Source organism: Clarias gariepinus, chromosome 23, assembly GCF_024256425.1.
Source record: "Clarias gariepinus isolate MV-2021 ecotype Netherlands chromosome 23, CGAR_prim_01v2, whole genome shotgun sequence".
NCBI lineage: Eukaryota > Metazoa > Chordata > Actinopteri > Siluriformes > Clariidae > Clarias > Clarias gariepinus.
The window spans coordinates 2,408,059-2,696,416 of NC_071122.1; the positions used below are offsets into that span (position 1 = coordinate 2,408,059).

General features: G+C 39.8%; 7 protein-coding genes and 1 long non-coding RNA gene across 15 annotated transcripts; 7 read left to right on the forward strand and 1 right to left on the reverse strand.

Annotated features, from left to right (window-relative positions):
- Positions 1-13,462: 13,462 nt before the first annotated feature.
- Positions 13,463-48,158, forward strand: ak9 (adenylate kinase 9). The gene is made up of 34 exons (XM_053484055.1): positions 13,463-13,789; positions 18,196-18,259; positions 18,342-18,394; positions 18,493-18,589; positions 18,759-18,871; positions 19,070-19,225; positions 19,463-19,564; positions 20,986-21,060; positions 21,162-21,263; positions 21,361-21,500; positions 21,715-22,028; positions 22,261-22,391; positions 22,617-22,767; positions 23,105-23,219; positions 25,110-25,195; positions 27,690-27,884; positions 37,490-37,572; positions 37,655-37,855; positions 38,107-38,403; positions 38,517-38,638; positions 38,742-38,961; positions 39,135-39,197; positions 39,296-39,508; positions 39,613-39,831; positions 43,164-43,377; positions 43,505-43,703; positions 44,212-44,358; positions 44,522-44,739; positions 44,920-45,116; positions 45,211-45,380; positions 45,689-45,787; positions 45,900-46,002; positions 47,564-47,678; positions 47,830-48,158. The coding sequence occupies exons 1-34, from the start codon at positions 13,676-13,678 to the stop codon at positions 48,051-48,053; spliced, it is 5,112 nt and encodes a 1,703-aa protein (XP_053340030.1). The 5' UTR covers positions 13,463-13,675; the 3' UTR covers positions 48,054-48,158.
- A 10,346-nt stretch (positions 48,159-58,504) lies between these two features.
- LOC128511277 (adenylate kinase 9-like) lies at positions 58,505-87,276 on the forward strand. The gene is made up of 35 exons (XM_053484054.1): positions 58,505-58,683; positions 59,702-59,838; positions 60,574-60,637; positions 60,720-60,772; positions 60,873-60,969; positions 61,108-61,214; positions 61,413-61,571; positions 62,490-62,588; positions 67,135-67,209; positions 67,305-67,406; positions 67,502-67,641; positions 67,821-68,134; positions 68,441-68,571; positions 69,001-69,151; positions 69,312-69,426; positions 70,625-70,692; positions 71,109-71,303; positions 76,888-76,967; positions 77,049-77,249; positions 77,552-77,854; positions 77,967-78,088; positions 78,194-78,401; positions 78,556-78,618; positions 78,711-78,929; positions 79,035-79,253; positions 81,527-81,740; positions 81,890-82,091; positions 82,549-82,695; positions 82,908-83,116; positions 83,305-83,501; positions 83,987-84,156; positions 85,351-85,449; positions 86,143-86,245; positions 86,408-86,522; positions 86,615-87,276. Exons 2-35 carry the CDS (start codon positions 59,725-59,727, stop codon positions 86,821-86,823), a joined length of 5,064 nt encoding a protein of 1,687 aa, XP_053340029.1. The 5' UTR covers positions 58,505-58,683; positions 59,702-59,724; the 3' UTR covers positions 86,824-87,276.
- Positions 87,277-87,582: 306 nt separating this feature from the next.
- On the forward strand, positions 87,583-89,021 carry LOC128511590 (uncharacterized). Its single transcript, XR_008356182.1, has 4 exons — positions 87,583-88,190; positions 88,350-88,465; positions 88,559-88,634; positions 88,759-89,021. It is a non-coding gene; the product is annotated as an uncharacterized LOC128511590 (long non-coding RNA).
- Positions 89,022-91,147: 2,126 nt separating this feature from the next.
- ppil6 (peptidylprolyl isomerase (cyclophilin)-like 6) lies at positions 91,148-97,255 on the forward strand. 3 transcript variants are annotated; one of them, XM_053484440.1, is made up of 8 exons: positions 91,148-91,262; positions 91,358-91,453; positions 91,526-91,714; positions 93,516-93,578; positions 93,701-93,848; positions 93,976-94,035; positions 95,007-95,142; positions 97,026-97,255. In XM_053484440.1, the coding sequence occupies exons 1-8, from the start codon at positions 91,185-91,187 to the stop codon at positions 97,135-97,137; spliced, it is 882 nt and encodes a 293-aa protein (XP_053340415.1). In that variant the 5' UTR covers positions 91,148-91,184; the 3' UTR covers positions 97,138-97,255. The 3 variants fall into 3 exon arrangements, with proteins under 3 accessions (XP_053340415.1, XP_053340417.1, XP_053340416.1); XM_053484442.1 differs by having other exon boundaries at positions 97,031-97,115; XM_053484441.1 differs by lacking the exon at positions 91,358-91,453 and having other exon boundaries at positions 91,164-91,262; positions 91,499-91,714.
- A 3,206-nt stretch (positions 97,256-100,461) lies between these two features.
- Positions 100,462-172,499, forward strand: enah (ENAH actin regulator). Of its 5 annotated transcripts, none has more exons than XM_053484076.1 (15): positions 100,462-100,812; positions 130,037-130,202; positions 138,116-138,293; positions 147,940-148,012; positions 160,047-160,426; positions 163,230-163,898; positions 165,188-165,516; positions 165,615-165,760; positions 165,965-166,013; positions 166,155-166,206; positions 167,611-167,677; positions 168,588-168,647; positions 170,537-170,621; positions 170,730-170,787; positions 171,163-172,499. In XM_053484076.1, exons 1-15 carry the CDS (start codon positions 100,808-100,810, stop codon positions 171,198-171,200), a joined length of 2,355 nt encoding a protein of 784 aa, XP_053340051.1. In that variant the 5' UTR covers positions 100,462-100,807; the 3' UTR covers positions 171,201-172,499. The 5 variants fall into 5 exon arrangements, with proteins under 5 accessions (XP_053340051.1, XP_053340050.1, XP_053340052.1 ...); XM_053484075.1 differs by lacking the exon at positions 100,462-100,812 and adding an exon at positions 115,705-115,849; XM_053484077.1 differs by lacking the exons at positions 100,462-100,812; positions 168,588-168,647 and adding an exon at positions 115,705-115,849.
- An 8,516-nt stretch (positions 172,500-181,015) lies between these two features.
- Positions 181,016-189,131, forward strand: lbr (lamin B receptor). 2 transcript variants are annotated; one of them, XM_053484539.1, is made up of 14 exons: positions 181,016-181,153; positions 182,339-182,509; positions 183,025-183,210; positions 183,503-183,580; positions 184,671-184,842; positions 185,913-186,109; positions 186,308-186,362; positions 186,486-186,680; positions 186,768-186,871; positions 187,050-187,175; positions 187,671-187,839; positions 187,933-188,013; positions 188,134-188,256; positions 188,345-189,131. In XM_053484539.1, the coding sequence occupies exons 2-14, from the start codon at positions 182,345-182,347 to the stop codon at positions 188,503-188,505; spliced, it is 1,812 nt and encodes a 603-aa protein (XP_053340514.1). In that variant the 5' UTR covers positions 181,016-181,153; positions 182,339-182,344; the 3' UTR covers positions 188,506-189,131. The 2 variants fall into 2 exon arrangements, with proteins under 2 accessions (XP_053340514.1, XP_053340513.1); XM_053484538.1 differs by lacking the exon at positions 181,016-181,153 and adding an exon at positions 181,744-181,772.
- Positions 189,132-197,006: 7,875 nt separating this feature from the next.
- si:dkey-1j5.4 (chondroadherin-like protein) lies at positions 197,007-200,156 on the forward strand. Its single transcript, XM_053484575.1, has 4 exons — positions 197,007-197,112; positions 197,289-197,476; positions 197,766-198,464; positions 199,859-200,156. The coding sequence occupies exons 2-4, from the start codon at positions 197,293-197,295 to the stop codon at positions 200,047-200,049; spliced, it is 1,074 nt and encodes a 357-aa protein (XP_053340550.1). The 5' UTR covers positions 197,007-197,112; positions 197,289-197,292; the 3' UTR covers positions 200,050-200,156.
- Positions 200,157-236,023: 35,867 nt separating this feature from the next.
- cnih3 (cornichon family AMPA receptor auxiliary protein 3) lies at positions 236,024-275,992 on the reverse strand. Its single transcript, XM_053484330.1, has 6 exons — positions 275,672-275,992; positions 266,502-266,570; positions 259,960-260,007; positions 244,398-244,510; positions 240,092-240,235; positions 236,024-236,235 (listed from the first exon to the last, which is right to left on the reverse strand). The coding sequence occupies exons 1-6, from the start codon at positions 275,747-275,749 to the stop codon at positions 236,208-236,210; spliced, it is 480 nt and encodes a 159-aa protein (XP_053340305.1). The 5' UTR covers positions 275,750-275,992; the 3' UTR covers positions 236,024-236,207.
- Positions 275,993-288,358: the final 12,366 nt, after the last annotated feature.

Below are 288,358 nucleotides of genomic sequence, written 5' to 3' on the forward strand. Positions count from 1 at the left end.
TCTCTCTATCTCTCTCTATCTCGCTCTGTCTCCTTCACCCTCTTCCCCTAACCAGAGCCAACATCTTGTGATCTGTCTCTGGACGGACACCTCTCTATCTTCCTCTCCATTGATTCTTCAGGATCTCACCAGGACATTTAAAATGGTTCATGTTCTTTGTAGTAACATATGTCGATGGCACAGAAAAAACTTTCCCCAAAAACTTACAATTTTAGGTGTGCACTAGAAGTGATGTCTTCTGTTCAGGTGCTTGTGCCGGGAACGCACTAATATGTGATGTGCTCGAATATCATGATGTTTATTAATGTAGTAGTATAGTTGTGGTTAATCTTTTTTGTATTATTTTTAGAATAATGATAACTTTTGTGTCACAGATTTCACCATTTCACAGAAAAAAAAAATCACTTGCCAGAAATACATTTATTCAGACATTTTAATTTTATACAATTATTATTAGGACCGATACCAAACAACCTAATTAAATGAATATGTGATATTAAAACATGATAATTATTAATATTAAGTCTTACATTTTGCAGGCCTTAAAAGCGCAAAAGATTCAACAGCTTTTAGAGGTTTCAGTTCATTCGCTCATCATTGGTTTGTTTGTTTTTGTTGCCAGATCGATTTCCCTTCTGGACAGAGAGCTGGTATCTGTGTAAAAATAATACCTCCATAATCTTTGCCTTAAGAATAACGATAAAGATGATGCATGTGTTGATGATTGACAACGAGTGATTAAATTCACAAAGGTTTTATGTAGATATATATGAACAATTTTACGCTAATAATCTAAAACATTTTGTGTTGAAGTATTTGTGATACACCTTTAGATCAGATGGAGCTGATCATAAACAGATTGCAGTCAGAGCTGTAAACCAGCCGGAGGCACCTGTGTTGTCATGCTCTGTAATGCAAACCGATAAGTTTTCAGGCAAAGTTCATCTCTCTCCCACTCAGACCATGCGAAACTTAAAACCTTTTCATGAGCATATCTTTTAATCAGCTCAGTCACTGGGAGTCATTCTTTTCATTCTAGTGTGTATTACTCAAACACTGCATCTAATGGGTTCGTTTAAGCAATTACAATCCATCACTGTTAACATAGTCAACTGAAGGGCTGGGATTTATGTGAAAAACAAGGCCTGTGTGTTGTTAATTGATGAAGATGGATTAACTGTTCGAAAAGAGACAGTTTGTGTTGGTGGAAACCTAAATGACAAAGACTTATTCAGATATTTCTCATTTCAGTTTTTTCTGGGCAGCTTATTGTTTTGATCCCCGGCTCAGTTTACTTTGCATTTTCTCTTTTCTGGTTTCCTCCAGGTTCTCTTGTTTCCTGTCACTGTCAAAAAAACACATACATGGGTGAACTGCTATGCCAAATTGCCCTCACAGAGTGTCATCGCAGGGTGAATTTTCACTTCACCATGCTCTTGATGAGATAATAAAAGCTTTGAGCAAAAAAAATAAAAAAAGTTATGCAGTTGGGCATGCCATTCATAGCCCAAGCATAGGCTTTCATATGCTGTATCCTTTGCAGAATCACTGAACCAAAATGTGATTTCTGGGGCTACAGCATGAAGGCAGAGTGTAGATACTTTTTCCTGTGTTATGAGATGTTAATTACTCAGTCCAGAGAGTTGTTATTCTGTGTGTGGCCTGGCCAAAGTAATCTGGCCAATGGAGAAAGCAGGAGAACATAGAACATCTGGAGACCTAGGCCTTAGTACTTCCTGTTTTCAATAGGATGGTATGTGTGTCTGTGTATATGTATGATGCCTGTGTATGCATACACTAATAACAACTGCAATGGCCTATGACACAGAACTACTCATCTACACTTTAATGTCTGTTATTGACAAAACTAGTAAAGATTAAGTGTGAGTAAGTTTAACTTGAAAGCACTAATTTGACTCAGCTTGGATGTCATAGATGATGTTTAAAAATGCCCATAGTGTGTCATAGCAGAGTAAAATTGAGCCAGATCTGTTTACTTAAAAGAGCAGTAAGTGTAAATAAAGATGTGTAGTCATGTCTGGAGAGATAAAGCCATTAGAAACACCTTCTAGTGTTTTTATTGTTAGTCATATAATATAATATAATATAATATAATATAATATAATATAATATAATATAATATAATATAATGTTAATAATATGTTCCCTTTACTCACTCTCCTTCTCTGTGCTAATATAACTACACTCTGGAACACTGCATTTTATTACTACTGTATATTTTCTGGCTTTAAGGGAAACTTGTACACTTCTGCCCCCTGCTGGTCACTTATTTATACACTCGAACTCACTTTTTAGGTACTTATTTAAACAAAATGTAGAAGGAGACCTGCTGTTGCGTATCTTTTTTTTGCGTCTAAAGTTTAGTCGCTTCACTAAGGAGTTAATAATTACAGTTTACTGTGGTGAACTCATACACTGCACGCTAATCTGAAGCAAATAGGCAGATACTCAAGTTCCGGTGCAATTTATAGAATAAAGAAACAAATAAACAAACAAACAAAAAAATAGACAGAAGCAAGACAATTTACATTCCAAATGTACAGCGAGATTTTTGTGTATTGATGTATTCTAACGGGTTTATTTATTCATTGTCACTTCTTCTGTCTGCGCACGCGCATTAACCAAAGGAGTGTTGTCATGGCGACAGTAAAACACGCTGAATGCGCGAGGCTGAAGAGGGAAGAATCCTTGCTAGTTGTCAGGTAAGAAACTGTTTATAACTGTAGGAGACTAGCGACTGAACAAACAACTGACTGAAAGAGAAGAGCACAGGAGACAGCTTCACAAATAATAAAGTCATGTAGCTGATCTTCACTGCTGTAGATAAGTAGATAGCTTGCTGCTAATCCAGCTGATGGGACTCTGGAGTGCAGGGAGTAATGGGAGTGCAGGGAGTAATGGGAGTAATGGGAGTGCAGGGTGTAATGGGAGTGCAGGGAGTAATGGGAGTAATGCACTGTAAACCCTAATGCTCAAAGTAATTAAACATATTGAGTACTGTTAACTTAAATAATTACAATTAGTTTAAATTAATAGACCTTTATGAGTATTTAGAACTTTTTGGTATTTATGAGTTTGTAGAAATTACACTTTTCAAGTTAGCTGAACAAATTTTATTTTATGTATCTTTTAAGTACTTAAGTAACAGTAACTGTCACCTTAAAGTTCCACCAACTTAAAATCTTTCAGACTAGCGATTTTGTGTCTGACGTTATCAGGGCAATGGGGCACTGGTGGCTCAGTGGTAGGTGTTTCACCTGGGTTCGATTCCCAACAACTAGATGAAGTGCCTGTCCCAAGACCAGATAAAATGGAAGGGTTACGTCAGGAAGGGCATCTGGTGTAAAACCTGTGCCAAGCTTGTGTGACTCCAATTGTGTGCAGTATTTCAGGTTGTCCGTGTAAGGTTTTTTGATATTGTGTCTCTGTGTCCATAATAAAAACCCTCTCGATGGTCTTCCTGGTTCCAGTGGTACCTCGGCATACGACTGCCCCAGAGGCAAATTTTCGTATTGTAAAACACATTTTCCCATAGAAAATAATGTAAATGCAGATAATCTGTTTCAGCCACCCATACATATTACCGGTATTACCAATGTCCAACACTATGATTATATGTTTGCACATAAAAACAATAAAAAAAAAAATGATTCCACTTGGAAACGGATGCTTAAAAAACAAAACTGAAGGATAGTTTGCTGTGCAGGAAACACAATGACTTTTCTAAGTCTTCATGTATATTAGCTGTCTATAATCTGTCTAAATTCTAAGTGGGATTCTGAAAATAAAGGAATTGTCTCACACACACACACACACACACACACACAATGACCTTGTTGCACATACCTATTCATTTACACTAACTTATAGTTTATTTATAGTTCGTATTAACTTAGGGTTTGTATATTTTAGTGTTAGACTGTTAAAGTGAAACAGCAAATAAATGTGACTATTTATTCATTTTATTTGGTGCAACTGATATTTGAAATATTTTCTCAGACATATGAAATTGGGTGTAACTTTTCTGCAGTCTGTACATGCATTTGAACGTCAAATTCTTTTTTACTAGATTGTTGATCTGTTCAGCACTATTATAACTGTTCCAACTATTATTATCCCTTCTTGTGCGTTTAATGGCTGCCATCACACAGCCGTACGTGTGTTAATTTCAACTGGATTCAACTGGCTGAGCTGGTGACCGAAAGCTAGTGAGCAACAGTTAGTGTAATTAACAGATGTGAAGGTAGTTTTAAATTCTTATTGGTTCTCTGTTGCCAAAAGGTGAGGAGAATTGGTGGTGGTGGACAGTCCTGAGAAACTTACGAGATTTATTTATATTTCCACTTATAGGTTCTTGGGTTTAGTCCCAAATAGAATTAAATGGAAAGCTAGTGCACATGATCAGTGGCTAGAGACGGATTTGGGATTCAGTCTTTTGTTAAAAGCTAGTTAGCATTTTAGCTGTAAATAGCATAGGTGTAAATCATGAAGGAAATTATGGAAAAAAATTTTGTCCATGACTGATTTTAAATGTGGAATTTTGGCATGCAGATGGTCTCTCCTCAGTACTGTAATTGCACTTGTTGGTCGCAGTATGGATGAAAGTAGGTATGTACGTTCCAGAACTACTTTCACCAATGCTGTTACTAACAGTTGGTGTAATTAATGATTGTAGAACACCTGGGATGTAAAGTAATACATATGGTAAAATGTCCCAGTGCTGTTACCATCAGTTATCACTTTTCATGTGATGCCTCTTGTCCAATCAAATTATATGGTTGGACCTAGCTGTGGAATAGTTACATTTAAATTATACTTTATAATTGATTGTAACATGTTAATTGAAAATTGTCTGCTCCATATGTTTGAACTGTTAAGAAAATAAACTTATCAAACACATAGATATAGCAAGTATAGGATATATAATAGCTATTATATATATTAATAATAATAATTATATATATAATTATAATAATTATTATTATATACTATTATTATATATAATAACTATATATATAGATATATATATAGTTATTATATATAATAATAGTATATAATAATAATATACTATTGTAACGGGTGCTGCGTGTGGGTTTTAAGGAAGGTGTATAGACAGAGGTGATCAGGTGGGAAAAGGTCTTTTAATACAGAAAAACCAAACATAAACAGACATCTACATAAGGGAACGAAGGAACAGCAACACAGGGCATAGGAGAAACACAAGCTAAGCAAAACAGGATCTCAACTGTACAATAACTAAACTAAGGCAGGGAGTTACACTAAAGGCAGGGAGTTACACTAAACACAACGGCTAAACATAAACTAAGCACAACAGGCTACACATAAACTACACACAATAGGCTAAACATAAACATAGGCTAGGAGATAACCTGACAAACTAGAAACAAGACATGACAGGACATAAACAAAACTAAACCAAGGACAACACAAACCAGGAGCTAGGGAAATGGCATGACACCAAGAACAGGGAAACATAACACCCACTTAACTTGAACGCAAGTTAACACAACAGATGCCAGACAAAGGAAACTAAACTGAGAGACTATTTAACACGAACGTAATTAGCTACCCTCGGTTCAGGTGTGCTCCCATCACCTGACCGAGGTGCACTCTGGGAATTGAAGTTCAACTGAAAACCAAAGGAAACACAGGAAACACAAACGAAAACAAAATGGCGTCCGGGAGCATGTCGCCCTCTGGTGGCGAACCGTGACAACTATATATATATATATAGTTATTTTTATAGTTATTTATATTTAACTATGTATCTGAATGACTTTTCTTTTTCTTTTAACCACATCCTCTGCATCCTCTTCTCTCACACCAACTAACTTCATGTCCTCTTTCACTGCATCCATAAATCTCCTCTTTGGTCTTCCTCTAGACCTCCTGCCTGGCAGTTCCAACCTCAGCATCCTTCTACCGATATATTCACCATCTCTCCTCTGAACATGTCCAAACCACCTCAATCTGGCCTCTCTGACTTTATCTCCAAAACATCTAACGTGGGTTGTCCCTCTGATAAACTTATTCTTAATCCTATCCATCCTTGTCACTCCCAAAGAGAACCTCAACATCTTCAGCTCTGCTACCTCCAACTCTGCCTCCTGTCTTTTCTTCAGCGCCACTGTCTCTAAGCCGTAGAGCATCGCTGGTCTCACCACTGTCCTGTACACCTTTCCTTTCATTCTCGCTGATACTCTTTTATCGCACAACACACCTGACACTTTTCTCCACCCATTCCAACCTGCCCGTACCCGCCTCTTCACCTCCTTTCCACACTCTCCGTTGCTCTGGACCGTTGACCCTAAGTACATAAAATCCTGCACCTTCTTTACCTCTGCTCCCTGTAGCCTCACCGATCCTCCTGGGTCCCTCTCATTTACACACATGTATTCTGTCTTGCTGCGGCTAACCTTCATTCCTCTGCTTTCCAGAGCATACCTCCACCTCTCCAAATTTTCCTCCACCTGTTCCCTGCTCTCACTACAAAGCACAATGTCATCTGCAAACATCATAGTCCATGGGGACTCCTGTCTTACCTAATCTGTCATCCTGTCCATCACCAGAGCAAACAAAAAGGGGCTTAGAGCCGATCCTTGATGCAGACCCACCTCCACTTTGAACTCTTCTGTCACACCTACAGCACATCTTACCACTGTCTTACAGCTCTCATACATGTCCTTCACCACTCTAACATACTTCCCTGCCACTCCAGACTTCCTCATACAATACCACAGCTCCTCTCTTGGCACCCTGTCATACGCTTTCTCTAAATCTACAAAGACACAATGCAACTCCCTGTTACCTTCTCTGTACTTCTCCGCCAGCATCCTTAAAGCAAATACTGCATCTGATGTACTCTTTCTAGGCATAAAATCATATTGCTGCTCACAAATGCTCACCTCTGCCCTTAACCTAGCTTCCACTACTCTTTCCCACAGCTTCATTGTCTGGCTCATTAGCTTTATACCTCTATAATTGCCACAGCTTTGCACATCTCCCTTGTTCTTAAAAATGGGCCCAATACACTTTTCCTCCATTCCTCTGGAATCCTTTCACTCCAAGATCTTGTTAAACAAACTTGTCAAAAACTCTATTGCCACCTCTCCTAAGCACTTCCATACCTCCACAGGTATGTCATCAGGACCAACAGCCTTTCCACTCTTCATCCTCTTCAACGCCTTTCTCACCTCACTTCTACCAATATTTGCTACTTCCTGTTCCACAACAGTCACCTCTTCTACTCTTTGTTCTCTTTCGTTTTCCTCATTCATCAACTCCTTAAAGTACTCCTTCCATCTTTCCATCACCCTCCTGGCGTCTGTCAGTACATTTCCATCTCTATCTTTGATCACTCTAACCTGCTGCACATCCTTCCCATCTTTATCTCTCTGCCTTGCCAACCTGTACAGATCCCCCTCTCCCTCCTTACTGTCTAGCCTAGCATACAAGTCCTCATATGCTCTTTGTTTGGCCTTTGCCACCTCTACCTTTACCTAACTCTGCATCTCCCTGTACTCCTGTCTACTCTCTTCAGTCCTCTCAGTGTCCCACTTCTTCTTAGCTAGCCTCTTTCCCTGTATACACTCCTGGACTTCCTCATTCCACCACCAAGTCTCCTTGTCCACTTTCCCCTTACCTGATGATACACCAAGTACCCTCCTACCTGTCTCCCTGATCACATTGGCTGTAGTTGTCCAGTCAACTGAAAGCACCTCCTGACCACCCATAGCCTGTCTCAACTCCTCCCTAAAGACTTCACAACATTCTTCCTTTCTCAGCTTCCACCACTTTGTCCTCTGCTCTGCCTTTGTTCTCTTCGCCTTCCTCACCACCAGGGTTATTTTACACACCACCATTCTGTGGTGTCTGGCTACACTCTCCCCTACCAACACTTTGCAGTCACTGATCTCTTTCAGGTTACAACGTCGACACAAGATGTAGTCGACCTGAGTGCTTCTGCCTCCACTCTTATATGTCACCCTATGTTCCTGCCTCTTCTGGAAGAAAGTATTTACTACTGCCATTTCCATCCTCTTTGCAAAGTCCACCACCATCTGCCCTTCTACATTCCTGTCCTGAAGACCAAACCTGCCTATCACATTTTCATCACCTCTGTTCCCTTCCCCAACATGTCCATTGAAGTCTGCACCAATCACCACTCTTTCACCTCTGGGGATGCTCTGCATCACTTCATCTAACTCACTCCAGAATTTCTCCTTCTCTTTTAACTCACATCCTACCTGTGGGGCAAAACCACTAACAACATTGAACATTATCCCTTCAATTTCCAGCTTCAGACTCATCACCCTATCTGATACTCTCTTCACCTCTAGAACATTCCTTACAAACTCCTCTTTAGAATAACTCCTACTCCATTTCTTTTCCTATCCACATCATGGTAAAACAATTTGAACCCTGATCCTAAGCTTCTAGCCTTGCTACCTTTCCACCTGGTCTCCTGGACACACAGTACATCCACCTTTCTTCTCTGCATCATATCAACTAACTCTCTTCCCTTCCCTGTCATGGTCCCAACATTCAAAGTCCCTACTATCACTCCTAAACTCTTGCCTTTCCTCTTCTCTCTCTGCTTTCGAACACGCCTTCCTCCTCTCCTTCTTCGACCAACAGTAGCCCAATTTCCACCAGCACCCTGTAGGTCAACAGCAACAGTGGCGGTCGTTGTTAACCCGGGCCACGACCGATCTGGTATGGGAATTATATTCTTGATTCGCATCGTTGATTTGGCAAATGTTTTACGTCGGATGCCCTTCCTGACACAACCCTCTGACTTTTAGCACTCTCAAATACATATTTACCCAAATATTATGCCGGGAACATGATTTCCTGAAATACAGGCTATGAGATTCTCCCACCTGTCTGTCTCTGTGTGTGTGTGTGTGTGTGTGTGTGTGTGTGTGTGTGTGTGTGTGTGTGTGTGTTTGTGTGTGTGTGTGTGTGTGTGTGTTTGCGTGTGCTTGCTGTGTATATATAGCATTGGGTCTGTATGCATGGAGTTCTCTCCATGCTTGGTGGGTTTCCTCTAAGTTCTCTGGTTTGTGTGTGTATGTGTGTAAGAATGTTGACCAAAGGTCCTAATATGATCATACAAAATAAGATATATTACTTACTCATCGTCTATTCCGCTTTATCCTATATTCAGGGCCCCAGGAGGTTTAGAGCACAAGGTGAAGTACACCCTGGACAGGGTGCCAATCTATCACAGAGCACACACATACACACACTAAAGGACTGTGGGAGGAAACCGGAGTACCCAGAGGTTACCAAGCTACCAATCAAATTGGTACACTGGAGGGGTCTTATTAACATTTTCCATACAGATAAAAACAGATAGTACATAAGCAGACTGTTGAATTGACCCAGTGGAGTGTTAGTATGATGGGGTGTGCCCTGTAATTTAGCTGCACTGTAGTCTGATGAATTAGCCAAGAAAAAAAACTTTAGCCAGGAAGTACGTTACACAAATGCTATCGGGAAATTACATTATATGATTTTTTTAACGATTTATTTGTGAATTACTGTGTCAAATAAGTATTTGATCACTTCCTTATCAGCCAGATTTCTGACCCTCAAAGACCAGTTATTTTGCTTTTAAATAGTCCATATGCTTCTTACGGAGCCACTCCGTGGTTTTTCTGGCTGTGTGCTTTAGGTCATTGTCATGTGGGAAACCCAGCCACGATTGAGGGAAGGAGGTTTTTGCCCAATATGTCACAAAACATGGCCCTGTTCATCCTCTCCTTAATACAGTACAGTCGTCCTGTCGCTTGTGCAGAAAAAGACCCCCAGAGCATGATGCTTCCAGCCCCATGCTTCGCTGTAGGTATGGTATTATTGGGTTGATTCTCATCATTCTTCTTCCTCCAAACACAGCGAATGGAGTGATGACCAAAAAGCGCTACTTTGGTCTCATCTGACCTCAGGACTTTCTCCCATAACTCCTCTGGATCATCCAGATGGTCCCTGGCAAACTTCAGATGGGCCTGGACATGGGCTGACTTAAGCAGGGGAACCCTCTGTGCGATGCAAGATTTTAAACCATGAGGTTTTAGTGTATTACTAATAGTAGCCTTAAAAACGATGGTCCCAGCTGGTCCCTGTCTTCACGGCATTGACCAGCTCCTCCCGTGTAGTTCTGGGCTGATTCTTCACCATTCTTAGCATCATTGATACCCCATTTATCTACTTAGACGTTGGCTGATTGTGGTGTGCACAGGTGTCTTTGTAACAGCTAACGACCTCAAACAGGTGCTACTAATTTAGAATCATGAGCAGAGTGAAGCTGGACTATTTAAAAGCAAAATAACAGGTCTTTGAGGGTCAGAAATCTGGCTGATAAGCAAGTGATCAAATGCTTACTTGACACAGTAATTCACACATAAATTGTTTAAAAATCATACAATGTGATTTTAGATTTTTCTTTTTCTCTCACAGTGGAGGGGTCTACAATTTTCAGCATAGGTGCATACCTATGCTGAAATTTGTAGACCCCTCCATGATTTCTACGTAAGAGAACTTGCAAAATCACAGAGTGATGAAATACTTATTGACCTCACATATATATATATATATATATATATATATATATATATATGGGTCAATGACGTGACGCCCCCTTTTTCTGTCCGGGTTAATTTTATTTTGCAGAAAAAACTAAAAAATACATCTACTTGTTATACCTTCTTTACCAACTAAACCACTCTAACTTTTCCAAATTTTTAAGTTTTTCATCATTTTTCTGCTATCCGAAGTGCCAAAACATCATATGGGGCGACGGCCTTGACTTTAGTTAGGACAACTGGTTTAAAAACACTTTAAATCAACTTAAATATATCCCTTTTCCTAGTTGGCATAATTTTAAACATGTTTTACATCCATTGACAAAACTATAAAGCATTTGCTCATATATTTCTATCATGATATACAAACGAATGTTGTCCGAATTATGTTGATTCTATCCATTTTATCCGGGGCGACCATCAACAAACCACAATTTTGGGACCTTTATTTTAAAAAACATCTCAAGGATGGGATACTGCATCAGCCAGACACAAGTGAAGACCCCCTGGAAACAACTGTATAGTAAATCAGTCTCTCTCATATAGTAAGAAAAAGCTGTTTTTTAACTGCTGTGATGTCGTAGTCACTTTTGGTCATCATGTGGGGCGACCACCCCAACACTGTGAATTATATATATATTTTTTTCCACAAATCTATATTTTGATGATAAATTTGATAGTGCTTTGTCACTAGAAGAAGCTAGTTTGGTTTCTGAGGCTAACTGTTAGCCTGTTATACTTGAGTAAACTTGAAAACATCATGTGGGGCGACCACTGCTAAATGTTTTAAATGATAGATATATGTCCTATATTTGTAGTTTTCATATTCTATACATCAATTATATACATAGAGTTAATTGTTTAAGTATAATTATTTGTATATTTTATCTTTTTTTTTTCTAAATTCAGCCATTTTCCATTCCTTTTATAGGGATAAACATTTATTTTAACTGGATAATGAAGGAGATTCTGATATTATTGAATGAACTTGTGAAATAATGGTTTTCATAAAATGAAAGGGCACCAAAGTTTATCTTTCTTCATCAATTTATCTACTTACTGATATGAGTTCAACTAGTCTTAATGATACATAAAAATGTGAATTCTGAGATATATTACGGTCGCCCCAGATTACTTTTTTAAGGCTATGTTTTATTAACTTAAGTGTAAAAACACTAAAATGACAATTTTTTTACTTTTCTTTATAAAGGCACGTGTACACTACATTCCAAATGTTTAGAAAATGGCCAAACATATCCATATTTTCGGCGGTATTTTAAAATTGGCCTATTAAAAAGTCTTATCTGTCAATGACCCATATATATATATATATATATACAGTGAAGTCAATATATATTTATATATACTACCTGTATATAAGCCATGATTGCACTGGTGAAGTTGCCTGCCGTCACGACTGCGTTGCCTATTGATAACAGATTATCATCAACATCTAATATGACAGCATCCCAGGAAACGTGGGTGGATAAAACCTCCAGCACCGGAAACGCGTTCATCATCTCCGAGCATGACGTAAGAGAGAGTGAACAGGAAAGCAGCAGGACCAGACGGCATCTCAGGTCGTTTTCTCAGAGCCTGCGCAGACCAGCTAGCACCTGTGTTCACAGAGATATTCAACCTCTCTTTATCTCAGTCGGTGATCCCCACATGCTTCAAAGAGTCCATCATTGTTCCTTTCCCGAAGAAACCTTCGCTCTGAAACTATCACCCTGTAGCCCTCACCTCAGTGGTGATGAAGTGCTATGTGCGGCTGGTCAAGGACTTCATCATTTCTTCTCTACCAGACACACTTGACCCACTACAGTTTGCTTACTGTCCAAATCGTTTAACTAATAATGCCATCTCTCACCTCCTCAACACATCACTTACTCACTTGAACACTAGAGGGAAATTATGTTAAAATGCTCTTTATCGACTACAGCTCAGCTGCACCTGGGAATTAGCTCATCTCCGTGCCAGTGGATCTCTAATTTCCTAACTGGCAGACCACAGGCAGTAAAGATGGGCGGACATGTCTCAACCTCCCTCCCTCTCAGCACTGGAGCCCCCCAGGGTTGTGTTCTGAGCCCCCAGCTGTACTCTTTGTTCACGTATGACTGTGTGGCCACTACCAGCTCCACCACCGTCATTAAGTTTGCTGACGACACCATCGTGGTGGGCCTGATCTCTGACAACAACGAGACGGCCTACCTGAAGGAGATTAGGAATCTGGAGAACTGGTGCCAGAGGAACAACCTTCTTCTAAACGTCAGTAAGACAAAGGAGTTGATAGTGGACTTCAGCACTAAGCAGGAGAGGAACTACCAGACCCCTGTCATCAACAAGAGCCCAATTTAGAGAGTGGATAGCTTTAAATACCTTGGTGTTCACATCACGCAGGACCTGTCATGTCAACTGTAGACAGTGTTCATTTTGCTGCCTTCCAACCTCTCCGGGAAAGAGGGAGTCTGGCTTTGTGTCCTGGCCGAATTGATGAACTCTAAATTCTTGTGGTCGGTCTTGTCCACGAATCGTTGGACTGCACTCTCCAGCCAGTGACACCACTTACCCAAAGCCAGTCTAACTGCCAACAACTCCAGATAGACCAATTCTTATTTTGGTGGACCAAAGTGGAGTTTTTTGGCCTTAATGCACAGTATTATGTTTCAGCAGGAACACCTCATACCCACTCTCAAGTGTTGGAGGGGTGGTGATTTAAGCTTGTGTTTGCTGTCAGACAGATGGGCTCACATTTGCCTCTATATACCATAGGCCCTGTGGCTAAAAAAAACAAGCCCAAATCATTACCCCTCCATCGTGTGACAGTGGGTATGAGGTGTTCCTGCTGCAACATGAGACTGGACATTAAGGCCAAAAAATAAGAAGTTTCTGTTAAAATGCTGTTTAGTTTCCCCAAACATGGAACTGGGCATTAAGGCCAAACAACAACAGGAGCCAACTTTACAGTTTCACAAAAATAAAGTAACATTGCTGAGCTTCACTCTATTTTATTTCCCTGGCAGGTTTATTAAAGCATTCTTTTAACCATGAACTTTCCCAGTCCTGATGCATGCTCCTTGTCTGAGTGCCTGATAGAGGATAAAGCTGAGATTGAATTTCTGCGTTCTAAGCCCACTTGCTTCATTATCTTTGGAAAACCAGTAAGTGTTAACATACCTTTTGGCTTAAAAATACTTCAGGGCACTTTAAAAATTATTATTTTATTTATTTGTTGCAGCCTAAATTATTAACTGTTTACTATAATACATGCAATTTTATTATACCTGGAACAGTACATAATGTGTCAAATACACTATGTGGCCAAAGATTTGTGAACCCCTGATCATCATACTTATATGTGGTTCTGAAAACTGCTGCCACAAAGTCTAATGCACTCAGTTGTACAAAATGTCTCTTTACATTGTAGCATTACAGTTTTTCTTCATTGAGATTAACAGTAGAAGCGCCGAGCCAGTGGCACCTACTTTTAACGCGGTTCACCAGTCATTTGACCGCCTATTGTTTTGAATGGGAAGCTGTCGCGGACACACAATGATCGCTAGATGGTGCTTTCACCCAAAGCAAATAGTTTAGCTTAAAGATAAACTTGTACTTGAGCAATCCCCTCTCAAGAGAGTGCCATAATCTATTATAATCTAATTACACTAGATTATGATATATCTATCATAATCTAGTGTAACTAATTAACACTAACCTAAATCATTGTTCATGAGTTTCAGCTGAAACTAATTCTATACATAAAAATGTAAATGCAGATTCCAAATAAATAAATATGCTTGCTATTTTATATATATAAAGGATTATTAGGAACACCTGTAAAATTTCTCCATAATGCAATTATCTAATCAACCAATCACATGGCAGTTGCTTCAATGCATTTAGTGATGTGGTCCTGGTCAAGAAAATCTCCTGAACTCCAAACTGAATGTCAGAATGGAAAAGAAAGGTGATTTAAGCAATTTTGAGTGTGGCATGGTTGTTGGTGCCAGACAGTGTTGCCTTTGACTGAAATATCCACTCGTTACAACCGAGGTATGCAGCAAAGCATTTGTGAAGCCACAACACGCACAACCTTGAGGCGGATGGGCTACAACAGCAGAAGACCCCACCGGGTACCACTCATCTCTACTACAAATAGGAAAAAGAGGCTACAATTTGCAAAAGCTCATCAAAATTGGACAGTTGAAGACTGGGAAAATGTTGCCTGGTCTGATGAGTCTCGATTTCTGTTGAGACGTTCAAATGGTAGAGTTAGAATTTGGCGTAAACAGAATGAGAACATGGATCCATCATGCCTTGTTACCACTGTGCAGGCTGGTGGTGTAATGGTGTGGGGGATGTTTTCTTGGCACACTTTAGGCCCCATAGTGCCAATCAGGCATCGTTTAAATGCCATGGGCTACCTGAGCATTGTTTCTGACCATGTCCATCCCTTTATGACCACCATGTACCTATCCTCTGATGGCTACATCCAGCAGGATAATGCACCATGTCACAAAGCTCGAATCATTTCACATTGGTTTCTTAAACACAACAATGAGGTCACTGCACTAAAATGGCCCCCACAGTCACCAGATCTCAACCCAATAGAGCATCTTTGGGATGTGGTGGAACGGGAGCTTCGTGCCCTGGATGTGCATCCCACAAATCTCCATCAACTGCAAGATGCTATCCTATCAATACGGGCCAACATGTCTAAAGAATGCTTTCAGCACCTTGTTGAATCAATGCCACGTAGAATTGAGGCAGTTCTGAAGACGAAAGGTAGAGGCGGGCGATACTACAAAATTTTGTATCGATCGGATAACAAGTAGGGCCAATATCGCAGATACCGATACTGATATCAATATATATATATATATTTTTTAGCACACTTTATAAACTACATCTACAAAATTATTCATTTTAGTCTATAGCCAATCCATTTGTAGCTTTAAAAAGCAATCCTATAGTGTCCCTCCTTTTATGGGTGAATTAAACACACACACACCGTGAACACACATCCAGGACAGTGCAGTTATTTGTTAATTTTAGTTTTCATTTAAAAACATTAATGAAGATTTATAAATATTGTAAAAAATTTATTATTTATTTTTAGTTGTCTATTAATACATTGTTAACAAATGACACTTTATTTGTAAAGTGTTACCATTTTTCAACACCGGCAAAATAATCAGTTTAGTTTTAATATAAAACCCCAGTTTTACAAAAAATACCACAGTTAAACTATGGTTAGTGTAAGCATTGTTAATTTGTGGTTTATATTACCCATGGGCATGTTTTGTTACAACAACTATGGTGATGACACTTCATGCTGAAGATCCAATATGACTAAAAACATATTTTTACCAGTGTTAGCTACCTGCATATTTCTGAAGCTAAAAGGATTCTGCCAGTGACTTCTGTCTCGCTGCCGGCGGCGCTCTGTCTGACAGATTGCCTCTTGTCTCTCTCTTTGTAGTTCCGAGCTCTCCTTGTCATGTCGCTTTATGTGTTTGTGTAAGTTGGTGGTGTTACCACAGCGAATGACCTTTTTACAGACGTCGCAATTTGCTGTGTTTTCATTCACAGCAGTAAAATATTTCCACACAGCGCTCCGTTTCTTATCTGCCAGCTCCATGATACCAAGGCAGACACGCACCTTGCTCTCACGCTCTTTGCAGCTGCTTGTTTTTGGTGCTGCTGAGTCACGTGATGGTAGGGCAACAAAACAGAGCAGAGCAGGGAGGGGTGACCAATGTGTGTGGCGTGTGAAAGGAGCTGCATAAAAGAAAGCGTTACATACAAGCTCATTAAAAAAAAAAAACTTAATATCGATATTTTGACTTTTGGATCGATCATTTTCAACACAACCCCTTACAATCGAAAGTATCAATATTAAGGATCGATACGCCCACCCCTAGTGAAAGGGGGTCAAACACCGTATGTATATAAAGATATATATATAATAGCATGCATATTTATACATTTGGAGTCTGCATCTATATTTTTATGTATATAATTAGTTTCAGCCAAATCATTAAAACTAACAATAGACAATGGCACTCTCTTGAGAGGGGATTGGAAAGTGTTATTCATTTATTTATTCTCTACATGGGCCCTAACTGCACAGACCAAACTGTTACCTTCTTGTACTGTTAAAAAAATTCTAAATATCAATAATGTCACTATGCAGATGTTACACCCAGTGATAGTTACCGAAACCTTTGGTTTAGTTCTCATTGAGTGGCCACACATCAGTTCCACATTTCCACATTCCCGAATAGGCGCATGGTCCGTTGCCTAGCAACACCGAACGGAATGAGGCAGAATCGTGGTGTTTGCTTCAGTTATGACATACCTTATTTTATTATCTGCTGTGGTAGATCTGATTTATTTAAACCCAATAATAAAGCTTTATATCCCCAGGAGGGGTCATTACATTGTTTTAGCATAGATCTAAAGCACTGTCACACTAAAAAAACATCCGACAGTTCAGAAGCTTCAAATAGAATGAACGAACTAATGAATTTTCTCAAAACGTTATAAAATTAAGTTGAGCTAAATTCCTAAATCTCCTTATAAAATATCGCTGATCATCAACGCCAGAATAAATGGTGAATTGTCAATATTTATATATATATATATATATATATATATATATATATAAACTGCATATATGGAATAAAATCTATCTATCTATCTATCTATATATATATATATATATATATATATATATATATATATATATATAAACTGCATATATGGAATAAAATCTTAGATAATTACATATACACACTGAATGACGCATAGATAGTATGCACGATCCCTTGCACCATCTGCTGAGAGAAATAAGAATCGCAGGTTGAAAAAGGCAGGAAACGGCATGACCGGCGCGCAGCTGTTAGCGATTTCACATAAATAAAAGCACAATAGCTTTATACTGGCTTTTACTGGTGTGATTTTGAAAATGTAAGCATGCAGGGTGATTAAGCTCACAGGTCTAGGAAAAGTCATGAAAGGCGGGTTCTGGAATTTGATCGAGTGTGAAGTATTATTTTTCCTCATTTCGGTCAAATGACCAGTGCTCGGCGCTTATGGTGTTAATAGGTCCAAACCCTCATCCAGCAAGATGACGCCCCTCTCAGATCCACAAAGCCAGCTTCATGAAGGCCTAAACGTGTGTGGTAAATTTGAAGTGGAAGAACTTGGGTGCCTTGCACAAAGCTCAGGTTCAACTCCACTGAAGGTTCAATTCCACTGAACACTTTTGGATGAAAGAATCTTGAATTTAGAATCTGCAGAAAATTAACAAGCATGTGGGTGTGAAGATCAAGTGTCCACATACTTTTGACCAGATAGTGTATCAACCATTATTTGCCACATATTAAAGTTGCACTGAAACTTTTAATGTAAAAAGTAAAAAAAAGGGGGTGCAACTTGTTTCAAGTGTACACAATATATATATATATATATATATATATATATATATATATATATATATATACACTTAAAACAAGTTGCACCCTTAAGTTTTATTTTGTTTTCTAATAATTTTATTTTATAGGGTGCTGGGAAGTCGACCCTTGCTAAAAAACTTGCTCAGACTTGGGGATGTGTCCTCATCAATGGTAACATTTAGTCTGTAATTTAAATCAGTCGGCCACTTCCAGCTCTGCACCTTTGTGTATTGTCTATATTTTTCTCTTTCAGACACAGAGTTGCTCAGCAGTCATATTCATGATGGTACAGAGCAAGGGACAGAGGTGTGTATTTGTGTGTATTCGGTGTTATTTTTTTTTTATACAGTGAAAGCCGTGGACCCAGAAGCACTTTTGTACCATGATGTATTGGATGTGATTAGTTTTTAGAAATCCTGAAAAAAGGAAACAGCATTCCAGAGGAGAAGATGATGACATTAGTTCTTGAAAAACTAAAAACACCAGAAGTGGAAAACTATGGTAAGATGACTTAAGACAACTTAATCAATTTATTGCAGTTAATGATTACAAGAGATGTTTAATTTCACAGCCAGACGATTATAGAGGCTTAGAACTCAACAACTTTTATAATCCATAAAAAGACTTATAATAATAACAGGAATAATTTGTCTGTGTTGTTCTTGATCAGGCTATGTTCTGTCATGCCTACCATCAATATCTGGGGAATATCTAAACATACAAGAGCAAATAGAATTGATTAAAAATCAAAGGTACCCTCCAGACATCATCATTAACATTAAGGTATATTCCTGACTTATCTTGTTTTTCCAGAGTTGTGTATAATTGAGCACATGGTTTCAGTAAGAATCTGAAATAACATATCCATGTTTACTATGGACCAAAAGTTAAGCACACACCTGAACCATGAGCAGCAATGTAAAGTCATCTGTGTCTATTTGAATAGTTTGGATGATTTCTGCTTGTTGTCTTTGGATGTAGTGTGCAGACAAGGATCTGATCAATCGCCTTGCAGGTCAGAGGCAGCACCCAAACATGCAGCTGGGGAATCCAGTGAAAAAGTCATCTGTGATTGATGCAGAGGAAACAGGTGAGGAAGATGACGATGAGCAAGTGGAAGAGGAGGCAGAGGAAGAGGTAAAACACTACTAAGTGGTTATACATTCTAACAATTGTGCTTAACAATAATAATCATGACATAATTAGTACAAAAATGTTTAAGAGTTAGATTTTCTAAATCAATCCAATACCAATGTTGTCCCAATGACTGTACCATTGTCAAAATAACCTCACCAAAACGTTTTGACAATAAAAATTTCTGTTGGGTAAGAATTATATACCATAATAATTCTGTGTTTGTGTGTATGCACACAGGAGGACAAGATGAGTGACTTGGTCAAGTTAAAAGAGTATTTTCCTGAGGAGGCCCATCGCAGGATTCTCCTTTATAAAGACACAATGCTTAAGCCTTTGGAGGTGGGAAAATCTCAAGTCTGTCGTCTACATAGCTACAATAATGAATTATCAGAATCTTTTATGTAAATACAGTTAAACCTTGGATTGCAAGTATAATTCATTTTGAAGGGTTGTTTGTAATCCAAAGCACTCGTATATCAAAGTGAACTTCCCCATAAGAAAAATGGAAACTCAGATGATTTGTTTCATAACCCAGAAATATTTATATAAAAACAATTAATACAAAATATAAAGTAAAAATAAAACTAACTTACCTGCACTTTGGAAAGAATCATAGCTGGCGTGAGTTGGAGAGAGGAAAGGAGGAAGAGGCGGTTGTTGTGTAGGACGCGATTTCACTCACACACACACACACACACACACACACACACAGAGAGAGAGAGAGAGAGACACACACTCTACAATCGCAGACCAAGTTACTCGTTGTTTAAGGTTTTACTGTATGTGCAAATCTATATACTAATGTCAAACATAATGTGACGAATCTTTTGATTTATTTTACATAACAGTTATACACAATAATTTAAGCAAACAATCTATTTCAATGTAAAGCATTTCAGCATTTTAAGCCAGAACACAGAGAGAAGGAGACACAGAAAACTGTGTGTCAGATCAGAAAACTGAGAGAGAAAGGAGTAAATAGTGAATGTAGAACAGTGTAGCGTGCAGGGTTGAAGCCTTTGGTAAGGTTGATCGCGCTCTGCAAACACACGCAATGGGCGACATCTTTCGAGTTTTGAGACGGTGATACCAACGAGTTGGTTGAAGTATAGTAGTGACCCCTTCATGGCAGATTCCTTGGGGTGGTGGGAAAGATTGGAGTCTTCTTTAGTACACAAAAGGGAAGCCACATGAGTCAAAAGTATAGTACCCTGAGTATAGTACTCTTTGGACTGACACTTAGCTGTCCTTTTATTGTGGCCTGATGACTGTAGGATGGTAAATGCTGATGTGCTGCCATGCATGAAGAATTACAGCACAGTGGAACTGGCCTTGGTGCTGAACATACTGTCCTACTTTGTTTTTGCTAAGTATGAGGAGAGTGTGAACAATTATGTACATTGGTTGCAGGCCCTCTGTCACAAATGCATCAAGTTGTGCATTTCTTTTACAATTAATATTACAACAAAAAAAACCATACTAGTTAAGGAATCTAAATAAAATTCTTTAATACATTAACACTACTTTATATTTCCACATGCAGTCTACCCTTGTCCAAACTACACTATACTGTACATTAGAATGTTTATCTGGTATCTGTTAACTCTGGTTGTAGTAAAACACCAGGTTCTTCATGCCTCATTTTAAACCAATACAGAATTTACAATCTTTTTAATCTTATATAATCTTTTTAGTAAAACACTATTAGGTAAAACACTATCAGCTTTAGAGAAGGGTGATTGTGTGTTTTATGTGTTTAGGACTTCATGGCATCTCATGATCCCCGGTATTTGCTTGAAATTAATGGAAACAAGGATCCAAAGGAGAATTTTGGGGTTAGTGACCTTCATCATATTGCGCTGCATAGACTTGATTCTTTAGCAGTTCATAAATGTGTGAAGCTTTTTAATTGTCTTTTGTATGTGTGTGTATATAGTGTGTAATATCTCACCTGGACTCCATGGCTGTGAGGAGAGCAGCTGTACCTATGCGCTTGGTAAACACAGATGAAGAGGAACTTCCTAAGGACATGGACGTTGTAATTAAAAAATATATAATTTTCTCTCTGATTACAAACAAGGCTAGGTGCTGCTGCTCCTTTTTAACATACATATTTTATATCTTATATCATGTAGGAAGAGCAGTTAAACATGCTGTCCTACAGAAAGACCATAGCTCCAGGATTCCGTTGGCAAAGGAGTCACTGGGGCTGTACTTGCCCTGTTGCTTTCAAAGAAGGCAGAATGATCAAAGGCAATCCTGAATTTTCCGTCAGGTCAGTAAATAAAGGTAGATGATAAAAAAAGCCTTATACTGTATACTGTAGACTGTAACCTGTAGACTGTAGACTTTACAAAGCTGACCTGAGTATACGGAACAAAATTAATTGCCTTTTCTTTATCCATACAGTTGTTTATCCTTTTGTTAGTCAGGAACATCTGTTTATTTATGGGTTTTTGTTTGTTTGTATTTTTCCCCTGTTGCACCAGCTTCTTGAATAAAATATACGTCCTGTCCTCCCAAGAGGCTCTGCAGAAGTTTCTGGTAAAGCCAAGATGGTACCTGCTCCCACCCATGCCACGCTCACCCTGCAGAGTGGCTGTGATTGGGCCATTACAGTCAGGAAAGAGCACTCTGAGCACACTTTTGGCTGAGTATTACGGTGCAGTTGTGATAGATATGAAGAAACTGATGGAAGGGGTCATGGACAAAGTCAGGCAAGAAGAGATGGAAAAAGCACTGCAGGAAGCAACGATTTCAGCAATGGAAAAGGTCAAAGTCCAGATGCACAAGGATGAGTGTGGTGAGAGCTGCCAGTGAAACTCCTTATACTAGAATACACTTCAAGAACACAAATTTGACTTAAAAAACTAAGGTTTATAGTATGTATTAGAATGTCTTTCTCTGTGGATGATGACAGGACCGGTGTCTGTAAGAAAGGAAACTTATACAGGTTACAGATTAGATGTACATGTTCACTTTCATAACTTTTGTCTGTCACCTCTCATGGTCTGTTGCCCTACATGTTGCTGTAGAAATGGAGGTGACAGAGGATCACCCGGATGTTCAAGCTTTTGTGGAAAAAGCCATGAAACAAGCAGAAAAGCTGCCAATAGAACAACTGGATGATGTGTATGCAGATGTCCTGGAAAAATGGATCAGACAGGTATGACCCTTGATTGGTGAGCATGTAGTGTCGCATAGTGACATGTAGTGCACTGGACAATAATGTGCAGTGTGATATGTCTTTTGTGCCTATACTTTACTTTTATTGTGTAACAGTAAAATATATTTTAAATAATTTATATTATATCTATTAATCGCCCCATTCAGTCATACTGGTGTAGTGTCAGGTCTCTAATCGAAGTGTAATTTGATGGTGATTTGTTAGATTAAGGTAGAAGATGCAGATGATGTGTTTAAAAGAGGCTGGGTGTTGGACAACTACCCCACCACCAAATCTCAGCTGATAAACATTCAGAAGCTGCATCCTGATCTCATGCCTGATATGGTGTTTTGTCTCAGTGACAGCGCGAAAGAAGGTGAGGCTAATATTTTAACAGGCCCACACATACAGTACTTGAAGTGATAATCATGTGTTTTACACTAATACAGATTTTGCAATCTTTTTACAAGTATACACTTTTGAAAAACAATAACAGGATTATTTTTGCTTGAGGGAAGGCTGGCTGTGTGTTTAAGACTACTGGCATCTCATGATCCTCTGTATTTGTCAGAAATTAATGAAAATTGATGGACAGTAATTTATTTAATTTAACGTCCACTCTCCTAATGTGTTTAGCATTTAGATTGTGCCTGAAGGTGCATTTGGTTATTCAGCATTCGGCAATTATAATTTGGTTCAATATTTATTTACAGGAAGTACAGTTCTGAGGAGGATTTATGAACAGAACAAGAAGGAGGTGGATGCAGTTGTACGAGCTGAACTACAGGAGGCGCAGCGACGGAAAGCAGAAGAAAGCCAAAACACTTAGTGAGTTAGAGGATAAGAGATTAACTAAATAAGGATTAGAGATAAACTTCTAGATCAGAATCAGTTTTATTAGCCAAGAATGCAAGCATACAAGTAAAGTAAGTACACGGGAACCTTGGATTACGAGTAACTTGGTCTGCAAGTGGAAAATCTTGATAAACGAGCGTGATCTTGAAATGCGAATAGTATGCATGCACTTTGTCTACCTAGCGGCTGAACCAATGGTTCTTCTCTCTGTGGTTCTTCTTCACGCTGTGGGATTGTGGGTAATCCATCCCATGCTTTGTCTCAGTGTACACCGCCCTGTAGCAGTGCAGGAGATCAATCTGTTTAATGACAAAGCAATGTCACATTTCTGTGAAATCCTCAAAAGGAGGCAAAAGCAAGTGTTATTAGAGCGGTTTCTTGTTAAAAAAATTTACTGAGAGACTCTCTGTCAGAGAGGAATGATTCCGTTAATGTGTGTGTGTGTGTGTTAGCGTGTGTGTGCAAAAGTTGTTCTACCACTCCTCCTCTTCTCTCTTATTCTACACTAGCCTCGATTCTTTTTAAAGATAAAGTGCATGTAATTTTTTTTTTAAATATTTTTTATTATTCATTTTTATAAGAATATTTTTAGGTTGTGTAATGAATCATTAGATTTTCAATGATTTCTTATGGGAAAATGAGATTTTATATACGTTTCAGGGATGAATTATGCTCGCAATTCAAATTTTAACTGTATTTGTAATATATTAAAGTAGTACAGTGGACCCTTGAATTACGAGCATAATTTGTTTAGGAAGCAGGCTTGTATTCCAAAACACTCGTAAACCAAAGCAATAAAATATATATTGTTCACTCGTAAACCACAGCTGTGTGTGTGTGTGTGTGTGTGTGTGTGTGTGTTTTTCTCTCTCTTGCGCTGCGGAGTGTGTGTGTTTGTGTGTGCGTGTATGTTTTTCTTTCTCCTGCGCACACACACAAACACACACACACTCTCTCTCGTCTTTAGTGTGTGTCAGTGTTTGAGTGTGTGTGTTATGTGGGCGCACGTGTAATTTAACACCGCGCTGGTTCACACACACATTTTTTCTTTCTCTCTCTCTCTCTCTCTCTCTCGCGTCTTTAGTGTGTGTCAGTGTTTGAGTGTGTGTTATGTGTGCGCACGCGTAATTTGACACCACGCTGGTTCACACATACTCTATTTCTTTCTCTCTCTCTCTCTCTCTCTCTCGTCTTTAGTGTGTGTCAGTGTTTAAGTGTGTGTGTTATGTAACATAACACACACACTCTGCAGCGCAAGAAAGAGAAAATTACACACACACACAGCGCCTGTGCGCATAAATGGAAACACTTATCTGTCTGGATTTATTTTTACTTTTTTTAAGGTAAAGTGCAGGTTAATTTGTTTTATTTGTACTTTATATTTTGTGTTAATTATTTTTATGTTTTTTTGGGCTGAGGAACGAATAATTAGAATTTTTATTATTTCTTATAGGAAAATTTGCTTTGGTTTACGAGTGTTTTGAAATACAAGCCTAAAACGAAAGATTGTGTTATTGTTAACACACACACACACACACACACACACACACAGATGTTAATTATACCAGTAAGAGAGAGAAAAAACGTTGGCTCAGTTGTGATCATGTGACGCTCTGCATTAAATCAAGAAGCACATGCGTGATACATAATACCCTGTGCTCGTAACAATGCTCTTGTTCCACGTCAAAATGTATTATTTATTTATTATTCACAAACTGCGTTATTCGTAATCTGAGGTTTTACTGTGTATATAATATAAAGATATACTGTATGTAAAGATGCCCAATAATACGTCTTATACAGTATGCATAAAGACAGTATGAGGTCCAGTTTTACACCTTGTATTTTCTGTACTATGTTCAGTCAGCAGGTGCTGGTGTCAGAAGAGGCTCAGACAGGGGATGTTCTGTCCACACTTGATGTGGTGCCTGAGGAGCCTGATGTTACTGGTACGGCAGCTTAACTTCTTTATCAGTTTACTGTCTCAGCCCACTGTAAAAAATAAAATAAAATGCTGAAAAACTCAAATTATCAAGGCAACATGATGCAAGAGATTTCTGAGTTTTCTCAACTTTTAACTACCTTTGTTAAGATTACACAAGTTTTTAAGTTTTAACAGAAGTTATATCAACTTGTATCTTCTCATTTACCAAATTATAATAAGTTCAAATTAAAATTTTATTTGTCACATACACAAACACATATTCATGGTCCCTAGGACTACAGAGATTTCAGGATGGATGGAATAAATAAAATGAATGTATAAGTACTCAGCTTAAAGTTACTGTAGCTAAAACCTTTGTATTCCAAAACTCATGGTTTGGTAAAAAAAAAAAAATACAGCACTGGATTCAATCACAACATAAACTATAATAAACAGTCTGCCATACAATCTCATTGTAGCACATTAATTCACTAAATAAAAAAAAAACTATATAAAATGCCTGTAGATTGGCAATGAGTCTATGTGAAATGTACATCACGGAATATGTATTTGAGAGCTAACAACAAGCTTTTTGCTAGCATGTCTGTTTTCCTTACAAACATTCACAGCAAAAGGCTTGTCTTCCAAAACCTGTCAGCATCAAGCTTAAAAAAATAGTCTGAATTGCTTGAATGCTGTACTTCATCTCCCTTGGATAGTTAATGTTAATGGTATACAATGAGCACAATAATCAGATGCATGATTGAGTGCCAAAGAAAACTAAAAAACAAACCACATTTCTACTGATTGTAACTTTAACTATTGTTAAATGGTTTTACAATTCTACTCACTCTTGCCACTCAACCTATTAAAGTTTTAAAAATAAACATGGTTGTGGGGGGTACACCCTGGACAGGGTGCCAATCCATTGCAGGGCAATCAGATTGAATTAAAAACTTCAATGGCCATTTATTTTTTTACAGTGTTGCTTTTAATGGGCTAAATACTGAAGGGTCATGTGACATGTCCGACTGGCTCATTGCACATAAATCTGTAGATTTTAAGAAATCCTTCTGATTAGTTAGGTTTTTCATGGCATGGCCTTAAAGTTTTGATTCTGAGGCAATAAATACAGTGGTGTGAAAAACTATTTGCCCCCTTCCTGATTTCTTATTCTTTTGCATGTTTGTCACACAAAATGTTTCTGAACATTAAACACATTTAACTATTAGTCAAAGATAACACAAGTAAACACAAAATGCAGTTTTTAAATGATGGTTTTTATTATTTACGGAGAAAAAAAATCCAAACCTACATGGCCCTGTGTGAAAAAGTAATTGCCCCCTGAACCTAATAACTGGTTGGGCCACCCGTAGCAGCAATAACTGCAATCAAGCGTTTGCGATAACTTGCAACAAGTCTTTTACAGCGCTCTGGAGGAATTTTGGCCCACTCATCTTTGCAGAATTGTTTTAATTCAGCTTTATTTAAGGGTTTTCTAGCACGCCAGATGTAACGGGATACGCACCTTGGCAATCATTGAGATGTTTTTTAGCAAAATTGAGACGAGCCTTAATGTTCTTTTTGCTTAACAGTGGTTTGCGCCTTGGAAATCTGCCATGCAGGCTGTTTTTGCCCAGTCTCTTTCTTATGGTGGAGTCGTGAACACTGACCTTAATTGAGGCAAGTGAGGCCTGCAGTTCTTTGGATGTTGTCCTGGGGTCTTTTGTGGCCTCTCGGATGAGTTGTCTCTGCGCTCTTGGGGTAATTTTGGTCGGCTGGCCACTCCTGGGAAGGTTCACCACTGTTCCATGTTTTTGCCATTTGTGGATAATGGCTCTCACTGTGGTTCGCTGGAGTCCCAAAGCTTTAGAAATGGCTTTATAACCTTTACCAGACTGATAGATCTCAATTACTTTTGTTCTCATTTGTTCCTGAATTTCTTTGGATCTTGGCATGGTGTCTAGCTTTTGAGGTGCTTTTGGTCTACTTCTCTGTGTCAGGTAGCTCCTATTTAAGTGATTTCTTGATTGAAACAGGTGTGGCAGTAATCAGGCCTGGGGGTGACTACAGAAATTGAACTCAGGTGTAATAAACCATAGTTAAGTTATTTTTTAACAAGGGGCAATCACTTTTTCACACAGGGCCATGTAGGTTTGGATTTTTTAATCACTAAATAATAAAAACCATTATTTAAAAACTGCATTTTGTGTTCAATTATGTTATCTTTGACTAATAGTTAAATGTGTTTGATGATCAGAAACATTTTGTGTGACAAACATGCAAAAGAATAAGAAATCAGGAAGGGGGCAAATAATTTTTCACACCACTGTAGGTCATGATGTCTGTAATATCTTTACATTTTATATTGACAGTAAATTTTGAGTGATATTAGTAATAATATAAAATATTGTTCAGGTCATGTTCTGTTTCATAATATTATAAAGTGGTGTGTGTGTGTGTGTGTGTGTGTGTGTGTGTGTGTGTGTGTGTGTGTGTATGTGTGTGTGTGTGTGTAGTGGCGATGTTGCCTAATACGTGGGAACAGGGCTATCCTCCTGGCCCAGCGATGGACATGTATAAGCTTCAACTACAAAAGTTTATGCAGGAGTGGAACAGCCTGGATTTCTCCATCAGCTGCAGCTATGTTACACTAGAGATCGCCAACAAAACTCCTCAGACTCTGCTCCAGGAGATGGTTGATCAAATGGAGCGTATGTGACTATCTACAGTCAGGAGCATAAGTATTTGTACATTTGTACACCACTACAATGGACTAAAAAATTAAGCAGTTAAGATGTAATTGAGGTGTAGGTCTTCGGGGGACTTAACAAAATAATGCTTTAACTGTTTGGGAATTATATTAGAAGGCTACGTCTTTTCTGAACATACTGTTCCTGAGCTTCTAGTTCTGGAGGGTCTGGTGCTGAGATGTTTCTAGGCCCCATTTTCCTGGTTTTTCGAGGAGCATGAACATGGTTAGAGGTGCTGGCTGTAGGCTGGCTGGCACTAAAACCCCCCCTCCCCCTCAAAAGCTTCAAGCTTCATCCTGGCCAAGACTAAATTCAATTTATGGCAGAATTCACTCACTCTCACTCACTCATCTTTTATACCGCTTTATCCTGTATTCAGGGTTGCAGGGACCTGGAGCCAATCCCAGGAGGCTTAGGGCACAAGGCAGGTTGGACAGAGTGCCAATCCATCACAGGGCACACACACGTACACACACCCATTCACACACTATAGGCAATTTGGGAACATCAATTAACCTAATCTACATGTCTTTGGGATGTGGAACCCACGAAGCACAGGGAGAACATGCAAGTCCATGCACACAGAGACGGGAATCAAGTCTGGCCGGGAATCAAACCCCGACCCTGGAGGTTCAAGGCGACAGTGTTAACCACTACAGCACCTCTTTAAAAATCGAGCCTGACTGAATTTAATTAAATTTATTTACATTTTATTTTCGAAGAGATTATAACAATGACCATTGTCGCGATCAAAAGGAAAGTATTATTAAGGAAATTAAAATTATTATTGTCCCTGAGTAGCTAGTTGAGGGCAACAGTGGCAAGGAAAAACTCTCTGAGATGGCAATAGGAGGAATCTTTGAGAGTAACCAGACTACACTCTCCAGAAATTTATTCCCAAAAATGTTTGGCTAAATAAATGTTTTTAGCCTGGACTTAAACATTGAGGCTGTGTCTGAGTCCCAAACAGGGAAGGCTATTCATTAACTTTGGGGATTTGTTAGAAAAACAAAGTTGTTGTTTTCATTATATGCGGTACTGACAGGCAACCTGCATCCTTTGCTCAAAGTGGGCATGGTGGATCATAAGACACTAGCAGTTTACTCAGGTACTGTGGCATGAGACCATTTAGTGCTTTATAAGTCAATATTTCAATATATTCAAATCAATGTAAATCAATGTAAAATTTTTACTGGGAAATTACTGGGAGCCAATGCAGTGTGGATAAGATTTGGATAAGATTGGGTTTTGCTTATACGTTCTGCTTCTAGTGAGGACTCTGGCTTCTACATTTGGACTAACCGGAGCTTGTTTAAATACCTGGTTGAACATCCAGACAGTAAAACGTTACAATCATCCAACCTAATGGTGATAAAAGCATGAACAAATTTTTCCGCAGAATTTTATTACAATAAAGTGGAACCATGGATTATGAGCATACAGTAATCCGTTCCGGAAGCGGGATCGTATTCCAAAACACTCGTAAACCAAATAGAATTTTCCAAAAGAAATAATGGAAATTCTGATTGTTTGTTCCACAGCCCAAAAAATAAATACATTAAAATAATTAACACAAAATGTTAAGTAAAAATAAAACAAACTAGCCAAACTAACTAACTTTACCTTAAAAAAAAGGTAAAAATAAATCCCGTCAGATAAGTGTTTCCGTTTGTGCGCAGGCGCTGTGTGTGTGTGTGTGTGTGTGTGTGTATGTGTGTGAATCTAAATTAAGCTCCCCTCCCCCCCTTTTCATCTTACACAGTTACCCTTCCTCCACTCTTTTTACACACATGCGCGCACACAACAGAAATACTGTTTTATTGGAAAAATACACAAGAAATCTCTCTTATGACACTTGATTGAGTGACACAAATGGAATCACTGCTGTAAAGTAAAAATAAAATAAATTAACCTGCACTTTACCTTTGAAAAGAATCGCGACAGAGCAGTGTTTCTGTGTAGAGCAGAGAGAGAGTGTGTGTGTGTGTGTCTGTGAAGGCGAAAGTAGAAGGGGTCTGTGAGTGTGTGTGTGGGGCATGGTGTCCAATGACGCGCGCACACACAGAAACAAAAAGCAGGCTGAGCCTTGAGCAGAGAGAGAAAATGGATTTTTAACCTCTTTAACGAGACTTGCTTTTGCTTTATACGTGTGCTGTACACACGCATACAGACACAAAATAAAATGTTTTACGAGCACAGTGTTATAGTAAACAGTACACAGGTGCACGGATGTTGATTATACCAGTAAATGAAGCGCACTAAAACCCAGCAGGGGAGACGATTACCCATAATTCTGCAGCGCAAGAGAGAGAAAAACCGTTGGCTCAGTTGTGATCATGTTCCGCTCATGAATTGTGATCATGAAGCCTTCTGGATTTTCAAAATGAATATTAAGCCTCCAGCAATTAACAGCTTGTCTACAAAAATGAGAGGAAATCCGCAAATTTACAAAGAAATGTAGAGTACAGCCCTGGGGGTCTGTAAATAATGATTAGAGGAATTGACTGACCAGACTTATTATTTGTGACTATACTTCTTATGTTACTATAAATTTATGTTTGTGTTTTGTACGATAAAATGAATCTGCCTTACTGGTTTTAATGAATCAGTCCAGGAGCACTATGAAAGAAAATGGCTGTCCGAATAGGTAATAATCCTAATTTTGGAAAATCCTCAAGAAAACAGAGTTCACAGTCCAATTAAGTGGAAAACAGCTCTGAGACTGTCATGCACACTCGCTCCGCGACCGGCACTAGGACCCGGAATTAGTACAGTCACGACACAGGAAGCATAAAAGGAGACAAGATGGCGCTTCACATCGTTCAGTCATTAAGTTGCCCATGCTGGTTCCGACGTTTACATGCCGAATCGCGAGTACTCACTATTTCTGGGTTAATCTACCTGACCGAGTGTGTGTGTTAATAGAATGTGTGTTTTTTTTTTGTGTAAACTCATGCTCTTGCCTGCCTTTGTGTCTGCCGCCCGTCGCAGCGGCTGCTGGGCCGCAACCTTTCCCTTCCTCTCATGTTTATTTAGCCTTACCGGATAAATGGGATGGCACAGAAGGGAAGTGTAGTATCTTTCTAACTGCACTGGATCTCATGTTTAAGTTTAATTTCACCAGATACTCCACAGACCGGAGTTCTGCATTGCCCTTCTCGTCTCATTGCTATCCGGGCAGGCAGCTGAGTGGTCCATGGCGGTTTTTCGTTTAGATTCTAATACAGCGCACTCCTGCAACAAATTTACCCACCAGTTAAAGCTTACTTTCGAACATCCTGCCGATGAGGTGGAGACCGACACCAAACTCTACCACCTGCGGCAGGGAGGGTCGTCCGTAAGCCGCTACACAGCTGACTTTTGTACCCTCGCAGTTCAAACCAACCAGGGAGACTCCGCCTTCCAGATGACCTACTACGAGGGGCTGGCTTCCCGCATCAAAGAAGAGCTCGCCGGATGAGAGCTGCCCACAACGCTGGAGGGCCTGATCCAACTGGCTCTTCGGATAGACCAACGTCTGCCCTCTCGTCTGAGGCCAGCCCCCCAGACCCTGCCGCTCGTGTGTTGACTATCAGGGGTTCAACAACATCACCATTAAGAACTGACACCCACTGCCTCTTACCAACTCAGCCGTAAGCGCCCCCTCTCTGGTGCCACCATTTTCACAAAGTTGGACCTCTAGAGCGCCTACAACTTGGTGTGTATCAGAGAGGGCGATGAGTGGAAGATGGCCTTCATCACCCCCACAGGACACTACGAAAACCTGGTCAATCCGTTCGGACTCTGCAATGCCCCTGCAGCCTTCCAACCGTTCATCAATGTCCTTAGGGACATGTTAGGCCAGTGGGCATTTGTATACCTAGATGACATCCTCATATACTCACGTACAGTCGAAGAACACATTCAGTCAAAACGGCCCTAAAGAGATTGCTCGCCCATCAACTGTACTGTAAGTTGGAAAAGTGCACTTTTCTCGAGCACTTCACCACATCCCTGGGTGTGGCCATGGACCCGCGATAAATGGGATGGCACAGAAGGAAAGTGTAGTATCTTTCTAACTGCACTGGATCTTATGTTTAAGTTTAATTTCACCAGATACTCCACAGACCGGAGTTCTGCATTGCCCTTCTCGTCTCATTGCTATCCGGGCAGGCAGCTGAGTGGTCCATGGCGGTTTTTCGTTTAGATTCTAATACAGCGCACTCCTGCAACAAATTTTCCAAACCATCTTCCACTCATCAGAAGCTGAAATTCCAGACCAGAAGCTATGCCCTCTCACGACAACATGAGGAAGACGTCCTCCGGGCGGAGCCTGCGCCTGTCCTCCCACCATGCAAAATCATTGCACCCCTCCGTTGGGATTTGGAGACGAGGGTTTGCCAGGCACAGGCCACGGAGTCCAAAACGGCAGACTCTACGTGCCCCTTGCCGTAAGAACAAAAGTTATACAATGGTGCCACTCCTCTCCTATCTCCGGACATCCTGGTACTTGGCGCACCATCCAATTTGTCAAACGCGCCTTCTGGGGGCCTCCATGGACCATCCAACACCAAACAGGAAGCGACTGGAATTCCCTGCCGGCCCTGGACGCACATTGCAGTCGACTTTATCACGGGCCTGCCGGCCTCGGAAAGAAAAGAACACCATAATGACCATCGCGGATCAGTTCTCCAAAGTCGGTGGCCCTTACCGGACTCCCGTCAGCCAAAAACACAGCCGAGCTGATATTAGAACACACAGTCCACCTGCATGGGTTCTCAAAAGACATCGTCTCGGACAGGGGGCCCCCAGTTTACTGCCCGGTTCTGGAAGGCCTTTTCCCGTCTAATCAATTCCACTTGTAAGACGGAGCGGACCAACCAACAACTGGAGCGCTACCTGAGATGCTTCATCGCCGATCGCCAGCGTTCCTGGGCCCGCAATCTCATCTGGATTGAGCTGTCCCACAATCTCCATATCTTATCCGCCACCAACTTAAGCCCATTTGAGGTATGCCACGGTTTCCAGCCCTCGATGGGACGATTGTACAACGTAGGTGACCAAGTGTGGCTGTCAACAAGATATCTACATCTCCACACAGAATCAAGGAAACTTTCACCCAGGTTCATCGGCCCTTACCGCATCACCCTCCGAATCAACCCTGTCACCTACCGGCTCTAGCTGCCTGCGGCGCTCCAGATCCACCCAGTATTCCACACCTCACAACTGAAACCCTTTACTACCTCTCCCATAGTTCCACCCATGAATCTGTTTAACGACATTGCAATGTCACATTTCCGAAATCCTCAAAAAGTGGCAAAAGCAAGAGTAATTGGATAGGTTGCTTATTAAAGTAACACAAAATGTAAGATTCCAGTTAGGCAAACAGCCTTGATTCCGTTTGTGTGTGTGTGTGTGTGTGTGTGTGTGTGTGTGTGTGTGTGTGAGTGTGTGTGAGTGTGTGTGTGTGTGTGTGTGTGTGTGTGTGAAAGTCGTCTTACACAATAACCCTGCCTCCATCACAGCAGCCAGATTGTTTTCAAAGATAGCAAAGTGCGGGTTAATTGGTTTTGTTTATTTTTTACTTTATATTTTATATAAATCATTTTTATATTAATATTTTTGGGTAGTGGAACAAATCATTTGAGTTTCCATTATTTCTTATGGGGAAATTCACTCTGAGACAAAATGGTGCCTGTGATTACCCTTGCCATTTAAAGGCACATGGACAACACTTTTATATTTCACATGTGTGAGATCAATTTCCTTAGGCACAGTTCCCTAACTGTTGGCTTGGCTTTATGATGTTAGGGTGGAGAAAGGGGACAGAGATTTAGTGTAGTGGATTTGTATGCTTTAAAATGCTTTATATTCATGTCAAAGGCATATATGTCTCTCTTTGTCAAACCTAAAAACAAATCTAAAACACAAATGTGGTCCCGGAATGGAACTTGTTCGTAAGATGGGGATTACCTGTATAAACTGTGACGCCTACTCCTCTACCAATTGGCCGAGGCTGATGTATATAGCTGTATCCGAGAGGAAAGACATTAGAATGTCCTGAGCCGACATAGTTTCATTAACACTAAATGCTTTAGATGTGAGAGGTCTAATATTTGGCTGTCCTTGCTTCAGATCAGAGGTGTTGGTTGTGTATTTATTGTGCTCTGAATTTCTCCCCGTGCTTAATGGGTTTCCTCTGGGTACTCCGGTTTCCTCCCACAGTCCAAAGATATGCAGGTTAGGCTAATTGGCATTCCCAAATTGCCCACAGTGTATGAGTATGTATGTGGGTGTGCCCTGCGATGGATTGGCACCCTGTCCAGGTTGTACCCTGCCTCGTGCCCTAAGCCTCCTGGGATAGGCTCCAGGTCCCCGCAACCCTGAATACAGAATACAGTGGTATAGAGGATGTGTGAGTGCGTGATTTTCTGGATCTTTCTAAATTAGAGTTAACTTGTTCTAAGTTAGCTTGTGTAACAGACAGTCTTATGGTGAAACATGCAGCTAGTAGATGATTGGGTTAACGTATTTGTCTGCTTCCTGGCCTGGGCTCTGGACATTTATCGATTATCTAGGCTTGTTCTTAGATTATGAGCTATACTGCAAGAAATAAAAGCAGCACCATACCGAGTTGGCTGGACAGCGTCTCGTCCTAACAGGAAAGCTTTGCCGCAAGAGTTTCCTGAATGGTAAATTTTTCTACTCAGGAAGTGTAGAAAGACAAAACAGGTGTGTTTCACAACCAAAAGCCACTACTTACACACCTGCTATTAAAAAAATTTAGCGATCCAATTAAATTTGAGACTGTGATCATGGAGGGAAATTACTAATTTCTAAATGGCCAACACAATTTTTAAAAAATTCTCTTTAAAGCTGAAATTCAACCTAAAAGTTTACACTCCAGCCACATCATAACTGCTTTATTTTAAATCCATCATAAAGGTGGTCAGAGGTAAAAATATGGAGCATGTGTCACTGAATATTTATGTATCTGACTATATTTCTTTGTCTCTAAGCTTCCACTTGGTTATGTTATAAATTATGCAAGTTCATGTAAGACATACTTGTAAATGTCACGGTGGGGTTGTAATAGCTGTTGATGTTGCCGTGGGCATAAAAAGCAGGCATAGGCGCAGAGGGGTGTTTTAACCAAAAAAAGTCTTTTAATAACAGAAAACATGTAACAAAAACACTTGCACATCTTAACCTGCTTTAGATATCACTATGACGGCACTATGACAAGACACATACAGTAGGACATTTGCTTGATGGTGAGACACTCTTAAAGACGAACACACAGGCTCTAATACCTGTTACACAGAAGCTAAGCCCTATGGCGAAACACAGGCTTAAGGACTAACACACAGGCTCTCTAAGCCATATGGTAAAACACAGGCTTAAGAACGAACACACAGGCTCTAATACCTGTTACACATAAGATAAGCCCTATGGCGAAACATAGGCTTACAGACGTACTCCCAGGCTCTAATACCTTGTAGACAGAAGATAAGCCCTATGGCGAAACACAGGCTTACAGTCGAACTCACAAGGACATTGTAGACAAGCTGAGTATGGAGCCGAAAGGGGACCCGAACAAGCTCAAAGACACAGGGAAACCAGAGACACAAAGTGGTTAGTGAGCCACAGAGGCTAGAGACACAGGCTAGAGACACAGGAAACTAGGGAGGCTAGGGCCACAGAGGCTAGAGCCTTTGGAAAACTAGGGAGGCAACGAGACTAGGCTGACCAATGACACAAAAAGACTAGGGAGACAAAGAGAAACTAGGGAGACCAGGAACACTGAGAGACTAGGGAGACAAAGAGAGACTAGGGAGACCAGGAACACGGAGAGACTAGGGAGACAAAGAGAGACTAGGGAGGCCAGGAACACAGAGAGATGAGGGAAACAAAGAGAGACTTACACGACGTGGAGACACACACAAGACTGCACAAACCCGAGTCAGCTCCACACACATTTAAACACAAAAGACTCACATGTAGCTAGTGCCTTGGGACATGTTTCTAAGTTAGAGTACAGGTTAAAGCAAGGAAAACAATACAACACAAACCAAAATGGGTTTTGCATGTCATGACTTTTCTGAAATGTGATCTCTTTTTTAAAAATCTTACTTGCACATATAAGTAAGAGCGAAGGACCATATAAATCTATTAAAATAATCACACCGCCTATGCACTGTGAACTTAAAATAAAGTGCAGTGATGCGGATATTGCTTGTTTATAATTGTACACTATTTTATAAAATGAGGAACAATTCTATACTTAAGCAATATCACACTCAAGGTTGTGCTGTTGTCAGTTGTGATGCAGTCATAGGCATAAGGGTGTAGCCCAAGTACTGAAGATATTAATGTCATTTTGATATTCAGTACAACAGCACCACAATAAATGTGATGTTGCTTTTTTACAACAGTCCCAAAACAACTCTTATTATCAACAGATTATATTTATTTCTTAATTCATCCAGTTATTTTTGCTTTACTTAAATTTACACTATATTTCCATTTAGAACAGCACCTCTATTAACATCCAGATTCCAAGCCTAATTTCCAAATAATTGTAAATAGAAAGCTAATGGCTATATAGGGTGTACGGTTTCTTTTTCCACACACCACATATTGCCCTTGATCAGAAGTTACGATTTGGGAATCAGCCTTGTGTTAAAAGCTAGCAGCTTTGTTTGTTTATGTTGGCCATGACCAAACAACACAGACAGTTCAAAGGCAGTTCGGAACGACTTACAAGGTTGTAAGTGGTGTCAGTGTATTGTGTGTGTGTGTTTATGCATGTGTGTGTGTGTGTGAAGCTGAAGTAAGATGAGAGTGAAGAGGAGGAGGGAGGGGCTGTGTAGACTTTCACACACACGCTTGCGTGTGTGCAGAAACATGCATGCATGTGTGCGCACAAACACACACAAACTAACAAAAACTTTGCTCTGTCAGGAAACAAGGAACCTCTCTAAAGATACTCGCGCGCACACACACACACACACACACACACACACACACACTAACTGTTTCACTTGCCTTTAAATCCGAGAATCAGAGACTCTGGAAACTGGATCTTTAACAAGGAATCTCTCTAATGACACTTGCTTTTTCTTTACGCGCGCACACACACACACACACACACACGGTCACAATGTTATAATAAACAGTACACGTGGGCATGGATGTTGACTATTTGAGAGACGCATGCACACTGAGACTTAGCATGGAAGATAATTACCCACAATCCCGCAGCGCCCAAGGGAGAAGGATCATTGGGTCAGTTGTCATCATGTGACACTTGATAATCAAAGCGCATGTGTACTACTCGTATGTCAAGATCTCGCTCGTTTATCAAGTTAACATTTATTTTGCTTGTCTTGCAAAATGCTCGCAATTCAAGATTCTACTGTATAGTTAAATTCCCCAGTGCTGTTATCATCTACGTATCACCACTTGTAAAAAGCCTCTCGTCCTATAAGTTTACTTGCTTGAAACTAAATTTGGCAAAATAACTAAGATATAATTATACAATTATTATTCAAATAACTGATTTTATTTCTGGTTCTGTGATTTAGGACCATTTAAGTACAAGGCCCAAGAAATGTCCAGCATGGATCTGGATAAAGAGGAGGAGGATATGCATGATGATGAAGCAGAGGTTGGTCCACAGCCTCAACCAAGGTTCATCTGTGTTGTGTTTTCAAAACATCGCTTACAAACTATTTTTTATCCATCTCCAGGAAAGCAGCAATAAACGGTTGCTTGGGGATACTAACATGTACTGCCCAGTTGTGCTGAGGGAAGAGGGAACTTTGGTCCCCTGCACAAATGACATTGCTGCAAAATACAGAGAGAAGATCTACTACTTTTCTAGCAGCAAAGCACTGGATAAGTTCCTGCAGACACCAGAGCTCTTTGTCCCAACTACTCAGCTACTTAAAGTAAGACAAGTTAATCCATAAATGATTTAAATATCAATCAATGCTAAAAAAAAATTTTGGTGACTAAATGAACTAGTATAATGTACTACAATTTCTTCCAGCATGAGGTGGTGAATATTTAACAAAAACTAAAACCGTTGATAACAATCTATATGAAATTTCATTACTATATGAAATTCAATCCTCTATCATAAACCTTACTGCATATACGGCAGAAACATCCTTCAACTCATGAATTGTTTAATTTCTAGCCTCCTGCCCTGCGTATGTTCCTGCTGGGGGTGCGTGGCTCAGGAAAAACCACTTATGGCCAGTGGCTGGCACAGCATCTGGGTCTCTTTCATGTCCAGTTCCGTGAAAGGCTTCAAGAGCTGATTTTGGCCAAGACTCAGACCCGCATACCCTATGCTGATGAGGCAGAGCCACCTGAAGAGCCATCCAGTGAGCTGCAAAGTTTGTTGCACACCCAATCCACAGCTCCACCTGTCGGTCCAGAGGTTGATCCGAGCCGAATGGAGATCCTGTCTAATAATGAAGATCTCCCTGAGGTAGACTTGGAGAAGATTTCAGAGCTGATCTAATAAATAATAAAAAATCAAAATTTTGCTTAACATGAGAAAAAAAACACCTCCTGCCTTGTCTTTGTACATGTGTTCTGTAGGAGACTCCAGCACTGACAGAGGAAGAGGAATTCATAAAATCATATCTATCTGATGGTCAACCATTACCATACAAAATCTTAGAAAAGGTTCTGCTGCAGTTCTGGCATGAAGAGCCATACAAGTAAAGGGTTATCCATGAAATGTTTAAATTCAGTTTTTCTACAGAAAATGTTTTTCTACAATTTCACTTTTTTAGACTGCCTTTTATTGTTTTGTTTTTTTAGATCAACAGGGTTTATCCTTGAAGGTTTTCCTCAGAATTCAGAGGATCTGTCTTTCCTAGCGGAGCATCACTTATACCCAGATAACACCTTAGTTATGTCTGTAGAGGTGTCAGAAGTGGTAAAGCGTCTGCTTCCCCCACGGCTTGACAGATGGAAGGAGAGATGCACAAGAAGGAGAGGGCAGGTGGTCGAACTTAAAGAGTTACACAGCAAAATTAGGGTGAGGAAAAAGGATTAAAATGATTTATTACATTTCTGTACCAGGTAATGCAAAATCTGAATTTTTAAGTAAAAGGTATCTTTGGAGAATGATGGCGCAAGTTTTACAAAAAGATTTTGAAACATAAGGTTAAGGGTAGTCATTAGCATTCTGTTAACCATTTTGTTAACCAGGCGAAGGCCATTGCCCAAAGAAGAGCAGAACTCTTGCCTGAATATGCACCCAAGTCACCCAGAGTAAGACTATAACCATAGTCACCTCATAGCTAACACTGTAGTGCACTAAGAAATAACATCAGTATGATCTAGCTGTTCTTTCTTCTTCTTTGGACAAGGAAAATGAGAAAAAGGATTTGCAGGAAGATGACCAAGATGAAGATCAGCTGAACTGGGAGCAAGAGCTGGAAGACAGGCTGCTAGAGGAGTTTCCCCAGGAGGAGAAAGAGGATGGAGAGGAAGAAGAGTCAGAGTCCAGTGCCGAGGATCGGATAAGAGCAGAGATCAGTGAGCAGTTTGACAGGGATGACAGCAACCTCACCATGATGATGGTAAACCTGGCCTGTTAAATGAGTAAATGGATATTAAAAGAAACTAATGAGATAATAATCTCAGTTGTAGAGCAAGGCATATGTAAAACGTCTCCTACTTTCAGGATGTTCTGACTGAATACCGGATTCCCTACCTCACCATCAGTGCTGGCCGGAAGCCTCACATTGTGCACACCCAGCTCATAAAGCAAGTCAAGCCCCTGTTGGAGAACAGGGAGGCGCTATTTCAACGGTGTCATCCCATCAGCTTTGCCACTGCTCAAAAACTCCTTTACAGCAACTACAAGTTCTACAGTGTCTTTGGTTGTTGGGATCCAGTCAAGGTTAGTTACAGACTGTTTTATAATTTATCCTTTATACATATTAACTTTTTTTTTTTGAGTTGTCAGTACAAAATGATGATGATAAGAATAACCAAATGTAGAGTTGCCTAATATAGCCTTATACATCATATGCAATGGAACCTTGGATTGTGAGTGTTTTGCAAGACAAGCAATTAAAAAAATAATAAATCTTAACTTAATAAATGAGGTTTTTAAATACAAGTAGTATGCATTTGCTTTGTCTGCCGAACATTATGTGATCACAACTGAGCCAGTGGTTCTTCTCTCTGTCTCATGCTTCGGGATTATGGGTCATCATCTCCCATGCGTCACACATACTGTATAGTCAGCATCTGTGCTGCAAGTGTACTGTTTACTATAACATTGTGACCATGTGTGTGTGTGGGCGTGCAAAGCTTTTTTTTTGTTTTGTGTCCAACTGTAATGATTGTTCTTTAGTAACTGTACTGCAAACGGCCGTCGTGAAAAAAAAAAGTTAAAGGGGCTGTATCAGTGTGGGAGATGAATCTGTTTAACAACAATGCAACATCACATTTCTGCAAAGACCTCAAAGGAAGCAAAAGTTTCATTAGAGATGTTCGTTGTTAAAGAAGTTTTCCTCCTTCAATTCTGGCCAGTATTTGAATCCCACCTCTGGCTAACATGAGTGATGCACTGCATACCAAATATGCAGACCAAATATCCAGCTTAGAACAAAAAGATCTGGATTCTCTTTTTAAAATCCTTAGAGACAGAGTAAAACTAACCCACAATATACCAAAACACAGACAGTATATTAATTGTCTCACCAGAGAAAATGACACACTGGATTATCACTACAACATTATTAAGGATGCATATCACTCTGTACTACAGGCAGCTTTGGTGCGCTTTAATTACTGCTTGGTTAATTTTATTTTAACCTACAGGCAAAATCTGCAAAGCCTGTTGTCAAAACAGTGATGGGACAGTCAGGCAAAGCAGAAACTACAATATTGTTTTGATTGCACCGATTGAAGCAGCAACTAACAATCTGCATGAACTAACTGACACGACACTGCCATCTTAGATTAGTTTTTGTGGTGATGTGTCCTAACTAGAACCTTCTGCTTATATAACAATAACAAGCAATGGTTCACAGCCAGACTCAAACACCTTTGTCAGGCCAAAGAGGATGCCAACAGAATTGTGGACAGAGCTTTTTTTTTGCTCATGAGCCAGCCTGATCAGCCAAGCATGTCCAGATTATGACTCCACCAGGTGATATCCTCAGCCTTAAATGGACGCCGATAGCTAAATCACTGACTTTGATTTTTGCTTCCATATTTGGATTTCCATTGTTTAACCCTGTTTGTCCCTTGATCTTTGTCTTGCAACGAAGTTTAATCAGCTCGCTTGGACTTTCACTCTCTGTTCAATAAGCTTCTGGATACTTGGCTCATGCAAAGATGCTGCGTCCAAACTCAGCCCTCTTCCAGACTCAGATCTCCGAAGCACCTCAGTCACCTCCCAGCTCATGCCCAGTACCCATGCCAAGCTGCATCTCATACTCAGAGCCCATGCAGGTAAAACTAACTTAAATCTCCCCTGAAAAAGATCTACTTTGCAGCCTTTTCCTCTTTTGCGGCAGGGATCCAAAGGCGGGCTCTGAGCGGGAGTAAAGGTTCAGCGGGAGCTCAAGCAGTTCTTTTCTGCACTGTCGTCGTCATAGAGATCGAAGGGCGGCATTACGTTCTCGCCTTTAAAAGTCTCTAGGGCACACACATCATCCCACTCGCATGACACTCCTTTATAGCTTTACTGCACGCCTCCTTGCGTTGTTACCGGACCCTGGACTAAACTCTGCGCCTTGCTTTTATAGCGTAGAGAAAGCCCGAGATCTATTAACATTAATTGTCGACCAGCCGGCCACACCCCTTCACGCAACACTGGGGAGGGGGGGAGTGGGGGGGTTTACCTACATAGGGAGCCTACGGAGTGAGTGAGGACGCAACAACAGATTGATGAGGCGCACGCGCATCAAAGGTGCACAACGTCACAGTTGTTTAAACATCCAAGGTTCTTAGGTATAAGCATCCAAGAAAGGGTTCAGTGGTATTCAGACCATCAACTTGCTAAAGAAGGAGAGCAATAAAAAAAGATTTTTTTTAATTATAAAAAAAACATAAATTAAAAATAAGCAATATAAAGATTATTTTTATTTTGTCTTTTATAATTTTTTTCCCAAATAAGGTATTATAAAGTATAAAAGCTCAGAAACCCTGTTGGTACATTTTGCTTCATAAAGAGTCCTAGTTTAATAATCATGTCATATTTAGTTTACTCAACTCAACTCAACACACTTTAACAACATGAATGCCCCAAAGTGCTTCACATAAATAATAAAATAACATTGTAATCTAATAAAATAATGAATAATAATAATAATAATAATAATAATAATAATAAAATGAATAAAAATTAAATTAAATACAAAAATAAAATATTTTTTGTAATAAATTGTAAAACAATATGTAAAATCAACATGTCGTGTTGGTTTGAATGCCAGGGAAAACATGTGAGTTTTAAGATGGGACTTAAACACCCTCAATGATGTGGCCTCACGAATGGTCAATGGTAAATCATTCCATAATTTGGGAGCCGCCGCAGAGAACGCCCGATCACCCCTGAGCTTGCATTTGGTCTTGGGTACCATCAGCAAACGTTTATCTGATGATCTGAGAGACCGGGGTGGGGCATAGGGCTGAAGCAGTTCTGAGAGGTAGGGCGGGGCAAGGCCATGTAAACATTTAAACGTGACCAAGAGAATTTTAAAATTAATTCGGTACTGTACCACTCTTCATATGGAGCCAATGAAGAGAAGCCAGAACTGGAGAGATATGTTCTCTTAAAAGTTTTGGATCAGCTGTAGCCGATGTAATGCTGTCTGAGAAACCCCAAGATACAAAGCATTACAATAATCAATGCGAGTGGTGATGAAGGCGTGGATGGCTATTTCGAACAGCCTAAAGGACAAAACAGGTTTAAGTTTTGCCAGTTGCCTTAACTGAAAGAAACTGGACCGGACCACAGCACTAATCTGTTTGTCAAAATTAAGGCCATGATCAAAAATAACCCCTAGATTCGACGTGTATTCGATGTGTTTAATGTCACAATATAGCATTTAAAAATAACATGCTCCAGCATATTATTTTCTTCCCCGCAATAAACCATAAGCAGCAGTAAAGGATGGGTTCCAGAAAATAAATTTAGGTATTACACTAAAACAAAACCTAAGTGCAAAATGCCTAAAAACAATGCCTCTCATTCCTTTTTTGTTAATGGATCTATAGTATGCAGAAGGTGATCTGCTCCAGCATATGCAGGACTCCCTTAATCCTAGCTGCCCTGTCCTTTTCCACAACTTCATTTACTTCTTTGTCTCTGAGGAGACACGCAACGCCTTCATGATCAACCCTATCAAGTATCTCCGTCAGCCCAAGCCCAGCCCGTCCCTGTCTATCAAAGTTGCCATCATTGGTAGCCCGAAATCTGGAAAAACCACAGGTTAGTGAGCATTGGTTTACAGACTTGCAGAAATCACCATGGTCTGATGCATAAGACTTTAAAAGCATGCTTACAACACAAATAAATAAAACCATAAAAAATATTTCTGTATGATTTGTGGGTTTAGTTGCTCGCATGTTTGCTCGTGAATATGGACTGGCGCACCTATCGATCGATGGTGTAATACAGACGGTGCTCATCCAAGACAAGATGGATCTCGCCACTGAGGTGCTAAAGTACTTAAGAAAGGGGTTGACTGTTCCAGATGAACTGGCCATTCAGTGTCTGGAGGCAGTTTTGCTGAACTCCATCTGCAGCTCACGGGGGTAATAAACCACATACTCTTGGGTGTAGTTTTTAGAGAAACCAGCTATGTGGAGGATAATATCTCTAAATCTCACAGATTGTGTTTTGTTATATTTTTAATCATTAATATTTCTAATGACCAGAAGTGTTTAAATTAAAAATCCCAAACTGCAGTTTAGGCACTTGAGCAAGGCACTGTTTTTGTAAAGCTGTAAAGTTACATAGAGTTTAAATAAAGTTTTTTTTTTGACAATGTCTATTTTTTAAAGCACTACACAAACAAAATAGTAAATAGTGCCAGACACTGGAGCCAGACGTCAACTCATTCCAAAACTTTACACAAACCTACAGAGTGCTAATATGTAGCGAAATTTTAAGTAGGTCATTGTAGAAGAGTCGGACTGTATAAAAGCACTCAGACATGCTTCTTGTCCACTTGTAACTGCAAAGCATTCCTATTTATTTTAGAGTAAAAAGAGGGTTAGATTTAACACTGAAGAGGCACTTGGTTTTTTATCTGTAACCCAGGTATGTGCTGGATGGATTTCCCATGACTAAAAGACAGGCAGACTTGATGGCAGCTCGCCGCATTATTCCTGTCCGAGTGATCGAGCTGCAGCTGGATAAAGTTGAAATGATGAGGAGGGGCATGAAAGATAAGATGAAACCAAATAGGTCTGAATCCATTGTCAGAAATATCATGTTTAATTCTGTGTATTTGTGTGTACCTAGGATAGATCAATTAACTTCAATTCATTATTTCATTGAATTAAATTGACTCTAACTAAAATGAATATACATAAAATAAATGACCTCGGTCACCCCATTTCTTTTACAGACCATACCCGATGCAGAACAGCACTCAGTTCCTGGACATCCGGATCTCCTGCTTTAGGCGTGAAGTGCAGGCCCTCAGGAAACATTTCCAGCAGCAATACCAAAACTGGGTTCCAGTTGATGCACACAAAAGCAGTTGGTGGGTTTTGCATCGAGTTCTGGATGAAGTCCGAACAAGTATGCGACACATCCACAACTACCTAGATAGAATCTGTAAAGGTGAGAAATGTGCACTAATAAACTTCTTTCTTTACTTATCTACATCCACACACACATTCTGAATCCTTTTACATTAAAGCAGTAAGATGAAGTTTTATCATTAGTTTCCTCACTATATTTCAGTCTGCACAGTAAAAATATTAATTGGAAGCTATTTTATCTCCCTGAATTGTTTCTCAGGCCAAGCTGCCAGCATAGCGCATTTGGGTGTTACTCCACGTGAACTTGAGTCTCGGCTGGGCGAGTTTGGCCATTACTGTCCTGTTAGCTTGGCTCTCCAGAAACACCTGGTGGACTGCTCCCTTCACAACTCCCTGGAGCTGGCCGCAGAGTTCAGGAGGCAGTACTACAAAATGGCCACCAGGGAGTATCTAGAGGTGGGTGTCTGATCTAAACTGAAATACAGTATTTATGTTGATAACATAGCATTCTATAAGACTGTAATTTTTTTTACCTTTTTATTTAAAATAGAAGTTTCTTGAGGCTCCAGAGCAGTTTGTGGCCCCAGTTTGCCCTCACAAGTTGCCCCTTCCCCATCTTCTTCCCCGTAAGCTGAGTGCAGGCCAGGTGAAGAGCCGCTTCCCTCAGCAGGTGGAGCTAAAAGGATACTGTCCAGTCACATACTTAGAAGGCCAGCAGAGGTGCAGACATTGTTTTTAATAATCATTTTATAAACATAATTTAGAATTCTGAATGTTGTGCCCAAGTGCATTAAAAGACAATTTATGCTAAATATACACCAGTTAGTCGATATATATTTACTATTGCTGCTTATACTTTATGAGTCACTTAACAAATCATCGCTGATAATGAACACACAAAAACAAACCTAACCAAGTCAGAGTAATCTTATAAAATCCTGAATTTTTAGGAAAAATATAAAGTGATATCTGAAGACTGTACAGACGGAATGAAACCTTGTATTTTGCCTGTTTTTCTTTATGTCAAGTTATGAGGCACTCGTCCGTGGTAGCATGAACTTTGCAGTGGAATACCAGGAGAAGATCTACGTTTTCGAGACCGAGGGGAAACAACACAAGTTTCTACGGTAAGTAATTATGTTAGTTAATAACCTTAAAAAACTCCCAGTTTCTGTTACTTAGTGTAACTGCAATACTTTAGAGTAACTGTCTAATAAGGTTTATTAAACCTATTCCCAGGTCACCTGAGACTTACTGCAATCAGAAACTTCCTCATAAACTTCCACCAATGGGAGACCCAGTACACCTGACCTCTTTCCCAATACTGGGTTATCTGGAACAGGTACGAGGGAAATAAATGAGGCACTGGCATTATTTTATAAAGTAAGGTTTATACCATTTTCTGTGTAAAAGAGTGAGGTTTAGGGATGTGTGAGTCTCAGCCATGCTTTAAATTTGATTCGATTTTATTTAAAATAAAAAAATAAAAGACAGGCCAAAACCCTGAAAAGAACACATACTTAAATATACACATATTTCAAAGACAATCATTTACTTAATATAAAACAAGTAAAATAATTGATATACAAGAAATAAATTAGTATACAAATATACAAAAAGGCATCCTAATCAACTACATGTAAGTTATCTATACAACAGTTTTAGAGCACAAGGAATAAAGGAGAGTTAATAACATCTAGTTTTACAACTGGGTATGGCTGATGTCTTGTGCTGCCAGAGAGAATAAGTATGTGTTGGAGGCATAGGCAGGAAACATTGCAGCGGTGATGAACTATCCCTGTTTATTTTAGAAAAAGTATGTGTGGTGGCTTCATCATACTTCTCACTCAGTGCTGGAAGAGTTGAAGTCGGAATGCCTATTATCTGGCTTCAGTTTTGGATCCTCTTCAACCCTTCAGAGAGACCTTTAGGTAGACCACCCCATACTGGACTAGCATACTCGAGAACTGTCCGTGTAAAAGTCAAATACACTTGCACTAAAACATCACAAGAAATTCCTGCCTTTTAAGCAGCACAAAGAATTCAATACCTTCTGAGTAAGTCGAGGTAAAGATCCCATTAAAAACTAAACATGATTGTTAGATCATCAGCATATTTCACAAGTATAACCAAAGTAGGCAAATATGAATCCAGACTATTTATACATGACAAAAAGAGGAGGGGAAAGAAGTCCCCCCTGAGGCACACCAGCTGGAACTGGAATAGAGTTAGACACACAGCAGCCCCACTTCACCTTTTGCTCTCAGTTATTCAGATAGTTCCCTTTCAAAGGCTACACTCGATGCTGCGTGAAAACGCTATGAGAACATCTTTTCGTATTGCCGGTTGTGAAGCATGTGTGTACCATGCTTTAAGCGTGTATGCATCATGCGTCAAGGCCATTTTGCATCCTCACCCGAACTACACCTGGAGATAACTTCTAAGTGTAGCTCACATAATTCCACACAGAAGCAAAGTGCCTAGCCAGAATCACACACTCATGTTGCATTATGTTTTGATCCTGAGACATCACATCACTCTTATCTCCTTCCATCCCCATCAAAGTCTTTACTGATTTAAACTACTCTTTAGGCTTGGAGCATTGCAGTTTCTCAACCTTGTGCTGGTACTGTAAGATTGTTTTTTGCATTCTTGATTTTTTTTTTGTCAATTATTGATTTTAACTTCCTAATGTATAAGGGGTTTTGTCACCACAACAAAAAGCTCCCTGTCTATCTTTTATCAGATCTTAAATTTCATCCAAGGCTTATCTGTGTTTATAATAGAGACTTTCTTTTATACATTTACCTTGGATGACTGGAATTAATTCAAGCCTTGAGCCTTGGAATAAAATCAGTATTATTTCCATTTATTTACCTTATTATTTGCATTTTCCATCCAAGGGAGTAGCCAAAGCCATCATTAAAGGCATGACAGAGCTGGGCAAGCTCAAGCCAAAGTTCCCGTACCTCAGCATTAGGAGATCTGCTGTACACTACCTGGCCCTACATCTTAAAGGTAATGATTTGATCTTCCCTGGAAACAGAAAATTGACTCATGCTTTGCCAAATATGAAGTCTTTATTTGTTGTTTTTTTTGAGTACACTTTTACGTTTAAAAAAATTTCGATCTCTTCCTGAATCAACTGGTTTCCCCATTTTCTACATAGCACACAACAGCAGATCAACATACACTCAGAATAAGTATAAGAAGAAGCTGGTTCAGTATGAGGAGGACTGTGAGCTCATCTCCTACCTGAGTTCTGCTTTCACCCTGAACTTCAAGCCTTCTTGTGAACTTCCTGTAGATTTTAACCAGAAGCTTCACAGGTTTTTTGTCATGAAGGATTCCACTAAAACTGTGTCAGGACCTCTGAAGCCTGGAGGGAATTAATCAGACATCATAACTTTATATAGAATGAAAAAGATCATTCCAATTTAATGCAAAACTTTACACTTTAATGCCTGAATAAAACCATGTTTATTGTGAGCAAAGTAAATGGCAACATTTTTTTTATATTTAAATAACTAAAGTAACTATAATAAAGACAGAAGTCAAATTTTTATTTTTATTTTTAAATTAATAATTAACATATTCACCACTTGTGTACTGTCATTGTTAACACACTGTTAACACTTTCTTTTGTGTACTTCTCAATCACAAATAAAATTTTAACATCCATTAACATCTGATTAAAGAGAAGATTGCATTTTCAGTTGAATGCACGTACCTGTTTCTTTGTTGTGGAATGTGAGTGGGTGCAGATTATTTCCAGCCTTATTTTCCTGGGGTTTAAGTAGGAACTTTAAGTAGTTCCCTGTGCCTCAGTCAACCCCAGGTTGATGAATGGATGATCACATTATGAAGATATGCCACGGTGTGGGGCTGATGATGGTGGATCATGATGTCCATGAGATGCTGCAAAGTGGCTAGGGCACCATATCGACCTCGAAGGGGAAGATCCTATACAGCCAGTGGCCTTGCTCGATGCTGAAGGTGGTTCTCGGCTTCAGCTGTGAGTGCCACTTACCAGTACCCCTTTGTCAGATCCAGCATGGTGATAAAACAGGCTTTTCCCAGCTGCTTTAAAAGGTCATCCACTCGTGGCAGCACGTACATGCAGATATGCATTAAATCCCAAAATTTGGTTCATACAGCAGTATAGTCACTGGGGGGTAATTTATTCCCAACTACAAGATGTGTGATCCCCAGTTTAGTGAAGAACACATTCTGATTCTGATTCTAAAGATGTCCTGACAATGAATAGACAGTTCATTCAGTTCTTCATTTTGGTCTTAAGCGTTATTTTTCCATCGGTGGATTTCCTTCATTGCTGCTGATAGCAAGCAAATGTTTCCTTTTCCGGGTCTTCTTTGTGCAGAACCCTCAGCCAATCTTGCCCTAGAAGGAGAGGAACAACCAGGTTAGGCATTACACCAGTGGTAACAAACTGGCCTTTAATTATAATGCCCTCAATTATCTTTATGCATGCAGATGAATGAGAGAGGCGCTCACTTAAAGCAAAGTGCCTAGCTTTTGACTGCTTTGAAATATTACTTAAAAACTTTATTACTATTATTATTATTATTATTATTATTATTATTAGGGCCGTCAATATTAATGTATTGACGCATGTAATTAATCTATAAATTTTAACACATTACTATTTTTTTTAATGCAACTTGCAACTTTTTTACGCAAATCATATGACTGATTTTGACCCTAATGGATTTCCATAATCGCAGCACAGTTACCCGGCTGTGTGATAATGGCTTGATAATCAGGTTTGCTGAAAAGCACGATTCATTATAAAAAAGTTTTGAGATGGAAGTTTGGATAAAAAAAAGTGTGTACTTCAGCTACCTTCAAGGAGAACTTCTATAGTAGCCTTTTCAATTTCTTACATTTAAAAATACATTATAAAATTGAAAAGTGAGGCAGTTGAAACAAGCTACTTTTTTATACTGTACATTAGTAAGCAACCATAACCACTTTGATGTAACAGCACATCTCATTCATGACCAGTGACATGCGCTCATTCACACTGAATGTATTAAAACGGTAGAAAGACATTTTGCAGAAGCATGCACTAGCCAAGATGAAAACAAGATGATGGACATGGTCACCACTATAGAAGCAGACAGATAAGATTGTTTAATATGATTGTTTTAAGGAGTTTACTATTTGTGAGATTTCAATTAAACATTTGTTAAATGTTAATGTTTAAGATAAAACTGCATAGTGCAAAGTTGCCAGTTTGTCATGCATTTTCTTGTTCCGACACTGCAGATTTATTATACAAGTAAATCTGAGCATTTTAAAATTGGGATTAATCATGATTAACCACAGTCTGTTGGTCTGTTGGTGATTAACTAGATAGAATGTTTTACTCCATTTACCATTTCCTCAAAAGCATCTTTTAAATGTTTTTTTCCTGTGCTTTGATCAACAATAATAACAATAATTACACCTCAGTTGTAATAAGCTTGAGGTATGTGAGTGTGCCAAAGTACACGGTGCAGTTACTGGAGCTTGACTGGTTTAGCACCTCATTAAAAAGCAAATGTTTGGTGTTGCCTGCTAACAGACAGAAAAGAAAAAAGCCTGGGTAAAATGGCATCCATAGGAGAGCTCCAAGGTGAAAGCTCCTGTCGAGGAGTCGCCACAGCAGACCATTATTCCGCACAACAACTTGGCATGAGTTAGGGTTACACCGGATGCCCTTCCTGACCTTTTCATCCCAACCTTCCAATTTTATCTGGGCTTGGGACCGGCACTGCATGCAGTTGGGTAGTATGGCCAAGTCCACCTCTGAATGGCTTAAAAAAATACAAAATTAAAGTTTTGGAGTGGCATAGTCAAAGTTTGGATTTAATCCAATTGAGCTGCTGTGGTATGACCTTAAACAGGTCAATCCCTTCAAAGTGGCTAAATTAAAATTAATTTTTTACATAGGGCCAGGCAGGTTTGGACAGCTTTTTTTCATTTCAACTTTTTTGGTTTACTTGGTCACATCCAAGTATATTTGTCATCACACAGCTCTCTCGATTGTCAGGAGGTACACCAGCTTTAGCTTTCATTTTAATTAACAACTCCTTTATTCTATCTGTCAAAAAAGGCTACCCTCTTTCCTCTTTTACCACTTCTACTTGGGTTAGTAGCTTGCTCAGCTATTTCCAAAGGGGACAGAATTTTATAAATGTCCCCACTGATGGGATTTGTGCCTGCTTTCTTGTAGGCTTCATGGATCAGACGAGATCCTTCTCCCTTACATAGCTTTTTAAGATGATGATCTGTGCTGTCTTGTATGCTGTGAAACTTAGCTACTCAGTTAACTCTTCCAGTGCTGTGCCAAGTTTGATTAGCCACAGTAGTGACAACATTGCCTTTTATCCCATGCTGCACTGCACTCATCTCGGTTTTGATCTTTATCTTTACTCAAAATTGTGTTTGCACATTTGAGATCCTCACTGGAAATTTTTCCCACATGCTGAAGCTTTGCTTTTTAATTCTTCTTCAACACAGGACAAAAATGGACTCTAAGGTGGACTGTACTCATGCTTAATTCATGCTCAGTGACAATGTCCAACTGTGAATAAAAAGCATAATAATAAGAAAACTCTAAAATCGTTGCCAAAACAAAACCACTTTACATCAACGTTTATTATGAAATTGGTAATCTTAGTCTCTCTACTTAAGCATTATAGTTAGAGTTTTTTTTCTGCAAGGAAACTGGAATAAGTCCCCAATTTCTTTGTCTTACTATTCTCCAACACTAAATTCAATCGTCTATCTGCGGAACATTAATGTTGCCGTAAATCCACACTATATGTTAAAGTAGAGAAAAGTTTAGCTGATAAACTTAAAACTCCACAACAAAACTCCATAACAAGCCATGAGAGAATAGCTGCATAAATGGACATAAAATAAAATCAGTCAGTTTGACATTTGCTTGAGTGACTGTTCTAATGTGTACAGTAGGTTGTCCCTACAGGGATACAGAGATGCAGGTTCTCAAAATGTATCCGAATGTCAGTATATCGTTCATACCGTAGTTGTATGGGAGCAAATCATCATCATAATTTGAAATATATCAGCCTTTTAAATTTAATCACTGTTAAATCATTAATTTTGAAATGTAAATACTACGGAATTTATTAAACTGAAATCTTCTTTGTCTTTGGTCTGTTCCCTTTCAGGGGTCGCCCCAGTGAATCATCTGTCTCCATCTAACCCTATCCTCTGCATCCTCTTCCCTCACACCAACTAACTTCATGTCCTCTCTCATTACATCCCTAAATCTCCTCTTTGGTCTTCCTCTAGACCTCCTGCCTGGCAGTTCCAACCTCAGCATCCTTCTACCGATATATTCACCATCTCTCCTCTGAACATGTCCAAACCACCTTAATCTGGCCTTTCTGACTTTATCTCCAAAACATCTAACGTGGGTTGTCCCTCTGATGAACTCATTCTTGATCCTATCCATCCTTGTCACTCCCAAAGAGAACCTCAACATCTTCAGCTCTGCTACCTCTAGCTTTGCCTCCTGGCTTTTCTTCAGCGCCACTGTCTCTAAGCCGTAGAGCATCGCTGGTCTCACCACTGTCCTGTACACCTTTCCTTTCATTCTGGCTGATACTATTTTATCTCACAACACACCTGACACTTTTCTCCACCCATTCCAACCTGCCTGTACCCGCCTCTTTACTTCCTTTTCACACTCTCTGTTGCTCTGGACCGTTGACCCTAAGTACTTAAAGTCTTGCACCTTCTTTACCTCTGCTTCCTGTAGCCTCACTGTTCCACTTTGGTCTCTCTCATTCACACACATATTCTGTCTTGCTGCGGCTAACCTTCATTCCTCTGCTTTCCAGAGCGTACCTCCACATCTCCAAATTTTCCTCCACCTGTTCCCTGCTCTCGCTACAAAGCACAATGTCATCTGCAAACATCATAGTCCATGGAGACTCCTGTCTTACCTCATCTGTCATCCTGTCCATCACCAGAGCAAACAAAAAGGGGCTTAGAGCCGGACTTAGGGCTTGATGCAGACCCACCTCCACCTTGAACTCTTCTGTCACACCTACAGCACATCTCACCACTGTCTTACAGCTCTCATACATGTCCTGCACCACTCTAACATACTTCTCTGCCACTCCAGACTTCCTCATACAACACCACAGCTCTTTTCTTAGCACCCTGTCATACGCTTTCTTTAAATCTACAAAGACACAATGCAACTCTTTATTACCTTCTCTGTTCTTCTCCACCAGCATCCTCAAAGCAAATATTGCATCTGATGTACTCTTTCTAGGAATTAAACCATATTGCTGCTCAGAAATGCTCACCTCTGCCCTTAACCTAGCCTTCACTACTCTTTCCCACAGCTTCATTGTATGGCTCATTAGCTTTATGCCTCTGTAATTGCCACAGCTCTCTCTTGTTCTTAAAAAAAATGGCACCAATACACTTTTCCTCCATTCCTCTGGAATCCTCTCACTCTTCAAGATCTTGTTAAACCAACTGGTCAAAAACTCTACTGCCCCTCTTCTAAGCACTTCCATACCTCCACAGGTATGTCATCAGGACCAACTGCCTTTCCACTCTTCATTCTCTTTAACGCCCTCCTCACCTCACTCATACTGATTTTTGCTACTTCCTGCTTTACATCAGTCACCTCTTTTACTCTTTGTTCTCTTTCGTTTTCCTCATTCATCAACTCTTTAAAGTACTCTTTCCATCTTCCAATCACCCTCCTGGCATCTGTCAGTACATTTCCATATCTATCTTTAATCACTCTAACCTGCTGCACATCCTTCCCATCTCTATCTCTCTGCCTCGCCAACTTGTACAGATCCCCCTCTCCCTCCTTACTGTCTAGCCTAGCATACAAGTCCTCATATCCTCTTTGTTTGGCCTTCGTCACCTCTACCTTCACCTTATGCTGCATCTCCCTGTACTCCTGTCTACTACCTTCAGTCCTCTCGGTGTCCCACGTCTTCTTTGCTAAACTCTTCCTCTGTATACACTCCTGTACTTCCTTGTTCCACCACCAAGTATCCTAGTCCACTTTGCCCTTTTCTGATAATACACCAACTACTCTCCTTCCTGTCTCCCCGATCACATTGGCTGTAGTTGTCTAGTCAACGGTAGCCCAATTTCCACCGGCACCCTGTAGGTCAACAGCACCGATGGCGGTCGTTGTTAACCCGGGCCACGACCGATCCGGTATGGAAGTGATATTTGTGATTCGCATCACTGATTTGGAAAATGTTTAACGTCAAATGCCCTTCCTGACACAACCCTCTGCATTTATCCAGACTTGGGACTGGCACAAGAAGACACTGGTGGGAACGACTTCCTCCTCCCTCCATACTCTCGTCTAACACAGTAGCCCCCTTCCTCTTGTTAAATAAATAGCCCCCTCCCTCCTCTCAAATAAAGCAGGACCTCACTCCTCTCTCCTCTCCTCACTCCTCATCATACGGTGTAGGATGAATTGCACACACACACACACACACACACACACACACACACACACACACACACTAACAAAGACTTCTCTGTTGAGAAACTTCTGAAACAAGAAACCTCTCTAATTACACTCTTGTGTGCGCACACACACTTACTGCTTTCTGACAGAGAGAGAGAGACCCTGGAAACTTGATCTTCAACAAGGAACCTCTGTATTGACACGTCCTTTTGCTTTTGTTGAAACATTAAACACCTTTTTTATGATGGACTGGGCTCCATATTAGCTTAAAGACATCATCTGTTTTATTGAACAGTTCCTGCTGATCTGTAATTACCCAAATGAGGATGGTTTCCCTGTTGAGTCTGGTTCCTCTTAAGGTTTCTTCCTATTGCCTGTCCCTATCTCAGGGAGCTTTCCTTGACACTGTCGCCCACAGCTTGCTCATCAGGAACAATTTAATAATTTCGGTTAAACACATTTTTCACGTTTTATATAAATTTCCATAATTTTTTTAATCTGTAAAGCTGCTTTGCGACAAAAATAATTGGTAAAAGCACTATAGAAAAAAAATTTAATTGAATCGAATTGAATTAGTTTTGGTCAATGGTCATGTCAGTCTAGTTTACCCCTCTATGAGTCAAAAAGAAGGTTGATATATAATACCCACATTAGTCCTAATTCAGACTCACACTGTCTCCTGTCAATCTGTTTCACTGCTTAGAATCTATCTCTTTTGCCATTAGCATTTTTTTGTGTGCATATAAATTTGTTGTCCAGTCTAGAACACTACACTGTCTCTCATATTTGTTATGATAAAGTCTTAAACCCAGGAGTGATTTACTGTAAATCTCTGCTTCTCTTCACAATCTGCTATGTTTTACACTGTAGGTGGTGCTTAAATAAAGGAAAGACAATTGGGAAGAAACAGCTTGCAGGTGCATGAAGCATGGCCACACCCCTTGTGGTTCTGATAGAAAGGAGTCAGAACACACAGTGCATCACATTTTGTTGAATATGGGGCTGTGTAGCTGTAGACCACTCAGGGTGCCAATGCTGACTCGTATCCTTTACCAAAAGCTACAATGGCCACGTGAGCATCAGAACTGGTCCACATAGCAATTGTTGGGCTTTTCCATTTTTTTGGACTTTGTTTACAATCGTATTTGGGACTTCTGTTCACAGCCACAGTCTAATTGTTTACACCAGGGATCAGCTGTAGTATTTACCAACACGGCAATGCTACTCCAGGAAAAAACTGATATTTCCCACGAGCTAAGAAAAAGATGATGGGGAAACTGAGCTGGTGCTCTGTGTCAGGCCAAAAAACAGGGATTACAGACCAATTCTCCCATTTATCATCGTGGGGAATGTCCAGAGACAATAAAACACTGGATTTATTTTATGCCAACTCCAATGAGGCTTATACTCTACAAGAAGAAGATGGAAAATCAACTGCAGCAGGAAAAATGTCAGCGGTCTATGGAAGGGGCTTAAAACCATCACTGCTCATAAGGAGCCCAGCTCTCAGGCGGAAGGTGACCAGAAGTGGCTGAATGATCTAAATCTATCCTTTAACAGATTTGATCAGCTACCCACACCTAAGCCCACCCAGTTCCCCTGCTGCAACCCCCCTTCTCTGCTTCCACAGCAAGATGTTTCAGCCCCACCTCTTTCTGCACGAATCTCAGCTTAAAGTCTAACCACACATCAGAGGACTGATTCAGAACTTTGTGGACTGGTGCCAATGTAACTGCCTCCGGATAAATGGGGAGAAGACCAGAAGAAGAACTGGTGGTGGACTTCTGCAGGCACAAACACATTTCATTATCCAAAGTGAACTTTCAGGAAAAGGACATTGAGATATTAGACTTTTATATATTAATCTGGGTGTTCATTTAATCAGCGAACTGGACTGGTCAGTTAACACAGATGCAATTTATAGTAATGGACAGAGCAGACACTTTCTGCTGAGGAGTTCAGTGAGCACTACTGAAGACCTTTTTTGACTCTGTGGTGACCTCAGTCATCTACTATGGAGTGGGTGGCGGTGCAGCAGTATCTCTACAGACAGGAAGAGACTGGACAAGTTGATAAAGAAGGGAAACTTAGTTCTGGGGAATCCCCTGGACACTGTACAGGAGGTGGGAGAAAGGAGCTAAGCTACAGTATCTTCATTGCTGGAGAATGACTCTCAACCCCTGTATGAATCAGTTTCATCTCTGAGCAGCTCCTTGGATTTGTAAAAATCCAAATAACTTTACAGATCTTCATTGTAAAGGGTTTAAACAATGTGTTCCATGCATGTTCAATTAACCATAATCAATTAATTAACATGCACCTGTGGAATGGTCGTTAAGACCTTAACAGCTTACAGAAAGTAGGCATTTAAGGTCACAGTTCTAAATATGCAGGACACTAAAGAGACTTGTCTACCGACTGTGAAAAACACCCAAAGAAAGATGCCCAGGGTCCCTGCTCATCTGCGTGAACGTGCATTAGGCATGCTGCAGGGAGGCATGAGGACCGCTGATGTGGCTAGGGCCATAAATCGCACCGTGAGACGCCTAAGACGGCGCTACAGGGAGACAGGAAGGACAACTGATCATCCTCGCAGTGGCGAGTGTAACACGTGTAAGACCACGTGTAACAACACCCGCACAGGATCGGTACATCCGAATATCACACCTGCGTGACAGGTACAGGATGGCCACAACAACTGCCCGAGTCACACCAGGAACACACAATCCCTCCGTCAGTGTTCAGACTGTCCGCAATAGGCAGTCCATGAGGAGGAGATGCACTGCAGTACTTTAAGCAGCTGGTGGCCACCAGATACTGACTGGTACTTTTGATTTTGAGCCTCCCTTCATTCAGGGACACATTGGGAAACATTTTTAGTTTATGTCTTATGGTGTTGACTCTTTTAGTGTTCATACAAATATTTACACATTAAGTTTACTGAAAGTAAAAACAGTTGAAAGTCAGAGGACGGTTCTTTTTTGCTGGGTAGATATAATCAAATTCAAATTTTATTTGTCACATACACAGTCATACACAGTACGATATGCAGTGAAATGCTTAGACAACTGCTCGTGACCTAAGAATAAAAGAATAGAAATAGGAAATAAATATGAAAATTAAAATAAAGGGTAAGTTTAACTAGGGAAGAATAAAATAAAAATATACAAATAAAAGTTAAGAATAAAATAACTGTACACAAAAATACACAATATAGAAAATATATGGAGAATATATGAAAAAATGTAAAACAATAAGAGCAGCCGAATAAATGGTAATAAAAGAATGGTTATGTCCATGGTTGTGCAATCCACATATTAAAAGTGACTTATGCAGTGCAAATATGCTTAAAGTGATTTATTTAAAGTGACTTTTTTAAAGAACTATTATTTAAAGAACTAACACAATCTTTTCATAATTGATCAATCAATCAATCTTTTTACATCCATGGACACTATGGACAATTACACGCACACCTACCTTCACAACTACACTACATGTTTACGTTTACATCCTGTACCAGTGCACAAAGACACTTTAATAACCTTTGCACAAAGACACTTTGTTCTATGCATATTTGCACACCCAGTACAGTATATTTCAATTTGTACAGTATATTTCTCAGTACAGTATATTTCAATTTGTACATCATATTTCTATTTTTATTTTTAGTTCTATTTTTCCTAGTTTAATTTTATTTTTCTATTTAATTTTCTATTGTATTTCTTTTATTCATACAGTATTTATTTCTTATTTTGTAAACTTTAATTCTCTTTTAGGGTCAATGGCAGTCGTATAAGCATTTCACTACATTTCGTACTGTATATGTGACAAATAAAATTTGAATTTGAATTTGACTTGTGATGGAGTGATTTGATGACCACGAAGTGTAGTGGTGCAGTAGCCACTAGTGTAAACCAATGTCCAGAATGTCCAGTGTGTGTGTAAAAACCATATGTGTGGGTCAGTACTGTGTGGTGGTGTGATTGTGATTGAGAGACCTTATCGCCTGCGGGAAGAAGCTCCTCCTCAGTCTCTCTGTGTTGGCCTTCAGGGAGCGGAATCGCTTCCCAGACCGCAACAGAGAGGTGTGTGTGTGTATATATATATATATATATATATATATATATATATACAGTTAACAAGTTATAACTTTCTGTGGAATTTTGGAATTTTACAAATAATGTTTTATAGTCTGTAACCACTAGGTGGTGGTAATGACTATGAGAATTCAACACAGTTTATTCAGACGGAGAGTAAGATGTCAGACGATGTGTTTTATTAAATAAATAAATAAGTGTGTGAGAGACTCCGATACGATACGATAAGGACAACGGAGGAAAAGATGCTGTAAAATACCAGGAAATGTCTGTTGTGTAACTTGTGTCGTCATATTTCAGCGACGGAGCAGTAACGTTACTAATGGTGACCTTGTAACCATGGTAACAGCGCTACAGTCTTACAAACGAGACGTCACAATCGCGACGTTGCAGGGATTTATGGTGTTTGTAGGATTACTCTGTGTGTCAGGTAAGAACACTTTAATTAGAAGTTACTGTAGATGTTTCAGTCTATTCCAGTGTATTTAAAGTGAGTTTGTGTTGTTTATAAAACTTTGTTGTAAGGAAGGAGATTCATCTAATTAACCATGTGAAACTGTTGAATAAAGATAAGGTGTAAAGCTTTTCAGGTATGACAACGTTTTTCTTTTTCTTCTTCTTTTTTTTTTTAAAGGTTCAGGGACTTAAAATTGTAACAACATCGAACAAAAATGCAATATCGAATCTGGATATTTAATCTATACACTGTATAAAAGACTAAAGTCAGGTAGCTGAGCTTCACTGCCCTAGCTGAGTGGATAGCTTGCGGCTTGTTGTGTCACATTTATGAACATAGTCAGCCTATTCTCCAATGACATGAACACTTCTGTCCCGCTACAGTCTGGTACCTCGAAGAGGTTCAGTTTAGAAGAGGAGTCAGGCAAGGCTGTCCAACATCTCCCTTCCTTTTTCTATTTTCTATTAGTGGTGCTGATATTCAAAATCATCATTCAAAACTATTTAAAGGTACCGTATTATGTTTTTTTATTTTTTTTGAGTGGAGCGTGGGGACCCTACATCTCTTCCCTAACAGGAATTAAAAAACGGTAATGATGTCACTTTTAGAATGCGTTTCTACGCACTGAGCTTCTGCTCAGTGGTCCAAGCACAACCTCTCGCAGGCAAGATTTTCTCTGAATACGTTTTTTTTTTGTTTTTTTTTCACGGGGCTGGGGCTAAGAAAAAAGCATCTCGATGCGGGGAAACAACTTTTACACAACACTGCTAATCCAGTTGATGGGACCCTGGAGTGATGCTGGTAATGGGAGTTATGGAAGTGCTGGGAGTTATGGTAGTGATTTGTTATTTGCGTAACTGTTGACTTCCAACATGTGCAGTATTTTAAGTTGCTAATGCTATTGATTCCGAACACTTTTCCTTTTGCATTTATTTTTATCATTTGCATTTGTTTTCATCTCTTATGATGTGCAGTATTATTTCCTTGGCAGGTTTGTAAAGCATTCTTTTAACCATGAAGTTTCTTGGTCCTGATGCATGCTCTTTGTCTGAGAGCCTAATTGATGATGAAGCTGAAAATGAATTTCTGCGTTCCAAGCCCACTTGCTTCCTTATACTTGGAAAACCAGTAAGTTTTAACTTTGTATTAGCTTAAAAATACTTCAGGGTACTTTTACAAAAAAAAATTTTATTCTCTTGTTGCAGACTAAATGATTAAGTACAGTATATTATGTGCAGTACACTAGTTGGTTAAAGTTTTTTGCACCCCTGACATCATACCCATTTGTGATTCTCCAAACTCTTGCCAAGTCTGAAGCACTCAGTTGTACAGTGTTACATTTTTTTTTTTACTGGAACTAAGATTTCCTAACCCTTATCCAGCAATACAATGCCCCTGTGAGATCCACAAAGCCAGCTCCATAAAGACATGGTGTGTGTTAAAGTTGGAGTCAAAAAACTTCAGTATTCTGCACAGAGTTCTGACTGCACTCAACCCCACTGAACAGTTTTGGGATGACCTGAAGCCTCCTCCACATCACAAAATAATTTGCTGAGCTCACTAATGCTCTTGTAGCTGAATGAACACAAATCCCCACAGCCGCTGTCCAACATCTAATGGAAAGCCTTCTCAACATAGTGGAACGAAATTATAACAGCAAACATGGAAATAAATGCAGAATCTAATCAGAACAAGTGTACACATACTTTTGACCACATTGTATATCAAATGTTATGTTGCCACATGTTAAAGTTGGACTAAAAGTGTAAATGTAAAAAGTGAAACAAAAAAAAAATTTAGTGTAAACTTGAAACAATTACACTCTTATGTTTTATTTTGTTTTCTAATAATTTTATTTTATAGGGTGCTGGGAAGTCGACCCTTGCTAAAAAACTTGCACAGACTTGGAAATGTGTCCTCATCAATGGTAACGTTTAGTCTGTAATTTAAATCAGTCGGCCACTTCCAGCTCTGCACCTTTGTGTATTGTCTATACTTTTCTCTTTCAGACACAGAGTTGCTCAGCAGTCATATTCATGATGGGTCAGAGCAAGGGACAGAGGTGTGTATTTGTGTGTATTCGGTGTTATTTATTTTTTTTATACAGTTAAAGCCGTGGACCCAGAAGCACTTTTGTACCATGATGTATTGGATGTGATTAGTTTTTAGCAATTCTGAAAGAAGGAAACAGCATTCCAGAGGAGAAGATGATGACATTAGTTCTTGAAAAACTAAAAACACCAGAAGTGGAAAACTATGGTAAGATGACTTAAGGCAACTTAAACTTTAATTTCACAGACAGCGATTGTAGAGGCTTAGAACTCAACAACTTTATAATCCATGAAAAGACTTTTATTTTTATACATGAAATACTTTGTCTGTGTTGTTCTTGATCAGGCTATGTTCTGTCGTGCCTACCATCAATGTCTGGGGAATATCTAAACATACAAGAGCAAATGGACTTCATAAAAATGCACCCTCCAGACATCATCATTAACATTAAGGTAATACTCCTGACTTTTTTTGTTTTTCCAGAGTTGTGTATAATTGAGCACATGGTTTCAGTAAAATCTGAAATACTATATCAATGTTTACTATGGACCAACATTTAAGCACACACCTGAACTGTGAGCAGCAATGTAGAGTCATCTGTGTCTATTTAAATAGTTTGGATGATTTCTGCTTGTTGTCTTTGGATGTAGTGTGCAGACAAGGACCTGATCAATCGCCTTGCAGGCCAGAGGCAGCACCCAAACATGCAGCTGGGGAATCCAGTGAAAAAGGTGTCATCTACGATTGATGCAGAGGGAACAGGTGAGGAAGAGGACGACGAGCAGATGGAAGAGGAGGCACAGGAAGAGGTAAAGCACTACTAAGTTAACAATTATGCTTAACTAAACATAACTGATTCCAACAGACTGAGCCATTTCATGTAAAAAAGAAAGAGACTATGCAGCAGAAGCATTGTAATACAGTCACAATGTGATAATATTCAGTATTTTCAAACTATGTTTTTTTTTAAAGTTAAAATGGCTAAGTAAAATGCTGTTCAACTCTGCAAATACAACCTCAAAACAACATAATGCTTATCTTGTATTTAAAGCATTTATGACCAGTCACATCATATCAGGTATTAAGTCGCATTTTGAGTGATTTGAGGTTGTTGTTTTTTTTTTCATTTTGATATCAAGTTTATTACTGGTATTATTTCCGTTTGCTGAGTTATGGCCAGTGTGAGCTTGTGTAAGAGAAGATGCACTTCAGAAGAAAAAAAAAATTGAAGTTCTATTTCTAGAATATATAAATGTGGATTCCGTAATGTAGAAAGAAAGAGGGAATCCTCAGCCTTATTTTGACCCCAGGATTTCTGTGCTGACCCTAAGCATACCTTTACCAGCAGTGCAGTTTTATAGCAAGAAATGCATGCGTTATAACACAGTGTTCACACCTTCCAGAGTGGGTATCTTCATGCATCTCTTTGTGTTCTGATGACACCAACGTGTTTCATTTTCTTTCGGAATTATTATCATAAGGTGCATTGTAGCTCCTAAATTAGTCTTCTGTAATATGGTGTTTGCGCAGTGTCTAAACTGCATCACATTTACTTTCACTGTTGTTGTTTTTTTCTTTTCCTTTTTCCTTTAGGCTGCTTTACAGCTTAAATTTTGAGTAAATTCCTGTTGTCTGAAATTTGGTTTGTCTAGTCAAGATTTTATTTATATTTTATTAAAACATTTTAGGGTTAAAATTTACAAGAATGTCTGTCTGTGTGCTCACAGGACAGGATGAGCGACTCGGTCAGGTTAAAAGAGCATTATCCAGAGGAGGCTCATCGCAGGATTCTTCTTTATAAAGACAGAATACTCAAGTTTTTGGAGGTTGGAACATCTCAAAGTCTGTTTTCTACAGTCAAGAATTATTAGCAGCTTTTATGGAAATTTGTGAAAACCTATATACAGTAATGTAAAACATAATGTGTAATATTTTGAGCATTAATAGCCCTCTGGGGTCTGAGGTCTTTCTGAAGATTTACAGTGATTCAGCTTTACCAATGTAGTAGCTAATACTGTACGTTACTCTTATTTACACAGAGCACATACTGGCTAATGTAAATGTATTAGATTCGTGTGCAACTTTTAAACTTCTATCAAAGGACACATACAGGAAAATACAATTTCGAAAAGGGGAATAAACAATCCATGTTGTTTTGAACACAGAACTGAGTTCATGAAAGTCTTAGGTGTGTGTCCATGGCAAAACAACTATATTATAAGATTTTTTATTTTATTTGGGGTAAAGAGACTGATGTGCCTACCTTTTTTTAGCATAGCCTCTGTTTTACTGGATATTTCATGACTTTTCATGAATATGTAAGACCTATTGACACCTGGCTCAGGAATCACCTTTATACTCAGATTCCTCACACACACGGGGTTTACTGAAGCCAGGGAGACAAACAAAGAATAAAGTATGGTTTCTGAAACATTAATTGAAATGGATTTAAAAAAAAACTACACTGCAAAAATAAGTTATATTCTATTATGACTGCAGTAAAGCTGCTCTCATCAGTTCGCACTGTCGTGTTGCAAAAGGCAGCGTTTATTTAGCGAGTATATGTGTGTTTTGTTGCATTTCTGGGGCACTATTGTTCATATCGGCGTACACTTTCATCTGTCGTTTACAAAGTAAAAGTGCGCCCTGCAGCTTCAGGAAAATATTTTATATTTGCTAAAAGACATATTCACAAGGACATTCCATCCAATTACAGACAAGGTTGCATTGTGCTGCTAAAACGCTGCTGTTTACAAAGTGAAGTACGCACCGATGTAAGCAGCTTTATTACAATAAAATTCACAACTATATTCCCACCATTCATGGTCAAATAATTATTTAATGATGGACACAAACACCAAAAAAGAAGTAGGGTTATTATTATTTGAATTAAAAAAAAGTGAATTTATGTAACAAGTTTTCTCGGGACAAGATTCTTACATTGATTTGGAAGATTTATTTTGTTTCTTCTTTCGAGCCCTTTTTGTTCTTTTGGACTCCTAAGGGTTAGCCAGTGGGTACAATATATAGATTAATTTACCTAACAGTTATTTATAACATATACTACTAAAAAAATAAAAAAAACAGATCGGCCAAGTATACACAGAATATCTCTGTGTGTCGAGCAGTGCCATTTTAATCTCCACTGCGCACCTGAGCTAGGCCATTACCTATTTAGCCTTAAAAGAACACAGAGATTCAGTCTAGGTGGGAGTAGATACCTCCACTGTTTGCCTTGCATTTGTGTTGTGTGTGAACTTTCCATGATCTTTGTTTGTTAATGACTCTGGCCAGCCTTGGATTTCGTCTTTTGTTGCCTTTGGATTCTTGTTGCTCAGCTTTGCATCCTTTTCATGCTTTGGATCTCTACATTGTACAGCGATCAGTCTCAGACACTAGGGAAAACCAAGCACACAGCTTAAATTCACAGCAGAAAATCCTTCACAGAATGAAAGCGAAAGTGCACTTGCTTCTCACCAGAATAGTGAATTTGCTAACCATTTGGTGTGGGACTGCACACAGTCTCTGATCAAGGACTTGCTTTGCTGCGCTGCTGTCTTTGCAATAATCACCACTTCAAGTTTCCCTAGGTCTTCCTCTACTTAATTACCACAGTGTCACAGGGCATTTTCCATTCATCCTGGAGCCATCACAACAGTGTCAAGTGTCCTTGAGCTCTGGAAAGGCGCTATATAAATAAAAATTATTATTATTATTATTATTAACAGATGCAAGTTTTTTACCGCCTTGCTTCTGACCGTGTTTAATCTGTTGTTTTAATAAGCTCTCTAAATCACCATCACTGAGATTGGATTCTTACAGTTCTGTGCTGCCTGGGACAGTATATGAGCCCAGAAGACAATCTCCACTTCAAAACAAGTGCCCCTGCTGAGGTTTCAACTCCAACTATTGCCCAGAAAAGAGGCCTTTTGGAAATTCATCAGCTAAATATCCAGCAGGTGTATTAGATACACTCTTCACTTTCCACTCGACTACATCAGTTATCAGTCCTTTACCTGTGGCACCCCCAGATCAGCACGAACCTCAACCCTGGAACCCTGGTTCAATTCAATTCAATTCAATTTTATTTGTACAGCGCTTTTAGCAATTGTTATTGCCGCAAAGCAGCTTTACACAATCAAACGAATTATTTAAGTTTGTTTGAAATGTGAATGTGTATGAATCAAAATGGTCAGTTTGTCCCTGGTGAGCAAGCCGAGGGTCTGTGTACAGTGGCAAGGAAAAACTCCCTGCTCAAGCGCAGATCGTCGACCTGTTCTACAGAGGAGTCATGAGTTGTCTAGAGAGAGTATATCATCACCCTACTTACAGAGAGAGCTCATCACTGAACAGTGGTCTGTAATTCCAATGACCCTTGTTGTGTCATTTTTCAGACCTTTACAGAAGAAATGAGGATGTTATTCGATCGTGCCCATTTAGGGACTATACAAGGCATCTACTGGAACTTTGTCAAGGTCCCAGATCAGACTGCCACTACACCATTGAATTCCAAACCCTGGCAGCTGCTATCTAGTGGAACAGCATTATACGATACTTTCCAATGCACCTGCAGTATTTCAAAGCCTAGTCAATGATGTGCTCAAAGACCTTATTTTCATTGCACCATCTATGATCCAAATGGATCCTGCCAAGCTGAAGGCTGTGATAGACTGGTAGTTCCAACAATTAGAAAGGACCTACTGTACAGTGCTTCCTGGGTTTTGCAAATTTCTACAGACATTTTATTTAAAACTACAGCTCAGTGGCCACCCAATTCTCTGAATTGAAGAACTAACTTATATATATTTTTTTTATATATTTTTTTTTTTTTTTCCAATTTTCTCCCCTAATTTAGTCGTAGCCAATTCCTCCCCGTCACTAGGGGGCTCACACATTAAGGCTACTACTACCATTCAGCCGGGAGGGCGAAGACTATCACGCGTTTCCTCCGAACCGCGTGACATCAGCCGACCGCATCTTTTCGAACTGCTTGCTCACGCACCATTGGGGCGGAGTAACACACTCCGCGTGCGCGAGCTCACAGATGCCCCTGATTGGCTGTAGAGCCGTGATTGATGAGCATCACCGGATGATAGGGCGAGCGCTTTACCACTGCGCCACTCGGAGGCCGCCTTGAAGAACTAATTTACTTCTGCTTCCATCCTCACACAGATAGATTCATCCCTCTAGTTTGTGGTGAAGGTGGATGCTTCAGAGACTGGGGTAATACCTCTATCTCACGTATGCTGTGTGAGGCATCGTGAGTCGCCGCGATTGCCCACCGACGTTCCGTGAAGTTCTGTAAGGACCGCAAGCTTTCGCAAGGACCGGCAAAAATTTTTTACATGTTTACATAACAAAATTGGGTGGAGAATTGGAATCTGCAATAAAACATGTTTAATTTTTCTCGTGGAAAGATGGAAACGTACTAACCGCCAAAAACTTGCAGTGAATCATGATGAACCGTACTTATGGCCATCGCGCGAAACCGCGTAGGTGAGATAGGGGTATAAGGGGGAGTGTTGTCACATAGGTCTTCCATAGATAACTGCATCACAATGGCTGTTTTTTTTTTCTCTCACCGACTCTCCCCTGCCTAGAGAAATTATGACATGTGTGACTGAAAGTTATTGGCTGTCAGGCTCGCCCTAGAGGATTGGGGACCGAGATCCTATTCCTCGCTGCCTGGAGAGGACAGCCAGAACGTAATCTCCCATGTGTTCCATTTTCACAGACTTCCCGGGGACATCACCTTGGATTGCAAAACCCAATTCTCCACCCAATTTCGTTGGGCCTTAAGTAAACACTCTACACTTACCTTTTCCTCAGGTTACCACTCACAGACTGACAGCTAGACAGAAAGAGGTAATCAAGATCTGGAGACAGCTGTCCGAAGAATAACTTCGAAGGAACCACTCTTCTGAAGTAAATGTTACCCTGGATCAAATTTGCTAAAAATTCCTTGCCCACGTCTTTGCGGTGCCAAACAGCATGGTTTAATACATGATCCATGAAGATCCACTGATCTATTTCAATCTTAAAACAACAAGCTGACCACTGACGTTCTAAAGCACCAACGTATTGAGTAGGCCAAAGGGTCATGCTCTCAAAACAATCTCTCACAAGCTGTCCCCAAAGTTTATCTGTCCGTTCTCTCTTACCAATGTCACTGTCTCCTTCTACCCTTCACCATGCGATAAATAAAGTCTTTCTTCCATGTGTCCCAGATCGAAACTCTGATTTTGTGTCCACTGAATTATTTTAAAGCAGTCCAGATTTTGCAAACTTTTTAACAAGTAAAAATTTTTTTTTTTAAACGCTCAGGATTATTTTTGCTTGTGGGAAGGGTGATAGTGTGTTTTGTGTGTTTAGGACTTCATGGCATCTCATGATCCCCGGTATTTACTTGAAATTGATGGAAACAAAGATCCAGAGGAGAATTTTGAGGTTAGTGACCTCCATCATATTGAGCTGAACTAACTTCTTCCTTAGTTATTAAATGTATGAACTGTGTTAATTTTCTAGTGTATCTGTGTATATAGTATCTTATATCTCGCCTGGACTCCATGGCTGTGAGAAGAGCAGCTGTACCTATGCGCTTGATAACCACAGATGAGGAGGAAATTCCTAAGGACATGGACACTGTACATAAAACAAACCCTTTTTTCTCTGATTATTAACAAGGCCAGGTGCTGCTGCTCAAGTTTTAGATGCATATTCCATGTCTTATATCATGTAGGAAGAGCAGTTGAACATGCTGTCCTACAGCAAGACACTAGCTCCAGGCTTCCGGTGGCAGAGGAGTCGCTGGAGCTGCACTTGTCCTGTTGCTCTCAAAGAAGGCAGAATGATCAGAGGCAATCCTGAATTTTCTGTGAGGTCAGTGTACGAGGTAGACAATAATTGAAAGCTGTGACGTCACAAAGCTGACCTGACCATACGGAACAGAATTAGTTGCTTGTTGTGCTTGGCAAGCACATCGTACTCTTTTAACCATACAGCTTATCTTATCTGTACTTTTATGGGGTTTTTTTGTTTTTTTTCCCATGTTGCACCAGCTTCCTGAATAAAATATACATCCTGTCCTCCCAAGAGGCTCTGCAGAAGTTTCTGGTAAAGCCAAGATGGTACCTGCTCCCACCCATGCCACGCTCACCCTGCAGAGTGGCTGTGATTGGGCCATTACAGTCAGGAAAGAGCACTCTGAGCACACTCTTGGCTGAGTATTACGGTGCAGTTGTGATAGATATGAAGAAACTGATGGAAGGGGTCATGGACAAAATGAGGCAAGAAAGGATGGAGAAAGCACTGCAGGAAGCAACGATTTCAGCAATAGAGAAGGTCAAAGTCCAGATGCACAAGGATGAGTGTGGTGAGAGCTGCCAGTGAAACTCTGTATACTAAAATACAATCCTAGAATACCCCAAAATAACTAGGAGAGGGTAGTGACAAAAGTCAAACACTAAATTGACCTAAAGAACTAAAGGTTCAACAGAGGAATTTCTTTAATAGTTAAGTTCTAGTTAAGAATAAATTAGTGTCTTTCTCTGTGGATGATGACAGAACCAGGGTCTGTGAGGAAAGGAACTTACTGTAAAACAGATCAAATGTACAGGTTCGCTGTCATAACTTTTGTCACCTTTCATGCTTTTGTTTGTTGCCATGCATGTTGCTGTAGAAATGGAGGTGACGGAGGATCACCCAGATGTTCAAGCTTTCGTAGAAGAAGCCATGAAAGAAGCAGAAAAGATGGCAATTGAACAACTAGATGATGTGTGTGCAAATGTCCTGGAAAAATGGATCAGACAGGTTTGACCCTTGATCAGTGAGCACATAGAGTGATGTTCCTTCAGTGTTTCCCATAGTCTGAAATATACTTGCAGTGGTAGCCTGTTTTTTAAGAGCAGCCTGCTCATTGTGCAACACAGTATTTTTCCTGCAGAGTAATTGCGACCGTCAGTGCGGCCTTCTTAAACCTTTTATGGCAGTTGGCATCCGCTGCATTTATTGCCTCTCAGTACACTGCGTTTGCGCTACCACTCCTGTACCTGTTTATTCTGCCTACCCAAGTATACTCTGTGTGTGGGAAACACTGGTATTATACTTTCAATTATTTTATTATATAATAGTAAAATATTTTGTAAATAATTTACATGGTATCTATTAATCGCTCCATTCAGTCATACTGGTGTAGTGTCAGGTCTCTGATAGGGGTGTAATCTGACAGTTTTTTGTCAGATTCAGGTAGAAGATGCAGATGCTGTGTTTAAAAGAGGCTGGGTGCTGGACAACTACCCCACCACCAAATCCCAGCTGGCAGCCATTCAGGAGCTGCATCCTGACCTCATGCCTGATGTGGTGTTCTGTCTCAGTGACAGTGAGGAAGAAGGTGAGGCTGAGATTTTAAGTGTTTTCGTTTTTCATTGCAATTAATTTTCACTCTCTTAATGTGTTCAGCGCTGAGCTCAAAAGGTGCATTCGGTTATTCAGCATTTATAAGGTTATTCAGCAAGGTTTATAATGGAATAAGGTTCAATATTTATTTACAGGAAGCACAGTTCTGAGGAGAATTTATGAACAGAACAAGAAAGAGGTGGATACAGTTGTACGAGCTCAACTACAGGAGGCACAGCAACAGAAAGCAAGAGAAGGCCAAAATACTCAGTAAGTTAGAGCGAAAAAGGATTACTAAGAAATAATCTTCTGGATCAGAATCAGTTTCATTAGCCAAGCATGCAAGCATACAAAGAAAGAAACATGATATTGACAAAATTAAATATACTGTACAGTGCCATGAAAAGTTATTTTCCCATTCCTGTGTTTTTTTTTTTTTTTTTTTTTGCATATTTATCCCACTTAAATGTTTAAAGATCATCCACTCATCCCTCATTAAGCTCATCCGTTCAATGTCCAAAATTTCTCCACAGCGATGTGAAAGACACGGCGTGCGCCTGTGATGGGTGTGCACCCAAATATTATATTACTCCTCGCTCAATAGCTAGGCGGCCTCCCCTTCTGCGCTATAAAACACACCGGGGAGTGTAGCTCAGGCTATGTTGCGCAACTGGACTTTTCTAAAGTGATGAGTGCAACACGCGTGCAAGAACGCAGAAAAGTGACAAGCGAGCGGGGCAACGGAACAAGTCCCAGGGAGTTCAAACAGGCGAGTACGCTTTAGATCTCCGCAACAAGGACAGCCGCATCCTCACTGCCGGAGCTTCTGCTGCTCTTTCACTTTAACCCGGACCCGCATTCTCGTGACCCTCCTGCCGAGGTGGAAAAGGCCACAAGGAAACCTCCTTTCCTTTTACATGTTCCCAGCTGGGGGAAAGCCACCAGACATCAGAGAGGACTCCTGACTGAGGCCACGCCCATAGAGAGAGCTGGGCGGGGCCGGCCCGCCGAACTACGCAGGAGCCCATGCTGAACATTCCTTTCCTTTCTTTGCATCCTTCCTAAATAAATTACCCTTTTTCCCGTAAGACTCGTGTCTGTGCTTTATGGTGCCGCACCCGTCGAACCCGTTACAAAGAATCATTGCTCGTTATCGCAAAAGCTTGATTGCAGTTGTTTGTGACAACTGGGCACAACCACATATTAGGTTTAGGGGACAATTACTTTTTCGCATAGGGCCAGGTAAGTTTGGACAGCTAAAAAACTATATTTTTTGTTTACTTAGTTATCTTTGTTTGTGTAATTTTAAAGTTAGTTTGATGATTTAAATCATTTAACTGTAACAAATCTGTAGAAAGAACAAAAACCAGAAAGGGCCAACTATTTTTTCACTCCACTGTTTGTAGAGAGACAAAGGAACAATATTTTCTGTATGTATTTTAAAATGTATTTTGTGTACTATGTTCAGTCAGCAGGTGCTGGTTTCAGAAGAGGCTCAGACAGGGAATGTTCTGGAGGAGGATCCTGATGTTACTGGTACAGCGGCTTCATTACTGTATCAGTTTACTCTCTCAGCCTAGCCTTCCTAGCCTATTGGCTAAATACTAATGGGTCATATGATGTTTCCGAGTGGCTCAATGCTCATAAAAATGTCGATTTTCTCAGTACTAATCATATTCAGCATTTTTGTCTTTAAAGGGAACTCTTTCTGACTATGCATTCAGTATTCATGTGAGATGGCCTTGGGCCTTTGATTTTGAAGCAATAGATGGGTTATAATGTCTGTAATATCTTTACATTTTATATTGACAGTAATGTCAGATATATTCTCTGGATGTTATTAGTTATATTCAATTTAGTTCATTTTTATGCTGTATTTGGTGAAATTATTGAGAGGATTCTGTGTGTGTGTGTGTGTGTGTGTGTGTGTGTGTGTGTGTGTGTGTGTGTAGGGGCGATGTTGCCTAATACATGGGGCCAGGGCTATCCTCCTGGCCCAGCGATGGACATGTATAAGCTTCAGCTACTAAGATTCAGGCAGGAGTGGAACAGCCTGGATTACTCCATCGGCTGCAGCTATGTTACACTGGAGATCGCCAACAAAACTCCTCAGACTTTACTCCAGGAGATGGTTGATCAAATGGAACGTATGTGACTATCTACAGTCAGGAGCATAAGTATTTGGCCAGTGACACAAGTGTTTTCTATTTGTGCTTCTGTACACCACCACAATGGATACAAAATTATATGGCAGTATAACAGTGCCAAAATTCCTCGAACGGCAATTTAGTAGGGTCAATATTTTTGCATTGAATTTTACATGCTATTTTATTTTTATTTAAAATAAACAACCACAATTGTAGTGTCCAAAATTTAAAGCAGTGTAAATGCTTTAAGATTTTTTTCAATTAGCGAAAAAATCAAACTGCTTTTTTGTGACAAGGTTTTTTTTTTAATTCATGTGATTCAGTACGCTGTTTTGCTTTAGAGAATTTTGGCACTGTTATACTTCCATAAAATTAAGCCATTAAAAAGTTACCGTGTAGGAATTTAGGGGATTAATTCAAGTGGTTCAACAAAATATTGCATTTTCACAGTCTTAAAATAATTGATTCGGGTACTTATAAAATAAAATTTTGGTGCAACGCCTTTGCAGTCAGTAATGGCTGAAGGAGTACAAAAACAGTACAACAATAAAAAAATAATGAATAAAAATAAAATAAAACAGGGAGACAAATACCTTGTCATAAATGCCAAGGAGTATAAAAACGGTCTTGAGGTGAGATCTAAAAATAGGACAAGTAGGGGCCTGGCTGGTGTACAGGAGCAGCTCATTTCAGAATTTAGGGGCTACTACTGAACCCACCTAGATTTAGGAACTGAAAGTCAAAGCTGATCACCAGGCCTGAGAGACCGTGCTGGACTGTATGTTTTTAAAAGGTCAGCAATATATGGTGGTGCTAGATTATTGAGGGCTTTGTAGGCTATTAACAGACCTTAAAGGGGTCATACAGGCCTACATGCACTATTTTAAGCTGTTTGGACTGAACTGTGTGTTAGGAGTGCGTACACAACCACTCTACGATGATAAAGAGCCGCCCAGTGGTTTTCTTTTTATTTATTACAATAACATGGCCCTTCTGAAATCAGGCCAATCGCAAATGCCTGTCGATGTGACGCCACACCACATGAGGCCGCTCCTACTATACAGTAGTTGATTGACACCGGTGTTTTAGCAAAGACCCGAGTGAGAAGAAGCTGTCGGCCATTGTTTTTCACCGCTGGAGCAAAATGTCGCCTAAGCGAGTGTGGTGTACAGTTGTTGGGTGTAATAGCGAACACAGCAGTCGTCATTCACTACCGACATCTGAGCCACTGAGGACGCAGTGGCTGAATTTTGTTTTTGAAGCTAACGTCCCCGCCGATTTACCTAAATGCGTTCATGTTTGCGCTAATCATTTTTCACCAGACTGCTTTATAAACGCGGGTCAATATAAAGCAGGTTTTACTAGGAAGCTGCTCCTAAAAAATGGATCTGTACTAACGCTTCGTGTTCCTGCTTCATCTTCACCAGGCTCAGTGAGTGTGATTTATTTTACTATGACTCTTTGCAGATCGCCTTTTCTAATAATCACGATGAATGCGGAGTGTAAGTTAACTTACACGCTCATAGAACATGGTTATGGCTTCTTCTCTGTGTACATCCGTCTCTATATAATCCCTAATCGCACATTTATAATAAACAATGCATTAAGGTGATTGTGTACGTAGTCAGAAAACTGTGTACGTAGTCGGAAAACTATATTATGCCTACCTTTGTAATGTTAGATGGTTTATAACGATGTCTGTTGAAGATTAAGAAGTCATGTAAACACATTAGTAAACACATCGCGTCCGTATCTCTCTTAGTAAGCTTCTCCGCTTTTGTTGTTGTTGCTCGCGGCAGCATAACAGCCCGTTAATTCATGCCCATGCAGTGATGAGAAAGACAAATCGAGTCGATGCATGTCCATTCTTTTAATTTCTGCGTTGTCAGGCGATATTACAAACTGCCGCGTAGGTTCCGTACTTAAATCAAACCAAAAACGACTGAAGAAAACAGGCTCAGGCTCCATATTCCAGCGTTTTCCAGTTTGGACTGCATTACCCACAAAGCACTGCGTTGTGGGCAATGCTTTGTGGGTAATGCAGTCCAAAGCATTGCCCGCACTGGACTACACTTCCGTGGCTATACCCCACATGTGTTGTGAAGGGCCAGGGGTAGCTCAGTGGTTAAGGCATTGGACTACGGTTCGGAAGATCCCAGGTTCAAACCCCACAACCACCAAGTTGCCACTGTTGGGCCCTTGAGCACGGCACTTAACCCTCAAGTGCTCAGATGTATAATGAGATAAAAAAAATAAAAAAAATGTAAGTTGCTCTGGATAAGAGCGTCTGCCAAATGCCTAAATGTAAATGTAAGACACGCCACACAGAACTGGCAGGGCGGGCTTTGCAGAGATCATAAGCATTTAATGGAGCATTTACTGAAACAGGTTGCTGAGAACAGAGCTAGTTTTTACCAGTTAAAAGTAGTGTTTTTTTTACACAACCATTGAGAATTTTTTATTAAATATATTACAAACTTTTCATTAGGACCCTAAAGATCATATTAACATTTAATGAAAAATGTGTCTGGATGACCCCTTTAAACGTGAAACTGCACAGAGAGCCTTTTGTTCCCGTTTGTGTTCCCATTAAAAACATGTTTTGGATTAACTTAAACCATGCATTCGAGGCCAAGCCAACACTAGCATCGAAGGCATAACAATAATCAAGCTGGCTTAAAAGTCTGTATAATCTTTTCAACATCGTTTTGTGGCTTGACCTTGGCCAAGACTCTAAACTGAAAAAAAGCTAACTTTTTTTACTTTAAAAGTTATTAAAAGCAGATTATTCGAGTTAAGGTCAGATGACTGAATTAGCCCTTTAAGAACATGAACATGAGCCCTTCCTTTCCTTCTCTTTATTTGAACATACTGTTATTGAGAGGTTGTAGTGATTTTTATCTTGAGGTAAACAATGTGTATTTACCATAGATAAAGGTGTCTCTTGGTTGTAGAGAAGTCTCTTGGTTTGTCCAGTATAGTCAAAAAACAAAACATGGAAGACGAACATACAACAGCAGAAATTACTGTCATTATTAAGTCATTATTTTTCAGCCTCACAGAATTCAGGTAGAAAAAAAAACGAGTATTAAAATTCAGGTGGACAAAATCTGAGTCTTCAAATTCAGGTAGAAAAAATTCAGGTCTTTACATCCAGGACATCATAGGTAGAGCAATGGATTGACGATTTCTGGGATCCATGTCACGGAGCACTTTAAAGTGTGCTCCTTGCTCCCTGTACAGTTTACTTTCACGGGGAACAACTTGCCGATCGGAACGCAGCACTTTTTACTAACTGGCCAGCAGGAGAAACGGCTCTGAGTAAGACTGAGCAGGAATGCGTGCTGTGACGAGAATGGACCAAGTAAAATTTGTTTTATTAATTAACAGGGCAGTACGAGTTATTTTAGTTTACTGTTTTTTTTTTTGTTTGTTTTTTTTTAGTTTTGTTTCCTGCACAGTACAATAAAATAACTCGTGCACTGTGACATGGACCCCAGAAATCGGCAATCCATTGCTCTTTCTATGATATCCCGGGTGTGAAGACCTGAATTTGTCGACTTGAATTTGAAGACTCACATTTTGTTAACCTGAATTTTAATACCTGAATTTTTCCAACCTGAAATTTATTACTTGATTTTTTTAAACCTGAATTTGTAAGGCTAAAAAATTATGAAGATAAAATGAGAAATAAATAAATATTTATATAAATCTATAATTAATTTTTTATAAATATGTGCAAATATCACTGCATGATTGATGAATATTATTATAGCAATTGAAAGTGACAGCAAAAAATCTGACACTGAACATGTTTTCTGCTCTGCAAAATTCCATACAGAGGATGATTGGTTTTGGACATAATGGACATAATTTTTTAAGGTCCCCCTTTCCAGCTCGAGTGAGTCCAGCTTAAAGCCTCCCACAGATTCTGCTCTCCTAACCACCTTGTTCAGTCGATTGGCATCTCTGCATTTAAGGTTCCCTCCCCAACACACTACAGCATAGAAAAGAATACTGGTTCATCAAACATTTGCAGGAGTTCCTTCCAGATTCTAAAAGGGCCCAGTTTCCTTAGGAAGAATGCCCGACTCTGACTTTTTTTGCATAGATGTTCTGCATTTTCTGACTAGTCAGGTTTATCACTCAGCAGTAGTTCTAGGTATATGTATATATATATATATATATATATATATATATATATATATATATGTATATATATATATCATCACCACCTCAACCTTAGCTCTCTCAATGGAGACTGGTAGTAGCATGCACCTAGTCCTATGAAAGTCTATTACCATCTTCTTGATCTTAGAGGTCCTCCTGTCCATCCCTGATACCCCCCTCGATGGCAGTGTCATCTGAGAATTTCTGCATGTGACATGACTCCGAGCTATACCTGAAGTCAGATGTACATGCTGACCATGATCTCAGAGGTGCAGTGTCTTATCCTAACATACTGTTGTCTCCTGGTGAGGTAGTCTGTAATCCAGGTCACCAAGTAAGAAACCACCTACAAACTGCAAACTACAAAGGATCCAGTGCATGACAGAAAAGTCTTCATAATGTGTTAAGGGGGTAATATTGTCTAGGAACTAAGAACACCATGCACAATGCCCTTTCCTGAGGTTCTCTACAGTTCTCTGCCCATGACACATCCACTATGATACCATCCTCCCGCCTCAGTGTCTCATAGCTGTGACCCGACTGAATGTAGAAAACCTAGTTCTACAGTTTCTTGAACAGAAACGGTGGGCCGGTAATGTCCTCCCTGGGCTACTTTTTTGTTCCAGTCTGCATTTGTCCCAATTTCTTTGCTACATCAACGCTTCTGGTCGTCAACCATCAAGGAGGATGTTACCTATTATCAATTTCATCATCACAGCTTCCTATTTGCCATGCACTCAGACAACAGTTTATATAATAATCTGTCAGATTATTGTGTGCTTTCCATGCCCAGTATTCCAGCGTTTTTTCCTGCTTGACCTTCCAGATTTTAGCCATGCCCTGTTCTACCGACCTCGCCTTTGGCTCACGGCATAGATTTTCCATATTGCTGCTGACCTTTGGAATATTCTAATAACCATGAGCTTTGGTCACAGACTTTCTTGACCCTCCAGTTTTGACTCCTAGTTCCACAACCAAAAACAATCTCCACGAATCAAAAACTCTGCACAAGTTGTCACCTTCGCTTTATGGAAGATCCATTGCCTACAAATGCTACATTTCTCTCTATACATGCTGACTCGGCCCTTCCACATTTTCATCATTGACTGGAAACTTTGCACTGACTCTCTGCACACACCAGCTCTACACTTCCGCATTTTAGCCACAGGGTAAACAGTAAGTGCTCAGTCTTTGGCAGGCAGATGCTCTCTTTAGTACTGCAGACGATAGAAACGTAATAAGTTAAATGTCCCAGTGCTGTTAACATCTATCACCACTTTTGGAATGCCTCTCGTCCAATCGGAATACTCGTACAGAACTAACTATTGTATAATACCTAATATATTATTATATAATTATTATATGAAGCATTCAAGGAACTGTTTTTTCTTTTTTCCTTCTTTCTGTGATTTAGGACCATTTAAGTACATGGCCCAAGAGATGTCCAGCATGGATCTGGATAAAGAGGAGGAGGATATGCCTAATGAAGCAGAGGTTGGTCCACAGCCTCAACCAAGGTTCATCTGTGTTGTGTTTTCATAATATCGCTTACAAACTATTTTCATCCATCTCCAGGAAAGCAGCAATAAACGGTTGCTTGGGGATACTAACATGTACTGCCCAGTTGTGCTGAGGGAAGAGGGAACTTTGGTCCCCTGCACAAATGACATTGCTGCAAAATACAGAGAGAAAATCTACTATTTTTCTAGCACTGAAGCACTGGATACGTTTCTGCAGACACCGGAGCTCTTTGTCCCAACTACTCAGCTACTTAAAGTAAGACAAGTTATTCAATAAATAATTCCAATATCTATAAATGTTCCTATCAATAAAATCTTCTTATTGACTGAAAGCATTAGAATAATGCACTGTGTCTTCCAGCATGAGGTGGTGAATATTTAATAACAACCCTACTAAGGAACATGAAGTAGACATATATAGTATATAGCAAGTACAATGTTAAAGTCAACCCTATTTAATAATCTTCACTGCATTTGACACTCTGATCCTGTTAAATAGCACTGCTGATCTAAATTATCAGAAAAAATTAACATCCCTATGAATTTTCATATTTCTAGCCTCCTGCTCTGCGTATGTTCCTGCTGGGGGTGCGTGGCTCAGGAAAAACCACTTATGGCCAGTGGCTGGCGCAGCATCTGGGTCTCTTTCATGTTCAGTTCCGTGAAAGGCTTCAAGAGCTAATTCTGGCCAAGACTCAGACCCGCATACCCTATGCAGATGAGGCAGAGCCACCTGAAGAGCCACCCAGTGAGCTGCAAAGTTTGTTGCAGACACAGACCCAATCCACAGCTCCACCTGTCGGGCCAGAGGTTGATCCGAGCCGAATGGAGATCCTGTCTAATAATGAAGATCTCCCTGAGGTAGACTTGGAGAAGATTTCACAGCTAATCAAATAATAAAAAATCTAAATTTTTCTTAACATGAGAAAAAAAAAAACACCTCCTGTCTTGTCTTTGTACATGTGTTCTGTAGGAGACTCCAGCACTGACAGAGGAAGAGGAATTCATAAAGTCATATCTATCTGATGGACAACCATTACCATACAAAATCTTAGAGAAAGTTCTGCTGCAGTTCTGGCATGAAGAGCCTTACAAGTAAAGGGTTATCCATGAAATGTTCAAAATCAGAATATGTTTTTCTACAATTTCACTTTTTTAGACTGCCTTTTATTGTTTTTTTTTTTTTTTTTTTTTTTTTAGATCAACAGGGTTTATCCTTGAAGGTTTTCCTCAAAATTCAGAGGATCTGTCTTTCCTAGCGGAGCACCACTTATACCCAGATACCACCTTAGTTATGTCTGTAGAGGTGTCAGAAGTGATAAAGCGTTTGCTTCCCCCACGGCTTGACAGATGGAAGGAGAGATGCACAAGAAGGAGAGAGCAGATGGTGCTACTTAAAGAGCTTAGGGTAAAGTAGAGAATATTAAAAAGATCATTACATTTCTGTACCCGAGAATGCAAAAAGTTTTCTTGGAGAATAATGGCTTAAGTTTTACAAAAAGATTGTGAAACACATGGTTAAAGATAGTCATTAGCATTCTGTTAACCATTCTGTTAACCAGGCGAAGGCCATTGCCCAAAGAAGAGCAGAACTCTTGCCTGAATACGCACCCAAGTCACCCAGAGTAAGACTATAACCATAGTCACCTTATAGCTAACACTGTAGTGCACTGAGAAATAACATCAATATGATCTAGCTGTTCTTTCTTCTTCTTAGGACAAGGAAAATGAGAAAAAGGATTTGCAGGAAGATGACCAAGATGAAGATCAGCTGAACTGGGAGCAAGAGCTGGAAGACAGGCTGCTAGAGGAGTTTCCCCAGGAGGAGAAAGAGGATGGAGAGGAAGAAGAGTCAGAGTCCAGTGCAGAGGATCGGATAAGAGCAGAGATCAGTGAGCAGTTTGACAGGGATGACAGCAACCTCACCATGATGATGGTAAACCTGGGCTGTTAAATGAGAAAATAGATATTAATAGAAACTAATAAGATAATAATCTCAGTTGTAGAGCAAGGCATATGTAAAACGTCACCCTTTTTTCAGGATGTTCTGACTGAGTACCGGATTCCCTACCTCACCATCAGTACTGGCCGGAAGCCTCACATTGTGCACACCCAGCTCATAAAGCAAGTCAAGCCCCTGTTGGAGAACAGGGAGGCGCTATTTCAACGGTGTCACCCCATCAGCTTTGCCACTGCTCAAAAACTCCTCTACAGCAACTACAAGTTCTACAGTGTCTTTGGTTGTTGGGATCCATTCCGGGTTAGTTATGAGCTGGAGTTTTATATTTTATCCTTATACATTTTAACTTTTGCTTTGGAGTTGTCAGTACGAAATGATGATAAGCACAAGCACTTGCTGCTTTAAGTCACTATGCCTGATGAGTTCATTAATTCATGCTCTTCCCTTCTTACTCTGACTCATCACTCATAGGCCCAATCAGATCACATGACCTTTTTTAATCTGCAATCTTTATGCTCTCTAGCAACCTGAATCTTTTTTCCGCTTATTCTCACTAACAAATTTGCATTATGCAACAATACCAAAATAATTAAGATTAATTATGCAGCTTATAAAATAACACATGCTCCAGCATATACTTTTTTCCCACTGTGAACAAGAAACCGCAGCAAATGATGGGTTCCAGCAGGACTACTTATTTTACAGCGAGGGAAATTAAGAATTTGGACACTAATATACCTCTAGTACATAGACATATACAGTCATGGCCAAATGTTTTGAGAATTACATAAATATTGGAAATTGGAAAAGTTGCTGCTTAAGTTTTTATAATAGCAATTTGCATATACTCCAGAATGTTATGAAGAGGGATCAGACGAATTGCATAGTCCCTCTTTGTCATGAAAATTAACTTAATCCCAAAAAAACCTTTCCATTGCATTTCATTGCTGTCATTAAAGGACCTGCTGAGATCATTTTAGTAATCGTCTTGTTAACTCAGGTGAGAATGTTGACGAGCACAAGGCTGGAGATCATTATGTCAGGCTGATTGGGTTAGAATGGCAGACTTGACATGTTAAAAGGAGGGTGATGCTTGAAATCATTGTTCTTCCATTGTTAACCATGGTGACCTGCAAAGAAACGCGTGCAGCCATCATTGCGTTGCATAAAAATGCCTTCACAGGCAAGGATATTGTGGCTACTAAGATTGCACCTAAATCAACAATTTATAGGATCATCAAGAACTTCAAGGAAAGAGGTTAAATTCTTGTTAAGAAGGCTTCAGGGCGTCCAAGAAAGTGTAGCAAGCGCCAGAATCGTCTCCTAAAGAGGATTCAGCTGCGAGATCGGAGTGCCACCAGTGCAGAGCTCGCTCAGGAGTGGCAGCAGGCAGGTGTGAGCGCATCTGCACCCACAGTGAGGCGAAGACTTTTGGAACATGGCCTGGTGTCAAGAATGGCAGCAAAGAAGCCCCTTCTCTCCCAAAAAAACATCAGGGACAGATTGATCTTCTGCACAAAGTATGGTGAATGGACTGCTGAGGACTGGGGCAAAGTCATATTTTCCGATGAAGCCTCTTTCCGATTGTTTGTGGCATCTGGAAAAAGCCTTGTTCGAAGAAGAAAAGGTGAGCGCTACCATCAGTCCTGTGTCATGCCAACAGTAAAGCATCCTGAGACCATTCATGTGTGGGGTTGCTTCTCATCCAAGGGAGTGGGCCAAAAACACAGCCATGAATAAAGAACGGTACCAAAACACCCTCCAACAATCCAACAACAGTTTGGTGAAGAACAATGCATTTTCCAGCACAATGGAGCACCGTGCCATAAGGCAAAAGTGATAACCAAGTGGCTCAGGGACCAAAACGTTGAAATTTTGGGTCCATGGCCTGGAAACTCCCCAGATCTTAATTCAATTCAATTCAATTCAATTTTATTTGTATAGCGCTTTTAGCAATTTTTATTGCCGCAAAGCAGCTTTACACAGAAACTCCCCAGATCTTAATCCCATTGAGAACTTGTGGTCAATCCTCAAGAGGCGGGTGGACAAACAAAAACCCACTAATACTGACAAACTCACAGAAGTGATTATGAAAGAATGGGTTGCTATCAGTCAGGGTTTGGCCCAGAAGTTGATTGAGAGCCCAGTCAAATTGCAGAGGTCCTGAAAAAGAAGGACCAACACTGCAAATACTGACTCTTTGCATAAATGTCAGGTAATTGTCGATAAAAGCCTTTGAAACGTATGAAGTGCTTGTAATTATATTTCAGTACATCACAGAAACAACTGAAACATAGATCTAAAAGCAGTTTAGCAGCAAACATTCTCAAAACTTTTGGCCACGACTGTAGATTTCAGTGTGACGTGTCTTTTGACTTGATTTATTCTATAAATTATATTTATATACATGTAAATGTATATGTGAAGGTTACACCCAAATCATAAAAATCCTCCAAAACTGTCAGTTTTATGTTTTTCACAAATACATTCTACAGTATGTACAAAGTCATAGTTTGAAATGCCTAAAAGTAATGTACTTCCTTGTCATTCCTTTTTTGTTGATGAATCTATAGTATGCAGAAGGTGATCTGCTCCAGCATATGCAGGACCCCCTTAATCCTAGCTGCCCTGTCCTTTTCCACAACTTTGTTTACTACTTTGTCTCTGAGGAGACACGCAACGCCTTCATGATCAACCCTATCAAGTATCTCCGTCAGCCCAAGCCCAGCCCGTCCCTGTCTATCAAAGTTGCCATCATTGGTAGTCCGAAATCTGGAAAAACCACAGGTTAGTGAGCATTGTTTTACAGACTTGCAGAAATCACCATGGTCTGATGCATAAGACTTTAAAAGCATGCTTACAACACAAATAAAACCTATTTGAGGTTTTATTCATTCATTTATTTATTGAGATTTCTGTATGATTTGTGGGTTTAGTTGCTCGCATGTTTGCTCGTGAATATGGACTGGCGCACCTATCCATCGGTGGTGTAATACGGACGGTGCTCAGCATCCAAGACAAGATGGATCTCGCCACTGAGGTGCTAAAGTACTTAAGAAAGGGGTTGACTGTTCCAGATGAACTGGCCATTCAGTGTCTGGAGGCAGTTTTGCTGAACTCCATCTGCAGCTCACGGGGGTAATAAACCACATACTCTTGGGTGTAGTTTTTAGAGAAACCAGCTATGTGGAGGATAATATCTCTAAATCTCACAGATTGTGTTTTGTTATATTTTAAATCATTAATATTTCTAATGACCAGAAGTGTTTAAATTAAAAATCCCAAACTGCAGTTTAGGCACTTGAGCAAGGCACTGTTTTTGTAAAGCTGTAAAGTTACATAGAGTTTAAATAAAGTTTTTTTTTGACAATGTCTATTTTTTAAAGCACTACACACAAACAGAGTGCTAATATGTAGCGAAATTCTAAGTAGGTCATTGTAGAAGAGTCGGACTGTATAAAAGCACTCAGACATGCTTCTTGTCCACTTGTAACTGCAAAGCATTCCTATTTATTTTAGAGTAAAAAGGGGGTTAGATGTAACACTTCTGCTGATTTAAACTGAAGAGGCACTTGGTTTTTCATCTGTAACCCAGGTATGTGCTGGATGGATTTCCCATGACTAAAAGACAAGCAGACTTGATGGCAGCTCGCCGCATTATTCCTGTCCGAGTGATCGAGCTGCAGCTGGATAAAGTTGAAATGCTGAGAAGAGGCATGAAAGATAAGATAAAATCAAACAGGTCTGAATCCATTGTCAGAAATATCATGTTTAATTCTGTGTACAGTAAATTGGGTGTGTGGTATAAAGTATGTTGCACCGTGGACCTGAAAGAATGTATAATAAATATTTCATTGATTAACCAACTGGTTTAGACAAGATATTATTCAATCAGTGAGTAAAGAAATTAATATACAGAAAAAGCATAACCTCTGTCATCCCATTTTTTTACAGGCCACATGACAGCACTCAGTTCCTGGACATCCGGATCTCCTGCTTTAGGCGTGAAGTGCAGGCCCTCAGGAAACATTTCCAGCAGCAGTACCAAAACTGGGTTCCAGTTGATGCACACAAAAGCAGTTGGTGGGTTTTGCATCGAGTTCTGGGTGAAGTCCGAACAAGTATGCGACACATCCACAACTACCTAGATAGAATCTGTAAAGGTGAGATGTCAAGAAATGTGCACTAATAAACTCCTTTCTTTACTTATCTACATCCACACACACATTCTGAATCCTTTTACATTAAAGCAGTAAGATGAGTTTTTATCATTAGTTTCCTCACTATATTTCAGTCTGCACAGTAAAAATATGAATTGGAGGCTATTTTATCTCCCTGAATTGTTTCTCAGGCCAAGCTGCCAGCATAGCGCATTTGGGTGTTACTCCACGTGAACTTGAGTCTCGGCTGGGCGAGTTTGGCCATTACTGTCCTGTTAGCTTGGCTCTCCAGAAACACCTGGTGGACTGCTCCCTTCACAACTCCCTGGAGCTGGCTGCAGAGTTCAGGAGGCAGTACTACAAAATGGCCACCAGGGAGTATCTTGAGGTGGGCGTCTGATCTAAACTGAAATATGTATGTGGATAAGTTATGATAGAGATAATTGTCAAATCATGAATAATATTTAGATCAATTGATAAACCACAGATAGCTACAGTGCTATAAAAAAGTTTAGTTTTTTTGCATATTTCCCACACCTAAAAGATCATCAAACAAATTGTAATATTACACAAAGATAACCTGAGTAAATACAAAATGCAGTTTTTAAATGATGACTTCATTTATTAAGGGAAAAATATCTGTCCAAACCTGCCTAGCCCAGTGTGAAAATTAATTGCCCCATAAACCTAAAAACTAGTTGTGCCACCCTTGGCACCAACAACTGCAATCAAGTATTTGCGATAACTGGGAATGAGTCTTTCACATCATTGTGGAGGAGTTTTTTTCTTGCAAAACTTTTGTGATGCTGAGTAACAATTATGGTAAATACTAAAAAGGATAAAATGAAGTTTTCTTCTCTTCATTTACAATAGAAGTTTCTTGAGGCTCCAGAGCAGTTTGTGGCCCCAGTTTGCCCTCACAAGTTGCCCCTTCCCCATCTTCTTCCCCGTAAGCTGAGTGCAGGCCAGGTGAAGAGCCGCTTCCCTCAGCAGGTGGAGCTAAAAGGATACTGTCCAGTCACATACTTAGAAGGCCAGCAGAGGTATAGATGTGTACACAACATTGTTTTTAATAATCATATTATAAACATAATTATAATATTTAAGGATATGAATTATGAATGTTGTATCCAAAAACGTTTTATCTTAAAACGCCTCCAGTTTGTTAAAGTTATTTTAATGGTGAAACTTTGAACTAATCCTATAATATTCAGTTTAGCTTTTCTGTTCAATAGCTACTGGTGCAGGTGTTTGTTTAGATTGGGCAAGTAGCTTATTGATTTGAAGTTGATTATTAAATCTGGCACATAATTGTCTGTAACATTGGTTTTAACATAAGCATTTCACTGCATATTATAAGCATTTCACTGCATATCGTACTGTGTATGACAGTGTATGTGACAAATAAAATTTAAATTTGTTCTACTCAACATTTTGATTTCACTTATGGTGCAGGTTAAACTTCAGGTACTGCAAAAGTTGAATCAAAATCATAAATTTATTCGGACCGTTTTCGTGCTAAAATTATAATAGATATTTGTATAGATTTTGTAGGGTCAGTATGTGCCAGGGGGACACTTTAGCGCATAAAACTAGGCTTGCAGTTTGTTTAATTTTCAATCCCCTTATCTTGGCCTGCTGTGGATTTGTTTGCTTTAATGTGTTTTATCTCATAGTGGTGCTTTACAGGACTGCTTTTAAATTTCCCGCAGGAAGAATAAACATACAGTGATCTGTCTATTCATTTGTCTACTTTCCTTTTTTTTTTTTTTTTTTTGGAGTAAACCATGCTGTGTTGTGCTTTTATTTCTGTTTTTTGAGGATTGTGGTAGCTCGTAGGTGTATTACAGTCGTTTCTTTGTCTTCTGCATACTTTGTTTATACATGATAAACTATTATGTTGATTGGCTCTGTTGAGTGATGCGTATAGCCATGCTCACCTTGAAGGAATCTGGCTGGACAAACATCACATACAGACAGACTGAGACTGGTTTCAGGTCCTCCACTTTATAAAACGTAAAAATATAATTGAAAGATTGGGTTTCAAATAATATACAGACAAAACCTTTCTTTTATTTCTATACATTAGGCGTTTAACACATCAGTGCTGATGAGGAATACACTAAATACACTATAACCATGACAGAGTTAGCATATGAAATCATGAAATTTTAGGAAACATTTGAAGATAATTAGAATACAATCTTGTAATTTACCTGTTTTTCTTATATGTGAAGTTATGAGGGTCTGGTTCCTGGTAATATGAACTTTGCAGTGGAATACCAGGAGAAGATCTACGTTTTTGAGACTGAGGGGAAACAACACAAGTTTCTACGGTGAGTAATGTTTTAGTTAATATCTTAAGAAACTCACAGTATCTGTTACCTACATACACTACCGTTCAAAGGTTTGGGGTCACTTGCAAATTTCTTTGTTTTTGTTTAGTGATTTATTTTCTACATTCTACAACAATACTGGGAATTTCAAAACTATAAAATAACACATATGGAATTAGGTAATTATGTAACAAACAACAAAAACAACAGTTAGTTGTTATTTTAAGACACAGAGGTCGGCCTTTCTGTAATAGTTCTTGCAAGAACAGTATTGTCAAGTGCATTCGCAAAATCCGTCAAGCACCATAATGAAACTGTCTCTCATGAAGGCCGTCCCAGGAGGGCGAGACCAAAACCTACCTCTGTCTCAGACGAGAAGTTCATTTAGTGTTATCAGCCTGAAAAATGACCAATTAACAGCACCTCAGATTAGAGGCGTTATGAAGTCTTTACAGAGCAGAAGTAGCAGAAACATCTCACCATTAACTGTTTAAAGGAGATTAATGCATTTTTGGACGCCTTCAGCATTCCTTTACAATGTAGAAAGAAATAAAAAACAGGAACGGTCATGGAGTTAGAAAGTGACCCCAAACTTTTGAACGGTAGTATGTAACTTCACTAATAAGATTAACTTTCTAATAATAATAACTAATAGAGTAACTGTCCAATAAGATTTATTTAACCTATTCCCAGGTCACCTGAGACTTACTGCAATCAGAAACTTCCTCATAAACTTCGACCGATGGGAGACCCAGTAGACCTGACCTCTTTGCCAATACTGGGTTATCTGGAACAGGTACGAGGGTAATAAATGAGGCACTGGCATTATTTTATAGAGTAAGGTTTATAAACCATTTCTGGTATTAACAAAAAAAGTAAGGTTCAGGGATGTGTGGGTCTCAGCAGTGCTTTGAGTTAAATCAATATCCATCCCATTTGTGTGCATTTTCCATCCAAGGGAGTAGCCAAAGCCATCATTAAAGGCATGACAGAGCTGGGCAAGCTCAAGCCAAAGTTCCCGTACCTCAGCATGAAGAGATCTGCTGTACACTACCTGGCCCTACATCTTAAAGGTAATGATTTAGTCAAGAAAGTCATACACTCGTTAAGTTTTAAACATTTTAATCTCTTGCTGAAACAACTAGTTTTTCCATTTTCTACACAGCACACAACAGCAGATCAACATACACTCAGAAGAAGTATAAGAAGAAGCTGGTTCAGTATGAGGAGGACTGTGAGCTCATCTCCTACCTGAGTTCCATATTCAACCAAAACTTTAAGCCTCCTCATGAACTTCCAGCAGATTTTAACCAGAAGCTTCACAGGTTTCTTGCCTTGAAGGATTCAACAAAAACTGCGTCAGGACTTCTGTAGGCTGGAGGGAATTAATCAGACATGACAATTTAATGCTGTCTTACAGCAGAATGAAAGTTAAAGCAAACAGGACAGAGCCAGGCTTACGATTGGCTTCTCGTTTGTTTAGACAAAAGCAACAGCACATTAAGTATTGATTTAGGTCTGGAGGAGCAGGCAACACTCTCATACAGTATGTGGTAATATGGATCTCCGACAGTAGAAAATGTTCCTGGGCGGGCACAGGAGAAAATCAGTTTCAGAGCTACTCAGAGAGGTTGTTGCTAACTGGCTGGATGGAAAAACACCACCTCAGCCCGAAGAGGATTGCAACAGCAATGTGTGTGTGATGAAACTGCCCTTCGTCCAAGTTCATCTCACAGTTGTCCAACCTTACCAAAAGCTAATACAGCTCACACTCCATGAAACTCTGTACAAAGTAAGTAATGTTAAACATCATTAATGCTTACTTAGCCTTGCTACCTGTCCTGTGAAGCGGATTTTAATCATTGTAACCAGAGAGACATGAATTTAGGTTTATTTAAATATCGTGGCAGAAAAGGGCAATTTTTCTGCCACGATATTTAAGTTCTATAGCGCCTGTTATTTTATTAGAAGATGTGGCAATATCTACGCTGCATGATTAGCTGCTGTATATAAAAACACAGAGAGACACCTTGTTTTAAACGAGATGCCAGTATTTCCACTGCTAACCAGCAAAACAAAGCATACAAACCAAAGTCCATTTGTTCTTAGTGTTTTTTTTTTTTATCAGAGTCCTAAGACTGTTCACTTTATACAGAATGTGGCATTCCTCTACTCCACTTTCATCTGTGAACCTTCAACAGACAAGAGAGCCTGCTGCATCACTTATACACATTCTTCTGCTTAAGAGATCATACTGCTTAAGAGATATGTCAGACACAGTTCCAGACAAAAGACAGATAAGTTTGGCATAACAGCAGCTGGACTTGGAGAGAAAACAATCTTAATTCAAGGTGATGCTTATTATGTCATATCTTTCTGATGTCAATAAAATGCATTTTAAAAGTAAATTATTATTCTGTTCATTTTGTGCTTGTATATATGAAATGTACCTTGTGCTATTTTGCAGGAAAGAATGATAATAATCCAGAACAGTTTAAAGCCATATTTATTTCTCATAGGGGATGCTGCTATAGGGAATGAAGGAAAAATATCCTTTTTCTCAAAGACAATTTCTATCTTTGTATGTTTTATCTCACAAAGACAGCTCATTCATGGTGATGTAGGTGTGTCTGGATTAATTCTGCCAACATTCAATGTATTTTTGGGGGGATTTGCCAGAAACAGTCACAATTCAGATCGAGGATTTCTTCAATATTGATATCCGCATCACCGTTCAGTTGGTTTGTATTTTACCAGCAGCTTTTTTGTAGAACAGCTATTTGTTGTTGTTACTGTTGAACTGTTAAATGGTACAGTAGACCATAATATACTAAATTGTAAGAAATAAAATTAGCAGCAAAAGGCAACTGCATTAACTACTAGTTGTTAATGTCCTATAGCTTGACGTAAGTGCTGAATTGACAGAGGAGGAAAGAAGAAGGTTCTTGACCTTGCTCTGTCTTGGGACCTGTGTCTCTCACATACCAGTCAAAACTGTCTGAGCACCTTCTATGCTGTGTAATGAGTTATTCTTATTCTGAGATATGAATAAGTGCAATTATTTCAAAAAACTGTGTTTCAGTGATCATTTGAAATGCTTTTACTACAGTAGCGGATCATTTTTGGCATGACAGAGCTCAGCATGAAGAGATCTGCAGTAATGATTTAGTCTTCAATGGAAACAGGTAAGCGACACTTGTTTTGCCAAATATTTGACGTCTTTCTTTTTTCTTTTTAAGTACACTGAATATGTTTTAAACATTTTAAACTCTTGCTGAATTTCTTTTTTTTTTTACATCCTCTACACAGCACACAACAGCACATCAACATACACTCAGAAGACGTACGAGAAGCTGGTTCAGTATGAGAAGGACTGTAAGCTCATCTCCTACTTGAGTTCTACTTTCACCCTCAGCTACAAGCCTCCTCATGAACTTCCTTCTTGTCATGAAGGATATCAATAAAACTGCGTCAGTACTTCTACAGCCTGAGGGAATTAATTAGACAACTTGATATAGGGTGGATATAAATATATAAATATGTTTTTAATAACTTACAATAGACATAAGTGAAAGTAAATAAAAAAAGTCATTAACATCTTCACACCCCATGTGTACTGTCATAGTTAACTCTTAATTTTGTCTACTGAGCTCATTTCTTTTGCATACATCTTAATCACAATTAACATTTTAAAGCTTGCTTACTGCTGAAAAAGATTAAAGAGAAGATTGCATTTTTAATTTTGCTCCACCTAAAAACACTGTGCATTCATTTATAAGCTTATTTATAGAAAAAAAAAAAAGTGAACACTTACTGCCACATTTTAGCCAGGTCAGATGACTTGCCTGAAGCCTCATGTTATCTACCATATCTTTACTCAACTGATCTCTTGCTCATACTAACATCAGTAAGGAAATGATCACTTATTAATTCAGTCATTTGGCTAAATTTCTTGTTATCCATTTATTTTGTTATACATTTATTATTTTTGTTTTGAGACTAGTTTTGTAACATGCCCACAGATTCAGCACAAGGCTGCACACAGTCACAGGGAGCACTGACCTTTATAAGTCAATGTGCCAAAAGACATCACCCTGTGTACATGGGGAGCTGTACAATATTCTTACCACATGCGTTAATATGTCAGAATATGTTATTTCATCATGGACAGCAAGTCAAATGTGAAATTCTGTGTGAAATGGGGCTTTTAAAGACTGGAAGAACATCACTGCAAGACAGTGACAGATCAGGAAGAACTTAAACTAGCTCAACCCCCGAAAATGTCGAAGCCATTCAGTAATTTGTGCATGATAACCGTCTGAGAATAATCCACATCTCTGCCATTGTCAGTGTGTCATACGTAGTAGTTCAGGCAATCGTCATGTGTGATTTAAACATGGGCCGTGTTGTTGCCCAGTTCACCCCCAGGCTGCTGACCCAGGTGCAGAAGGAACATTGCGTCAAAGTCCTCCAAGAACTCAGTTCTCGTCAGTGTGCTGTGAATAACCCTTCCTTCATGTTGAGGATCATTACCAATGACAAATGTACATGTATGTATCGGTACAACCCATAGATGAAACAATGGAAGGATGGAAGGATCTCCATGACCCAAAAGGCAGGGCAGGTCCACAGCTCGGTGGCACAGTGACTTGGTGGTTAGCACCGTCGCCTTGCACCCACAGATGTCTGGTTTTGATTCCTGCTTTGGGTCTGTGTTCCTAAAATGTAAGCAAAAATGTAATTCTTTTGCAAATAATTTTGCCACTTTCAAAAAAAATAAATTCCTAAAAACTAGCAAAATCATCTGCCAATGAAACAAGACATTTTTCTTTCAGTTTAACATTTTAGAAGAAATACGAAAAGGGAATTAATGTAAGTCATTACATATCACTGGAGTGTGAAAAAAATTAACTCGAAAAATAATTATTTTTATTATAATAATTATCGAGGACATCATATAAATAGGACACAATAATTTACATTTTAATTTGATTAAGAAACCATTCGTATTATATAGGCTAGTAATCTGTACAAATAAATAAATAAATAAATACATCTCCGTACATCATGTAACTTAATCGAATAATTTATTCATAAGTTCTAACGTTTCAATACGTTATATATTTTTAATGGTATCAGTTTTTGTTAATATTCTATATTTAATGTCCGTGGCGTGAAATTTCCACAGCAGCAGCGACAGGGATCCGAGGTGTTACCATGGTAACGCAGGGAGGAAGTGACGTTGCAGGGTGTTCTGACTGGTGGAATTTTGTAGAGTGAAGTTCCCTTATCAGACATTCCCTGCGCAGGGTGTAGGGTGTAGGGAGTAGGGTGTAGTGATTTCAATGTATATGAACTTCATTCTCCCTGATTAGTAGCGGTTCTTAAATAGACCGTTAATAAAAGGTTTAGAAGACAACGAGTGTGTGTGCGCGCGCATTTCATATGTAGTTGTTTGAGCAGTTAGTATATATATATATATATATATATATATATATATGGGTGAGTGTTTCATATATGTGTGCATGTGTGACGTTTGATTTAAGCCCTATAGAGTGTTAAAGATGTTTTTTTCACATCACCTCACATCCTAGATGACTCCTTGATCCGATTTGCATGTGCGCACGCGCGCGTTTCAAGTGAAACGGAGAGGTACGTCATCTCTGCGCGCCAGTAATTCCGGTTGCCATAGAAACCGCTCGGATTGTTTACAGGTTAAGGCGCAGTAGTTCAATATGCCGTTTGTAGCGCAGTTAGAAATTATTGGTTTGTTAAAAACGCCTCATTTTCATGCGGCCAAAAGTATTGCCGAGGTGATTATTAATAAATACTGTACATCTGTGGTTGATTTCACATCTGTAACTGATTAAAATCCTTATCGATTCTTAAATGTACTCTTTTAATGCAGGCTTTGAAACAAAAATTCCCAGCTTCATTTGCTGATCCGTCTATTCGCCCAATGCTTGAAAGTGACTGGCATGTTTATATAACCAATAAGAAAAAGGTAAGCTTCACTCATGTGTATGGGTTTAATGTTGATTTATTGAAGGTCATGCTCAGAGTATTGTGGTGGCAGGAGCTCAGGGGGGAGATGTGGGAGTACGCAGGAAATGTGGTGTGTCTGCTGAATGGGAGTGTGCTGGGAGATGAGAAGCAGCTGAGTCTTTGGGCAGAGAACCAGTGGACTTTCAGCTATTTCCGTCCACAAGCACTTTACGCAGCTCTCGCCCAGGAGTGCCTCACCAAACACCTGCAAAGCACAGGGGTAAGTACACCCAATGGGCTCCAGCGGTGTCACTCTGCCCTTTCTATCTGACCCGCTCGCATGGATACACACCATGCCACTGTGTCTGGATCAACCTTATCAACACTAAACTGGCAGGCAAATACACACTCATATACACTATTTGGCCAGAAGTATGTGGACACCTGAATGTGTCATCACAAATCTCCACAGCAATGGTCCACAATCTGTAAAGCGATAGAAAGACTTCCTGGAAGAGTGGGGCTTATAGCAGCCAAGGAGAAAGGGGTGAATATTAATGTTCAAGGATTTCGAATGGGATGGTCAACATGTGGGTGTCCACATACTTTTGGCCATATAATGTCTGTACAAAAGGACAGCATAAGGAGCCTCCTAAAATTATTTTAAACTGCCCACTCAGGATACTATGCCTGATGATATTTCCTCGAATAGATTACAATATCTGTTTACAGTGCCATGAAAAAGTATCCTTTTTTTGTCATAATTAAATGATTCAGATCAACAACAAAAAAAATTAAGATTATACAAACATGGCAGATTGGTAGGGGTTTGGTCTGCCATGCAGAAGGCCCAGGTTCGATTCCCAGCCAGTGCCCAAACTCCCCGGCCACTGGACCCAGTGTCAGACACAAGCCCGAATTAATGGGAGGGTTGCGTCAGGAAGGGCATCCGGCGTAAAACCTGTGCCAAGTTGTTGCGCGGACTGGATGTTCCGCTGTGGCGACCCCTTGCCGGGAGCAGCTGAAAGACCAAAAACATTATATAAACATAACCTGATTAAATACCCAATTTAGTTTTTAAATGATGATTTCATTTATTGAAGGAAAAAAGCTTTCCAAACCTTCCTGGCCCTGTGTGAAAAAGTAACTGCCCCTAAACCTAGTAACTGGTTGGTAGCAGAAACTGCAATAAAGCGTTTATGATACCTGGCAATAAGTCTTTCACATCGCTGTGGAGGAATTTTGACCCACTCTTCTTCTAAGGATTGTTTTAATTCAGCCACATTGGAGGGTTTTCGGACATGAGCACCTGATTAAGGATCTCAATCAGACTTTGACTAGGCCACTTTTTCTTTTTTTGAGCCATTCCTGCTGCATAACCCAAGTGCACTTTGGCTTAACTTCACAAACTGATACCAGACATTCTCTTTTAGGATTTTCTGGTAGAGTGCAAAGTCCATTGTTCCATCAAATATGGCATGTCGTTTAGGTCCTAGAGCTGTAAAGTAGGTCCAGAAGATCAGACTACAATATTTGACTATTGCTTTGGTGTTTTTTTTATGATGTTTCGTTTTACGTCAGATGTAACAGGATGCACACCTTCCAAAATGTTTGACTTTTGTCTAATCAGTCCACAGAATATTTGCCCAAGGTTTGGGAATAAGCAAGATGTTTTTTGGCAAATGTGAGAAAAACCACTTTGTGGTTTTTTAAAAATATATTTTATATATTTTTATATGTTTTATATATTATTATAACTTACACTTGTGTATGCTATTGTGGATTGTGATTTTTCACCACGGTAAAATCGACCTTACCCCAGGGCAAGACTTCACCTACCCTACCCTACTCTAAGAACAGACGCTTTTGCTAAAATATCATCACTAGAGAGCAGATCTAAACTACTGACTATTATCCATCTTCTGTCATTTACTTTGCTATCTATCTATCTATCTATCTATCTATCTATCTATCTATCTATCTATAACAGTAGAGGGCAGTGGTGTCCTGTTTTTTTTTTTTTATTGTTAAAATCAATACAGTAGTATGCTGTTACTCAGGCGTGCCATCCGTTGTTACAGCATGTTTTTGTATATATGGATGTTGTGATTGGAGGCGAGGCAGCTGGGCGACTGCTGTTTGAGGTAAGTTCCACTGAATGACTGTAAGGACTCTGCTGTTATTTATTTATTTATTTATTTATATTTTTAACTACATACATTTGTTATATTTGTGCATTGCGATTATGATGTTTTTGTTTCCTCAGTTGTTCTCAGATCTGTGTCCAAAGACATGTGAAAACTTTAAAGCCCTGTGCACTGGAGAGGCGGGCACCTCTCAGAGCGGACTGTCACTCTGCTATAAGGACTCCTTATTCCACAGAGTAGTGCCTAATGGCTGGGTGCAGGGAGGAGGTACATACTGTACATACTCTCTCTCTCTCTCTCTCTCTCTCTCTCCCTCTATTGCTCATCAGCCACTTTCACCTTGTAACAAATCTTAACTGACCAATTACATCTGATTGTTGTGTTTGTATTGCAGACATTACAGTAGAAAGGAGAGGTGATGGTGGGGAGTCAATCTATGGCCCAATATTTGAAGGTACAGGATTAATGTATGTGCAGCCCACAAACCCTTAAAAACAAAACTAGACACTATGATAACTTGTATACAGATGCGTCCTGGTATTTCATAAATATTTTACCATGTAATCATTTGCTATGTTTGGGAAAGCATTAATAGTGTCACCAAAAAGTGATTACTTATCACAGACTAGCTTTAGGCAAAGTGGCAAAGTGTTTGAAAGTTGCTTTTATCTTTGGCCCCTTTGTTGTTTCATCTTTAAAATATTGAAATAAAATTACCTGAACAAAACATTGTTTAAAAATGAATTTAGGATTCACAAAGTATTTTTATGCTCTGCAAAAATTACATTCTTGAACCTAGCCAAACTATCTAAAATAAGATTACAACAAAGAAAATATGATATTATAAGCTTATTTTTAGTCCAATGTTAGTAAACTGCAAGCGAAAATATTCTATTGCAGATAATTTTGCCTCAAAACTAGAAAAATCATCTGCCAATGAAACAATAAATTGTTCTCTGCAGTTTAACTAATATTTGAGATTAATATTCTTATATTATGTTTGTTGTAATCTTATGTTAAGAAATTATTGATTGCTAAGATGGCATCACAGTGGCTTAGTGGTTAGCACTGTCACCTTGCACCTTCAGTTTCCGTGTTCGATTCCCAAGGTCTAAGTGCATGGAGTTTGCATGGTCTCCCCATGCTTGGTGGGTTTCCTTACATAATCCAAAGACATGCAGATCAGGCTGATTGGCGTTCCCAGATTGCCCACGGAGTGTGAATGAGCATGTCAGTGTGTGTGCCCTGCGATGGATTGGCACCCTCTCCAGGGTGTACCCCTCCGCATGTCCTAAGTCTCCTGGGACAGGCTACTGCAACCCTGTATACAGGATGAAGCGGTATAGACAATGCGATTGCTAAGATTTTTTGCAGTGTGGAAACATGTTGATTAGATAAACAGCAACTGATGCTATTTTTTTCCAGATGAGAATTTCTCGGTGTCTCATGCCAAGCGAGGCATCCTGGGTATGGCCAATCAAGGTGCTCACACTAACAGTTCTCAGTTCTACATCATACTCCAGCCAGCCCTGTGGATGGACAGAAAATATGTAGCCTTTGGGTAGGTGTTTCAGCCATGCTATTGTGGATGGTTGTCAGTTCAGATATGGTGGAACATTTGATGTATATTTTACAAATACATTTTATTAAATCTATTTAATATTTAATATCTATTAAAACTTTTCTTATGAAAATGTGCATACTACTATTGTAGTTATGTATTTTACATAAAGTATGAGTATAAAACCAGGCTTAGTTACACATTATAACACAGACAAGACTAGAATCCATCAAAGTGTCTTGGTTTGTAATAAACCATCACTTAAACACACCCAGTTAACCTGCAGATTAGTTGCAGATCAGCTGTGTTTGGGAATAAAAATCCAAGAACAGTGCTGGACTCTGGCCCCTTCAGGCTTGGGTGTGAACAGCCCTCATATCTAACGTCAGAAAACAACAAAAATAACAAGGAGCATAACACATTTTCCTTTGATGCTGTTTTTCACCAAGGGTAAACAAACACTGAGAAACTGGCTGGGGGGAAAAATAGGTACACCCTTCCTTATTTTATATAATAATTGAGAAAGTAATTAGCAGCCAAGTTTTTGTGATGAAATGCATAAGATTAATTAATCATCAAATAAATCTAAGTGATTATTTACAGTACACAAAAGGAAACTAGTTCCTTAGTTCTGGAGGACTAAGGTTTGTGTCGACATCATTCCAAGAAAAAAGGACATCAGCCCTGACCTCATTAAAGACCGTTCCTAATTCTCCCAGCAAATTCAGTCCCAAGCACTAGTTAAATCTAAAAAATAAATAAATAAATAAATTGTAATTTTCTGTACAGTAAGTCCCATACATATGAATGCGTTCTATTCTCATTCGTAAGTCCAATATTACATATGTATATTACAGTACAGTGTCCTTTAGAATGGTGCCGATGGATGAATAATTCCTGTTAAAAGCCGTACCTCGCATTTTTTCACCCTGCTTGATTTTCTCAACAATTTTTTCACTTTTGTTTCCATCAATGTTGCTTGGGGCTTATTAGCAGTACCAGCTTCACTGCTTCTTTTACTCTTGCTTGAGGACATCCTGGGCTTGTACTGCACCTGCAGGGGATGCATGCTGCATGCACATGACGATGATGAGGTCTGAGAGGGTGCCTGGTGCCAAAATAACTCATGGAGCACTATTCTATGGAGGGTGGAAGTTTCTTAAAGAGAATCATCCCTGGTGACGAGATATGGATTCGTCGCTTCACTACGAGTCTGAGAATAAACAGCAGAGTATGAAATGGAAAACATCCCTAATCAACAACCAAGAAAAAGTGTCAAAATCAACCATTAGCTGAAAATTGATGCTTACAGTTTTTTGGGATTCTTAAGGGCCAGTATTAGAACATTATCAGGAACAAGATTCAACGACCAACAGTGCTTTTAACAGTGAAATGCTTAAAACACCCCAGCACCCACTTACCTTTCAGCTCTATCTTTGTAGTAATGACTAAAATCTGTCTGTATGTTTTTTTTTTTTTTTTTAAGTATTTGGGTTAATTCCCCCAGCATCCCCCCAAAAAAGAAAAAAAAAAAAACCCAGTGTTTGACTGATGCTACTAGGTTACTAACTAAGAACCCAGTGTAAGGACCTATTCAATGATGGAAACTTCAAAGCACTCTGGATAAGAGCGTATGCCAAATGGTATACAATTTGCCACCGATAAACATTCATGTACGTCCTGTTAGAGACATAATATAAATTATATTTTTAAAACAATTCAAAACCATGGGGCTAATACAATAATCAGGGAACTACACAATATAATGTGTTTATATTTAACACCAGTTTTTTTTTGTTTTGTTTTGTTTTGTTTTTTAAGAAAAAGGAAAGAAATTCACACTTTTTATTTTTCTCACTACTGCATGTTCCTCTTTCTCCCAGGCAAGTTGTTGAAGGCACAGAGGTTCTCAGGAGACTAGAAGAGGTGCCCACTTATAACGAAAGGCCAAAACAAGACTGCAGGATAGTCACATGTGGATTGTTTCATCCTTGATCAATCATCATGGTGTTAGATTAAAAAAGAAAACCTTTCACTTGTGTCAGCTGCAGTACATACACCAGTATCTCACTTGAAAAATAACCATGTAGAAATGTTTGTATTTAACTCAGCTATTTTTTATATATATATATATATATATATATAATATATATATATAAATTTCTGCTTCAGTGCAATAGGTCAAAAGTAACTTTACAAATTTACAATTTTAAAAAAGCCAATGTCCAAAGCCATAAACCCTGCAAAAATGATAGGAAGTGAAAAATATGGAAGATAATTTTGCTTATTTCTAGAAATAAATGCTTAAAATTGTCTGGAATTTTGTCTAGACAATTGTCTAGAAATAGGCTAAATCGCTATAATGCTATAATTTATTAATTTAAATCATTATGATTAAATTCAACATATTTTCACTTACTAAGCTATTATTGTTCTGCAGTGAGCATTTCAAGTTTTCTGAACTGTGCCATCTTTGACCGACTTTCGAATAAAATGTATTTGCCAAAGGACATTGATGTGTTAATGCCATGAATAATTAAATTTAGGTTATATCATCACACTAGCAAATTATCTGCTGATTCCTTTTTTTGCGTGGTTTTTGATTGTGCAGAATACACAACACAATGTACAGTATGCACAGTACAGTATGCATTTGTTTCCTCCAGGCTGGACTTCTGCAATTTACTACTCAGGAAGTACTGAAAAAAATCCTTTAAATGTTGCAGTATATTCAACACAGTGTTGTGAGAATCCTGATGAGAGGGTTTAAATCCGACCATATTATGCCCATTCTTAAACCTTTTTATTGACTCCCTGTTTCGTTCAGAATTGAATACCTTCCAAGACCAAGCTTCATACAATGGGAGGTCAGGTGTTTTGTTTAGCTCCACCTAGACTGTGGACTGCTCTCCTAGAGTATCTATGATTGCCACAGACTGTTGATGCTTTCAAATCTTATCTTTTTAGCAGAGCTTTTAGGTTGAATTAATTAGTGCACTTTCAGATTTGCTTCAAATATAAAGTGCATAATAAATAAAATGTATTATTATTATGATGATGATAATGTATGAATATCATCAATTTTTGCAGTCATTAATTTTCTGGTCTGGTTTGTGATGTGTTCCAAACCTTATCCAGTTCCTTTGAGCTCAAAGGCTAGAAACATCAACCAGGAGAATACCAGTGCATCATGAGGTTCACACACACACACACAAAAGTATTTAGTGTACCAATTCCACCTACCTCTATATTTTTAGTCACTAAGATAACAACCTGGAGGAAACTTTGGGAGACCATGAGGCTCTGGACAGACTGTAACCTCGGCTTAGGATCGCAACAGGGATCCTGGACACCACACATTCCGCTGTATTGAAATCAAACTGGGAAACATATTAAGATTCCAGAATAATGCTGACACCAGCTGTAGGAGGCTTTAAGATTTTCTTTTATACACACTTAGAAATAAGGATACTAAACTGTCCTATTTCTCATCAGTTAGATGCCACATGTCACATGCTGTCACAGCATCACACAAAACATTAATCGGAGAATGAATCGCAAAAGAGAAATCTGAAAAGTAGATCGGATAAAGATTTAGTTTTGTCTTAAAATGACTCCAGCATGTTAAAATCCACTTATATCACTTCAGCGCTGTTATTTCAGCGATGAAAATATGTAATCAAAATATTCAGCTGAGCCTTTCTAATTAATATGTCTTGATGTAGGTGTTTGTTTAAATTGAGCAAGTAGCTTATTAGCATCTTATTTTAAAGTAGATTTTTATATTAAATCCAGCACATACTGTAACTGTTCATCAGGTCTGGCCAATCCAAAAGGCAATATAGGCGTCGCCTAGGGCCTCACCTTACAACAAGGGCCCGCACACGTTATTAAAAGCGTTTCCTTCTCACCACAATAAAACGTGAATACATTAAACATACAGTTGTACTTGTAACACGAAAACTGCCCTTTATCTGCAGTTTAAACATTAAACATTAGACAGGACCCATTAAACATCATACAATTCACAACAACTGTGGGCAAAAAATTACCCACCATATTCACAAAAAATGATAGCTCTGTATAATTAACACATTAACAATTGCTGAAAACTAATAAATACAAAACATCTATAAATAAAAGCATAAAAGATTTGAAACATACACAGAAGCACTGCATACTAATTTGCATAACACTGCCTGTGATGTACTGGGAGAACTGGAGTGCCGTAATGATCACGGTATTCGTATACATAGATTCCACTATATCCCTTTAAATTGCTCATGTTTGATAGAAAGTTAAAATGTCCTAAAAATGTCCCACTTTAGAGATGCATTTATTAATGTTTATATATATATATATATATATATATATATATATATAGGCTATATATATAGACAGATAGATATTTGCTTACTTTTTAAAACACTCCTGTACATATATTTGCATTACAATAGTTTGCAATACTTTACTTGCTTTAACTTGTTTAAATCTGATTAAATGTTTTATCCCATATATCGTATGTTGAATATTTTATACTTATTGCACATTTATACACTTAAATATTGTCATTTTGTGTGCTTTCTTCTAACTCGTGAAACGATGCCAGTTGTTGACCCCAGTGGGCCCAGTTTACATGATCTCGCCTATAGGGCCTCACAAGCCCACAGGTCGGCACTGCTGTTTATCCTCAACATCGCACAAGTAGTCCAAAAAGATTCTGTCCAGCGGTCGATGTAAGACGCACCCACAGTCTGGCGCATGCGCAGTATGCTGTCAAAACGTGCAGTTTATAACCTGGCTCATAACTTTGTTTCCACTAAACATTTTGATTTTGTTTACGGCGCAGGTTTAACTTTAACTAATTTAAGTTTCTGCGTGATGCCGTGACACAATCTGGTTATACAGACAAACATACAGGCAATTTTTTTTTTTTTTCTGAGACTGGTTTCTGGTTTTCCATCGTATACAAAAGTAAAGATCTAATTGAAAGAGTGAGTTCTGACCAATGTCCAAACCTTTCCCTTATTTATACAGATCAGCTAAAGCTCTTAAGTCTCCATGAGTTTGTGTTCCGTGCTGCTGGCGGATACGGTAACGGCGTAAATAATGTACAGGTGTTCTTAATTAAGTCTGTGCGCGCGAGAGAGCGAATGTTTGTTCTTGGTCAGTATAAAGCTCATCCACACCGCGGCGTTGTCCTTCTGTAAGGGGGCGTGGCCAACGCGTCCGTGCGTCTCCTACGTATTTTACGTAGGGCAGATAAAGGCCTTGCGTCAGTACTGGAGGCGCGCGAGGAGGGGACTCCGGCGGCACGCGGCCGCTCTTTGGGCGCAGAGAGAGAGAGAGAGAGAGAGATCAGTCAGAGTGGAGCCGAGCCGAGCCGAGATAATCCCTGCGCAGACTGTTTGTGGTGTATCATGAGGATAGGTCTGGCTGTGTGTGTGTTTTTTTGTTTTTGCCCTTGAAATTCTGTTTTCATTTTTAATGGGCTTCGGGTGCGCGCGCTCTCCTCCGCGTCCCATTGATTAACTCCGGCTTTGTGCGCGCGGCCGAGCGCGAGCTCCGAACTCGCGCAGCAACTTCGTCACGTGCGCTTTGCCTTAACACACACACACACGCACATCTTACATCGCGGTGAGGATCCGCAGAGGCGAGCGGCATTATGAGGTGAGTGCAGCTGAGAACCTCCGAGCGCGCGCGCGCTCTCTCTCTCTCTCTCTCTCTTTTCCTCACACACACACACACACTTTACACTCAGATGATGTGTTGGTGAATGCATGCATGCGCGTGCGTGTGTGTGTGTGTGTGAGTTCACTGCTCCATCGCCTCCGAGTGCGCTTTTTGCGCTGCTGCAGACGTGTTTGCGCGTTGCTATAGTAACCACGCGGATATTTCACATGCACGAACCTGATCAGCTCGTTCTGTACAGAGAAACCAGTCCATCAGAAACAGCGTCTCTCTCTCTCTCTCTCTCTCTCTCTCTCTGTGATCACTGCGCGCGTGACTCTTCTTTGTATTGGTCTGTTGCTTCACAGCTGTTTGATGTTTAATTGTAGCAGTTTGTAACGGTCTTCTTGTCTTTGTAACATAAGAGCTCATGTCTCAGGGGGAACAGAAGTGTGACGTGTAGCACAAGTACAGGAGCAATCAGACTGAAGTAGTTTTTGTAAACTGCTGAGAAGAGCCTTTAGTCATTGTTGCCAAATGGTGTGTGACCCTAAGCATGGGAAGGGGGTGGGCAAGGATACACACAGGAGCGTGTGCACACAACTAGGAGACCTCTAGCGATCTGACCCAATGTAGGTCTGTGGCATGTTGTATAATTCCTGATAATCTCTCTTTAATGCTCGTCTAGCAGTATGTGTGATGTGTAAGGCATGCAGGATGTGGTAGTGGGTGGGTGTGCGTGTGTGTTGGAGATGGGCACACAACATTTTAGGTGGGGCCAAAACCAATAAAATTTAATTTGTATAGAGGTCATTGTTACAAAGCAGCTTTACAGAATGAAAGAAAAATATAGTTGCGAGGAATAATGAGCGGGTCCAAGCCCCCTGTGCCAATAATGCTTGGGCCCGAATTGGGAAAATGCGATTGATGGATGTAAGGAAATGTGTATAAATCAAAATGAGCAAGCTGAGGGTGATGGTGGCAAAGAAAAACTCAATAGGGCAATAGTGGGCAATAGGAAGAAACCTTTAGAGGAACTAGACTCTAGACCAGATGAGTGTTTGCCATTTTGGATGTCCCCATTGTAACATATGTGTGACAAATAAAGGCTTTACTTAATCAGTGTGTAGAGTGGGGGCATTGGTGCCTCAGTGGTGGGTCACTCGCCTGCCATGGAGAAGGCCTGGGTTTAAATTCCACTTAATGCCCCAAATTCAGCCACTGTTGTACTGCCGATCGCAAGACTGTTTTAAATGGGTTGTGTCAGGAAGGGCATCTGGCATAAAACCTGTGCCAAGTTGGGTGCAGATCGGCACCCAGGTAGTGTAACACACAGTAAGTTAAACAAGTGCATTAACACAGAGTATGAGAAACACATCGCAATCTTTGAAAAATCAGAAGTTTGTTTGTACTGGATTCGGCTCCTGTATGATGTCAATAAACTAGGGCTTTTAATATTAACGCGTTAACAAAATCGATGAATCTAGAAATTGTAAAGTTACTATTTTCGAACACAAATTAATCAAACCAATTTGATGTAAATTATGTAAACTTTAAAGCACTTTTTGTAAGTCGCTCTGAATAAGAGCATCTGCCAAATGCGTAAATGTAAATTTGACCCTAATGTCTTTCCATAATCGCAGCATGGTTAAACTGCGAATGATAAGATGACTGAGGAACACCATCAGGTGTGCTGAAAAGCAAATTTCATTATGAAAAGCTTCTAGATGAAAGTGCAATGCAAAAGGAGAAATGTAAGTGCAAAAAAAGGCTGTGAAAGTCATGCAGTTTGCAGATGCTACTTTCATTGCACTTTCTGTAGACCAATGGATATCAGTAAGTTACTTACAGTAATGTAACAGTACATCTAATCAGTGACACATGGCAACTGCAGTGAACAAATTTACTCTGGGTGTGTTAAAAAGACAAGAAAGACATTTTGCTGAAGCATGCACTGGCCACTTGTTAGCCAAGTGGAAATGGACATAATGGACATGGTGACCACTATAGGAACACACAAGGCCCACAGTATGATTGTTGCTGCAAGGAGTTTATCATTGGAGAGATTTGACTTTACCGTGTTAAATGTGATGATATAAAACTGCATAATATGTTTCCTCAAACTAGTTTGTCATGCATTTCTCTATTCCAATATGGCACATTTATAATACAATAATACAAGTAAATTTGAGTACAGTCGTACCTTGGCACACGAATCAGGCGACTTGTTTACCCATGAGGTGACCGTGTGTAGGTGCAGGAGAGTTAAACGATTGCTTTAAGCTGTAAATATCTTCCTACTGATGTGTGTGTAAGTGCATCAGGTGCTGGCATTTAGGGTGTGTAAGTGTCCATACGCTGTAGTTTCAGTGTGACACGTGTCACACAAAGGACAAGCGTAAACTAGCAACATGTAAACAAGAGCTTAAGTTTTTCCCCAAAACTGTTTTCAAAGTTTTTACTCCAGTGAGCAGCCAGAAAAGGCCTCAAGGACTAGTGTTCATAGAGGAAGTTACATGCACCAGATTACAATAGATAAAACACCCTTAGTCCAACAGATAAAGAGAAAAGGTATCTAGTGCACAATGTTGTCTGACTGGTTTAACCTGCCTGTGTGTGTGTGTGCTGTTTATTAATTCCTGAGATCTCAACAGATTCTTTGCAGAGAACTTCTTTAGTTTTCATGTCGAAAAGCTGTAATGTGTCCAATTTGTTTCACTTCAGAAAAAAGAGTTCAGAGTTTACTTTTCTTTGTTCCACTTCAGGTCATGTAGGTGACTGGTATTTCCTTTTTTCTTCAGAAACATGGAACTGCTCCGATGATGATGATGATGATGATTGTGTGTTTTAATGATGAGAAGCGTATGATTTGAAAAGCATTTTGGCCAGCAGCAGGATGTTTTGTCGTGCTCTTGGATGCAACTCAGTTTTTGTGTGAAAGACTGTAGTGCTCTCATTTGCACGACTTTGTCAGGCTTTTGAGGCATTCGGTTTCAGACTGTACTGACACAAAAGCAGGCCAGATGGAGTAACAAAAAGACATTCTTTCCGCTTTCTTCTGTATACCGACTTTTTTTTTTCCTCCACTCTTCCCAGCAGCAGCTCATCTTATCTGCCTTTTTTAGAACTTTAATTTCAACCCAATGCTCTGTTTAATGAAGATGATCTCGGTACAGACAGACACGTAATTTCTTCTTTTTTTTTTTTTTATCTGGCTATTCTTTTTCTCTTTAGCGCCGGATGCAGATAGTGCTTTAGAGCGATAGGTGTGTTTGTTGTGCTTTGAATCATCGTGTGTCCAAGGCTTTCCTGCTTTCTAAATATGCAAAATTTTGCATCCTACTTTCTCAGCATAGCTCAAGCGCTGATTTCAGTCTTGCCTCTGAGGTTAGGTTCTGTCTCACAGCGAGCTTCATGTACAAAGCTACAGGAGGAACGGACTTCACATTGTTCGCTGTGTTTCAGATCTACAATATACTCTTCCTATGATGTTTATTACATGCATAAATTTTTGTCTCTTCTCTTGGTAACAGTATTTTCCATGGTTACTCCACCCTTTTACTTCCATGCACACACACTCCACTGTGCACAAAAGCCGGTTGAACACTCAATGATTTGTGAAAGCAAATGGTTTCACTTTTGCCAAATTGTTAAATAATACTTTGTTTTTTTATAAAGTTCCTTCACATTAGTTTGCATGAAGTGATGTTTTAGTTGAAACGTAGAGACGAGCTCTTGTATGTTTGAGTCTGTAAAAGTGATTGAGCAAGAATAACAAGTTGCTCCACAATTACATAATGAAGGTGAACTGGCCGAAAACACCACATGTATCCCGACGATGGTGTTTCAACTCTCTGGAAAGCTACGGATGATCATCGGCGGGATGATTTCCAGTAGCTGATCTCTACCGCTCCACTGGTAATTCACTCAGATCAGCACATCTAAACCATACAGCGGTGTTCGTTTGGTGACGGGTCGACCTTTCCCCATCGGTTAACCAGTGATGGAGTTGTTCACATTAAATGACTGCAGAATACGAGTGTAAGAGCGAAGCTGAACATCAGCCAGTTTCTTGTGTAGCGTGTGTTCCGGTGAGCACAGATAAAGAGTGCTGAGTGAATGTAATCATCAGCCTGATTAAACCTGTTACAGTAAAGATGATGAGCGTTATCACCTAAAGTAAACGGTTTACTCTTTAGCTGTTTAACAGTGTGAGCAGCGTGAAGATCTTCAGCAGATGCAGGTCTGTGGTGTTTGGATCCTACTGTTTTTCTAAAAAAAAAAAAAAAAAAAGTCTGGATGAGTTCTGCATGGAACATTTCTTCAGCCGTGTGGTCAGTCGTTAGGCCAGGGTTTATCCTGTGCCCAGTTGGGGTTTCTTGAGCTCCAAAGCTCATTTATAAAAGTCCTGGTGAGGGAGAAATCTTCATGTAGGAATAAGCAGAATGTGATTACCGTACACCATAGTTACACACTTACTGACAGTCGAGTCTGTGCTGAGTGAGTCTGAGGGTTGGAGCCGCTGGAAACTTCTGATAACTGCCCTCTCTCTCTCCCTCTCTCTCTCTCTCTCCCTCTCTCTCTCTCTCTCTCTCTCTCTCTCTATTGAACTGTTGGAACAGGGTTTTTTTTAGGAAAAAGCAGCAAGGTCATTAGAAGAGCTAAACTGTATTGCAAGAAATACTTTTATCTTTGCAATACAGTTTAGCTCTTCTAATGACCTTGCTGCTTTTTCCTAAAAAATGTCTACACCCCTGTTCCAACAGTTCCCTACACTGATCATAACACTAAGAGCACATGCCTTACATTGTATAGCTCCTGTTGTGCTGCTACAAGCTCTCTGAGCCATGGTGGACTCGATCATCAGAGGTTGTGTGTATGTGTGTGTGTGTTGTGGTATCTGGACTTGTTTGTCCAACACATCCCACAGATGCACAGTGGAATTGAGATCAGCTGAGGCAACACCCTTGAAGATAACACAATGTGTGTGTATAAAGTATATCTCATGAGATCAGCAGTTAGTGTTTCATCAACTCTTCTGTGGAATTGGGTCAGCCTTTGCTCTCCTTGAGCCTCAGTGAGCCTTGGCTGCCCATGACCCAGTCACCGGTTCAACAGTTTTGTTAGATCCTAACCGAGAACCACAGGACGCTCTGACTCGGGCATCTAGACATCACGGTGTGGTGCTTGTTGTCACTCAGATCCTCATGATGACCTATTTTTCCTGCATCCCACATGGGTATATTAATAAACATCATGATGGCTAGAATGTTTTGCGTTATATTATGGCTAGTGGAAAATAGTGGGGACGTTGAAAAACACGTGTCTTAGAACCGTAAAACGAAGTATACAGAAGACTCTGAAAACACCTAGACTGTGTTAGATTTGAACCGGCAACGTCATCTGCGTATTTGTTATTGGACGATTCCAAAGGGGGCGTGATGAAGAATTCACTCACAGTGCATGTAACATGGCGACACGTCGTTTCCATGTTAGCATTTCGGATGGTACTTATCTCACACATACTGTTCACTGTGTGCAGCGATAAATACAGGTGGAGTAAGCGCACACTTGCACAACTTCTCAAAACTTTCCATAATTCTTGCTGTTGCAGCTGACTAAACCACCTCTACACTGTACACGCATAATGCATCTCGCGGGGAGTTGTTACTTTCTGCGGACGTGCACACATGGCCAACACATTAGGCAGCCAACGTGTGTGAGCATACACACAGCTAGCAGCATCGGGATTTCCTCTTTTAATCTTACTGTTGTGCTCGTTTTTAGCAGAGATGTTGTCAAACTGAGACACTCGTTTTTTCCATGCAGTATATTTATTATAAACCTGTAAGTGTCAATTATACGACTGTTCAGTCCCGATCAGTAGATTCTCGATTCATGTTTAAAACCGGGCCTTGAATCTGTTGCACGGTAACACGCCCTCCTGTTTACCATGTGGTGTGACGGAGTTCTGAAATAAGGGTCTGTGCACCGTTGGTTCAGTAGACACCTGCGCTTTAAGATCGCCCAGCTGTCAGATTGAAGGCTTTTGTCGGTTTTGACCTCAGTGTCACAGCGACCTGTTGGTGATGAACAAAGATTTCACGTAGGGGAAGTAAAAGCTTCCCATGAGCCATTTTACCACTTCATACCTGATGAGTGTTTAATTCCACCTTTAGATGATGGTCTATTGTTTGGGCCACATGAGCGGAAGAGCTGCGGTTCAGAGGGAAGTGTGGCGGACTGAGATTTATTAAAGTGGTTTAACCTGGGTTACTGTGGCTCCCTGGGTGAGAGCCGTTACTACTTTTTATTCCTCGTTCCACAAGTTCTAGAAACCACAGAGGAAAAGCGCTGAAACTGCAAAGCCCCTAAGCTCAAGCATAGCGCTGTAAGTAAAGCTCACTGAGTGACGTTGCAGTGGGATATGACATCACGCAGAGGTGATTTTGATCCTGTCGCATCATATGATGTGACCACAGGACTCGTCTGGCTACGAGCATTAAGCGTTGTTAGAGGAACATGAGCATGTCGTAGTTCTCCCTTACTCTGATCTTATTAATGCTCTCGCATGGTACTCGAGTTCCCCGTGTGACGACAGGGCACACATTCTCCCCACTCTGTCTCAGCACCTAGGGCGTAGGGCTAGTTGTCTCCACTGGTCACTCCCTTCCCTACCCCTGGAACTGGAACTTTTCTCGGCTTGTGCGCTCCATCTCCTCCCAGGGATCCTGCCGATTCAGCGACTCTGTGATTCATTAGTTCTCTTCAGCTCAGTGATGACTCTCAACTTCTTTGAAATAAACAGGTAAGCAAAGCTGCAGGAACGAGTCGAGTCATCAGCTGAGGGTGAAAGTTCTGCCCCTCTCCCTAAAACAACCACCGCTAGTGTGTGTGTCCCGAGCTGCTGCGGCATGCCCTGACGCTTTAAGGCAGAACGGCTTGTGCGCTTGTTACACAACATGGAGTCGACATGGGTTCTTGTGTCCTTAGACTACATGCTTAAAACAAATCTAAAAAAAAAACCTATTAAAGGTGTTGAATTTGCACTCTGCCTGTACGCAGGTGGTGCTGGCTGTCACACCACCATGCTGGGTGCTTCTCCCCGGATGCGCTGCTCCTGCATCCGGTCTCCTGTTATGCTACCGTCGCTGTAGAGGGACGTGCTCTCAGGACTCTGATGCATGTTGCTATGGAGCTGAAGAGCAGTGCGTGGGGTTGTTGTGCTGTATGAAGGAGGATCTGGATCATGACACCACCGCGTGCAGATCCAGAGCACTTTTTTTTTTTTTTTTTTTTTTTTCTTAAAAATAGAGAGTAGAATGTCTTAGTTGTTTCAATATTTCTGCAAGAGCATGTTCACATCAGCCCTTTAAACCCATGCCTGTGGAGGACTAAAGCCAGGACGGCTGTTTGTTCTTATGGTTAGGTTGCCAAGGCAACGCAGAAGTGATGTTTTCTGCAATAGATTAGTGTTACTGATGATCCAGTGTTTTTCAGTCAACATGTTTCAAGTTTGGAAGGCAACAGTGCCATGTTGGATGTGAGCTCATCATCTACTGCACAACTAGGCAAAGGACCCTTACAGGCCATTATACAGTGTTTCCTCACTGAGGGAATTGCAGCTTTTTGGAGAGCTGGGTCACTGTGCTGGCACGTGTGGTGAAACACACACACACACACACACACACACACTCAAAAAACAATGATGTGTTTTCAGTTAAACGAGTGAGAGCTGCTACGTGACTCCTTGCTCACATCAGAGTATTAGAGCAGGACAAAAATGTAAAGAGAGAGAGGAGGATTTAACCCAGAAGTTCCACATCATTTGGGCAGATCTTTTCGATTCTTCAACAGGTTGGTATCAGTAAGCGTCATGCATGGCTGAAGATCTGGTAAAGTAGTTTACAGACAGGATGCCATCACAACTGTCTCACCGTTCGTGATGTTGTACTGGATCTCATCTGTTCAGCTACAAGCCGGAAGGACCTTTATGGACGGATCATCTTGTTACCCTCTGAAGGAGACTGAGTGACCAGCACTGAACACACACGGTGCTAATATGCGTCTGTTGATTTTGTTGTGTGAATGTGACGCTCACGTGACCGCAGGGTGCCACTGAAAGCATGTTTACACTCCAGTTTTTCTCTAGAAGTCGATACAAAAGAAGGATGGAAACTTTCCCTGTTTGTCGTCATGCAACACCTGAAAGCCTGAAAAGGTTCCTGTATGGAAACATGGCTTTTGTCTCTTTTATGGATTTCTTTTTTTTTTGTTCTGTTTGATTTGCTCATCCAGGTGATGGTGCAGCTGTTGATCCACAGCCGTGTTTCTCATTGTGCGATCTTGATGCCTGCGAGAGAACGGTTCCTCATGTCCACTCTATCTTGATGTTTTCAGTGACCTTTCATGGTATTTCAGATTATCTTCCAGTTGGAATGTCTGGAATGGGAGTACTGGAAGGATCACTGATCACCTTTTGACCACAGGGCCAGCTCATGTGCTGGAGCGTGACACGGGCCAGACGGAACCGCATGCCACTTTTCAAAAACCAAATCTTCAGTGGTTGTTTTTTCAGTCTGTTTCAGCTGCCCCTTAGTCAGTTTGGAAACTTTCGTGAGAAATAATACTAGTGTCGCGGTGTGTCCCCTCCACATCAGACTCCGGGAACATTTAATTGGACTAAAGCAGAAGAGAAGCGGAGGAGTCGTGTTTTTCACTCTGTTCTGTCATTCTTGGCACAGATCTGCTTTCTCCAGCGGCCCAAACGCCTTGATCCTTTTCAGTTCAGTTTTTGGTTTGGATTTTCACTCGCGTTCCCCTCACGGTCGTCTTCTGCCTGCCAACTGCCCCGGGCTCCGCCCCCTCTTATTTCTGCTCATTTTGGCCTTTTCTGCTGGATCTCTCTTCAGTGCGAGTCTGGAACAGGTGGTCTCTGAGATCCCATCTGTGAAGAACAGCTGCCCTGTGTTCACTGCCCCTACACACACACACACACACACACACACACAGAGAGCGTCTTTATTCTATGCTCTGGCTTATGTTACCTTTCTGTTAAACGGCGCTTTGTGACCCTTCTCTAGGAGCATGTTGGCTCGTGAGCTGTAAACACTCCTCCTTTTGCTTTTTACGAGTTCACTAATAACTCCTAACTAGTGTAGATCAGAACACACGGGGGTTAAAAGTGCTCTTCAGAATACTTGGCAACCAGCTGGATAGGTGCAGGTCCTCACCAGCTCACCCAGTTTAAGCTGGATACAATTCTACTGCTTTCTTTGAGGTTGAAATTCATTTTGTTTGGGGGGTAAAACTCATGCATAGTTAAAGTCCTGTGATGTAACGTGTCTCCGAGAGCACAACGCTGATCACGCATCACACTGACCACCTCTTATCTGCTTAGTCTACTGTACGTTCATGGAGCCTGCCTGTAAAACACACACACACACACACCCATCTCTTTATTACATTGGACACACAGCAGGGCGCCTCAGAGCGTCTCTGGTCCTCGGTTTTAACCAGCAGTTCCATGTCATTTGAGATTTCAGCTGTCCAGGTCCTGTTGAGCCTAAACGCCTGGTTGGGTGTGTGTGGGGGGGAGGGGGTGTTAAACAGGTGAGTGTCAGTAAACACACTTCATCTCAGCGTCCCCCCCATCTCAGCGTGAGATTGGACTGGTGTCTCGTCTGTGTGTCCAGCGACGCCCCCTGACCAAAACTCCCGAAGCATCTGGGGAACTTTATTCTCCCCTCGTTATTTAACAAAAGCCTCTATTATAAGCAGACTAAAGCGTCTAAGAGCTTGACACGCACAACAGCCACACCGTGTCCCATCTACCATGCAACCACGTCACATGACCTGTACCTTTTACATGACTCAGGATGTGAAGCCTCACGGTGAGCTAGTGCGAGTTTAAAGCTGCTATAACGTCTAGTCACGTCTGGCTCGGCAGCGCGTACTTCTCCAATATACACACACAAAATGGCTGAGTTTATTCTTTTCCTGTAATATGACTGTATACAATGATCGCACTTTATTTCATTATATTCTGCGTGTGTGTTGAGACTCGACAGGGAAGCAGCAGTGCAGTAAAGTCCTCGTCACCTCTCTGGGTGTTTGACGGCATACTAAACACTCCTGCTCCCTGCGTGCTGCCCGACTGCGGTGTCCTCAGAATGTTAACCAAGCACCTCTCCTCCCGTCCTGGGCCCTCTCTCTCTCTCTCCCTCCTGCGCGCATGTGTTTCTCTCTCTCTCTCCCTCTCGCGCATGCATTTTTTTGTTTTTTTTTCAAAAAAAAAAAAACGCTCTTTTTTTCTTCTTTTTAAAATCTGTCTTTGTTTTTTTTAAAATGTAGTTTTTCTTTCTGCTCGAAGGGTACAAAAGCTTGGCACGAGACCGCTTTCACCCCCAGTGCCCTTAATTAATCAAGAAAATTTGTTATTGATTACGATGATGGTGAAACTTCTACTGCTGCTAATAACAATAATTATAATCAGTAATATACAAATTTTTTTTTTGCTAACATGAGGAAAAATACTTTTTCACTAAAAGCACAATGACTGGCTCCTTATAAAATCCACCAAATTCTCACCCGTGACTCTCTAGTACTCTGGCTCTCTGAGGCTTTGATCACATCCTGGTTTTTAAAGTTAAAGCTATGAGCTTGTATTGTTCTGGATCCGCTCTCACAGCTGGGAGGAAAACCAAGACTTTTGATAAACTCATTTTAATATCTTGTGGAGCTGATCAGATTGTTGCATCAAACATGATTTATAGGATAGTTCATGTTTCTGGTATTAAAGTCCTTTTTAGAAACATGGTGCTGCACTTTAGCGTGTGTGTGTGTGTGTGTGTGTGTGTGTGGTCCCCTGTATCTGAATGGTGGAACCCATCAAAGTTGGTCAGGATCCCTGACACAGTGATGCACCATCCTGGGGCAGTTTCGAGTCTGTGTATTACTCCAAAACGCCCTTTACACTGATGTCTGGATCAGAGCTCACGTGTAAAAGCACATCTTGTAAACGCGGGACATTCTCCATTCGGGTGAATTTACATGAGGCAGAACCTCTGTGTGTGCGCGTGTGGTGTTTGGTGAACCCCCTGAGGTTTAGTCTGAGGGTAAAGGAGTATTTTGAGGAGTGCTGCAGTGCACGCTGTGATTAATTACACACAGAATCTACAGAAAGTGTTTATTTAACTGCAGTAAGCACCGCTGAGCCGTGGGGTCGAGTCCACAGGGGGACATGACTTACACGGGTACAAGAGATAGGAAAGCAAATGCAGCAGAAGACCCATGTAATAAACGTGTCTGGGTGCTTACTGTAGATGATGCCAGGTGTAGACGGTTGTGTGTGTGTGTGTGTGTGGGGGGGGGGGGGGGGGGGGGGGGGTGTTGGCTGTCTGTCTGTGACTGGTTCACTTCAGAGAGATGTTGATGACCAAATGTTGGGGCAGTTAGAGTTGGACGTCCCCTCCTCCCTCTGTATGGGGGGTATACTGCAGTGTGTCCCAGCACAGAGCCGTGCCCACACCGCATGGCCTCCTCTGGTTACTGTATTGTACCAAAGGGTCCAGAGCTGACTGGCTGCTGTCGCTCCTAAACCCTGTGAGCTGGATTAGTGTGGTGGTGTCCCTGAGTTGATCTGATGGCACTTTGCCTCCCTGTGGTCGACTCCAAAGGTGCACCAGGTTAACACAAGCATCCATTATGGTGCATTTTTGTTAGAGGTGTGCAGTTCACACCCTCCGCTTCTAAAAATGCACATTTTGGATAAACACCTTTTTTGTATTTGGGTGCTGAATTAATTCTTCTAACCCTCTGTAAGCACGCGGTGGGTTTAACCATATGTTCGAGTGAACAACTTTCTTGATGTTCCTGCTGACCTGCTGTTCTTTAGTCATGTTCTCATGTTATTTACTATTTCCATAGAACAGCTAGTGTGTTAAACACACACACACATGTGACTCTTTGTTTGAGACCTCCATCTTTAGTTGTTTCTGGAACCAGGAACCTGGCCCCAAAAATGAGTTGCTCTCAGTCAGGGAGAGTTTATAAAAAAAACTCCGAAAGCCTTTAATTCGCCTCATGTTCTGCACTGAGGTTGAGGGGGTGAAGGAATGCAGCCTTCCCCGAGCTCTAATATGGAAAGCGTCTCCTTGGATCCATCCTTGTGGTGAGCCGAGCTCTCTCCTCAGGAGGGGCAGCGCTGGAATGTGGAGACATGAGTACATCTGCAAGCGTGCATGGAGTGAAGGCTTGAAGTGCCAAGTTCCTCAAAACACTCAAACGAAAGGGAGAGGAAGAGAAAGAAAAGGGGAGAGGGGGGAAAAAAATCTGAGGGGTTAAGGCAGCTTAACTGGGAGCGTGACTCATCAGACTCGTATTGCCATGTTTGGTACTAAAGCTTCCCCTTCACCTCCATGTGGACTTGATTAGCTCCGAAAAGAACCTCAGACCTATCGTCGGAGTCTGTGGGATGAAATGGAGGTGGAAGAATGTGTGAAAGTCAGCGCAGCAGCTCGAGTTGTATTATAATTATAATGGTTTCAATGTTTCCGCTCGAGCCCCGATGAATCCGGGTGTCGTTCAGGATCGGGCCTGAATGTATTTAAAGTGATGAACGTTCCAGCAGTCATCCGTTCATCTCATTATGAACCGACAGCTGTGCTTGTGTTTTACTCCCATCTGTGATTGTGTGTGTGTGTGAGGGTGTGTGAGTGATCAGGACTCGTCATGAGACCTGAAAGAACCTGAATGTTGAAAGGGAAGGTCGCTTGGTCAGTGTCATAAAACACGCTGGCTTCATTTAAATCCGAACAAAAGGCAGAATTTGAATAACAAAGCAGGCGCGTTGTGTTTGAAACGCTCCGGCCCCGGGGTTACTGTCCGAAATCTAGTGAGCGCTGCTGTGAGCTCCTGCACCAGGATCACTTCACACTCGACGTGTTCTAATCTGAGGTACTGATGAAGTCATACATTCCGTGAATACATGTAACCCTCAGTGGCAGAACAGGTTTTACACGTACAAGTTATTTTGAAGCATGTTCATGCTCATAATGTTTCACATAATTCGCCACCTGAGCTGGCTCGGTGCGCTCTGACTCACGACCAGACCGCCAAGGTGGCTTCATTGGGATTGAGCATTGAAATGTTTTCTTTGATTCGCTATGTTTATTTGATTTATCTTTAAAATTGGTAAGAAATAAATCTGTTTAAGTATTTAATAATTATGGCAATTCTGCGTAGCTTGTGATGTTTTAAATGTTTTTCGAATAAAGGTGTGTTTTTTTGGCTGCCAGTCAACACTCCACTCCAATAGGGGGCGGTATTGCTCCAATCATCCAGTCATTAAACTTCAAATAAAAAGCAATACTGTGGCGTTCTGAGAGTGCTTTGTGCCAGTGGTTTGTGTTTCCTGTAAATGCTGTGGTATCAACAGTTGTAAGTTTGCTGAACGACAGAATGATTGGAGTCAAAACCCGACTCGTTGAATCACCGAAAGAATGATTACATTGCATCATCTATTTAATCGCACGACTCTAGAGGCTTGTGTCTTTATATAGATGTCGTTAAAGTAAATCTAGAGTAATACGCTTGCGTCTATGCCCTCACGTCCTCATTTATACGTCTCATTGAATCGCATCTTTGCAGTCGTATTGTCTGCGGCTAGGTTCCCACTATAAGGCCTCATGTTCGCGTGTATTCTTTGGTAGTCTGGCTGAACATAATATTAAAAGATTTTGAGGATTATGGTGTCAGCGCTGTGGGCGGATGAGGCTCAGATGGGAGAGAGACTGGTGTGTGTCCCCTGGCCTGGTTTAGGCCTCATCAGCTTAAGGAGCAAGCCATGCGTGCATGTGTTTTAACCCCTGCTAGACCAAACGGAGTTCCGACAGCTACTACTTCTGCTGTCGCATCAAGTCCTCTGCTTAGTGATTGTTTATTTCCTGAAATAGTTCTCTTGATGTCCAGATCGTTTTTATTTTTTTAACATTTCCTTCAGAAAGTTTAGTGTTTTTCGAATGTGTCCTGACTGTCCCCTTTAGCGACACTTTAGCGATCAGCGTAGAGACCGAGTGAGGACAAAGGACAGTTGGGTTCTTCCATCGCCTTGTCCTGTTTTGTTAATCTTGTCAGGATGAACTGCTCCATCTTTTCTTCACTGCTTTGGGTTCTTTAAACCCCAAAATCTGTAGTGGTTTTGCTGAGAATGCTATCGGAGTGCTAGTTCTGGACGAGCGAGTTCCATCAAGGTCAGTGATTCACATTTACGGTAATGAAAGATCTGAACTGGTTTATCTGCACATGCACTCGCACATTTTTCTTTTTGTTTCCCCCCTGAAGTTTTATAGCAATAATGCGTTGCTAACAAACAAGTTTCTGACAGAAGCAGAACTATTAAAAACTTTGGACATCTTCGTCTTGAGCTATAAGCTAACTAACTAACGTGTGTGTGTGTGTGTGCGCTGCTTTCCCTTGGCGCTGTAGCTGGCAGTTTTCTCTCATCATGTGAGGAATTTAGTGCCTGAATCAATCCCAGTGTTTTGCTGCTTTGTGGTTTGCCTGAAGCTCCCTGATGAATCATGTTCTGGTCAAGACAAGAACAAAAACACTGCCCAGTGAAATCACAGGCAACGGCGATACGGAAGCACTTAACTGTTAAGTATTTAATTTAGCAATCGAACTCCACGCCTCGTCCTCATTTGGGAAGTCGATGAGACCGTGACGGGGAGAGGGTTTGGGAGACGCCTGAAACATGAAGTGAGCTCATGATGCCTTTTGGTCAGCAGGTTTATTCCGGGGTGAGGGGACATTCCTTAGGGGGCTCGACGAGTCGCCAGATTTAGCTCTGCAGGGTGGGGTTCTGCTGCCAGGCTTGGAGACTGGATTAGGAGCCTCACAGAGCAGTCAGACCCCAAACCCAACACTGCTCGCTCAGAGACTCGGAACTCGCTCAGAGACGCACACGACAGTGAGTCAGGAAGACGTTCTCACCACAGGTGGAGGTCTAGAGGAATGCAGTGATGACACGTGACGTGTAAGTCAACAGCAGAATCTTCAATCGTTGCTTATTGGGTTGTTTCTAAATGAACTTTCCTGAGAACTGATCTCTAATAGCTGAATAGTCGAACTCTGACTTAAAGTGAGTGTATTTTAATTTTATAAACGTCAGTGGTGGTGTTTAAGCTTGCTTTACATGTTCTTGGTTTAAAAAAAAAATATATATATATATATATATATATATAATATCTGAGCTACGGTTAGTCACTAAATAAAGCTTTCTGATCGTTAAAGGCACCATGCAGGAGCATCTGTCGTCTTGAATTACATGAAGCTTGTCTCTGGATAAGCGTAAAATAGCTTAAGTTTTTGCGAATGAGTGTGCGTGAGTAATAATAGTTTTGTCTGACTTTGCACTATTCGGACAGTTATTTTTTACATGATTAGCCGGACTAATTAAAGCGGTTCTGACTTCAGGTCTGTATGAATCAGTTAGTTGAACAGATGTGTAAGCAGTCTCTAACCTCGTACACAAGAGCCCAATGTGAAACACATCCTGTCTGAGTCAGTTTTGTGTGTGTGGTGTCTCCTGTCCAACCACAGAGCAATAACAGACACTCATGAGTTTTTAGGGAACAGCCTACACAGAGTGTCCATGCTCTGGTCATGTGACCTACTTAACACAACTTGCATGGCCACAGGGCCTCAAAACGTGTCGTCATAAACCAGTTATCTGATATTAATATATGTTGTGCCTGTTGAGATCGATCATGTATGCGCCACGTGAGTTAATGGATCTTGTGAATCACTCCAGATGTTCACGTACCCTGGAGAACACCTTATTCTGTCCAAATGATGGGGGGTTCAGTAATGCTTGCTTAAACGTTTAATAATTTCGACTTGTTAGGTGTCTGATGTTGGCCATGTTGCTTAGAAACCGTCAGCTTGATTGGCTGGTGATGTGTTTGGTCCAAATGCAGTTCAGTGTTCTGTAGCAGTCCATGTTTCATGCCTCTGTAGTCACTGAAGGAAATTGATCTGATCCCCAGGCTGGTACAGGGCCAGCGGTGAGGACTGGATATTAGAGGCGAGAGAGAGAGAAATTACAATTGATCCTTTAACAAACAAAAGTTTGGATTTTTAGCGGTCATTTATACATATCGAGAGACACGATTGTAATTACGTAAGGATAGATTTTGTTGTATTGCATTCTCTATACAAGGGATTTTTGTGTAATGATGTAACTGAATAAAGTAGCTGTGTTTGTGCAAAGTTTTTTTCTTTTTTTTTTTTTCTACATTCTCAGATTCCGATAAATCAGGGGTCAAATTTTTAACTTTAAGGTTACTCTTAAAGAGGGGGGGGGGGGGGGGGGCAGGTTTGTAGTTTCAGTAGTCACGAATATCCAGGCCTCTCTTGGCAGGTGAAGTCCTCCCATGATTTTTCACAAGTCTTGAAAATTCACAGCGAGTCGTGAGGTGTAGTAGGTACACCTTTGCCGGTAAACACAGTTAGTTTGTCTGCTGGTTCAGTGTGAGATTGTAGTGAAGCTGTAGCAGGTTACCTTCTTGTAGGTCATTAAAAGTTGGTTTGTAGGTGATTTACGTCAAGCGACCAAGAACTTCACTTCGGGACGGTTTGGTCCTCTTTAACGAGCTTGTTTAAGAAGTTGGAAAGGTCACAAGTATTTGAGTAAAGTGATTTTAATTGAATACCTGTATTAGCTTTTACAATAGATAGGGTGAGTAAATTTGCTTGTCTTCGAGCTGTCTTTGTGGGAATAGAAGTGATGGTCCAGTGTCCTCCTCGCTGTTGTGATGTGCTGTCAACTTTTTTTCAATTAATTTTTTTTAAATGCTTTTTAATAATTCATAAGTAATTAAATGTTGATGGGTCTGCAGTTCCAGACTGTAGAGTTGACAAGAAAATGTTTTTGGTATAATAAAAGCCTGCATCATGTTTTAAACAAGATGTTGAGCTGCTGCTGCTTCGCAGTGAAAGCAGCCTGTGTACCGTGCAGTACTGTATCAAGCGCTAAAAATATCTCTCTGAAGAGAAATGCATCTGTTCCATGTACTAGCGATCCATTACCACAGCCCAACACTGAAAGATTAATGCTGCAAACCGTGCTAGTCCCAAATCCTTCAGGATATCTCACACACACACACACACACACACACACACACACACGTAGATGCACTCAGATCTCAGAATGAGTAGAATTGAAGTGTCTCTTTCCTGGTATAATACTGCAGTAGGAAAACGCACAGCTCTGCAGGACAGTAATTTTCTCTATCGTTAATTTTTTGTCACCTTGGTGGGGTCGAGTCCGAGGAATCGAATCATTGTGTCCTGATCGGTTTAAATGAGGACATTCAGCAACCGGCCCACGAGCTTGATTCATATCCTGTTAGTAACTGGTGATGAGGGAGTCAGAGAGTCTGTCTTTGTTTTAACTAAACTGATCTCATACTTTCCAGAGTAACTCTACATTTAGACTATTTAAACCCCATGTCTGTCTGTCTGTCTTTCTCTATCTACAGTACATCTCAAATTGAAATATCAAACATTTTTTCTCTAAGCACGGAACATAAAGCTTAAAAGTAAACACTGCTTGTATGTCCAGTTTGGTTTTCTTGTTTTACTTTCTTCCATCTCGTGGATTGTTGGCTACATACCATCCAAAAGTGCAAATTAAATAGACTGTCCTGTAATCATGTAAATCGGTCAAATCTGAGCCATTTTGCTTTCATCAGTCTGAAATGGATTACGAGTAATAAAATCAGTACGGTAAATAAATGTAAAATAAACACAAAGGACACATTTTAAGTCCTTTAAGGCCTTGTTCACACGGGCGTTAAGTTTTTGGATAAATGAACGCGCTCTGAACGTCCTAAACATTTATGTTGTGTTTTGTAGTGGAGGTTGATTGACCTCTACACCGGCGTTGGTTTGTCTCTGTCTAACGTCAGCCTACAGCCCAGATTGTAGTTTGTGTGTTAACCTGTGGGGGCAGTGTGTCGGGAACTGGATATGAAATCCCGCCGCCACTGGGTTCACACCCTGACCGCACAACGTCGGATTAAAAAAAGTTTTTTTTTTTTTTTTTTTTTGTGGTTTAGGAAGAAATGCGAAAATTTCCACGCAAGTTTTTCAACAATTATAATTTTTTATTTTTTTTTGCCCTTTTCCCTATGTATAGCATGTAGGATCATGGGATATATCCGGTCCTTTAAAGCGTAAAATGAACGCGCAGAAAATAAACTAGAAGCGGTTTCCTTGTGTTCGTTGGGTTTTGAACGGCAAGAAAAAGCTGCATGCAACGTTTTTTTGACGCCATATAAACGCGCAGCCGGACAAACGCACGTCACCAAAGCCTGTGTGAACACTCTAATTGACTCCTATGTGTGGAAAACACTCGCCGCTTGATCCGCACTCACCGGACGCTACGAACGCAGAAAAAACACTAGATTTTAACGCCTGTGTGAACAAGGCCTAAAGAGGTCAGAGGTTTTTTTTTTGTTTTTGTTTTTTTTTCTCAACCAATCGCAGTCCTTGAATTATTGCATCAACCCTGGCAACTGGGTCGACCACACCCCCTTACTAAGATAAAAGATTTTGTACTTTCCTTACTCAGAGTTGCTCTAAAGTTTTCTAAATCACTTTCAGTCTAAGACTCCCAGCTAGGAGTTAGGAGTTAGATAGGAGCTCTCTGAAAGAATTCTAAACAGCTTAAATACAGGCCCAGGTTGCTTTGATGGCAGCCTTCAGCTCATCTGTACTGTTGGATCATCAGTCTTCCTCTTGACAATAAGCCATACAGTCTCTATGGGTGTTCAGGTCTGGCGGGTTGGCTGTCCAATCAAGTACAGTAATCTCAGCTAGCGTAGTTGTCACTGTGTGGAAAAGAACTTTGGCATCTCTATACAGCTTGACCAAACACAGTGGACCAACACGGGTAGATGACATGCCACCCCAAATCATCACTAACTGTGGTTATGACACACAAGCAACTTGGATGCTATGCCTCTCCTCTCTTCCTCCAGACTCTGGAAGCTTGATGTCCAAATGAAATGCAGAATTAACTTTTATATGAAAAGAGGACTTTGGACCACTTGGCTTCTGTCGTTGATTGTTGCATTACTTGCATCAAGCCACTCCTGACCTACAATTTCTTTTTTGAAGACATCTGTGTGTGGTGGCTATCGATGACCTGTGACCTTTATCGTCCCTGTCGAGGGTTGCTTATCCTCTGGACAATCGTGAAGTCAGCAGTCTTCCCCATGGTTGTGTTTGCACCTGTATGTGTAATTAATGATACAAATAGATTATTATAATATTTTATACATTTCGTCCAACCTGCTGGTTCGGTGAGATGCAGTATGACTGTACTGGTGGTTGTAGCGAATGAATAAACTGCTGACCAAATGGGAAATTCCTGATTAATATTCTTATTTTGATTAACTTTGACTTCCAAGACATCTCTTGAGGTTTGAGTCAGCATGCTGTTGATCTTTCTGTCCAGTCACATGCTGCAGTATATATTACAGTATTAAGGAGTTGTGTATATCAAAACCGGATCTTTACCAAGCACTTTTTCCCACCTCAGTAAGCAGGCTGTTCTGCAGCACAGACTGGACGGTGCTCCTCACCTCCTCTCTGCCGGGACTGCACCTGCTGAGAGTGGAAGCCTCACCTGGCCATCATCTCACTGCAATTTCTAGTTTGCCACCATCCTTCTCTGTTCCATGTGCACTGCTCACATTGAGCTCCAGAGCTCGCTCGCTCTATTTTGTGACTTGTCTATATTGTTACCCTTTGGTTGCAGGTGGCTTTCAGGACCTCTGGTAAATCTGTAGTCAGTACGCAATAGGTTCGGGAATCATCAGTAACCTCTCGATACAATAGTCACAAATACAACGGTACCGATCTGATTTAATATTGCTGTTTGATTATGAACTCGAACCTTTAAAAAAAAATTCACAACTCAAAAGTATTGGACTTTATTCAATCGCTTTACAACTGAACTGTTTGATTAAATGTGTTAATGTGTTAAATTATTTCTGATCAAACTTGGCAAATTATTGTTCAATTTAATTCAGCTTTATTTATATGGTGCTTTTAATTATGGTCATTGTCACAAAGCAGTTTTACAGACTTAAAGAAAATGAGTATGAAATGTGTAAGGAAAACGTGTGTAATTCAAAATGATTGTCCCTGGTGAGCAAGCCGAGGGTGGCGGTGGCAAGACAAAACCTCCTGACATGTCGGTAGGAAGACACCATGAGAGCAACTCAACAGGGAACCTCCTCAGTTGGGTGAAATCAGGGGTTGATTTGCAGTTATATTGGGTGTTAGGAGGCTGAAAGTTCAGTATATTCAGTAGAGTATATTATTGGAGGCTCAGCTACAAAACTGTAGTGATTTTAGGCTGAAACTAGAACCAGGACAAGTCAGACGGATCCAGAGGGCAGAGGGGGGTCTGGGTCACTGGCAGCTCGACAGAGTTGGGTATAGTCTCAGTTAAATGTAACGCACAATTCACTCCTACCACATGAGCGCCACCTGCAGGTATATAAAGACAGTGGCGTTTTACCGCGTCAGATGTGTATTGAGCAGTTGTGAACATGTGGGTGAGTGTAGCTTTTAAGGTGGGTGTGCACAGGCTTTTAAACACTCAACTTTTGATAATGTAACGACTAGGGGTGGGCGATATACCGGTAGACACGGTTAATTACCATCAAATTACATTTTATCCCGCTGGGATGCGCATGTACAAACCAGGCATGGCAAGGCGGAAACAATATTAAACAGTCCTGACATTTAAAATAAATAGTTTTTAAATAAAAAAAACAGTGGGTCGCGTAGGTTTGTGATTCGAGCAGTGCTGCTCAAGTTGGTCCGTGCTGCGCGATCCACCGGGCTACGTGAATAAACCAGATCATCTCTGCGCTATCCAGATAGTCGCGCTGCGCTGTCCACTGGGCCGTGCAGATATTTGGTCCAATCGGGTGCCTCGGTTTCGTCCCACTTTTGATGTGTTTGGCACATCCGTGCAGCAGCAGTGAGTTTGCTAACATATGACAAAAAAGGTGCATCATCTGTGTTGTGGACACGTCAAACCTTTTCTATCATCTGAAATCCAAGCATCCAAACGAATATGGCCAAGCATATTATTGATGCATGTTCAGATACAAATTACTATATCGTTATCGAGGTAGAAAATTGCTTCTACCATGATAGAAGATTTCGGTTATATCGCCCACCCTTAGTAACGCCATATAAATGCTTTTCTGTTGCACGGCACGGAGATCAAGTCCGAGGTGCATCGTCATGTCTGATCAAGCTGAAAACCAGACAGATCTAGTCATTGCTGTTTATAAATGTTATAAATCATTTACCGTTAATTGTGACGCATCGCCACATTGTCTCCACAAAAGAATAGCGATTCATAATGAATTATAAGTAGCTACTGTGTTAGCTCATGGGCTAGCTCATAACGATAAGGTTTCTCTGTAATAGGAGATCTTTATTTTTGGGCGGGGAGGGGGGGGGGGGGGGGGGGCGTTAAGCTTGCTGGATTGAATGCAGTACCTCAATGCTTTCCTGGTTCTCACTCATGTGCACACACACTCGGGGTATCAGAGAGAATGTATTGCTGTGGAAAGATAATTCAGCGCCTGTGGGGTGGGAGGGGGCGCGAAGGAAGACGAGTAAGAAAGGAATGAGGGAGGGACGGAGAGGATAAGAGTGGGTTATTTTATTAAAACATAACTCGCTTACTTGAGCATCTCTGAGGCAGTGTAGCAGGCTCACCTTCCCCCAACGTCCTCGTCCTTATCAACCGTGAGCGCTCGCATGCCTGTTGCCAGGTTACCGTCCGACACACTGAAATGTGGAGTTGTGTACGAGAGCGGCATGGAAAAGCGCCATTGACTCGCGCACGTCTTTAAATAATGAATCAGCGCTGCGTGTGAGCGGGCGAGGGCAATGAGCAGGCGAGTGTGATCGGGATTGTGGGGGAAGCCATGCAGCTCCAGCCTGCGACGCACTGCAAGCTGTCCGGCTTCATCCTGAATGAAAGATGCACCGTGTCTTCCAAAATGGAAGTCCACCGGTATGTACAGGCTTTTGGGGTTCTGCGCTCGGCTCCTCTCGCCGTGGGTGGATTAGAGGCGATAAACGATCGGTTGACTTCCAATAAGGAAGGTCTTGTTGGTTGCTCGAAGCTTTAGCGTAGCATGCTCAGAAAGCACGTCTGTTGGAGATGAAGCCTGAGCTTCAGCACTCAGTGTTTAATGTTGGTGTTGTCCGTGCTAAAGACTCCATCAATTGCCTTATTGATGATCAACTACTCTTTGTCAGCCTATTTAGTCGTTTTTTTGGTTTGTTTGCTCAGCAGGACGAGTGATGTTGTCTCGGAAAGCCAGACGAAGGCTTTGTGTTCTGGAGAATCCGTTCATCAAATATTGAGCAGGAATCTCCAGCTGCTAACGTGCACAGCAACACGCTACAAATCCACTGCTGTATGTTGTGTGTGTGTGTGTGTGTGTGTGTGTGTGTGTGTGTGTGTGTGTATATACCTTCCTTGAATATATTCATTTACTAGCAGTCCCTGTAAACTAAAACTGAAATATAATGCAAGAGCTTCAGGTCTACAGGCGGTTAAAGCTGAATAATCGCTCTGTACAACCATGAGGATCAGAAAAGCATGAGCGAGAGAAGGAGAGAGCGGCTGCTCAGGTGGAGCTCAGTCTCACTCAGCACTTCTCCACCACTTTTTCATTTTTGTGTCGCTTCTCTCAAACCCTCACCTGAGCTGACCTGAGCAAACGGGTTGCTGTAGGTCCTTCAGAGTCAGCAGAGCTTATGTATCTGAAGCCTTTCACATGACGACTAAACACACCTGAGCCGAGTAACGAACAGAGAAAAACCCCGTAGGAAGCGGAAATGGAAGTTGGAATAACGTTCTGCAGTTTTGTTTAACCAGATATTGTTTTGGGCTTTCTGTTGTTTATAAAGGGGTGATTTATTTATTTATTTATTTTTTTGCAGCGTCTGTGTTTGGGTTATTTGTAGACACTGATAAGTGCTATTAGCAAATGTCTCTCTGGCTTGTTAAATATTTATTTAGGTATACACTTATCAGCTGCCTGATGTTTTAAGTGTGTTTCGGGGTCGTTGAGCTCGACGTTCTCGGACCGCACGCGGCCTGCTCCTGCTTCAGTTCATGCGTAGTGAATTATTCATTCTCTTCTTCATGGTCTTGCGGTCGTTAAGAATTAAAAACTTTGTGTGTAGAATTATGCATTGATTTAAGAAGATCAGCATTAAAGTAGTTGCAGGCTGTATAAGATGTCTTTGTGTATGAATGGGTTTTTATAAGGAATAAATAAAGCTCTGCACTGCAGTGGTGGTGGTGGTGTGCTCAAACCAGTCCAGATCTTGGTGACTACACCTCCTGTGAGTGTGTGAAAGGTCTCTGAGGTGACTCTTGATGTGCAAAATGACCTGGATGTCGTCACCAGGGCCAATGAGACACCGTTCCATGATGGAGCGCTTATTGGATGGAGGGAGATGCTGGTTTTGGATGCTAAATCTTCCTCAGTTCACGCGGAGCATTCAGATTAACACTTGAAGGGGATGTGGTGTGCAGCTCCAGTGGACATTTAGCATGCAGCTGTGGTCATGCAGCTGTGCAGTCGTCTCTGGAGCTCAGTCCCGGATACTGGAGGCATGTTACAGTCGAACATCACCGTCACTGAATATTAACATCAAACACTCACAGTTCAGGTATCAACACCTGGGTTGGGTCAAAAGCATCACTAGACATGATGCCCAGACCCTTAGCCCTCCTGTGTGTGTAAATGAGTCATGGTTGCTGAGAGCCACAAGAATGTTGGAGAATGTATCGCGTTTTATTTTGTAGCTGTTAATAAATTTTTCAACTCGAGGTATCTTTCATCTTCTTGTTTGTAAATTAGCTAAAGTGAGTCTTGTAGATGTTCTAAGCTGTAACGCTTGATGCTAATGCTAGAGCTAGATATTAGTTAGACTTTTTGACTTTCACCTGTCCCCGTGTTCTCATGACGTTCATCTGGGACTTGCTGGACTTGGATCTCTCTCTCTCTCTCTCTCTCTCTCTCTCTCATGCACGCAAAAGCACCAGATAATAAGACTGAATGCACATTATTTAACTGGCCATTTTTACATGAGCGCTAGGGCTTACACACACACACACATACACTTGGTGTTTGTTGCACCAATGTGATTCTGTAATTAGTGACGGAAGTGTTGTGGTATAAACATTCATGGGAGTGTGAATAGAACAAAATGTTAAATTATTTTAATGTTTAATGTACTGCAGAATGGTACGATACAAATTGAATGTTTTCTAAAGCGCTGGCTTTAAAATGTCAGCTCAGACTGAAGACGTTTGTGTGTGTGTGTGTGTGTGTGTGTGTGTGTGTGATTGCTAGTGATGCGCCTCATATGCAGGACGAGTGAGATGAAGTGGGGAATGGAGCGGCTTTTTTTTTTTTTTCCTTTGCCCTTACGCAAGTTTTTTTTTTTTTTCTTTTTTTCCCCAGTGTTACATAGGAGACACACATATATACACACACACACAACCCACCCACGTGCGCATTGTTGCTAAGGTGATGGCTGTAATTCCTCAGCCTATTAAAAGCCCAAAGGAGAGCGGGAACTCATGAGCGTAGGTCTCGTGCTCGCCACGTCACACTCAGCATTGTAATCCTTCTCCTAGTGTAATTATAGCAGGTTTGTGAAATGCTTAATATATTTAAAAATTATACTCGTCCCTGCATGCGTGATGTCTGCGCAGTCTGATGCGGCGTACACAGTGCAGGCCCCCGCCCCTCTCTCTCTCTCTCTCTTGTTAATGCTGACATGCTCATGATTTTAAATGCTTGTGCCAGGGTCCAAGCGTTCCTCCCCCTCGGCAGAGCCGGGACTGGTGGCGTGAGGATCAGTAGTGTAGGTTTATTTCCTGAAGTTGCTGTGTATAGCGTACGCTGGCAGTTCATGTATTCCACAGTGGGAGTCTGAGCCTATTTCGGGCTGTAACACCTACACCGCAGCCTGGGCCCTCCCCGTGAGCAGTCCTCCTCCTGCCTGAGCCGTCTCTGTGTACCACTGGTGTGTGGGTTTAAAATAGCTGCTGTCTTTCTCACGCTCCTGTGGCTTGCGGAGTAGGTGAGCAAGCCTGAGGAACGTTCATTCAGAAGGTGTGGAGCTTCACTCGGAGCTTTTACTGGGACTGTGCATAAAACGTTTTGTTTTAGACTGTTGTTTATCCTTTGCTTTAAATAATGGAGGTGGTGGTTTTCCCCCTCTTTGTTTAGGCATGTTTTTCTCATCCAGATGTTATTTGTGATTTGTGTCTTCAGGTTGCCAGAGAATGCGTTTCTAGTCCACAAACAGTGCTCTTAACATTTTCCATGTTAAATGAAGGCGTGGATCTGTTTGTGAAATGTACAGTCGAAAATTCCATGTCCAATCAAATCCCTGTTTCAGCTCGATGCTTTTTAAAAAGCCTTTCCATTGTGCTTATGTCTCTAGTTCACATTCACAAGTATTTATATTTTAGATGGTTGTTCAGTGCACTAGTGCAGGTTTTTCCCCACTGTTTGGTGTGCACATAAACAATTCATTGCAAAGTTTAACCTGGGCAGCATTAAACTAAGACCATTTTGAGATTGGGGGGGGGGATGGACAAAAATATACTATGTGTCGTAATGTAGCCCAGTTGTTTATGCACATACTTTGTGATAACTTTCTGTACAAATACATGTAGCACATGTGAGATTTTGGTGATGTCCATGTTGGTCCTGAAACTTTCATAGGATCCATTTGATGTGGTTCTCCTGGCTGGCTCGCTCACTGGCTCGTCCAGGCCCAGCATGTCTCTGTCCTGGCTTTGATGGGAATCCCATTTTCTCCACAGTGCTGACTCACTGGATTAAATGAGCATGTTCTTCACAAGCTCCTAGGAATGCTGAGCTTGGTTCCATTTCGGCTCTGCGTTTTGCTTTGTTTATGTTCCTCCCCAGTCAGAAAGCTGCTTAACTCCGTGGCAAGTCCCAGCGCTGCAGTTTGGCATCCTTGCCATTTGCTCAGGCTCGTGTAGGCTTTCGGGACTAACAGGAGGCTCTGGATGTGTAAAATTTATATAGCAGGACGCTGCTCTGTGATGATCCTGAAAATGCATTGAAATAAAGAAATATAGACTTTAAAGTTTTGTTTTTCTTAAAGCATTTGTACTGAAGTCCACTTTATAGTGCAGGGATTTGGCTCAGTTTGATGCAGGCAAAAACCACAACTTGGTAAAATATTCCTTTGTAATTATTTGATACTCGTGACTTAGGCCTTGTTATAACGGGCGTTAAAATCAAGCGTTTTTCTGACGTTCGTAGCGTCTGGTGAGCGCGGATCAAGCGCAGAAGGTTTTGTACACAGTCAATGAGAGTGTTCACACGGGTTTTGGTGACGTGCGTTTGTCCGACTGTGCGTTTATACAGGGTCAAAAAAAACACACTGCATGCAGCTTTTTCTTGGTGTTCTCAACGATCCCATGGAACGCAAGGAAAACGCGTCTAGTGCGTTCTTTGCGATCATTTTACGCGTCGGAGGACCGGATATATCCCATGATCCTACATGCTGTACATAGGAAAATGCGGAAATAAGCAACATAAAATGTTTTAAAAAAACAAAACTTGCGCGAAAATGTTCGCATTCTTCATAAACCACAAAAAAAAAAAACTTCCTTTAATCCGACGTGGTGCAGTCAGAGGGTGAACCCAGTAGTGGCTGCGATTTATTTATTTATTTATTTTCCCCCTCTCCCTATGTCGCTGTATTACGAGAATTTTTAAAACAAGAAGATTAATGTCTAATATAGCAAAATGGTCAATATTAAAAGGAGGCACCTCAAATAAAACAAGGGCTTTTATATCCAGTTCCCGACACACTGCCCCCACAGATTAACACACAAACTACAGTTTGGGCTGCAGGCTGACGTTAGACAGAGACAAACGAACGCCGGTGTAGAAGTCAATCGAGCGCCACTACAAAACGCAACGTAAACGTCTAGGACGTTCAGAGCGCGTTCGTTTATCAAAAAACTTAACGTCCGTGTGAACAAGGCCTTATTTGAGCGTGATGTGCTTACTAGGGCTGAAACAATATCTCGGGTAATTAGATTACCAAAAATATTTGACGCAAAATCTTCTGCCTTAAAGCTTCTTTTAAATAATTTTAAAAGCTTGCGTTATGTTTTTGTGCAATTATTTGTTTGGTTCTTATATGAAAGTAAGTTTCTTTAGCTTTAGCCTCATCAAAGGTCAGCGCTATGCGGTTAGCTGTTAGGGGTTTATAACGCTTCAATAGCAGACGTTTGGTTCAGCGTGGCTGCGTAGTGAACACGCACGGCTGTTTTGTACGTGTAGAACGCTTCTTATAGTCTCAAGTCAGGAGATACTAGAGGAATAAATTAAATAAATAAAATCTATGCTGTTTTTCCGCAAGTTAATATGATAACATGATGCCCTATGAGACTCCTGTCACTATAGAGTTCAAAAACACACCTGAGCCTCCTGCGGCAGCGTGTGACGTCCCCATGCTGTAGATGCTTCATCCCCACCAGCAGGGGTGCTACAGTCTCTATATTCACTTGGGTTGGTTTTAACATGAGGCTTGTGCGGGTCGACAAAAAGAAAAGAAAAATGTTCGAGACGAGTTTTTCTGACTTGTTTCAGCTTTTGCTTCATTACATACTGCTGAGAATCCAAACACTGACATTTAAAAGATTGCACTTTCACACAGTTGTGTTTAAACATGAGACAAACATTCACGCAGTGTTGGTTTACCGCATTGAAAATGTATCATGCTGAGACGACACCATATTACATATTGCATTATGCAGTATGTTCTTAACCAAGTACCAAGATGAAACAATACAGTTTATATATCGCTATTGTTTGGTTTTACGTGACGTGTTTGATCTGTGAAGCCATGCCAGTGTTTGCGTCCCTCCCAACGTCTGTGTCTGCACTTAAACCCTGTGTTTCATGACTTGTGCTTGGTTGGGGGAATATGATAGTGTGCGACCGCTAACAGATAGCATTCCATTTAAAAGTTTCGGAGGTGAAACATGGCGTGTGACACACGCTATAGGAGGAGAGTCTTCACAGTCTGAACAGTCTCCTCTTCAGAAAGAAAGTGTGTTCAGCCTGCCCTCAGTGTGTGTGTGTGTGTGTGTGTGTGTGTGTGTGTTACTCTGACACTCGAAGACATCGTAGTCAACCTTAGCAAAAAAACAAATCGCCTTCATTGGGAGTGTGCTAGTGAAATGTGTTTTTTTTTTTTTTGTGTGTGTTTGTATTTAACTTTATTTTAATCAGCATGTTATTGGTTAATTCACTGTTTAATAGCCTTTTTAATGTTTCATATAGAGAATGAAACTCGTTCTTTGCATGTTATTTAGATCTCAGTCTGCTTTAATAAAGTCTATGTTTCTTTGACGTATATCTGTACACTTCACCCAGTTTAGAGATAACACTCTGTTACATCTCACGTCGATATTCAGCCTAAAAATACCCAGCTATGATTTTTGGTCATTTTTGTACAGGTGTACGTCATTACAGTGGGGAAGGTAAAAGCGAATCCTCAGTCATATCTGGTCCTGAATCGTCCCTGCAGCTCTTGTGTGTCCTTCTCCACTCGGTGTGTAGTGACGCTGGCCAATGACACTTAATCACACAAGTCTACAGTGTCCCGCTCAGTCAGGTGACAGATGGCTTAGATTTTCACTGAGTCACTCTGTGGATTAGACAGCACTCAGACCCGACACTCATTATGCTGTAGCAGGTTCTTCAGAATGGGTCGAGGTGAAACACAGCTGTAAAATCCTTTTCGATCCCATTTAGCTTTTCTCATGCCTGTATCGCGCATCAACCCTGTGTTAAAGATTTAGCGTACGAAGCTGGTTTGACATCTGTACGTTTGTCTGTGTGAATCCTATTAATTTTTAATAGGTTTTACGTTAATTAAATCTGTAATCTTTGTGATCTTTCCTGTGGCTTTTTCCATAGCTGTTTATAAAACAATGCTAATTCTGATTAGCTCTAGACCAGGACCAAAGGGCCTAAAACATGGAGTGTGTATCTCATGTTCCTCATGCGTATCTGCTTTTGCTCTGTTGCAGTGAGCAGAGTATCTGTCAGGCTCGGGCTGCCGTTATGGTGTACGACGACGCCAACAAGAAATGGGTCCCGGCTGGGGGTTCCACGGGTTTCAGCAGAGTCCACATCTATCACCACACGGGGAACAACGCCTTCCGCGTGGTCGGCCGTAAAATTCAGGACCACCAGGTAAGCAAAGTCATTAATCGTTAAAGACACCAATCGCCTCCTGATACGATATCATGATACCTTCTCACCACTTTGATTAAAATTGCAATTCTATAAGTACCACAACTTTTTACAAATCCTGATTTGATATTTTGTCACTGATTGTTACAATTTTAAACCTTTAAAAAAGTTTATTTAATGAAATTTAGCCCATTCCTAATAAACTTTGTTTTCTTACTTAAAAACCAAGCGCCGCATTTAAATAACATAAATACAACTATTTAATAAATAACATCTTCAAATACAAGAGTTTAGTTTTTAATTTAAACTTAAATAAAACAAAAAAAAGCTATGTTGTTACTAAGCAGCACGTATGTGTCATCCGCCATAATAATTTCTAAACAAACATGAAAAATTTCACTCCAACCACACGGGATGAAAATGTTGAAATAGTTTTGAGAACCCCTCCTGTAGAATAATAAAGAAACTGTTTTAATGCCTCAAATGCCTCCAAAGTCTCAAAACTCAACTCGACGGTAAGCGCGCGCATTCAGTGGCTGCGAGCACGCGGGTACGATTTTCAACTAATTAGCGCTCGCTGTATTTTGAGACTGTTGTAACGAGTGGGTTTAAGACTCACCCGCACACAGAGGTAGAAGAAAAAGGCATATCGGAGGCTTTCAACACATGCGTTGTTTGTTTGTTTGTTTGTTTTGGTTAATCTTACAGCAAAAGCTTCTGGCTCGGGCTACAGAATTGCAGGCTTACAGAAAATGTTTACATCTGTGTGGCTGATCACCGGTCACGGCTAATCAAACACAATTCTGGTCACTGACCGATCAACTGGTTCATCTCCATGATAAATTGTACGTGTATCACCACACAAGAGGAACGTGACTCATCCCTGCCTCTAACAAGAATGGTGATGCAGTTTGCACAGTGTGACTCCATCACCTTCTATACTGTGATGAGGGTAACGGCTCTATTTCAACCAACAGCTTTCTAAACTGCTCCAGGATGATGTACGCTTTGGAATTGGATAAAATTTTCGTTGTAGTTAGAAGAAAGAAAAAGTCGGCAGAGGGACCTCACTCCAACCCTGTCCATGTGACTGCTACAGCGAGAGTAACGCCTCAGACTGTGTGTATCCTGTTATTGCTGTGTGTTTAGTAGCTGCTCACTGACTACTAAACTCACTGGGATTCTAACGTGAAACGGGTCCGGAAGAAGCCACGCCCTCTTTAGCTCGCTTGTATCCATCTGTTTGTAACATTCTCTCTTCTTTTTCATCAAGCAGGAAGCTTTTTTTTTTTTTTTCCCCCTCCAAACGTTTTACCACCTGTAACCATGACAACCGTTACGCTGAGGCTCCGAGCTCATGCACGTCACTCTCTGCTCTGTACCACAGAGCTCTTCACTCTTTTTCAGTATATTCGCTGTGATGTTTTTCTATACACTTTACCGACTGAGTGTAATCATGGCACCCTGCGTACAAAAGTATGTAATATTATTTTTTTTAAATTTTTTTTTAGGGAAAAAAAAAAACTATTTTTGCGCTGGTGCCTTCTATACTCCCAGTCGATTGATGTTTAGGGGAGATGCTTCAGCGCTATCTGAACATCACAAACTGGCATAACTGACTTGTCCTATTTTAACAACACTTTCCTCACAGTCTACACAATGTTTTTGTTGGTGTGTTGCATGTCAGTGCATTTACTGTAAACATGTGATCACTCTTGGCATGCTGCTTGACCAACCAGAAGAGTGAACTGGACCAAATCGGGTGTGATCGCTGCTAACTGTGTGTCTGATTTTGAAGTCGGCATGCGAGAGGTGCACGGGTAGTGCCCGGGTTCCAGACACGTGTTCTATAATGCACATGCATGCACACACACATGTGAGTGTGAGTGTGTGTGTGAGTACGTGCATCAGGTTTAACAGCACCAGTCGGGGTTACAGTTACACACACCATTGTGTGTTGCGTGAACGGTTTATACTTAACACAAAGGTGAGGGAGTGTGCTTGATCTGCTGTTCTTCACTTCTGTCCTGTTTATATACACACACTCCTTTGTGTAGGAAGGTAGTTCATTAGGTGTGTGTGTGTGTGTGTGTCAAACATGCATCTTTTCTAGCACAGAATGTGACCTCGGTCAGCTTTGTTTTGCAAATGCAGGATTAATTAAGCTTGGTGTTTCTTATTCACGTGGCCACGTGTGTGTGTGTGTGTGTGCGTGTGTGCGCGTGTAGGATTTCTACCTGAAATTAACCAACTTCCAACATTATTAACAACACAATCACACAGGCGTTATAATGAAGGCCATCGCTGTGTGTAGTCGTCCATTTGAACTCGCGGCAGCATTGTGAGTGTGTCTCGGTCAGAGCAACACTTCGGTACTGAAGCAAATGTAAAACCTTTAGTGAACCTGCTCACAGATTATTAGGGGCGATTATTCTGGATTGGAAACGGCATTGCTGCTGTTTTTCCACTTCGTCACATTAGGAAGAAGATGAAACTTCCTGCAAGGCTTTCAGCTGAACGTCTGGTGTAGGAGCTAAAAAATAGTTTTGTTCAACACTTTTTAAACAGAAAATATGAAGAAAAAAACCCAGGAGGCTTCTGTTTTCAGGGTGTAGTGTGTGTTTTTTGTTTTTTGTTTTTTTTTTTTTTTGAATTTGAATTTAAGCATCTGGAAATATTGATTGTTGTGGAGCAATTCCACTGCATAAAATAACACTCTCCTAATTGTAATTATTTCAAACTTTTGAGAAAATCATTAAAACATTGACTCTTGACTCAATATTTTTGGCCCCCATTGTCGCTGCTTGAGACAAATCGGACGATAAACATTAGTGCTGTTAAATCGAAATAAAAATCACAATACTGTATTTTTAGGGTTTTTTCTTTATTTATTCATATATATATTTATTTATTTATTTTACTCGCTCGTCATGTTTGTGTGAGATCCTCTAAGCTGTGTGCAGTAGAGTAACCGCCGGGTTCATAAAGCAGCGCTGTGTATCTGCCCCGTGTCTCTATACTGTTCCACTGCGGCCTGTTTTTAACTTCCCTGTTTAATCTCTGGGTAAAACCTGCATGCTAATATTAGCTCACTAGCTAGCTCTGTTAGCCATGATAACTAGTAGCTAGTTAAAAAAAAACAATGCATTTTAGTAAAAAAAAAAAAAAAAAAAGTGAGCTTACATGAACCTGCTGTTATATTGTAAACAAAACATGTATTTGTTTTTATAAATGAATGAAATATTAGATTGTGAAAGTTAAGTAGCTAAATCCCCTAGTTCCCCTCTGTGTTCATTAACCCTTTAAGACCTGCCATAGAAGAGCAGAGCCGCAGTGGATCTTGGTACCGCTACATGCTGTACCGTCAGGTTTTGGAGCATTATCATATAGAAGCTTACGAGTGGTGCAGCCCTTACACCTTCACCTTCAGGAATGTGTGTAATAAATCCCCAGTGACTTGATGAACAGATTAAAAGTGCAGTAAACATAAACAAAACAATCATTTTTATGAAGAGAAGTGCCACAAACGTCAACCTCAAACTTGTCAATATGAAAAGATTCAGACAGTACTTTAAAACATCAATTTATTTTATTCGTCGAGGTTTTATTTTGAGAGACGCTCATTTTATAAACAGTGCGTTACATCACCAATGAACAAACGGCCCCAAACAAACACACGGCAATAAAAATGTCCAAATATTCTTATAAACATGTTCATTATGAGGACCAAACTTAAAGGAAGGCATAAATATACACAACATATATCTGCATGCGCACACACGTGTGTGTGTGTGTGTGTGTGTGTGTGTGTGTGTGTGTGTGTGTGTAATGCACCATGCTACACCTCAGACTCCCCTTGCCGCACACCTCCTAATGCAAATGCTCTGTCTCACTCTGTGTGTGTGTGTGTGTGTGTGTGTGTGTGTGTGTGTGTGTAAATGAGCTGCTGCTGAGCCACGCTCCTCCTCACATCAGCAGAATTGAGCAACAAGCTTCTCTCTTTGAGGTCACAACAGGGCCGTCTGATTGATTGATTGTGGTGGTGTTGCACACTAAAGAGACCTCTGACTTTGTAAACAGGACCAAAAGTATGTTTTGGATAACGGGGCCATTTTCATTTCAATTCTTGCATAGAGCAAACACACACTTCACTAGAGATGAGACCCTGTGCAAAGCTCTACCAAGAGATGGATGTCTGAGACGCCACTGACCTTTAGACAGATTTGAATGGTTTGAATTGACAATGAAAAGTCCAGCGTGGAGATGGGGATCAATAAGGAAATGCTTCATTACCACCTTAATGTAAAGGGAGCTGAGGAGCGGCGGTGTTGGAAGAATATTTGTAGCTCATTTGTGACTGTTTTTGGATGACAACCTTCAGCACTTACCTGTTTTCTCAAAGAGTGCATTTTCCCCCAAAACATACAGTTTTAATTTCAGTCCACGTTGTTTTTGGCTGCGGTGGTGTTTGTGTGCGCTTCCCGTGGGTTCTGCGTTTCGGCAGATTTATTGGTTTATTTTACAGCCGCTTTCTTTGTGGATAAACAAAATCATCATGTGTGGAATGTTCTGTTTGTGAGAATTTAAACCATTTTTTTTTCAGTTTAAGAATGTAAATATTAGTCATAAATAGATTGTGTGTAATAAAGGACCATATTAATGACCTTGCATTTGCAAATGTCAGAAAGCACTGTTGATAAAGACGAAAAATCCAGCTTGTCCTGAGCAAAGACAGGAAAGAATAGAGACAGTTAATGTGCCAGGGTAAATAGAAATAGTCAAATATTTATGAAAGGGTTTAATACAGTAACAGGCAAGCTGTAATGTAACAGCCGAGCTCACACACTGCGCGTCAGCAGCTGGGCAGAGCGGGCTAGACGGCTAAATAAAAAAAAAAAAGAGCGCCTGATGACTTTTCATAATTGTGTTAAACAAATGAAGCATAACCTGCAGAAAAGAAAGTGACTGAACAGAAATGTTCATCTTTTTATAAGCTGTTCTCATAAACTTTGCTATTTTTGATGCTTTTCCAAATATGCAAGTGTATTAAAAACTCCTGCGTCTTTTTTTTTTTTTTTTTTTTAAGAAATTGTTGCCAGTGGTTTTTAATCTAGTCTTTAGCGAGTGCTTCATCGAGGTGTGTAGGCGCAGCATCGCCGTTTTTATTACTGTATAGAGTCATCGTTGCTTGTTTTTAACTTGTAGTCGAGTTCTGATTTAGTAAATCGCTCCACGGCACTTCCTCCCTAACATGCTTTTAACAGTAAAGATCGTCACGAAATGGCTTTCTGAAAATCTGGGTATATATTTAAATCACCACTCCTGTTTGCCTCCTAGATCATTGCCTATAGGTCTTTGCAGTCATTGGTGTCTCCTTCCTATTAGTGTGTGTGTGACTTTGGGCTGCCAGATTTTACCTTGCACAGCGCCTCTTAACTGCCATTTTAATGAAATTTTGAGCGGTGGTGATTGTGAACCAATCCTAGAAGCAATGTGCAATCGTTTTATAACCTTCTCCTGCTTTGTAGGCAGCGAGCATATCCTTTCTCAAAACTGCAGTCAGCTGTGTAGAGAAACCTGCGAGTGTGGAACGTCAGCTGTGTAGAGGAACCTGGGAGTGTGGAACGTCAGCTGTGTAGAGGAACCTGGGAGTGTGGAACGTCAGCTGTGTAGAGGAACCTGGGAGTGTGGAACGTCAGCTGTGTAGAGGAACCTGGGAGTGTGGAACGTCAGCTGTGTAGAGGAACCTGGGAGTGTGGAACGTCAGCTGTGTAGAGGAACCTGGGAGTGTGGAACGTCAGCTGTGTAGAGGAACCTGGGAGTGTGGAACGTCAGCTGTGTAGAGGAACCTGCGAGTGTGGAACGTCAGCTGTGTAGAGGAACCTGCGAGTGTGGAACGTCAGCTGTGTAGAGGAACCTGCGAGTGTGGAACGTCAGCTGTGTAGAGGAACCTGCGAGTGTGGAACGTCAGCTGTGTAGAGGAACCTGCGAGTGTGGAACGTCAGCTGTGTAGAGGAACCTGCGAGTGTGGAACGTCAGCTGTGTAGAGGAACCTGCGAGTGTGGAACGTCAGCTGTGTAGAGGAACCTGCGAGTGTGGAACGTCAGCTGTGTAGAGGAACCTGCGAGTGTGGAACGTCAGCTGTGTAGAGGAACCTGCGAGTGTGGAACGTCAGCTGTGTAGAGGAACCTGCGAGTGGGGAACGTCAGCTGTGTAGAGGAACCTGCGAGTGGGGAACGTCAGCTGTGTAGAGGAACCTGCGAGTGGGGAACGTCAGCTGTGTAGAGGAACCTGCGAGTGGGGAACGTCAGCTGTGTAGAGGAACCTGCGAGTGGGGAACGTCAGCTGTGTAGAGGAACCTGCGAGTGGGGAACGTCAGCTGTGTAGAGGAACCTGCGAGTGGGGAACGTCAGCTGTGTAGAGGAACCTGCGAGTGGGGAACGTCAGCTGTGTAGAGGAACCTGCGAGTGGGGAACGTCAGCTGTGTAGAGGAACCTGCGAGTGGGGAACGTCAGCTGTGTAGAGGAACCTGCGAGTGGGGAACGTCAGCTGTGTAGAGGAACCTGCGAGTGGGGAACGTCAGCTGTGTAGAGGAACCTGCGAGTGGGGAACGTCAGCTGTGTAGAGGAACCTGCGAGTGGGGAACGTCAGCTGTGTAGAGGAACCTGCGAGTGGGGAACGTCAGCTGTGTAGAGGAACCTGCGAGTGGGGAACGTCAGCTGTGTAGAGGAACCTGCGAGTGGGGAACGTCAGCACAAGGTTTAAAGGATCAGAGATTTTCTTAGCGTTTGGAACTGCTGATCTTTTTCACACAGTAGCATGGACTAAAGAGACACTTAAAGCCGATCAATAACGACTTCCCAACTACTGGGGTGTCCAAACTTTTGCATCGAAGTGCAGAGAAATGATTTTTACATTGTTCGTCACTGCTATTATGGAACCTTTGTGGTTTTTGCATCAGGTGTTGTACAGAGTCAGTGCTTGTTCATGTGCTGAAGGCGTTTCTCTAACACTTCAGGGTTGAGCGTCACTCAACAACTTTCGCTACCGAGACCTTGACCTCGATACCGGTTCCTAAACCATCCTTTTCTTGCAAAACCAATTTTGTAAGATCAATAATGAAGAGAGACTTTTATTCCATATTACTATAGTTTTATTTTTAGCTTCTTGGCATTTTTCTTTTTAAATCAGAAACAGCCTTTATTTATTATATATACTTTATTTTTGGTGAAATGCTTTTGTTAGAAAGCTGGTTCTGAGCACAAGATAGCCATGATACGGCACCTCCTGGAGCAGGGCCAGTGGCAGCTTGGTGGTATTATTGTGCTTGAACCATCAACCTTCTGATCAGTAGCCCAGAGCCTCAACCTGCTGAACTGCCTCTGCACAATGTGTTGTTCATGATGTTCTTCAGTTGTAATCCGATCCGTTCAGTCCATTGTTAAACAAAAACCGAGTGTGTGCAATGAAGAGTGCCGAGCGTGTTCATACACAATGCTGTATGTTGATGGTACAGAAATAAAAATTGTATCAAAGCCGGAGTTGCTCCTGAAGCTTTGACAGAGTTGAGGGTTTGATTTGGGCAGCGCTTCTGACCGCAAGCTGAAGCTACACTTATACTCCTGGGAACTCCAGATACTGTTGGAGTGCCCAGCAGCACATATAGTGCATAAAGGTTCAATTAAGTAAATAACCTTGTACAATGTTTTTGCTTAAAATCCCCAATTATGGCCCCACCCTCTGTAATACGAAATGGAATCTGGTGGTGAACGTTTTGTAAAGTTATATGAACTTTAAATGATGAGATGAAGCGACAGTGTGTGTCTCACTTGCAGTCAAACACTGAGCAACTAAAAATGTGCTAAATTCTGAAAGATATAATGTTTTTGTGGTGTTGCTGATGTTCTCCCCAGGTGGTGATCAACTGTGCCATTCCCAAGGGGCTGAAATATAACCAGGCAACACAGACGTTTCATCAGTGGCGCGACGCACGGCAGGTCTACGGCCTTAACTTTGGCAGCAAGGAGGACGCGAACGTTTTCGCCAGTGCCATGATGCATGCTCTGGAGGTGCTCAACTCTCAGGATGCAGGTGAGCTAGAATGTCCATGCCAGGACTTGCAGTGTGCACGCTGATCTGCTGCGTCTGTACAGTAATAATGAGCGAATACAGAGACAGAAAATCACTGTGGTGGGGTTGTAGAGTTAGATCATAAACATGGGCTTGTTTATTTCAAAACTGTGTACATGACCATCCTAGGATACTAACAGACGTCCTCTCAGGTGTTTTGTCCTGCAGAGCAAAACGTAGACAGAGAGGCTTTCAGCGAGTTTGTGTGTTTAGTCTGAGTCTGGCTCTATTAACTGCAGTAAGTACCGGGCTGGTCCAAAATTTTGGACGTGAGTGAGACTGGGGAGTGCGGAATAGTCAGACAGTGGAATCTGCTCCACATGTTGTATACAGTGTAGACAGACTTTAACTCTTTCCATGGGGATATTTTACACCATTACAGAATCCAGCTGCAGTCTGTTCCTCAGACCCCTCGTTTCTCAGGCGAGCGATCCACTTCCCAACCCCCATCCCCCAACCCCCCCCCCCCCCCCCCCCACCGGACTCCCGTTATCGCGGATTCACACCTTTTATCACCATCTATTAATTACCTTATAACAATAGGCTTAATTATGCAAAGTGCTGTTAATTACGCCTTCTTTACTGACGGGCCAATTATCACCCCATTGGTGGCTGAAGTGAGAAGATGTTTCAGCCGTGTGGAAATAAAACCAGGTGCATCTTTTATCCACATTTGTAAGGAGCCTATTGACCATTCGGTGACTTTTTAAATCCATGACTCAAAACATCACGTGAGAATGTTTACACCGTTTGCTTCACTTTTTATTTATACCTTGGATAGTCTGCTCATGGTTACAAAAATAAAGAGGGATACCTGCTATTTGCAGACTTGTGTTGTTCTGATGGACACGCAGCTGATACTTGGAGCCAAACGAGATGAATTCTCTCTGAAGAAACGTCTGCATGATGGAGCATGAAGTCAAAAAAAAAGCACGATGTAAAAGCTCAACCTTAGCCTTTATCTTTTGTTTGGTGGAGAATGTGCGTGGAACCGAAAGCTTGTGATTCCTGAGGTCAGGCTCCTAAGGCCCCATGCCACACAACACCAGGCTTATTTTGTCGCTGTTTTACGGCTTGTGGCCGCACATTCACGCTGCTCTGCTCGGCAGCTTGTGCTCATTTGCTGGTTTACTGCAGTTTAGCTAATGCTCTGTAATGGGTTCAGCACTTCGACACTGCGATATAACACATGAAGGAGGGTGCAGAGGAAGTGGGCAGTTTGTTAATTTGTTAAATGTCGTCTGGGTCTGAGAGCAGAGCTGCCACCGCACGGGGGTTTTTATTTGTAAAGCGATTATAATAAAGATAAAGCAGCTGCTGCATAGAATATGGCCTGCAGTCATGTGTAAGAGTGGAGGAAGGGAAAAACTAACATTAACAATCATTTACATAAAGGCCAGGTGTGACACACCCTGAATGTGACAGTGTTCACGGTTCTGAACGTCAAGGTCAATCACCAGGACCGAGAGGGTGTAGATTAACTATTAATTGATCGATTGCTGTTAAGAATTTCATTTATTTAAAAAAATAAAATAAAAATAAAATTATAACTGATGAGGTTTGTTTTACCTAAAGTAAAACTTGACAACCCAGCTGTATGCTAACATTAGCTTAGCTCTCATAGCGGGCCTCAGAAGGGGCTCATAACCGACAGGTTTTTGGTTGTGTGTGTGTGTGTGTGAGAGAGGATGAGTGAATTAATACTGTGTTCAATTAAATACCGTTTCCTCCATTTAAAATAATAAAAAAAACAAAGTTAGCATGTTGGTGGTCAAGGTCAGGGTATCGATGATGTGGCGGGTGACCCATAAATCAGTGCGCGGGGAAACACTGGAGTGTGCCGCTAGTGCCGCTCAATGATAACTGGAGCCGCGTTCCCCCACGGGAAAGTTTCATTTAATTAATGATTAACATGTTCGAGTATCAGTGAAGAAAAGTGAGGTTTGCGATTCTACACCATGCTGCTACCCTGCTGTCCGTAACTCTGCTTTAGTCCCAACCCCTTCCTTCTGAGCGGCAGCAGGCTGAACGAGCCCTCGCCTCATCGCGTTAAAGCCGAGGTGTGGAGCTTTCTCTCTGGGAGGTGCGAACGATTTAGGCGTTTGTGAAAATTCCGAAGCGTTCCCCTTCGTTCCCCCTGCGTAGTTTATCAGTCAGTGCAAACACAAGGCCAAGGTCAGGCGTCAGGTTTATAGAGAGCTGTAGCTCAGAGCTGATAAAGAAATGAAGTGTGACTTTAGCGTCAGTGTTTTCTACACGGATCTCACTGCTGACCCACAGCTGAACACACGCGCACACACACACACACACACACACATCGAGACTCTTATTTTAGGAGACGGTCACTGGCTTGCATTTAGCTTTCTGCCTCAAGCAGTAAATCATTGTGCGTCAGGTGTTAAATTTTCTGCCTTTTTTCGGGGTATAAATACTTGTGTGTGATGACCTGCTGACAGAGGAGAATACAGGTCAGGTGTCTGGGATTATCTTGTGTGTGTCGGGCCGAGGTGGACGGTCGGCCAGATTTAGGGCGCTGTCCGAATGAGATTAGATTTTGATAGTTTCCAGGGAGAATCTGCCGTATGGAAGAGAGCGAGTGATTGGGTGTCTATGGGAGACCCTGTGTGTGTGTGTGTGTGTGTGTGTCAGCTCATAAACACCACATGACTTTGATTGCATCAGAGACTGTTTTGACATGATGATGAGACCGGTGATGTCATGTGGCTTGCTGTTGTTGATGATCCCGGGCTCTTGAGACACACAGTCCATCAGTCTTCCACTCACTGAAGTTTAGTTTGAGCTCGACCTGCTTTTTACTCAGCCGTTGAGTTAAAGCGTCTCGGCTTCGTTTCCGGTTTGCTGTGAAGCTGCCTGTTGACTTTTAAGAGAACATTTGTTCCAGAGCTGCTGCTTTAGAGAGAGACACAAAGTGGAACAGCCATGCCCGCTCCGCGAGTGCGCCGCTTCCAAGAGCACAAGATCAGTCATGCTAAGATCATCTTAAGGAGTAAGTCCACTACCATGGCCGTACAGGGCAGTGTAAACACTCTGTTAAAGTCTGACTCTGTGTGTGTGTGTGTGTGTGTGTGAGTGTTGATCTGAGGCTCTTTCGTAGTGGAGCAGGTGTGTGAGAGCTCCAGGTGATTGGCTAAGGTTCGACTAGTGTCTAGTGTTGTTGTAATGGTAGTAATAATAATAAGAATAAATCCACTTTACATTTATCCTGAATGTCTGTTGCTTTAAACCATGAACTTGATCTTAAACTAAAGATGTTCTGCTCTTGATGTATTTAATCATTTTTTTTGTGGCTGATTTCATTAAATCTTTACAAAATTAAAGAAGGAAAGAAAATGAAAGACCAATTATAACAAAATTAATTAATTCTATATATGCATTTCAGGATGCTGTAATATTATTTAAATGTGCTATATTTCGGACAATGCTGTGAATCAGTTGGCCTAGCCGTTGTTCAGTGGTGGATTTTAGGACATTTATCCACGACTTTATACTTTCAGCGCTTTTTGGCATCACTGTCTCTAAGCAGAGCTGCTTATATTAGGAATTTTATTATTACCCAACCCCAAACCCCCCGCCTTTATGCATCATCTTGGTGGTCAGGCTCAAAGAAGAGCACTATGACACCGTACCCCAACAACAGATGACTGAAGACTAGTCGCTTTTGTGCCTGGGGGTCAAGGGCTCATGTTTTTCGGGGGGGGGGGACGTATAGACTGGGAGCTCAGGCATGGAAACTGGAACCTTCACAACTTTTTATTTGCAGACTCTGTCATCAATCCTGTCACTTGCCAGACTCGGTGTCTCCCTCCATCTCTCTCCTGCTCTCTGGTTGTCCGGAAAAAGACAGGAGACGTGTAGGAGGTGTTGGGGCAGAGAATGTGCATCTCATAACTTCACCTGTCAAGCTTAACACTACGTTGTTGAACCATGACATCTGTGTGATGAGCCATGACATCTGTGTGATGAAATGCATCCTCTTGAGTTTAATATCTTCAGTTCTGTTTATTGTTGTACAGTAAGAAGGTTTCTTGTGTTCGAGTGCTGCTCTTTGGTTTCAGCATTGAACCGCAAAATCAAGTGGATGTCGTTTGTACGGTCATTTTTATAAAAATGTGATTTAAAACAGCTCACCCCTAAACATCAGATTCATGACCCAATCAGAAATCCTGTTATTTGTTTTCTACAAGAAATGTGGTTAAATGATAACTTAAGCACGCGCACAACACCGTATTCCACATTTTGTAAAATTTTAAAAATAGATTGAGTCTTATTTTTACTCAATTCTGCACACAATATCCCACAATGGCAGAGTATAAACAGGTGTTTAGTTAATTTATTAAAATATGCCAGTTCCATAAGTATTCAGACCCATTGCTGAATACGCGATTAAAGCTCCTTTGGCAGCAGTGACGGCCTTGAGTCTTGTGAATGATGCTACAAGTTTGGCACAGCATTCTTTTGCATCACAGTTTTATTTTTATTTTAATTCTTCTGGTTAGAATCATTCAGGCTCTTCCAGGTTGAATATGCAGGGTCATTTAGCAGCCATTTTCAGGTCTCTCCGGAGATGCTCTATTGAGTTCAAACTCTGGCTGGTCCCCTCCAGCACTTTCACTTCAGTTGTTCTAAAGTCACTGCTATGTTCTCATGGCGTTATGCTTTGGGTCCTGGTCTCGCTGAAATGTAAACTGTCGCCCAGCCTAAAATCCTAAGCACTCTGTAAAGGTATTCACTCGGGAAAGCTCTTTATATTATCTGCATCTACTTTCTTTTCTCTATATTGAATAATGATTAGTGTCTGATTTCCTGACTCCAAATAGTTTAACGTTTGTCTCATCAGACCAGAGGATTCTGTTTCTCATGGTCCAAGAGTCCTTCAGGTGCTTTTTGGCAAACTCTCAGCCAGCTGTTGTGTGTTCCATCTGGCTCCTCCTGCGGAGTGGTAGAGTGCTTCAGTGCTGGATGTCCTACTGTATGTCTTTCGGATCTCCACAAGGGAACCTCGGGATCTGGTTCCTGGTTCCCTCTCTGACGAAGGACTTTCATCCCTGATTACTCAGTTTGGCTGAGCGGGTAGATCTGTGTGGACTGTTTGTTCTAAATCTCTTCTATTTGAGAATGATGGCTATAATGCTTTTGGGTTCCTTCGATGCTTCAGAAAGTTTGTCTACTCTCCCAGATCTGTATCTTGTGTCGTGGGTCTACAGATGAATCTCTCGAACTCATGGATTTCCACTCTCACATGCACAACTTGGTGTAAAACCTTATATGGCCAAGTGTGTATGCTTTTCATAATTGTCCAATTGAAGTCAGGCACATGTGGATTTGGGTCAAGTTGTAGAAGCATCTTAAGGACCACTGATAGGAGCAGGATGCACCAGAGCTCAAATGCAAGTGTCCTAGCAAATGGTCTGAATACTTATGGAAATGAAATATTACAGTCTTTTATAGTTTAATTAATTAATTAATTAATTTATTAATTTATTTATTCATTTTAATTGTAAAGTATTGCATGTAGAATGAAGGGAGGAAATTTATCTATTTTAAAATGAGTGTGAAGCATGTGGAAAATCTAAAAGGGTCTGAAAACTTTGCATTGGAGCTGTGCGTGTATAATTATATGGAGGTTTTTTTTGTGCGTAAAAATTTTATCTGATCATCAATATAAGGCAAATACAACCTCAGATAAACAACATACTTTATTTGATCATGCTGTTATTTAACACAAAGCCAAAAAAACCTGTGTGCAGAACTAAGTCAGAGGGGTTTCCTTTGCATGTCCTGTTCACTGAGTGACAGAGTAAAGGAGTGTTAATGAGGGAGGATGCCAAAAATTGTTCGGTCTCCCCAAATAGGTGCTGTAACATTTTAACACCTGATGTAGATGTCAAGAACTAGTCTGATGTTACAGCATGGGGTCAACTGCTCTTAACCCTTGGAGACAGCTTAGAAATTCCAGCAGATCTTTGTTTTTAATGTAAGCTCCATGTGCAAAGAGGAGGTAGGTTTTAGACCGCTTTCGGGAGATGGTTGTTCTCATTATTAAGTTCCCAGGACCCAGCACTTTTACAAGGTGTAAGAATGGCCCAATGTCACCAGGTATAGAATTCTAACCCCCACAAATCTAAATAATGATTACAGTATTCTTGAGATTCTTTTTATTTTTTTGTTTGGTTATAAGAGTTCTCCTATCCTCACATGCCTCAGACCTAAATGCAGTAAAGCGGATCTGTTTTGAAGGGCAACGGTATCATGGCCCTCACTTGAATAATTAATCAGTGCTGGATGGTATGATGGACAGTTTGCTTCCTCCTCCGTTAACGTCACGGTGGGGCGTCACTGCTCAGAGCCTGCCTGCTTTCAGCCTGGGTTTGTATTACAAGAGCACGGTTGTTAGAACACCATGCTACTCTCCCTGACGTCCCATGATGCCGTTGACCATGGTGCTAGCGGTGCCGGCGCACTCGTACTTGTTAACGATCGTCCCAAAGACTGTAAGGATGGACTTATTGGGTACATCTGCTGCCAGAAGAGTCATGCGTTCTCCCTCCGCTCGTGTATGTACATGGGGTTTTCTTCTGAATGTGGGGTTTGTACTGTAGTTCTTAACTTTAATGTTTTTCAGTTAATATTGTATCTTGGAATTTTACACTTTAATATTTTGATATACTGGTATTCAAAAGATAGATGGATGAAAGTCATCAGTGATGTAGTGAAATGCACATGGAATATAACAGCAGTAGATTAGCAGATGTAACAGGAGAGAACTTCCCATCAGAGTTGATGCTACAGTAAGTGCTTCTGGATCAGGTCCATGAGCTAAGTGCTATTATGTGACTCTGATGTGCAGGTCAGTAAGAAAACTGAGCAGTCTGGGATTTTAAGGGCGCGTTAAAGCTTCATTAATCCACGTTATCATTTGTCCGGGACTTTCATTGAAGGATTGGCACACACATGGGGAAGACGGCTGACCTGACAGTTCTCCAGGAGATGATCAACAACACCCTGCACAAGGGGGATGAGTCATAAAAGATCATAAGTTCACTGAAAGTGCTGGCTGTTCAGAGTGCCGTATCGACGCATATTCATGAAAAGTTGACTGGAAAGGAAACGTGTGGTAGGAAACGGTGCACATGGAGCCGATTTAAATACTTTTTTTGAGATGAGAGCTTTACAAAAAGTGGGGTGAGGCTAGCCACCACGAACAGACATCTTCAGGAGATGGGCTACAACTGTATTCCTAGTTTGAAGCCACTCCCGAATATTAGACTTGAGAAGCATCATCCCTGAGCTAAGGAAAAAAAAGAACTTCTCAGATGAAGGTGAATTCTGCATTTCATTTGTAGTGTTGATGGCGAATCAGCTCTCTGCACTGATGCCTCCATTCATCCCTGACCCAGTACTAAGTGCATAAATAATATAGCTTTTGGCCATTTGTGTAATTTAAATCCTTATTTATTGATCTCAGTAAATATTTGTATAATACTTTGAGATATTGGATTTTTGATCTTCGTGAGCTTTATAAACTCTAATCAGCATTAAAATGAAACTTGAAATATTGCACGTTACATATGACTCTAGAATATGACTTTCATTTTTTAATTAAAGTAATTTTTTGAGATGCATTGTCTTCATCCAGCAGCAAACAGGGTTAATTACTAATCGTCCTCAGAGCTGCCTCAAAGTGTGTTAATGCGCCAGATGAATTGATGATCTTTTGGCTGACTCTGTGACTTGTGATTGTCTGACCACATTCGAAATATAGACATTTTTTCTAAAAAAATCTGAAATTAATTTGGGCCAAATTGCAATCGGTGCGTCTCAAGATTGGGGCATCAGTCAGAATTCGAACACGGGCCAGGGTTGAATCCAGAACCACAGATCTGAGCAACAAGCAGAAGGAAGGGGCTGCTCTTATGAGGTCACAATAGGAAGAAATCTAACTGCCTTGTTTAAGCCTTGCAATTGGCCAATACAACAGTGGGACAGTTTTTTTTTTTTTTTTTTTTTTTTTTTTTTGTCTGTCCCATATGAACATCTTTAATGTGACTCAAAAGTAGATTTTATATAGTGGGTTCCATTTTTAAGTAGTTGGCCAGATTGACCATTCCCAATTCACATCCTCTCACTAAGTAAGTGTACATCATTAACTTTTATCGCGATGCATTAGGGAAGAATACCTGCCTCAAATAATTGATTATTCAAGAATGTTTTAAATTCTAATAGTGAATCAGCTCCTGAATCGTGAATGGCTCTCCAGCAGACTGTGGATTATTCCAGATGCACTTTTGTGAATCTGTATTTAAATTTTAGCTAGAATGCATTAAAGGTCGTCTTTTCTGTATGAAATCAAGTTTAATTCCAGATGCAAATCCAAAGTAGGATCAGGAAGAGTTATAGTAAATAGTCTATTTAGACTAAATAGTCGTTGATGTAAAGTGATTTTTGTTCCTCCTCATATGCAAGTTATAACTAATTTTGTGACGGGTGCACACTGATTGTGGCTGATGTCTTTCCATTTAACATGATTTAGAGACACGCCTGAGTGCTCAACAACTAGTTGCAGAAACTCCTGCTTTTTTTTTTAAGACTTGGTCAAATTTTAAAACAATAAAAAAAAAACTTTACTATTTCGTTAATACCACATGGTTGCTAATCATACTTCTTGAAGTATTAAAGGTGTACGTATTTTTCCCACTTTGTTTCTGAACTTTTTTGTGGAAGATGATTGAATAAGGTGAGGAGCACAGATGTTTTTGCCCCTTAATGAATAAAAATCTGACGCTGGTTGTTTTATCTTTTTCTCATGACTGTATATAAAACATTTTTTGCTATAGCATTCAGCATTGAGTTGATAAGCCGTTATTTCCTCGTGTTGTTTGTAAGACGGTGTATTAAATCCGTGGTCAAGTTTAAATAGATGGCATATTAATGATATTTTGTTTGGGAATTCCCTACCAGCATCACATGATGATGATTATATTAACAGTGCATTAATTATGCTATTCAAAATTCACTCTTACTGGCAGAATTTCCAGCTGTGCAGTTACTCAGGTGTTCGATTCTGCTGCTGCAGCAGGCGTTTATAGGATGTAGCGTCTCTATCTGTTTTATGCTGTCAGATGAGCAAAGCCTCAGCTAATTGTGCTGAGCGCTATGTGATGTGGCTGTGTGAAGACACTAAGCAGGAAATGGAATAGGCCATGGGTAGCCTAGTAATGAAGTGTGGAAGGAATACCACCTGCTCAGTGAAGCATTGATTCAGACACATCTGCTCGATGCTGCATTGATTCAGCCTTGCAGTGTGAAAGCTTGTGTTCGAAATAGTTAAGCTTTTGCTAGTCTTTAGTGTCTCTTTGCCCTTTTCACATTTGCTCACACTGTGGCTCTTCTGGATTTTGAACAACAAGCATGAGCATAAAAGCTGAATCCCCGTCTCCATTCCAACTCGAGCAACAATGTTTAATGTTGCTCTCAGAAATCTATTTCTAACTCCTTTGTGTCTTGCTCCATGTAATTAATCAATTAAGTGTTGTAGTTCTTTCAAGCACTGATCAATTGAGTGTTTTTCTACCGTCTCTCTTTACAGGCCCCACGTTGCCAAGACAGAGTCCTCAGGTGCAGAACGGCCCCTCGCCAGAGGAGTTGGAAATGCAGAGACGGTGAGTGACGAACTTTAACCAGCAAACCAGAGGCACGTAGTCGGGATGTGCAAACAGTAATAATAATTTTAAAAAAAAGTCAGATACATTTTAAATAGCTAAAGCAAACAAGTAAATCACCGTTTTATTTTGAGGTCCATTTACTGTTTAATTTGTGACATGGGCATGTACACACACAAGGCCCGAATTATTGACGTGTATCGAGCAAAGAAAAAAACTAATGAGATTTAAAATGTCTGAAATTGAGTTACGTATTGTTAAGAAATTGAACTTGAAATGAGATTTATATATTTATCATCATCAAGGGCGACATAACGTTTAAAATGACACAATAAGAATTCATAATTAATGTAATATTTAGACTTAAAACATTTAACCTAATAATTCACAAATTAAAATCGCAGCAGTTTAGATGCAAAAAGGTTTTTCCTGAAAGACGAGTTTTCCTGGTGACGTACTGCAGGAGCAGGTGGGATTGGTCAGAATTCAAGCAAACATCTTTACTTAAGCCATAAAAGTGACATGAAAGTCGTCAAATAAAAAAAAAAATGAAAAAGATGTTCTGTTCCTGACACTCACACACAGTGTGGCGTCGACTGCTGAGCGTGAGAAGCAACAACAAGAGAACTCAAACCATCTGACCTGCTTCCCTCATTAGTGCTGCAGCTGAGAAAGAGAAACGTATGTACTTTGGCCCACGTTCAAAAGTGGCATCTTCTTGTGCCAACAACTTTGCTTCTTGGGAGTGTTAGTCCTCATCATTCTTTCACTTTAGTCTTTTAACCAAAACAGATACTGATACCTGCTCAGGTTTATTTAAGAAATGGAATTCAATGAATGCGGCGGCTGCATAAACGAACAAAACATGCTGACTGGTGTCGACCAAATTTATTGGAAATATGCTTATACACAAGTTTATAATTGTCACCAAACCATTTTTTTTGGGGGGGGGCGTTGCCTAAGCACGTAATTTCATATTGTTTTATTTATTTCATATTGTCAATTAAGTTTAGGACACTTGAAGTTCACAGCTAAGAGAGTGCGGTGATTCCCTTAGATTCCATCAAACACGCCAGCGCAGCATCGGCCTGCAGGTTGTTCCAGATCCTTGACAAATGATTATGGACTATAACGCTTTAATTATGAACTCGTATAATAAATGAGTGAATGAACTGAAAAGTCAATTTATTAGCTGAGCTCCAAGCATCTGTCAGATTCAGTTCCAAGTAAACTAGCTGGCTACGTGGACGTTTCTCGATCAGGTACTGTATAAACAGGGTTCAGTGCAGATCTTTACATGAGGCTTGTGCCGAGTATGAAGCTGGTGGCCAGAGACGGCGGTGGGATGCAGAAAACCGTAGTGTGTGACTTGGACCTCTTCTGAACATTATTACAGCACAATTAATATAAAAGACATCTTTGTCTTTGGACTGTGGAAGGAAATTGGAGTTCCCAGAGGAAACCCCCCAAAGCACAGGGAGAACATGCGAACTCCACGCCAATTTTCTGGTGAGCAAAATTATAGGAACAGACAGTTTTAGGGGATTCTCTCTTCATTCTGTTGGTACTTCACTCCACTCGTATGTTCTGGGGCAGGAACAGATCCTTTTTCTCTACGAGCTTCGCCCTTCCAGTCACTTTGGAAGAAGTTTCTTTTCAGTTTCAAAACTTTTGTGCCATTTCTTTGTGAATTCTCACTGCTGGTGAGGGGTTTAGATTATCTGCTATGGCTTCTTTCTGCTTGTGAAGTCTTATTACAATCAACTGTTTGAAGGTATTCCCCCGAAAACGTTATATTGTCTATCCCCAATAATTCCGCAGTGACTATGATCTGATTTTACCTCTTTTCTTCGCAATAGCTTGATTTCTTCCCCCCATAGTCAGCTCTTTTTCTCTGCCGGTTAAATAAATGCCGGTATAAATGCCGGTTTATCATTTTGCCCTGATTAAAAACTCGGAGCTCAAACGAAATGCAGAAGTTTAGTTCTATTCCCTTAAACATTCGATCTAACAGGACACAAGGGCACAGAGGAGCACTCGTCAGTCATAGGTTTTAATATTCTTGATCACTTTACAAGTTTAATGCAGACGTCAATATCAGAAAATGGAAACTGTAGTTCTGTCCTATTTTTCTTGTTTATCTTTTGATCAGAAATTTAAATAATTTTAGTGTATAGCAAGACGAGCATTGGCCTTGCTGTCCCAATACTGTACTTTTGGAGGGGACTGTAGATATTTAACATTTTACTTCAGGTTTAATCTTAATCTGTCACCATAGCCGTGCCTCTGATGTGATGCTAAAATAAAGTTTCTTTAGTTAAAAAAAAAAAAAAAAAAAGTCTGGCTCACAGGCATGATGGACTCCTGCATGTTTTCCACCATCTCCTGTAGAAGTGTTTGTTTGCGAGGAGCAGCCAGAGTCCTGCTAGTCATCGCTATAATTTAGATCTGGCTCCTAGTGGTACAAAATATAATATCTTATTATACAAAGCGCCTGTTTTGCCTGATTTGATTTGACGTGTTAAAGGGTGCTTAAAAATGTCAGGTTTTTGGTTCATACCACGGGAAATCCACCATTCCGTGTTAACATGGCACTCGTGAGATGCACGTTGTGTTCCATCCATATGCATCCTGGTGTTTAATAATGTATAGGAAATCAACACCAAGTAGCAAACACAAAATAAAAATCAAAAGCTGAGCAACTGATTCAGCCCAGGGATTAATTACTGTCAATTTGCTCATGTTTGGACCAAGAGGTTATAAAACGGTGTCTGTGTTGTGCAAAATGTTCCTCCTGGTATTCAGCAGGTTATGAGTCAGAAAGTGTCTCATATTTATGGAATCTCCTGCTAATTAATATAAATAATAACACAAGTGGTAAAGTGGGAGCTTTTTTTTCTTCATTGACAAAATAATAAATCATGAACACTTTGAAAAAGAAATATGCTTCTCTAATATCGACATATCTTTTTATGTCATGTACACATACCTGTACTAAGATTATTATTTTATCAAACGGGATGTTAGAGGGTCCTTTTTTTTTTTTTTTTTTGGAAGCAGAAAGTCCTGTGCACAGCCTAGTAACAGCTCGCGCTCATCAGCCATGTCGGATTGAGTTGTGTAAACGCTCCATATAAGGATCCCTTAATTCATATGAAAAGAATCTCGTAAAAAGTGTCGGGCTCGGATTCTCACAGGGAATGTCTTTGAGGGTGTGTAATGGAGCCTGCGCAGACGCACTCTGAGCCCACTGCCATATTTAGCTATTGCAGTCAATGGAACTGGTTAAATGTTTGGAGCCTGATGTCATTCTGTGATGCAAACCCCATACAATGCCGGTCAGCGCGGACGGCTGTGAGGGAATGTGAAGCAGGTTGCTCGCACATGTTTATAAATGGCTTTCAGTGGCCCTCTTACTATCGGAGCACGGCCGAGTCGGCCTGCCAGCTCGAGCTCTCGGCACTAACGACTTGGCAGAGCACCATAATTAGATGACGGCTTGTCATGGAATGTCGGCTCAGGCTTTAGTGCCGTGAATAAAATGTTTTTGAAGCATTCATGGATATAATATAGATTTAGCTTTTTGGATGAATTCTGTCCAAGAGTACGGCAGTAAAGGATGGATAGTGACTTTGACCGTTTTGTTTGGAAAGTCATTTGAAAGTAATGCAATTTGTATTAGCTTTGAAAAAAGCACTTAAGCATCACTTCTTCTTGCCGCTGTTCATCAGGACCAACTGATTCATCTTAGCATTTGTATTTTATCATGCCTTAGATGGATCTCATTTGTCAGTCACATTATTTCAGGCCAGACAGACTTTTACACTACTCAAATATCAAGGCTGTTAGCTGACTCATGCGCTGAGCCCCTGCAGCCAAACTTTGTCACAGTTCCTCCACAGCCAGGCGTCATGGTGGAATGGCATTGCTCTGCAGGAGAAAGAGAAGCAGGAGCAAATGCTTTCAGTCTGACCATTCTTGTTGTACCATCAGAGCCTTGGATCAGAGCTACAGAATGACTGTAGAATTTTACCTTCTCGTAGTAAAGTCATGAACGATCTCATGATGCAGTATTTAGTACGGTGATTTATACAATTTGATGCACAGCCCAAGTATTTGAGAGTTGGCATTGCGCACTGTTAGGAGAGTAAAACAACCTTATTGTGCACATCAGTTACTGAGAAACTAACTCACTCACTCACTCACTCACTCATCCTCTATACCATTTTATCCTGTATACAGGGACACAGGGACCTAGAGCCCATCCCAGGAGTCTTGGCACGGGACACTCTGGAGACGGTGCCAATCCATCGCAGGGCACACACACATACACTCACACACTCATTCACACACCTAAGGGCAATTTGGGAACGCCAATTAGCCTAGTCTACATGTCTTAAACTGTGGAAGGAAACCTGAGTACCCAGAGGAAACCCAGCGAGCACAGGGAGAACATGCAAACTCCATGCACACAGACGGTAATCGAGCCTGGCCGGGAATCAAACCCAGACCCTGGAGGTGCGAGGCGATGGTGCTAACCACTTACTTATTTCTTTAAACCAATTGAAATCATTCTGGTTAAAGATGTTTCCATGCTCAAAGCTTTTATTCAGGATGTAACTTTTTTATTTTGAGATTCCTCGCTCGCTTGCTCGCTCATTCACTCATTGTCTACACCGATCTTTTCTGAATACAGGGTTGCGGGGGGGCCCGGAGTGTACCCACGGAGGATTCGGGCAGGGTACACCCTGGACAGGGTGCAAATCCATCGCAGGGCATACATGTATACATACACACACATTTACACTCCACAGGACATTTGGGGACTCCAATCTGCCTTTAATATCTTTAGACTGTGAGTGGAAACCGGCGTACACAGAGAAACGCCACCAAGCACATGAACATTACCACTTAGCCACTGTGCCGTCATTGTGTAAAGCATTAAATTTGCCAGAAATATATATATATATATATATATATATATATATATATATATATATATATAATGTCTGATAAATCTCGCCTTCTGAATTTTGATTGGTTACAAGAATTCGGTCTGAGCAATGATCAGTTTGGCTTAGACTTCATACGTAGTAAAACACCAATCAGAGCTCCTTCCTCAGTCAGACCCAGTAGATAAAGGTCTGAAATAAAGGCTGATGGGACAGAGATGTTCTGATCGGAAATAGAAGCAAACCCTTCTCCTTGAGTCACCTATTGGTACGTGGGGTGAACATGCACGGAAAAAATATATTTATTTCCACAAAAGATTTACGCGGTTTCCTTACAGCGTCTCTGATCAGGTCGGACTGTTGTTTATAGGGTGCGGTTTTTTTTTTCGTCCTAAAAATTCAGTTGGATTGTTGTTCCCATTATTAGTGGAATATTGGGGTCAGTGTAAATTGGAGCTATTTTTATAAGGTTTTCCAGACAGCGTTCTTGCTTGTGTTGCCTGGTTTACGATATGAGGAATTGCTTTGTTGTGTGTTTGCTGCCTATCTCAAGCAAAGGAAGGGAAAAAATTAGCCCTATTCCATTCCTTGAGGTTAAGGACAGTTCATCACTTCACCATGACTTATTTACCCGTGTACCTTTTTTTTCCCCCCTGACTATACGATTGGCAGCAGAACCAGGTCAAAGCATTGATTTATATTTAAATTTCAATTCCATTCAAAACGAAATGTAGTTTGGATGGGTGTACAAATTAGGACCAGTGCTTCCAGAGGACCTGGAAACGTGTCCAATGTCCCATCAGTATGGATTGACAACACAGTAATCCAGACAGTTTTTTTTTTTTCTTTCCCCTTTCGTGTGTGTGTGTGTGTGTGTGTGTGTGCACACAATATATCTTGATCTCTCCTGCCTGGTTGCTGACTCGTCTGTGACGGTCAAGCAGAAACTCTTGTGTTCTCCGAAATAGTCCTCGTCCTCTGTGCCGGCAAAATTACTTACAAAGCTTTCCCAGGGTGACTCACATCAGCGCAGGAATGTGTGTATTATAAACTGTATTTTCAATCCTACATTTTTTTTTTTATGCAGTGTAGATGATCTGTGTTTCTTCTTGTCTTTAGATACCAAATCTGGTTATTTTTACCCCATCTGGGTTTGCGGTTTATATCCTGCAGAGTTGCAAATTCAACCAGTATCTCACTCATGGTGAGTTACGTGAACAAATGTAGGGATTTCAGTTTGAACTCCACACCACCCCCACCGCTTGAACGTGGACCAGCAGGAGCGAACGAGCTCAGGGAGAGCAAAGGGAGTCTGTTTTTCGCTGGGCCAAAAATACTGTTATCGTGTTGGTTTTAAAAAGACATGAAGAGGCTTAATGGAAGGGTAAAAATAGCTGATATACAGGTTTCCTGGTTCCTTTGCCTTCAGCACATCTGCCAGGTGGGTCATCTAAAGCTCACTTCCCCCAGCACAGAGAAAGTGCAGACGCTGCTGATGTAACGAATACAAAACTGATTGTGCTGAGTTTGAAAGTGTGTTCCTACTGTATCACTGCGAGGCATTTGGTGTCGAGGACTTCTTTGGAACACATCTCCCCCCAGTTTTCTCACCAAAGTGGTTTTGCCGATTCCCACCCACTTGCTAGCTAGCGCTTTTCTATCACAACTCGTCTACCAGTCAGGGAGGGTGTGGCGAACACGGGCTTCCTCACTGAAGCATCAGCATCTGTTTAAACCCGTGTTCCTGCAGCATCACAGCAATGTGGACACACTCTCTCCAAACATGTGCTGTCACACACACACACACCTGCCCACTGTGGTGTACAGGACAGAAAATAATGAAATGTCTGGTTTATCTGAGGAATCTTTGTGTTGAAGGGAGCTGGAAGCGACATCTGCTAGGCAGAGAAGTGGAGAAGGCTCCATATGGGCCGTCCTGGAGGGCATCCACGGAGTCAAACCCTGGGTCTTTAAATGCCAAGAGGAAAGCTGCACAAACCAAATGGGCCTTAAATCAGGACTCGGCATGTGTCACCAGTGTTGCCTCGTCTGTTTTGCTTCCATATTGGAGTAGATGATTTGTTAATGGGGCCTGCAAAAAAAAAAAAAAAATCCCTCTATTAGGTCAGAGGACAGAAAAATAGCTTTTACCAGATAATGAGGGTGGAGCTGCTCTCGGTCAGTAACCAAAGTCAGGGTTACCTTCCATGGCTATGTTTCTATCACACTGGATGGCGGTAGAGCTGTGTGATTAAATCAATTGTACAGCTTCATCAATCTTTTGGTGCTCAATTCACCGGATCAGTGGGTCAGTTTTCAATTTAGACTCGATTCCCACTTCTTTTTTTCTTTTCGTTGTTTTTCAAGCATTAAATCATCTAAAACTGACTCGTTTCTGAAAGATCTAGCACGTCTACAGAAGATAAAAGCAGTTTGTATTTTCTAAAAGTGTTTATAACTGATGGTAACGATTCCTGATTCCTGTGCGGTTGGTGCAATACTGCCACCTGTTGAACTGGAGTGTAGAGCGGAAGGTGAAATTTAAACAAACACTTGTTACAAAGTATTAGAGTTTAAAAAACATTTTAGTAATAATTAATACTTAAAAGCAACTTGGACAATTAGCTTTAGTGCTGCGGAATCAAATTGAATCGAATTGCGATTCCCAAGCGTTTGATCTAGTTGTTGCTAAGTGTTGCTTAGTGGTGGTGTTTACAGCGGATTGTGGTAATACATCTCTCTTCTTCCCATCCTGCTGAGATTCTTCGTTCATGTTGTGGAATCATTGGATATTTAGGACACGTACGTCATCAGGGATTTATTTTTTCCTGTTTATGAAATGCAGCTGTTGGACACGGTGTTTCTCCCCGACATAAAGCAGCCAGTTTACTCGCATTATATCTATCCCTTGCTCTCTATAATAGGGCATGACTTTGTTTTGTGTGACTGTCAATCTGACCTGACCTGTTCTGCTGCTTTTGTAACTCCAGAACAAGTGAGAGCAGCGAGGCTGTAAATCCTGGATTCACAACAGGACAGCTTGTTCACACAGATGTTAATATGAGGAAATATTATCTGACTCTCGTACCGGAGCCTCGCTTTTGTTTATTTTGTTTGTGGTCTTTGGAATGTCATGATTTCGGGTGTTAAGCGATGCACATGCAGGCCAACGATGGAGACACCTTCTCAACAAACCAGATTCCCTCTGATTAATCAGTGTTGCAGGATTCTGCTTTAGAAACAAACTACTCCTTACTGCTTCCACTCACTATGTGCCATATGCCACCTCGCAGCGCTGCAGTGTTCGGATTTGTTTTGTGGTTCCTTGTTGTCCAGACTGCAGTCATCCCTGCTGCTTGTGCACCTTTTTCTTCCACTTTTCTCTTCCCATAACGCTCTATTAATGTGCTTTGATACAGCACTTGGGGAACATCCAACTTCTTTTGCAATTACCTTTTGAGGCTTTCCGTCCTTATGAAGGATGTCAAATGATGGTTTTCTGCACAGCTGTCAGGTCAGCAGTCTTTCCCATGATTGTGTTTCCTACTGAACCAGACCGAGAGACCATTTAAAGGCTCAGGAACCCTTTGCAGGTGTTATGGTTTAATTAGCTGATTAGAGTGAGACACTTAGAAAATTAGAATGTTGTGAAAAGGTTCTGAGATTGTGGATTTGGGTTTTTTCATGAGCTGTAAGCCAGGATCATCTTAATCATGGCTTGAACTATCCTGCTTTGCATGTCATGAGTCCCTCATATATTAATTGCACCTTTTAAGTTGCATTACTGAAATAAATGAACTTTTTCACGACACGAGTTTCACTTGTACTAATTCATTTGGTGGAATTTGAGAATTGATTTGTCATATAAGCAGCTCTTGAACAAAGTGGCATCCCTGACGATCCCATGCGTTTTCATCCAGAGCCCCGACAGGCCTGACCCCAGCGAGCATTATCACCAGGTTAAAGGTCACTTTAGTTTGGCCCGAGTCTGATCACTGTAAAGCTTTGTTGAAGACACAAGCCTGATATTTTCTTTGGAGAGAACTGGAGGGACTCGGTACGGTACTTTTCTACTCTGCACCGCTTGTGTTTTGCTGTAGTGTACAGAATGCACAAGGACTGTCTGGGGAAGCCTGGAGTCAGGGACGGCCCAGAAAACTGGTTTAAATATGGAGAACTGGGGCAGTTGGCTGGGTCGACGGGAATCCCTTTTCAGACGGAGAAGTAAAGGGAGCGGATTTTCTCTGTTCTCATACACCCGTCACTTTTGCGCTTCATAGCATGAACCTTTTGATTTAACGGTTTAACAGATTAAAATAAACGAGCGTTTGTGATCAGGACATCGTTATGGCTAGTTGGAGTATTTCTACTCTGGGAATAAATCTAATCAGACCATTACAGCAGGCTTCATTTGAAGTGAGATGAGACAGGGTGGTGAAGCCTGCAGCAGGAGCATGGGCTGATTGTTACAGCCTGAGGTGTTGAGCTGCCAAACACCCCCCTGCATAAGGTTGTAACTGAAAGGTGTGGTTTTTCCCATTTATTCATCTCCTCTGAGCGTGTGAAGGCACGATGATGAATGTGTATCACCTGGTAAAGGTGTGTTTGGGTGTGCGGTCCCACGGGTATGAGATCATTCCCCAGCCTCTCTCAGGACCGATCCCCTACTCCCAAGGGAGCAGCAAGGTGCGTTTAAAACTGAGCGGTATCTAAAGACTTAAAAAAAAATATATATATATAAAAAAATGTGTTTATGATATTATTATGAGGTTCATTAACTCTCCTGCTATATAAAGACTTTACTGTTCCAACAACTTCTTTTGTTCCAAGCATTAAGTTACAGAAAGTTTTTCCTCAACAGAACATAGTTTCATTTAAAGGTTTAATGTCTGAAGGAGTATAAAGGTTAGTACAAATAAATAAATGTCTTCAGTCATTATAGTTATAGTGCAGAATGGATAGAAAGCTGTTTGTTCTCATCTTGTGCAGCCAGCTAACGTCTCTCTGATCGAACTTGTTTTTTTTTTTCCTCCCTGGAATGTTGGCTTGCTATTGTTTGCTATCTTTGGAGACTTTTAGATTCAGCTGGTAAAGTAATATCATGGTGAGATGTTGATAATTGAATTTACGATAGAGTTGTGCTTAAAAATAAGGCTGAGCTGCAGTCCTCTCAGCCCGAAGGCTAAGATTTCCTTTATTTATTTTTTAGTTAAAGCTCACTATGCAGTGAGCCTGTGATCATTTAGAGAGGGCAGTGTGATGTGTGTGTGCCACTTATCATTAAGCTATAGAAATCAGGACACAAATAATAAACTTTATTCCATTCTAAACAAGCATAAGCGTCTGGTTTTTAATAGTGCTGCAGGTTGAGCCATTTCTGCCCTGTTGCTGCTGTCGGGCCCTCGAGGAAGGCCCTTAACCCCGCTGGGAAGCTGGGATGTACAAAGAATTAAGAATTTCACTGCGCGGAAATGTATGTGTGACAAATAAAGGCTAAACTATCTAGCGGTTGAGTCTGTATGAGGATGCAGATGACCATGAAGTTCCTTTAAGCACACAGATTATCTACAGCTTCAGGTTCAATGATGGTCAGGTTACCTGCTGCGCTGTGAAATATTAAATATCAACGTTGGGAAAACTGGTGAACTTTATTAAGCCTAAGGGGGGAGAAGTTGTGTGCGTCAGTAGTATAAATAAGATTTTTATATTTTTATATTATATATCGGTCAGATTCTGCGGTTCAGACCCTTGCGGTAGACTTCTGTCGATGCAGCAGTGTCATGCCTTCAGTCCTTTAACTGAAGTAGAATGCGTTCACCTTTAGATGTTTAAATATGACCGTGCTGCCCTCTAGTGTACGAGCTCATCCACTCCCATCTGTTTCAGCAAAAGCTTTCAAAGGTCTTCGTCTGATCGATTGTTTTGCCTTATTAATTTAATTTAAATGAGCAAATATTCTATGCAGGCAGCGTGGTGGCATAGTAGTCATCACCACCAAGGACGCAGGTTCGAGTCCCGCCTCTTGTCAGAATAATTACCAGTGACGCAATGTAAGGAATTGTAGTTCAAAAACAAGTTAAGATTTACAGGTTGCATTGCCTCACCTGCCTGCTAGAAACGACAATGACTGGGTCGGACTGTTCTCCTGCTGTTTAGAATGTGACAGGATTGCTAAAGTGAGACATTTACTACCTCTGCTTCTCCTACTACTACTACTACTACTAATAATAATAATAATAATAATAATAATAATAATAAAAACAATTAATGAATTTATTTAAAAAAGCCATTTTCTAGGTGCATCATGTCTAAAGATTGTGTGATTCAATAACTTTAAAAGGAGTATTAAACACACACATCCAACAGAAATGAATATTTATGAATGTTAGTATTCTGAAATATAATCCTAAAGATAAGACTAAGCAAATCGTTTCATCCTTATCCAAGTAATTAAATTAATGTTCTGCTGCAGTGGTGTTTGCCATCAGATTTACATGTTCAAATTATAAAACTGTAAGGTGAATAAACTGGGACTTTGACAACAGCAGTTCTCATGCTGGGGGCCCCCAGAGAGCCGCTGCAGGGGCCACATGGTGCAAAAAGCTCCACATACAGTATGCATGTCTAGTGTAAGTTAATTGTAATGTACCAATTAAGAGATTGTTCTTGCTGCTCTTCAGAAATCATATCCAGTATCAGCAGATGTGGCACAGCTGGTGTTTACCACCTCTTTTTTTTTTTTTTTTTTTTTTCCTCGACAGTGTCCATTGTCAAATGCTCTACAAATAAAATCGAAATAAGTTAATGACGAGGTGAACAAGCTGTGTGTAACATCAGCGATGGTGGAAACCAGACATTCCACTCATTGATTAAAAAGGTCTGACTGTTATAGCACATAATACTGGTTGCTTTCAAAACATGCAGCAACACCCACTGTGGCGATAATGAGTAGGTGCGTTGATTATGTAGTGACAGTACCTGTTATTATATAATCAGCTTGTGTAATAAGAGTAGTCATGCATCCGTCTGCTTTATTTTCCGTACTGTGTTTAGTTCTGATTCTTTCTGCTTCTGGTTTTCAGGCAGCTGCAGGAGCTGCAACGTCAGAAGGAGCAAGAGCGCGAGCGCCTTGAGAGAGAGCGCCTCGAGCGTGAACGCCATGAGCACCTTGAGCGCGAACGGCTTGAGCGGGAGCGCCTTGAGCGGGAGCAAATCGAGAGAGAACGGCAGGCACGAGAGATGCTGGAGCGTGAGCATCAGGAACGTGAGCGGCAGGAACGCGAGCGCCAGGAACACGAGCGTCTGGAGAGAGATCGTGCAGAGCAGGAGCGTCTGGAGATCGAACGTGCTGAAAGCGAGCGGTTAGAGCGCGAGCGCGCTGACCGGGAAAGGCTGGAGAGAGAACACCGGGAACAGATAGAAAGAGAGGACTCGGACAGAGGACGACGCATCTCCAACGCTGGTCAGCATTTCTGTACTTTTCTTACACCATCTTATGCAGGGCAGAGTACTCGGTTCTGGTCTGCATCAGACACGGTTAGTGGTAGGCCTGGGCTCCCATCTTGTGTTCAGTTTTTTTATTTTGTTTCCTTAGGAAAAGGAACAAACTGCATTGTTGTCAAATGTTATGAACTAAAGGTTTCTTTAGTTGGTGATACTAGTCATGTTATCTTTCTGAAACAAGTGCAATAGAAGGTCTAACTCACTGAGAGCATGAGGAAACCGCCAGAGAATGAGAAGAACCTGTGATTAAAAAGGTTACACGTCCTCTGGATTATGGAAACTGTTCAGGCTTCTTTAATCTCGAGTTTCTTAAACTCTGATCTTATTTTAGATGAACATACTGTACTAAAAGAATCTGGCAAGACAGTAAACTGTAGTGTAATATAGTTTTCCCCCGGGATCACATGGCTAACTGGGAACTGTGGCCCACTGCTAGCACCCAGTATCATGAGAGAGTATTGCACGGCACAGAGTTCAGGCCTAAGACAAGATCAAAATTTCAAGAGTGTTTTCTGTTGAATGCGCATAACTTTCCCACCATCGTAGGACGAATCACTGTAATTTGGGGACCATCTGTCCGTCTGATCCAAGTGGCACAGGAACGCTATCTCGCACTCTGATTTCTATGCTGCGAAACTAGAAGGCACTGCCATGAAACGTGACAATTTGAGCTTTGGCGAATACAACATTGGCTAAGGTTTTTCTATGTACAGTATACGCCATTGAACTTTCTAACAGCTGTTGAAGATGTTAGAAAGAGGGAGTGGATAAAGGGTTGGCGTTTGAGGCAGTGGTGCAACTTCTGGTGTCCCTTTAATATTGCAAAGTAAATATCCTTGGTGCAAATATTACATCATGACATCTTAACCAAAGCTAAAAAAAAAAAAAGCTTGATTTCTCCCCTTCTAAATGCTGGGAGGGACCAGGATGTCCTCTTGTAGATTTGCACATGCATTTCAAGACATTAAAAAAAAAAAAAGTCATAATGTGATGTATATAGTTTGTAATAAATATTTTCACACCATGACCCTTGTCCTTTTGCTACTCACCATGGCTGAGCCGTGTGTGGATTCAGAAGCATTTCTTGCAACTTATAACTGGTCTAAACTACAGATTTGATGTCCTGCCGGTCCTGTAGAAAGTATCTCTGTTTCATTCCCTGTTGGAGCTTTGCGTGTGATGTTAAGCAGCTGGTTCGCCGTAGACCCTTCATATCCAATTGACCTACTGGTGCTAATTAGAGTGGGAGTGTGTGTGTGTCCCTCCATTAGTCATATGATGCATCCCCATTAAGCAGTTCTCTCTGAAGATTTGTTGCAGGTTTTCCAGAAAGCAGTAGAATAACTGCAACAATCTGTACAGGCTTCCCTAGACTGTGGAAGGATCAGCACATGAAGCTTTGCCTCTGGCTGCAGGGCACGTGGGAGGCTGAGAGGCTCTCTGCCGAACTGGTTTAACCTTTTTATAGTGGGGAAATTTCTTAATTATTTAAATGTCTGTTTTCACACATTTATAAGTTAATTCCATTTTTTTTTTATTGTGGAAAGCTGTTTTTTAAAAACCACTTTTTAAAAGGGCTATACATATTCAATATTAATTTCAATTAAATGACAAATTAAGCCTCTTGAATTCTGCTTATTGCCCTGGAAACTCCTTCCTTGGACAGACTTATTCTCTCAGATGAGCAGTGAGTTGTGGCGCCCCGGCCACCCTGTCTAGATTTGGGCCCTTCTGGATGTAAGGGCAACTTCATTGCAGTCCTGAAAGAAACTCTATTCTTGAGCGCTGGAGGGTTAAAATACAAGCCAAGTGCAGATGAGTATGATTCATGTGTATATGATTTATATTATAAGTGGGGTAAATAAAATAAAAATGGCCTGAAATTTCATAGCAAATACAGTTTGTGTCATTTGTGACTTTTAGATATGCAGGGGCATTAGAGGACAAGAGGAAAAGACATGACGAAAGAGTCGTTAGAGCAGATGAGTGCAGCTCCTCGTCAGCATAAGCAGTGCTTCATACTCAAACTCACAGCCTGACATTAGTATATTGGAAACTACTTTGAAATGAAGCACCGTGAACCTTGAGGTTCAAGACGTTTCATACAACATTTAACACTTTTATTGAGCTTCATATTTTATTCCTTGAATTGATGGATTTTATTCTGCTACTATAAGGCTTAAAATTTTAAACTAAAATTAGTCCTACTTTTTAGACAAAGCAGCGTTTTGCTTTGAAACACCGTACTGTCTGATGTTTTTAAGGGAGGTCCTTAACGGACAGCACAGTGCCATGAATTTCCTACATATATTTTCCTGTCCATGTGACATCTGTCGACTTTGCAGATTGACGTGTTTGTTTTGTAAAATATATTGTGCAGGTGGCATGGAGTGCGTGGTTAACCGGCACATAACACGCGGGTTGATTAGCTCGACTAATCTAAAACGAGGTGTGCTATTAGGAGGTAGACCAGTGATTCCTTTTGGTTCTGGCTCCTGAAAGCACTGAATGAGAGACCACATCTTCCACCTGATTGGCCATGTGTGCTCGGACTGATCCATTTTTGAAGACGTTGATGATTTTATCTAACAGACTGTACTAATTTTTATCCTGTCCATTATCTTAGACAAAAGTAAAATAATGGAGATGTAGGTCTGTGCTGGTTTTCCCGCTTCATTTGCTCCCTTTCTCTTTTTTCCCCCCTTCCTTTCCCTTCTCTGTCTTGTTTCTCACTGCACGGCTTCCCTTCCTGGTGTGTTCAGCCTTTGAAAGTACCCTCCAAACCCCTCCACCTCTAGAATGCAACAAGAATTCCACCTCTTCACCGGTTTCCCCTTCCATCCCCAACTACCCTCCTCCTCCTTCCTCACCCTCTGCCGTCCCACCTCCTACCCCGCCATTGCGCCATTCTGCCTCGCGTTTTGCCACCTCAAAAGGCTCTGCCTTCCACCCAGTCCTACCTCATTATGCCACCATCCCCCGGCGGCACCCAGCTCAGTCTGCACCCTCAGCTCATCCTCCTGCCCCAGCCTCTAAAACCGCGTTCTGCCAGTCCACCAATTTCACACCCTTACCTCCATCGCCCCCGGTCATGATCAGTAGTCCCCCTGGCAAAGCCACTGGCCCTCGGCCTGTCATTGCAGTTCCAGCCTCCAGCCCTCTTTTCTCCTCCTCATCCACAGCGCCCAATGGCCATCCGGTCACCAGTCCATACCATGCCTCCTCCCCAGTTTTGGGACAGCCCCTTCCATCACCTCCACCTCCTCCCCTGCCACCTCACTGCTTGCCCCAGTTCACCACCTCCATGACCCCCTATTTGTCCTGTGCATCCACCCAGCCTCCTGTTGTCCCTTCTCCTTCTACAGCCTGCCCTGCCAATGCTGATTGCTCTGTAAACTCGGTGCTGGGGGACCTCTCTGCTCCAGAGCCGGGTAAGGCCTCTTCTCTCTGTCTTTCTGCCTCCACTAACCCACTAAACCAAGAAAGGGTTCCCGGGAGTACCAGCGCTTAACAGAGAGCCTGCCAGGTGCAGCTGTAATCTGGTGCTATATGAGAATTTTCATCATAGATTTTTGGGTGTCTCGATTGTCTCACTTTCTTCTGTCTGTGAAAACATCATGTCATCCTGGTGCTCTTGGTCATCTGCTTGATTTATGCCTGTTTGCCTGGATAAGCATGACATGATTATTCATTTAAATTTTTGGTCAAATATAGTTGGTTCATTTAATAGTCTCAAGCCATCAGTTACTTTTTTTAGTTGCTTTGTGATGTGTGGTTGTCCTGGATCTCTTCTTTAGGCACTGCTGATGAGCCTCCTGCTCACCATGTACTGTAGACCACCATGCAGGTCCATCTGTCTTTGTGTTTGACACCGTAAACTACAAAACATAAGAATTGGGCACTGCTGAATATAAACACACTTTAATACTTGCTTTTGACGTTCCTTGTATTTTGTGTTTAAGCTTTAGATACGCAGTGTTGTTAATATGTATGTTTTCCCGAGACCCACTGGATCTAGCGTACCTAGCTGTAGCTTTGTCCTGCTTATCTGTTATGGATAATTATTTATTATATTATTATTATTTTTTTTTTTTACTGAATGTTGAATTAATTATAACATTTACTGTATGAATACAGATTCATAACTAAGCTTCATTTATCATACTAATGTGTTACTTAGTGGCTTGCATATTCAGTAATTTAACTTCAGTGCAGTTATAGCAGATTATTATGTTGGCATAAAGAGTAAGAATTCTTTATATATTGCTAAGTATCAACATGCAGTAAATAATTTAATGAAGATTTATGTTTGTAAAATCAAGCTCGACTACACAGCCTGTGTGATTCTTCCCTGACTCTGAAGAATGTGATTATTTACAGGGTGGTCAGTGGGTTTGCATTTCACTACTATGCCATCTGTCTCTTCCACATGTTCTGTATTTATTCAGCTTAACTGCTGATCACCGTTTTTTTTTAAGCCATAAACTACACTTGCACCAAAGCTTCATTTATTTAAAAGCCTTTGTTTTATTTCAAGTGGACATTTATTGTTGCCAGAAGAAAACCTCTGATGATGGTGTGTAACTGTAGAGCAGGAGAAGCTTCCTCAGGACCAGGGGCTCGGACCACAGTTTAAGTGATGTGTGAAGAGTTGTCTGTTTGAAAATGCACTTCATCTGTTCTAAACACTGTTGTTTTTTTATTTTCCCCCCCTCCACAGATTCAGTGCAGGCTGTCCCCACCGTGCCTCCTCCCCCCCCTCTCCCACCCGTCTCCACTGTGACCCCTACTTCTGCTGGAGCCCCTCCCCCTCCTGGCCCACCTCCACCTCCCCCTCTCCCTACCACACTTACCCCCACAGGTCCGCCTCCTCCCCCTGGGCCACCTCCACCTCCTTCTGGCCAGGCCCCGCCTCCTGCTCCTCCTCCACCTCCAGCGCCGCCTCTGCCCGCTGGTCTTTTTACTCCTTCACCCACTGGCGACGACAAACAACCCTTCTCCGGCCTGGCCGCTGCTCTTGCAGGCGCCAAGTTACGGAAAGTGTCGAGGGTAATTACTATACAAATTTCATAAACCCAAATAAATTATGGAGTACAATAGCACTGTGTGCTGTTTATTTAAGCTGCATACTCTGTGTTCTGATGCAGAATGAAGAGCCGTCTAGTGCAGCTGCTGGAGGTGTGGTGGCTCCTGGTGCCGCCAAGCCAGAGGCTGCTCGAGGTAATGGTCCTCTGCCTGGAGGAGGAGGAGGAGGAGGTCTCATGGAGGAGATGAGTGCCCTACTGGCTAGGAGGTACCCACATTCTTCATTCCATAATGTGGACGACGTAAAAGTGTCAGTGCAGTTGTTTAGGTGTGTCGTTCTTAATCACTGATTAATGAAAAGTCAGGAGACAGGAAAAAAGTTTTGTGACCTCAAACAGGAGTATATTTGTATAAATTTGCTGAATTTTGTATAAAATACATTGATGCGCAACATTGTTTGCTTCTAATGCAGAAGACGAATCGCGGAGAAAGGATCATCACCAGAACCTGAGCAGAAAACGGTGAGTCTGCAACTCTGCAGGTTACAAAGGGTTTTCTGTTTTAAGGAGTTCCCTGCTATCTCATACTGACCTGGACATGTAAATTCTGAGAGTAGTATTGCCCCTGTCCTCCACCCTGTAAGCTCTTTCTTTGTCCAACAGGAAGAAATCGAAGCAACCGTTACTCCAAAACTGTCTGCCTGTAGCACACCAGGTAAGACTTCAGATGACTTCAGATCCCAGAAGAGAAGCATGTAGCTGATACAGATGGGTGGAAGGCAGAACAGGTGCTGCTAGCTAGTTTGATAGAAAACAGGAAACGAGATTTTAACGTCTTCAGGATGTCTTCGATTCAGGTCACAGACACCTCTTAAAAAAAATCTGATGTGTTAAGTTTAGTAAAATTTAAAGTAATACTTATCTGTATTAGTGTATTTGAAACATTATTATAGGGGGACATGTCGCATCTCAGAGCGACACACACTCTCAAATGTCTGCTGAGCTTAGGACAGTGTTGTTTTTGATGAGGCAAAGCATTCGAAAGTGAGGGCATATGGCACCATTAGTGTTTCTGTTAAAAAAACACTTTGAACAGGGCTCTAAACGCAGAATGTTAAAAATATAAAAAAACTATATAGTATTAAGCGCCCTAACAGCCACATCCAAATTACTGTATACATTTTTTCAAAATCTAAATCGCACTAGTATTAGAATGAATATTGTATCCCCTGAGTGACGCAGGGGTAAAGTGTTTGTTTACCTTATTATTTGGAGTTTGCAAGTTTGATTCACAGTTAACCTGCAGCCATCCGCGACAAGCAACCGAAAGAGCGGATTGGCCACGCTCCCTTGGAGGGCGGAGGGATAGCATAATGACACGAGCCAGTCTAAAGCATCTGTGTGAGCATGCAAGTAGGAGAGGCAGATAGTGATTTCCTCCCTGTGTGTTACACCGTCTCCAGTGTTGAGAGCAGCAGTTTGAAGAGATGCAGTCAGCTGGCATCACGCATCTCGGAGGAATCCCCTGTTAGCCTTTGCCTCTCTGGCTGGTAGTTATTGTCCTAAAGGGGGCGTGCCCTAACAGATTCGGTGAGAATTAGGGAGAAAATCAAGGAATAATCCAAAAAGAAAGAACTTTACAAAATGAAAATCTGAAATAAAATGGACAGTTATAAAAATGAAGGATGATGCAAAATGTACATGGAGTAATACCAGTGCAGTAGTGCCCCCTTGTGTGCAACTCATGGTGTGCAGGTTTTGCACCTTTTAGGTTATCTACAGTTCAGCCAATTTATTGGTTAGTGGAAGGACTGAGTTGCACAGTGGGAAAGAGATTGTGTGTTTGAGATCATTGTTTTTATAGCGAATGTTTCAGGAAGTCATTGACACACACATGTTACTCGTGAACCATGCCCGCTAGAGCTCACTCTTGGGCAGTTTACGTTTTTTAAGGATGTATAGGTAATATCTATAGCATAACGTAATTAAATGCCTTTTTTCTTTTTAAAAAAGGGTTTGATATGATTTCTGAGGACATGGACGTCCTCTACGATTCTCCTACTCCACGTCATTTGTTTTCCTGTTTAGATTTAATATTTTGCCTGTTTTTGTTCTGCAGATATGCCCAGAAAGCCCTGGGAGAGGACTAACACCATAAACGGTAGCAAGTCACCGGTTATTGGAAGGTATGAGCCAGGACATAACATCTTTTGTAACGCATGCTCTAGTTCACACACATTTCCACACAACACTTTGCCCTGTGAGAACAGAAACCAGCACAGGTGTGTTCCTCCCCCGATGAAACACTCACTGCATCCTCTTTGTCTTGTGCTTTCACAAGGCCGCATGGCAGAACGTAGGCTAGCGTGGGCGAGCTTCATCAAGAGGCGTAAAGCTAAACTAAAATGGTGCTGTTGCTTTTAAGCGCGCTTGTCCATTTATGCACGTGTGCATCACCGTCAAAATCCGTAACACTGGATCAGTGAGAGAATTTCTGACAAAATTGGATGTGTTAGTATAGTATTGAGAAAAAAAATCCAATTAAACATTTTAGAAATGATGCCTTAGCAAGTGGAAGTATCTTGCATCTAATGAAATAAAAAAAAAAATTTTAAATACGAGGTAGTATCAAAAAGTTTTGAATAGCTGTTTACAAGCTCTGTTCTTTCTCAGACACCTTAAAACTTGGCAGTGGAATTTACTATTATCAGTCTGTCCCCTGGGGATGCACCGGCGTCCAGTAATGTTCTTTCTCTGTTAGAGTGCGCTTAAAAAGAAAAATTTTAATTAAAGAAAAAGCTTTCCGAAAGATCACGAAAAGGAAGCACTTATAGTAAAATATTTCTTAAAATAGCTTTAATATCTTTGGTTTATTGTAATCTTTATATCATAAAATTGAAGCTATTTTCGCTTGCTAAGAACTCGTTGCAGCGAGTAACGTGGAGTTTGTCATCATTTCAGACTCGGTGTTCTGAACTGAACAAAGCTTTCCTCAGATAATGCACAGAAAGATTAAATGCATTCATTTCACACTCGTGACAATACACAGTGTCTCACTCTCAGCATTCTGACCAGCTGGTCTCTTTACTCTCACAGACGCGATGCACCATGGAGAAATCAGACGAGTACTGAAAAGTACTGCGAATCCTTGAACAGGTAGAAGAGCCTGGCGGGTTTGGGAGCTCTTTGTCCTTTTTAGCCCTGTGTTGTGCTGCAAGTGTTCTCTGCAGGTTGAGGGTTGGTCTGCGAGTGTCTTACTGTCCTTCCAGCCGCACAAACCTGCTAGTTCGTCCAACAACGTAATCACCACACACTACCCCTGAATGATGTATTCTCTAAGAACGATTCTAGCTAATTTCAAAATAAGAATTATGCAAAATGATAATGAATGAAGGCTTAGTAAACGCTGCCTTTTCAAGTTTAGGTACAGTTTCAACTTAAAATCCATCTGAAATCTTATATTTAGATTGAGTGATTAGTATGAAAATCTTTGACTCAGAAAACCTGGTGTGAATTTCTCGTGAGCATCGCGGGGCAGATCGACGTGCTGCAGTGGTGTACTGTAGAAATGCTGCAAATAATTAGAGAAAACGCTGTCTACAAGGAAGTTGTGCCAACTTTCCCAGCTGGCCTGAAAGATAAGACCACATGCCCTCACCACACACATGGGTGTTTCCGTTTATTCCTCCATCAAGAATATTTAATGTCAGTCTCAGGAGAGCCTTGAAAAAAGAAAAAAGAAACATCAAAGAAAAACATCCAAACCATTGAGTTGACATCGATGTCTCACATGCCTTGATGTGCACTTCAAAAAAAAAATCATGGATGCAAGTGAAATGTTGCCCGTATTTGTCCTGATGTGAAACGTCCAGCCCTAGTATGTGCTTGGAATTAAATTCTCTCTCCCTCCATCAGTCCATGGACTCGTTTATCTTCCTGTTAGATGGTTAAAGATCGAACTGTTTTGTCTCTACTCACTGGTGATTACCTTGTTGGCATCATGTGTGTCTGGGTGTGAGAGGGCTGCTACTGTGTGTGTGTGTGTGTGTGTGTGTGTGTGTGTGTGTGTGTGTGTGTGTGTGTGTGTGTGTGTGTGTGTGTGTGTGTGTGTGTGTGCGCCGCATGCCTACCCTGTTCTGGGAGCAGTACTACAGCTTGCAGTGCTTTTACCCTTTTAAACTTGATTTTTATCCTTAACAGGTATTGAAACCCGCAGTATGTGAGCCACACTGTATAAGCTATGATTATGGAATTAATGTAAAAGAATGATACATTCTGACTTTTCCTTCAAAGAAAGATTGACATTCAAAGATTTGTCAAGTAAGGAAAGTACAGGAAACTTATTTTAAAATGACAGGTTTGTGTTTGAGAGTTGATGCACACAGATTGCCATAACGATTAGAATTTGGTCCACCACAAACCATTTAAAAGTTCACAAGGAAATCATGCTAAGACGTTAATAATTATTCCCTAATTTAATTATTTTGGCTTGACTACATTCAGAATTAACATACGCATATGTACTGTATTATGGATGGTTTAATTTACGATTATAAATAAATGTGAACAAATAAACGTTTTCTTTTAGTGGGTTAGTGCTTTTGTTAAGTGAGTTACAGTTGAGACCGTACACACAGTTTGCGGTATGTGGTTGTGGTGTTGAACATGATCAGTAGCTCCAAGCCCTAAACGTCTCTGCCTTCACTTCCTTGGACATGGACTGACATTCAAAGCCATCCTGCAGAGCAGAGGGAAACAGTTGTGTAAAAATTATAACATTAATATTAATTGTAAAAAAATAAAAAAATACGACATATGTTCTGATCATTTTATCTATAAAATCCCTGCATGTCCTGCCTGATGTCTCAGAATATACAGTAATCCTGTTAGTTAGGATTTGGATCTTTTCTCTGCTTGTTCCAGCTAATAACGTTGTGGAGTTTCAGTGTGCTTAAACAGCCGACGCTATTAACATGCTGCGGTCACTCGGCTACTATTTACTTCAGATTGTTGTGGCTCTCATTCGCCGTTTCTTTCCTTCTCAGGACGAGGTCTACGCCCACTCCTACTGGACCTCTAAGTGCCAATGGAGTGCCAACAGAAACTCTGGACTACGATAGATTGAAACAGGTCTCTCATCTGGAACAAATAGTTACACCTTCTGTTTGTTTAATGTGCAGGACTTTTTAAAGTAGAACGTTCCCCTGAAATAAACATAGCTGTCTTTTAACATTGCAGGATATACTGGATGAGATGAGGAAGGAACTATCAAAGCTGAAAGAAGAACTTATTGACGGTAATATTTTGTGTGTGTGTTTGTATAGACTGTGTGTGTGATCTTTCAAAACCTCAAGTGATTTGTATTCCTGGGCTTTTTAAACTGTGGTTAAAAAAAAAAAAAGGCGGTTTAAGTCCCACCTTCATACCCAAGGATACTAACTAATAGTAGACGAGAACAAATTCTTCTAACCAATCATAACACACACAGAAGGCATGATTTCTTAACCTTGGTTTTGTGGGTGTTTTTTTTTTTTTCCTTCAATCGAAAAAATCCGACACTTTGCTTCCCTGTAGAGGTCACTACTGACTATCAGTTATAACTTCTATAATTTCCCTTTTATGTATTCTTAATCATTTTCCAGCTGATGTATGTTTTGTGTTTGTGTTACAGCGATCAGGGAGGAGTTGGGCAAGTCCAACACTGCATAGGAAACCACAACTATTTCCCAACCATGGTCCATCACTCCAGGCCAGCTTCAGTTCTGACACTTTCTAAAAAAAAAAAAAAAAAAAAGAAAAGAAATGCAGCAGCAATGGACGTTTTTACAAAAGTATTTTGAACTCATGGTGATAACAATAACCTTGTTAATTCTGAAGAAGCGGTAGATGGCGATGCCATTTTAGGGCTACAAGTAACAAGCAGAGATGCCATAGGTGTGATTTCAGGCTGTGAAATTTCCCCCTCGTTGTTCCAGCTGGAGGGTGGGATGCAGCCTTTATAAACAAGTGAATGTCAATATGCAAAAGATTTCTCTATCATAGAAAGATGAGCAGTCGTTTTAAGGAGGATGAAAACAACCTGTTACTAAACTGTATACTGTAACAATTGAAGAGTGACTGTATTTTTCCAGCAGGTGACGTTGATTATTCGGCACATTTGCTTAGCAAAGGGCAATCCTTTTGGTCAGATTAGCGTGAAGTAGAGCTTAGCTTAGCCTAGCCTGCTTTGTGTTATTGAGGAAAACCTTTAGTCAGGCCAAACAAGCAGCTGAAGGACTGGGTGCAGCTTCGTGCTGCAGAACTTCGTAAAGCTCGTCTTCCTGAAATCATTATAACCCGAATATGTACTTTAAAGACAAACTAGATATTCTTCAACTCATTTAATTACATCTGTTCTAATATATTCCATGGCCATATGAAGTAGCGTAGTCCTGCTATCTTGGGATAGTCAGCATCAGTTTTGGTAATTACCCAGGTACATTCAGAGAAATGAGTGGAACTCTGTCTCCTAAACCACTGTATAACATTAATGACCTTTGTCTTGTATGTGGGGGGGAGAATGGTTTGGAATGATCGGGTGAGATGATGCCTCTCTACTGTAATTCATTGTAGCTTTGTACCAAATCTTCTCAGTCAAAATGATGGGTGAATGCTAATATCACCAAGACTGCATCTGTAGATAGTGATGAGGTTTTTTGTTGGGTTTTTTTTTTTCTTTTTTTTTTTTCCTTTTTAATGACGTTTCTTGGTCCACTGCAGGCTCTTCTCTTCTTTCTTTTGATTTTAGTGCATGTCTTATTCTGAATGCTATGGGAAATCTTGCTGCCACGAAAAAGAAATAGTTTATTGTTTTGAATTTATAAGCAATAAGTGTAGCACTGACACTCTGTTCTCCCCCCATGTGCATTTTCTTATTTCCTGTAATCATGTATTACCCCAGTGACGAATGAGTGACAGAGGGTTTTTAAACTGCACACAAGTTTTTGTCTAATAAACGGTAAACACTGACGACCTGTTAACAGACATAATTAATTAATGCAGGTACACCGCTATCTTTAAGAGCCCCCCTGTAATGTCTTCATTTCCAGATTCTGGTTCTGTCAGCCTTTATGATCTAGGATTGCTTTGTTTTGAATTTCACAAATATTTTAAGTCTAAAAGCGATTAGGGATGGAAAATAAATTGACCGCATAAGATTAGTGTGACTGGAGACTGATCACAACTTTTTTTTTTCCCCCCTCGGAGTAGCATTTTGTCATGATTTATTGCAATTAGCTTATAGTCCCTCCTAAAAATAAATAAAAAAAAAAAACTGACAGGGCAGCATGGTTTTTGCTTTCCTGATCATCCAACATAATCAATCAAGGAATCAAAGTTTGTATAAAGACAGCGTTGATTGCACTTTAATAACCTGCAAGATCTAATAAGGATACTGCTGATGATGTCATCACCCCGCGTGTGGCAGTCCCACCAAAGTACACCAGTAATGATCTCCAGAACACCACACTGTCCTGAGCTGCCTTTTGTTTTATGGAAGGCTACGGACAAGAAGCGTTGCGGATCGAGATTGATTTCATATGTGGATAAATCTGTTTGTGATCTTCATGGTTTGTGCCTTGTTCTGAAGTTGCATTTAATATGTCGAATATTTTTTAAAAACAACTAGTAATAATTATACGGCTAATCATAACCTCATTCATGTTTTACATCCTGCTTTAGTAAAGTGTAAAAGGGAGATTTTAGGTTTTGTTTAAAATAAAATGTCCATTTATTCTTCATGCCATTTTTATTGTTACAGTATGGTTTGTGTTAAGTGGTTTATGATGAATGTTTTTAAGGTCTGAAAGTGTATGGGTGTTTGCAGTGGGAGTCATGTGAATAATGACGAATCGTCGACTGTGTTTTGTCTCGAAAAGCCGATGTCTCCATCTTCAGGAGTGTCCGAGACCCAAGTCGGCTTTTCAGGTGTGTTGGACAAGATGCAATTAAATGTCCACAAAATGCATTTTATTGGTTTCTTTCTTTTTTTTTCTATTTTATAATTCACCTTGTACCATACTGTTCTCATTTTAATTAGACATTTCTTACATGCTAACATTGATTTGTTTGTTAAGGCAAATGAAATAAAAAATTGCAATACCTCTGGAGTTGTGTAAATTTCCTATTCAAGGAAGTATTGGTTTGTGTAAAAAATTTACAAATTTTGGCCAAATGGAAAGTGACATTTTATAAATGGCAAGGGCAATAACTTTCAAACTATAAGAAATGTACACTGCCTGGTTTCAGAGGGGACAAATTATTGCTCTGCACCCTGTCAGATGCATTTTTAAAACATGGAAGAACGTATAAAGGCTTTGGAGCCTTGGACTATGGAGCAATGGAAAATATCATGATGTTTGATGAGTCCAGATTGACCCTATTCCAGAGTGATGTGCACTTCAGGGTAGGAAGGGAAGTGCATGAAACGATGCATCCATCATGCGTTGTGACTTGTACTGTGATAATACAGCATTATGATCTGGGGTTGCTTCATTCGCTCAGGTCTAAGCTCAGCAATGTTTTGCGGCAATAAAATGAGGTCCGCTGATGACCTTAATGTACTAAATGACCAGTTTATCACATCTATGGAGTTTTCCCCCTGATGGTACAGCCATATTCCAGGAGATAGTGGTTCTGGGAGCATGAGGGAATCATTTTCTTACAACACTGACTCAATTTACCGCACTATACAGTGTAATAAAGCTACAGCCGCCCAAACTAAATATTAGTTTGAAACATTTTTTTAAAATGATTTTTCTTTTGGCCAGGCAATGCATTCAGGCTCGGCTAATAGTTTAATTAAGTAGGAAATTAGCTTAGCTGTTTAGCTTAGACAGGGGGAAAAGGAAATGGCAAGAAGAAGGGTCACTACAAATCAATCCAAAGTTCTCCTCAGTGCTCCCATCTGCAGCATGGGATGGCCAGGTGAGTGTGGCCTTCAGTCAACCGTTCTCTGCCCTGTTAAACACTAACAGGAGATTTAGAAGTGTTGAGAGAAAGCAACTGAGTGAATATGTTTTGGAAGAGTGGTGTGTGTGTGTGAATCCATAATGCTGTGTAAATGCCACATGGCCTGGTCTGATTACACCCTCTGGGCGTTTCTTAAACACGCGTGATAGAACGCGGCTACAGCACACTGCACATTTCCACAAATCTGCTGTTGCATTACATCACTCTCACAGCTTTCACAGCTCATTTGCTGCTGCTTTTCTCGTGGCCATGGTTCAATTGCAGTAAACAGGAAAGAGGAAGGACTCAACTGCAGAGAATTCACAAAACTCACAGCGAGATTAAAACCAACATCCTCCTAAACTTAAAGGCACCAAACAGGCAGAAAGTGAAATGTGATCTAATACTATTTTGAGTGGAGCTGTGCAGAGGCATGGGGTGTGAGGAGGCCTTGGGTATGGATATGGTCCGGATTCATTTCATCATGTTGTGTAAAGTTTACTTGAGGGCAGATGAGTAGCAAAAGTGAAACTGTTCTGAGGCTCAGCTTGCTGTTGCATGGTGCTCTAATGCAGGCGTTCACGTGCAGTAACTTTGCATTAATCTGACCTGACCAGTGTCTCTACAGTGCTGAAAATAAAATGCTGAGCATCATGCCATACTAAGCACTAAAGAATTATTGAGAATTGGCTATATTATTAAACAATGTCTACATGCAAATGTACATCGATTATGGCATGAAATGTCCAAATCTAACTGATATGCAATGGCATAATTTTATAATTATATACATAAGCACATATACATACACAGTGGGACAAAAGGTATTTAGTCAGCCACCAATTGTGCAAGTTCTCCCACTTAAAAAGACAAGAGAGGCCTGTAATTTTCATCATAGGTATACCTCAACTATGAGAGACAAAATAAGAAAAAATACAGAAAATCACATTATAGGATTTTTAAAGAATTTATTTGCTAATTATTGTGGAAAATAAGTATTTGGTCAGTAACAAAATTTCATCTTAATACTTTGTTATATACCCTTTATTGGCAATGACAGAGGTCAAACGTTTCTGTAAGTCTACACAAGGTTTTCACACCCTGTTGCTGGTATTTTGGCTCATTCCTCCATGTACTGTAGGTCTCCTCTAGAGCAGTGATGTTTTGGGGCTGTCTTCTGGATCATCCAAATGCTCTCCAGCAACACGGCCTTTTAACTACCTCCAAAGATTTTCTATTGGGTTGAGATCTGGAGACTGGTTAGGCCACTCCAGGACCTTGAAATGCTTCTTACGAAGCCACTCCTTCATTGCCCAGGCGGTGTGTTTGGGATCATTGTCATGCTGAAAGACCCAGCCATGTTTCATCTTCAATGCCCTTGCTGATGGAAGGAGGTTTTCACTTAAAATCTCACGATACATGGCCCTATTCATTCTTTCCTTTACACGGATCAGTCATCCTAGTTCCTTTGCAGAAAAACAGTCCCAAAGCATGATGTTTCCACCCCCATGCTTTACAATAGGTATGGTGTTCTTTGGACGCAACTCAGCATTCTTTCTCCTCCAAGCACAAGTTGAGTTTTTACCAAAAATTTATATTCTCCCATATAACATTCTCCCAATCCTCTTCTGGATCATCCAAATGCTCTCTAGCAAACTCCAGACAGGCCTGGACATGTATTGGCTTAAGCTGGGGGACACGTCTGGCACTGCAGGATTTGAGTTCCTGGAGGCGCAGTGTGTTACTGATGGTAGCACTTGTCTACCACTATGGTCCCAGCTCTTTGCACGTCATTTACTAGGTTCCCCCTTGTGGTTCTGGGATTTTTGCTTACAGTTCTTGTGATCAATTTGACCCGATGGAGTGAGATCTTGCATGGACCCCAGATTGAGGAAGATTATCAGTGGTCTTGTATGTCTTCCATTTTCTAATAGTTGCTTGGTGCAGGTCTACAATTTAGTTTCTGGTGTCCTTTGACAGCTCTTTGGTCTTGGCCATAGTGGAGTTTGGAGTGTGGACAGGTGTCTTTTATACTGATAACAGATGCCATTAATACAGGTAACGAGTGGAGGACAGAGGAGCCTCTTAAAGAAAAAGTTACAGGTCTGTGAGAGGCAGAAATCTTGCGTGTTTGTAGGTGACCAAATATTTATTTTCCACCATAATTTGAAAATAAATTCTTTAAAAATCCTACAAGGTGAATTTATTTTCTTCCTATTTTGTCTCTTATAGTTGAGGTATACCTATGATGAAAATCACAGACCTCTCTCATCTTTTTAAGTGGGAGAACTTGCACAATTGGTGGCTGACTAAATACTTTTTTGTCCCACTGTGTGTGTGTGTGTATATATATATATATATATATATATATATATATATATATAATGTCATTCCCATATTCAGGGAGCAGTACAACTTACATGTTTTAAAAGTAATGATGGCATATCAGAAACTCCAAATGTACAGTGTGATGTCTGAACCTTCCTTGTTAACATACACCAACCACACATTGTTTTGTTAGAAGCGTTTTTTTTTTGTAATCAGACCAGTGCTGTACTGACTGTCAGTACGACCCTCTTACACTTTTTTATGGCAGCTGCCATCCACTGTGTTTACTGTCTCTCAGTACACCACTCTTGCGCTACCACTCCTGTACCTGTTTATCCTGCTAGCACAAAAGGGAACTGTCCACTACTAGTTAATCGATCGCGGATGACAGATGGACAGATTTTTAAAAAATATCCGTCATAATTATTATCGCTAATCAAACTTCACAAGGTTTTTTACCTCCTCTATTGCCTTTCAGAGTTTGGAGAAAAAAGAAAGTTTGGCGACTTTTAATGCCTGTGATTTTTAATATTGTAACACCATAGAAATGTATTTCTGTTGCGCCACTCAGAAAACCAGACAAATCTGTTCTCTGGCCGATCCACCGGGTCATCTCTTCTCTATTTTAGAGGGAAAGGTTTTGTCTGTACTTTGGTCAGAACCCGCTCTTCGGGTCTATTGGAGAACCCAGAAAATTTCTGTGTCTGTTAGTGATGGGAAGTTTGGATCATTTTAGTGACTCGGTTCTTTAAATCTCGTTCAAACAAATTTTTTTTTTTTTTGAGTCATTTAGTTCATTTTGTTCCTTTGATCAGAAATAAAATGGAGTTTTCAATAAACAGATCTACATACACAACACATCTACATACACACATTTTGGCTATAGTTCCACTACTAAACATATTACAATGCAGCTGAGGACATATTATAATAAACTGAACGAGCAGCTCCCTCTTTATATCTTCTGGTCCGAGTCGTTCGTTCTTTTGAATCTATTGCACCGCATAGTGACTATGGAAGTCACGTGACAAAAGAACGAACGACTCGGAACAAAAGATCTAAGAGGTAACTACTGTACTCATTTATGTTTCCTGTACATGATCTTAAAAAAAAAAAAACCCGCGACGTGACCTGCGCAGCAACTGACGTTTTTTAAATCTGTGAGGCGGCATCCAGCGGTGTATAATATGGGTTGAAAAGAGCAGGAGAGACGGAAGAGAAAGCAGCCAGCAGCGTCATTATCGCAGAATATTGAACATATGTTCAAAAAGACTGCCAAACAGAGTAAGTCTGTTACTACCTCAAGATCGAATTGCTAACGCTAGTTAAGTGGTAGCTAATCGTCAACCCCACATCACACACAGAATGGTTCTCTTGTGCCTTTTCTTGAGCAGTCTGAATGGCTATGACAAGTCTGTAACATCTTAAATAAACATTAACAGACAGGAGCCTATCTGATGGATCTGTGAATTTATTATGTTAAATAATGTTAATCCATCAAAAAAAAAAAAAGAAAGAACGACGAGTTCAATGCGTAAACAAACCTGCTTGACCATGCATAATATTAGGATTTATTAACATTTTATTTTGAATTAATAAATTATTATATTAAATTAGTACATCTATTAAATTATTCTATTAACCATAGGCGATGCCGTCTAGTTTCTATACGCGGTGTAGACAGCATTCGAATGAAGTTTATTATGAATAATTGTTACATAAAACATAAAATAAAATAAGCCCACAAAAAATAATTTTTATCCATCCCACAGTCTTGTAAGTACATTAACTGATCGTCTTTTCCCCGTAATATTTGTATATTATTATTATTAGATAATTATTGGTTATATTTTTATATATATTTCTTATATATATTAAATATATTTTATATAAGTTTAATAAAGTGAAGAGGCAAAGACAAAGAAATGAGAGAGCATGTTGATGAGAGAAGTTGAATTTGTAGTTTAATAATATTCCAGTAAAAATTCCTTAAATGTATTCTGTTGTTAGTGTGGTTTTTAAACTTTTGAACTCTGTGTGTGTGGGTGTGTTTTTGAAGTGAAAAAAGTCGCACGTGATCTTGATAAGCAATTTGACAACATTGTAGCAAATATTAGTAGAAGTGAGGTGAGAAGGGCGTTGAAGAGGATGAAGTGTGGAAAGGCTGTTGGTCCTGATGACATACCTGTGGAGGTATGGAAGTGCTTAGGAGAGGTGGCATTAGAGTTTCTGACAAGTTTGTTTAACAAGATCTTGGAGAGTGAGAGGATTCCAGAGGAATGGAGGAGAAGTGTATTGGTGCCAATTTTTAAGATCAAGGGAGATGTGCAAAGCTGTGGCAATTATAGAGGTATAAAGCTAATGGGCCAGACAATGAAGCTGTGGGAAAGAGCAGTGGAAGCTAGGTTAAGGGCAGAGGTGAGCATTTGTGTGTAGCAATATGGTTTTATGCCTAGAAAGAGTACATCAGATGCAGTATTTGCTTTGAGGATGCTGGTGGAGAAGTACAGAGAAGGTAACAGGGAGTTGCATTGTGTCTCTTTAACAAGAGAGGAGCTGTGGTATTGTATGAGAAGGTCTGGAGTGGCAGAGAAGTATGTTAGAGTGGTGCAGGACATGTATGAGAGCTGTAAGACAGTGGTAAGATGTGCTGTAGGTGTGACAGAAGAGTTTAAGGTGGAGGTGGGTCTGCATCAAGGATCGGCTCTAAGCCCCTTTTTGTTTGCTCTGGTGATGGACAGGATGACAGATGAGGTAAGACAGGAGTCCCTATGGACTATGATGTTTGCAGATGACATTGTGCTCTGTAGCGAGAGCAGGGAACAGGGGAAGGAAAATTTGGAGAGGTGGAGGTATGCTCTGGAAAGCAGAGGAATGAAGGTTAGCCGCAGCAAGATGGAATACATGTGTGTAAATGAGGGGGACCCAGGAGGATCGGTGAGGCTACAGGGAGCAGAGGTAAAGAAGATGCAGGATTTTAAGTACTTAGGGTCAACGGTCCAGAGCAACGGAGAGTGTGGAAAGGAGGTGAAGAAGCGGGTACAGGCAGGTTGGAATGGGTGGAGAAAAGTGTCAGGTGTGTTGTGCGATAAAAGAGTATCAGCGAGAATGAAAGGAAAGGTGTACAGGACAGTGGTGAGACCAGCGATGCTCTACGGCTTAGAGACAGTGGCGCTGAAGAAAAGACAGGAGGCAGAGTTGGAGGTAGCAGAGCTGAAGATGTTGAGGTTCTCCTTGGGAGTGACAAGGATGGATAGGATCAAGAATGAGTTCATCAGAGGGATAACCCATGTTAGATGTTTTGGAGATAAAGTCAGAGAGGCCAGATTGAGGTGGTTTGGGCATGTTCAGAGGAAAGATTGTGAATATATCGGTAGAAGGATGCTGAGGTTGGAACTGCCAGGCAGGAGGTCTAGAGGAAGACCAAAGAGGAGATTTATGGATGCAGTGAGAGAGGACATGAAGTTAGTTGGTGTGAGAGAAGAGGATGCAGAGGATAGGGTTAGATGGAGGCAAATGATTCGCTGTGGCGACCCCTGAAAGGGAACAGCCCAAAGACAAAGAAGAAGTAGTAAATATTTTTGGTGCATCAAAAGCATGCACATTATGATACCCGCAGACAAGCTAATCCAGCACATGTCACTAAAATGCAGTATTTAATCCTCAAAATGAAATACAAAATGAGTAAATACTCAAATACAAAATACTGAGAAAAAAGGTCCACTTTTTTTTTTTTTTTTTTTAAACAGAGTGGGTGTGGTGATACGTGAATGAGCACAAAAAAAGAATCTAGACTCAGAACAGAATCGATTTTTCCTACATCTCTACTTTTTATCTTAATACATCTAAACAAACGAATTAAAATATTTTTAAATAAATTACTCGTGATAACTGGTGATATATAAACTGAAGATTTGGTAAAATATAGCAACACAGAGAGAGAGAGAGAGAGAGAGAGAGAGAGAAAGCGAGCGCGCGCGCCTCCGCCCAACGCATCTTCGTTCAGGTTTAAACCCGCGATAACTAACATGACCTCCATTTTGTAAACAGAGCAACGGATAAAAAAAAAGTCTAAAGCTGCCCGCTGATTAGACACCAGAGTTTCTCAACGCTTTAAAAAATCTCCCCTTGTCCAATCACAAAGCAGATCCGTGTTCAAACTAAATCCCGACAGCCAATCACCGAGCTTCGCGCCTTCCCCGGTGTTGGTCGGTTGTCGTCACAGAGGGAGGAGCTGAGCGGAGCGGAGCGGCGAGAAAGTGTTTCTCTTTCAAATAATAAATTATTTTCTGGTGAACTTAAAGGGACACGATCCCGTTTTCTCGGATCACCTTCTGCAGAAACAGGTAGGAGTTTTTATTTATTTATTAAATTTACTTTAACAGTAATTAAGCTGGAGTGTTTGACGTGTTGGGAAGTGAGTTGAGATCGCGAGCTCGAGTTGCGCGCGCGCGCGCTGTCCCGTTATGTCTGGTAGGCGCGCGGAGATAATAACGTTACACAATTAGTCGGTAACTTTACGTCATATAGTGCGTGGTTGTGTTTATTAGCACATGTAATTAGTTGCGTGACGTTGAGTTAGGTCAGAAAGAAGTAGATGGAATCTGATGTTTTCGTCATTTCGGAAAGTTGTGACAGGAAAACGGCTCGCGCGCTAAAGCTAACCTTGCTAATCTCTCAGGTCGCGCGGTGGTATAACTGAGGTGTTTAAAAAAAAAAAAAACATCCGCGTTTAAACGTTTAATCCCTCAGGGAGTCTCTCAGCGCCTTTCTTTTAAATTCGCGGTTTACTGTAAACTGAAGTTAAACATGGCGAGCGGTGTGTGTGTTTGAATAGATGACGTTTTCCCTCCTTCCGAGCGATTTGTTAAAGGTGCAGTGTGTGTGTGTGTGTGTGTGTGTTGGGGCTCTTCTTCTGGATCACCTTAAAGTTAGACATTCTCACAAAAGTGTCACGTTAATCTGGTTTGTATTTATTGTAAAGTGTGATAATGCAGCCTTGTCTTATTTTAATCTCTCTCACACACACACACACACACAGTGCTAGTTTTAAAATACAGCCTCCAGGACATCACACATCATTAACATAGGAGACCATCATCACCATCATCTGCTTGAGAAAGTGAAAAGGTCTTGTTAAGGCTCTAGAGCTCCACCCTCTTCCTGCTTCACACCAGATCTGAGGAGATGATGGAGTAAAGTCTGTGTGTTGTATCTGTTTACACCTTGGAGTCATTACACTGGTCCTGGGTGTGCAGTGTCATGAACCCGGAAGGATGGAAATGTCTGTACTGGTGTGTTGCATGTCTCTGTGTATCAGAGAGAGAGAGAGTACAGGATTGAGGGTGTAAAAATGTGTCTATTTCTTGAAATAACCCCATTGATCTTGGTCAGTTCGTGTAAAACATGTTAGAGTGAGAACACCTTAAAACTTCTATGAACCTCAGATTACCTGGTTATTTGTACACCACTAAGGTACGTCCCTGATATCCCTGACGTTTATTAAGCGGCTGTTGTCCCATGTGCTGCAGATAGAGATGCCACCTGTGCGGTTTCAGGCTGGAGACATGGTGATGGGCCGCTGGCCCGGCAGTAACCTGTACTATGAGGTCAAGGTGCTGAGGTACTCGGTTGATACTCAGCTGTACACCGTCATCTACAAAGATGGCACGGAACTAGAGCTGAAGGATGCGGATATCAAGGTATGACCTGTACATTCATTTATACCTGCTTCTTATTAGTGCTTTGCAGTTGCACTGCAGTATTGATACGTGCAATTATTTAATTATTTACAGAAGGCTGCAGCTTATTATGGGTGATTTACGCATAGTCAGGAATTTATGTAGAGTTTAATTTAACATTTATTTTTGAGGTGATAAATAAAACTGGCAAACATCCTCTTAATGAGATCATTTGTACTGTAATTTTCTGTTAGCCTTGTTAAATACAAATTAATACATGGAATAGTACTTTTTATTTACGCATCATAGTTTAAATCGCCATGACGATATGTTTCAGGATAATCACAATGTTATTTATTTTTATTATTGAATTGTGCAGGTTCGTACTTTTCATTATACTTAAAAATAACACAAGGTCATGTATAAATAGTGATCTGGTTAATTTAGCTATAAAACTGCATAATAATCTTGTATAGTTTATGGCAGCATGTGTGACATCGCCATTGCCATGTAACACAACATTGTTGTGTTTGTAGAGTTTGACCGGGTTCAGACAGGGCTCTGGCCGCTCTCGCTCCCGCTCTCGCTCCCGTTCTCCAGCGCGCACACGTCGAAGTCGCTCGCGCTCTCCAGCAAGAACATCTCGTCGCTCCTCGTCTCACACCACTGAGACACGCAGAGACAAACTAAAGGACGTGCTGGAGGTGCGCCTCACACCTGTGGTAAGAACACCTATTTGCTCCAAGTTTGTGGTGTGGGTGGGTTTTGTTTGTCTAGTGACTTTTTTTTATTATTCTTTGTTAACTTTTTATAAATATTTTTGCTAGTAAGAAATTGGACTTGTGGAGAAAAGTGTGTTAAAAATATATTTTTGGCTTTTTTTGCTCTTGTTCTGTGTTATTTTTGAGGGGCACCTGTTAAAAGTTTAATACATTATACATTTAAAAAAAAATTATATATATTTTTTGGGGGTTTGACCTAAGACGTCTTTCTCCTGTGTCCCCCTTGTTTTAGCCGATGTCGATGGTGAACAATAGCAACAAGGAGCATGAAATTAAGGAAGAGAATGACATGACTGAAAAAGCTGTTCAGGTGAGGATAAATAAAGTACATGTCCTTTACTGACATTTCAGCCTCATAAACGGAGAGGCTACTAAGGATTGGCACCCTGTTCAGGGTGTACCCTGACTCGTGCCCTAAGCCTCCTGGGATAGGCTCCAGGTTCCCAGCGACCCTGAATACAGGATAAAGCGGTATAGAAGATGAGTGAGTGAGTGAGCACTGGGTTTTTGTCATCCTCCTGTTAGCGTGTTGAGCTCCTATGCCCCTTTTCCACCAAAGTAAACTAGGTGCTAGCTTGTGTCTGGTGCTATTGCCGGTTCAGAGTATTTAATTTGGCTTTGTTTTTTCATAAAAGCTAGAGAGTCGTGTCATTACGTCATTGTACATGTCCGTGTACACCTTTACTTTCCCAGCAATGCTAGTGAAAAGCACAACAACAATAGTGTACTTCAACATGGCTTTGCAAGCAGTTCAGCTGACTTTGTAAGTCTACTTTGTAAAAAACAGATCACAATACCTAGGTAGTGATTTGATTTGTATTGCGATTCTTTAAGTATTAGGAATTCATAAAAATCCCCATTCATTTCATCTATTTTTTTAACTTCACAGTTAATTTGTTCCTACCTCACAGGCCTCTAGTGCCTGGCAATGTGTGAATAGTTTAGAGAACACCATTTGTTGGAGTATAAAAGAACTGCAGCATTTTAATCAAAATTACTCAAAAAAAAAAATGTAAATAAATTGATGATGCTGATTATCAGTTAGTATAGTGATGTATGGAACACCACACTTAAGAATTACAATACATCACTGAATTGATTTTCTTCCCATCTCTAATCGTATCCTGGTGTGTTTAAAAAAAAAAAAAAAAATCTGTATGCTGTCCTGATGTTGGAGAATCGTATCATATTCCCCCCTCACGTAATATAACCAGCATTTTAAGATTAATGTTATTCATTATAATGTGGTTGGTTGAACACACTGATCAATACACAGATGGTTCTTATAAAACTGAATGAGTCTATCATACTCCGTAAATAAAACGTTAAGAATCTCATGTGAAGGTTTATTAATTCTATGATGCAAGTTCATGTCTTGTGGTTACATTGTTTTTCTACAGAAGGTAAAGGAGGAACCTGAAAACCAGGTAAGTGGCCGCTACAATCTCCGCCGCAGAAAGGACCAGGGTGAAGAACGCCCGTTTGAGGCAAAGGGCACAGTGCCAGTCGGGTTCCTGGCCGCAACACAGCAGACCAGCAAGACTACTGACCTGGAGTTTGGAGGAAGGATCGGTAAGAGGCCAGTCATGATATTTAAGTTTAAACTAGTACAAGGCTACTCTTCTGAGAGTGTCCTGACAGACAGGTGACCAATTAAAGTAAAAACACTATAGTATGTGGGTGTGACATGGATAGTACACTAGAATATTCAGTGGGCGCTGGCTGTTTCACAGACACTCAAATATTTTTTTGTTACATCTTGGATCCGAAACTCTGGTCAGCATTTTTCCGCATGCATGGCATGGTAGAGTGTTAATGAGGGCATATATAACATTACATAAGTCCACGGCTCCTTATCAGTTATTGGTTCTGTGTGATTAGGAACACTGTGTCACTCCACTGAGACTTCATTATTTATATAACTGCTAATTGTAATCTCACATTACCTCCTTAATTGCACTAAGCCTTTCATCAGTCTGGAGGCCGTTTTTGCCTCCACTTGTAGTGGAGCTTTGGATTGCGAGTTACTTGGTCTCAATAGTTTTGACAAACAAGCGAGGTCTTGACATACAAGTATTATGCATGCGCTTTATCTGCCGAGCGTCACATGATCACAACTGAGCCAATAGTTCTTCTCTCTCGAACTGCGGGATTGTGGGTAATCATCTTCCATCCTCAGTCTCAGTGCGCATGCGTATAGTCAAGTAGCTCCCCTTCCTCTCTATTCTCTTGTCTTACTTCAGCCACGATTCTTTTTAAAGGTCTAGGCCGTTCTATACGCCAGCACCTACTGCTAAGTGCAGATTAATTAGATATTTTTTTTTCACTTTATATTTTGTATTAATTATTTTGTATGAGTATTTTTGGGTTGTGGAATAATTTTTTTATGGGGAAATTCCCTTTGATATACAAGCGCGCTTCCGGAACAAATCATGCATGCAATCCACGGTTTAACTGTATTTATTTATGTATGTTGGAATTTCCATCAATACATCTATACAGATCAATACATGCATCTGGATCAATACAGTATCTATCGCTATTTCTTCACTTTTTTCTATAATTGATCTCCACCTGCTTATTTGGTGTAGATGTACTTACAGGTTATACGATACATAGTTCCCTCGTCTGTTCTGCTTCAGGTGTGTTCTTTTTGCTGTTGCTGCTTCCTGCGGTGGTGCTGGCGCTGCTAATTCTCTGTGCCCAGAAGGATTCTAGTCTCCTCAGCTTTCCTCACATGCTTCCCCCACTTGACTCTCTCTGGGACTGGCAGGTTTTTGGCATCACGCTCCTTTGGCTGCTCTTCCAGGCTGTCCTCTCCCTGCTCCCTATTGGCAAGGTATTTACATACATCACAAGAGGACAGTGTGACATGGGTCCCAGTCACATGACCAACAACATGAAATCCCCCCCCCCCCCCCCCCCTGTATCCCTGCAAATCTGCAACGTGGAACGAAAGCTGAACAGGGTGTTTATTTATTTATTTCTATTTGGAGGATGTGTTAAATCATTGCTCCTTTTTTTTTTTCCTATTGAGGTTGCTAATGGAATGCCTCTGAAGAATGGAAAAACGTTGAAGTACCGGATTAATGGTGAGACTGATTTTTATTTGTAGGTTTGCTGTAGTGCTTACTGTTACAGATGGGGATTGTATCTTTGTCATGAGGAACCTTGGTGTTGCATCCTGTTCACTCTCTGGTCCTGTGCCCTGTCAGGGTTTTATGCGCTACTCGTCAGCGTTGTAGCAATAGGTGCTGGCGTATATAACGGCCTGGACCTTGGATACATCCACACTCATTTCCTCCAGTTCTACACCTCCGCCCTGCTCGTCTCCTTCCTGCTCAGCATCTACCTGTTTGTCCGTTCTCGTTCGGCCCGTGACGATGAGCGTGCACCAGCTGGCAATTCAGGTAAGTGTATCCTATAGGTATAATGCTCGTAAACCAGATTTAAACTAAATCTAATTAATAAAAGTATTTAAACATCTTCCTGTGTAGGTTATTTGCTGTATGATTTCTTTATGGGACGTGAGCTGAATCCCCGCATCAAAGATTTTGACATTAAATTCTTCTGTGAAATGCGCCCAGGACTTATTGGTTGGGTAAGACCCAAAACTCCAACATATGACTTATGGTTTAGATGTTGTATACCAAGCAAGCCAAATGAGGCATGTCTGACTTGCAGAACACTAAACCTGTCTTGTTTGTACTTTAATGCAAATGATGTTGCTAAAGTTGTGAATTTTTTTTTTTTTTTTTCCTTTTTCTATTTCTTTTTAGCTGGTGTTTAACTTTGCCATGTTACACTCTGAGATGGAGCTTCAGAAACTTGACGCCCCCTCCTCAGCTATGCTGCTTGTGAACGCCTTCCAGCTGTTTTGGGTTGTTGATGGTCTTTGGCATGAGGTACAGTTCATCTGATATGTTTGACATTAGGCAGTGTCATTATCTCTTTCCAGAGCTTTTACTTTCATGCATGTGTCCCATCTGTGCCACATATACACACCCTGGTAATCCTGTAACACACCCCATAAACTTTATACGTCAGATCTGCACAGAGAGCTGGCACTTACAAAAAAAAAAAAAAAGGTTAAGCGTGTACTGTAGACTCCTGGATAGTGCAACAGAAAAATGTTGGAAGTTCAAATCCTAATAATGCCACACCTGTCTATGACCAGGTGGTGGTGTTCAGGGGATTGAAGCTCTCTCTCCTGTCAACCATAGAGACACTAGTCAGTTGTGGGTATCTGTAGGTCCGTGTATGCAAAAGAGTGAGAATATCACTTTCCTCAGGACGTTTTACGCTGCATGATCCGCATCTTAAACAGAGGTGTTGTCATTACACATGTCTCTGAGAAAGAATAAATGGGAATCCACTGATTAACTGATCTTTCATTTCAGGAGAAACTTCTAACTATGATGGACATAGTGCATGATGGCTTTGGATTTATGCTGGCATTTGGAGATCTGGCCTGGGTTCCCTTCACTTTCACTTGCCAGTCATACTACCTTGTCAGTCACCCCAGTGACCTCTCTGTGTTTTGGATTGTTGCCATCATCCTGTTATATGGTAAGATTGTGTTGTTTTGTTTAACAGAATGTTTGTACAGTGCAAATAAAATTGGCATGTTTAAAAGAAAATATGGCTCTTATATTCTTACAGCAATTGGCTACTATGTATTCCGGAAAGCCAACTCTGAGAAATTTGCTTTTAGAAAAAACCCTGCCGATCCTGCCTTATCGTGTATGTATTATTTTTTTTTCTTTAAAATTTTTTTTTTTTTTTTTGTTTATTTGCCAAAATTCTCATGCCTTATAATACACATTAAAGAACTGAACACTGACTTGTTGCTCATTTGATCAGATCTGAAGACAATTCCAACTGCAACCGGAAAGAGCCTCATTGCGTCAGGGCTCTGGGGTTTTGTCCGTCATCCTAATTACCTTGGTGACCTCCTCATGGCTTTGGCGTGGTCCCTAACGTGTGGTAAGTTAATGGATTTGGGTTTCTGAAGTACTTTGACATGCTTTGATCTTGTTGTTCATCTAATCTTTTTGTTTCTCTCCTCCTGCAGGTTTTAATCACATTATTCCTTATTTCTATCTGATTTACTTGCTTATCCTGCTGGTGCATCGGGAGGCACGGGATGAGCATCAGTGCAGAAAGAAGTATGGTGTGGCGTGGGAGCAGTATTGCCAAGCAGTGCCTTACCGCATCTTCCCCAGGGTGTACTGAGAACCCTCACACAGACGTACAACATTTCTTAATGAAAACCTTAATTCTTACAGGAAGAGAGCAGTTGAGGGTGTCGCAGAAAAGCTTTGCAGCTATTTGGATCTTGAACACATTGAAAACATTATTTTAATTAGAATTATTTGTAAAAATATTTAAATTTTGCCCTGTTATGAACTCTCCTGTGTATATGAATGTATATACGTTTTTTTATTTTATTTTAATAGGAGCATTTTCTGCCATAACTCATTATAAAGTGCTTCCTCTCATGTTCCAGATATTGAAGCCTTTGTTTTACCTTTTATCTTTTGCCGTTTCATACAACTGCTTTTGTATATTGTGTTTTATGGGATATATATTAATTAATTCATTGTATGTATTCCTTTTATGTCATTTACTTTGTTTTTTGTATAGTGAGAACAGTTATGCTTTGTTCCAGGACCAGTGCTTTATCAGAAGAAAATTCTTGGTCTTGGATTGATTTTAACTTTACTTGCTCTGTGGTATCGTTGTTTGTTTGTTTTTAGTCCAATTACTTTGCATATTTTATAAGTTGGTCTTCAACAGTTTTTTTTTTTTTTTTTTTTTTTTTGGTAAGATGTATAATTAATGGCACCAAATATTGCAATCTCCCCAAAATCCCCCCCCCCCCCCCCCCTTCACTATAGCTTTGTGCAAAACAGGAAATAAGTGCAAGTTTCCATTGTCTTTGTGATAATATTGATAAATTAGGCTGAATGTGCTTACATTAAAAATATAAATAATTTACTTAGATAATTTATGTTAATTGTAATCTCCTGTGTTATAATTTGCACAGAAAGAAGAGTTTATTTTGTAACTTGTAGTTACTTTTTAAAACGGGTTTATCAAAAGACTGGAAACTTCTGTCCTCGGTAGCAAAATCAGTATTTCATGAAATGGGCAGATTATCCGGCATGTATACACTGCAAAATTAATCTTTTATATATGTTTAAACCTTTAATTTTTTTTATTGATGTTTTGGTGCTTTGTTTTTAATTTTTAATTATTGCAGTTTAGTTTCACTGCCACAGAATTTCTTTCCATCAGTAACTTCACCAGTTGTCTTTTTTGGTCTGTGGGTAAATGAGCTGTGAGACAACTGCCGAATGTTGCATTATAGGATTTGTGAAATGTTCCGTTTGCCTTTCATTGGATGATTAAAAATAATCCAGGGCTGTTTATAGACCACAACGAAAGAACAAACATGGCCACTAAGTCAGGCCTTGTATTGTATGTTTTACCAAAAATAAAGTATTTTGTGTAACCTACTTGTTTTATTTTATTAAACCAAAGATGTCCGATTCAATCCAAGTGGTGTTGGATTTTCTGATGAAGTCCTGTTGGGGTCAGCTAAGACCAAAATACAAACGTCAGGTTGTCTATCAGGGCCACCAAATAACACCACTGTATAATGAGTTTGGGTGGCAGGTCCTGTGTGGTGTTTTATGGATGGACATCCAGATCATGGCTAGTGAATGATATTATTACATCTCTGATATGTACTACTATTCTCTAAACATACAAACAGAAATGTTTTTTTAAGGGCTGGGTTCATATATTTAAATATATCTAGCATGGAAATAAGATATTATCTAGGGTTCCAACATTTGCATGCCTAAAAATTGGTGCCCTGTCCTAAGTTAAGATATAAATATCAGAAAACGAAATCTGATCTATCGTCTCATGTGTTCTCCTACAAGAGTCTCATATCCAGAACTTGCTTCCACTCTGTTGTGGATGTACAAATACAGTAGATTTATAATAATATTTAAAATAGCGTCAATTTTGTGAGCAAAAAATTAAATGCGCTCTTTGTTTTTTATATTTCTGTTTTAGAATGAAAGATGTATTATTTGGGACCAAAGTCTGCAGCAAGATGGCAGTAGAAAGCCGTGGAGGACTTCAGTAGCGAATGTGAATAATAGAATGATGCATTGAGGAAAAAGAAAAAATATTGCAGCAAATTTGTCTGTTTTTCACTATGTTTTAATGCTGCATGACAAAATCCCCATCGGTACGAGGCTGCACATGTCGCATAAAGTATCACGTATATATAGCGTGTATGTATCGACTCGTGAATGCGTGTGAACCTGCATCCAGTGCTTTTTCCTTACCTAAATTCTATAACATAACATTAAATTAAATTTGCATGTTTTATTTGGTGCATTTTTATATTAAGCAAGCATACTAAAGGTAACCAGTGTATTTAGACTAAAACTCTAAAAGTATGTGCACCCCTGACAATCTCAACCAATTGGTTCTGTTGACACAAAAAACACACAACTGTAGAGAAAATCTTTCTGGACACCTCACCTTCCTGCCCAAGAGACAGCACATAACGTTAAAATAAGAAGACTACTGTAATCTGCCCCTGAATACACATTAGAACGTCACTCACTGACTGCTGGAAGCAGAATGTGAAAGGTTGCATTCCTCAGGTTTGAGAAAATTCCTGCCAGTGTTTGAAAGCAAGACTGGCTATCGTTGTCATCATCTATACCACTATACAGGGTTGTGGGGGGCCTGGAGCCTATCCCAGGAGACATGGGGCATGAGGAGTGGTACAGCCTGGACATGGTGCCAGTCCATCACAGACAAGACTTGTCAAGCTTTCGTGCAAATGGCCCATACAATCCTACCAGAACAATCAAAGAATGTCAGAAATGTCTGGATACAATGCTTCTACAGTGGAGAAACTGCTCACTGCTTTGCTGTCCGGTCAGCACCATGCCTATGGAGACTCAATGAGTTTCGGATTTGCTTCTGCTCCCTGTGTGCCTTCTGGCCCCTAAACCGATCCAAAATACAGTCGTATGATGTCTTTTCATCTTCCCAAATTGTCCCTCTTCACTAATGACTTCCTGTAGCTACCCATAATAAATGTAAAGCACTAATGCTTTCCTATGAAATAGACGAACCCCCACCTGCCTGAAGGCTCTGCTCTGCACTGCAGTACCAACATGCTTCTAGCATGGCTCAATTTGATCCACCATCCCTCAAGGTATAAAAGAGGTCATGCATTAGGACTCCTCTCTGTACTGGCACCCAGGCGCTCGAATGGACAACTGAGCCACTGGCTGCGTTCAAACAAAAGCCGAAGCTCTTCACCAAGTACTGAACTGAGCACTACATAACAAACAGAAGTGTGTGTGCGTGTGTGTGTGTGTGTGTGTGTGTGTGCATGAGATTGTTAGTGTTCTTATCCTCTGAACTGTATGAGCTAGAATATGATACTGATGGACACAACAGGGTGAAGTGATATTTCATAAGCTGCAGAATAATCCACATATATTTTGAGCCCAACATAAACTGATCTATGTATTCATTACAAATAGAACTATTCACGCAGTAACACAAATGAGGACTAACTGCAATCAGCTGTAACTTATCCTGTGTAGCTCATTTTATACGCTTCTAATTTAATTCTATTTTATTAGCAACCTTGTACATCCTGTAAAACTATTCCAGCTATAGTTTTTCTATAGGCGTCACGGTGGCTTAGTGGTCGACACTGTTGCCTTGCACCTTCAAGGTGTATTCCCGCCACATGGAGTGCTTGGTGGGTTTCCTCAGGGTACTCCTGTTTCCTCCCACAGTCCAAAAGTCATGCAGATTAGGCTAATTGGTGTTCCTAAACTGCTCGTAGTGTGTGAATGTGTGTTTGTGTGTGTGTGTGTGTGTGTGTGTTTACTGAAGATTCCTGAGATAGGCTTCAGCCCCCTGTGACCCTGTATAAGGATTAAGATTAATATACTGTATTTGTATAATTTTCTCTTATGTATTATTTTATTTCTTTATATAATTTTTTTTTTCAGTTTAGGTCACAGGCAGTCGTATTAGCATTTCATTGTATATCATAATGTGTATGGCTTTATATATGACAAATTTAAATTGTCTCCTGTTTTATCTAGCATAATATTGCATTGTATTGACATCAAAGAACAGCATTATCGGGTTTGATTCACACCATGGGTCTGAACATGTTCTCCCCATGCTTTGTGCGTGTGTGTGTGTGTGTGTGTGTGTGTGTGTAAGATATAAGCATAATAGAGAATAGTGACAGCAAAGAAAGAAAATCACTATCAGCTCCTTCAGTCCACATTTTCCTTCTTGTGGATTCAGGCTTAAAGTGATGCGCTTGTCTAAAGATGGTGGTCTTGGAGCCATAATGAAAAACAGATGCGTCTCTTTTAGGTATTAAATTGCATGTAATGTAGTTAAGTGTCTGTAAATAAGGATACACAGACATACATCTTCATTAGTGCATTAATTTTTATCAGCTGAGTAAAACGTGCATTTGCAGACTAGACTCTGTAAGCAGCGCAGCTTAAGTTGAGACAACAACATTATTGTATTAACAACATTAAAGTCAACCAGATGTGATTTTAGTATAGTCTTTTTTGGAATTTAATTGAATTTAATTTGTGTTTTGTTTGGACTTTTTGTGCTTTCAGCCTTTCCAATGCATCCTCAGTCGGGGCTCTGAGCCTTTATAAAACACTGAATGTGCATCAGCTAAGAGTTCAGGGTGGGACTTGACTCACCTATATTTAATTAAAAAAAATATTCACACACCTTTAGTGTCGTAGTGCCAGATCCAATGGAGGACCCTTGGTGATATCAATAATGCCTCTGTAATGTATTCTGTATTCTGTAGCTGATACCTTGGACTCTTCTTTGTGCTTCTTGCCCGAACTTACTTTGGGTAAAGATGCTCAATGTGTGCAATAGTAAATTAAATACTAATGATATATTTGTTACTTTGCTTATGATGGCCACATAGTACACATGCTCACTAGTGCAGTGAAGTTGCCAGTGTTCATGTATGCACATTCCAGTCCACTCTCCTTAGTTCCAAGTTACTTCGATGTTGCACAGACCATCCTTGTTATATTAACAATTGCTTGACTTTATCTGGACAGATCTCATATAAATATACTACAGAGCAAGGATGCCTTCAAAAATAAATAAATAAATAAATAAATAAATAAATAATAATAAAAAAAAAACCTATAAAGCCCAGAAAACCATAATAAATGAGACAACGTCAGCATTTGGCATGACAATACTGTGAGCACCCTTTAGCCTTTAGGTACAATTCATGCAGTTTTATAAGGAACTTAGCTACTAAGCGTTACTGAGCATCCTACAGAACCACCCACAGTTCCTCTGAGGATTTTGACTGGTACAGCTGCTTCTTTTTTTTCCCCATACAAACCCCAGCAGCTTCCTTATGGTTTTTTTTCCCTCTGAAAAATGGTCACTTATATACTGTAATATACTGCGTTCTATTGCTGTTCTTTTTCTGTAACATTTAATTTAATGTTTTGCATAAATTTTTTTTTTGCAATTTTTTTTTTTGTACTAACTATTAAGTATATATAATTAATAATGCAAAACAATAATCAAGTTAAAAAACATTTTGGCCAAACCTTTTAATTATTGAATTTAGGTCTTTCAGTCAGGCCCCTTATCCTGCATAGCTGCAAAAGGGGGAACAAATGTATGTAAAATACTTTTGTCCATATAGCGTACATAGTATAGACCATATAGCACATATAATTTACATACCATACGTCTGGCACTGTAAGGTCCCCCTCCTCAAGAAGGCACATGTACAGACTGAAGTTTGCCAATGAACAGAGAAGGATTTTAAAACCATAATCTTATAGAAAATTTATGGAGGGAGCTGGAACTTTGAGTTGCCAAGTGGCAGTCGAGAAAGCTTAAGGATTTAGATAAGATCTGTAAAGAAGAGTGGACCGAAATCCCTCCTGAGATGTGTGCAAACCTACTGTAGTAACCAACTACAAGAAATGTCTTACCTCTGTGATTACCAACAAGGGTTTCTAAGTTCTGTTTTGCTTGGAAATTAAATACTTATTTTCTATATTGAAATGCAAATCAATTTATAACCTTTGTATAGAAAGTAGCTTTTTAGTAGCTTATTTTAAAGTGGATTATTAAATCTAGCACATAATTGTTCATAACATCGCTTTTCTCAATATTTGATTTTACTTGTGGTGCAGGTTAAACTTCAGGCAGATATCTAAATACTGTACTGCAAAGATTACTGTGACAAAATCTGCCGGGACAGACATGCAGACAGAAATTTTTCTAAGACTGGTTTCTGGTCCTCCCAGGTATGAAACGTAAAGATATCATTAAAAGGAGTTTTAATCAATGTACTGACAAAACCATTATTTTATTTATATAAAAAAAACAGCAAAAGTTTAAACCAAGCATCAGAACGGGGAAGAAACTGGGTTAAAGTGATTTCGAACATGGTTGTTGGTGCCAGACTGGCTGGTCGGATTATGTCCAGAACATCTCGTTACAATCTAGACATACTGAAAAGCATCGCTGAACAAACTTTAGGCAGATGGGCTACAGCAAAAGAAGATCACACTGGATGCCACTTCTGTCAGCTAAGAACAGGAAACTGGGGCTACAGGTCACAAATCAAGCAAAAACAAACAAATAAGCCCTATTCTAAATTGTATGATATAACAAAAAGAGAAATAAACAAGAATATGTGTGTATATTCAGCTGTGATGTACGGATATAACACTGGAGCCCCCCAGGGTTGTGCTCTGAGCCCCCTGCTGTACTCTCTGTACACCTACGACTGCGTGACCACTACCAACTCCACCGCCGTCATCAAGTTTGCTAACGACACTGTCGTGGTGGGCCTGATCACCAACAATGATGAGTCGGCCTACCTAGAGGAGATTGGAAATCTGGAGAAATAGTGCCAGAGAAACAATCTCCTCCTGAACGTTAGCAAGACAAAGGAGCTGATAGTGGACTTTTGTACAAAACAGGAGAGGAACTACCAGACCCCCGTCATCAACAGGAGCCCAGTGGAGAGAGTGGACAGCTTCAGATACCTCAGTGTTCACATCACGCAGGACCTGTCATGGTCCTGTCACATCAACACCATGGTGAAAAAGGCTCGACAGCATCTCTACCACCTCAGACGCTTGAGAGACTTCAGACTGCCCTCTAAGGTGCTCAGGAATTTCTACTCCTGTACTATAGAGAGCAACCTGACGGGAAACATCATGACCTGGTTCGGGAACAGCACCATGAAGGACAGACGAGCTCTACAGAGGGTGGTGCGATCAGCTGAGCGCATCATCCGCACCGAGCTCCCTGACCTGCACTCAATCTACATCAGGCGGTGCTGGACCAAGGCCAGGAAGATTGTGAAGGACCTCAGCCATCCCAACAATGGACTGTTCACTCTGTTGCGGTCTGGGAAGCGATTCCGCTCCCTGAAGGCCAACACAGAGAGACTGAGGAGGAGCTTCTTCCCACAGGCCATAAAGGTCTCTCAATCACAACACCACACAGGAGTAATACTGTCTTTTTAACATCCAACACTGACTGGGCATCCATGGCCACTATGGACACATTCAATGCATATTTATATTTTCATTTATGGACCACTGCACAAATCACTTTAATAAGACACTTTAAGAAGTCACTTTTTATGCATATTTCCACACCACAGCCATTTCAAAATTTTGACAAATTTCTGTTTTCTTCTTCTATATTTCTCTAAGTGGTATATGGATATTTTGTTCTTATTTGTACAATATATTTGACTTTGTACATTATATGTTACTAGTAACTTTTATTTTCTAACGTATTTCTTTTATTCATATTTATTTCTTATGTATAAGCTTTTATTTTTAAGGTCACTGGCAGTTGTATAAGCATTTCACTGCATATCGTACTGTGTATGACTGTGTATGTGACAAATAAAATTTAAATTTGATATGAATTTGATTTTAACATGTATGTGCTGGTCTAATACACAGCTTCTACCACTCTCCCTTCAGGTCAGTCACAAACCACAGCCATGCTGTGCCACTTATTTCAATGTAAGCAACAGATACTGTAGGCTAAACCGTTAGCTTGGTAAATAAACATCAACCACCACAACAACAACTATATTAAATTTAAGCAATAGAGGCGCAAAGACCATTATAATGATATACAGTAACTGGGAAGAAGCCACAGATGGATAAAAGGTGTTAGAGGTGGAGCTGATTGATCATTACACCTGTCACTAGCATCGGGGATGAGTGGATGTGTGTACTGAGTTCTTGTTGTTTCTTTTCATTAACTGTAACGCTCCATTACCCACATTCTTTACACCATCTAATTATAATAGTAAGATCAGAGACTGCATGCAGACCCACTGCAGTAAAATGGCCACGGAAACGTCATGTTCTTAGGGCTGAAATGGTTACGAGCTGAAATGGATCTGTTTTTCTTGTTTGTGCTCCAGTTACACCAGAGTGTCAATTTTCTCACCTTGTCTCTCTAAAGGTGGAACTCTGCCATAATGTGCCAGTGTAATTTTTCTCCAGTCACTGTGAGTTTACAGATGTTCTGTGCTAGGAATAAAACATTAACACATTACTGTGTAACACTTACTGCCGTGTAGACTGCATGGCTAAACTGACACACTTTCTAGTGGACGCAGTTGCAAGGCACAAGCAGAGGAGAAGCAACGGACTCGGCTAGACCAAGAGTGGATGAAAGATTTAATCTAACTAATAACCTCCTTTCATTACGGTAACGCTGTGATGTATTTCTGTATTGATAGAGTATTTTTGTTTTTAGTATTTTTGAGTATTTATAGAAATACTACAGTAATGTCCCATATATTTTTATTTGACTGTTTCCCTAAATTACCAAATAATGATTCAACAAACTTAAAAATGCGATAATTTCTCTGTCTATATTTTTAGGAATATGAAACTTTTCGGAGTATTTGCAGTTCTGTGGCTATGGATAGTGGAAGCCTCGGAAAATTGTCCAGATGCTTGCACATGTAGCCAGAAAAAGAACATAGAGGGAACAGAGGTTAACTGCTATAGACAACAACTTCAACATTTTCCATTGAAATTCCCTCTGGATGCATGGATAATAAAAATGGGTGAGCAAAACCTGATTTAATTTTCTAAATAGATGTGAAATATGTTGAGACAGGATTCATAAATATATAGCGCTTTCAAAATAAAACAAAGAACAACTTTTATGAGTAGAAACTGGTTGGCAAATCTTGACTAATGACCTTTATTAAAGCAAGTTTTAATAATCCACGTCTAATAATTCACTTTTTATCACCTTTGTAACCTTTTACTTTTAGTTCTGATTAACATATTGAACAGAGTGATGCAATTATAAGAGGAGGAATGTTTTCTAGTCTTAATATTTTTTCATAGGTCAAAACCTAATTCAGGAAGTTCCAGCAAACATTCTAAGTTCTCTCCCCAAACTTGAGAGTGTAACCTTGGAACGCAACTCAATTGAATCTATACATCCCCAAGCTTTTTCTGGAGCCAGCAGACTGATGCTTCTGAACCTGAATGGAAATCAGATAACTACTCTCCCCACAAAGGGTTTTAAAGACCTTCTCAACCTCCGTTTTCTCTTGTTAGGCCAAAATCAGATTAGCACAGTAAAATCTGACATGTTCTTCGGCATGAGAAATCTCTCAGATCTAGACCTTCCCATGAACTCTCTTACTACGCTTTTACCTAATGCCTTCAAACCGCTTATCGCTCTCAAAGTGCTGGACCTTGCCTTAAACCATATTCAAAAGATCTCTCCAAAAGCTTTCTCTGGACTTGAAGAGTTACTCTTTCTAAATCTGGATAACAACAGGCTGAAGAACATACAGGCTGGGGTTTTCAAGACTTTAAACAATCTAGAGATGTTGGTGCTTGATAATAATCTTCTTTCCACATTAAGTTCATCCATGTTCGAGGGACTGTCAAACCTACAGGAGCTTTATGTGAGGAAAAACAGGATTAGTAGCCTGCCAGCTGATGTTTTCCGCAATACACCCAAACTTACACACGTGGCCCTAAGTGGGAATCAACTTCAAACAATTGATGGAAATATGTTGGCCAATGTACAAGGTAAGAGTTTGACTAATTATTAGTATTTTACTGACAAATACATTCCTTAACCATTTAACATTCTGATGAACATTTTGGAAGAAAACATCTTGAATTACTGTATGTTATTAAAAACCTTAAAGCAATTAAATAAATTCCAAAAAAAAATTTTTTGAATTGAGGAAAAGGTTGCAATCATGGCTTTTATTCATACACCATCACATTTCATACTAATTTCCATACTTCTCTTTTGACTGTGTAAAGATGCTTTGCGACAATAACCATTGTTAAAAGCGCTATACAATTAAAATTGAACTAAATTGAATTGGATAAAGCGGAAACAAGCCAGAAAAAAAGCCTTTCATCAATAGAAGCGAATAAGAGGCAGGCTAAGGGTTGCAAAGACCACTGGACTGTAGAGAACTAAAATAAGGTCATCTCTGAATAGTTAAATTTTTAGCTTTGGGAAACACCCAAATACAGAGACCTGGAAAAACCTACAAGCATAGTGTCTTGCACCAACTATGACATGTGAAGGAGGATCAGGGAATGCAATTCTGGAATGTATTCAAGAAGAAAATGGAGGGTCACCAAAGATGAGCTGCCTGAATTTTTGTGTCAAGTAAGCATAAAGTTACCCAACAGCAATGTGAAAGATTTGTGGAGAACATGACAATATGTTTTTGCATTATTCAAGAATTGCAAACACAATAAATTAGAATATTATGTAAAACTATTTTTCCCCCATAATTTAATTTATTACACAAAAACATATATATATATTTTAAGCCCTTTTTTGTTTCAATGTTGATGATTATGGCTTAAAAGGTCATGACAATAAGATCCATTTCCTCAAAATATACTTATTCTATATAATATAATTCTTCTTATCCCAGTTTCTTAGTTTTAGGGACCCTAAACCTATAATCAGCTTGATACTGGGAATGCAACAGTTGTAGACCATTTCCTGAAGATGTTGTTGTGTGGTGGTTCTTGATACACTTCCTCCAGCCACGTTTCATATCTTGTGATGCTTTTCCAAGGTCTCCCCATAAATTTTTCTGTAATTTGTGCTGCATCATTTTTTTGCCAATTCACTTTATGTGTGATGAATCTAGAATATACGAAAGTTTAACTTCTTGAATTAAATTGCAGGATGGAAAATCCATGATATTATTTTTTATTGACATGTGCTGTATATTAAAAAAGTACGGTTGTAAAATGTTTAAGCTTTAGATCCCTCATAAACTTCCCTCTGTTTTCCAGAAATCATCCGAGAGTTTACCGTTACAATGAATAGTTGTTTAGAGGCTTTAAGTCTGCATTTACTCAGTAAAAACACATCTTCATAAAGGTTGTTACGATGGCATATGTGTGTGTTACGTAATAAGGTATTGTTCTCTTCACCACTGTAGGACTGATGCATGTCTATCTACATGACAACCCATGGAAATGTGACTGCAACATCAACTCTTTGGTGCAGTACATAGATCAAAAGCAAGTGAATCGAGCTCCTCTGGAGAAATTGTGGTGTGTTAGCCCAGAGGAACACCGTGGCAAATCTATGCACAAACTGAAATCTGAGGGCCTTCTCTGTGATGCCTAGTCAGCGTCGGTCTCATCTCATATCATGATAGTATAAATGTATGAGGCTTCGCGTAATTGAAAGGTAAAACCTTACATAATTGCAAGCACAAAGACTTTGACAAGACAATGGTACACTGAAAAAAATATAACACTGGTTCAACTTAAAAAAATTGAAGTAATCTGTCACACCTAATTTTTTAGCATTGATGTAATGTAAATAAACCATTTACATGTAACTTAAAAATTTTAAGTTCATGTAAACTGATTTCTAAAGGTATATCAAATTAAAAATTTTAAATTGTTCTAAATTAAAATAAATTAGTTGGCTATATTACTTAATCTAAATATTTTGCTAAATCTAACCTAAAATTATAAACTTGATATAAACTACTTTTTGAATGTTTGAGAAAATTAACTTTAAGTTGCATCAAATAAAGATTTAAGGCATTCATTATTTAAATATATAAAAAAAAGATACTTTGGATCAACTTAAAAAAAATTTGCAGTTGTAGAGAAGTTACATTTATAAATAAAGACAATGAACAAACAAGTTCTCCTCCAAAAACATTTATTACCATCCTTGAAACCATACCATGTTTTACTATTAAATTATTTCTCCAATAAAAGACAGAAAACAAAAATAAAATCAATAAAACAATGCATTTTTAATAACTTAAGCTTAAAAACTGTATAATCCTATTTGCTAACCATGTTAAAATCTGACAATTGTTTGACAAATAGTGTGACCAAAATTTAATATTTTAATGCCAATATAGAATACGTTCCCAAAATATTTTCTGTCGGGCTACAAATGTGTGTTTGAGCTCACCAGGATAGCTCAAGTTTAACGCATAGATAAGGCCAAACATGGAACATTCATGTGCGACTGACTTCCTGTGGTGGCTGAAGACCTCTTCCTCCCTGAGGGCAAACAGGGCCATCGTGCACCTTTCAAGTTCAGCCTGAGCTGAACAACCTAATAAAAGAAAGCATATTTGTTAGACAAGTTGCTCTATTTGGCAAAACAGTGTCTGATGTATGAATGTAAAATCACTTAATGCTCCCTATGAGTGCAAAAAAACACCTAGGATTATGGTGCATCAAGTTAAATTTAATTATGTCAATGAATAGGCCAAAACAACGAACATACATATACACACACATTATATATTACATTATATTGCCAAAAGTATTGGCTCGCCTGCCTTCACATGCATATGAACTTGAGTAACATCCACTTCTTAATCCATAGGGTTTGATATGATGTTGGACATTTGCAGGTGTAACAGCTTCAGCTCTTCTGTAAAGTCTTTTAACAAGTTCAAGGAGCATGTATGTAACTAATGTAAATACATACCATGATTAAAAAAATAATAATGGCCCTGTGTGAAGGTTGTGCTGCAGCTGATAATGCCACTGACCTCATAACATTTTTCAGTCCTAAGGTTGAAATGCTTTATGAACAAATGCTTACCAGTGTTTAAACAGTTGGTCCACTTCTTCCACTAAATACACCATAAGACATTTCAGGAGATACTCTCTTCATACATTCACCTCCAGGCTCTAGGCATGTAAAAACAAACATAGTATTATGTTAGGCTTTTAAAGCGAAATAAAATGAACATGGCAAACATTGAAACCTGTATTCAGACAGCATTCACTAACCTGTAAACAAGTTAAACTAAAATGTTTTATTCTGCTACATTTACATTTAGGCATTTGGCAGACGCTCTTATCCAGAGCGACTTACATTTTTATCTCATTACACATCTGAGGGTTAAGGGCCTTGCTCAAGGGCCCACCAGTGGCAACTTGGTGGTTGTGGGGTTTGAACCTGTGATCTTCCGAACCGTAGTCCTATGCCTTAACCACTGAGCTACCCCTGGCCCGGGGTATTCTGCTAGTTTTGTTTTAATTTAGTGCGTCACAGCCAACTTGATTTGAATGTCTTGCTCAGCTCCTGTGGCTTCCATTCACAATATTACATCTAACACCAAGCTAATTTCTGTTATTTTTAAGTGAGTACATACCAGATCAAGAACTTGAAGATGAAGATTATATCTCTGGTCTTCTCTCAATGAGTTTGTAGTGTTGCTTGTCCAAGGAAACCAGCAATCTTGCCTGAAGTGGAGCAGTTGTAATTCTCAGAAACTCATAATTGATCTTAAAAAAAAAGTAAAAACAAAAATTGGACTGGCTCAAGTTCTTAGCAAATCTGTATGTATAGAAATAATCACCCCCCCCCCCCCACACACACACACCTTTAAAATAACTGCATTCTGTTGCCTTGTAAGTGCTCACTACTGATAATACAATAAACCAATAAACATAATTCAGTTTTGCAGGATAACTAAAATTATTCTCTGATATTATCAGATAATTTAACTACTAATTTTCAGCGCTGTCATTTCGAGAGAGTTTATTTTAGGATATTTAGATTACACTGACATTTAATAAATTCACGGCAATTCTATTGTATCATTTCCATTTCAAAATTTATCCACATAGGGTTTTTATTTGTGGATTCTGGGACTTATCAATGTCTGCAGTATGGGTTAAATAATGCCCTTTTAGAAAAGCTAACAGACCTTTAAAAACAAAAGTGAATAAAGATTTCATGTTTACTTTTAAACTTCACAGTAATGGCTAACCTCAGCTTGTTGGTCTAAGTGACCACTAGCTCAAAGTGGGACAGTGCTCCGCCCATTAATCCATGCTACTAATACCAAGCAAATTGAAATATATATACACACACATACATACATACACTGTTTTTGTGTTTTATTTCACATTTAATTTAATTTACATGGTTAATTTAATCGGTCGACTCCTGGACTTTTGTACTTGTAGTAACGTTAAATCAACGTGTAAAATTGCTGTCAGTATTAGGGATTATATACTGATAACGTTAAAAAAGTGTGATAAAGTGTTACCAGTATGTCAGGAACATGTGCTAATGCCCCGTTTCATACGAGGGAATATAGTTTCAGCGATATTACATTACTTACACGTTAGCAAGTCCAGAAGGTCTTAATCATAACTATAAGTACACTACAAACATCACTCACTCCAAACTGGCCGTTCTATGTTTAGGTCACTTTCCTATTAATTTTTACATCGTTAACCAACGGTAGTTAAATATAATTAATTACATTTTATTCGGCACAGCCGACTTAGTGTGGAAACTCCGTTGTTTTTGAAAATAACCGCGTTAGTTTGCTAATGCTAAGTAATACTGTATAGGTGTTTTTAGCCAGCAAACACGGACGCAAAACTCAATCTACAAAGTAGTTGTTCCTGACATAAATCAATCGTTTGCGCACGGAAGAGATACATTTAACATAGAAATGACATGAGTTTGCTTTCTTACCTGTTATTTTCTTTTAAAAAACGATGGCCGCCAGCAGAACGGGATTCAGTCCTCGATAATACTACGTCATGAGGTCACGTGACACGGCGACCTTTAGGTTTGAAGTAGAAATTGTCCTTTGAATGAACGAATTAAATTTAAGTTTAACCAGGAGCTGAAATGTTTGCTTTTAAGCAACGTACAAATATCAGTTTCGTATAGGAAATTAATTTTTTCCCATCAGATCAATGTAGAAAACATACTTTGTATCAATGACACAGCAGTTTACTTTTTTCAGTGTAGGGAATCTGTTGGTACGGATAATTGCTATTATTTCTTTCCCACACAAGCATGTTATTTTTAGACCATTTAGAGGTTCATATTACTACAGCATATGCTTATTTCTGTTATTGCAAATCTTTTATTTTTTCATACACTCTTTTTCAAATAATTGCTGGTTATTTTTCATATTTTAGTGAATTTTTTTTTTTCTCTAATAAAGCTAAAAGCTAACTCCTTTTTGTCTCATCTAATCTGTATTCTAAATATACCTTCTTTAAGGATGGTATTATATGTAAGTAATTATAAGTATAGATCATTAATAAAAAATATTGAAGGAAATGGTACCCTTTTTAAATTCTTTGTTAGATAGGAATCTATGATATTGTACTAATCAGATAACAGGATATGCTTCATTATATTCCTGTTTATTAACATATCATGGAAATGCACATTATGTATAAATGTTAGTTTTTACAATTTTGCCAGAAAAAAAATATATAAGTAGCCCAAACTGAGACTGATAGTCTGCTTGCAGGTTTTTTTTTTATGAGGCAGTAAGGCTTAGAGAAAAAGATAGAGAGAAAAATCCCCAGTGCTTGCAGGCAAACTGTAAACTCCCACCACCACCTGAGAACGAATTCCTCATCAGATTGTTACAGCTAAAAAGCTCCCACTGAAATCGTCGTCCTACATCCAAATTCCACCTGGTTGCTGAGGCAGCAGACTGCGACCCTGTGATGGGATTTAAAATTCTGGGGAATTGCTGCAGCCGAAAGTTTTTTTTACTGCAGACACATTTATTTATTTATTTTTTTTTCTTTTAGCAATAATGATGCACTTCTTGTTTTTAATAAGGTCAAATTGACAGAAATGTGCAGTTAATGATAGAAAGAATGAAAACAATATTACAACATTGCCGTTTAGCATCTGAACAGTATACAGTCTCGGAAAAAAGAAAGTACACCCTACTTTAGTTTAATGATTTTATAAATCGAACAAAAACCCAACATGTTTCTATATGCAGTTATCATATATACAATATATATTAATTGATTTTTAATTGTATCTTTTTATGATTGAGTCATCAAAAAGTGGCCAAGTGGAGGTAAATTACTGTATGTGCATACACACTTCATACACTTGTTAATATGTCAATGAAAGCTAAACTAGATACACAGCCCTGACCTCCAAGAAGAAACTGTTACTGCTCCTCAATCTGGGAAGGGCTATAGGTCCATCTTCTAACAACCTGACTTCTATCTCAAGACCATTACATCTCCCAAGGAGGTGGCATCGCAGCAATTATTTAGGGCTACATCTAACAAAGGCTGAACAATTAGAGATTTCATGAAAAAATAGCCAGTATCTTCTCTTAAAATAAAGTATGGGTTTACACATCTGAATAAAAAAAAAAAAAACAGTAAGGAACCATAGCATTTGTACAGATGAGATAGAGGTGGAGATGTTTGGTCATCATGGATAACATTTTAATTTGAATTTTTTTGCCAAAGACAGTGCTGTCCATGATGAACAAACAACCCCATATCACCCCAAACCCCTCATGGTGACTGTGGTGGAGTGTGGAGTCTGCAGGGCTGATGAGATGGGTGTGTTCTGCAGAATCTGAGAAACCTGAAAAAAATTGTGAACTCCAGTTTATACCTAAATACTCTTGCAACAAATGTGAAGCCAACCTGCAGTTTAAACTGGTCTGAAATCATGTCATGCTACTGTACAAAGAACTACCCACAGAATTAAACCAACATCTGGATGGCTAAAGAAGAAAACGAAGATGCTAGAGTCCAAGTGCAGAACTCAACCACACTGAAATGCTGTGGTGGGATCTCAAGAAATCTCTCCAAAGCCATGTGAGAGGCTGATAAACTCCTACAGAAAACACTTCAAATTCGAATTATTGATGAGGATGTTCCTTCATGTTACTAAATTATAGTAGTTTTTCCCTCGTGATGTCTAAATGTTGGTTTGGTTTTAGGAAAATGTTTTTGCAATAAGTGATGTTTTATTTTCCCATGACTGTATACAGTAGCATGATCATTAATAGGAATAGCGAATAAGCTTCATACCTAGTTTAAATAAAATAGTTCTTGTCATAGTTTCATAATCTACATGTTACAGTGCAAGTACAAACAGTGTGTGTGTGGTGACTGTGATATAACACACCATGCACCATGCTGTGATACTAAAATAATCCATGCCAGGATAATGTGTTTCAACTTCAAAGTAGATTATTTTTGTAGACCAGCACAGTCCCGTGTGTCTTAGTCCTCATATAGCACATTCTTGATTTGCCAAGAATTACTATTTTTAATTTATTTACAAACATCATTTTTAAAAACTATTTAATTCAATTCATGGACGTTGTCACAAAGCTTTTTTTTTTTTTTTTAGAAAACTATGAAAAGATTTACATATAATAGTATAGATTGTTCCTGAAACTACTTATTTAGTGGTAAAATCTCAATTATCAAGTTAGGTTTTTAACTTTAAAACCTAAATCCTTAAAAAAGCGTAACCAATGTTTTACAGGGGTTTACAGAATAGGGCTATATTACTTCTGATGTATTGCTATAAAACTTTAAGAAACACATTGAACTGTGTCATCTGTCCCTAATGCTTAGAACATTAAACAATTTTGTTAATTCTTTGTGCTTTTCTGTAATAATAACATGCTGACTAAGTTGTCACTGATCTGCGTTCTCACTCACTTTCAACAAGTGTAGCTCATAATCTACCCAAATAAAATTCAGCCCTGAAGATAAGCCACGTCTCTAATAAAGATGCTTTTCCTTTTGAAAAGTTAACACATTCTTCTTTAAACCGACATAGTGCAAGAAAAAAACCCACTTAGTCTGAAGGTCAAAACCGCGTATGTATTTACTGAAACACATCTTTTACAAGAACTATAATTTATACTCAGGACTCTATAAAATACAAAAGTTCAGTAAGTCACTACAGATGAGTAAACCATAAAACACTTTCTTACTGTTGTACTGATTTTAAAATAGATTGTTTTATTGCAAACAGTAGTGATTTTTACATTGGCTGCATAACTTATACACCAACGCAGCTAACCCACATGACTGTGTATGGGTCTGCTTTCTATATTCTGTGTCCAAGCCTTTCTTACAGATGATGGAGAACGATGGACAAAATATTATCATTACATCCAGGCATATATGCCAAAAGTATAATTATGTGAAATAATTTTGCCCTGCAGAGAGCGCACAGTGAAGCATGGCTGATGAGGTGGCTGGTCATAGCCATAATGAGATTTTTTAATTATTTTTTGGAATTGCGATTAGTAATTAGTAATTTTAGACTGAAAGAGTAACAGCTCAGCATTCACATGCATAATCTACTGTTTAGACACAGGCCTTTTCTCTAAACGCATCATTAGATAACACTAATGAATACTCTTTTATTAACACCCTAAGGTATTACAAATCTATTGCTAACAATAGCAACACATCTATGTAATAAAGGTAACACACATTAATACCATACAGTATATCTCTGTTGTGTCAAAATTACTAAATCATTCACAACATCAATCAACTGTTTTTCTAACTAAAAAGCTGGCTATTTTATTTTTACTTAAAAGTAAAATAACAATGATTTTAGGTCAAAAAGTCTTAGAAAGAAACATTAAATTGCTTGTAAACATATAAACAAGTAAAGTTTATAGGTAATAAAAGAGAAAAACTGTAGTGAAATTAGCAGAGAAGAAATATAAAAAGATCCAGAGATCGTGAGTTCGATTCCCGGGTGATGCTGTAACCTCCCGCAGCCAGAGGTCTAGAGAGCTGATTGGCCGAGCTCTCTCAGCGGGGTGGGATGAGAGGTACTTAGTGCTCCCACATTAATCACAGTTCTACAGCCAATCAGGTGCGCCTGTGAGCTCACGCGAGCGGAAAGAGCGGATAGAGCTGTCCTCCGAGTGTGTTACGTCGCCCCCAACGAAGCGTGAGTGCGCAGTTCGAAAAGATATGGTCGGCTGGCGTCACCTGTTTCGGAGAAACTACGTGATAGTCTTCGCCCCTCCCAACTAAATAGTAGTAGTCGCCTTAATGTGGGAGCCCCCGATGGAGAGGAGTTGAACACGACTAAATTAGGGAGAAAATCTGGGAAAAATCAAAAAAAAGTTTTTGCATGTTCCCCCAGTGCTTGGTAGGTTTCCTCCAGGTACTCTGGTTTCCTCGCACAGTCCAAATACATGCAGATCATGCTAATTTGCGTTCCCAAATTGCTTGTAGTGTGTGAATGAGTGTGTGTATGTGTGTGTCCTGCAATGGATTGGCACCCTGTCCGGGGTGTACCCTGCCTCAAGCCCTAAGTCTCCTGGGATAGGCTCCAGGTCCCCATGACCCTGAATACAGGATAAAGTGATAAAAACAATGAGTGGGTAAGTAAGTGATTAAGGTTTGGGTTAGGTGTTAATTTACAGGTCAGGATTAAGCGTTTATTTCAGGGTTAGAGATATGTTTCGGGTTTGTCTAGGATTAGGGCTGGGTTAGGAATCAGGAGGAGTTATGGTTAGGCTTTGTTTTTCTTGTGCGTAATTATGCCACGGGGTATATGATATAGGTTTTTTTTGGTTTAGATTCTGCTCAGTGTTTCAGGCTGATGTCTCCTCATCAATGACCCGTTGCAGATTAAATCCCAGCTAGACTGATCTGCCATATGTATATCCAAGACCCCAAAGGCAAGATATTAAGATGCCAGGAGAACTTGAAGATCACACCTACAACACATGAATTTGGTTACAGTAAGTTCACAGATCAAGACATTTTCACTTTTAGCATGATAAGTAAATTTTAGTATAGAGTTAAGATTAGCTTAATTATTTTATAGGTTTGAGCATACTAGACAGCTAAAGACATGAAACATGGCTTCTTCCAATTCTTCCAATTTACAACTGTTTATTTTTTGTGAACCTCAGATTCCTACTCTTGGCAGACAGATGGGGAACATCTTTTGATCTTCTGCCTTTGTGACCCATCTGCCTTAATGTTTGACATGTGTTGTGTATTGTGATATGCTTTGTGTTTAAGAGGGTTGGAAAGAGTGGTTCTTTGAGTTACCATACCATTCCTGCCAGCTTAAACAAATGTGGCCATTCTCCTTTAATCTTATGAAGGTGCTTCTGCCTGAAGAGTAGCTTCTGACTGGATGATTTGGGTTTCTCACACTATTCTGTGTAAACTCTAGAGGTTCTCAATTAGGAAATAGAATGGGTGATTTTGTCCAGTCTTTAATTAAGCATTAATGTGTTTTCAGCTGGTAAAACAACAGAGACACAACACTGCGCTGCCAAAAAAAAGTCACCACTTGAATTTAGCTAAGCAAATAGTTAAGAGCTGTCCACTGGATAATTACTGCAGTGATCAATATGGTTCAGCAGCAACAAGTTATTTAACCCTAACTGAGGCAGTGAGTAGCTTCTCATTTCTTAAACAACCTCATAAGAAGACATATCCTATGCTCTTCGGGAAGATGTTACTCTGTTTCAGAAGGGTCAAATCTCTGTCTTGCATCAAGCAAAGAAAACAACTAAGAAGGTTGCTGACACTTCTAAAATTGGGTTAATAACTATTATTAAAACCTGGAAGTATAGTGGTGACTGATCATACTTAAGGTAGAAATGTAGTTGGAAAAACATGCTGCATAAGCATGATGGGGGATCATTTAAGCATTTAGTGAAATAAAGTAGTAAAAAACAACAATAGAGCTCACGGCTAGGTTTAATAGTGAAATTAAGTGAATTTCCACATGCACAATGTGAAGAGTACTTACTGGATTAGGACTGAGAAAAACAGCTGTGTTGACCTTAAAAAAAAACACTTATCAGTGAGACTAATCAGAAAAGGCTTCAGTTTGCTGAGCAGCATAAAGAATGGACTGTGAAGCATTGGAAAAAGGTCATGTGATCTGATGAGTCCAGATCTACCAGATGTTCTGAAAAAAAGAAGCAATTGAAGTGATGCAACCATCATGCAAAGTGATGCTACTGTACAAGCCTCTGGAGTCAGTGTTATGACCTGGGATTGCTTCCGGGGGTTCAGGTCTAGGCTTCGCAACATTATGCAGCAATAAAATGAAATCAGCTGACCACCTGAATAATGTACTAAAGGACCTGCTTTTTCCATCAATGGATTTTATTTCTTCCCTTGATGGCAAGGGTATACTCTAAGAATATACTAAAAAGCATGAGACACACATCTGCTGGAGAAGACTGTCCGGTTCTCTTATCATGAATATAAGATCTTGGAGAGACGTTTTAGCTGCAGATACATAACAGGATTGTTTGGTGGGTGTACCTAATACATTCATTGTATATTTCCTCCTCTTGAGTGTGAACTCTCAGAATAACTGCACAGAACTGCACAGATAAATGTCAGACTGCAACATCAGACATCAAAGCACTGCTTCACCTCTTATGAAAGGTTATTAGGCCTTTGAAGCAATAAGTGGTAAGTCTCACCATCAGCTGCCTCGGTGCAGTGCTCCGCTTGGGGCTAGACATAATGTGTCACAGAGAGATTGATCAGCCCCTGCAAAGGTCCATGAAAAACGTCATTAGAGTGGCTAATTAGCAACTTGCTGTTATCATGACTCAATGAAAGATAATTAGTAAAGAGTTGAAGGCACATTGGAGGCGTGCTGCTAATAAAACGCGATGCAAACGTCTTCAGGGGTTTCTTAATAGGGATTGTTCAAGAAGAAAATCCTTTTCTAATTTTCACACTAATGGCTAACATGCACTACTTTTTCGCAGAGCTATGTCAGGTGAATCTGTTGGCTGGATGTGTGGATTCATATTTTATTTTCTTAAAAAACATGCCAAAGGGTTTGGACCTTGCCTTCTCTCTTTTTCTGTTCTTCAAATGGTTTGTCAAATTATTTCTAGTACAGAGGAGAAAAAGTCGCTCTGCTTTGCACATAAATGGCAAAAAAAAAATAAATGACACAAGAGATTTATTGCACTAAGAAAACTTTAAAAATACTGAATTAATATATTGGTATACATATTATAAATTTAATTAAAAAGTAAAATGGTGGGTTGGTATTTTAACATTATTGAAACAAGACCAAAGAGCAAAATTTTCAGCTGGTTATAGAACTGTGTAAGATTAAGATAATCATTATCACACTCCCGATTACGCTGTTGCTCTGATTATCAGCAGATCTGATAGGACCAAACACCCTTAAAGCACATTTTATGTTAATTAGATTACTAAAAGAGTTCATAGTAATTCTACACTTTTCTTTAGCCTGGGGAACACACACAGTCACACAGTCAGTCCTGTAAGACCTGATGAGGCGAGGCAGCAGATGGTTAGTTCACAGACTAAATCTTTAACAGTGGATGATATACTAGTCAGGAGTCAACCAGTAGATAATTGTACTTCACTACATTTTAAATCATATTTGCTACTGAGTAAAAAATAAATGAATTAAAAATAATACAACGGGGAAGGAAAAAAATTGCCCCCCCTGGACACCACTGCACTGATTGATTGATGGAGAACAAACTAAATTCACAAGAACGATGGAGACAAAACAGATGTCAGTGATGCAGACACAGCTGAAAGTGAAATGCCAACATTCTTATGATCAAACCCCTGGTCATATTTAAGCGCCCACTTTAATTTCAAGCACAACAAAGGGAACAGATTTATTATGCAAGGAAGTTCTATCGCCCACCCACCCCCACCCCCGCTGTTAAAAAAAAAGTAACTTTTACTCTTACTTAAACTAAAATTTTTTATGGAGTTACTTTTTACTTTTACTTGAGTAGATTTTTATAAGGGTAACTTTACTTGTACTTCAGTAAAAGTTCACTAATGTAACAGTACTCTTAGTTGAGTACAAAATTTTATTACTCTTTCCACCTCTGCTGTTCAGTATCCAACACACTCAGAAGCGTCCAGTACGATGCATTTCCTTGTCATATAACATCCAGACATGTTTTCAGATTTCCTCCTAGACCACTGTTGCAGGATACACTTGCACTTTATTGTTGACTGCCTGAAGCTTTTTTTTCTTTCCAGATAAATAAAACAAACAAAACAACTATATATAAGTCATAACTGATATAAGATATGATATTTTTTTTGCACCCACACATATTATATGTCAAGCTGCACATGTCGCTCCTGAGCTGCGAGTGATCCAGACCCCCTCTGGACCCGTCTGACTCATCTTGGTGTCGCGCTTCTGGTTGGAGATCTCGTCTCATGGAGGCCTCGTGTGGTCTGTTTGAGATGCATGTTGTGACTGTGGATGGTTCTCTTTTGCCATGAAGATAGATTACTGGACTTGGCTGATGCAGACAGCTGTTCTCCTATGGCTTGTGACTGCAGTCGCTCAATAGCTCAGGCCTAAAATTACAGTAAACAGTAATAAACAGTTTTGTACCTGAGCCTCCAATAATGAAATATTTATATATATATAAGTTTATATTAGTAACTTAAGCACATTTCCTATTGTACTAAACTTTCAGTCTTTTAAAACACATTAATGCGGATCAATCCCTGCAATCATCTGTTATCAGCCAAGTGGTTCCCTGTTGAGTCTGGTTCCGCTCAAGGTTTTTTCCGATTGTCAACACAGAGAGTTTTTCCTTGCCACTGTCACCCTCAGGTCGCTCATCAGGGACAATCTGATCATTTTGATTTATACATATTTTCTCACAAATTTCATATTCATTTCTCTAAATTTCTTTTGATTCTGTAAAGCTTCTTTGCAACAATAACCATTGTTATAAATACAAATAAAAATTTAATTGAAATAAATAATGCCTGACGCAAATCCAACATTGGAAATAAAACCCAAGTGAAGCAACGAGAAACGTTTGTTTAATACATGCTATTTAAAAAAACCCATTACTTATTATTATTACTATTATTTATTTTTTATTTAAAGCTGAAGGACTTTATTTAACTTTATTCTATGATTATATAATATACAGGGAAACATGTTTATAATTAGCTGATTTCTCTTCTCTTACACTTTATTTATAATTGAAAAAACAGCAGAAAGTTGATGATTTCATGATCATATTGCATTATAAAGCCTGAACTGCATAATAGAAATATTTTAGGACAACTTACAAGTTAATATATATTTTGTTATTTGAAGCTGGACTTGGTTTTACTTGTCACTCAGTGCTGAAATGATATAGATTTTGTGTGAATAAATAAAGCCCTAAGGTCTTCAGCACCCACAGCAGTGCAACAGGTTTGATGTTCAGACAAACACCTGCATTTACTGTCTTTCACTACAGCAGTTTTAATACGATTTAAATTTCCCCACTGTTTTCTCAAGTTTCTAATTTGTACAGTAAACCGCCCACCACAATCTCTCCTTTAGGGTTTAGGGTAGACAAGTTTGGGAACGACAGATGAAAACAAGGATGTGTTTTGAAAGCTTGTCCAGTGAGACATTACACTTTTTTTTTTTTAAAGCAAATATGAATACAGCACAATTAAAAATGGCATGGCTGTTTTAGTTTTCATCATTCCATCACCAGACTTAATTAACATACAGAAACAAAATGTGATCCTTCTCTTTCTTTAAATATATATGACTGTGACCATAGCTACCCGGGGCATCTTCTCTTTATCCCCCCCCCCACCCCCTTCCAGTCGAGTACAGTACACATGTTGCTCTGGACCTGTCTAACCCATCCTGGTGCCCTGCGTCTGGTTGGAGATCTCATCACATGGATGGCTGGTGTGGTCTGCTTGGGATGCTTGTGGTAACTGGGCACAGTTCCACTTTATCATGGCCTCAGCTGGTGCAGACAGCTGCAGTCACAAAATAGTTCAGAACTGGAATTTCCTACAGTCTACCTGAGGCTCCAGTAACGAAAGTGGACTCCATATTAACTTGGAACTTCCAGCATCCTAACAGTATAACAGTATGACTGCAGATCAATCCCTGCAATCCGTTATCACCCAGATGAGGATGGGTTCCCTGTTGAGTCTGGTTCCTCTCAGGTGTTTCTTCCTATTGACATCTCAGGGTTTTTTCCTTGCCTAAGTTGCCCTCAACCGGATTATCAGGGACAATTTCATACTCATTTCCATAATTTACGTACAATCCTGTAATGCTGCTTTGCACTAAAGTTAAAGTTATATGTTGAAAAATATAAGCAGTATTACTTTTTAAATTATTGGTAATACAGATAGGAAAACATACACAGTACTTACAAATTTAAAACGTATTGTACAGGTGTTCCTGAGGGCGTTTAACTAAGAGGTGACTAAACCTGTCCAAAATATATATCACTAACAGCATTCGCATAAATGCTTCTGTTGAACACATCTGTACTGTATCTGTACGTTCCCTCAGTGTTTAAAAAAGGCCTCCGTGTGTTCGTCTTGTTTTCATGGAAACTGGGCCAAAAAGAAGGCGGGGAAGGGAATATCTGAGACTGAGGTTGTTCACTTTGTATACGCACAGCATGAACATGTCAAGTGAATGTGACACGCTTGACTATTTATAGTTACAAATCTGATGAATTCACAAAGTACACATGGAATTTAAAATAGGACTGAACACAACAATGAGCAACAATCGAAGCTAGATTTTTCTAAAGGCAGAATGAGACTACAGGAAGAAAATGTTCAAAAGCAGTGAAAAGGAAACCGTCTATTATTAGTATCAAAAGACTGGCATACGTTTCTGCCTTTTTTTTTTTTTTTTTTTTTTAGATAAAAGCACCAGTAACCTGTAAAATGGATAAAATATCTTTAATAGCGAAATTGAAGAGACCTGACTGAGCGCTCAGAAGCTCATTACCTGCGAGCTAAGCTTCTCTCAGTGAGTATACATGAACGACTTCAGTGGTGTCAGTTAAAGCAGGTGAAGGCAGATGTAGGTCTTCTTTATGTACAAGTGAACCAAACTAGGTTTCATGTTGGCTGAGTGGCTGGAACTGTCACCTCACACATCCGGGGCTGGAGATTTAAATCTGTGTGTGTGGAGTCTGAAGGTTCTCCCTGTGCCTGGTGAGCTTCTCACTGTGAAAAGACATGCATACAGTCTGGATTGGGTGTGTGTGTGTGTGTGTGTGTGTGTGTCTCCTGAGATGGTTTCAATGTCACTTTGTGCCCTGATGTCCCTGGGATAGGCCACCTCTGCCCCTACGCAGAAGAGTTGGGCTAAATATTAAAAAATAAACAAAACTGAAATGATTTTTTTGTGTAAGCAATGCTCATTTATGAAGTGGATGTCATGAACATGGCCTCTAGACGGGTTGCATGCCCAGTCCCCACTGAAACATCCTCACAGCACCTCCTCCTCATTATTTAGAGTAATGCCACACTAGTAATGCTCCCACAATCAATATTCTGCAGGCTTTACACTGCTCCCACTAATGTGTATGAGTACCATTCAGGTCTGTTCCTGGTGACCTTGTTGCAATATGTTGTCTTACCCCAGTGGTGGTTATGAGGAGTGCATTAGTCACAAGTGGAGTTTCGGGCTTGTACCCATCCACAGGGGTTTACTTGTCATTCAGACCTTGTGTTGTCTTGGCAACAATGATACAGAGATGACTACCCATGACTGTTGTATTAATTGTACATCCTGTGTACACCAGTTTGTAGAAGGCTGTGATCTGGCATTACTGGTGATTTATATTTTAACCAAAATGACTTAATTGAGTGAATACATTCTCTTGAAACACCTGAGATCAAGATGCTCAATGCGTATTCTTTAAGTTTTTATTTCTGTATGTACTACAGTATCAATTTTACAATCACCAATACCTGGCCATTACAACTGATCAGAGATTTAGCCTTAATTCTAAGGCAGGTGAGTTTTAAAGCGGTTCGAGAGAGCCATTGCGCTGAGGAAAGTCATTCTTGGTGATGAGCTGAGCTAGCAGGAGGATAGCTGGAAGGATGGAAAGGAAGCAACAGCCAGGCTCATTTCCTCAAATAGCCCCGGGGACTCAGTATGACATAGCAGCTGTCACTCCATGACCAACAGGGGAGGAAAAAATAAATCATGCCAAAAGTCAGACCTGAAAGTTGTGTTGAAAGTGTAAATCTCTCTCTCTCTTTCTCTCTCTCTCTTTCTCTCCACTCTCTCTAATGCTGCCCACCTTCATATATATACACGAATATATACGATATATATATATATATATATATATATATATATATATATATATATATATATATATATATCAGAATCAGAATCCATCACATTAGTACGCTTTGCTTTCTGCTCTGTCGTTCTGTACTTTGTTCATCACCCTTTCTATCCACATGCATTCATTAAGATGTTGCAGTGTTTTGAGCAGTGCATAAATATTTAAAGGTACTGCATGCTGAAGTTTTAATGAGGTCATTTGCTCCATATGATACCAGGCCTTCAGTGTGGTTGTTGTGTAATGAGGTCACCTGGGGTCTCTCTTCCTTTGCTACTGCGTATAAGTCTTGAGTAGCTGCAGCTTAAAATGGCGCATGATGGCACAAAACAATACTTAATAACAGGCTTTGTGCTTTTAGACGGAGACATACAGTAAACAAGCCTAAGGATCCTCAGTGCCACTGACTCCCTGCTTGGTTCTAAAGGGCCCATAAAACAAATAATTGTTGTGCATGTAGCTTAGATATAATAAATGTAAAGAATAAATTAAAATAGAGTTCAAACGTAGTTAATTATACATTACATATATTTACAGATGAGGGTAAAATGGCTCTCTTATCTTTTGTTGGAGGGAGAAAAACACTAGGATATGTTAATAGTATTAGAATAACCACTATTGATCTTGTGTGCCAGAGTCATTAATCAGGTAGAGGAGTCTACTTCCTGTGATGATGTTAGAATTTGCCAACTGGAATTGAATCGATACCCTGACCACAGTAAAACACAGGCCATGTCTGTGTCTCCTACAGTGCTTCACTGGTTCAGGAAGATGTACAAAATACCCTGAACACAGGTTGCAGAGATGCATGTGTGTAGAGTGAGTGATTAGTAATCTGTAGCTAGCTTTCTAATTAAACACATTTTATTTTTTAGATTTCTATCTCTATTGTAAGGTTCAAATGGTCGTTAAACTAAACAGAAATGCTATCTTATGATTCCCTTAAAAAAACATACTATTTAATCATTCATTGATGGTGACTGAACAGTTTTTGAATATTATTAAACTTACAATATTTTATATCTGTTGCCTTCCTATGTTAGTAAAAATAAAATAATTTATGACATTGGGAAGTGGATGACGGTTGTGGGGATCAGAGAGACAGTCATGCAATTTCTGAGACAAAGAGAGAGAGAAAGAGAGAGAGACTCAAAGATGTAAAATATGACTTCACCGCCACCCTATCCTCAAACATCATGATCCAATTTTTGTTGATATCATCGATGCCTTTCAGAATAAAAGCTTTCCTCTCCCAGAGGGTCGGGGAAAATCCCAAGCTTTATCGTGGCTTTCTTACATGTAAGTCATAACTTTGAGATTGGCAACTGAGAACACCCTGCCATCAAAGTGGAATTAGAACCTTTGAATATATCAAGACTTTAAAGAGGCTAAATTCATAACAGACATGATGGGCATTATTCTTACCTCTCATCTCTTTATTCGCTCTATCGTATCATCCTGGTTCCAAGAATGCTAAGACAAACACCCTGTCAGGCCTTTACCCAGCTCCCCCAGAAAGAGCTTAGAAGATGCATCCTTGCTTTTACAAAGTCATGCCTTGTAGAGGCAAGCATCATAGCAACTCAGTAGGGAGACCTTAGAAACAAGAAACCCCAAACAGTGTTTAGTGGGGAAAAGTTTGTGCCCCCTCCTCTCAGCGACTGATTGATCAAACCCAAACCCCACTCAGAACCACACCACAGGATTAGATTAGATTATACTAAATTGGACTTTATTGTTATTGTGCAAAGCAAATGAAATGCAGTTCACATCAGCTCACATCTTGATTAATTGATTATCAGCAGGTGTGCAGACCTCTATAAGAGGAGAAGCTTTGGCACTTTGCCGGTCTGGAGTATTTAGTCAATGCCAAGAGGGAAAGACATAAACAATGGAGTTATAGAAGCAATTATTGCTGCATATTAATCTGGAAAGGGTTATAAATTAATTTCCTAACAATTTGACTCCAAAGATTGGGGTCCAATGTTCTATAGTGAAAAAAAAACCCTATGACAGCACAATTAGAAGAAGACTGAACGAGTCCAGTTTGTTTGGACGGGTTACTTGAAGAAAGTCTCTTCTGTCTAAAAAAAAAAACTAAGAAGCACGACTAAGGTTTGCAAAACAAACCACAGGACTTCTGGAACAATGGACAGATAACCAAAATAAAGTTGACCACCACCATGTTTGGGGAAAACCGAACAGCATTTCAGCAGAAACACTACTAACCCATGATCAAACGCTGCAGGGGTGGGCTGATGACTTGGGCCTGTTTTGCAGCCGAAGGACCTGGGAACCTTGCAGTCACTGAGTCAACAACAAACTGCTCTGTATACCAGCCAAAATAGTTTAGACAAAATGTAAGGCCATCTGTCCAACAGCTAGAGCTTGGTTGATATCGGATCATGCAACAGGGCAATGCTCTGAAGCACACCAACAAATCTACACCAGAATGGCTAAAAAATAGATAATTTGGAATGACCTCAACCCAACTGAAATGCTGTGGCAGTACCTTAAGAGAGCTGTGCATAAGCAAATGTCCAAAAACCTCAATGAACCGGAACACTGTTGTAAAGAAGAATGGGCCAAAATCTCTCCACAATGATTTGAGAGACTGATAAAGTCATAAATAAAGTCATATTTCAAGATATTTCTGCTAAAGATGGATCTACAAGTCATTAAATCGAGCAGGTACTTAGTATTGCCTTCATGTTCTTGGCCTTATTTAAAAAAGTAAATGTTAAATAAATAATGGCACAGTAAAAAAAAAAACATACACTATGCTGGGTTAGGGTTCATATTGCCATCAATTTTGACTAACTTCCCTGTGCCACTTGAGCTCATCAGACCCAAAACATAAGTGATCCACCAGCGTGATTTACAGTGGGGGATTCTGTACTTTTCACCATAAACATACCGTTTATAGTTGTTATTGTCAAGTTCACCACTTTTTTCAAAGCAGCCTGCATTCTCTCAAACTCATTTGTGGGTTTTTCTTTGCTTTCTGAACAATGTTTCTCACAGTAGTGGGTGAAATCTTTCTTGGTCTAGCTGACCACGGCTTAGTATCAACAGAACCTCTTATTTTCTACCTCTTTATCATATGTCAACCTATGTGTTTATAATGCGGCCAAACAATCTAGGATATGTAAACTTTGGATCAGGGTTCTTTAAATGCACAAGCAACAGAGATAAGTGCAGTCTTGAGAAGATTATAAAATGAAGCCCATTCAAGAATTTGGGGTAATTTAGCTGCAGGGAGTGGACTGCAGCTGGAGTCAGTGTTTCGAGAGCCAACACTCACAGGCATATCCAGGACACGGGCTACAACTGACACATTCCTTGTGTCAGTCACTCTTGAACCGGAGATAATGTCAGAGGTGTTTTCCTTTTCCTGAAGACTGTTTTTGGCTGACTCTGTATGTATATATTAATACAAAAGATGCATAGTGAGTAAGGAGTGTGGTGCAAGTAAATCAGGCAGAACAGTGGGTATTGAATTGTGATCTGCTGTTCAGTATGGAAACAGCCACAGCGAACAAGCTGTTTCTCAGTCTGTTTGTGTGGGCGATTGAGAACTGTAGCATCTTCTAGATGGGAGGAGCGTAAATAGTCCATTATTAAGGTGAGAGGTGTCTTTGATATTGTTTTTTGCCCTCTGCAAGCAGCATTTCTTGTAAATGTTCTTGATGGTTAAAAACAAACTTCTGATGATTCAATGCAATTGCTGTAGCACACTGAGATGCAGTTAATGAGAATGCTCCCAATGGTACAGCAGTAAAAGTTCACAAGAATCTTGGAGCACATTTGGGCCTTTTTCAGTCTTCTTGGGAAATAAACATGTGGATTTGACTTTTTTTTTTTTTTTTACCAAAAAGGGAGAGTTAGGAGCTTTAAATTAAAGCCTGGCACATGCTAGATATACCTCAGTTGATGTGAATGGGAGTATCAATGTGATTCCCAGCATGTCTGACGTTATATTTTTTCCCTGGTACTGAGTTCCAGGTTTTTGTCCTCACACCATGCCACTAAGTGCTGGATCTCGGCCCTATAAGCCTTTTTACTGTTTCCTCTGATCTAACCTGTCACCATGCTGTCATTTCTCTAAGCACTCTGTGAATGTGATGATGCAGTTGGATACCTGAACAGGTTTTCAGTCATAGGTGAAAAGAGGGAAATAGAGAGGGGAAAATACCCATCCCTGAGGAACTGTTGCTGATGTGAGACTGAACATGTGAGTGTCAGTACACAGTGAAAGAAACAACGTTCCTCCTGGACCAAGACGCTACATACAACATAAATTAACATATATCTATATCTATATCTATCTATCTATCTATCTATATATATATATATATAGATAGATATATAAAATAACAATATATATAACATATATTCTAATTAACATATATCAACATAAATCTATAATATATCTATAATAGTTTGGATAATAAAACTATCTAACTATCTAACTATACAAAAAACAAGACAGCAAAAGACAACATAAAGTGCATGTGCAAACAAAAGGAACAACACGACACAATGCAATACTCTGATAATGAGTTGAGGTTGTTCAAATAAATTGTCCATGAGATGATAGATGAAAAATAGTAAACATTTTTTGTTGCAGTCAGGATAAATAAAATAGTTATTGTGCAAATAACAGCAATTAAGTGGGAAGAAGTTGTTACACAGTCTGGATGTGAGGGCCCTAATACTTCGGTACCTTTTCCAGATGGCAGGAGGGTGAACAGTGTGTATGAGGGGTGTGCCGGTGGCTTTGTGGATGCAGCATGTGGTGTAGATGTCTGTGATAGAGGAAAGAGAGACCTCAATGACCTTTTTGGCTGTCCTCCGACAGCCCTTGCTGTTCTTCAGGCCACCTTGCCCTCGCTCTGAAGGTGGAGTCTTGAGTCTTCAGAAGTGCATGCACCTCTGCGGTAGTCCGTGGTTTCTGGTTGGGGTGTGAGATGATGTCCTTAGTGACAGTGGACTTGTTGATGTTTGGTGGACTTGTTGATGTTGCTGGTCACTGATGCTGTAAACTTCTCCAAGTTGGTGAACGGAGCACAAAGGTATGTAAGTCGCAGCATCCTTGAACATGCTCCGGTCAGTGTTCTTATAATTCAATTCAATTCAATTCAATTTTATTTGTATAGCGCTTTTAGCAATTTTCATTGCCGCAAAGCAGCTTTACATAGTCAAAAGAATTATTTAAGTTTGTATGAAATGTGAATTTGTATGAATCAAAATGGTCAGTTTGTCCCTGGTGAGCAAGCCGAGGGCGACAGTGGCAAGGAAAAACTCCCTGAGATGGTAATAGGAAGAAACCTTGAGAGGAACCAGACTCAACAGGGAACCCATCCTCATTTGGGTGAAACAGAAAGCAGTAAATGATCTGCATTAATACAGTGTGTAGGGTGGGAGGCAGTTCAGCTATAATAGCTGATGTTAATTGATGTTAATATGGAGTCCAGGTAGTTATTGAAGACCCAGGTAGACTTGTAAGAAGTTCCAGTCATGAACTATCGAACTATCAAGTCCCCAGAGAAACAGTTGCCAACACCAGTCAAGGCCAGAACCATTTTCTAGGTAGAGAGAATCATTCCCAGACACCAGACGCATCCCAGAGAGACACACGGGGCATCCATGTGACGAGATCTTCAGCCAGAAGCGGGGCACCAGGATGGGTCAGACAGGTCCGGAGGGCAGAGGGAGTCTGGATCACTGGCAGCTCAGGAACGACATGTGTAGCTCGACAGAGAGAGAGAGAAAGAGTGAAAGGGGGGACAGGAGGAGAGAGGAAAAAGAAAGAGGGGGGGAAAGAGAAGAAGAGGAGAGATGGCAGTTAGGTATGGTCACAGTCACACAATGTATAATGTGAATGTATATTAACTGTAGAGTGCAAGCAGAGACTCCGGCAGGACTAACTATGACAGCATAACTAAAAGGGAGAGCCAGAAGGAAACACAAACATGAGGGCTTCCTGACATGTAAAGCAAACAATCACCTCACCGTCAGCAAACCTGAGTGATCAATCAGAGTGAGGAGGACAGCATCCAAACATACCAGTTCACCATAATACTCTACGTCCATGAGTCCCCCAGATCTGCTCCTTTACCTATGGCAAATCTATTTATAAAAATGCTTGGCTAAATAAATAGGTTTTTAGCCTGGACTTAAACACTGAGACTGTGTCTGAGTCCCGAACACTATTTGTAAGACTATTCCATAATTTTGGGGCTTTGTAAGAAAAAGCTCTGCCCCCAGCTGTATTTTTCATAATACGCGGTACTGACAAGCAGCCTGCATCCTTTGATCGAAGTAGGCGTGGCGGATCGTAAGACACTAGCAGTTCGCTCAGGTACTGCGGCGCGAGACCATTTAATGCTTTATATGTCAAGAGTAGTATTTTAAAATCAATGCGAAATTTCACAGGGAGCCAATGGAGTGAAGATAAGATAGGGGTGATGTGCTCATATCTTCTGGTTCTGGTGAGGACTCTCGCTGCTGCATTCTGGACTAGCTGAAGCTTATTTATGCATCTAGCTGAACAACCAGACAGTAAGGCATTACAATAGTCCAACCTAGAGGTGATAAAAGCATGAACTAGTTTTTCTGCGTCGTTTAGCGACAATAGTCCAATAGATAATAGTCCTGAAGAGCAGAGATGGGTCCTGCTGTCCAGGTTTTCACCTCCTTCAGAATTGGTTATGATTGTGTTTTCCCCTCTCTGCACTCCTTGCCAGTCAGTTCAGAGAGCACCTTCTTATCATTATTGGTAGGTGGAATGTGCACTCTGATTACGACAATAAATGTTGACTAGCACCAAGTTCTTACACTATTTCATTTCATGCTACCTCCGCGAGCCTTACCACACAGAGCTGTATTTCTGTAAACACTAAACAAGGCTAGCCCGTCTACCTGAATAGTAGCATCTGGAACTCTGTCTCTGAACCATGTCTCCATAAAAACAAAGTTGTAGTCCAATTTATTGTTCAGGGAGCAGATATTGGATAGAATTATGGATGGGAAAGCTGGCTAGGGTTAGTTTTTAGCCTAGCACAGACTCCTGCTTGCTTGCTGTGTCTTCCTTTCGATGTGCCTTCTGCCAGCCCCCAGCATCAGGCAATGCCATGGACTAGAGGCCTGATCCCTGCAGCTTCATTGGACAGGCAGAATTCCGAAGGATTTTTGATATTCATATTAATCACACTTGTACATTCACTATTATCTGTGTTTGCCACATAAAATTCCAATTCACCCACCCAGGGTGAACCCCTGCTTGTGTCTCGAGTCCCCAGGCCTCCTATGACCTTCTATAGGATAATTGATATAGAGAAATAACAAATTAATTGTTGTATAATGGAATATTACACTTGTAGTCATACTGTTGTACTGTGTTGCAGCTATATTTATATGTTCAGTACATCGGGGCTTTTGCTTGTGCAGTATTGTCTAATGATCCTTTTTTTACTGTAGTTTTCTACAGTGGTGTAAAGCATCTAATGCTCAGTATACTACAGTATAAGCTCAGTGTAACATTTTAGGTAACGCTTGCCAGTCTGCAGTAACGTTTGGAAAGGGTTAGCTAACTGTCTAATCTCCAGTCATAAACAGCTGTAGGAGTGCAGAGTTGAGCTCCCTGCTTCATCAGATTTTACCCATTAGCTAATTTTCAAGTTCTGAACTTGGTGAAGTGACCCTCCCAGGATTAAATAAGATATTGTATGGAGTGTTATATCATAAGAACTATCTCCTTAATGAATAAGCTCTCAACAATTCCACTATTCTGAAAGTGTTTTTTATGAGATTGACTCACCATGAATAATATCTCATCATGCCATGTGCACTCACTTCAGACGCTCAGCCCCAGGAAGTAATGTAATTCTATAAAATAGGACGTAGAGTGGTATAGCACAGGATTGTGTGTGTGTGTGTGTGTGCGTGTGTGTTTGAAGGAGAGTCTCTTTCTGCAGACAGGGTGGGAGCAGGAATTGTTCCAGCAGTCTGTTGCCTGAGCTCCTTCTGAAGCCTCTCTACACTGTCTACAGGAGCCTGTGGCCTGTTTGCTAATGGACTGGTTTATTGCACACGCACACGCACATACACACACACACACACACACACACACACACACACACACACAAACACACACACACACACACACACACACAGACGCACGCGCGCACGCACACACACACACACACACACACACACACACACACACACACACACACACACACACACACACACACACACACAGTGTGGTAATACAGTTAAAACTGGACAGCTCTCTGTCTGATGTACTACTATATTTGTTTGCCTGTCTGAGTTTGGTTGTGATTGCGCAGTATATTGCACAATACAGTATTTATAAATGATGGTAGTTTATACGATCATCAAGAACGTAAAGTGATTAAATATGCAAATGAGTGTGTAGTTGTGTGCATATTTAACTGTTGATTTATGGTTGACTGAAATGCCAATTATTTCGGGATTTCTTCACCCTAATTTAGTAATCGCCGATTCTTACCCACCTCATTGCTCTCTGATATCCACATAACAGCTACCAACTGACTGACAATACTGTAGCACTATCTGCACACTTCTGCTTGCATGAGCTCAGAGACACCTATGATTGGCTAGTGCTCTTGTGATTGATGTTACGGAGCAAATATGCCACCCTTCACCTCAACCTTCATGGGGATTTGAGCTTATGATCTCCAAATGGTTGGAGATCATGCTTTTCTGTTGCACCACTCAGGAGCCATTAATGTTTATAATTGATTTTGTCTAAAATGCAGATGTTCCACATATAAATGCTGACAATTCAGAACCCCTGCCATGCTTTAAAAATAGCAAATCTGACTGGACAGACAAGGCCTGGATGCCATCTTAAATTTAGCCAGAGTGGGCACAGCAGACCAGAAGTCCATTAGCACTCCCTTCCTTCCTCCAAACATCACCACGTCTTTTTCATTATTGCATCTTTTCCCTCAAGCACTGAGCAATCGCATCCCCGATCCCCATCTCCACATATACAGACTTAATCACTCCTGAAATCCCCCCCAGGCTGCTGGATGGATGGCAATTACACGTTGTGTGTGAGTCTCGTTATGTCATTCTGTTCTTATAGAACACAAGGCTGTGAGAAGAACTAAAAACAGTCTGTCTATTATCCTGTAATCTCTTTCATTCTACTTCACTGGTGCATTTCTTTCTTTCTTTCTTTCTTTCTTTCTTTCTTTCTTTCTTTCTTTCTTTCTTTCTTTCTTAATTATTGATTTCTTAATTTAAAAAATGGACTTCTGGGGAAACTATACATTTTATTGATCTTAGGTACACATGTTGGCCCATAGTGAGGTTTTAGTGACACAAATTGTGCACTTTGGTATTCAGCTGTCAAACGTAACTTTAGACTTAAATGCTATTCAGCAGTTTAATGACAATAAAACGTCACATTTCCGCAAAATCCTCAAAAGGAAGCAAAAGCAAAAGTCATTAGAGACGCTCCTTGTTGAAGAAGTTTGCTGACAGAGCAGGGATTCCAGTAGTGTGTGTGTGTGTGTGTGTGTGTGTGTGTGTTTGTGCATGCGCATGTATGTGTGTAAAAGTGTAAACATGTTACACAGTAACTGTAAAATCAAAATGTCTCCTCTGAAAGTATTAAAACAAAAAGGACAATTATTAATTATTCGCTTCTATATTTAATTTAGTTTAATTTTATTTTATTTGTGTAGCACTTTTAACAATCGGCCAAACATTAACTTTGCCAAAAAGTAGCATTACAGAAAATAGAAAATTATGAATAAAAATGACATAATGTAAAGAGCAGTACAGGAGGTACTTCACCATGCTCAACAACTCATCCACATGTTCCATTGCACTGCACTGCATTCATTTTTTTAATTTGTTTGTTTGCTTGTTTGTTTTTAAATACGTTTTCAAACCAACACATATTTTACTGATCATTACCTGCACTAAAATCACTTTACTTGTTTTTTTTCCCTACCTACCACATCACTGTATTTATGGGAAGTCAATTTGTTTCCCGTAATTTAGCTGTAATTCTGAGCCATCATCTCATTATCAGAGTTTAATCACAAACCCAAAGGTCTTTAGTTGTTGCTGAGGATGGCTCCGTGTGATCTGCTTGGGAGGCGTATGGTGACTGAGGATGGTTTCACTTAATGACCATGACAATGGTCTTGGACTCGGTTGATGATGGCTTGTGACTGCAGTCGAAATGGCCACAAACACTTTTGACCCCAAGGCTCAATCAGTGAAAGTGGAAATCATATCAACGTAAACACCTTTTCTGTTAAATAAGTTAATTTCCTGCCCCATAGCACACAAGGATTGATTTATGATTGGACAGGTTTAACCCAAATGGAGATGAACTCTTAAGTCTAATTCATCACTGAGTTTCTTCCTCTCGTCACTTCAAAGAGTTTTTCCTTGCATTTATCAAATTTTATCCATCATTTTTTTTCTTTAACAATCAGTTGTTAGCTGTTAAAAATGCTATACCAATATAATTTTTTTAACTGAAATTTTGTGTTAAAGGCACAGAAACAATTTTGATAGGATAGTAATGTTTTTAAAAACAATTTATTTTATGTGTTTATTTATTCTTTATTGTCAGATGCTGCGTGACTTTGCAGTAAAGCTGATACAAGCAAAAGTATACTAAAATTCAAATTAAAATTTTATTTGTCACATACACAGTCATACACAGTACGATATACAGTGAAATGCTTGTACGACCGCCAGTGACCTTAAAAGAAAATAAAAGTATATATAGGGAATAAATATTAATAAAAAGAAATACGAAAGAAAATGTAACTAGTAAAATAAACTGTACAAGTAAGGGCATAATAAAAATATTACAAAATATAGAAATAAAGTGGCAATGGCTGTGCAAATATGCATGAAAAGTGGTTTGAGAAAGTGTCATGTGCAATGGTCAGATATATAAATATGTATTGCATGAATGTGTCCATGATTGTCCAGTCAATGTTTAAAAAAGATATCACACGTGTGTGGTGGTGTGATTGTGATTGAGAGACTTTATCGTCTGCGGGAAGAAGCTCCTCCTCAGTCTCTCTGTGTTGGCCTTCAGGGAGCGGGATTGCTTCCCAGACCACAACAAAGAGAACAGTCTATTGTTGGGGTGGCTAAGGTCCTCCACGATCTTCCTGACCTTGGTCCAGCACCGCTTGCTGTAGATCGAGTGCAGGTCAGGGAGCTCGGTGCGGATGATGTGCTCAGCTGATCGCACCACCCCCTGTAGAGCTCGTCTGTCCTGCATGGTGTTGTTTCCAAACCAGGTCATGATGTGTACCTTAGAGAGGATGCTCTCTATGGTACAGGAGTAGAAATTCCTGAGCACCTTAGAGGGCAGTCTGAAGTCTCTCAAGCGTCTTAAGTGGTAGATTTGGTTGGTAGACGTGGTAGGTGGTAGATGTGTTGATGTGACAGGATCATGACAGGTCCTGCGTGATGTGAACACCGAGGTATCGGAAGCTGTCCACTCTCTCCACTGGGCTCCTGTTGATGACGGGGGTCTATTAGCTCCTTTCCTGCTTTGGACTAAACTCCACTATCAGCTTCTTTGTCTTGCTGACATTCAGGAGAAGATTGTTCCTCTGGCACCAGTTCTCCAGATTTCCAATCTCCTCTAGGTAGGCCGACTCATCGTTGTTTGTGATCAGGCCGACCACGACAGTGTCGTCAACAAACTTGATGATGGCGGTGGAGTTGGTAGTCGCCACGCAGTCGTAGGTGTACAGAGAGTACAGCAGGGGGCTCAGAACACAACCCTGGGGGGCTCCAGAGCTGAGAGCGAGGGAGGCTGAGACATGTCCACCCATCCTTACTGCCTGTGGTCTGCCAGTCAGAAAATTGGAGATCCACTGACACATTGATGAATCCCAGGTGCTCCAGCTTGGTGGTAAGTGTGGAGGGAATTATGGTATTAAATGCAGAGCTGTAGTCGATGAAGAGCATTTTAACATAATTCCCCTTCAGAATGTCCAGGTGATGTGTGGAGGAGATGTGAGATTGCATCGTCTGTTGAACGGTTCTGGCGGTATGCAAACTGTAGTGGATCGAGCGTGTCCGGTAGTGAAGAGATGATGAAGTTTCTGACCAGGTGTTCAAAGCACTTCATCACTACTGAGGTGAGGGCTACAGGGCGATAGTCATTGAGAGAAGCAGGATGAGGTTTCTTCGGGACAGGAACAATGATGGACTTTTTGAAGCATGTGGGGTTCACCGACTGAGATAAAGAGATGTTGAATATCTCAGTAAACACAGGTACTAGCTGGTCTGCGCAGGCTCTGAGAATACGACCTGAGATGCCGTCTGGTCCTGCTGCTTTCCTGGTGTTCACTCTCTTGACGGCTCTCCTCATGTCATGCTCGGTGATGATGAACGCGTTTCCGGTGCTGGCAGTGTCTTCCTGTCTGCAGCCGTTAGCGCCGCTAGCATTAGCATAACTAGCGTCTTTAGCTGCAGCCTTGAAGCGAGCATAAAAAGTGTTCAGCTCATCTGCCAAAGTCACGTCCGCGTGACAATCATACTGGTTGTTGGTAATCTAATTTGGACGCGAATGAAATAGCAAATTATAGACCGATTTCAAACCTTCCGTTCATATCAAAAATATTAGAAAAAGTAGTATCAGCTCAAATATGCACATTCTTGCAGGAAAACAACATCCTAGAAGAATTTCAGTCAGGTTTCAGGCCACATCATAGTACAGAAACTGCACTAGTTAAGATTGCAAACGACTTGTTTTTAGCTTCAGACCAAGGCTGCATCTCAATACTAGTCTTACTTGATCTAAGTGCTGCATTCGACACCATAGATCATAATATTCTCATAGACCGCCTACAAAATCATATAGGTATTCAGGGGCAGGCATTAAAATGGTTTAGATCATACCTGTCTGATCGATACCATTTTGTAGATCTAAATGGAGTACCGTCTGATGTATTGCCAGTGAAATATGGTGTCCCACAAGGGTCAGTTTTAGGACCTCTCCTGTTCTCAATTTACATGCTTCCCCTGGGAAACATCATTAGAAGGCATGGGATTAGTTTCCATTGTTATGCTGATGATACCCAATTATACATCTCAACAAAACCAGATGAAATACCCAAGTTGTCTAGATTAACAGAGTGTGTCCAGGACATAAAAGATTGGATGACCAATAACTTTCTTTTACTAAATTCAGATAAGACAGAGATATTGCTCATCGGCCCAAAAACCAGCACACAACAGCTTTTACAATTCAGCCTGCGTTTAGAAGGATGTACTGTTACTACTAGCTCAACAGTAAAAGACCTGGGCGTGATATTAGACAGCAACTTGTCTTTTGAAAATCATATTTCCAATATCACAAAAACAGCCTTTTTCCATCTTAGAAATATTGCCAAACTTAGGAGTATCCTATCCGTATCTGATGCAGAAAAGCTAGTTCATGCATTCATGACCTCCAGACTAGACTATTGTAATGCATTACTAGGTGGTTGTCCTGCATCCTCAATAAACAAGCTACAGTTAGTCCAAAATGCAGCCGCCAGGGTTCTCACTAGATCCAGAAAATATGATCATATAACACCTATATTATCATCCCTGCACTGGCTACCTGTTCAATTTAGAATTAATTACAAAATAGTACTACTTACATACAAGGCTTTAAATGGTTTAGCTCCCACATACCTAACCAGTCTTTTGATACGCTATAATCCACCACGTCCCTTAAGATCACAAAACTCCGGACTTCTGGTAATTCCCAGAATTTTAAAATCTACAAAAGGGGGCAGGGCATTTTCATATTTGGCTCCAAAGCTTTGGAATAGCCTTCCAGACACTGTTCGGGGAGCAGACACGGTTTCCCAATTCAAAAGTAGGCTCAAGACGCATCTCTTTAATCTGGCATACGCGTAACTCAACCCATAACCTCATACTCCATTACACTTATCCTGAATGTCAACTACGCTAATTCTCTCCATCTTTTCTGTATTTTTCTACCCATCCTGAGACATCTGGAGATTGTGCCAGCTTCAGTAGACAAAGGCCAACCCTGCGAGGTTTCTAAAGCATCTTGAGAAGGACCTGCTCCAGCTAGATTCTGCTTTATGATGGCTGGAGCTACACATCCTGCTCCTGTGCTTCCAGTGATCCAGACCCCATCTGCCCTCTGCACCTACTGCTGAACTGAATCTACACAACTTCTGATATATTGAACTTTCACCTGCACAACACACTTGATGTTATTTCTATCTGTTATCACCCAGATGAGGATGGGTTCCCTGTTGAGTCTGGTTCCTCTCAAGGTTTCTTCCTATTGCCATCTCAGGGAGTTTTTCCTTGCCACTGTCGCCGTCACCCTTGGCTTGCTCATCAGAGACATTTCATTCATCATTCATTCATTTAATTATTATCTAGACACATTTTTCTCACACATACACACTTCCAAATATTTTCTTTCTTTTCTTTCTTAAAAAAAAAAAAAATCTTTCATTTTTTTCTTGTGAAGCTGCTTTGGGACAATGACCATTGTTAAAAGCGCTATATAAATAAAATTGAATTGAATTGAATTGAATTGTTGGTGTGTTATTGTCCTTAGACTCTGCCACAGGCTCCTAGACTCACTCTGTTGGAGCTGTGTGGAATATTATAAATAATAAAATATAATAAATTTATTATATAGAAGAAATAATAAATTCTGATTCTGGGCAAATTCTGGACAGCTGCAATATCTTTTTATTTAGATCATTGTTAGAGGTGTTTTGGTGTATTTAATGGCCACCTCTTTTCTTCTATAGCTGTTCAAAGAGGCATTGTCATAAACTCCACCAACCCTACCACTTCTACTATCACCATCATGCTGATGAGGCTGTTTTTGTAGATTTGGTCTTCGACAAAGCTGACATGACCTGTTTGAAGCTTGTAAAACTGTTGCCAGGAGACCTACCTTCTCCTTCAGTATGACAAATGGCTTTATACTGTACTTTAGCACAAAGCAGGAGAGAAGCTACCAGCCTCTTAAGATCAAAGTGACCCAGTAAAGAGAGTGGACATTTTTCGATACGTTGGTGGTCATCGTCCTATCACATCAACATGCTGATGAAAAAGGGCCCGAGAAATGTTTTGTATGCCTAATGGAATGAAGATTAGCTTTTTACCCGAGACCATTCAAGCCTGCGTCACGGACAACATCTAAGACTAGATGTTTGATTAATTTGTACAACACCCCTAAATTTTTGTTAATATACACAAATTTATTGCCCCGTATTCATACATATTTATTTAATATGCTAGCAGTTTCTCCGGTTCGTACAGTTTTTTGTTGCATAAACAGTTGCAGATACTGTATCTGCACTTTATTACAAATACACTCACACTGTAGCAGCCATCTACAGTAGGTTTTAGATCTTGGGAGTTTTCTCTTCCCGCTATCATCTTTGGCTTTCTCATCAGTGAAAATTTGATCATTCTGATTTATACTTATTTGCTTGGTTTTTCATTTATTTCCATAATTATTCAATTCTGTAGAGCTAGACGGATAGATGTTGTGAAATCTATGTCTGTATCAGCAGGGTACTGCAGGTCTTCAGCCTTTCCTTCATTTCCTCTCCCGTAGAACATTCTGCTGTCCAAAGTTTGTGTGTGTGTGTGTGTGTGTGTGTGTGTGTGTGTGTAAGAGAGAGAGAGAGAGAGAGAGAGAGAAAACACTGCCAAATGTACCACCTCTTCCTTCTGGATATGATGGTTCTGGACTCGTTCCACCATCAGCTCAGGCAGTTGAGCAACAGAGAGTTCCAATATGACTTTCAGCACCTCTTCAGCCAGTACTCCACCATCAGCCAGTAAAGGCAAATGCCTCACTAAACATTAGTAAGTGTAAGTGCTCACAGTGTTCGGGCATCTCTCTCATTAGGTCCTGGTACTCCACTAGTTGTGTGACTGGTAGCTATTGGGCCGCTAGCTGGGCTTCTCCTGACAGTAGAGGAAATATTCAGTCTGCCTCTAGGTTTCTGGATAGCCTCAGGCTGCTGCTGCATGCTTGGCGAGATCAGTAATGTAATGTAAGCTCACGGATTTATTATTTTTGTCCCACACACAAAATACAGTTTGGGTCTTGCTGTCTCATGGCACTAATCATCGCACTCTGTTTAATTTGCAAGGTCAGTGCTATCACTTCTGAGTCCAACCTTCTCCACTAACAGGACCTCAAACACACACTCTGCTCTCACAAAGCCAAAAGTGAAATAAGAAATTAAGACAGTACTTAATTTATTTCCATCGTCTTTTTTTCTTCTTTGTCTCAGCAGTTACTGTATTTCTAGAGTATCTTTGTTATTTATTCATTTTTTGTTTTTGCATAAACATCTTCCTGGACAAGACATGAAAAAAAATAAGCAAGTGAAGCTTGTACAGCCAGCATTTTTGGTAATGTGAGTTGACATGTGGACGTTTGAGCCACTGACCATGCTGACAGATTACCCATCTATCACTGACGGCAGCAGAGCCACAGTTGTCAAATCACATAATGCTTGGAGTTGTTTTATTATGGTCAGGGTCCTTCAGTATTTAGGACTAAGATCCTTTGCTATGACCCATTGCTTTATCATTTCTAACAAAAATATGATCATAAGTCAAACATGACATCACTTTGATAAAAACCAACCATCACTGCTGCAGATTTCTGATTTGACTTGTTTCTCACTTTTTCACTATATACCACTTTAAACAAATCATACCTTCACTCAGCTTTTGCAATCGGTCTCTATGTAGTCTAATAGTCAGTACTAGTGTTAAGCCTGTGAGTATTTTGCATGACTTTTGCATGACTTTTTTGGTTTTTATTAGTCAGTTGTTTGCCTTAACTATTTTAAATAAAACCCTAAAATATTCATAAAATATACATGGATGCAGCAGGTGTTAATGCAATTTGTCAATCTGCTATAGCGTAGGTGCAGAAATAACACATGAAGCTTCAACCCTGTCTTTATTGTATACTGGGCCATCAGTCACACCACTGGTAATCCTTTCCCTTCTGTGTCTTCCATCACAGAACATTTCAAATCATCCAGCATCTTTACTGAGCTTGATCCTCCTGGTACTTAAAATTTAATTAAAACTTGAAAGTGGGACAAGTGGAATATGAAATTTAACACAAAATCTGTTTACTATGAATATGTGGTGATGCCATATGGACTGGTTAAAGCCCAATCTGTGTTCCTGGCATTTGTTAATAAGGTCTTTTGGGACTTGATAGGCAGGTATATCAGGCTCACGTGGATGACATTGTGGTTTCATCCATGGAATATAATATTTAGCACATTAAAGACATTATTTCTTGCATAGACCCATGGCCAAGCATCTACTGTATGCATTAAAGCTAAGAAGTATGCAATTCACAATCCATGGATCCCGTCCATATGATACAGTATCTCATCTGCAGACTATAAAGGTTGCTGCACCCCTTTACTTAACAATTAAGCATAGCTTCATCACACAAACTGCACCTAATTGCTGAATTGGATTCTCTCCCAACATCATGGATACACATAAAATTTTCCCCCAAGCTCAAGCCAGCTGAGAGGAACCAGGATATCAGACACAGAGAATTGCTGGCTGTAGTGTCTAGCCAATAAGATGAGCATCACCTCAGACATCAAGGGCCCTACAGCATTAACAGCACAAGCTATTCCTGATTCTCACTGACACAGAGGGCACCAAGGGTGCTTCATAGACCTAGAGGAACACAGTCCTAGGGAACACATCTGGGTCCCCGCTTTAGATATTCTGGAGCTTATGATTTTAAACCATAGTTTGGTGACATCATTAACTAAAATAAATTACAGTGTAAGTGCTATGGATCAGGAGTAGGTTGATGACATCAGCAGCTACATACTGTAGTAGTGATATTGTTCTTGGGCCAGAAAAGGGAAATTAACAAACGTCGCTACTTTGGCTCTTTCGATCATTAAGTTTGGAGTCTTGTGGCAGATTATGTAGGAAATTATGTTGACACACGGCCCCAAATGGGGACCCATGAATTAATAAAGAAGATAGGTATACAGTTAGACAATGCATTATCCTTTACGTATGAATATGTATAAATTATTAAAATTTAAGTTTTTACATTTTACTATATTTTATATATGTTTTACATTGTATGGGTTAAACAATGTATTATACAGTGAAAAGAGTTACAAAGGATAATATTTACAGTCACTCACAACAGAGCTGAAGAAACCAGACTCAGGACGTTATAATCATGTGCTGAGAAAACGTCTGGGACTGGATCATGGACAGAGAATAGAAACAGTGTCAAGGTCAATGATGGAGTTAAGATCAGAGCCTTAGACTAAACTGGGCCAGGCCTAGGACAAGGAATACGAGTAGGTGTATAAAGTCGAAACAAACCTGAGTCAGAGGTGTTATATAAGGTTTGTAAACTGGAATAAATTAGATCAATCCGGTGTCACATTCCAACATCCGAACAGTGAAACCCTCCAGAAAGAAGGAGACTAGAAAACAGAGAAACTATGAAACTATATTTAATAACACAATACAGAATTCCATTCCATGATTTTAAAATAGTATTTTTTTTTTCATTTACTTTACAAATATATCAACCAACATAAGATGGACACGTACTCCATAGATAAAAAATGCCTGGCCATCATACACTATGTGTAACTACACAAGGCAATAACATCTGTATTACAAACTACTAATTCATTACACAAATTTTATCCAACATTAGAATGTATCTCTTTTTCATAAAAATGTGTTAAAACAAAATTTTCATTATCTTTTACTGATTCTTGTGGTTTCAATTTCAGTGTGAAACGTTACAAGAAGAATCAAACACTACTGGCCCTTGTTTAAAGGCTGTCAGTACTTTGATTAAGGAGGCTGTGAGGAGCAGGAGAGACAGAAGGTGTGTGGATGGTTATAAAATTGTGGATTAATAGACAAAACGGAAATTAAACAACAAACAGCCTACATTTTATATCTATTTAATAGCGTATTAAATTAACGCAAATTTTATTACTGGAAGTGTTTGTTGGAGATTCTCTACATAGTAAAATAATTAAAAAATAAATAATTTTTTTTTTATTACTGTTGTTATGGCAAAAGGATTGGAAAAATCCAATCTTAAAATAACAAACCATGAAAAACAAGCTAATTGTTCAGGCTGTGTTCAATTAAACCTGGGGAAATGCCAAATGCTGCATACCGTAATCATAATGTTAACTAATCCAGCTGAACAATGTGTTGCTTAGCTTGCTATCTTTGTACATTATTATTTATAAAGATTAGTTTTATTTATTATCATTAGGTCTAGCTTTGGAATAAGAGACGTTAAGTATACAATCTGCAATTGCTATTAGATCGTGGGACAAAACAATGGATTCCAGTGTCCCAAACAAACGGGTATTATTGCTAGTGACATTGCAGCCTTCGCTCATTAATGACACCCTTTTTTCACATCCCTCTACCCTACACGTCTTTTCTCTTCTGCTCCCTGAGCTGGGACTGATTATAGGGGTGATAATATAGACTTCCTGCCCCTTAACACTTTTAGAATTATTTTTTTTTTTACATTTTTAAACATTTCGGGTTGCTCTGTGCTAATAAAAATCTCCATCAGCACCTTTTCCTTGCGTGTGAGGAGGCAGGGGGGGGGGGGGTTGTGGGGGTGTTTGGGGGACGTTAGGCTCACAGCCTTACATTTATGGAGGTTTATTTTGGCTCAAGTGTTTTATTGCCTGAATTGACCAATAGTCTGAAATATACTAAATTCAGGAAGACTTTTAGGTAATTTTATAATCTCAGAATTATATATAAGTAATAATAATGTAGAAACAATAGTGTAGAAATAATGTGTTCTTAGTATCATCTGTAAATATAAATTATTTTTTGTGTATCCTATTAAAACAATTAACAGCAAAAAAACAAAAAAGATTTTCAAAGATTTTTTGTATGAAAACTCCTTTTTTGTTTTTTTGTTTGTTTGTTTTTGTAAATGTTGTGTAAACACACTGGCCTGGGGAAAACCCACCGTAACCCCTGTATGGATCTCATATTTACCCTGGATATGTTGAAGGACATGTATATACAGTATATATAGGCAATCTGTGCAATAATTATGTGTGATGAATGGCAGAGTGACTCCTGCTCTGCAGCTTGTAAGCTTTGCAGAATTTAAGGATTTCATAGTTAAAGCCAAAGCCATGTTTCTTTTGATAGATAATATGTTAAAAGTTTAATGCTACGAGTTGGAGAGAACTGTCTCTGATATCCCAGTATTAACTCTGTGCCAAGGAGTCTGTTATGAGGTCACCAAGTTGTAGATCATACTGGAAGAAAAGAAAACAAAACTATTAAATACAGCTCACGAACAAAAACAACAACAACATTACTACTATTACTACTACTAGTATTTATCATCATCATCATCATCATCATCATCATCATTATCATCAGTGTAAGAGTGGTCTTAAAATCGGGCTGAAAATCATCTGATTGGCTAATAATCCTCATGTGATTGACAGCTAAATACTTGATACACCAATAAGTTTGACGGCAAACTCGCAATATTTGCAAATGAAATGTTGCAAGGGACTTATTCAAGCACCTTCAAAAGCACGCTGAAGAGCACACACGTTCCTGCAAACAAGCAGTTCACTTTTGCAGATGATCTGCAAAAACGCGAGAAACGTCCAACTGACAGAGTGAAAAAAATAACGAAGAAATTTCTGGAATTCCTTGTTTTGGATGCACAACCCCTGTCAGTCATTGAAAAACATAAAACACCTCAGCACTAGTGTAGAACAGGAGACAGAGAGAGCAGAAATGCTTGTTTTCGTGAGAAAGACCCTGCCAGTTCATTCCCAGTTTCAGCTACTAATATATTTTAGATTAAAATTTTAAATTTCTGTTTGCACCAAATCCTTATAAGAAGGTTTGATTCCTACTTATCTGAATTATTTGAATGTTGTTCCATGTTTCTGACGGTGCACAATTATTTATTATTTTAAGAATAAATAACAGTTCAGTACATTTATCTGTGTTAATGTGTTGCATTTTGTTTTGCAAAGTTAGGAAAGCTCCCTTTAAGGTAAAGCTGATGCCTTCAGTCGTTTCCACGTGGAAAGGTACAGTATACAGTTTATTCACTCAGCCATTGGATTGGTATTGGACATCGATCTATATGCAAAGTCCAGGAAAAAAATATTAGCATTGAAAATAAAAAGATTGGTCAGATTGGTGCATCCCTAGTTTTACTTCTTAGTTTTTTATCCATGTTAGTAATAGAACTTTGTCTTGCAGCTCAAAAATGATTTATCCCAATGCCAGGTGACCTGCACAACATCAGGTTATTCTGTTCTGAGTCATGCATTTTAATCACACTTGTGTCTTCAACCATACTCCCCTCCTCGCAGTAGTTAAAACTAATTTTAAAAATGTGATGATGGAGAAAGTGAAAGTGCAGCAAAGGCTGAAAACACTAATTATGTAGGAACAATGACTTATAGTATCTACACTCCTAGGTGACAAAGTTGACAATTTCCTAATTATGCCCCAAAAATTTAGCAGTAGGACTCCCCTGGCCCTCCTCCTGACACTTCTCATTTTTATCAACAATTTACCATCTTATTTGAACAAATTATTTATATAAAATAATAAAGAATCTGTAAACCATAACAATTTATGTAACATAGGTGATCTATTAATATACTCAGTGACAAAGAAATTTCACAAATACAATAAAAAAGAACACTTACCAAACTTTGTTTAAAATAAATGCCTCAGAGAAAAAGAGAGATTATGTGATGCCGGACAATTGGCATTGGGACAAATCATTTTTGAGTTACAGGATGGAGTTAGTAACTTAGTTGACAGAACCTACACTGAAAAAAATAACTCTAAGATGTTGTAAATGTAACATTATTAAATCTGTGTAATCAACAATAAATAATCAAGTTTGTATGTTTACATAAATATATCTAAGTTAGAACTTAATCTGCATTTGTTAAGAACACAAGACAATGTGCATTTTTTTCTTAACATATATTTTTTACGTAATCCCTGACAATCTTTTTAAGTGCACACACACAACAAGCAATAATCTTGTTCATTTTACTCTGTTTAAATAAAACTAACTCCCCATGGAAAAAGCATGGGAAACCCCGTATCAAATTAAAAGTGTACCAAAGCCTCATTGCGGCAGGAAACAACTTTTTGGAGCATTCTGTTCACCTCGTGTGCAAAAAGTTTTTAACAAGCAGAAGACGACCTGTGGATTCAGGACCAAGTGCACTTTGAAGGAACTGTGGATGTTCAGGAGTGTATGCACATAATAAAAAGTGTTCTTACTTTAAGTTTTGTGCTGAAAAAAATACAAAATTACACAACTGGTATTTTAACTAAATTATTGTGGCGTGGGCGGGGTGACGGCGACCATCACGCTTTGCGGGGGTTTTTCAATGTGTTCACCCTGTTGGGGAAGGGTGTTTGGGTTAGTGGCTTCGGCCATGTTGTGTGTATTAAGTGCGTGTGTGACCTGTTGACTGGGCTCCGGTTTATGCTTAGGCAGAATTAGATATGATTCTCGTGTGAATGTGCTGCTCATGCTATACGTTGACTGTATTGTGTTGTTGGCAATAAAGTACTTCCAGCCATTGCATTGGGTAGCAGCTAAAGTCACTCATCTCTCCAGATCTTTCTAGCGTAAAACGCTACAATATATAAGAAATGCCTAGTTGCTAACTAGATAATGTGAGTATATGTAACTTTAAAATGAGACTAGGATATTTAATAAGACAAAGTAGGCCCCACTCCAAGTAATATGGAAACTTAAAAAAAAAAAGTTAAATTTCAATTAAAAATACATATTTGAAACACTTAAAGTTAAGTCGAGCATGGACAGAAAAGAATGACTGGGGAAATTATTAAATTAACTAGGGTTTACTTGCGAAATTAAATAGACTTAACTGGCAAAATTAAGTAGACTTTACTTAAAAAAAAAATTTTTACATAAAGAAGTAGTAAATACAAAGAATAGTCTTGTTTGAACTACATAATAATCTGATGCAAAAAGTTACCTTCATTTTTTTAAGTAGATCAGGCTGGATATTTTTATCAGTGTATAGTACATTAATAAATTGATATACAGATATACGGGTAGACGGTTAAGGAAACGTGTTGTGGTTGTTTACTTGTTTTATTTAATGTTGCAATGTTAAAATATATAATTAGCAAATAAGTTAGAGGCTAAACATATATAAGTTTCCTACATTTGTTCTACTGGACACAGTTGATGGTAAAGTGAGACTCTTGTACATGTTCTAATTGTATTTTCTATCTGCTGAGCCATTTGCAGGGAAACTGAATATACAGTATATCTTACACTGGAAATAGTTTACACTGTTCAAACATACATATGTTACCTCCAGTAGGGATTTACAGTGTTTCAAAAACTTTATATTGTAAAAAGGGCGATTAGGAAAAGTGTGTTTCTTGTTCCTTAATTTGCTATTTTGTAAAGATATTTAGTTTTATTTATTTATTTTACTTATTTTATTTAATGTATTTTATTTAATTTATTATTTGGAAATGTAATTTCTACATATTTTATCATTTTGTCTGGCTGCTTACGAAATTTCAACAAAAAAAATATATAATAAAACGGACATTATAATTGAAACAGTTACTCAGTACCAAATACTTTTTCACTCTTACTTGAGTAATATTTTGGATAATACTTTTTACTTCTACTTGATTAATATTATTTTGAAGTACAGCTACTGTTACTAAGTAAAATTTTTGGCCACTTCACCCACCTCTGCTTGTTCATTTATATTTTCATGAAAAACCCAGGAGTCTACATTATTATTTTTTTTTAACTGATATGACATGTACTGTACAGTTAAACCTTGGATTGTGAGCATAATGCATCCCCAGAAGCATGCTCGTACATAAATAAATCAATTTTAAAAACAGCTGTTGTTCACTGGTTTAAAATCTTTTAAATTAATTTTTATGAAAACAAAGAACCCAGAACCCATAGGACATAAAATATGATATTTTTAAAGAAAATATTGATTATATACTTATCAACAATGTAGATAGAATGCACTCCAAATTATAGATTTGCTCTATAGGGGTCTTCTACTACAGCAACATAGTGAAGGTATTATAGTAGACACCCACCAGTAGAGATAATAGAAGAAGGAAAGCACAAAGAAGGACATCTTGCACCAAGCCTCTTTCTGACAGAACTTTAGCGTTTCATCATTCATGACACTTGCTGGGTCGTAAAGCAGCTCCTTGGTGTCTGTGGGGCTGTGGAAGTACCTGCCGAAAATGTAGAAAAACACAGGGTGGGTAGTACGCAACATTACCTCAGTTCCCACGTGCTGGGTAACACCCCAAACACTACTTTTGGATGGTAGACTTTCCACAACGCACACAGCATGACATTGTAAATGTGCAAATTGTAATCAGGCATCGAAATACAATATACTGAATCTCCTGGTGCTTTCCAGATGGAGGCATCATCAGTGCAATGTGAAATAAAGCCAGTGTGTTAGAATTTATACCATGTACAGGATGTTCAATAACAACGCACAGTGACTGAACTACAGTGGTGTGAAAAACTATTTGCCCCCTTCCTGATTTCTTATTCTTTTGCATGTTTGTCACACAAAATGTTTCTGATCATCAAACACATTTAACTATTAGTCAAAGATAACACAAACACAAAATGCAGTTTTTAAATGATGTTTTTTATTATTTAGGGAGAAAAAAAATCCTAACTTACATGGCCCTGTGTGAAAAAGTAATTGCCCCCTGAACCTAATAACTGGTTGGGCCACCCTTAGCAGCAATAACTGCAATCAAGCGTTTGCGATAACTTGCAACGAGTCTTTTACAGCGCTCTGGAGGAATTTTGGCCCACTCATCTTTGCAGAATTGTTGTAATTCAGTTTTATTTTAGGGCTCAGGCTATTTTTCTAGCATGAACCGCCTTTTTAAGGTCATGCCACAACATCTCAATAGGATTCAGGTCAGGACTTTGACTGCGCCACTTCAAAGTCTTCATTTTGTTTTTCTTCAGCCATTCAGAGGTGGATTTTCTGGTGTGTTTTGGGTCATTGTCCTGCTGCAGCACCCAAGATCGCTTCAGCTTGAGTTGACGAACAGATGGCCGGACATTCTCCTTCAGGATTTTTTGGTACAGTAGAATTCATGGTTCCATCTATCACACCAAGCCTTCCAGGTCCTGAAGCAGCAAAACAACCCCAGACCATCACACTACCACCACCATATTTTACTGTTGGTATGATGTTCTTTTTCTGAAATGCTGTGTTACTTTTACGCCAGATGTAACGGGACACGCACCTTCCAAAAAGTTTAACTTTTGTCTTGTCGGTCCACAAGGTATTTTCCCAAAAGTCTTGGTAATCATTGAGATGTTTTTTAGCAAAATTGAGACGACCCTTAATGTTCTTTTTGCTTAAAAGTGGTTTGCGCCTTGGAAATCTGCCATGCAGGCCGTTTTTGCCCAGTCTCTTTCTTATGGTGGAGTCGTGAACACTGACCTTAATTGAGGCAAGTAAGGCCTGCAGTTCTTTAGATGTTGTCCTGGGGTCTTTTGTGGCCTCTCGGATAAGTTGTCTCTGCGCTCTTGGAGTAATTTTGGTCGGCCGGCCACTCCTGGGAAGGTTCACCACTGTTCCATGTTTTTGCCATTTGTGGATAATGGCTCTCACTGTGGTTCGCTGGAGTCCCAAAGCTTTAGAAATGGCTTTATAACCTTTACCAGACTGATAGATCTCAATTACTTTTGTTCTCATTTGTTCCTGAATTTCTTTGGATCTTGGCATAATGTCTAGCTTTTGAGGTGCTTTTGGTCTACTTCTCTGTGTCAGGTAGCTCCTATTTAAGTGATTTCTTGATTAAAACAGGTGTGGCAGTAATCAGGCCTGGGGGTGACTACAGAAATTGAACTCAGGTGTAATAAACCACAGTTAAGTTATTTTTTAACAAGGGGGGGCAATCACTTTTTCACACAGGGCCATGTAGGTTTGGATTTTTTTTCTCCCTAAATAATAAAAACCTTTTAAAAACTGCATTTTGTGTTTACTTGTGTTATCTTTGACTAATAGTTAATGTTTTTTGATGAGCAAAAACATTTAAGTGTGACAAACATGGCAAAGAATAAGAAATCAGGAAGGGGGCAAATAGTTTTTCACACCACTGTATATTATAATAGGCTACTGTACAATTATGCTGAGGTGTTTTACAATCATCTTTATTACTTTCTGGCTGTAAAAGGCCATCTCTGTTGGAAAATCATTCAAGCCAGATGCTTTACATCAAGCAAGCATTACACAGCAAGCCCAAGAAAAGCATAATCGAATCATAGAGCAGAGCTATATATTACTGGTTATACTGATCAGATTAAGACAAACTGCTGGATTCCTCAAAGCAGTTCTCCGCTATAAGATAAAATGGGTGCTCACTATTTTCCCTACTGCATATTCATGTTATGACATTGTTATAACAAATTCAAAGTAGATGTTATAATTGACCACTTATTCATGGCTGACAGTAATTATTGATATTTCCACTACTTGTGCTGTTTAATTTAAATAAAGCTGGTTTTAGTTCTTGCGTGAACATGGCTACTTAAAGGGTCGCAAAAACAGGAGTAAAGACAGAATTAACTCATTATTCTTTCATTGTTTTTAAATCAGATTATTTCTTCATAAAACAATTTTACATAGTGTTTCATAATAATAATAATAATAATAATAACAATAATATCAATAATATCAATAATATTAATAATAATATCAATAATAATAATAATAATAATAATAATAATAATAATAATATAAGATGAAATTGTGAGCCATATACCAAAAAATGTTGCATATCTGTTATTAACCATAATCTTTACTGTTTTTGAATTTTTTTTTATGTTTTACCATTTTACATATATTATGAAGACATTTACCAATATTAAAATACAAACATTAGTGCTTTAGTGGGATAAATGAATATTGTTATAGACGTTTGGTAATAGGTTGCAATTAAAACAGAATTATGCTGGGATTACACTGAATAAATGACTCTAGCACCATCTAATTATTATTAGCTTCTTTATATACTATATATGTATAAGCATTTGAAGGTCGATGCTGCTTGTGAAATGGATGTTACACCATATTACAGAACAATAGAATAAATACTAAGCAAGTTTATAGACTGCCATAAAATAGTAGTTGCCCCTTCCTGATTTTTTTATTTTCATTTTATTGTTAAGTATTTCTAACACTTGCCACACCTAGACCTGATTACTGCTAGATCTGTTGAATCAAGAAATCATTTTAATACATAACTTGTCTGACAAAAAGAAGCACGCTAAATGATCTTAAAAAGCAGCAGAAGCTAAACAGATAAGAAGTAAAGTAATTGACATGTATCAGTCTGGAAAGGGTTACAATGTCATTTCTAAGGCTTTAGACTGCAGTGAACCACGGTGAGAGCCATTATCCACACAGGGAGAAATGTGCCTAGCACAACGACGACTTTGACCGTTAACCCGAGAACAAGATCTAAAAAACTGCAGGTCTTATTTGCCTCAATTAAGGTCAATGTACATGATTCAACAAATAAGAAAGAGACAAAAAGGCATCAATAGGAGGGTTCCAAGGCTAAAGCCACTGCTAACCAAAAAGAACATCCAGGCATCAAGGGCCAGGGGTAGCTCAGTGGTTAAGGCATTGGACTACGGTTTGGAAGATCCCAGGTTCAAACCCCACAACCACCAAGTTGCCACTGTTGGGCCCTTGAGCGCGGCCCTTAACCCTCAACTGCTCAGATGTGTAATGAGATAAAAATGTAAGTCGCTCTGGATAAGAGGGTCTGCTAAATGCCTAAATGTAAATGCTTGTCTCATATTTGCCAAAAAACATCCCTTCTGCCCTCTTATGTCACAAACACACACACACACACACACACACTATGAAGGCTGACAGAAATTGACCGGGGACAGTATTATAGTTTTATCAACTGTTTCAAAAAGACAAAAACAACAGTCAACATGAACTAGACAAAGCTATTCAATTCAATTCAATTCACTTCAATTTTATTTGTATAGCGCTTTTAACAATTGGCATTGTCGCAAAGCAGCTTTACACAATCAAAAGAATTATTTATGTTTGTATGGAATTTGAATTTGTATGAATCAAAATGGTCAGTTTGTCCCTGGTGAACAAGCCGAGGGCGACAGTGGCAAGGAAAAACTCCCTGAGATGGTAATAAGGCGAAACCTTGAGAGGAACCAGACTCAACAGGGAACCCATCCTCATCTGGGTGAAACAGAGCTACATCAGAACAATAAGGCAACAAGGTTTAGTTTTGTCTAAACATAAACCAAACCGAACAAAATGCTGAGAAATCATTTACAGCGGCAAAAGAATGAAAATCAGTCAGCAGAGATGTTTACCTCCATGTGTTGTAGAAAAGCAGTGGGATGTTCAGGCCCACAGTGAGCCACTCTTGGGCACACATGAACATGATGCAGAAGAGGCCGTGGATCGAATACTCTGGAAGCACCAGCTGATGGAAAAACACACAAAGAGTAAAGACAAATTTTTTTTTTCCTTAGGGCAAGATCATTGAAACATATGTAAAATCATAGACTTAATAAATACAACTATACACATTTATAAACTAATGATTTTAACTAGCAGTACCCGAAGGTTCAATACCGCCAGCTAAATCACCTTATTAGCATTTTGCTCTAATAACATTTGTACAGAGGTAAAACAGAGAGTCAGTGCTGTCTGTAAAGAGCTAAACAGGGTTAAAAGACAACGCAGTGGCAAATGGAACTGATTAATGAGTCTCGGCTTGTGGTTTTCATAAGCACAAACCGCACCCCCTTTTACATAAAGAAATGTCTTCATTATTAAATACATTTGGTTTGTCCTGCTATCTTTATTTCTTCATACATTTTGCTTAAAAAAAATCATTATTATGAAATGATGGGATTAAGAAATGTAATTCAAATGAAAAGGAACATAAGCTTGATAGCGGAATCCATATATTAAAATGCAAATTATATGCAAATTAAATAGTTTGAAGGCAAATAGTAAAAGAGGTTTACATTAGTTAGTCTTGTTAAGTGTACTTTAATGCACACCAAAGAACACAAATAGGATACAAATGGTTTGGAGGATTTTCATGAATTCCAAATTTCTTGTGTAAACACACACACACACACACACACACACACACACACACACACACACACACCACAAAAAAAACTAATCTTCTGGTACATCCAAAATCCATTAGTTATTCAAGCATGGATGACGAGGATAAAAATAACTCATGGCAGCAATAATGATTTTGAATTAGTATTGTAGGAAATCTGTTATTTTAAGACAATTTTTAAAGGCTTGAGACTACAGATTACACTACTGTATGTGCTTTCAAAACAAAAACAAAACTGAACAGAAGTAACGCAACATCCATTGTAGAGACTGTTTATTACAATATGTTTACTATACGCTCTAATTATACAGTCTTAAAACTATGAAATCACAAACAACAAGTAGTTGTTGAATAGATTATACAGGTAGTGTGTTTATACTGTTCAAAACTAGTTATTTATAGCATGTACAGTACATCTTTGCTACTTAGTTTATTAAAATACTGCATGTACAGCGGTAAGTTAGTACAAGCTAATTGGTCCAAGCTAAGCAGTCGCCCGACCACCAGCCAGTTAAATCTCTAAAACATACAGGCAATAATGTTTCTATAGCATTAGGATGATAAAAGGACATCTTTCCTGATATAAGAGACACAAGCTGCTTATATCAAATTAAATGTCCACTCACTCACCAAGCTTTGGCAAATAATTTTATTGATTTCCACTTTTATAATCCACAGGTACAGAAGTATAATAATTATTATTTTACCAAATCATACAGTAATGAACCAGAGCGTCCACATACGAGGACATCATTTTGACTAGATGAATGAATTGAGATCATGTAAACACTTGGTACACTTGCATGGTAAAAAATATATAATAATAAAAAATTATAATAATATTAATTGAATAACAGAGCGATATTTAATAGTGAAAGCATTTCCATACAAACACAATGTGATGAGAATGCACAGAATTGGGAATAAAAAGCTATGTGTCTATAAACTATATGTGTCACTTGTTAGTGAGACTCATCAGATAAAAGGCTGCAGTTTGCTAAGGAGCATAAAGATTGGACTTTGGAGCAATGGAAAAAGGTCATGTGATCTGATGAGTCCAGATCAACTCTATTCCAGTGTGATGGGTGCGTCAGGGTAAGAAGGGAAGTCCATGAACCGATGCACCCATCATGCATAGTGGCCACTCTACAAGCCTCTGGAGGGAGTGTTATGACCTGGGGTTGATCAGTTGTTCAGGTCTAGTCAACATTATAAGGCAATAAAATGAAGTTGGTTGATGGCCTGAATGTTCTAAATGACCAGATTATCAACTCTATGGAGCTTTGCTTCTTCTTCAGTGATGGCACGGCCATATTCCAGGACTCAAATTGTGCAAGAGTGGTTATGGGAGCATGAGGAATCATTTTTGAATAATTCTTTGAAATAGACATCACATTGTGTGCCTTTTGGCCAGACAGTGTTTGTTAATGTTTTAATGGAACCATGAGCATCGTAGTTTCAAAAGTCTGAGAGCATTAGTCACAATAATTTAAAATTTTGCCCCAGAAATAGACCAGTTACAAAAGTATAAAGGGAGTAATGTTTACAACATAAAATAACAACATAGAGTAAAACAATAAAGCTTAGTTTGGTACATACTGTATACTTCTTATAACTGACTACATGCAAACTGTTAAGTAAAGCATATTACAGAGACTTGTATACAGTTGACGGGATTAATCTGCATAATAATAATCTTCACCTGTCGCAAGCCAAAGCACTGAATCCCTGTAATTAAATTGACATTATTAGCTATTAGCTGGCTCATCCAGTGCTGCTGCTCTGCCTTTATTTCTAATGAATAAGATGCTGCTGAGAAAATTGAGCTCCTGAGTCAAGGAGCATCAAAGGCCCTTCAAGTGTGTTTTTCACTCAACACAGAGGATTACAGGGAGGTAAATGAGTGGCACTTCATGCCGCACTTACCTAAGAAGTGACTACATGCCTACGACTCTCTATCTAAACTGAACCTCATCGCTTCCTTTATCTCTGTATATTTCTTCATCCCCCAACTGCGGCAATGAACATAGTTTTCTGCTAATTATACACTCCTAACTTGGGAATTAGTACATGTCTAAAGAAATATCAGTAAAGATAAAAAAAATGCGACATGGTAAGGTATTTTGAAGTGCATACCCTGAATAGGTTTTCACTTGTCTACATGGTTGAAATTTTTTTTTTTTTTTTTTTTTTAGAAAAAACACAGCACAGCGTGTATTCAAGAATATGCATTGCAATTATCTGGTCAGTTTGTTTGTTTCGTGACTAATCCAGCTGCACTTCTCATTTTACTGTGGGCAAAATGTCCTCATGCACTGGGTGTCAAAATAGCGCCTAGTCTTCAATTAATGTCGTTTTCTTTAAACAGTAGCAATAATTAAGCCCAACACATTGCCTAAGTACACTCATTTTCTTTTTGAAGGACTCCTATTCTCCCAGTATAGGATACTCCAGAAACTGATTTTAAGTTGCTCAGTTCTTTTTATTCCTTTGTAAAACTTTTCACTGGCACTGGATTGGAAAATGTTATACAGTAGAATGCCAGTGTCACAGTGTTACTGTATGTCCGGACCTGCCTCTAAACCGTCCGTGTGTATCACTGCTAATGAGCTTCTAACACAAGGCTTAACCCAAATCCCTCTCTAACCCCTGATCAAGGGCACTACTTGGTATGTGAACCAAGGGATTGTACACCCTACATAGCTCACTAGCTTTCTATTGAACACTTTTTGGGATTCGAAGAAAGAAAGACGCAAAACATCTGTGTAGTGACAGAAAAAGAGAAAGGACGGATTTACAGTAGGATTGGTTAATGCTCATATTACTGAGAGAGAGAGAGAGAGAGAGAGAGAGAGAGAGAGAGAGAGACAGTGGTGCTCAAGAGTATTAGGACATCATGTGCCATGTATTACAGCTGCACGATTTGTTCACAAAATCTCATCACAAGTATTCTAACACATTGTTGAAGTTTAAATGCTGATATGTAACTATTAAATGTACCATTTTGTTTTCAAAAACATTTATTAAAGCTAATAGCAAATAATGAATTAAGTTTATTTATTAATATTAATCACATCAAATATATTAAAACCCCATACAGTATACTGAATTTTTTAACAAACTCTACATAAATTCCAGACTACGCATACTGTATGTAACGCGTTCAAAATAACCCTCTGCCGTGCCCGTGTAGAGTAAGTTATGGTAAAATATTAATTAAGTAGCGCTAAACAAGAGAGCGTCAACGCACCACTACTACTCTACGTGGCTGTTGCACAGAGACTTCCAAAACGCACTGTATAATCTGTATCATACAACATCAAAGCGAGGATTCTGATTGGATAAAAGGTTTTTCATGAGTGGTGATAATATACTGTAACAGCCACACAAAAAGTGGTCTTTTGCTTCATTATTTATTTATTATAATGGTAGGTTTAGTGTAACCACCCCAACCTACAGGGTTTACTCCAACATTAGACTGGTGCGCTGTCCTAATATTTACTGAATTGCTAAAGTCAAGGTCACCTGATGCAGTGAATAAAGTTTCTCAAAAAACTGGGTAGTTAAGATTTATAAATATTTTTATTCGTCATCTTTCCAGTTTGGGTGTCCACTATAGACTCTATAGAATTTCTCATATAAAAATTAAACCTGATGCGGTATTCTGTCCCTCCATGTCAAGATTCAGCATGTTTGCTTTCTGTATTGCTTTTCTGCTCAACACAGCTGCAAATACAGTAGTTATTTAAAGCACTGTAGCCTGAGCTTTCGCAAAAACAAGGCATTTTTACTTACAATGTTCGTATATCAACAGCTGTGTGTGAATATCCCAGGAGGTCAACAGTTTCTAAATACTCAAATGAGACCATCTGCCACTGAAAATCACACACCAGTTGAGATCACTGAGATCATTCCCCCATGCTGGTACTGAACTCTAACGTTCATCAGCCACTGCAAGTCAGACACACAGTCACATGCACACAGTCACGTTTTCATGTTTAAATATGGTTTTTGTGTTTGTGTTGTCAGATGCAACTCTTGTTATCTTTGTATGGTAGCTTTAACATATTGAATATCTCAAGTTCCTACAATAGAGCATGTTTTAATTATATATATAAAATATTGTTAGATGTATTGTTAATTATGCTGTTAGATGTAAGATGTGTTGGGTATTTTATGTGATCTTTGCAAGGAAAGAAATAGTTCATGTAAAATTTAAATGGTAAGCAGAGAACAAAATATGAGAGACAAACAATGTGAGAATGAGCCAATAATACTAAAAGAGCAGCGACATGAGATGTTGTGTTGTCTCTGAGCTCTGTGACAGGTTAATGAGTCTGGTGCTGCCCATCTGAACACTGCCTATTTCCTCTGGCCACAACGCTGCTATTTTTAAAGCAAACTGCCTTTTCAATAGAGAAGGTTGGCTTCAAGATATTTTAAAAAACAAATGGCTGATTTTTAACGAGCCTTCTTAAAGGTTTGGCAGCCTTATGAAATATAAATATGACACATTTTCAGACATCTATACAGTTCAAAAAAGATAAAAAAAAAAATTATTTATCAGCGCCTAAATACAGTTTGTGTGGTCCTTACCAACGTCTATAAACCAAACACATGTTGGTAGGGTTATAAGGCCATCTCCAAATAACCTAAAATTCACCATTCTACAGGGAGCGTTTTCTAATACAGAGCCTTAAAAACACTTTCTCATCCTCCCAGCAGTGGGCGTCTCAGCAAAATCAGTCCAAGGTCAGACTATTTAATGCTCAGAAAAAAAAAAATAACAACAAGAAATACATCAGGTCTCTGTAAGGACATTCAATGGTAAAATTCATAGTCAAAAAATCACTGAACAAGTATGGCATTTATGGCAGGGTGCCTAGGGAAAAAAACTGGCTACAATAACTAAATATAAAGCAGCATGGCACAGTGGCGTAGTGTTCAGCACCGTCGCCTTAAACCTCCAGAGTAAAGGTTTGAGTTTGTTCTGCCTGTGCTTGGTGAGTTTAGTGTGCACACTCTGGGTTTCTCCCACATTGCCGAAATTGCCCAAAGTGCGTGAATGCATGCATGAGTGTTGACCAGAGGTTCTTTCACAATCATAAAAATGGAAATAAATACAATAGTTACCATTGGCCTCCAGGGTACCTATTTGGACTACAGAGGTTCTAAGATGGATGGATATGCACTACTGTTCAAAAGTTTTAGAACATTTGCCAATTTATTTTTTTTTGTTGTTGTTTTTTTGTTGTATTTTCTACATTCTACAACAATACTGGGGATTTCAAAACTATAAAATAACACATATGGAATTAGGTCATTAAGAAACAAGTACAAAAACAACAGTTAGTTGTTATTTTAAGACACAGAGGTCGGCCTTTCTGTAATAGTTCTTGCAAGAACAGTATTGTCAAGTGCATTTACAAAATCCGTCCAGCACCATAATGAAACTGTCTCTCATGAAGGCCGTCCCAGGAGGGCGAGACCAAAACCTACCTCTGTCTCAGATGAGAAGTTCATTTAGAGTTATCAGCCTGAAAATGACCAATTAACAACCAGCACCTGAGATTAGAGGCGTTATGAAGTCTTTACAGAGCAGAAGTAGCAAAAACATCTCACCATTAACTGTTCAAAGGAGATTAATGCATTTTTGGACGCCTTCAGCATTCCTTTACAATGTAGAAAGAAATAAAAATCAGGAACCATCATGGAGTTAGAAAGTGTTCTAAAACTTTTGAACGGTAGTGTAATTAAATATGAACTTACTGTATATTTGCACCTGATCAAACCGCAAACGTTCTGAAACAATATCGTTTGAAGTGATGAGGTCAAACTGTAGAGACTGCCAGTGTTAGTAAAAAACAAATACAAGATGTCACCACAAGCACCTCACAGTAACTGGAGCGTGAGGGTGCAGGGATAATGATTTGGGTATGTTCTGTAGCCACAGGAGACAATGATGAACTCCACTTTATTCCAGTATATTTGTGACAAATGTGCCTAAAGGCTTCTGGCTTCTACATACAAGGCTTTAAATGGTTTAGCTCCCTCATACCTAACCAGTCTTTTGATACGCTATAATCCACCACGTCCCTTAAGATCACAAAACTCTGGACTTCTGGTAATTCCCAGAATTTTAAAATCTACAAAAGGCGCAGGGCATTTTCATATTTGGCTCCAAAGCTTTGGAATACCCTTCCAGACAGTGTTCGGGGAGCAGACACGGTTTCCCAATTTAAAAGTAGACTCAAGACGCATCTCTTTAATCTGGCATACGCGTAACTCATCCCATAACCACATACTCCAGTACACCTATCCTGAATGGCAACTACGCTAATTCTCTCCATCTTTTCTGTATTTTTCTACCCATCCTGAGGCATCTGGAGATTGTGCCAGCTTTAGTAGACAAAGGCCAACCCTACGAGGTTTCTAAGGCATCTTGAGAAGGACCTGCTCCAGCTAGATTCTGCTTTATGATGGCTGGAGCTACACATCCTGCTCCTGTGCTTCCAGTGATCTGACCCCATCTGCCCTCTGCACCTACTGCTGAACTGAATCTACACAACTTCTGATATATTGAACTTTCACCTGCACAACACACATGATGTTATTTCTATCTGTTATCACCTAGATGAGGATGGGTTCCCTGTTGAGTCTGGTTCCTCTCAAGGTTTCTTCCTATTGCCATCTCAGGGAGTTTTTCCTCGCCACTGTCGCTGTCACCCTTGGCTTGTTCATCAGAGACATTTCATTCATTTTCATTCATCATTCATTCATCATTCATTTCATTATTATCTAGACACATTTTTCTCACACATACACACTTCCAAATATTTTCTTTTCTTTTCTTTTCTTTTCTTTTCTTTTCTAGAAAAAAAAAAAAACTTTATTATTATTTTTTTTTTGTGAAGCTGCTTTGAGACAATGTCCATTGTTAAAAGCGCTATATAAATAAAATTGAATTGAATTGAATTGGTGATGTCAATCACTTTTACACCTTCAAAAATTTCATCACAAGTCTTAGTTTGACTCAAACACCTCTTGCATATATGAAATATGAACAAAATGCATTTTATTATTTTTTTCTTTTGGCTGTACTACAAATTGCTATATTTGTGAGTGTGTGTGAGTGTGTTGATGAGAAACCTAGAGCTGCAGATATAAGCTGCTATTTCTAGAAATATTACATTTGGCTGCTATGTTTTTATTTTTGTATATGTTTCACAGCAAGTCTGATTTACTGTATGTTTGAGTGTCTCCACAAAACTTTCCTTCCTCTGTAATACCCATATAATATGCACATTTTTCATTCCTAGAGATTTGGGATCTTTCTGCCGATGCACATTCATACTCCTTCACTTGGCAGATGCCAATGTTATTTTTGAAATTAGACAGAATTTCAACCCAAACACATAACTGCCAAAAGAGAAAAACAAGATTATTACTGCTGAAGGAAAAACATCCAGACAATGTCAGGTGGTCTTTGCTTGTCACCATTTTAACTATTCAGTTTTCTCAGGCTGGACGGTCAGAAGAAGAAGTTCTAGCTGGTTGAGTTATTTAGAGAGCGACAGTGACAAAATATCTAATAATTACATGAAATACTATTACATAATAATTACACAGTAGTTGACACTGATGATTGTCGCTAATCGCAGGCATCATCCCATGTTTTCCTGTCATTTTTTTATAAGACAAACAATAGTGTACATCAGTGTAGTCTGTATGATCCTGGAATGATTAAAACCTCATCACTCACTCCAGCAGAGGCTACAGTACACTGGCACAGTGATAATGATAGCACTAATTGCTCGAGTATCTCATGGACCCTGCTGTGTGAATTTTCTTGGGAAATGTCAAAAGATCTTAACTAATGAAGAAACACAAACTCTAGAATTTACATCTTTATTAAGAATGGAGTTGTTTAATCAATCAACAAAATATATTCACATTCAAAAATCTAAATGATAAAATAAAAACAAACACATCAGTGCGCTTAAGGTCTGTACACGTCACCTCATCTCTATGTGTGTAAAGAACATCATGGAGACGGAGCTTCATAGAATATAGTGCGAGGTCAATTGCCCGGGTCACAGAATTAAACGCTATGAGCTCAGGGTTCGTCAATCAGTGGACTTTTTTCAGCAAAAAACGACAGTCTTCAGTGTTACAATTCCTTACTACAAGAAAGGATAAAATAAGAGAAGACGTTAGCCTACACTGCACCATGCGTTCATGTTCATGAAGGCTGTTCTCATTCTGAACATTGCATTAGCACTAGCAAAGCTGTTTAGTTTTAGCGTTACAAAAAAATTAAATAAATCAGTAAAGGTATCTATTTAACAATACTTTTAGAGATAACAAAACACATGGCATTTGTGCTATAATGCCTTCAAAATGCATTTACCACCTACAGGGTTATAAGTTTTCCTGGACAAAATAGTGGCTTATTTGTATGGCTGACACACACACACACACACACACACACACACACACAGATAATGTAATTTGGTCTCTATTGCACTCGCAGAAAGTGAATGTGCTGATTATTTGCAGGTAGCTCATGAACAGTGTTGTGTGTAACGCGTTACAAAGCGTTAGAGTACTTGGATTACTTTTTTAATGTAACGAGTAATCTAATGCGTTATGTCCATTATTTAAGTACTCAGTTATTTAGTTATATTTTAAAAAATGTAATTTCGTTCTTCAGACAATTAATATAATCCGTGAACCAGACAGCAGTGATTCCCAATCCATTAGTGTGTGTGTGTGTGTGTGTGTGTTTGTGTGAAACTCGTCCTACTAGCCCCGCCCCTGATAACCCGTACTTACGGCCACCGTGCGAAACCGCATAGGTGACATGGGGGTATTAGTAGGTGAGATAGGGGTATTAGTAGGTGAGATGGGGTATTAGTAGGTGAGATGGGGTATTAGTAGGTGAGATAGGGGTATTAGTAGGTGAGACAGGGGTATTAGTAGGTGAGATAGGGGTATTAGTAGGTGAGATGGGGGTATTAGTAGGTGAGATGGGGTATTAGTAGGTGAGATGGGGTATTAGTAGGTGAGATAGGGGTATTAGTAGGTGAGATGGGGGTATTAGTAGGTGAGATAGGGGTATTAGTAGGTGAGATGGGGGTATTAGTAGGTGAGACAGGGGTATTAGTAGGTGAGATGGGGGTATTAGTAGGTGAGATAGGGGTATTAGTAGGTGAGACGGGGGTATTAGTAGGTGAGACAGGGGTATTAGTAGGTGAGATAGGAGTATTAGTAGGTGAGACAGGGGTATTAGTAGGTGAGATAGGGGTATTAATAAGTGAGATAGGGGGATTAGTAGGTGAGATAGGGGTATTAGTAGGTGAGATAGGGGTATTAGTAGGTGAGATGGGGTATTAGTAGGTGAGACGGGGGTATTAGTAGGTGAGATGGGGGTATCAGTAGGTGAGATGGGGGTATTAGTAGGTGAGATAGGGGTATTAGTAGGTGAGATAGGAGTATTAGTAGGTGAGACAGGGGTATTAGTAGGTGAGATAGGGGTATTAGTAGGTGAGATAGGGGGATTAGTAGGTGAGATAGGGGGATTAGTAGGTGAGATGGGGGTATTAATAGGTGAGATATGGGTATTAGTAGGTAAGATGGGGGTATCAGTAGGTGAGATAGGGGTATCAGTAGGTGAGATAGGGGTATTAATAGGTGAGACAGGGGTATTAGTAGGTGAGATGGGGTATTAGTAGGTGAGATAGGGGGATTAGTAGGTGAGATAGGGGGATTAGTAGGTGAGATAGGGGTATTAGTAGGTGAGATGGGGGTATTAGTAGGTGAGACGGGGGTATTAGTAGGTGAGACGGGGGTATTAGTAGGTGAGACAGGGGTATTACTAGGTGAGATAGGAGTATTAGTAGGTGAGACAGGGGTATTAGTAGGTGAGATAGGGGTATTAATAAGTGAGATAGGGGGATTAGTAGGTGAGATAGGGGTATTAGTAGGTGAGATAGGGGTATTAGTAGGTGAGATGGGGTATTAGTAGGTGAGAGGGGGGTATTAGTAGGTGAGATGGGGGTATCAGTAGGTGAGATGGGGGTATTAGTAGGTGAGATAGGGGTATTAGTAGGTGAGATAGGAGTATTAGTAGGTGAGACAGGGGTATTAGTAGGTGAGATAGGGGTATTAGTAGGTGAGATGGGGGATTAGTAGGTGAGATAGGGGGATTAGTAGGTGAGATGGGGGTATTAATAGGTGAGATATGGGTATTAGTAGGTAAGATGGGGGTATCAGTAGGTGAGATAGGGGTATCAGTAGGTGAGATAGGGGTATTAATAGGTGAGACAGGGGTATTAGTAGGTGAGATAGGGGTATTAGTAGGTGAGATAGGGGGATTAGTAGGTGAGATAGGGGGATTAGTAGGTGAGATAGGGGTATTAATAGGTGAGACAGGGGTATTAGTAGGTGAGACAGGGGTATTAGTAGGTGAGATAGGGGTATTAGTAGGTGAGATAGGGGGATTAGTAGGTGAGATAGGGGGATTAGTAGGTGAGATGGGGTATTAATAGGTGAGATATGGGTATTAGTAGGTAAGATGGGGGTATCAGTAGGTCAGATAGGGGTATTAGTAGGTGAGATAGGGGTATTAATAGGTGAGACAGGGGTATTAGTAGGTGAGATAGGGGTATTAATAGGTGAGATAGGGGTATTAGTAGTTAACACATTATGGGCCAAACTGATGACGGTAGAATAATTATAAAGGTCTTGACTAAAACAACATGCATGAGGAATCACAAAGGAGTTTTTATTTTCTGCAGTGGAAAAGTACTGAACTAGTTACTTTTATTAAAAAGTAATGCTGTAATGTAACTGATTACCTTTTAAAGACAGTAATATTGTAATGTAATTAGTTACTTCAAAAAGTAACATCTCCCAACAACCATTAGTCCTACAGTGCTTATTGTTCAGAAGGGGTTCTAGAGAAAAAGTGCTAAAGACTTTCAAGCTCTTTGACGTGATGGGTCATGTTTTCCTTGCGGGTCCAAAATTATTGAGCTCAGTGTCAGGGGAGCAAACCAGTCTGGCACTGTTCCCAAACAAATCCTTATAACTCAATACCTTTCTAGTAATGGTCTGGATGTGTTTTGCTTTCAGAACTGCTTTAATTCTTCATGGCATAGGTGCAACATGGTGCTGGAAACCTTCCATTTTGGTCTATATTGTCATGAGAGCATTACACAGCCGCTGTAAATTTGTTGGGTCCACGTCCATGATGCAAATCTACCGTTGCACCACATTCCAAAGCTGCCCTATTGGCTTGAGATTTGGTGACTGTAGAGGCGTTTGAGTAAAGTGACCTCACTGTCATGTTCAAGAATCCAGTGACCAGTGGGAGGTCATTTTAGTTTTGTGACATTTAAACCATGCTTAATTGGTACTAAGGGGCCCGAAGTGTGCTAAGAAAATCTACCTCAGCATTACACCACCACCAGGTCTACATGCCCTGCACTGGGTTGCTGCCATGTAATTGACTGTTTAGATATTTATGGTAAAAATCACCTGATTAGGTGTACCTACCAGTATCAGAAAAGTGGGAATCTGGGGAAAATTAAGTCCCATTCCCCATTGATTGCACTAAAAAGTACAAAAAATAATAAGCAGCACTAGACGCAGGTGACACATTGACTAGACAGGCTGATGTTGCCTGGAATGCACTGTCACTAATTTACACTACAAATGGGAAGGTAAGCCCCAGTCACCATGATCACAAGATCACTGTCAGCATATCTGCCTAATGCAAAACATATTAATACACTATTAACATATTTCTTCCTTACACAATAACTAAACTCACAGCTCGCTTTTCCCTAACATGGACAAGCTCAGCCGTTTCAGGACAGGAAGGGAAGATAACGGCCTTTCTATTTGTTCAGATTAGATTTAAACAAACACAAAGGAGAGCAATATTTAGATGGGTCTAAACCCCAAATGTTTGTGTCTGTGTGCTGCTTTCATAAACACTCAGTTCATTACATTTATTTAGAACTTAACACTAAGTGTCACTGCAGGCAAACACAAGTGCGAAACTTATCACACCAAATCGCAAAACTCAGCAAAACTCAGCAATACTCAGAGGATATTTAAGTGCTTTCACTCTAAAGTTGTTTAGATTTATGTGAAATGATCGTAGCATAATACCCTCTATTGCCCTGAGATCAGTTGTGAATAATGAATGTTTTATTCACCATGAACAAGCAGATCGGATATAATCTGATTCTTCCTTTTATTTATTGGAAACTGAAAAAACTTTACAGTACATTAATTTACAAATATTTCAAAATGGCAACAGAAATAACTAACAAAATTTCTGTAGCTTTGAAGCTTCCAAGCCCAGGGAAAAATAATCATAAAAGTGGCATGTAAAGATGAGATTTCAGATCTGAGTTCTTCAACATGGGAATATAATGTTGAGTCCCAGTCAAGTGTTTGTAAAGCCACACCCATCTTTTACAGGACAATGTTAAAAAACATTTACATTTACATTTAGGCATTTGGCAGACGCTCTTATCCAGAGCGACTTACAAAAAGTGCTTTAATGTTTACATAATTGGATACATACTTACACTGAGATTACTGAGAAACACATAGATTTTACCACTGATCCAATTCTAAACTCTGATTGTTAAAAATAAACCACTTGTAGGCTTAATCAAAAAAACATTAACACTAGCTGCTGGCTAACAAGCTGAATATTATACAAAAACTTATGTTCACACACATTATATTTTCAAATTCTTCATGCATCTCTTCCAGTTTCCTGCGGCTACATCACCGATCAGATGGCGCATTGCTTTGTACATATTGTTCGTGTAAGTTTTTTATGAAATTCAATTTTAGCTAAAATGAAATGCAATATAAATTAAAATAAAAATTAAGTAAATGTGTAATGTAAATGTGTACACTTTTTAAACAAAAGTATTAAGACAACATATGCCATGTATTATAGTTCTCCCTGTGCACAAAACAGGTGATGTCACAAATTAAGGTTGCTTGCCAATGTGCAGGGGAAAATCCCCAAATTTATTAATGCATCCTACAGAATAAGGTCAGGGTGGCTGTGTGTAAACTGAACCTCAGTGGAAGCTTGGTGATGCAGTAGGACACCAAAGTTAATCTACTACAGAATGCATTCAAAGACACCAAATCATCCTTTTTAAGAGGACCAGTCAGAACCCGGACCTCAACCTGATAGAGATGCTGTGGAATGACTTCAAGAGGTGCTCACACCAGACATCCTAAGAATATGGCTGAGCTGAGACAATTCCTAAAAATTCCTCCTGAAATTTGTGCAGGTCTGATCTACAGCTTCCGGAGGCGCTTGCTTGAGGTTATTGTTGCCCAAGGTCTTTATACCGATTGCATAAAATAAAATATTATTCTTATTATCTGAATTTTAATTCTTTTAAACATTTATGAAAATTATCAAAACTGACTTCCATTTTTGTCTTGATACTTTGCCCCCCACTGCTGTGCACATTATTAAGAAAATGGCTACTTTTTTTGTAGTCTTGTTCTAATCCAATTTCATTTCTTGCAAGACAGCTACACCAAACACATCTATTTTACACACAGAACTGACCCAATATGCATACTCATCCGAACTATGCTCTACTTCCTCTAAAGGCTCCATCCTTGGCAGTATGGTGTCTAAAAGGTCCCTTTTGTGAGTTAAAAAAAAAATCATTTCTGTACACATTATTATATATTTATTTACGTATTGTGAATTTTTTGCCCCTCACATGTATAAAATACTCAGGTTTGAAGATCTCAATTAACCTTTATAGCGTTGCATCTCCAGGTTCTGGGTTCTATTCCTGCCTTTGGACTGTGTGCATGGAGTTTGCATGTTCTATCCATGCTTTTGGTTGGTTTCCTCCAGGTACTCCAGTTTCCTTCCACAGTCCAAGAACATGCAGAATAGGCTAATTGGTGTTTCCAAATTGCCCATAGAGTGTGAATGAGTGTGTATGTATGCATGTATGTTTTTGCCCTGCGATGGATTATCAGTCTGTCCTTGTGCCCTAAATGTCCTGGGATTGGGTCCACGTCCCCCACAACTATTTATACAGGATAAAGTGATGTAGATAATGAGTGAGTGAAAATTTAAATATTTTGCCTATAGATTTACAGTATTTGGTATATACTGTATACTATATATATATATATATATATATATATATATATATATATATATATATATATATATATCTTTACGGAATTATCCTGGAAGGCTCTATTTATGACTGGTGCAGAGCATGTCACCTTTCCAAACACAAGCACTATACACACATTCTACTCCATGATTTTTTTCCCTTTATCATTTTTTATTTATTCACTTATTTTTGTATTATCCCATGCCTGAGTGCTTTCACACTAGGAGACTTCTGTTGACCAGACAGACGGACAAACATGGCCAGACTGGGAGACCTTCCAGCACCTGCTGTCCTGCCAGCCAGACCAAGCTGGTCCTTTTCTGAATTGATGTGGTTGTGACCAGGCAGCAGGGACAACACTACAATGTGCTGAAAAGGTGTCGCCCAGGATCAGGTTATGAACTACTGAGCAAGACGACATAGATTATTTTAACCATGATATATAAAATCATAACAACATCTGTTCTTACTCATGTTTATGTATTACTGGATATGTCTAATCAAAGTTTGAATGTAATATAGCAATAATTTATTATGTTATGATATATAATATAGCAATGTATGATATGTTAAATTAAACAGCTTATTTTTTACCTTTCGGAGCAGACAGCATATTCGCTCAATGTTCCGAAGTCTTTCACGCTGTGGAGAGAAACAAAGAGCTGTTAAATCCTCCTTATTATGATCACAAGCTTAGTGTGCATGCTATGATCTGGTAACCTTCTGTGAAAGGCTCTATGTGTTTGCCTACGGTAAAAATAAACATTAGGGTTGGGAACCACAGGGGCAACCTGATATAATATCACAATACCAACGTGCTGATTTAATTTTCATTTTAATTTGTATTTTAATTCTGTAATTATCATGATTTCCCAGTTCAAAATATTTTTTCTTAATTTAGTTAAATTGGAAAACCTTGAACCCTTGGAAAAAAGCTTTATATGTATAACGCTGTGAAAAAGTATTTGTCCCTTCCTGATTTATGGTTCATGATTTAGCAATCATTCCAGTGTGATGAATATGCAAAAAATATTTAGGAAGTGGGAAAATATTTTTTTACAACACGGTACCTTAGCTATATTCAACAGCTTCGCTACTGAATTGACCACGAGGAACAAAATGGCATTAGATTTCTTACTCAAAAACCAGGCGCAGCATTTAAACAATAGAAAATTATTTTAAAGTAAAGCATTTAAATTTTACCCTTACAATTAAATATATGTATCTGTGTTGTGTATGTGTCATGTGCCATAACTGCTATTTCTAAACATCCACAGCAGATAATTCGCCCAAACCACATAGGGTGCTGTGCTGCCTGCCAATGTGTGAGTAGATTAGAGCATGCCTCCTGTAGGATTACAGAGGAATAGCAATAATTTACCTAATTACCTTTAATGATTTAAAAAAAGTTTTTTTTTCCCCCTAAAAGATTATTTAACAAAATTGATATTGGAGTGAGCGTGGCAATAGACTAATTAACTGCCACACAAAAGATGCATGATGCGTAACTAAATTAATTTTCCCCTCATCACTAGTAGATATAGTAGATACTGTAGATACTTTATTGATTCCGGAGGAAATTTCAGAATAACAAGAAACAATATTTGTTTTCTTGTAAAAACAATATAATAATAATACATTTACATTTACATTTAGGCATTTGGCAGACGCTCTTATCCAGAGCGACTTACAAAAAGTGCTTTAAAGTTTACATCTATAATATTAATCTATAATAATAATACATTTACATCTATAATAATAATAAAGTTTTTGATTGAGGTATAATAAATCTCAGACAGGTACAAGTTACATCAATACGGATGTGCTCCAGCACTGATTCTGCATCACACAGCAACATAACACACTCAGAACAAAGCACAGTATGTCCTTTTCCAAATATATGAGATCATGGATGCCCACAAAACTGGACATTTTAGCCGTGATTGATGGAGAAAAAGAATATACTGTCCCTCCATACCTTCAGTAGATAGCATGGCCATTTTTACTCCCTTTGGCTCCTGGTGACAGATGGCCGGGGCATCCCAGGATTTGGACTTGCAATCTCCAGACAATAGGGTAAAAGCTTTTCTATTTCATCCCTTTACTAGAACAGCAAATGTGGATTTGAACAAGGTGTTTTTGTGTGTGGTAAAATAGTCTAATAGCATTTTACGTTGGTTCACATCTGTGAGGGCATTTCTCATTTGAAATATCTCCAATAAGTCATACCTAAAATGACCTGTCAGTAAGAGGTACCCTGTGAAGCATCTGAAATGGAAACCAACCACCAGAGGGTTCCTTCCTAAAACTCAAACCAACGTAAATAACCATACAGTATAAATGTAGAATCTCATTTGGTTGGTTACCTTCTTGCTCGCTTCCTCTTCCCTAATCTCTTAATCCTATCAGTTTAATCTAATCTTTTTTAATCGTTAAATGCAATGTTTCCCTTTTCACTATTTCGGGTAGCCAAATTTATCTAAGATGCAGTTGTCCTACGGTGAGATGCCAATGCAACTCTCTGTTTTTTTTCTTATTATTGGTGTGTCATGTTGCTGCTTTTTGCATTTTCTTCGCCTATGGTGTATGACTGTGTATGTGACAAATAAAATTTGAATTTGAATTTGGTGCGCTACAATATGATTGTCTTTTTTTCTAGCAAGATCTTTTATAGCGGTCTAAATCCTCTGGTGATATGAACCGGACCGTGGTGTGGTGGCTACAAAGTTGCATCTGCTTTTTAATCAAGAACTTGTGGTGCACACATGTGTCATATGCCATCTGTTTAATCTCACTGGGGAATCTCTTTGGTCCTGCAGATCGGTTTCACCTTTCGGCTGACGCTAATGCTAACAAGGCTCTAGAACATTATGCATGTCACTATTCACAAGCAAAGAAAACTGCTTCCCCAAAGCACTCCAAGCTCTCTTTTAAAAACGCCACTGCTAACATTACTCATGTAACTAGAGGTGACAGAATGCTGTATCACTGCCACACCTGATCAAACATGCGTATAGATTGGTCCATCACCCAGTATTTGTGCTTTCTGCTTAACAGAAAATGAAGCAGTCTTTGGGAAAAAGAATACAAAACTAGCTCCTGGCACTGACAGAATCCAGCTCTGAGTTTTGAAGACACACTGAAATCAGCTGACACAAGCCTTTAAGGATTCTACATGCACTATGCCTCACTGATTCAAGAAAACAACCACTAATGTCTCGCTCTCACCTTTACTGTGATGAAATGCCTGGGGAAGCTGCGCATGTCGTTCACACACACTGATATCCCCAACACACTCAACCCATGTCAGTTTGCCTATCATGATAATCCCTCCGCGATAATACTGCTCGCTCCGCACTCGACCCGGACACATGTTTACCAAAAAAATGGTGATTTCTATTGACTCCAGTTCAACAGATGGGACCAGCTGTATTGTACCATCTAAACCATAGATAGATAGATAGATAGATAGATAGATAGATAGATAGATAGACTATGAAATACCACATGGCATTAAATTATTAAATAACAATAACAGCAACAGTCAGCTGTTACAGTATTTTAAGACACGAAGTTATTTTCAAGTGCATTTGCAAAACCCATCAAGCACCATGATAAAACTGGCTCTAGTGCAGACCAGAAACGCCAGCATCCTCCTCAAAAAGGCAAACAATCGCACAACCACAACCATGGTTATGACACTTGTGAAGCAACACCAGTCAACTTTACCAGTGCACACTTGTCCTGAGTAGTTAGGCAACCTGAGCCCACACAACCTAAACCTCCTTCAGGGAACAATGAGAACTGCATCAACAACCATCGGCACAGATCTCTCACAACTCTATCACGTTTACTCACCCAGATGCAGAACGAGAGCCTAGGCTATAATTACGGCCTCCTCTCACCCAGCTCACGCCTCGTCCCCCCAAATGAAACATCTCTTCTGAGACTCTTTTGTGGTAGAATCCCAGGAGAACAACACTTACAGTACCAGTCCGTCTGACACAAGCCATCACGACACGATCAAAGTCACAGAAACCACACTTTCTCCTCATTCAACCTAAGCTGAGCTCATGTGAAGTACTTCACCTGTATCGGTATGATTTTAGCCACTGCTCTCTCTCCTACCACATGATTGTCCAGTTGGATATCAGCATGAATGCTCAGGCACGAAGGTGTTGTTTGAGTGTAGCCTGTTCTGTTGAAGGGCATCAAAGCAGTTACTAAACCCTAGTGGCATTGCTCATTGGGCAAAGAACTACAGTATAGTGTATTCAAAACCCTACAGTCCCCAGGGCAAATGTCCACATATGTCCACGTGGTACCCTTGTCACATGAGTTTGTGCCTCTCGTTATGGTGTGTTTTTGTTTATTTGGAAATAAATATATGACAATATGACAATAGAATCAAGTCTGTCAGTACACTTTAGTGCTATTTTTTCTTGCCAAAACGTTTCAAATAAAGTCAATCCAAAAATTTCCTCTGGTGCACTCGTGATTTTTAAAATGATTAAGCTTACAGCAAGGTTTAGCGAAAGCACATTATGATGAACAATGTCATGAAAGCACACTGTGATTAATAATTTAACCATAACTGATGCTGTCCACATTTGCTTGCACTTAGTGTTTTGTTTTACTTTATACTGTATGCAGCTTTTGACTAAAATGTATTTCTGCAGAGTAAATGAGTACATTTGTGATTTCTGGACAAGTAGCACATGTGTAGAGTTACACAATTTAATATTCATCCTTATATTTATCCTTATATTCATTCTTATATATTACTATGATAGTATAGTAATTTAAGCAATTTTCCTTTGGGATTAATAAAGTTATTTAAATCTTTGAATCTTATTTGAATCTTGAATATCCCTGTGTTGTACAGTCTGGCTTAATTGAGTAATAAAACTATGAACAGTCTCAAGGCTGCAATGCAATATTGCCTGCCTTTGGAATTCATACACGCTGTGAATCTTGAACAAAATTAGGAAAACGGTAACGTAATCACATATAAATCAATAAAGTTCAAATTAAGCATAGCTTTAGAATAACATTTGGCTGTAAATAGAGGACAGAAAGCAGTATTTTTGATAACCTTGAAGTGCATTGTATTAAATTAAAGTTAAACCAGCAGGATTTTGACTAAAACCTTCTTTTTTATTATTATTATTGTTTGTTGAATTTTTTCCTCAATTTAATTTCTTTTCATATATTCTAAGAAAGCAGGAGCTGCTGTAAAGGTGTGATGGATTAGATTTGTCAGTCACTGAGTTTCTAGCCAGTGAAAGATGAAGTACAGACAGCTGGCAGCTGTATTATTCATAATGAGCTGCAAATAACAACAACAACAAAAATGTTCTCAAGCTCAGGGGCAGCCAACATATCAGGCTTCTGCTGCAGATCAGAGAGACGTGTTTAATGTGATTTTCTACACACATCAGGAGTGAGACGATAGGACACATTCAAAGGATGATAACCATACAACCTAAGAGTAAGGTTATACAGTATTATAGTACTGGCTTAGAAAGTACATCAATAAATGTTTTATATTATATAGCACTACAGTAGCACACACACCTGTATTTTTCAATAATTTGGTTAAAGAATTTGCTAAAACCGACTTAAAAATGACTTGCAAGTTCAGTAGCATTAAGTTACACAAAGCAGTGATGATGCTACTAGCTTTACTACATGTGCTGTACCGCATATTATGAAAAATACAGCTGGGGGCGGAGCTTTTTCTTACAAAGCCCCAAAGTTATGGAATAGTCTTCCAAATAGTGTTCGGGACTCAGACACAGTCTCAGTGTTTAAGTCCAGGCTAAAAACCTATTTATTTAGCCAAGCATTTTTATAAATAGATTAGCCATAGGTAAAGGAGCAGATCTGGGGGACTCATGGACGTAGAGTATTATGGTGAACTGGTATGTTTGGATGCTGTCTTCCTCACTCTCATTGATCACTCAGGTTTGCTGACGGTGAGGTGATTGTTTGCTTTACATCTCAGTTCCCCCTCATGTCTGTGTTTCCTTCTGGCTCCTCCCTTTTAGTTATGATGTCATAGTTAGTCCTGCCGGAGTCTCTGCTTGCACTCTACAGTTAATATACATTCACATTATACATTGTGTGACTGTGACCATACCTAACTGCCATCTCTCCTCTTCTTCTCTCCCCCCCCCTCTTTCTCTTTGCTCTCTCCTCCTGTCTCTCCCTTTCACTCTTTCTCTCCCTCTCTGTCGAGCTACACATGTCGTTCCTGAGCTGCCAGTGATCCAGACTCCCTCTGCCCTCCGGACCTGTCTGACCCATCCTGGTGCCCCGCTTCTGTCTGAAGATCTCGTCACATGGATGCCCCGTGTGTCTCTCTGGGATGCGTCTGGTGTCTGGGGATGATTCTCTCTACCTAGAAGACGGTTCTGGCCTTGACTGGTGTTGACAGCTGTTTCTCTGAGGACTTGACTTGGCCGCGGTTGCTCAATAGTTCAAGATTGCAATTGTCTTCAATAACTACCTGGACTCCATATTAACATCAATTAACATCAGCTATTATAGCTGAACTGCCTCCCACCCTACACACTGTATAAATGCAGATCATTGACTGCTTTCTGTTTCACCCAGATGAGGATGAGTTCCCTGTTGAGTCTGATTCCTCTCAAGGTTTCTTCCTATTACCATCTCAGGGAGTTTTTCCTTGCCACTGTCGCCCTCGGCTTGCTCACCAGGGACAAACTGACCATTTTGATTCATACACACTCACATTCCATACAGACTTAAATAATAAAAGCGCTATACAAATAAAACTGAATTGAATTGCTGTTGACTTTTAAAATCAAGATCCCATTTGAGTATTCAAATATTGCTTGCTTATTTGTTATTGTTTGTTATAGGGTTCTTCACCCATTTCAATTATTTCAAATCTCCCTTCTGAAATGCCAATATTTTTTGGCCAGACGGCATCGAAACACACAATATATAAATTCGTTCAAATAACTTAAAATTTAGCTGCCTGTAAACTGCATCCTTACACACATGGACACACACAAACGCGCGCACACACACACACACACACACACACACACACACACACACACACACACACACACACACACACACATATCATTATGCACTGTACTTACTGCATGGAATGGATTGCCCTGATCAATCGGGACTTTGAAGTCTGCATGAAGCTCATCAAAGGCTGTTATCTGAAGCACAGAAAAAAAGAAAAATGGTTGTGTATACAGTTTGGACAAGGTAGTCAAACATTTACTTTAAACTTTCTTTTTACTTCAAGACAGACGATAAAACATAGCGAGACCTAACAGTAAGCAAATTCAGTAAGTTACTATCAGAATGGGCCAAGGACAGTCGTTGCATTAAAGGAGGGAATCATTGTAGTGCAGAACATCTCACCACTGATACAGTACATTGAAAATGTTTAGCATTCTTCAGCATGTAGGTTCATCAATGTACAGCATGTATGTGCATCTATTGCAGTTGTGGAGACAGGAGCAGGTAATAAGTACAATTTCATAGTTTCACAATTTGGTGTAAATTCCTCAACTTTCTTTTTCAACTTCTTCTTCTACTCTCTTGTATTTCAGGCTGAGCAGAAGAAACATCTGGCCTGCCAGATGGAGCGAGATGATAAGTAAGATGAATACCCAGTGTATTGGTGTCCAGAGTATTTTAACAAGTGCTCTGCCCTAACAGCAGCGGAACAATGATAGAGATATGCAACGCCTGCAGGCTGTGAGAACGCTGCTGACGTTACCTTCCTCTGAGGGTGTGTGGTCACAGCACGGAGTTAAGCAAACAGCTGATATCCCTGCTGAGTCCACTAAGAAGATTAATTTGCTGATTTGTGGCAGGTGAAACATGAATGAGGAGGTTTTGTTGCTGGGAAAAAGACGAGAACGCATCATATTAATCTCGCAGTCTGAGAGGGTTAGCGTGAACTAGGTGGAAGTTAAATTTAGGTAAACTTTGAGCTCAGCGTCAACACACACACAAAGGAGTCTGTTACTTTAACCTGCCTTTAAACCCTGCAGTGCCGGGGTTATGCACATCCTTGTTTGGATATTTGACTGTTGTGTGGACAGCCATACCAACACGAGATGAGCCAGACAATGTTATGTGTAACAACCTATAAGGAAACAGTAGTGACAGATGCCTTCATGTTTCACCATCAAACCATAAACTGAATTTACATGCACGCAAATTCATGCACGTTATTAATCTGAGCAACAGCACAATCAAAATAATAATAATAAATCATCATGTAAGCACCTGAATCAGAATAGGTTTGGGGCAGTGGGGGTATGATGGGTAAAAAATAATAAGAAACATTAGTTAAGTACAGACTCTCTTTCTAGAATAGAAATGTTCTATCTTCATGTTCGGCCCATTTAGGGGTAACATTGGGGAGACATGTAAAATTATGAATTAGTGCAAACAATTTTCCAATAACAAGATGTTAAATCATTTTATCTTTGTCTTAAACCGGGTTGCCAGACCAATAAATTGTAGCTACAGTATAAAAATAAATAAATAAATTATATACAGTATATATAATTATCTGATTGATTTATTATATATTATCAGGGTAAAAAAGGGGATGCAGCACCCATGGAGTCTTAGAGTTTTCATATGATCAGGACTTTGATGTTGACTCGAGGGTTCATGATAACTTGATTAACTGTTGTTTATGAGTACTGTTATTAGATCTGTTCTAGTTTATTTTTTTATTTTTTTATTTCCACAGTTTGGTCTCATAGAATTGGTGCTTCTTTGGTTATAGCTAGTTGTATTGTTTGTTTGTGTTTATTTTACGGTATATTATTAAAAGTCTTAACCTACTTAGTTCTCACCTATGCTGTACCTGCATTATTCCAGGTTAAATAGTTAAATGCTTAAGATCATCAAACAAATTTTAATATTACACAAAGATAACCCAAACATCTAAGGAACTGCAAGCTTCACTTGTCTCAGTTAAGGTCAGTATTCATGAACAATAAGATAAAGACTGGGTAAAAATGGCATCCATGGGAGAGTTTCAAGGCGAAAGCCACTGCTGACTGAAAAAACACATTTACTGTAAACGCTACATCAGGCACAAAACTAACACAGCATTTTATAAAAAAGAACATCATACTGTAGCAACAGTCAACAGTAGTGATAGTGTAGTGGTCTGGACCTGCTTTGAAGCTTCAGGACCTGGATGATTTGCCATAATTGATGGAACCATAATTTCTGCTCTTTACTAGAGAATTCTTAATGAGAATGTCCGGCCATCAGTTCGTGACCTCAAACTCAATCACACTTGGGTTATGCAACAGGACAATGATCTGAAACACACCAGCAAGTCCACCTCTAAATGGCTTCAAAAAACAAAATGAAGGTTTTAGAGTGGCCTAGTCAACGTCCGGATTTAAATTCAATTAAAATCCTTAAACAGGTGTTTTGCTCGAAAACCCTCCAATGTGGCTGAATTAAAACAATTTTGCAAAGAAAAGTGGGCCAAAATTTCTCCGCAGCGAAGTGAAAAACTTCGGTATTACCAGTTATAACAACACTCGATTGCAGTTGTTGCCATCAAGGTTGGGACAACAAGGGTGGGACAACAAGGGTGGGACAACAAGGGTGGGAAAACAAGGGTGGGACAACCCTCCCTTAAGTTAAGGGGCAATTACCTTCTCACATAGGGCCAGGTGGGTTTAGAGAGCTTTTTCCCTTTATGAATATTAAATGAAATCTTTTAAAAACAGTATTTTGTATTAACTTACTGTAGGTTGTCTCTGTGTAATATTAAAATTGATCTTAGTCATTTGATTCTGACAAATATGCAAACAAAATAAATGAATCAGGAAGGGGCAGATACACAGCATTCTAACCGCAGACACAAGTGCAGACTGGCATCTGCATGGTGGTGTTTTCTATCCTTCACCAAGAGGGATCAAACCTTAAGCAATGTTGATATGGGCACGCACAGAGATCTTGTACATCAGTCAGTGTATGTATATATATATATATATTTTATTAATCACTTGGATTAATCCTTCATTCTGACAGCACAATGTTTATTCTAGACAACCACACAAGGGTAATTGTTACTAAGCCTGCCCTGGGTGCACTAATTTTCCTGTATGTTGCCCTCACAGATTCCTTCAGCTAAACTTGGATGTACATTTACATTCCAATAAAGATTGACATGATGACACGCCTCTAAAGTTTGACTTTTTGCACCATTAAAATACTTATAGGCAACTAGTTCTCATATCTTCTTCTCCATCAAACATGTTAATGCTCAGTAGTACACATACAGTATTTGGTTCTTTAATGTATTTACATTGTACTAAAATGCAAATACATTAAAGAATAAAAGTAACGTTAGGGGGGAAAAACCATTAAGGATAAAAGCTTAGGCCGTGCCACGGGCCTACTGTATATACTGCCCTAACACCTCATAAACAAAATAATAAAAATGTGTTGTTGTTGTTGTTTTTTTTTTTAACAGCCATAGTACAGCCTAAGCTTTTATCCTTAATGCTTTTTGCCCCCTCACGTTACTTTTACTTTTATACTTTAAGTAGTTTTGAAACCAGTACTTTTACACTTTTACTTGAGTAAAAAGCTTGAGTTGATACTTCAACTTCTAAAGAAGTCTGTTTAAACCCTAGTATCGATACTTTCACTTAAGTAATAAATGTGAATACTTTCGACACCACTGTTGGCACGGTGTTTGCTATCAGGATATGTGACCTATCCTTGTGATGCCTTATACAGCCTAAACGCCTAAAGCCTAGTTCCAAAGGAAAGCTAAGGAAATAATATAAAAGGCTATGTCCATTACAGATATTCTATGACATCACTATGAATGCACTGCAAGGCAACTTGGGTCACTAACGTGAGACACTTTATATGACCATGTGTGAAAGTAATTGTTTAAATATGTGTATGAGTCCATATTAACTTTGAATATTGTAAAATGTTCGATTAAAGTGATTATGAAGTAGCTTTGTATTAACACTGAACTGCATACAAATCCATATTTTAAAAATGAAATGGTATTTGATGCAGAAAACACAAGTGGCACATAAATAATTGAACAGCCCTTTTTAAATCTTAACAACAACTGAAACACACTTGAACTGGGTCAGGTTTTCCAGCCTGTTCACACAAACTGTCCTTAATAATTTGATTAAAACCTTAATAAATTTTTTAGTAAGAGCTTTTTCAGTGCTTTCCAAGCGTGCGAAAAAATATACGGATTAGCTTTAAAATGCAAAACAGAAATAATAATAATAATAATAATAATAATAATAATAATAGTAGTAGTAGTAGTAGAACACATGGTACAAAATAATAAAAAGAGCAATACTGAGCACTACGACAGCTGCTGTGTGTAGTCCTTAAACTAAGGCTTAAAAACACTTTTTATAAAGGTTATATATAAAAAAGTGTTAGTCCTTCCAGCCTGCTTTATCAGCCTAGGAATACACTATGGGTTTAATGTTTCAGTGATCTATTGTATATTTGTCCTTCCTGTATTTTAGCCATTCATAAGGATAGCTGGCTTTAAAATGTATTTATTGGATTTGTCACATCCCATTTAAATATTTGTGATTTAATTTAATCCTTGTTAATCAGATCAGATAATTTTAACAGACTAGCACTTAAAATACAGATCAGATCAGGACTAAATGGATCTGAATAACAGATCTAAGGCCTTGTTCACATGGGCGTTAAAATCTAGTGTTTTTCTGGCGTTCGTAGCGTCCGGTGATCGCAGATCAAACGCCAAAGGGTTTTCTACACATAGGAGTCAATGAGAGTGTTCACACAGGCTTTGGTGACGTGTGTTAGTCCGGCTCCATGTTTATACAGTGTCCAAAAAATGTTGCATGCAGATTTTTCTTGGCGTCCCAACGAATGCAAGGAAAACGCTTCTAGTGCAACGCATATTAGCAAGGAACGCCGCTAATGACACTCGCATGAGCGTATACTAATGGAATCACTGCTGTAAAGTAAAGTAAAAAAAAATTAAAATTAAATGAACCGGCACTTTACCACACACACACACACACACTCACACACACACACACACACTCCGCTCTATCACGATTCTTTTTAAAGGTAAAGTAAAACACGACAGGCTGATACAGAGAGTGAGAGAAAAAATGGATCTTTACCCTCTAATGAGACTTGCTTTTGCTTCATATGCGCACACACACGCGCTGTACAAACACGCTTACAAACACAAAATAAAATATGCTTCACACACACACACACACACACGTGGTCACAGTGTTATAGTAAACAGTACACGCGTGCACGGATGTTGATTATACCAGTAAGAGACGAGCACTAAGACCCAACAAGGGAGATGATTCCGCAGCGCAAGAGAGAGAAAAAACGTTGGCTCAGTTGTAATCACATGACGCTCAGGGTCAAAACAAAAAGCGCTTGCGTGATGCATGATACTCAGTGCTCGTAAACCAAGACAATCCTCGTTTTTCAAGTTTAATTTTTTTTAATTAAAAATCTTTGCTCGTCTTGCGGAACACTCATAAACCACGTTACTTACAATCCAAGGTTCCACCGTAATTAGATCAACTAAGGTAGTAATTAGATCAACCTTTTAATTACTGTTTAATCACTTATGATCACAAATAATAGAACCTGACAAAACTTGCTGCATCTACTTTTCACCTCCTTTTCCTTATTATTATTATTAGTAGTAGTATTAGTAGTAATAACAGTATAAGTATTGTTATTGTTAATTATATATTAGCAATAACAATACATATACAATATATACAGTATTTGAGTTGTGCTTAAAAGTGTTTTTGCCATTTTTTTAGATGATTATAATTTATTAATTTCTTATTCATGAATATGGGTTACATGAAGTCCTTAATGATCACATATCTCTCTGACTAATTGAAAATCACCCAAACAACTTTAATCAAAAGTTTACATCCTTGACTGTTTGGCCAGATTAAAAGCACAGGTTGACCCACGCAGTTTTTAAATGCCTATTAAAGGGAAGTCCACACCTACTGTAACTCCACAATAGTGTGTTTCTCGATCATGAGGTGATGCACTGACAATGGGGAAGACAAAAGAACTGCTAATTGACCTGCGTGATAAAGTAGTTGAACTGTATAAAGCAGGAAATGGATACAAAAATACCACAATACTTATCACAACACTTGAAAATGCCAGTCAGTACTATTCAAACTCTGATAAAAAGGTGGAAAATAAAATGTTCTGTTGATACTATGCCATAATTAGATACACCAAGAAAGATTTCACCCACTACTGTCAGAGGAATTGTTTGGAACGCAAGAAGGAGTTACTTATCCACAAATTACCTGCATGGTTGAGTTGCCAGGAGAAAGCCGTTACTTCGCCTATGCCACAAAAGTGCCCACTTGATGTACCCCAGAGCTCTGTGTGAGCTCCAGTGGCACAGGGACGTTAGTCTAAATTAATGGCAAGATAAATGCAGCATTTTATCAGAAAACACTGGCAGACAATTTGCATTTCACAGCACAAAATCCACACATGGGACGCTCATGGATGTTCCAACATGACAATAATCCAAAGCATAAGGTCAAGTTGACCCTCCAATGGCTACAACAGAAAAAGGTTCTAGAGGGGCCATTACAGTCTTCTGACCTTGATATCATTGAGTCACTTTGGGGAGCCACGAAGAATGGGCAGCTATACCACTGGAGAGAATTAATGACCTCATGCACAATTGTTACAGACTGCATGCCATCGTTGATGCTAATGAACAATACACAATATTAAGGACTAAAGGTAAGCAAACCTTTAAACAGAGATTATTTCCAAATTTCCTTTATCGTCATGTTTTGTTTGATGATTGTGCCATCCTGTTATGCCTTACAATTTATTTATTTTGCCTTCTTATTTATGTTTACTTTTAAAAATGGTTCACATCTGGCAAATTCTCCCAAAGTGTGTAAACTTTAAAGCACAACTATATATTGAAAATATATTAAATGAAAAGCAAAGACAATTTGGAGACAGTTATTATAAACTGCAGGGTTTTTGAAAGCCGTGTCTGTTCTGTCAAAGCTTAAAGACAGTAACATGATAAAACAGCTTTTAAAAATAAAACTAATAAGCATAACTGTGACAGGAGGGTCTCTGCAGGACACTGACTTACATAATGCATTGGCTATTGTGCCCTAATTTACATGATTTTGCAAAAACTAGTATAAACACAACAATGATAGGATGAAGTCAAAGGTTTTTTTTAGACCGACCATGATGATGGTGTGGATAGATTAACCGTAGCTCTGCAGCTATGCTTTATTGTCCACTGATTTGACGGTGACACGGCTGTGTGTGTGTGTGTGTGTGTGTGTGTGTGTGTGTGTGTGTGTGTGTGTGTTGCATTGCTGGTGTGGGTGTCTCAGGCTCAGCGCTTCATATGACTGGCTACTTCAAAAACACAAAATCCTGAAAACATTTACAAGCTGAACAATAGGATTTAGCAAACTCGATCAGATAAAAGAAGTAGTTAACAAAGTCTGATTAACTGCTGTCTGCACACAGAGCATCTCTGACGGCCTGCTTCCACTAGAATTCACAATATTTACTTTCTAGGTTTACTTAAAGGCAAAAAAAATGTATTTAAAGGTCCCATAATATTTCTTCTTACTATATTTCTTTACCAAGTGAACACAGGTCTCAGCTCCCCCAGTGTGCATTATTGTTCCAGCTTAAATAGCCCTCAGATAATGCATTAAATATACATCACTGTGCCTCTGTTCCACTCCTCCTCCAAATGCACTTTCACTGTCTATGTAAATGAGCTCCTGCTGAGCCACGCCCCCCAGAGGACAGCAGGGCTAAGTGACAGATTGGGTGAGGGGCTCTCCTTATAAGAGGTGACATCAGCTGGAAAGTCTAATTGGCTTCTTTAACACTGACCAATATAAGAAAAAAAAATGAGGAATAATTTTCTCATGCTTTTGTTTGTAGACACACACTGAAGACTGATCTGAACATATAAATAAGTGATTTATTCATAATCAGTCCCTTTTAACATCTCATTCGAAAACCATAAAGCAGGTGATACTGTGTGTACACTGTGACACCACATGAAGAATTAATGAGCCACTGGGAGGGCAATTAATCATTGTGACACTAAATTGTATTATAACTCTATTGTTTAGCATTAAGCATTACATCTACATACAAAATTCACCTACATCTTAAATATGACGAATATAATGTACTGTAACCAGGAGCAATGTGGGCACGGGAATCTAAAGGCCCTGAGTGGCACGGAACAGCAAGAGAGAATATTAAACTTTCATAAGCTTTCAAATCCCTTACTGTTAGATTCCTGTTACAAACACCGACAGTATGTAAAGCATTATCTTAACTCTTTCAAATTTGATCTCACACACATGAACTTTTATTGTTAGTCTTCATGCAGTGTAATTAAACCTAAACATGAGTTAAAAGGGCGGGGAAATGGGTGCCCTGATAATCACTGTACCGCGCATCATTTAGGAATAGCCCTGTCGCTAACTGAGTATTGACTGTAATGTTTTTTTTTTGTTATATAATGTTACAGCATTTTTAATAAGCATGCAGAGCAGAGTTTCCATTTTAGGAAAATAATAGGGGGAAGAAAAACTCCATAGTGGTGGCCTGTAAATCACTAAGTTAAAGAATAATCTTTAATCACTTTAACATCACTGTGAGAAAGGAAAACTCAGGATGAAGGAGGGAGTGAGCTGGGCCCAACCTCGGGGACGAGAATGTGATGCCCAGGCTGAGTGCGAAGACAACAGGGACAGAGACAATCCCAGACAAGCTGCTGAAACAAATCTTATTTGCATTATGTGTTAAAAGCATAAAATAATTATGAATTTTTATGAACAAATTTTTTTTACCCAGAAAATCTGTTTTATACGGTGAGTGTGAGTCTGTGATTGTCTCAATATCTCAGTGATCAGCTGTTTAAGACTTCAGAACTGTTTATTAGTCTAAATGATTGCACTTACAGGAGTCACAGTACATCATGTTGTTTTACACTGAATTATAAATGCATAAGTTACCATAAGTGAAGATAGATTTCAAGTCCGAGTCTATTAATAACTACTAATAACCACATGCGTATAGGAGGCTGTGTACAGTATGTCTGTGAAAGTGTGTTACAGAGATAATCAATGCGTCTAATAACACAGACTGAGATAACTAACCACTGTTTGACCATGAGACACACAGGTAAGGTGCAAGCACAGATGCAAACACTTACATGCCAAATGGCGAAGAAGATGAGGGAAGCACAGAGGACGAGGGAAAGCATGTAACAGAAGGCAGCGAACGTGAACATTACTGACTGCAGCTAAATTTCAGGAGAGAAACACAGACACGGGAACGCTTTACTCTTCGAGTGTCTCCCAGGATTCACACATCTTTCAGCAGACTGGCGACACGGCTCCTCTAATTACTGAGCAGGGGATAGGTTTAATAGAAATTCTGTCGAAATGAACTAAAGAAAAATCCCATGACTGCAATCTCAAGAGGAAACAACGGAGATCAAAGGCTCGCGTGCGTCTGGCTGCCTGGACACACTGAGCTCCTGTGTGGAGGGGAGAGAGATTACTGCGGGAGAGAGAGAGAGAGAGAGAGAGAGATGGGGGAGAGAGAGAGAGATGGGAAGAGAGAGAGAGGGAGAGATGGGGGAGAGAGAGAGAGGGAGAGATGGGAAGAGAGAGAGAGAGAGAGAGAGAGAGATGGGGGAGAGAGAGAGAGATGGGAAGAGAGAGAGAGAGAGATGGGAAGAGAGAGAGAGAGAGAGAGAGAGAGAGAGATGGGGGAGAGAGAGAGAGATGGGAAGAGAGAGAGAGAGAGATGGGAAGAGAGAGAGAGAGAGATGGGGGGAGAGGGAGGGAAATGAAGAGAGAGAGAGATGGAGAGAGAGAAGGATGAGGAGAGGGGGTAGTGGAGAGAAAGAGAAAGGGGGAGAGAGAGAGGTGGAGTAAGGGAGTGAAAGGAGGAGAGGGAGGGAGAGGGGGAGAGGTTTGAGATTTGAATGCACTTTATTATGAAAATAATGTTAAACTTATATATATATTGTTTTACTGTTTTCTTATATCTTGTGTATTTACAGTATTTACAGTGTTGTTGTTGTTTTTTTTTTAAATAAAAGAACACCTACAGTACCGAGCCCGACCCCTACCATTAACCAGAACTCTTCTCAGGTTTAGTGTTGTTTCTGTCCATCAGTCTTTCATACGATTTACACTCTTCAGCTCTTCATACAGTAAGTGACAGTGGGTTGGTTTTTGTTTTTTGTTACTTGATGAGCTAGACTTTTGCATTTTCTTTTGTTTTAGTCAATAATTAATTTATTGTACATCTCGTTTGACCAGCAGTAGAAACCAGTATATTTGCTCTTCAGTGTCCATGGATGTATCTTCCTGTGTGCACTGCGCTCCTTCACTCTACTTGCTGTTGCACTCACAGTTTGACTGCGAGTTTTTGGTTTGGTGATTGGTTCTGTAGTGGACATCTTCTCCACTCTTGTCCTCTTTGGTTTTGCCTTGTGTTTCATTAATTGTTGGTGGTTGTGTGCTGTGTAGACATTAGGTGTAGCTTAGCCTTTTACATACGACTAGTTGAAGTAGCCGTCGTTGCCAAGAAAAGAGTTTGTAGAAAGAGTTAAAAGTTTAAAGCTAAAAATAAGCTGATCAGCTTTATTGTAATCAGTGATATTATTATTTCCGGTTAAAGCTCACGTACATTGTCTTCCTGTACAGCAGAACTCTCTGCTTAACGTATTACAAAGGAAGAACATTCTGTAAGGTTGTGTATCTTAATCCTTGTTTACACTAAGTTGTACTTCTTTCATCGTCAGCCAAATACACACCCTGTTCGCTAATCGAAGAGTGAATCACAGATGAGACATCGAAAAAAGTAGATCAGATAAGTGCATTTAAACTGATTCCTACTGTAATATCACCACACTCACAACACCTCAGCTGCCCTGTTTTGGCAAAGATTGTGTAAATGTTGTCCCTCTTTACACTTAAACATTAAAAATCATTTAAATCTGTCTATAAAAAGACAGAACATGTCTGATATTATAGCTGTTGCACCTGAGTGGGATAGACCACATGGGGCTGACGAACGTCAGATTCACATTCACATTCATGTTGAAGGGGCAGACAGAGGGGTAACTCAGGCAGTATTACCCTCTCACTCGAATCCCATTATTAATCACCTCAGAGGCCATGGTGTTCCACTTGATCTCCCCTTACTCTAATATTAGTCGGCCACTAAGAAAGATTCACTATAAAAACAAAGAAAATATAATCTAACAGTTCTGCTGAAGACAATGCATGCAAATGTGAGAGAGAGAGAGAGACCTTTCTGCTCCTCTTCCTCACGCCTTGGGTTCAGGATGCAGATGAATTAAACAGGTGGATGTACAGATCCCTCCCTCGATCTATCTCTCTCCTTGTCTGGGTGGTTTCCATACAGCTCATCTGTCCTCTAACACACTGTGCTACAGTATCTAGTGATTGTTTTTCTTTTTAAACCAGTTAATTTATCATAACATTTGAGGTTTATTACCAAAGTACTTTCTTTTGCAACTATAACGTTAGCGTCATCTGTGAGATTGCGAACTCCATACACACAGACTGAGGCAGGAATCCAACCCTTGACCCTCCCATACTGTATATGCATCAGGTCATACATACTGTATATGGGTCAGGGGTAGCTCAGTGGTTAAGGCATTGGACTACGGTTCGGTAGATCCCGGGTTCAAACCCCACAACCACCAAAGTTGCCACTGTTGGGCCCTTGAGCGCGGCCCTTAACCCTCAACTGCTCAGATGTGTATATAATGAGATAAAAATTTAAGTCACTCTGGACAAATGCCTAAATGTAAATATATAATACATATACTTAAAACATACATAATACTTATATATAAGCAAACGTTACTTTCATAGAAGTGTAGAGCAAACCCAGGAAACACGGCAGCTCGTATTGGGAAAGCTTATACTGTATATAGGGTAACGTGGGCATGTGTTAACACGTAGCCTCCCAACTTTTAAACATGGAGAAACCCCTGATCCCTAGCAGGTAATGTAGAATACAACCAGGTGATCCCCCAACCCCAACCTTCAGCTATCCAGAGTGGGTTAATGAGTCTGTGCTCATATTCCAGTCTATACTCTACAAACATCTATTTACACACTGAGAGTTGGCAAGAAATAACAAAGAAATGCTGTACCAAACATCTTACAGGTTTTACTCTACAATCTCTCCTTAACCAGACAGGCACAAGTTGTCCCAGTGTTATTCCTGCTGCTGGTCTTCTCTCTCCCTCTGGTGGCAGAAGGCAGTATAACACTGTTCCTAGCTGAACTCTGTTGCCTTCCACAGGTGTGATATGAGGGTCAGCCAGCTGTTTTCTGACACACTGCTTACTGATCCAGTAATATTTTTTTACATTCGAATTGTTTCTCAAGAAGCAGCACAGTAAAAGTAAATTCAAATAATATTTTTAGAAGGAAAACATCTTTTCGCCACACTTAAAACCCCAACTAGATAAATGTTGAATTAATTAATATTGTATTCTTGGCCCATCTTCTTACAGTGGCATTTTTTGAAACAACAGGTAACATTGTGTACTTGAAAACTTGAAAACAGTTCGCATTATAACCATGAGGCCAGTGTTTCTGCTTATCGTTATACTGAGACTATAACAGCGTCCTGCTCCACCCCAGCACACAAGTGCTCAGCTAATGGACGTTCAAGAAAACCAGGAAGGGTTTAACAATTAAGCAGTAGTTCAGTTCAGCGCTTCAGTACTCTGTAAGTTAAGGGATATAAAAATAGTCACCAGTGCTCATGTCATATCTGTTAACTTATTTGTATGAAAACTGAAACCTGGTTAATTTAAAACATCATTCTAAATGTTGTTAATCCTGAGAATGACAAAGTAAAACCCTGGAAAATATCAAACCCTTTTAAATATGAAGTAATACGCAACTTTAACCCATTAGTAGATTTCCAGAAACAGCCTTTTAGACACTATATACTGTAGGTGGTACAGTATTCTGTGAATTATTTTTAGCTTTGTCCTTAACTTAGACTTTCTTGTTCTTTCTTTCCAGAAGCAGCTTTCAGAGTGACATTTGGTCAGGTCTTTGCTCTAAACATTGAATTCCAAAAGGACTGGATGTACACCTGTGAAGCCATCAAAACCATTATTATTTAATTTTTTATTCCTTTTATTATTTTGTGTCTAACACATTGGGGAAAAATGTTCATCTTTGCCTTTTTAAGAATGATTATAATAATGTGATATAAAAGAATCAGTAAGAGACTGATAAGCATCTGGTGTTATCCAGGTATTTTATAGAACTTTAAACAATATAGAATGTGATTTCTCCTGTTATATGCAGATTTTTCTAAAGTAATGTTTGTATGTATAACTGTTCGGGTATTTTTAGGCCAGCGTGATGTTATAGAAAAATTATCACTTGAACCAGCTACAGCAATGGCCTACAATGGGAGACAACTTACCTTTTGGAGTAGATTAAAAGTTTACCTAAGTGAACCTGGGAGAAATATAATTCATTGAGCCCACAACCAATACTACTTAAGCTGACTTAAATATTGAATTACAAATTGAGTCAACTTAAGATTTTGAACTGGGTACACGTTGTGTCAACTAAATAGCAATTTATAATATTTTATTTGGCCAGCAAATTCCTCAGAAGGTTCTGTAAACTTTAAAAAGCTGTTACTAAACTTTCTACATTGAGATGTCCTATTATTTTTTTTTACAGTGCAAATACAATTTAAAATGTTTGGGATATTGTTTTAAATGTTGTTTTAAATGTAAATTAATACCATCAATATTTAATGTTACAAATAAACAAATAATTAATTTTAAACCTAATTCACCTCTCTTTTACAAAGTATAAATAGATCTAAAATATAAATAAATCTACAAACACAGTGCTGTGCAAAAATATTCATAACTTTTACATTTTTCTCATTTCGCTACGTTACAACTACAAATGTAAATGTATTTTATTGAAATTTTATGTCATCGACCAACACAAAGTGTTGCATAATTGTAAATTGGAAGGATAATGATAAATGGTTAAAATTGTACTTTGATACCTCTAATTAAAATCCAGTCTAAACAATTGCTTTCAGAAGTCATCTAATTAATAAATAGAGTCCACCTGTGTGTAATTAAATCTCAGTATAAATATAGCTGTTTTTATGAAGCCCTCAAAGGTTTGTTAGAGAACATTGGTGAACATTGGTGAACAAACACCATCATGAACACACCGGACAGGTCAGGGATAAAGTTGTGGAAAAGTTTAAAGAAGGGTTAGGTCATAAAAAATGTCCAAAGTTTTGATATCCCAATCTCACGGAGCACTGTTCATCCGAAAATGGAAAAAGAATGGCACAACTCTTCCAAGACTGCAAACCTACAGATCTGGCCATTAAGAACGCACGTTTCGAAGCTGTGAAAATGCTGTTCATTACCTGTAGGGGCTGTCATGTTTCTATCTGAAGTATTGTGTGTCTATATACTGAAGCCGAAAATGTGTTATCTCTCTTAGCCACTCATTGACAGCAAGCGACAGAGCTGATATGTATTTATTCTTCATTTATCTCTCCTTCAATGATGATACTTTTTCGACTGCACTTTCTCCATTTAGTATTATTATTATTATTATTATTATTATTATTAGTGTAGTAGTGGAGTATAAGTTATAAGTTAAAAGTTTAGCTATCACTGCACAGTTTGTGTGAAAGGGTAGAGCAGAGAGAGAAAGGGACCACTTTTGTGTGTGTGGTGTATGTGATTGGGGGCGTGTGTATGCAGGGACGCATGCGTGGAGAGCAAGACCGTGGCTGTTCTTGTGTGTGTGAGTCAAGTCTGGTTCTGAGTTAGAGAGGCAGGATATCATTCTGATTCTGTTTGTTTTGGCGTGGCTGTGGCTAACAACAGTCAAGCTAATAAAACTCTATTGTTGTACTCGTGATGTGGTTTCTATAGTGGTGAGCGCTACAACTGATGTCAGAAGTAAAGTAAAACTTCCAGTGTGGTGTACGGAGCACTAGCCATCTGACAAACGTGTGGGAATGGAGCTGGCGGTGTACGTTAAAAATGGACGAGGGTGGTGGACGACTGTTTAGGTGCGGGGGCTGCTCTGGTGTTGGGCTGGGGAGACCCACTTACCACGTGTGGATATTTTGAAAATGTGATGAAGAGTAAACTGACACCCACCATAAACAAACTATGTGTAGCTAGGACCTATTAGGCTAGCCAAATCACACGCCCAAGGGCGTGGTTGGAATATCCGGTTTCAGGGGGGTACCAAGATGGCGGTTTCCAGAGCAAAGGTAATCAAAGATGGCGGTGCCCATGCTATTTCAAGCGTGGAGACAAACAAAGCGTGCATAAGCTGTCAGGCATTAAAAAGCCTTACTATGCAAGCAAATCCGATTGGGAGGCTTTCCATGCCCAGTTTGAACTGTTAGCACTTGCAAATGACTGGTCAGAGGAACAGAAAGCTGTCCAGCTTGCTTTTTGTTTAACAGAGGATGCATCGTCCTGTCTACTATTATTAGATTCCAGTGAGAGAACTAATTATGATGCATTAACCAGGATGCTGAGGCGGCAGTTTGATCAGCGCTTTCGCTCAGAACTCTTGAGGTCAGAGCTTCATGGGCATCAAAGGTGTGCAGGAGAATTGCTATGGGCGTTGGCAAATAATTTTGAATGCTTGACCACGACCAGTTCACAGGGCACTCTTTCCAACTGACTTTTTTGTTCATACTCAGCTGGCCCGTCCTCGCACCTTTCCTGAGGCCTTGGAATATGCACTGGAAAAAGAGATGGTTATGGAAGCAGCACAAAACAATGCAGGGAGGGACACTCACTGAGTAGTTAGGGAGATGGGGGGACACGGGGTTAAGACTGAGAGGCCAGCATGGGTAGAGGAGGTGACAGAGATGATCAGAGGGCTGGCCCCACCCCCAGCCAGGTGTCAGTCACCGGCTCAGACTTGCCTCTGCGGTTGCGGTCAGGAGGGACACCTAGTGAGGGTCGCAGGAGCCACAACTTGATCGAGACATGCAGATTACCTGTGGTCAGGGGCAGGTGGTTTTGGTGGTCGGATAGACTTCTATCTCAGACTTTTACCACATACCTGTTTGCATAGGAGGGCTTCTATGTACAGCTCTCGTAGATAGAGGATCAACAGTCACAGTGGTCCACCCCGGAGGTAGTGCCCGTGGATACGAAGTGCCACAGTTCAGCTCAGGACAGTAGCAGGAGAGCTAGCAGCAATGAAAGAGAGGGGACAGCTGACATTGACTGTTGGAGGAAAGACCATGAAGCACCCTGTGTGGGTAGTGGATGTAAGAGATACTTGCATTTCGGGCCTGGGCTTCCTGAGGGATCATGATTGTAAGTTGGACCTAGGGAAAGCCAAAATGACTTTGGGCAGGGGACATTCAGTCAGTATGGGATCACAATGACAGTACAAGACAGAGCGGGCAGTACTACCTCTCAAAGACCGTGAAAGTCAAAACAGACGGGCCGACAGTGGGGGAGATGTCTGGTGAACCCAAGCTGTGTTCGATAGAAAATGGTGGGGTGGGGGGGGGGTTCTTGGGGGCTCAGAATAGCTACGGAGGGGAGGCCATGGGGAGCTCTGCTACTCAGAGTTGCACTACATACATTGTCACAATGAACAGCAATGGAAAGAAGAATGGGCTGTCTGTGCAAGGTATGGCAGTGGAGTGTCAGTAATCTTAATGAGAAACAGCAGGGGCAATTGGTGTGTGGCAGCCACTAATAGAATTTCAGGACTGTTTTTCTTGCGAAGAAGATGAGCTGGGAAAGACATTTCTGCATTGAGGAAAATGCAGCGGGCAGGAATTAATGAGCTTTCTGAGAGCCCCTGGGCGTCGACGATGGGTATGGTACCCAAAAATGGGCTCCTCACTACTCAACCCACCGACTCCTCCTACCCCTTCCTTTCTGACTGCTGACGATTTTGCCACATTCTACGATGGGAAGATTGCAGCAATCCACCAGTCCTTTGCTCCCCACCAAACTCCTACGGCAGAACCTCAGGACCTTCCCTTCCCTCCCTTAGCAGAATTCTCCAACCTGTCATCTGATAAGATTCAGCAGATCATCTCGTCATCTAACCCCACCACCTGTTCATTAGACCCAATCCCTTCCACAATGCTCCAGGCTATCTCACGAGACCTCATTCCCTTCACCACAACCATCATCAACCATTCCATATCATCTGGTCATGTTCCTGCTGCTTGTTCACACGGGCGTTAAAATCAAGCGTTTTTCTTGCGTTCGTAGCGTCCGGTGAGCGTGGATCAAGCGCAGAGTGTTTTCTACACATAGGAGTCAATGAGAGTGTTCACACAGGCTTTGGTGACGTGCGTTTGTCTGGCTGCGCGTTTATACGGCATTAAAAAAACGTTGCATGCAGCTTTTTCTTGGCGTTCAAAACCCAACGAACGCAAGGAAACCGCTTCTAGTGCGTTTTCTTCACGTTCATTTTACGCTTCGGAGGACCGGATATATCCCATGATCCTACATGCTATACATAGGGAAATGCGGAAAAAGGCAAAATAAAATAAAATAATTGTTAAAAAACTTTTTTTTAAAAACCACAAAAAACCTTCCTTTAATCCGACGTTGTGCGGTCAGAGAGTGAACCCGGTAGCGGCAGGCTTTCATATCCAGTTCCCGACACACTGCCCCCAAAGGTTAACACACAAACTACAGTTGGGGCTGCAGGCTGACGTTAGACAGAGACAAACTAACGCCGGTGTAGAAGTCAATCAAGCGCCACTACAAAACACAACACAAACGTCTAGGACGTTCAGAGCACGTTCGTTTATCCAAAAACTTAACGCCCGTGTGAACAAGGCCTTAACAACTATCGCCCGGTATCACTTCTCTCTTTTATTTCCAAAATTCTTAAAATAACTGTTTATAACCATATGTCTCTTTATCTCTCACAGAACAACCTTAATGATCCCAACCAATCTGGATTCAAAGTGGCGCATTCTACACAGACTGCCCTTCTGTCAGTCGCTGAGATGCTCCATGCTGCTAGATCTGCTAAACTGTCATCTGTCCTCATCCTCCTGGACCTGTAAGCTGCATTTGACACGGTAAACCACAAGATTCTATTATCTATTCTCACAAGCCTTGATATTTGTGGAACAGCGTGGCAATGGTTTGCTTCTTACCTAGAAGATAGGTCATATGAGGTAACATGGAGGGGATCTACATCTGCCCCACGTAGACTCTCTGTCTACGCAGGGCTCAGTACTTGGTCCTCTTCTGTTCTCCCTCTATACCCGGTCTCTTAATAAGGTCATATCATCGCATGGATTTTCATACCATTGTTATGCAGATGACACCCAACTTACTCTCTCCTTTCCCCCCTCTGACACTTAGGTTTCCACACGGATCTCAGCATGTCTGGCAGACATCTCATCCTGGATGGCTGCTCATCAGCTGAAGCTCAATCTCAGTAAAACCGAACTGTTGTTCATCCCTTGTGACTCATCCCCATGTCAAGACCTTGTGATATCCCTGGACAACAACCAAATCACTTTTTTAGCCACCGCCCGCAATCTTGGGGTAACCGTGAACAATCATCTGTCATTTTCCCCACACATTGCTAACCTTACTCGCTCTTGTAGATTTCTTCTTTACAATATCAGAAGAATTCAACCATTTCTTTCTTCACAGGCTACTCAGGTGCTTGTACAGTCCCTTGTTATTTCAAGACTGGACTACTGCAACTCAGTCCTGGCAGGCCTGCCTCTGTCCACAATTTGTCCTCTGAAACTGATCCAGAATGCAGCAGCACGTCTCGTTTTTAACCTTCCCAAGTTTTCCCACACCACCCCACTCCTCCGCTCCCTGCACTGGCTTCCTGTAGCTGCCCGCATCAAATTCAAAACGCTGATGCTTGCCTACAAAGCTAAATATGGCCCAGCACCCACTTACCTCTCTGCTCTAATCACACCACGCACTGCACCACGTTCCCTCCGATCTCCACTAGAGAGGAGTGGGGTAGAGGATACGCCCCGGGGTCCCGAAGCCAATGCTCAGGAAGGGGAGGGAATATCCCCGAACCCGGACGATACAGATTGCGGTGGTTATGTAGCCCAGTAAGGACTACAAAGAGCAACGTCCGACCAAAGAGACAGAGAAGAGCCCCCTTGAGATTTAAAAACTTTGTCCTTAGGGTCGAGGACTTTAATAAAGGGGAGGTAGTGTGGCAGTGGAGTATAAGTTATAAATGATAAGTATAGCTATCACTGCACAGTTTGTGTAAAAGGGTAGAGCAGAGAGAGAGAAAGGGACTTTTGTGTGTGTGCTGTATGTGTGTGGGAGCGTGTGTATGCAGGGACGCATGCGTGAGTGGGGAAAGCGAGACCGGGAGTGTTCTTGTGTGTGTGAGTTAAGTCCGCTTCTGAGTTAGAGGGGCAGGATATCGTTCTGATTCTGTTTGTTTTTGTTTTGGCGTGACTGTGGCCGACAACAGTCAAGTTAATAAAACTCTATTGTTTTACTTGTGATGAGGTTTCTATAGCGTTGAGCGCTACATTATTATTATTATTAGTAGTAGTAGTAGTGTGAATTATTATTATTATTGTTGTTCTTATTATTATTTTAAAGCACCAGCGCGTGCGTGCAAAAAGATGAAGTACAACAAAGAATACAAAAATGTATGATGTGTTAGCCTAAAACAATATTGTTTAATTGTGTTTATGCGCTTTAAATATACACTAAACAATAAACACTACCTTTTGCAAAGTAAAAGTGAATTGCGCATGCGCACTTTTTGATCAAAAGGCTGATAAACGTGTGTGCAGATATGAGCAGATTTATCGATAAAACTGCAGACATACTACTCCAGAAATGCAGCAAACACAAAAATATATGCTACTCGCTGAATACAATGCAACAGTACGCGTAATCTCTGGGCTTTGACAGTGCTTTTTCTATTCATTAGTAGTAGTAGTACACTGTAAAAAATGCTGGGTTTTTGTAAACACTTCGTTGGGTTGTTTATGCTGGGTCAAAGTTCTGTCTTATTTTGGATACTTTAATCACACTGTTGAGTTGCTTTTGCTATGATTACTAAACGTGCTACAGGGTTAAACTCAATAAAATAAATGTTTTCTCCCTAGACCTTTTTTCTGCATCAAAATGAACTAAAGCTCAGCACATCTAATTTAAGTGAAATATATTTTGCATATATGCCTACATAAATAATGTTTATTTATGGATTAGTGTAGTGTGTTTTATCTAGAAGCGCTGCAATTTTTGCTGGTTTCAAAACAAAACGTTTTTAGAGATTTGGTCTCCAGACAATCCCCAGGCGCTCTGAGTTCATGAACTCGCCAAACCTGGGAAAGGACTACTGAAAACTACCGCTGACTAACTATCTCTGCAGTGGTTAAAACAGCGGAATAATTTCATTTGGGGTATTTTTAACAGGCAATCTACAAAATTTTCTGGGGGAGTATGTCTGCATTTTTATAAATAAATCACTTTTCATTAAGTGAAAGTATGAGTTGCTGGTTTCCGCACGGCGAAGAGCAGCTTTATTTCAGTCATAAAGTTCAGTCATAAATTCACAATCATATTCCAGCTATTATTTCCAGCCGTGGTCAAATAATGGATAAATTAATTATTCAATGCTGGACACAAGCAACAAAAAACATGATGATTATTATTATAAAAAGCCCAAAGCAGTTTGTGTTCAGAAAAGAATATTTACTCAATTTTTTTTTTTTGTCATGTCTTCTAATGGTGCTTAATGTCAACACTTTTTTTTTACGTTTTAATGAAGACATGTTGGCATATTCATAAATCAGGACATTTACATAGGTAACACTTTTAGATAGCCTATCAGGAAATTAATTTCAAGACCATTTAAACTGAGGCATTGCCATGTCTTTCATTGTTTTGTCCATGTTAAGACATTACAAAAACTATATAAGAAACTTATTATGAATTTTAAAGCACAATTTTGGGCATCACATTTCATCATTAGGAAAATAATATAAAGCACATATACACACATTCATCATGAAAGATCTATTGTAAAACAGAAAAAAAATTCATGTTTGCTTTAACTTTGTTTTAGGCTAACTAATTATACAAATTTCTTTGTTGAACTTGGTCTGGCTTTAGCTAATTTAATGTTAAGTGAGGTTTAATGTCTATTTATTTTATATTTTACTTCATTTACATGTTGTTCTAAATAATATATATGCAAAAATATAGTTATAGTTTTGGAAATCAGTGATATTGGTATAAATATTGGTAATATTTACATTATTTTCTATGAGAATGCATTTCTGCATCCTAACCACATTTACTCATAGTTAATTCAATTCAATTCAATTTTATTTGTATAGCGCTTTTAGCAATTTTCATTGCCGCAAAGCAGCTTTACACAGTCAAAAGAATTATTTAAGTTTGTATGAAATGTGAATTTGTATGAATCAAAATGGTCAGTTTGTCCCTGGTGAGCAAGCCGAGGGTGACAGTGGCAAGGAAAAACTCCCTGAGATGGTAATAGGAAGAAACCTTGAGAGGAACCAGACTCAACAGGGAACCCATCCTCATCTGGGTGAAACAGAAAGCAGTAAATGATCTGCATTTATACAGTGTGTAGGGTGGGAGGCAGTTCAGCTATAATAGCTGATGTTAATTGATGTTAATATGGAGTCCAGGTAGTTATTGAAGACCCAGGTAGACTTGTAAGAAGTTCCAGTCATGAACTATCGAACTGTCAAGTCCCCAGAGAAACAGTTGCCAACACCAGTCGAGGCCAGAACCATTTTCTAGGTAGAGAGAATCATTCCCAGACACCAGACGCAT

What these genes read in the sequence shown, in the direction of transcription:
- lbr (XM_053484539.1), top strand. Translation starts at nt 182,345, where the DNA reads ATGCCACCTGTGCGGTTTCAGGCTGGAGACATGGTGATGGGCCGCTGG. An exon ending in GGAGTTTGGAGGAAGGATCG is followed by an intron (nt 184,843 to 185,912) that starts GTAAGAGGCCAG and finishes GTTCTGCTTCAG; the next exon opens with GTGTGTTCTTTTTGCTGTTG. An exon ending in TGCCGATCCTGCCTTATCGT is followed by an intron (nt 188,014 to 188,133) that starts GTATGTATTATT and finishes TCATTTGATCAG; the next exon opens with ATCTGAAGACAATTCCAACT.
- LOC128511277 (XM_053484054.1), top strand. Translation starts at nt 59,725, where the DNA reads ATGAAGTTTCTTGGTCCTGATGCATGCTCTTTGTCTGAGAGCCTAATT. An exon ending in GGAGGATCCTGATGTTACTG is followed by an intron (nt 70,693 to 71,108) that starts GTACAGCGGCTT and finishes GTGTGTGTGTAG; the next exon opens with GGGCGATGTTGCCTAATACA. An exon ending in GTTGTTGGGATCCATTCCGG is followed by an intron (nt 79,254 to 81,526) that starts GTTAGTTATGAG and finishes ATGAATCTATAG; the next exon opens with TATGCAGAAGGTGATCTGCT.
- si:dkey-1j5.4 (XM_053484575.1), top strand. Translation starts at nt 197,293, where the DNA reads ATGAAACTTTTCGGAGTATTTGCAGTTCTGTGGCTATGGATAGTGGAA. An exon ending in TGCATGGATAATAAAAATGG is followed by an intron (nt 197,477 to 197,765) that starts GTGAGCAAAACC and finishes ATTTTTTCATAG; the next exon opens with GTCAAAACCTAATTCAGGAA. An exon ending in TATGTTGGCCAATGTACAAG is followed by an intron (nt 198,465 to 199,858) that starts GTAAGAGTTTGA and finishes TCACCACTGTAG; the next exon opens with GACTGATGCATGTCTATCTA.
- enah (XM_053484075.1), top strand. An exon ending in GCTCAACTCTCAGGATGCAG is followed by an intron (nt 138,294 to 147,939) that starts GTGAGCTAGAAT and finishes CTCTCTTTACAG; the next exon opens with GCCCCACGTTGCCAAGACAG. An exon ending in GAAAGAAGAACTTATTGACG is followed by an intron (nt 170,788 to 171,162) that starts GTAATATTTTGT and finishes TTTGTGTTACAG; the next exon opens with CGATCAGGGAGGAGTTGGGC.
- ak9 (XM_053484055.1), top strand. Translation starts at nt 13,676, where the DNA reads ATGAACTTTCCCAGTCCTGATGCATGCTCCTTGTCTGAGTGCCTGATA. An exon ending in GAAATCTGGAAAAACCACAG is followed by an intron (nt 43,378 to 43,504) that starts GTTAGTGAGCAT and finishes TTGTGGGTTTAG; the next exon opens with TTGCTCGCATGTTTGCTCGT. An exon ending in CCTGGCCCTACATCTTAAAG is followed by an intron (nt 47,679 to 47,829) that starts GTAATGATTTGA and finishes TTTTCTACATAG; the next exon opens with CACACAACAGCAGATCAACA.
- ppil6 (XM_053484440.1), top strand. Translation starts at nt 91,185, where the DNA reads ATGCCGTTTGTAGCGCAGTTAGAAATTATTGGTTTGTTAAAAACGCCT. An exon ending in CGGCCAAAAGTATTGCCGAG is followed by an intron (nt 91,263 to 91,357) that starts GTGATTATTAAT and finishes CTTTTAATGCAG; the next exon opens with GCTTTGAAACAAAAATTCCC. An exon ending in ATATAACCAATAAGAAAAAG is followed by an intron (nt 91,454 to 91,525) that starts GTAAGCTTCACT and finishes TTGTGGTGGCAG; the next exon opens with GAGCTCAGGGGGGAGATGTG.
- cnih3 (XM_053484330.1), bottom strand. Translation starts at nt 275,749, where the DNA reads ATGTTCACGTTCGCTGCCTTCTGTTACATGCTTTCCCTCGTCCTCTGT. An exon ending in TCTTCTTCGCCATTTGGCAT is followed by an intron (nt 266,571 to 275,671) that starts GTAAGTGTTTGC and finishes TCTGTGCTTCAG; the next exon opens with ATAACAGCCTTTGATGAGCT. An exon ending in CTTTTCTACAACACATGGAG is followed by an intron (nt 240,236 to 244,397) that starts GTAAACATCTCT and finishes CATTTTCGGCAG; the next exon opens with GTACTTCCACAGCCCCACAG.